Source organism: Coloeus monedula (assembly GCF_965178545.1).
Source record: "Coloeus monedula genome assembly, chromosome: 16".
NCBI lineage: Eukaryota > Metazoa > Chordata > Aves > Passeriformes > Corvidae > Coloeus > Coloeus monedula.
Genome location: NC_138796.1, coordinates 9,674,342 through 9,962,699, shown reverse-complemented (window position 1 = coordinate 9,962,699; position 288,358 = coordinate 9,674,342). Strand labels below are relative to the sequence as shown.

General features: G+C 39.3%; 1 protein-coding gene across 1 annotated transcript; it reads right to left on the bottom strand.

Moving 5' to 3' along the window:
• Positions 1-106,559: 106,559 nt before the first annotated feature.
• SHISA9 (shisa family member 9) lies at positions 106,560-283,280 on the bottom strand (the record flags this gene model as incomplete). Its single annotated transcript, XM_082291834.1, has 4 exons — positions 282,508-283,280; positions 275,245-275,372; positions 125,117-125,272; positions 106,560-106,927 (listed from the first exon to the last, which is right to left on the bottom strand). Exons 1-4 carry the CDS (start codon positions 283,113-283,115, stop codon positions 106,560-106,562), a joined length of 1,260 nt encoding a protein of 419 aa, XP_082147960.1. The 5' UTR covers positions 283,116-283,280.
• Between the last annotated feature and the right edge of the window lie 5,078 nt (positions 283,281-288,358).

Genomic DNA, 288,358 nt, shown 5'->3' with positions numbered 1-288,358 from the left:
CAATTGCTGAAACTTTACAGATTTATAATTGGGGACAACAAAACACATGACTCAGACTTTGAATAAAAAAATTCTAAATGTATCCATCAACTTCTGATCAGGAACTTTTAAAATAATTTTTGAGTGACTTTACAGAACTCTACTGGAACATCATCACAGGTCCTCCTTTTAGGCTGTTGTTAGGCTTCTTTTCCAGATATAGTCCTTGCTTTTGGTTGCTTTTGTTTAGGATAGGATTAGGTTAGGTCTGAGGTCAGATTTGATATTGAGTGTTGTGGCACCATAAACACTTGTTAATGTACCACAGTACAGATTACTGGCACAGCTCTTTTGTCATCCTTGAGTCAGATTTACAACACCCTCCCCAGCAAAGAGCACAGTGTGCTCTCCTCATTCCCCTCAAACCTTTTAAGGATGCAAGAGACAAGCAAACAGGACTCTGAAATACTTCCTAGCTACTGTATATTAGCTCATTGAAGTCTCAATCATTATATTTCACCTGTACATCCAGGAACATCTTTTTCCTTAGGGTAATCAGAAGTTTAGATTAATTATGCTAATCAGCTAATCCAGGCTGACACAATTAGCCAGAACATGCAGTATCTCTGGAAATCTGTACAGGATCTTTCCTACTTGATGACTTTAATTTCATGATCCAGTGCAGCAATTATAGGAAAAGAGAGAGTTCTTCATTTGTGTTTTCAATCATTCCACATTTCTATTAATCGTCATAAAACTCGCCCCAGATTCTGGGACGGGGAGTCCCTTTGTCAGGCTGCCTCTGCATTCACTGCTCTGCAGGGATTTTTGTTTTTTGTTCTCTCAACTTGCAGGGAAAGGTGTGTTTCTGCACAGTTACCAACCACTTAACTGAAGCACATTTGTGTTCTATTCATCACAGAGAGGTGCCAAGAAGCTCCCCTGTGGATCTGGCTAGTGGAGCGATGGATCTGCATGTGGTGGTGTAGATGGAGCTCATAGAGCCTAAGCAGACAATTAAATTACAGGGAACACAGAGAAGATCAATGTGAAAAGCTAATGAAAACTCACCTACACCCTGCACTGTAAGAACATGAAGAAATATTTCTCTTGGTGGCTTCTAAACACCTTAAAAGCTGCAGAATAGAAAAAGAGAAAACTAAAGGATATGGATGGATAAAATTTTGTGATTTTTTTTTTTCCCGGAAGTTCATAACCATAATTTCATTTTGTTTACAGGTCAGCACTGATGATTTTAGTGCTTAGTCCACTTCTTCAGTTTTTTCTTTCCTTTTCCTTGAATGTGTTTTGTTCTTCCAATTTCTCTCAAAAGTCATGATAGCAGAAGAGAAAGGTAACTTCTCTGGAAGCTATAAATTTTATGTTATGCCTTTCTTAACATCCACTCATCCCTCTGACTAGTAGTCACACATGTCTGGTCTGCTTGGGAAAATGCCACCTTCCCCTGCAGACATACCAATCCCTGTCCATGCAGCTGACAGGCACTCAGGGACAGTGCATGCCATCTTTGTCAGGAAGCTCTGCAGTTCAGCCTGTTGTACCATGGACCAGCCTGTGGTCCATGTCCAGAGGGCTCCTTGCATTTCTGGAGATGGTAAAGCATTAACTCAACTTGGCAGATATGGGATAACATCCTCAAATGAACATTCCAAGAGGGAAGATATATTCCAAGTGAGAAGAAATCCTGGTTTTCTCTGTTCCTATCCGTTGTGGACACTTGTTGAGGTCATGGTAAGCCACCTGTTTTTGCAGCAGCAATCTGAATGGATAGAAGTAGGCCAGAGGAGATATTGCAATTTAAGACATGAGATAATGAGATTCTTGACAAGAGTTTGGCATGTGTGTATTTAAAGTGATTAATGTTTAATGTAGTGATATTACAATTAAAAAAGGGGAAGAGAGGTGGTAAAGAAAACTGATCAAATGAATATGTACAGTGACACTGATCTAGCTTTGAAATTCCTTAAAAGGATTACACTCTGGTATAATTAAATCCTTTGCTCTCCCTAACATTGCTTAATGATTTTTAGTATCTTCTAGATTTCTAACATTACAGAGAAGAGAAGAGAATTATGAGTCAGATCACTTTATGTGTTGAGTTTTAAACACGAGCCATGAATCCCTGAAATTCTTTGTTGTTTGTGCAGAATACATTTTACTCTCCCCACTTAGGGTTTAGTCATCCTTTTCATAAGTCTTTTGATGAATAAGGTCATTAAAATTAACACAATATTAAAATACCTGGTCTCGGTAATTATAATGTTTAACCATGTTTTCTCCTGAGATTAAAAACTCTGTTAATTTTATCTTTCAGTCCCAGAACTTTGCCAAACATTATTTATAGCAGCTTGAAGACTTGTAGCTGGGTATAGCTTAAGGCAACCATACTATTCTTGTGTACCAATGACATCGTATGTTTCTATGGTGAAGTAACTTTTAATACTCTTTTTCACTCCTCACCTCACATTTAAATATGTTGCTTGTTTTTTTCTTTTTTGTAATAATTTAAAAATATTTCAGTCCTTCCTAATGCTAATAGGTATTTTGTTTGATACTCTCATTAAGTTTTCCATTAACAAATTTTATCTGTCATATATTCCCACCTACCCATTAACTGAGTCACTGGATGTTGACACGTATTGTGCAATGGGTTTTATGTAAGAAGAACCAAAAGTTTTATGTGTAGTAAAATAAGGATTGAAATTAAATTTATGGAAAAAAAAATTCTCTTAAAATGCTACAAGTCTTCCACTCTAGTTTAATAAGGGGACCAGGGTATGCTGGAACAAGAGAACCATAGGTAAAACCTCATGGCTCTTAACAGTGGGGAATATATTTAACTTCCTGTATTTAAATGAGCCACTTTTGTAAGCTATTCCTGTAAATATTTCCTAAACACTGCCTACAGGTAGCTCTAGGGAAAAAGCAAATTGGATACAAATTGGGTGAAGATGTTAGTTACTTGCCTATTGTAATTCAATAGTGCATAAATCCTTTAAAGTCAGAGATCCTGACTTCGTGCTGCAGATCCCTGGCTGGGCGAAAGGCTCACAGTGCTTTGCAGAGCCTCGTGTGCACTTGGCTCTGTGCAGACGTCAGTCAAGGCCTTGCTGAATGCCAGGGTGAAGTTGGTTAATGGAAAACATTGCTTTGAGCAAATACCTGTGTTAACCCTCCTCATGGAAAGAACACCCTAAAAACTTTTAGCTAAAATCTTTTTGAGTTTTCATGGTGTGCACTACACCATGAGAATCTTGGTGCTAAGAGTAATCAAATGCTTTGCTTCACTTGGGAGATTTATCAAAAACCTTTTGGTTTAAGTAATAGAATACAGCTAGAGAAAAAAAAAAAAAGGAAATATATTAACAGCATATTTAACATAAAAAATATAATTATTAGATTGGGGTGTTTAGCTGATTTTTTGTGATAGCTGCTAAGCTTCTTCATCTGCTCCTGTAGTCACCTGCCTTGGAGAGTTTATAGGGGATTTTCACTGCTGCCTTTTCCATAAGCTGTGGTTGGACCTATTGAGAGCAGTTGGTGTTTGCAACTGGCCTTCCTTTAACCTCAGGTGTTAAGTCCTGCTTTTCCCTTTGTCCCTGTTTACTTTCCCCTTATCTCCTGACACTGAGAGCCAAGGTATCATGTAGTTCTGTAGAAAATCATAGTTCCTCCCTTTCTTGTTATGGCTTTATGATTAGAATCTCTCCAATACCCTAGTTAGCATTTCTGATTCCAGGCTGTTTTTTCTCAAAACTGCTTTCAGAAGAAAGTTCTATGAATCATACTGTAAGACTTCCTTAAAAGAGCCATTTTCTCATTGGAGGCATCACTGCTCTTTCTCTATGAACATCACAAAAAGATTAAATGTAATACCACAGAGAAGGAAGGTTGAGAGAGACATCACACGATTTTTAAGGAAGCTATTCTGGAAGCATTTTGTACTGGTTTTTAAAGTCTTTTCTAGTCTAGTTCAGGCCATACCTGGGAGTTCTTCATACTCTATTTATATAACATATCTTGAAAAAAGCTGAATCAAATTTTGCAGGAGCTCTGCTAACTTTCTGTTTCTTTCTCTGCAATGTCTTCTGCAATCTTTCTCATGGCTGAGATGAGCAAACTCTTCTCCTGGGCAGTGCAAACTGCAGCACACTGTGAGCTAATTACCTTATATTAGCCAATTCAGAAATTACTGGCAGCCAATCTTCATAATGCTAACCAGTCAGAAAAAAAGGCAACCAGCAAATAAACACCACACATCTTTGTGCTTGAAACAATTAGGACTGACCCTAATCTGATTTAAAGAATTAGAGTGCTTCCTGAAAGGGAACAGTGTGTGGCTCTCTTCACTAATTCCATAAAGATCTCATGGTTTTTTAATTGACCCATCCTCTTGATGTACTTTCTTGTTTTTCCATTTGGATCCCTCTGAGCTTGAATTTTCAAACACTGTTATAAATCCAAAAAGGTAATGTCATCTTATCCTCTTCATCAGTTAGTGCAAGCTTTTAAGTCTGCTCTTCCAAATACATAATAAATTTTAAAATGTTAATTTAAATATTTGTTGGGTTTTTTTTCATTTCACTCATGTTTGAGTTAAGAGAGTGAGAACATTTTCTCTTTCATATTGGCTCTCTCCTCCTACTCCCTTAAAAATGTCCTGATTCTGCTCTTCTGTTGAAGTGGTTTTAAAAATTATACTGCTTCAAACAAAAGTTTCCCAGTTTTGCTGGATACAGCTTGTGCTGTGAAAGAAAGTAAATATCCAGAATTCAAACTCCTTAAAAATATTTTAGTATCTGGGTATCTTGTCATGGTACCTTGCCATGTTAATTAACATCCTACAAGATACAACTGAGCATTTTGTTCAAAGGGTAATTCTGCAGAAGTAGGTATATTTTTAATACAGATAGCCTAAATCAGCCTAATCTGAATGCCTCCAAGCTTTGGAAATACTAAATCCATAGCCATGCATCTTGCATTGTTGTGAACATTCCATTAGCCATTTACTTAGGGGAAAGAAGGATGATCTAGGAGGATCAGGGACATCAGCAGAGTCAGGAGGTGCTGGCATTGAGCAGCGCAGACTCTTACAGAAAATGTTGTAACTGAGTGAGGGTGATTCTTCCACAGTTGATTTCCAAGTGGGAAGGTTGGTCTGGGATCAAAATGGCTTTTTTTCAGCTGTATTTGAAATTTGTTATGCAGAAGTTTGTAAATGTTAGATCCACAAATCCAGGTGCCCTTCAGAGCCCTGAAAACACTCTCAGCTATGTGACCATTTGTGAGAGTTAAAAATACAGAAAATAAAAAGGAATAGAAACAGCATATTATGTATTGTCACTTCAAAATGAAATCTGAGGGGATGCTCTTAAGACAGCTGATAACAATCAGACCCAGAAAAGTACATTAATATTGCAGACAGAAATGCTGCTCTGAATAGTGTGGTGTGACAAGATCGATGGAAGATATCAAATGATTGCTGAACTCTTAGATTCCATTAAAACAAAAGAATAAAAGAGCTTCCAGCTCATCTCCTTGATGATATAGGAATGTCACATGTAAAATGATCACTAAGGAAGCTTGTCAGTGAAGAAGACTTATGTATGCTAATTAATTAGATTAACCATTTGTACACTAGCATATTAAAATAAGTAGTGGATATCAAAGCTGGAAGAAATTTCTGTTGCCTTTTTTTTTCTTTTTTTTTTCTTTGGTTTGGGTTCCCCCCCGCCTCGATCTTGTCATTGCCCTCTGCTACTGACCACTCTTCCTGGGCAGATGGCTGTGTACTACAAATCTCATTGTGGTTTTGGGTAGTAGGATTGCATGGGATGAATTAAATGGACAGAATTCTCTATTTACAACACGTGATGTCCATGACCTGAACCACCAGGTGTTGGTCACTGTGCTAGATTTTTTCCATAAAACTAAGCCCAAGGAGCTTGAAGACTTCTGGAATTAACTCCAGTGTTCAGTGTTGCAAGTACAGGGTTCCTATTACAAGGAAGATATGGGTGAAGGTGAGCAAGCCCAGAGGAGGGTGAGGGAGCTGGAGCTCTCTGTGAGGTGATGCTGAGGGAAGTGGCCTTGTTTAGCCTGGGGAAAAAATGGCTTTGGATACCTCATAACAGCCTTCCAGAGCATAATGGTTTTATGATTCCTAGTGGAGGAATTGTACCTAGTGGAAAAAAGGCCTAAATCACTAAGCCAACAGGACCTGGTGCCATCTGGGGAACAACTGGAGCCTATCTGCACTCAGCAAGTCTTGCATCGGGCTGCAGGTGCCCTTTGCCTCTCCAGCACCCTGACGGCTTTGAGAGGTCTCTGTGTCTTCCAGGCACAGATGAGGATTTGCAGCAGAACTTCATAAAAACAAACTTGCAAGGATCTCCTTAGATCCATGCTTCAAGTTACGGAGCAAATATCAAGATGCCCAAAGACAAAATCTGGTTCAGGAGAATGTTTTTGCTAGAGGCTGAAACAAGTAAATTTTATGTACCTTCTCCTTACTGCCAGTCAGACAGGCAATGGAAATCTGGTTTCCTTCTTCTGGTTTTTTCCCTTTGATATTCCTGTCTCTTTTAACATCTGGATTCTTAAAATTGTAACTGATAGATGGGAAAATTAGAAATGTATTAAAGATTAACTAAAACTGGCTGTAACTTTTCCTCAGTTTGTGCTTAAAGAAGGGACACAGTGACAGACTCTGGCTGCTTTCTGATTTTTTCTTATTTCCCCCTCTTTATTCTTCTGCCTCTCACATTTCAAAGGCACTCAAGTGCCTACACACTATTTTTCCAGAGAGCTGTAGTGTCCCTGTGTCATTGAAAATGTTATGAGCAATGTCTGGCAATTTCCAAAGAAGCCCAGAAGAACCACTCGTGGCTGCTAACTTAGCAATATAGGCCTTAGAAAATCCTTTTTCACAGATTTTGGGTTTTTTCTCCCTCACTTCATTAGTTTGGCTCTCAATACCTGGCTCTAAAGCTAATCAGTGCCTTTCCTCAAGAGAATGAATGGTACTGCAGAAGTTCTTTCTAAAATAGCAGGGTTTCTGTTTATAACTGTCACCATCCCATATTTTTTCTTGCATAACTCTACACTGGAAATAAAATCACATCATACCTTCAAATGAAAGGATTTTAAGCCAGCTGTGTAGTTGTCTTTTACAGTAAGTTCTCTGCTTATGTCAAAACAGCCACCACCCTCTTTCCTGAAGTTCCCACAAGGCGGGCAGGTCAATGGTTTGAAATTTCAGTTAAGCTGACTCTTGGATTATGGGGTTATTGCTATAAATTGGTTCTTGTCCAATGTGAGTACACTGTCATTGCTAGTTTGCACTGCAAATAGATTTTCAGTGTCAGAATAATCAAATTAACAGGGATGACCCTTCAACTGTTCATTGATGCCTCTGTTGTGTTTTCAAAGGTTTCATTTTTTAATTTGTCTTAAATATGTCAAGTTCTTGTTGCTGTTCATTATGCTAAAACATCTAGATGTGTATTGAGTATGTTATAAAATAACCCACATCCCAAAGTTTTCATTTAGGCTATAAGGAAAAGAAAAAGGAAAGTCTCCCTGGTTTACTGAGTTGGAATAGCTGCAGGGAGAATTTGGGCTGCATTTGGGCTTGGCATAACTTTAGAAAATAATGACATTCCATGTCCAAATTGGGATTCTGATGCACGCTCATAAAAGACTAAACAGTCTTCTGCTTCATTTTTTAATCTGGGCTGTAATTCTGTTGCCAAAGCGAAGCTGAAATGGCTGACACACCCCTTGTGTTCACAGGAAACATTACGGGAAAAATAAGAAAATAAAAGGAAAGAATCATAGTACTGCTGTTAAACATCAATTTTAAATTAACTCTGCTTATGTTCTTTGGGGTATTCTTTTTCCATTAAGTATATTTTGGAAAGTAACAATATTAGTAACAAACATTTAGAGGTTAGCAAAAAATAGATTTTTTTCCCCCCCAAAAAAACTTGAAACTGTATGACATAGAAATACATGTTAGATGGTTTAGAGAGCTTTTTGATTTTGTGGATTAGATTTTTTTTTTGATGGGTAGTATTTTTCACAGCTTTATTTACTGCTTTGATATTTGATAAAAGAAAACTAATGTGACAAAATGAAATAAAGTAAAACAGAAAAAAGGAGGGTATATTTAACAGGTAAGGCTTTTATTAAAACTTAAAACTTCTTTTCCATTTTCAACAGTGGTCTAAATTTAATATACATAGAAGTCCTTCAGGTTCCTAAAAGGGGAACTGGTGGTCTCACAAATAGTATTTCCAAATATATTCCATAAATTTTACTGACAGAATGTCCAAATGATAATAGTAACTAGCTCTTGTGTTTGAATTTAAGTGTGATCATGTTATTTTAGTCCCTATATGGATTTATGGAATGTTTCTCTGCCAATGGGAAAACAGTTTCTGTGTGCATGAGAGTTGCATATATTTTTGTGGAGGTGGGAGAAACCCTTTTAATTTAATCTTTGCCTTGGAATATACTCTGGTCCCAGAGGCCATTCTGAACATGGTTACATTTTTCTGACAGCTGTTCAGACACTGTGAGCATGTCTTCAAAGGAAAGGCCCTCCTTTCCAACTGGAAAATTTCTAATATTAGGTTTCAGACTATAAAAAACCTCACCCTAAGCCCTTTTTTACTTTGTGGCTTCCTGATAAAATCCAATCAGCCCAGAGGGAATTTATAATTCAGCAATTGCAGCAGATGATTACTACCTGCAGGAGCAATCACTTATTGTACATCACCTGCGGACTGATGAACCATTTATTATCAAGGGCTTAATTGCTTGTACTACATGCTTGTGGCAAGATACACATACACCTCCTTTATACATATGGATAAATGCAGGCCACTTCGTAAGGATGGGAAATGCTTCATTTAGATTCGATTTTTCAAAATGAAAAATACTCAAATTATCTAAGAAATACCTGCATCTAGAATCCAGGTTCACAGTCTGTGTTCATCCATTTCTGCATCTATTGAAGACAAGAATTAAACAAGGCAGAAGGAAAGTGTGTGTATGTGTATGTATGTGCAGGGTTTTATTTATTTATTTGTATCTGACTGGAGTTTGATGTGAAGATTTTGGAGTTCTTGTTCAAACTCCTCTATTTTTAAAATTTTTTAAGCAAGCTGGTGTCATGCATTTAAGAAGCTCGTGATCAGACCACCATCAAGAGGTGGTTCCTTGTGTGTGCTGCACATATGGTCAGGAAAAGATCCCTGGGGCACAATTAAATGAAGTACTGGGGTTTGTTTTATCCACAAAAGTTTGCCAATCATTACATTACTACTTCAAAACAGTGCCAGATGTATTTAACAAAATCACAGTTAGTGTTAAAGCTGGGAGCCAGCTGCAAGGTACACACTGAGACAGCCCTAGGTACAGGATCGAGGCAAGAGAGAAAAGTAAAGTAAATTGAAGTAATTCTGGTCCTGAAGCCACGTGAAAAATGAAACAAACTCTGACACCATGAAGAAATCAGAAGGCTTATTTAAATTACTTTACCTGAAGCAGTCCCTACTGCATCAGCTAAAAAAGCCAGTGTTGCCTTCCCTCTGGGTGCTGCTCCTCTGCAAAGCAGAAAGTATGGAGCAAAAGGGAGTTGGCTTAAAGGGAGGTGTAAGGATGAAAAGGTTGTATGAAGCTATCACTAATCAGTTATTGGAATGAACATGAGTTTCCCTTTCTCGTTTTGATTGATCTGCTGTTGCAGTCCTGTGGGGGAAGTGCTGTCAGCAGTGCTTTGGAGAGCCCGTGTGCCTCACCCAGGCAGCTGATCTTGCCTGGAGCTTGGCCAGGATCTCAGCCACGGGGCTGTCTTGCCCTTCCACCAGCCTCCCCCAGGTCTTGTTTCCACAGCTGGGGCCACAAAAGGTGGGAATTTGTAGACTCTTTGCACTGGAGGAACAGGTGTGTTTCTGGATACGTGGGAGCCTGGGTCTTATCTGCAATTAAAATGTGAGTTCCATGGTTAAAGGGATTAATGAGGCAGCCCAAATGAGAACATTTCCAAAAAAGTGATTTTTGCAACTATTCTGGATTCCATTAGAAACTTCTAATATTGTTCCTTTGATATAATCTTCTCTATAATGAGAATATTGTAAAATACACTACTGTCAGGAGTATGTAAATATTTTATATGAGGTAATATAAGTAGGATCAAATCCTGCTTGCCTCAGTCATGCAGCTAGTCCCAGTGCATTTAAACAGGAATGCCACAGTGAATAAAGCAGGCAGGATTGGTCCTGTATGTGCTATTTCTACATTTCATTTTCATCGTGAGTTCAGCTTCATTTGTAATTAACACAGTATACTGATTAAATCATTAATTGTACAGTTCATCTTTCATCAGCAGCTTGTAGATTGAGATCCTAATGTACTGTAACCCATTGCTAGGATAGCTATAAAATTTTGATTTATGGAGGCAAATATTTTCTGTTCTGGTATCATTTGTGATCAAGAAATGATACAAACAAATTTATCTGAGATAATTGCCTCCTCATGTCTGACAGTGCTAGAAAATTCATCATAAGGATATCTGGAATAAAGGGAAGGATGAATTTTTAATTCTTTTGAAGCATATTAAACTGAACTTCTTTGAGGTGCCAAGTGCAGAGATTAGAGATTTACTGAAATAAAATGGGAAATGTCCTTGCTTTCATACAGCTGCTGTCAGGATGGTGGCAGTGTTAAAGTCAGTCTCACTGGAAATTACTTTGTAGATTTTTTTTCTTGTTTTTCTATCCCAGTTGCTGAAAGTCTGAAGTTTTAAAATTTTTGTCCTCTAGGTCCATCTATTTCAATAATTGTCACAGCACCTTTACATTGTAATATTCTAATGGAAAGCATCTAAGTGACCTTGTGAAGTGTGATGAAGCCAGTAGAAAGCAGTGCTGTGTTCACAAATTTTATTTTCTTAAATAATCTTAAGCCAGCAGTGTTTTGGGAACGTTAAAAAGCTACTGCCACCTTCACAGAGTGGCACTCTGTAGTTCTTGGAAAGTCTTGGAAAGATATCCACTATCTTCCTGCTAGAGGCACGTGTCCTAGAACAGATGTTACAGTACTGTCTCCCAAACATACAGCAATTTATAGAGCCCATAAGTGGTGCAGTATTAACAGTCCTTTATCCAGTAGATGCCAATGTCATTCTTAACAAGCCATTAATTGCAATAAAGAGGGTTGAAAATATCTCCATCAAAACTGAGTATTTTGAATGCTACCATAGGAGAAATGATCTCACAAAACCACGTCTGGTTATTTAAATATAGTTTATAGTGGCATTTGCAAATATAACTTTGGATTCTGATCCTGTCTTTATGAACTAGGACTAAACAGGAAATGAGGGGGTACATTTGGCATAAGAGGTGATTTAAAAGTCCTGATGCTCCAGTCTCTTCTCTGTGTGGCTAATTGCCAATAATGTGAAATATTAGCCACAAGATGTCCTCATGAGAAAAATGTTGGTTGCCAGCTCTTCAAAAATAGGCGATTGTTTCTGTCTGAGCCTGTGCAAACCAAGCCAGTGCTTCCCAGTTTTAATAAGCATCCAGTGGTTCTGGAAACCTACATGAGCCAGCAAAGTGTCCCTGGGGCAAAGGCAGTGCATGGACTCCAGGCTGCATCAGAGAAGCATTTCCAGGAGTCTGAGGGGGACGATCCTCCCTCTGCTCAGGCCACAGCTGGAGCTCTGTGCCTGGTTCAGGGCTCCCCAATACAAGAGACACGGACACACTGGAGGGCATCCAGTGAAAGGTCAGGAAGATGAGGAGGGAACTGGAGCATCTCTCCTCTCAGGGAAGGCTGAAAGAGCTGGGGCTGTTCAGCCTGAAGAAGTGAAGGCTCAGGGGGACCTTCTCAATGTATAGAGGTAGTGGAGGGGAGGGTGCCAAGTGGACAGAGCCAGGCTCCTCTCAGTGGTGCCCCTGCCAGGACCACAGGCCATGGGCGCAAACTCAAACACAGGAGATTCCCTTGGAACATCAGGAAACACTTTTTCAGTGTGAGGGTCACTGAGCACTGGCACAGTTTACCAAGGAAGTCTTCCTCCTTGGAGGTATTCCAAATCCATCTGGACATGGTCCTGAGTTTTAGCTGGCCTGCCTTCAGTGGGGAGGTTGGGACCAGATGAGCTCTGGAGGTCCCTGCCAATGTCAAGCAGTCTGTGGTTCTGAGAATGAAAATTAGTCTTGTGTCAGTGCTTCAGATTTTCTAAAATGTTTGCAAAGCCATGTGGCTGCTTTAACTGACCCATTTTCTGAGTAATATCCTGAAGATATTCAGGTCATAGCATTGTTTGAGCAATAAAGGTTATCTGGTAAATCATCTGAAAACCATAATAATTTTTATTTTTTTGAAAATAGTTACTGAAACAAAGCTGAAAATTTCCTCTTAAATAGTAAAACAGACTTGCAATCACTTCCAACTGTAACTTTCCTGTTGCCCAGCATTAAGACAAAGTAAGAAAATTGGATATCCCTGTGGTGCCTCAGAAGGGATTTGCTAAAGCACCACCAACCCCCAAATGTGTGAGTGCCAACTGGGAATTTCACCAAAGAGCTGTCCTGAGAGCTGTCAGCAATAACCTGCGCAGGGTTCAGCTCTCACAAACACAGTGAAAACCAAAAGGAATTATTTATAATAGCCTAGGGATTCTGAGACTGTCCATCACCACAGGGGCAGGAACCTGTGATATGACCCTATTTTGGGCCAAAACCTGCAGTGGGAAAAAGGGACCACAAACCATATCTAGATCTGACAGGACATGATTTCAACCCCAGGTGTCCAGTGACCCCAAGGCCTCTCTCTCTTCCTGGGAAGCAGGTACTGGCACCCCAGCCAGGAAGGGCATGAACAGCTGTCGTCAGGCAGGAGACCCACGAGAGACGGAGTTATCTGCAGGAGGAACTCTGCAGAAATTAGACTGGTGGCAGAGTTTAGCTGGTAAGAATTAACAATGTTCTTTATTGAGAAATTTGTCACAGAAATATGAGAAAATCCTTTATTGGAACCAGCAAAGCAGGTTGAAAACAGTGTTGGGAAGATGAACACTACAGCAAAGTGGGCAAGGGAGAGTTAATGACAAGACATCCAGGCAAAAATCTTTTATCTCTAGGGGTTGTAGAGAAATTCATATACTTCTTTCTTTAATATGGCTGGATTACAGACTAGGAGAGAATCAAAAGCACGTTCAGGATATCCTGAAGCAGTGAACCTCGGGTTTTTTACTCCTCTCTCCTTTTTTCACATCACACAATGCTCCTTTCCATCAGGTTTTGATCACAGGTTCTGGTTTGTGTGCAGTTCCTTTTCTATCTTTGATCAACGTTTGTCTTTGATCTCCATGGTTCTGTCTATTCTATTCTTTTGTCTCCAGTCTATGACTATTATATTTTTCCTTTTTTTCCCATGCTATCATTTGCCTTCCAGTGGGTCTTTCTTCTGGTTTCATTGCACTTTATTTCTGTCCAAAATGGTGTACTGGGTGTGAACAATGAATGAATTGATTTCAAATGAGTTGATGACAATGCTAAGCCAATCCATATCGTACATAACTGAGTGAGTACAATAAGTGACTCAAATCAAAATTAATTCACACTGATGCTTGGAAAATCCATATGGAAGGCTGTGGACTGACAGATCAGAATGGTTTTGTGTAACCAAAGTTTTAAGAAAATGTGTCGAAGTAGAAAAAAGAAATCTATGTCTGCCTTTTCCTTCTGCTTTGTTCTCTTTGGATAAAACAGATTAGCAAGTGTGTAATTGATTAGTTAATTAGTAAGAGTGGGCCCTGAAGACTGGTTACCAAAGACATGAGGAATGATTACAGACAAAAAATACAACAATAAAGCAAAAGTTTGATGGTGCATTCTTGCCTCCCTTAGAAAATCTTAAAGCCATGCAAATGCAAAGAGGTTTTCTAGCACAGGTTGCTCCTGTTCCTCAGAGATAGAGCTACTGTATTACTGCTCTGTGACTTAGACATGCGAGTAGAAAGGAAATATAAATAACTAGGAAGAGAAGACTAATAATTGGAAAAGCTGACAGAAACTCCTTTGTGTCATGTTCCCAATCTTGGGTTTGCCACAGGCTCGTTCCTAATAATTCCAACCATTGAGCTAAAACTGTTATCCAAAGAATCATGTCTGAATTTAAATTAGTTTTTCAGTTGTTATTTTTTGAGTGACTCCATCAAATATATATAAAACTAGGGGAAATGCCTTGTTGTTTTTACATACAAGTGCTCTTTCCAGAGCATGCCAGAACCTGACATTTCTTTGAAGCTTTTCTAAATTTCAAAGGAGGTAATATATTTAAAACATCTGAAAATTTTTACATCTCTCTCTCTAATTATTTTTGATGTGATACTTCTCAGGACACATAAAATAAAACCATTTTACGCCTGATCTTAATTGAGGAGACTCTTATCTCCTTCTGTAATTACTGATGAACAAGATTTCTATATGGATTAAATTGCATATTCTCCCAAACTGGAACAGGATTTTTTTTTTTGTCTTTCATAACACACTTTTCTAAAGCTCTGCAATGTCTCCATCCCCATGCAAACACTTTATTTACAGCTGTGGACAGCTGTATTACACTGACTGCTGTATAATTACTTTTATTTCTGCAGATTATAACTACCTTAGGTATTCAGAGAGGATATATAAGCATCATTACTGTAAGTGGAGAATATTGCCATGGTGATTCCACAAGACTTACAGGAAGGATCCTGAGGAATGTACTGAGTTCAGAAGTATTTACCTCAGCCAAGGTAAAGCACAGTGACTCAGGCAAATCCATTTCTGCTCACAGCAATGTCTTGGTAAAGGTGAGTTCATCTCACTTCATGGTACATTTGTGTCATTCAGCCTGATGGGAATTCATGCCCTGAAATTCCTCAGGGGGTTGCCAGGGAAGAGTCTGGTGGTGTGGGAGGACAGAAGTTTGCTCAGGTCACTTTTCCTCAAGGTTCAGCACAGCACCCTAGAGAGTCTGTGTTGCTGGGTCCTTGGCACACAGCTGAGATGTTCATGGGGATTTTCAACTTTTTGGACTGAAGTTGGATGCTGGTATTAATCAATAATATGCTTTGGCCTCCTCCATGTGTTACTTTGACTGGCATTCCTCCAAAGAATGAATTTCTGCATTGATTTTTGGTTTCAAACACTTCAAAGAAATTGGAAATACTTTCTTCTGATGAAAAGAGTTTAAATTCTTCTCTTTTCCAGATTTTTCTTTTGTCAGGCATGATCTTTGGGTAAGTAATTTTCATCATAATTATCACCAAATAGAAATAATTTTCAGCAATGATCACGCCTCCTGGCACTTCCCAGTTGTGTTTCTCAGGTCGCATGTTGGGTTTTAACTTTCCTATTCCTGTATTTTTCACAACAATATAAAGATTGTGTTCAGATAAAGTAGTTTATGAGTCTCTACGTATCATAGCACAGGCAGGTATTTGCAGACTTGGTAGTATTTTCTGCAGAAATGAAGGGAACTCATTACACATATTACTCACTCACTGGAGCTTTGTGCACAGACATGGAGCCTCTGTTAACCTCATGTGTCCTTTACTGGGTTAAAGCAGTGCCAAGAAAGAGACAAAAATCATAGTTAAATAAAAAGGGAGGGTAAAGAGCATGACAATCCCAATTGAAGTGTTGCAAAAATACCAGTAAATAGCATAGATTTTCTATCAGTGCCTGGAATTTCACTAAACCCACAGCTGAATGTCATTCTGGTGCAGTGCCTCTGGCATCCAGAGCCTGTGAGCATTGTGGAAATGTTGCTTATTCAGTGTGTTACTAATTTAGAAGGAGTTGTGCCATCCAGTGAATTGCCTTTGCTGACCACTGGTGTCAATAAAGGGAAAAAAACCCCCAAACTGCCTGGAAAACCAGTTCTGCTCTTTTCTTTGGGCTTTTAATTTTATAGCTCTGCTCAGTAAGGTGTAACTGGGTTTGTAGTTATTGATTCTTTTGTGAGCACTGCAGAAGTTCATGAAGAATATTCAATATTCAACCTGTGTGTCTCTCGCTGACTACTGGTAAATGCACATTTTTCATAGTGCTATTGAACACTTGTTTGTTATCTTGGAAAGCAGAAGTACCCACATATCAGAGTATCCCTCACGTGGCCTTTGTTTACTGGTAGCTGGCAGGAATTCTAAAGCAGATAAAATAAGAAAAGCATGAGGCAAGACATTATTGCTCTTTCAATGAAAAGAAAGCCACAAGTCCTGAGAATCCTGAAATCAGTCAAGCACACTAAAGGTCTCAACAATCATGGCTTTCAGTCTAAATAACAAGGCATCATGCTGTAGCTTAAGTTACAGTTCCAGGTCTGAATTACAGTATCAGCAAATATCTTTGCCATTTTGTACAGTTCTGATTTTATTATTTTGCTGCATGTTCTGTTCAATGATTGATTTGAATAGACTTGAGAAAGTTGATCAATGCAGACACAGCATTTACAGATGAATAAATTACAGGCCTTCTCCAGCTGAATTGTAGTAAAAGTTGGAAGCTTGTGTGTGTGGGGTTCACTGAGTTCTCCCACCGAGACTGTCAGATTTGTTATTACTAAACAATGTTGTGTGTGCTGTAGGCAGAAAAAGCTGCAGGGTTGTGTTTAGAATAATAGTGTGTTCACAAATAGTACTCAGCTCTGAAATATCACAGTTAGCTGCATCTTCATTCTATTATCTCACTGCTTCATGCTTCTGAGACCTTTTCCTAGCAGACTATGAAATCATTCCAAATGTAAGATGATAAATTAATAGAACAAAACAAATTGGAGTCAGTAGGAGTGCATTTAGCACTAACAAGACCCATCTGAGTTTCAGATTTTCTCTTGCTATTATGAAAAATAAGGCTTGTGTCAGAACTCATCTTTTTTTAAATTGCACTTGCACAAAGCACTGGATATTATTTTAAGGGCTAATGGAAAGGAGCAGTCTCTCCAGTTCTTCAGAAAATCATTTTTTTAGAGTAGGAGGGAAAAATGTGACATATAAGAAGAAATACATTTTGTATTACCTAGGGCAGAAGGAATGGGTATCTGGGTTTTTGTACTGCATCACAATGTACAGGGATGGCTTTAGGGTAAATAATGTTAAATATTTGCAGGAAGTGAGAACTCAAACAAGACACATTTAGAGGCAGAGTGTTTGATTTCATGTTTGAAGAGGCAAAGAAGTTTCCTATGCTCTCCCTGAAAGTATTGAAGGTTTTTGAGTTTTGCTAGGTTTGTTTCCCTTGGTGTAGAAGGAAAACTATTGAAATATCCCTCTTTTGCTAAACTTATCTCTTATCTGCCAATGAACCCCAGCAGCCTGGAAATTAAGGAACTGAGATTCTATTCTTCTGGAGAATAAAAGACCATTAAACTCTGCCTCCTTCACCTGATGCTTATAATGAATTTTTCTAGTAGCAAGCACCAAAGGTGTTTCATTTGCTGATCTGTTCTTTGATTTGATTTCCTAAGATTAAGCAGCTTTTACAGAGCACTTTTGCTATTCTTTTGATAATGCTTCATCATAGCTCCTTTGCTTTAGCTGACTCTAACAGCGTTCCTGTAAAGAGATGTTCAAGTCAGCTTGATGATAAGTGACTCGATTAAAAATACAAGAACATCTCGCATTCAGAAAAGAGTCTTTCATGCACTCACATGGTGTCATAATATTGTCTTCCCCACATCCAGAGATGCTTTCCTGTTGTTGAAGGCCACCATAGCATTCTGGAGAGTTCACATGCCCCACTGTGTCCTGGCAGCAACTCCATATGGCTGGATTTATGTACCATTTCAGGCAATGTCAGTAGAGTTTGGAAAGACCTGTAAACTTTAAAGAGCTCAGAAAGGAGTCTTGGGGTTTGAAAACTGTGTTTATGTTCTTATACAGTCTTCTCAATATAATTTGCTTCATGTACATTGGCACTGTTGAGTTTTTTGGAAAGGGATTTCATCAAGTCTAAGGAAAAAACCATGAAGGGGTGGGAACTGAAGGGGATGAGTAAGGGGTGAATTTGTCAGTGATACAATTTCTTTCCCTTAAATAGTTAGCCTTTGTTGCAATGCATTCAGCATTGAAATGTTACACAGGGACGAGGCCAACCACAGTGTAGAGGAATTAATAAAACTTCTCAGCTCTGCTCTGACATGTTAAAGTGGTGCCATTTATTAGAAAATGTTTTCAGTAACTCTTTACTCTTGAAAGAGAGAAAGAGGTGATGAAGGAGCCAACTTCTGTCCAAGAGACACTTTATGTTCAGTAGTTTGTCCAGATGATAAGCAATTTTGTGCTGAATTGAGAATTTCTACTGTTTGGTAGCAATGGAAAAGTAAAATGATTGGAGGACTCATTATCTTCAGTATAAGAATAAATTACTTTGCCCTAAATACATAGTTACAGATATTAATGGCACTCTAGATTCAGTTGCATGTCACTACATGTGTGAAATTTTTATTAATAGGGTTTTCTTCTCTATTGGTGACCACAGAAATGAAAATCCAGCTCTTTGCTTGTGTTCCTCTGCCACTGCCAGTGCCTTCTGTGGGTGTTGTGGTGTGAGAAGCACAGCTCTGAGCTTCCAGCAAACCATGGAGCTTCAGCAAGTTCAGACATACCAACAGTATCTTAGGGACACACAGACAGGACAGAGTGAGAGTGGGGTGAGAGTTATATAAGTGTCCACAGTGGCAGCCTTTGGGCAAGGATGAAGGGCTCATGGAGAGGCAGCTGCTGGCCAAGCTGTGGTGGCCTTGGCTCATGCCAGGGTGGAGGGCACAGGAGGTGGGGAGAGGGCTCTGCCCCTGCCTGGGGTGTGGAACAGGTGTGGGCGTCTGTCTGGTTTGAGACATGATACAAAGTGTTATAAACTATATGAGGAGAACAGATATGTCTATATTTGCTAAGTGATTCTATTTTCTTTGCACTTAATTATTTTTGCAGTAATTATGAGCGCCTGCTTGTTCCTTGAGAACTTGATGATCAGCTTGGAATAATGAAGGAATCACGTATTACTCCTTCACAGAGTAAATGAAATGAAATGAGGCTTTCACAGTAGCTAAGCATAATCTATAGGTTAAGCAAAACAATGCAGTACACATGCTATGTGTGTTTCATTTCTTTCCCTGGATATCAGTTTATGTAAAACTGCATTTATCCCCATTGAAATGTCCCCCAAAAATTGTGGAGAGGAGTAAAAAAAAAAATATTCCAGCAGGAGCATATTAATAATCTTGATTATCAGACTGAAAGTGTGAAAATTTTAGAAGTGAAAACTCTTTTTTCCCACAATTTGGAACATAGGTATGAACAATTGATTTTGATCTTGTAAGCCTTTATAAATGCTGAAGTTTATATTGAGTGGGTGCAGTGAGCTTAGTTTCAGAGGCAACTGCTAAGAGGTTTATATTCTATGAGTAAATGCTTGTTAGTTACAGACTGTTTTTCAAAACCAGAGAAGATTACATTTAAGACATGAACCTTTCACTGTATGTGCCTCTTCTGACTTTTAGTAAGCGCTATATATGGATGTTGATTCCTGAAACGTGAGAAATACTGGTTTGATCTTGTCAATTAATTTCAGAAAACTGGGTTCTTGCTGCTGCATTACCTTGGAACCATTTCTGGATCTCTCAGCCTTAGGCTCAGAGGATTTGGGTATTATTTTGGTATTTTAAACTACACAGCTGTGGTCTGCAGATCTTAGGGTTTGTTTTAAAGTCAGGAAACAGATAAAACTTGTTCGAAAGGAAGACTTAGATTGGAGAGTGATCCCATTCTGTTAAATGCTTGATCACATCTTCAAATAAAAGTAAATATTCAAATCATTATAATTGAGAGCTAAAGCACAGTGGCAGTGTCTCTGTACAAGAGACTGGCAGTCTGGGCTTCTAAGGGCTCCAGTCAGCATGAATTGGTCTTACTGGGAAAGGTGAAGAAAGTCCTGTTGGCCTCAGATCTGATTAGGGATGGCCCTATTTGAGAAGGTATTTAAGCCCTTTTAATGTCTTTTTCTTCATAGCATGCTTGATATTACGTAGAAGTATATAATATTCTGTATATGTGATGGACTAATGCTCTATCTGGTTTGGGTGTTCACAGTGTTGTGTGTGTGTGGCGGGGTCCGGAGGGGTCAGAGGACAAATCCTGGTCCTGCCCTGCTCCAGAGGAACTGGCTAGCAGAGTGGGAAAGTGGAACCTCCTGCAGAAGAGGTTCTCAGCTCAGAAGAGCATTCTCAGCTCAGAGAGCTTTCTGCAGCATCCAGCAGAAGGCACTGGGAGAGAGCTACAAAGAGGAGAGGAGTGTAGAAGACGACTGGGAGCATCTGTCAGAAGAGCTGAGTGCAGGTCACAGACAAGCCTTAGAGGTGATGGCTGAGGGCACTTTCCATGTACAGCAATCACAAAAGAACAGATAGAGCTTGCAGGAAACCAAGAATCCATGGAAATGTGTTGGACTAGACAGGATGACTGAGGCCCAGGCTTCATCCAGCAATGATTTAGCTGGAGAGTAGATCTGTAAAAAATCCTTTTATTTTAAGCTGGTTTTCCAGCCTCAAAGCTTCTCTACTCAGGAACTCTAGCCTGTTTTAATCTATTTTCAAATAACATTCAATTCTATATTTTTACAATGTAGTGTGTTACACTAAAAGAAAGCAGATTCATCTCATAGCCTTGTCTAACTTGGGATCCAATGGAAAGTGTCATTTGAAGTAGGGCCCATTATTGGAAGGATTTGAGTAATGATTTTCCATGATATGAATCAAAGTAACTCTGAAGTCTGAACAGCCCAAACAGATACAAAAAGCCCCCCGGTTATGACTGAAGATCAGCTTTGTGATCTTGTTAATTTCTGTGCCAATAAATCCAAAACTGAGAACATATGTGCCAGAGCAAGACTAGAGACTTTCCTTTTCAAAGCCAGTTTGAAAATGTTCATGATTAAAGACTAACTTTGAGGCTCTTGTCAATAGTTCCAAAATTAAGTTTGTCATACACTTTATATAATGCTAATGATAAGCTATTTATTGTGTGGAAAATGTCAGTTTATTTCTTACTCTCTTCTTTTGATCTAATACTTCCTGACATGTTGAAGTCTCAGTATTTGGGTCTCTGCAGTGATTATCCAGGGGAAACCCGTGTAGCTGTGGAGAGGGAAGGTGCACAAGGGTGAGGTGCAGTACCTGTGGAACTGGCTGAGGGGTACAGTGGGCCCTGAAATCAAGAAGGTCTTTATAACTTTGATCTGGTATCACAGTGGAATGTTTATTGCTGATTTATGTATTAGATATGTTGCACAGTTCCAGCTTGAGGCCAAGAGCGGGTAAGATTAAATGAGGGGGTGGGGAGAGAGAAGAGGCTGGGAACAATGAAATGGCTTCAGGGTGGGAGAAGACTTTCCCTCCAAGAGGCTGTGGCTGGTTGTGCCATTTTGTTCCTGCACACACAGGACAGGGCTGAGTAACTGCAATAGTGAATGGGGGCACTGTCTCAGTGCAGCCCAGGTAGGGGAGCTGACTTTGGAAAAGCTGGTTTCTGCCCTGGCTTACTGGGTGCTGGTGAAGGAAGAGACAAATGCAGCCTGGACTCCTCTATATATGGCACCTGAATTCCAGTTTTGGTTGCAGTGAACATTTCACCATTAAGCCAAAGGGGAGCAGTGCTGCTGAGAAGGACTGACAATTCCTTCTTGTGTTCCAGCCTCGCTGCTGTGCTCATGCTCAGAGGAACACCCTGTACAGCAGTAGGTTAAGGGCCCACAGGCAGAAGTAAGAGATCAGAGCTCACCCACAGAGCTGTTGGGTTGAAGACTGCTCCTGTCTTTTGAGAGTTTGAATCTCTCTCTGCAACATACTTTTCAAGCTAAATCTCTTTAGCTTATTATTGATTCAAAAGCAATTTCAGGGCAAATAAGAATTTTCAGCTAACTTACTGTTAATCATCAAACTCTGCATGGGATTTTGTCTGTTGTAAGAAAGCATGGGTAGGTAAGATTGTAATATTCACATTCTGTAAGAACTCTAAGATCCATTTTAAACATCCTAAATAACAGTAGTTCCAGGAGGAAGTGGATCTTGCTGTAAAAAAAATCAGAGTTAGAAGCAGTCTCAAATGGATCAAAAAATGTTGGGGCAAAACTTCTTTTGTTTTTAAATTTCATTAAGGCATTTCTAAGGGCTCAGTCATAAAATCATCAAACTTGAAACACACAAAAGTTGAATTCTGGCATGAACCATCTTTTATCAGATCTTTACAAATTCTTGTGTTGATAATACTCTAATTTACTGACAGGGAAGTAAGTAATGCATCATCCTCTTGTTTATTTTCCAGAGTCAGAGTACGGATAGTGGTAAAATATTTAAATAAATTCTGAAACAAATCATTGTAGATAAAAGTCTCTTACTGTGTTCCTGCTGCATATCCCTGCTGCATTTCTATAAATACCATTTAGTATCGGAAACAAAGTTAAATCTTGCTTTTGACTAACAATTATTATTCTGTAGGAAATTTTAAGCAATGAGTGGATTTTTTTTTCCTGTTTAACGAGTATGTGTAAGTTAGGACTAAAGTGGCATGTATCTTACACAAAACTGGAGTTAATTTAATAGAATTATTTCTTAAAGCTTAACAGTTTCCCTCAAACCACAGGTTATCAATTCATTGGGAAGAGTAACCCCATCATTAACTCAGGTCTACTGAGAGCTGACCTGACCTCGGCTGTAAGTCCTTGTTAAAACCAAGTGATAGGAAGTCATGGACAGACAAGGACCTCGCCGGTATTTCCCTTGCCAGGCTTGTCTGTGTTTGCCCAGGTGCTGCTCAGAGAGGGGTGATGGGTGATGGTGTGTGCCAGTGCAGCACCCACAGCTCCCCCCACACGGTGCCTGGACACGCTCCCCAGGAAACTTCAATTTACAGGGACCTCGGAAAGTTACCTGACTGGGAAGTTCGATCAGGCTGGTTTGGGTCTAGTTCTGACAAGTCTTAAATACCTGCAAGGCCTGTGCCGATGTTTGGCTGGCCTTCCCACAAAAACTCTTTGTGTGTGTGTCTGGCTGTACCTGGCTCTGCTGTGTCTAGTCGCCGTTGACCTTTGGCCAGTCTCTCTCTGAGAACAGCCTGGCTGTGACTCGCCCATCTCCAAGCGGGCTGTGTGCTCCAGCCCCGGCTGGCTCCAGGATCTCCTTGTCTCTTCCGTCCTGGGGGACACAGGGCTGGCGGCAGAAGTGCGGCGGAGCCCTTCCCGTGGCCCAGGAAAGGAAGGGCTCGGCATTCCCGGTCCGAGCTCCCGCTGGCTCTGTAGTTTGCATCCACTGCCCCAAGGGTGCACTGCTGGTTCATGTTCGTCCTTCCCTCGCTCAGCCCCAGCGGCAGCTTCTCCCCCTTCTTGGGAAGGAGCGCTAACCCAGAGGGACCAGGCTTGTTACGCCTCTTACCCTCCCTCCACTGTCAGGGTGGCTGGGATCTCTGAAAAGCTCACTTCCAGAGTGAGCGGCGAGAGTGTGCTCTTGGGCTTGTTCAGATTACGTTCGTAGCAGAAGGAGGAGGTGGAAACAAGAGTACCTTTCATCCAAAACACACAGGGCCTTTGAACACTCGAGTGGTGTTTGAACAACAAAAGTGGCCACTTGCTGCAGTATAAAGAAGTGTTTGAAATACTGAATGCTGATTGTCTGAGCTATCTGTGACCCTTATTCTCACTCACTTAAAAAAAAAGAAAAGGTGCTGTAAACCCCAGTTATGACCTCTGATAATTTTTTAAAAAGCTCTCCACTTTCCCCATGACACAGGTAGGCTTACAACAGACATTAGCAGCTAACCAGGGTACTGCTAACCTGGCTAAGCAGGATTTTCTTTTCTGGAGATTTTCATCAAATGGAGGGGGTTAGACTATCAGGAAGATGTTGTTTTCAGTGCCCCATTTCTTTTTTCCCTACTCAGTGGGTGATCAGAATGCAGAGCTATCTTACCAGATGCGATATTGTCAGATAGAGGAACACTTAACTAGCAATACTTCTATAGTTAAACAAAAGTGGAGTTATAGCCAAGCATATTCTTTACTCCCACACATTCTATATTTTCATTAGGTTTATTCATAGTTTTGCCAATGACAGAGAAATAACTTTAAACATTCTTCCTTATAGGAAACAAATGGTCTAATTCTGGCTTCCTGAGCAGACAGGCTTTGTTTATTGAGTTTTAAACGTGTTATATAACTCCTCTTATCACACATTTAGGAATTCAAAGGCAGGTTTTTAGCCTGAAGGTCTCTGATAACATCCTATTTTCTCTTGTATTTTTCCTACCTACAGTTTCCAACTTTGTGGCACTATTAATACTCCATCAATAATTTTAGCCTGTCTCTTCAGATAACAACAAAACCTAACTTTTATGATAGAGGATATTTTCCAATATATAAACCCTCTGTATTATATAACCAATTTATTAGTAACATCTTATTTCCCATGGATTATTATGCTAAAACCTTATTCAGTGACAGCATAGAGCAATTAATAATTAGGGTTTCCCACAGAAAAAATAAAATAAATATACCGAAACCCACTATCAGGGGTTTGTATCCTTTCAGAGGAAGATACTTCCTTATCGAATTCTGTATCCTTTCAGAGCAGATTTGTACAAACTCTTTTATAGCAAAATGCACTTTCATTGTTTGCAGTCACCTGTATTTTGAATGTGAAAAATTGGAATCCTTTGTACTTTGATCAAATCAGGGGACACATCTTTGCTAAGAAAGCCTTCTAGTTTCATTTTTAAAGTCTGACAGTAGTGCCTGTTCCTTTGGTAGCTACAGCCCATCTTTCTAGGGGCACCTTCTGCAGTAACCCCGAACCAGACTCATCCCTCCAGATTTCATGTCTTTCTATTGCCTCCAAGCAGAGACTTTTGATCTGCCATCTGCAGGCTCAGGCTTCTTCTCAGACTCCTGTAATACCTGCTAAAGACACCTGTGCAGCTAAAATCAGGTTTGTAACTTTAAGTGAATCAAATCTGCTAAAAGAAAAAGCAAGAGTGACGCTTTTCCACCGGTGATGTAATAGAAAGCCTGAAGCTGGGTTGCCAAAGCTACAAAGCTGCTTCATTCTTTGTGTAGGTCGCAAGAGACTTTTCCAAGAGCTTTTGACCAAGGGAGAGTGCAGCCCTTATCCCCAGGTTGAAGCACCAGAGCCCTGCTCTGCCAGTGCCATTCTGCAGTTCCTGGAGTAAATGACTTATGGCAAAGACTGCATTTTCTCTTGGTTCAGTGCAGTGCAGTCTTGGGAGGGGAAAATGGTGTGGTTTGCTACATAAATTGTAGGGTTTGGTGGGGAGCTCTGACAGCAAAGCTTTTTATGTATCCCTGGTCACCACTGTATTTCCAGGAAGATGTGAAAGTTTATAGGAAACATCAGGAAGGGATGTTTACTGTCACATTTAATAAAGCTCCATGTTCAGAGAAAAAACATGCAGTACTGGTTGTGGCAATTACTCACTGGAAATGTGCCCCTTTTATCCTGGGTTTGGTGCTATTTCTGTTATGTGTAAGCTTTTCGTCATGTAACTTGGATTCCTGAATCCCAGCATATGGGCTTTCTGATTTATTTATGTTGTTGATGAAGGTGTGATTGCTTAACTTCTTTATCTGACTTTTTTTTATTCTTTCACTTCATGCCTGGATTTCTGACAAAATTTAAAATAGTGAATAATGAATTAAGCAAGATGTTTGGCTGTACCAAATGTTGCAGTGTCTTTTGGGACTCAGAAAAATTGCACACATACTGAACTCAGGCTTTGGTTGGAAACTTGTGTGGGTGGCAGAACGTACCTATCTGAAGTGCAAAGGCCAAGGACTTAAATAGTGATAAAACTCCTTTCCAGAACCAAAGAGAACTGTAGCTATGCATGCCATTACCTGTCTTCTGCAAGAGATAATGAACTTTTTTGGTTTGTTTCATATCTTAAAATTCACAAGTTTTGTGTCCAAGAAAGGTAATGGAAGCTCTTGACCCAATAATAGTATATTTATATTATATGCATTAAAGCAGGACAGGTTGTCTCTTGCAAAGATCACAAGGCACACTGCCTTCAGCCAAGAAGGGGGCTGTAAAATAACTTAGAATATAAGTAATGGATACAAACTAAAAAATACAATTGGTAAAACCACAAACTAGGAATCAGTTTTTCTGGAGAGCACTTAAAATGGAAGGAGTTTTTCAATTAATAAAGGTTTAGATCCCAGACAAACCGCTCTCTGCTCTTATTCTAGCACCACATTTAGACCCCTTCCAGCTTTGGAGAGGGCAAGGCCTCTTGGGAATTCATCGACAATCTCTGCTTTTTTCCTCTAAGCTCTGTTTAATATGCTGTCAGTTAATTTCCACGTGGGTTACATATTACATGCTGATTTGAAAGTGCAACTCTGATTGCAGTGCAAGCTGCACCTAGTGTAGGGGTGTTAGACTGTGCTCCTCCCCTGTGCAGGACTTGTCTGGAGTATATGTTGTTTTCCTTTGATCCTGTGTAGCTGTGGGTGCATGGGATAGACTTCAGCTTTGTGGTCTCCACTTAGGATTAATTGATGCTTTAGTTTGTGGTATTTAGTTGAGGAATTAAGACGTTACCACCATTTCTAACAGATGAAATAAATTATGTTTCTGTGTTCATATATTGCAGGTGATTGCAAATTCTTCCTGAAACAGAAGGTTCACAAAACCTTCTGTGCATTGACATGACTTAGGAGGTGGCAGAGCTGTGGAAAAACCTCACTGCAAGATGTTTTGGAGCAGCCCTTTCTAGTTCATCCCAGCCGTGGAGCAGTCCTGCATTGCTGCCCTCTCTTTACAGCACATGGGAAACCAGGTGGGGCTGGAGCAGGGACCAGCACTGTGAATTGAGCACTGGGGCAGGATTAAATCTCCAATTTCATCTCAGACTTTTTGTCACTTTAATTCTCCAACTGAAAATAGTCAATAATGTCTTGCTAAATGGAGTGCAAGTTGGAGAAAGGAGTCCACAGATGATTGTGAAGCAGCCTGGTGCTGTGGCAGGGCTGGCCAGGTGCTCAGAGACATCGTGTACTAACGCAGAGCTGAACAGACAGCAGGAGATGTGACCCAGCGTTGTTTGATTAAACCTGGAGAACTTGTAGCCTGGGATATCAGTTCTGCAGTTTACCAACACTGCCTGCTCTGCCAGGTTAGACAGTCAGTGTGCAGGGGGGAGCACCCCTGAGGAAGATCTGTAGCTTCCTTTATGTTCTGTCTCGTACTGAGCACTCTCTGGCACATCATTAGCGGCCTTCCTTCACTACAGGATCCTAGTGATTAAAACCGCTTTAATTACATAAGGCCTCTTGAGAAATATTATCTAAAAAATTAGCAAAGAACATCGGAAACTGTGTTACCTAGGCAGCTGAAGGGGATTTTTTAAATCAATCTAAGTAAGCAGTTAGAGACCAGTCAAAAGTGGAAATAACCTTTTGTCAAATTTGATACTTTTAAGATTTCAGATTACTGACTAATCATCGCTAATTAAGTTGTTAACAGAGCAAGAGCATCTGGATGCTTTTTTCTGTGCCTGAACACTTCCAAAGATGTGGCTGATGTGTATTTTTCCTGCATTGTTTTTCATTTCTATTTTATTTGTCTAGTCTGACAATCAACAAATCTAAAAAATACTGGTCCTAGGAGTGGGAGAAAATCTTGTGTGGTTGTTTTTCACTTTTCATCTTCTGTTGGAGTTTGGTTTTTCAGACCATCTAATTAATTTCAGGTGTAGGTAAAGCGATGACAAGTGTATGTGTTTTGGGTATTTTGAGGGACTTTTTTTTTTTTAAGGGCCATCTCCTTATTAGTAGACCCTCATGCTAAGCCAGATGACATTTAGAATTTCTACTCATGCTCATGTATGATGGAAATGGCATGTGGAGATGAACTGAATGATTTGAAGGGGCCAGTATGTATGTAACTATAGCTATCAGTTTTCTAGGAGTGTGCTATTGAAAAGCAAATGACATAAAAACTAGTGCCAAACAGCCAGATCAGGAGGCTTATAAGACACTTCAGTTTCTCCACAAGATAATGAATGAAAAACACACCACTTCTAAGGTCAATGCTTTCATTCAGGTCCTTAACTGTGGTAAGAACATAATAATAATAAAAAAAAATTGTTACAATTTCATTGCATTTTATTACAAGACACAGCTTGAAGCAGGTTTGTGATGTGCACCTACCAGTACCTGGAATTACTCAGCAAACCTTCTGTCTGATTCATTGGTTAGACTGGTAGACCTGAAAGAACTTTTGGCTATAAACATGATGGGGCTGGAGAATTTTGATTAAGAAATTCCTTGCCAAAACCTTCTACTTGCCAGGCACCTTTTCAACATTCCCACTTTGTGACTCTAGCTCACTCAGCAGGCTCTGCTGTGCAGTATTCAAGGCCAGCAGTTTAACACACGCAGTTCCCCAGCTCCCAGTACCTTGTGTGTATAATTTAGAGAGATTGTGAGAAAGTGAACAACCAGCTGTGGCTGGTGAGATTATCAGAGTGCAGACAAACACAGAGTGCTTAACAAGCATAAAAAAACATTTCAAAGGCACTGCCACAGTGACACTGTGTTGGTGGCGTTTCTACACAGCCTCACAGCTTTCTTGTGTTGAGGAAGGTTTCCATCAAGTCTCCCTGGCCTGGTGATAAACTCAGAGCATCCCAAGGAACAAAATAGTTATTGATCCATAAAAGCATCTGCATCTTCTCTGACATAAGAGATCACCAACTTTCTGGAAATAGAGATAAATGCAGTGACCAAATCACTTGACAGGTTTGTGAAGTCCAACTCAGTAATACGTTTCCTCAGTACCATTGTTAGACACATTTTGAAATCTTGTTATTAATATTATTTGTCTGAAAAAAAGAGCTTATGTTCCTGTACTTGGTGGACTGCCCAAGAAAGAGAAAAAGATGCAGCAGACAAGCGGTTTGAAGGTGCTCAAAGGTATTTATTAGAGCAGGCTCTTGTTTGCGTGATGTGAGCGTAGACCTAGCAAAAGTGTGTGCAAACAGCATCCTGCTAGTAGCTTGTGATGAAGATGTTAAAAAGAAAGTGGGAATTTGAAAGGGCACATCTGCTGGCTACTGGAGCTACAACAAAAGGTTTGTCAGAAAGCTATTAAGGGCTGAGGCTTAACCCAGCTGCAGTGCAGAAGGTCCCTGTGTCCCTGTGAGTGTGGCTGGGAACCTGTGTTCATTCTGTCACTGGCTCAGATGGTGTTACTGCAGAGGGGCTTTCCTCTTCTCCCACGGATATGTGTTGTTAGCAGCCTCATATGTTCACTATGTACTCTGCAGTAATGGTCCCTTCTGCTGTGAGGACCAGAGCCTGCTGAAAATCAGTAGATCTGTGGAATAAGTGAGATACTGCAGTGAAGGATCTGTATCCTGGCAGGGCCAGCTTTGCCCAGAGAGGAGGAACTGACACCATGTAGTTCCCCACAGCAAGTTTCTGTCACTTGTGCCAACTTTTTCACCAATAATGACCACATTTGGGAGCATAACAAAGGTTTCAAAACACTGATGTGAAGGGAATTGGTTTGATAGACAAATACTTGCAACAAACACTTTATATTTTTTTTCTAGAATTTGCTATTTTTCTACTTCGTATTTTAGTTGCACCCAAGAAGTATTATCTACAGTACAAAACCATTACTACTCTTTTTTTGTGCTTCATCTCTTCACCTGTTTTTTCCTCATAGTTTTTAAATTGAGAGAGACCCCAGTTAAAACTATTGGGTTTGCTTCTCTTTGTTTTTTCTTCACTTCTTTTTTTAGGGCCTAACCTATTCATGCTTGTTCAGTAACACTTTATCTCTTTCTAAGGAACAGGTGTCCATATTAAAACTAGTAAGAGTTTGCACTTGCCTTTCCACTTTAATATTAACTTTGCAGTACTTTATAGGTACCAGTTAATTAAGTTCTGTAGAACTGCTGTTACAGCATAGGCAGGGACAGGTGAATTGATAAACAGAGTCAAAGCATGGTTTCCTTAAATTCATAATGGGGTGAGGCCAGCCCTGTGATGATTTTTTTAGTCCCTTTATAGAGGTTTATGCAATTTAAAATTCTCCTGTTCAGTGTTCTATTTTTCTAGCAGGTACAAGAGAGGATTGTAATGCACATCACAGAGGTGATCAGTGCATTTGTGTGACTCAGTTATAACCATATTTCCTTTACCTCTTCTTGACTGGTCTCTTTGACTTTTTAAGTTTAGCTTCATGTTTCTTCTGTGCTTCAGTACTATAAATATCCCTACTGCTAAATGGCTCTATTTTCTAAAATCACATCTAGATAGATCCTTTTTCTTGGTGTTACCAACGTTATCCATATCCGGTGCCCTCCTGGCTGAATTTCTGTTCTATACTTGCTTGCAAGGAGTTATTAAAGCTGCAGCTCATGGTGCATTGTCTGTTTATGGTGCAAGGAAGTCACATGTGAAAAACTGTGGACTGGGTTGTGTAAAATTATAGAGAGACACATGCATACATTTACACATATTAAGTAAGGAACTGTAAAACATATTATCTGCAGAATTCTGAGTCCTTAGAATAATTCATAGTTTCTCTACGTTTCTCAGTATTAATTCAGCTGCAGGGAGATATGGTGGTAAGGTTAGATTTTCTTCTTCAGAATTCTTCTTTAACATATTATTTTTACATGATATATGGGTAATGCGAAAAGCCCATCAGGACCCATCAGAAAAGTGCCAAATCCCCAACTTCCCTTCTGTTTTATTCAATAGAACACTAGCTTTAGAACTAATGAATGTGATCTTGATCTTGCCCTAGTAATAAAATGTAAAACCACCACAATGCTGTTTGGGAGTGTGTTTAAGATACTATGTCATTTTCACTGAAAATTAAAAGCAACAAAGGCATATCAGTGTTTTAGGTCAGTGAATTAAGGTCAGTTTGGGCTTTGCATTAAATATATAGCAGTATTTTCTAAGACATCAGAAGAGAAAGGGACACGTTCACTGCGAGACCAAAATGAAGTACAATTACTGTCTCCATTCTCATTGCAAGATTTATAATTCATGCTTTATTTAAATTACAGTTTGCTTAAAAATAAAATTACAAAATCTTTGATGTCGTTCCTTAGAAAAACTGCCTTCCTGATGCTCCCCATTAGACATCATGTGCACTTTTTAAATCTCCAGATTGGGAATACTTTTGAAGATAAATTTTGACAGCCATCAGCAGCTATAGATTTGCATTAGGACAAGAACATACCCCAGAATTTTCAAGATAATTCAATTTTAGATTCCATTTCTGTTTCAGAAAGTAGCATTTATCAATTCTACCATACTAAAATTCAGGTCTGAAAATAAAATGAAGCTGGAAAACAAAAATGGCAATTCATGAATCAGGTTCACCTCCCATTTACCCTGAACTGAGAGATTTATACATTCCAAATACATTTATCATATTCTAAAAATCTCAGATGTGGAGGTGTTTTTGAAATTTGCTTTCTGACAGGCCTCAAGACATGTAAGTCATCCCCTTCTCAGTTCTAGTCCCTACCAAGCACCTCCTTTGCTTACCTTGTTGATTCTGGTAAAACTGAGTAGGATAAGCAGAGTTTGGCTGTGAGTGTTACATGTTTTACTTTTATTTTCAGATGCCAGTCAGACTTTCTGAATCCACATCCTGCTGAAAGAAATAATACTGCTGAATTTAAAAGGTGAGGAGGAAAATCAAAACATGCAGGCAGCAGATTTCACTACTTGTGAAAGTCTTGGCAAATACACAATAAAAGTTTGTTTACATGGTAGGTAAAACATAGCACCATCTTAAACAATGAAGTAATTGGTCTTTTGTTAAAAAATTTGTATCAGCTCTGTTTGGATCCATAAATGAAGTCTCGATCCAGTGGAAATGGATGAGCAATTGCTAAAGATGGTATTTGAATAAATATACCTATACTGAAATGTCTGCAATCTGATTTATCTAAGTCATTAACATGAGCTGTGAGTTCCAGTCTGCTGCTTGTCAAATATCTGGTAGTTCTAGAGCCAGTCTCAGGTATAAACCAGAATGGCAAAGAGTCTTGGGATATTTCAAGTTTCAGTTTTTGATTCGTACTGGATCTAAAGCTGGCTGGATTTGTGGTTTGTAATTAAACGAAAATCATTTCAGTCCTTCACTATGACTGATTTTTAAGCTCCTTTTGGGAGAGAACAATCTTCCTTTCTGTTTTCATGACAGTGTTTACTTCAACAGGACTCTGCTTCAGCCTAAAAGGCATAGTCATGATAGAAATTTCTGTGGTGTTTTTGGTGAAGATTATTCATAATGCATGTGTTCCAGAACTGCTAAGAATTTAAATAACTAAATTAAGAATAACACACATTTACCCCCCACAAAACACACAAAAAAATCCCAAGTACTCTTTTGCATGAATCTTCCCTGATTAAACAAGGGTGGATAGCCCTGTGATTAACTAATATTGAAAATAATCAGTTGAACAAATATTTAAAAGCAGAGGTATACAAATACAACTACTTTCTAAATACAGTTTCCTCACACTTGCTAAGCTATCTTCTCTTTTTTTCCCTTTTTTTTAAATAACTTTTAGGAGCACTCCAGTCACATCAGTGACAAAACAGACATCAGGCAACCAGCAGCTATCCATTAGAGTCACATCTGGTAGGTTTGACTGACACTCAGTAGCACTGATTAACCACAGAATAACATGCCAGAAATGTAACAGGAGACGTCACTTCTGCCTGATACCAATCAGTCACCCACTCTCTGCTAGCACAAATGTACATTCACAGTGGAATGAGTTTGACCCACACTCTTATCAGAATAATAGCAAGAAACTATTGCCAGATTTCTGGATGGGAAAAATAAAGAGCAAGGCAAATGCCAGGAAGCAGATTCACAGATGGGAATACAGGTTGTTAAATGGCACCATGGCATATGACCGTGAGAACCAGACAGTTCTCCATATTGGAGAAGATGTGTTTGATCTGAGGATTGCCAGTACCTGAATTACAGAGCTGAAATACGTAAAATAATATAGCAAAATCCTGGTACAGCATTTTGACAGCTCAGTGCTTTAAAGATCACTTTTCCCATCAATAGAGAAGATAAAATAATGTAATGCTTGCAGCAAAAAGCAAGGGTCTTAGAAACTGAGAGCTGCTTCTTGGCCTAGATTAAGTAGGGTAGTTAAGCATGTGCTAAGAGTCTGCTCCTGATGTTTTTGTTGACCCAATATATTTAAGTTCCTTTACATGGAACATGCTTATGTGCTCTGAGTCTCTATCCTTGTGATTTCAGTATTTCAGCTCTCAAACTGTCCACATTTAAGGCAGGTTTGATTCCACCTTGCTAGCCTGTCATTCCCAAGGGAATATTCCTACTCCTGCAGCTTGAGGCACCCCTGAATTTGGTTCTAGTTTCTTTGATGTCTTGCCAGGCACCATGGCATGATGTTGGGATAATTTGAATAAGTCATAGGGAGCTGGGAGCACAAAGACAATTTTCCAATCCTCTCACGAAGTGCAAAAGTAAATATAAAATCATCCTGTGTCTCCAGTTCATTTAGGCTGTTCCACATGGCCTCTAGTGCAGGCACTGGCAACACAGAGTCCAAACTCAAACAAACATTGAAACAGAGAGAACCTACAAGGAAAGACAACCTTCTGGATTCCCCAAAACTGACCTTGATACTTACATCCTTTGAATCTCTACTGCTCTATAATAGTTTTTAGATTTTTTTGTATACTAGAGGGGAAGATTTTCTAGCTTGTATTTTTTGAGACAGCTGTATGGCCCAGCTGTTTTAACAGATACATTGTACAGTAACTCTTACAAACTTTTCTATTACAGCCTGTTAAAGCTATCACAGCAAAAAATGCTTTGCCACAACCTCCAGTTCTGCCTATATATTTGCTAGATTGGTGTAAATCAGTGAGGGCCAACTCAAAGCAGGGATGGTTTGAATGGGAATAACAACTGAGAACAGAACACACTTTTACATTGGAAAGAATCAGTCTATCTACAAAGTAAAATACCCATTACACATAATTATTTCCTGAAACAAAAAATTGATTTGGTGTCTAATATAGAGCTTGCATAGTATTTCATAAGAAATGACTGTGCAACAATCTTCTTTGAAGAAGATGGCTTTCTGAAAGCAAGCCGTATGCATAATGCCCCCTAATAAGAGATGAATCTGATTGAAAATAACTGTGCAGATAATCTCATTCCATTTTTAAAAGCACTAAGCTCTGTGTGATTGGCACAATTGCATTAATAATTTATAGCCATTGGGAATTGTTGGTTTCTGCCTTTTTTGGGAGTGTGAATCACGAATGATTGCTCATTTTAACAATATTGAAAAAGATTGTAGAAGTAAAGCTGAAGGGAGGAAATGTGCTGACAGAATGTGCAATAATTGTGTTGGCCAGCCTGGCTCCTGGAGCTGGCTATCAAACATGCTTTTGCTACTCAGCTAGTGAGAATCCTTAGCTAGTGAGGAAAACATCAGCTCTGGAAACAGTCTCCAGTGGCTGCTATTGTTTGAGAACAATGAAAACTCCCTGTATTGTTTATAGTTTAGATGTGGTATGAAATAAATTCCAAAATGCACAACTAGGTTTTATTTGGTTTGTTGCAATGTCAAAAAGCTTTAACACTAAGCTGTCACTGCTGTTCCTGACAGAGCAAAGTAGGACAATCAAAAACGATGCATGAAAGGAGCTCTCTGTGCTTGACTTGTCTGTTTTTAGCATGCAGTGATATATAATTGTTTATTGAATTGGTTTCTTTGGGGACTGAATGCAGCCTGTTTGGCAGAAGGATCACACCTTAAAAATAAGATCAATTAGTGTCCTTACCTTTTGAGACATATGCTCGATACACTTCTTCAGCTTTGAAAGTGTATATATTTCTATACTGTATTATATATATACATACCATTTAGATGTTTTCTTTAATGCTACAATACAAGTCATGTATTGGAAAATTCATTTTTCTATCCATGCAGACACTGAACAAAGATACCCAGACTTTGAGATCAACAGCTGGTGACTACTGATCTATAAAAACAAATTCAATCAGTGTTCATAAACCTTTACAAACATATAGCATTTCTGTACAAGAATCAATTTTAATTAGTCAGAGGTTTCACACATCTCCACTTGTTTAACAAAACTGTATTAATAGCATTTACTGTGACTCTTTCAAACTATAATTTTTAAAAGCCTGAGTTTGAGTCTGTTCAGTAACGATGAGATTGTGTCTAAGCAAGAGGTTCTGTTTTAATATATTTCATTCAAATTTCTAAGGAAAAACCAGAACATTTGCTTCTGACTTCTGGTGCAGTAGTATTGCACTCAGGAAAGAACTGCAATCAGCTTATCACTAGGAATAAGATTTAGTCAGAAGAGTCTCTCACAGACCATGGTTTATGATTTTCCTCTTGCATGTTTTTCCTCACAGCTGTCTGGGCTGCTGCCTTCATTTCTGCTTCCCATCTTTCAGCGGACATGAACCAACTGATGCTTGGGACAGTTTTTCCCCAGCAGTATTACTGTGAGCTGTCTGAAAGTCCCAACCTCAGCTCTATTTTCTGTTAGCACATCATTAACATTGAAAGGAACAGATTCAGACTGTCTTGTCTCCAGCTTCCTCAGGCCTGTCCAGCAGCTGCCACTTGCAGGGTTCCCAGCGGCTCCAAGTGTCCTTCCCAGCAGTGATGCCCAGGCTGGCGGGGGTTGAGGCAGGTCTGTCCTCGGTGCTAGCTGGTTTCAGGTCCCAGGAGTACATGGTTAAGCCTCGTGGTGAATCCTCTCAGCTTGGCAGAAGCCAGCACAGGGCCCTTCTCAATTTTTCTCTCCTTGGTTTCCCTGTGTAGACTCGGGGCAGGGAGGCCAAGGAAGCAGTGCCCTGCTCCTGAGCCCAGCCTTGGCTGTGCCGCTCGGGATGGAGATTCCCGTGGTGTCCTCGCAAGGAAAGTGCCTCCCCTGGGGACGCGTGCTCCGCTTCCCTCCCCTTTCTAAGCTCAGAATGTGCTTTCCTCACCCCCCACCACTCAAGGCATGCTGGGGTACACTTGTGATTGCTGCGGCAGAAATGTTGCTCTGTCACTTAAAAGCTCCAGCAAGTCAAGAGGGTGATGCAATTTACATGACTTCAGGGTTGTGAAATCCTGATGGGATCCTCTCAGCCAGCCTCTCTCCAGCTGGCACTGAAGCACTTCTGAAGATAAATGCTACAATTTTCAAAAGAGCTTGAGGGAGTAGGTGCCTGATCTCCTTGGATTCCTTAGAAAATCCCATTTTATAAGCTTTTGTAGCATTAAAATATAATGTGTTCTTCCCTTTTTTTTTTTCCCCCCAGAATAAGGGAAGACTTTGTTTACTGAAAATAAACTTCAAAAGCATAGTGTTTTAAGGTTTTTTTTCTTTTTCTTAATTACTATGCATTTTCCAGTTCTTTTGTAAGTATAGCTATTGATTTGAAGAAGCCTGCATGGAGGCACTCAGTGAATAGATTGAAAAGATAATCCTATTATGTTCAATCTGACTGCAGGAGTTACTGTAATTTTATTTTTTCTGAGGGGAGGTGTAATGCTTTTCTCTGCATGTGTGGCTATCTGGGTGTAAACCACTCACAGTAATTAGATAAAGTCAGCAATAACAAGAAACTGGAGCTTCCTATTAATAATTTCTTGAGCTATTTTTGATGTGATTATTTGTGAGAAAATTAGAAAGATCTGAACCTTGAAAGCTTAGCAAACTACAGACCTATTCCCTCTACAAAATAAGTAGCAAACCAGAAGATAAGTACAAAATACAGACTTCTAAGAAAATTACTATGTAGAACTGTCATTCTTGTCACAGGGTAAGTGATTGTGACTTGATAAATCTTAATTCCTACTGGATCTTTTAGACTTTATACTCCCTGGGAATTCTTCCTAGCAGCAAAGGCTATTCCTTGCCTTTACTTTCTCCATTCATAGATTGTCTCATTTATGACCTTTTGTCTGGACTCACCTCACTATCATATGTTTATTAGCACATTTTACTATGCATTTTTAAAACAAAAGTGAAAAATCACTGCAGCAGACCCAGGAAGGATCTGGGGAAATGAGCAAGCAGACCTGTAATTACTGATGTTGAATGGTACCTCATTTTCACATTAATTCTGTTGAATAAATCTCCATGTGGAGGCATAACATCCTCCTTAGCACTTTGAATCTGATCTGCAGTGATGAGTTATAGACCACTAGCCAATCGTAAATTTTATTTTTTTTCCTGAGTAACATATCAGGAAAACACCCTACTTTGTAAAAAGTAAGAAGTACCATATACTTATGAAAATTCTTTCACATTTTAAGAATTTTTCAGTTAGTCTCATGTTTTTTCCTCCCAGTATCTGGTGATTTTAATTCAGATCCAGAAGAGCACAATGGCTTTTTCTACTCTGTTGGATGCAATGTAAATTATGTAAAAGCAAACGTCAGATTTATCTGTAGAGCAAGGTATTAAACAGCCTGGGAGAATTACAAGAATTTGTCCACAATGCAATCTGAACACAGCGTTTATAAACTGTAGTATATTTCATATTACATTTTTATTTGTTTTGGTGTAATTTTCCTTTCTTTGCCCAGGGTACATATGCCAGAAATTATGAAACTACTTAGTGTCATTAGGGATGTGCATTTTATTATCCCGAAGTGAAAACCTGAAAGACAAGAACAATCGAAGAACAGCAAAACATATTTATTTTAAATGATAGACAAGGAGAGTGATGATTCATAAGAGGAACTGTAAGTGTTGATTTTCCAGAAGGGATGGGAACAATTGATTAAGCTACTGTGCTTTTGAATCAAAAAGATGTACTGAGCACAAGTGTCTAGTTCTTGTGCTTTAAACTGCAAACAGGATCATATATCCCACACTGAGTTAACAAGCCTTTACTGTAGGTGTTTTCATTATTACTATTACATTATAGGCAAGCAATTACATTGAGTATGAAACCTTTTTTACACTTTACTGATTACATTTTTAGTAACAGCTCATGAACAAATTAATCACCTCTTCAGAGAGCGTTCATTAAAAATTGTCTTTTTTAGTGTTTCTCTAAGGCTTTTTAAGTTTGTAAACAATGATTGCAGCTCCAGCCCTGATCCTCTGCTCCCATGGAGTAACAGCTTCCCACAGCAGTGCCGGGGGAGGCTGTGGGCTCTGCACCAGCCTGGGCTGCTGCAAGCAGGTGACAAATGGCTAGAGAGTACCAAGGGTATTTAAGACAATTATTCTATCAACCCATCCTCCTTCTTTCAAAAACGGAGAGCTTTAGATTGCTCGTGAGTGTAAGATTGTATCCCAACCCCATTAAAGGTATGTTAGCTGCATTCCCTGTGCTCATCTGTTTGAATCTACTTCTTCCTTTTACTTTCACAATTTCTTACGGTCATGAGGCCCACAATTTAATCCTGTGTTGTTTGAAGAATGAGGTGGGTTTTTTTATTTTTTGAATAATCTGCTTCATAATTTTAATGGATGTATCCTACGTCTCATAGTGCCTGAAATGGAGAATTCTTGCTTTTCTCAGTGTTAAAGGAGACATAAGAGCTGACAATTGAGGAGCTACTTCAAGTGCTGTAATCTCTCTTCTGTGTGAAAGGGCCTCATGGATTCAAAGTAAACCCAGTGTCTGGAGCTCTGAGACCCTGCCAGGGCCCTGCCACCTCTCTGCAGAGGCAGCTGAACCTCCTCAAAACTTTTGGTTATAGAAGGTGTATTACAAAATGGTATCCAGATGAGATTATTTAACATTGCAAGTCCTTATGCAGCTTTTAGAAGAATAACTTACTTGCTAAGTAGAGTGCAGCAGCTCCTTGGGAGCCATTCCAGTCTATCAGGTAAATCTGTAATTAGTATCCAGTTGATCTGAAGTGTGTTGCTGTCATTATATTGATACAGACACACACATTAGAAAACATTACTGCCTGGGCTCAGCAGGCAATTCAAAGACTCTAATAACTCAGGCAGTTTATTTTTTTTTAAGCCTACTCATTTATGTTTCATAGTTAAAATATAAAATCATAATTGCAACAACGTTTTTGGTTTTCACTTAAGCATAAAACAGATGAGACATCTGTAATTTTTTTAATGTGATTTCCATGCTTTGAAAATAGTCCAGCAGATTTTTTTAAAAGAACTGTTAGATTTTTTGGTTCCTTGTTTTCTAAGCACATAGATTCTGTGGTGATGTTAAACTGACAGCAACAGAAAAAAAAAAAAGGAGGAAAAATTGTCAGTGTTTTTTATGAAAATAAATTTTAAAAAGGTTTGGATTTAGTGCAGCCAAATGGAATTCTAGTTCAATTTGTTTGAATCTCACAATTTAGTTCTTTAAATGGCAGAGGTCTCTGCCCCTTAGAAGTAAGCAGAAACCCTATATTTTGGCCTAAATGTTTAAAATATGTAGTCATGACTAAAACAGAAGAAAAAAAAATGATGTGCCAACTTCTATCTATTATACTTCCATTTCCTTCAATAGAAATTAAGACAAGTACACTGAGGTGGATTTGGCAGCAAAAATGAAATTCGGGCATAGAATGCTGTGAAGTTTCCTTGGACAGGAGCATATTCACAAATCAGATACTTTGTTTAACGTCCCCATCTGATTAAAAATTATATTGCACTGTAGTCATTCATTCTCCTTCTGACTGGTGGCTTAAGCCCCCATTATTAACTAAGCATTACTTTTTCATACACTGACTACAGGTGTGGGATATTGAAAGCAAAGCACAGAGATCTGATAGGGTATTGTCTGATGCTCAGAAAATGGGTACTGTCTGCAGCTCAAATACAGGAAAATGTATAAATAAATAATGTATATAAATGTATAAATACAGGAAAATACAGGGTCTCTTGACATTTTTTCCATGGCCTCGATATACCACTGCCAGTGGAAACTTAAAACAGACTCCTTAATGGGCTAACATCAATAATAAACTATTCTCATTCGCATGCCATGTTTGAAAGGAACAATGGGAACAAAGAGTGAATATTACATGGACTGTTCCAGTGTGATACATTCTCAAAGAGAACCACAAAAGCTGTGAACCATTACATACATGCAGGGATGACTGATTTTCCTTTAAAATCACATTTAAAGGGAAGATTTTTCTTAAAAATAAGCCAAATCAGGCATGCTGGTATGCCAGGCCTAAGTAAAAGTAGAAATACAAGTGGTTATTGAACAAGACATCAAGACTAGGCTTGTGACTAATGCAGTAGACTGAAACTGAGGAAAACCTGATGCTTATTTATTTCTCAGTTTATTCGTAGGGTGGGGAAAAAACTGTGCAGGAGTGTAAGTCTTGATTCCAATTACGAAATGTTTTGAAAGAAATGGAAACAACTTTGGGTCAGCAAAACTGTAGGATTGGCTGACATACACATGGTCTTTTCAGGAGAAAACTAGTAAAATTCTAAGTGAAATATTTACCCAGCTCTGAAATTGAGGGTATTGTCTACTTTCAGTCTCTAGAATTTTCACCAATGTCTTGTATTGTTGTGGGAAACACATGTAACCTCATCTTCTACTCATCCCTCATCTGCAATAGGTATTAAAAAAAAAAAAAAACAAAAGAAAAAAGCCCTTGTATAATAGGGGCCTAGGCTCACTCTTTATGCAGTGTGTGTACATCAACTAGGCCAGGTGGGCTTTGCCTTTCTTGGGACTGGGGGCTCTACCTTTATAAAAATGTGATGTGATTGGGATTCTTTTTAAGCTGTTGGTCTTGGCACCAAATGGGATCAGTGGGCTGATTTATCACCCAGTCTTTCCAGGCAGATGTTTATTCAAAGACTTTAATTCTCATTGTAGATTCAACTTTGTACTAAAGGAAACTCCGACAGAAATAAACTTTGTTAAACTGTACAGAGCACAAACATAGAGTGTAATTACAGCAAGCAAATAATGGAAGAGACAAACAAACTGGAATTCAGAATATTCACAACATTCACAGAGAATAGAAATCACGTTTGATTTTGTAAACATGTTGCCTGGTAACACTGGGATTAAGACCTCATCCAATATTTTAGAAGCATGTTTGAGATGGAAACTTCATATTATTTGAATCAGTCAGCCCCTACTGACAGGCTGTCCGTAGAACACCTCCTGTTTTCATTTTAGAATACTGTGAATGGTAACAACAATGTTCCAAGTCTAGTAAGGACTGAAAAGTGGTATCTGTGATTTTAACAGTTCAGTAGGCAATCTTGGGCTGCACTAGTGTGCTTTAAAAACCACAGTCAGACTGATGGCCTAATTCACAAACAGTTTTTCACTATAAATTAAAGTACAACAATCAAAAACGGCAGTAAAAGGTGAGAACAGTTTCGTGAGTGGCTGATCTGTCATTACTCCTCCAACTCCACTGAAACTTCCAAACATTCTGTTTTTTTTATGGTACTTTTTCCTTCTGTCTGCCTCCAAACCATGTCACTCAGCTTGTGACGACTTCTAATAAACACCCAGGACTTTTTTCACAGCACAATAAAAGAAGCAAGTATTATCATATTAGCAAACTCTTATGTACAGCAGCATATTCTGGAGCCAACCTCAGGCCATAGAGGTTTCCTGCAAAGTAGGTGTCAAGAAAGCTGAAAAACTACAGAACACCCAGGGAGATTAAATATCACAACACCAAGATAAGTTGAATCTTAACCCAAGAAAGCTCCACCTGTCAGAAAAAGTTTTAATTATTGCTCTTTGTATATATTGTCTTTTCTCAAAGATCTCTCTGATGTTCTGGTCTGAAAATCCTGAGCATTTTCCATCACTCTTTTGTGCTTGAGTTTATTTTCGCTGTGTGAAAAATTAATTTTGTACTTCTAATTCTTCCCATGCAGTAGAGATTTTTAAGACAACTATCACTTTAGTGCATCAGCAATAAATAGAGCTTCAAGTCAGGATAAAAAGGAAGTATTGCCAGACCATTTTCCACTATCTAATATATTAAAGGATTTTATCTATTAAGGAATCTGTTAATCAGGAAACAAATTTGCTCTTCTTAAAATCTCTCCAAGACAGAAAGCAAGTTCAAAAAAATACAATTTTCTTTTAGCTAAATTTGCATGTCACTGCTTTTGTTTTTCTTTTCCCTCTGCCTAGTTATTGGGAATTTCAGAGGGGTTGGTCAATTTTCTGTCAAAGGAAAAACAAATGATATGAAGTCAGTATTTTCATAGTTTAAACACTCAGTTTTAGTGTGCACAAGCAGGAGTATTTATAAATAGCCTGCAGTCAATCTTCTTTTTAAATATACCAGCCTAGACATCAGCAGTGCTTTTCTAAAAGGCACTGTGTTGTAAGAGCTTGCCATAGTTATAGAGTCACACTTGCCTATTGCAAGGGCATCACAAAATTATCAACACATCTTTCTGCAGAGTTGAGCTACAGCTTTATCAGGTGATCATTAATACCTTTGCTCAGTGCTGCAGATTCACCCAGATCAAGAGCCATGGTCCAGAGCAGATGTATAAATCAGCCAGAGTGTGTGGTATGAACTTCATACTTGCTTTGCTTCACCCCTAGGACAGATGATACTCTCCTGTTTGTGTTCCACAAGATAACATTATTTGGGTTGAAGGGTTGTGTTTGGATTATATAAATGGTTGAGGTTGTGACTGCACCTATGAAAGCCCCAACAACTGGGTAAAATACTTCCTGGAGTAATTGGGTCACCTTGCCTTCACACCTGGGTGTTATGGAACACAATTCATGCATTCTGGCAGATATTTGGCAGCCTACAATTCTGTTGCAGGGAGCTGCTTTCTTTCCCCTCAAGAGATTTACTACTTTCTGGAATAAAGATTATGGTGGTTTGGACTCCTGGGGAAGGAAAGGGTGGGGTCTGGATTAGATCAAGAGGGTAGCAGTCTTCAGCAAAGACTGGCCATATGGGAGTAATAGAGGTGAATCACAGAACTAGATGATAAGAGAGCAGGATTGGATATCATTGGGGTAATTAGCAAGGAATTCCAGGCTCAGGGGAATTGTTTGTGAATATATTCTGGAGAAGAGAACACTGAACAATTAGTGCTTGGAGCTGAAGGCGTTACAGAACACCAGATTAGGTGATCTGGGCTACGCTCATGTAATTGTTTTGCACATTGGCTTCCAGAGGTGCAGACAGATCCATGAAACAAAAGCTCCTGAGAATTTGCAAGTGTGAAAAACTACTTAACAGACTAATCAGAGAAGTTTGATTTTCATTTCCTGAAGCTGGATACGGGAATTTACTTCTGAACAGGGACTTAACATAGTTTTATTTATTTCGCAGAAGCAGCTTGGAGGCAGTTTGAACCCCGTTGTTACTGCTTGCACTTGATGTTATTAAACAACTATTCTTTCATGAAATCTTCTACTGAATTGTTACTGAAATATCTGTACAAGTTTGTATTCTGTGGATCTAATTCAAGGTTATAGTTCCACTAGAATTAGAGCAGGGATATATTTGACCCTCTGTGACCAACATTTCTGTCCCTGTTTTTTGTACTAATTCTTTTCTGTATAGGAATCCTGAATCTATGGTAGAAAGTTATTTATTTGGCCCTTTCCTTTGAGAGCTGTTTCAGACAACAAATATGTGAACAGACTGGTAAAGGAATTTTTCAACATTTACTTTCAATTGATCTGGCTTGAAATCGTTGCTATTTTTCATTTGGGCTTTTTCTCATTTCTTTAAAATCAATCTGTACTCAAAGAACAGTTTATAAACAGAATACTAACTAGGGATGTCCTCTCAGCTCTGAGCCAGAGTTCTGTTTGGTGATCTTCACAAGCACTTTCAGATGTGTAATGCAGAAGTTTGATGGAATGCCTGCTGTGGAAATAGATTTGCTGTGAGGCCCCTTTAACTTCTGGTAGAAACAGAGACAAAGTGTAGATTGGTATCGCACCTTCAGAGAGAGAGAGTTATTTGCCTTCATGACCTATGTTTTTCTCAAATAACATATACTGCTTTAAATATACTACTTTTGATAGATTTAGTCGAGGATTATTTTTACATTCATCCACAAAGGGAGAAGATTATTATTTGATTCTTGAGATCACTGCAGAAAACTACTGCTACTCTTACTCCAAAGACATATGCAACTCATCTTGTTTAAGGCCTTTCCCTAAAAACTATCCAGCCATGGAACTGGGAAGAATTCCTTTTGGCTTGCAGATATTGAGGGAAAACTGCAAATTATATACCTGGCTTACTGCTAAATGAAGCTGAATAATAAATGGAGGCAAAGCTAAATTTCACTCACCTCTGGAGTATGAGTAGGGTCCTCTTTGACTCACAGTACAAGACAGATATTGAGATACTGGAGCCACTCTGGCCAAAAGCATGGAGGAGATGAGGGAGGTGGAGGATGATGTACCAGGAGGCTGAGACCTGCTCATGCTCAGTCTCAGGAAGAGAAGGCCAGGGAGGGGAATGTCTAATTGCTGACTTCAATTTCCTAATGAGAGGGTATAGCAGAGGCAGAGCCCGAGTCTTCTAGAGGTGCACAGCAAATGGAATAAGGCCAACAGAGGCAAGATGCAACAAGGACAATTCCAACCAGATGTAATGGGAAGGATTTTTCATGGTGAGGGCAGCCCAGCACTGGCACAAGATGCCCAGAGATGTTGTGGCATCTCCTTCCAGGGAGAAAATCAAACAAGGCCCTGAACAACTTGATCTAAAATTGAAGTTGTTCTTGGTGTGAGTGGGGTTGGATGGGGTGACTTCCAGAGATCCCTTCCAATCTGAATTACTTTATTGATTTCAGCTGTGGGTTTCTTAGTAAGTATATATGGGCATGTAAAATCAGAGTTTTGGAGACTACCCAAGTGAGAAGGACAAAATATACTGATAGAAAAAAGAATGACAAAACAAAAGAAAGAAATCTCTTTACTCTTTGGGAAAAACACACATAGTGATTTTGTCTTGAGTTGTCAACTATTGTTTGCAGAAAATAAAACTTCTTTAAAATCTTCATGCAAAGCAAGACAGCTGTAAGTATATTATTTTTGCCTTGATGTGAGACCCCAACTGTTATAAAAGTTTTAACTTCCTTTAAATATTGTAACATGCAGGGAAAAAAATCAGAGCAAGCTAATGAAAAAGTTTTAAAAAGTGTTCCTCAAAACAAATTAATATTTTCAAAAGCTATAGCTTAGTGATTCCTAAAGAGGCAGAAGATTTTGGCTCTTTTTTTGTTTCTGTGACTGCCTAAGCTGTTCAGTGATGGGATCCTGGAGATCTTTAAAAATATTTAGAAACAAGGAGGATATTAGGCAGCTACACACACTGCTGGGGCTTTGTTTGAGGAAGGAAGAGCTCCCAACAGAGCCAGGTGTAAGGCACCACGAGGAGAGGGGAGTGCAGAGGGGATAAACACCATGTATCAGAGAATGACAGGTAGGCTGAAGAAAAAAACACTTATTGGAGTTTTTATGAAGTTGATACTGGTGTATAGGTAAAGGAACATAGAAATACAGTAATTACAGTGCGGTTCATGTTATTATTTTTGACTTAATCTAAACACATATTTGGAAAGGAGGGCTTCCAACCAGGCCTGTATTAAAGTTAATGAATAAAAAACCCAGTCAGGCCAATGGAATGATTCAGTCATTCTAAGAGAACTGGAAAATAAAATAACGTGTTGTAATGATTTTTGATGGAAATTGGGATGAAATCTTAATTTCACTTTTTTTATAATGAGTAGTAAAACCCAAGATATAGTAGGTGATCTCCCAAATTTGCTGCTGTTGTTCCTCATAAAGTGAGTGCACAGAAGGAAGGTGAAATAGTTCTTTATTATAGTGCAAATGCACCATAAGAGGAAAAATATCAAGCTAAAAAATATCAAATTTTCTTCTTTAGGTAGGGTAACTCTTTGAAGTGTCCTCCAGATACTTGTCCAATTTCAGTGCTCCTCTGGTTCCTGCCTATGGCTCTTTCAATATATTCATACTTACATGCAGGTTGTGTTTCACTCCTAATCTATAAGAGCTGGGGGACAGAGGTGATAGAAATAATGGCGTCAATTGCACATCATATACTGTAGGTCTTTCATCTCGAAACTTCTTTCATCTTTTCTCAGTTTGCAGCCTCTTGTCACATAGGTTACATCAGCCTGCACTAATAGCCTACACTTATCCAAGCTATAAAAATGTGTAAATTGTTAACTGGTACCCACCTGTCAAACTACTTTTCTAGGAGAAGGTTCCTTAAAGAGAGAATGTACTATGCCCCTCCTTTCTCTCCATCTGCTAGAAAAGCTCATTTCTTATATTCTGTGAGAAAAGGCTACTGTCAGAATGTACAGAATCCTATTATGTGCTTCTTGGTTCCCTGATAATTTTCTGGGGTGTTGAGACTTTTTTATACATTATTTAGGACTGAGGAGTTTACCTACTTTTGAACTCAAACCCGTTTTGCTAAGCCACATGCGTGGCCTGGCTCAGGCTCTGTTTCCCATTTGCTTCTGATCTTGGGCTGATGTGTAACAACTGAAGTAGAGACAGAAGGTGGTTTAAAGTACAGCTTTTCTTGAGTAACTTCATGTCATGAAGTGTGTGTTTATCTTTGTTTTGTCCTCAGCCTGCAGGGACTAGAACACATTTTTGGAGAATTTTCCTGTTTCTCTGCTATGTTCTCCAGAGGGTGGAAACAGAAGAAGAGATGACAACAATGTCACACACTTAAATACATGTGAGTAATGGCACAAGCACTTGTTAAGTCAGATGTTTCTTTGAAACATCAAAAATTATTAAATTTTCATGGGAAGCTTGAAGCATTGCGTATTAAAGCACAGTCACCATGCTGTACATTTTTAATAGCAGCCCTTGGCTTCCCTTTCTGAGACCATCATGGAAACACACCCATGAATAATTCTTTATTAAAATTATCATGAAAAATGGAATTGTGTTTTAACCCACTGATGTTAAACATTGTATGGATGTCAAAAAAGTGGATAATTTTGTAGGGACTGTTCTGTGAGGTGTAAGTATTGAATGGCAGTCTTAACGTTTCACTGCCCTCAATGAAACAAAGGGTTTGGAAATGCATTTTGAATAAATTGTCAAAACAACATATCTTCTGAACTATGGCCTTGGCTCTAGGAAGCTGCAAAACTGTGCTGAGCTTTCTCAGAGCTTCTTACAGAAATCCACACTTGGGCTATACACGTAAACAAAGGGGCAAGGCCTGCAGCTCTCTGTGCCATAATCCATACACAGCAGGAACAGGAATGCCGGGTCAAACAGCACTTTTTTTCCAGGTCATACTGTGTTACTATGGGGTAACATCTCATGGTATAATAGTGCCAACTCAGGCTAAAAATTGTTCCACAGTCTGGAGCTGCTGCTACACAAGATTGTGCATTGTGTAACTTTCTATCACGTGAGCACATATCACTTCCAACAATTACCCAGGAAACAGCAACAATACACCCGCGGTTAGATTTGTGTATGCAGGTAAAAAAAAAAAAAATTCAAGAATTAATTATTTAAATTTAAAATACTACTAAATGTTTGAGCATGATTATTTCTAAAAAATTCATAATCTTGATTTGCTGATGCAATTGCATTTCTATTTGTGTAAATAGTAGCAACGACAGGAAACAAAACCAAAGGAAACTGAAAGGGTCAACTGCTGTCAGCCTCAGGGCCAATATTTCTTAGTTCCTTGGTACAATACTAAGCAGCACAAGTGATTTTTTTCAAAATGTATTGTTGTAATGACATTGGAACTGTGTTCACCTGTTATGAGTGTCATGAGTTTCAGGTGAAAGCAAAGATCATAAGTGAACCCACATATTTCCAAATATTTTTTAATGGGTGCAAGAGATTTTCTGATCCCATGGCAAAGCCCTGGCAGTACCTTACTCCAGAAGTGGTCTCTCTGTTCAGTGGGCAGCATGAAGACCGCTGCACTGGCATGGATTTTTCAGAGAAATTGCTGTATACAGCCATGGCTTGAAGCCATTGTTAATTGCTGTAATAATACATCTGCACACACAAAATACACAAGTAAAGCTCTCATAGTTCTTAAAAGCTCAATTAGTACTTACTGACACTAGCACTTACATGTTTTCCATATAAAGAGCTGGGGTGAATATTTATTTGAACTATAAAACTCAAGGTTACTGCATAGGAAAAGCACGTTCCCTCTGTGGTGGTGTTTTCTCCTGTCCTCTAGCTATGCTAGAGAAGATCAAGACATCTTCCACTAAGAAGAGAGGGACTGCATCTCCAGTGGCAGCTTCTCTGAGTTCAGTGCAGGTTCTTGTACTCTGGATAATAAACCTAAGACAAGTTGGCTCCTTAAAGACCTGTGTGAGATTGTAGCGGAGACATCATTCATCTGTAAGAGATTAATGAGAGGCCTTGATTTGCCAGCCCTCCTACAAGCACCTTACACTTCCTGACTGATATTTCCTGTGGCAGCTGTAGTCAATGCATTTCCAAGGTAGTGCCACATTGGAAGCTTTATCACCTCCTCAGCAGCTCTGCTTATGTTGGCTCTACACAAGGGACAGGTCTTAGGCCATCTTTTCTTGATCAGTGCCAGCCGAGTCCCCACAGAGTGTAAATGGGCTGCTGAGCTACCAGCTTGCCCTGATTTGTTATTTTTTCTTTGCTGTGCTGAGTCAGAATGCCTGAAGGTAATTCCTGTTGTTCAGCCAGTACTGTTAGACAGGGACATTACTTTCCATTTTGTGACTTTACAGGTCTGCAAAGCACATGAGACATTTATGATGTCACATAAGAATTCTTTTACTTAGTATAAACATAAAACTTGAGAATATTGCCTAGAGAAGAAATGTCCAACTAAGGAAAAGAGAAAACCTTCCCTTTTGTAAAACTTACCAAAGTCTAAGTTATAGTGAGCAGAGAAACAAATACTTCTGTACTTCGATAATAGTTGGTCTGTGCTAAGGCAAATAAATATGCCATGAATTCATGAATGATTTTATTAAAATATTTCCAGATAATGTATTTTGATTTTCATCTGGGCTGATTTTCCAACATTCTGTTCAGGATTGGATGATTTCAGTCTGTAGCTGCTTACAAATGGTTTTTGCCTTAGATGTAGGTATGTATAATAGCATTACCTCTGTCATAGAATAACATGCTGTTAGGGTACATTTTAATTGCTTTAGTTTGGGTCAGTACATCAAAATGCATGATTTTTTCTGTGATTAAAATTTTGTGGGCTTTTAATAAACAAAAACAGCCCCCCACAACACAAATGTTCATTTGTTCTGAAGTACCTGTTTGTTAAACCCTCTGAATGGACAGACAGATCATTACCTTACATCTGGTTCTCCTAAATATATCCATATATATTTAGAAAGTTAGCATTTTATCAAAAGGACCTAAGTTCACATTGCCAGTTCCTTACATAGGGAAAATCTACATTTAATCCACCAAACCTTCTAGTTAATGCATTACAAGCAGCTCTGCTGGAAGAGAACCTCAGATATGTTTTCTCCCAAGCAGTGCTCACTGCATTCCCATGCATTTTTAGACTCACTTCTCAAGGAAATTTAAAATATAGAAACTTTCTTCTGTTGTTTCATGCTTGGTATTATCATGGGATACTGACAAGAGGCCTGAAGCTGTTTTTAAGAAAGCATAAACATGTGCTGTTGCTCATTTTAAAACATATCTTCTTTTTGTTCATTTTCAAATATGTCTTTTCCTTGAAATTGTCATGATTCACATTGTTCTTCATATTTTCATCAGATAAACAACCTGATTGTGCCAATCCCTTAAGTCCATCAATATCAATGTTTTTATCAGCAGACAGGCTAGGTTCTCTTGCTGTTTGTTTTGCTAAGGGATTTGCTTCTTTCTTCCCCTGACTTTTCCTTAAGACAATGAACATTTATTATTATCTTTAGTAGATATTCCACATGAAATTTTTTCCTTAGTCCTAATTTTCCTTCAGCTAAATGCAAATGAAGCCATCCTAAGCAACTAAGCCTGTGAAAGCAGCAAAGAACTGAACCTGCTTTAAACACACTGACATCTCTGGAAAACTTGTATATGGGAGCTTAACATCTCACAAGTTAGCTCACGATGTGAATCAGCTGGAAAGAGTATTAGATATTCCACTACAATGCTTGTACCTTTTGGAGGTAATTTCTTAAATAATGATCCCACTGTATTGTTATCAGGTTAAAAAATCCAGCCTAGGAGAGCAAAAACCCAGAGCGGGGGACACAGAGGTTTCAGCTGTTTGAAGCAATTTCTGCCTTACCATCCCCTCTGACCTTGAACACTCTCTGCATCACTAGGGCCGAGTTCTGCTTTTCTCCAGCCCCATAAATCAGCTGTTTCCTCTCTGTAGAGAGGTAGGGCTTTGGTGGAAGGGGCAAAGAAAGGCCTAGGTTAGTTGTGAAAATAGTTTGTTCTTTAGAAATGTGACAAAAGAAAGTTTTTACTATTACTGCTTCAGATAAGCAAGGGACTTGACTTTGGTTCCCTTTTCCCAGCTTAGTGCTCTCCTGAGCACAACAGGGCACAGCCACAGATTTTTTTTTAAAGCCAAAACAAACCTTTAAATTCTTTCAAGTCTGGCCTTGCAAACTTCAAGTGGAAGTAGATGCTGCCTTTCAGTAGCATGTGAACTATTGAATCTCACAAAAGGTAAGTTTTTCAGGAGCTTAATCTGAATGTTTCTGTTCATGCTGCCTTTGGGCAACTCTTTGATCATGAAAGTTAAAGATATTGTTGTGAGGCCTGCGACTCCTTGTGCCTTTCTGTGTCTCACAAATTCAGAACTGCGTATTTAGAAGCTTAGAAAGTTGATGTGTTAAAATTTCTGAATCTACTCCCTTACATTTTTTTTTTATTTGTTTGGTTTTGGCTTTTTGTTGTTGTTTTGGGTTTTTGTTAAAGTAAAGCTTCTTGTACATATAGGGAGGCCTCCGTTTAATTAGAGCACTCAAAGAACCCGTTAGCAGCCGCAGCTGAGAGGGATGATGCTGATGAGCAGGTGGGGAAGGCGGGGCCGGTCCCTGGGAGGGGGCTCTGGGGGCACCTGTGGGCAGTTGAGGTGAAGTGGCAGGTCGGGGAGACTGCTTAAGGGCACGGGACGGGTCAGCCCAGAAAAGCAGGAGCCTGGCTCAGGAGAAAGTTTTAAAAGAAGGTGTTTGTGGGCTGCCGTGTGAGCTGCGGTGCGGGGCTCGCCTGCGGCTGCTCGGGCACAGAGCGAGGGGGCGGCTGCTGCTGGCGGTGAGTGGCTGTGGAAACACTGAAACACGGGCGTGCTGCCACACTTGGGACTTGGGTTAACAGAGGGCTCTACTGGAAGGACTCCTCCATGTTTTCCGAGGGTATGAGGGGAGGGAGAAGCCCTTTCATGGGTGTCAGTATGAGCACAGGAGGCACTTGTGACCTCCGGCGGCCGTCGGGCAGAGAGACGGGAGTGCCTGGGGCAGATGCAGCTTCGGTCTGTTTAAAAGCAAATAACTCAGAGCGTTGGCATAGAGTTTTAGTGCCTTGTCTTACCTTTCTTATGATGAGGAGAACTACAGTTCTTGTCTATGGGACGTTATATTGAGTTTAAAGCTGAACTTTAGATGATCCTTAGAAGCCTGACTAACTGCCTGCATTTTCTCTAGGAAAGCATAGGATCTTTGGGTTAGCTGAAGGATTAAATCTTTTGTGTGCTGCAATTTTACTTTTTGAAAGCAAAGGTGGAAAATTCCATGATAAGATGAGGAAAACTCGGAGCTAACAGGGACTGCAATGGTGTGAGATGGTTTTGCAGGTTTTGGTCTGTGTGGGAATTGATACGCTTCTTTTGGGACTGTGACTGCAGCAGGCAAGAGGTTTTTATGTGTGGTTAAAGTTTTCATGGCATGGATAAAATATAAGCTACTGAGTAATTTCTAGAAACGTGATTAGAAATAAGGCTTCGGTGACGAGGACCTCTTGCTGTTAAATGGTGTAGCTTTAGAGTTGTAGGAGTAAGTGCTGTGTTAAGCAAGCTCCTTGATGGGATAAGAGCTATGCAGCATAAAGGATTAATTAACTAATGCTCAAGTTGAGAATTAGATTACTCAATAGACGGTCATTGTGCTAGATAATTGCCACCTGTATTAAAAGTCATGTAAGTAAAGGAGTTGATTTCTGGTGATTATCTCTTTGTATTTTGTTTTCCCCTTGGGCTGTGAGGGAAGGTAGTAGGAGAAGGTGGAATATAGGCCCTTGCTCTCTAGGTACTGAAGGTACCATACCTGACCTTGCTGGCAGCCTTCTTTTGTGGGAGTAATAGCTCTTGAGAAAACTGTTTCCACAAAGCAAATTTGCTGTATTTTAGTTAGGAAATGAAATGGATTGGGTGTAATTACCATTTCCATCTGCCTCTTCATTCTCTGCCTCACTGAGGTGTACATGCCAAAGGTGAATGTTGGTGACCTTCATGAAGTCCTCAGGTGTGTCAAGGGCAGGTATGGGGACTAATTCTGTGCATCACAGTGGCAGGTGCTTTGTTTAATTATGGACAGAATGTGAGACTCTACTGGGACAGGACAAGAAGAGTGTGAAAAAAATGTCTCTGGCATGAACTCATACTGGGTTTGTCTGGCTAAAGTACAGTTAAAGATGCTACGACATGTCTAAAACACCTCTGGAGAGGAGTGAATGCACAACAGTTGGTCTGAGTTCAACTTAATTGCACTTCTTTATCTCTTCCCCACCCCTAACCCCTCTGAGGCAGAGGGGTAACACCCAACATATGTGCCCTATCTAACTTTCAGTGAACTCAGCAGAGGGGAGGATAATGAAGCTTTATAGTAAGCCGGTAAGTGTTCTCAGTGGTCTTATAGAAAAGCCTGTCTCTCCCAGTTACTAGGGGTGCAGTTTTCTTCACCTCAGCTACCTTTACATGCAGAAGTGAATTTCTACTGTAGTGAAAAAAAGGCTAATGCAGTTCATGTATAAAGGCTATAAAATGCCTAAGCAGGCATGAAAAGACTGCAGCCTCTGCATTTGGCAGGGATATAATTGCCACTGGAGTATCAGCTTGCAGTTCTAGAAGGAGGCCAAAAATTGGAGGCTTTAGAGGAACCCTTTTTTTGTCCCAAGGACAAACTCACTCTAATAGTGTATCAAAGTAAAGGCTGAAGAACAATGTGGTCTGTAAATATATCCAGCCAGTTCACTAATTTGATAGAGAATTAATCAGTCAATTCAGCAGACAAAAAAATGCAAGAAAAAATTAATTTTATAGTCTATTAGAAAGCAACTTGCACAAAGTTAGGAATACATACTTAATAATTTATGTAAATTAATTGCTCCTGGAAGAACATATCTTGGGTGATAATTATGTTATTGAAACATCTTGTAGCCCACTTAGAATGATTTTCAGGAGTGTATACTGTAGTTCAAGTGGAGATATCATATGCGGCGCCGTAATATAAGGCAGTCTCATGGCCTCTGAATGTGGGGGCCCTTGGGCTAAAAGATTATAGAGGCTACTCTGATCTGGAAACAGAAAAAGGAATCATTGTAACATATTTCTGTAACTGAGCTACAAGTGGGATTGCATATTGCATTAAGTGGGAGAAAACTGCCGCCTTAAAGGTGAAGCAAATCTGTGTGATCGAGTGCTCTGCCTAACTGATTAGCCAGCACCAAGGCACTGCCTGAATGAGGGAGGAGAGGAAGTATATTTTTGAACTGACAGATCCCTTCTTTTAAATCCCTTAGATCAAAAATTTATCTATAATTAGCAAAAGGCATCCATATGGTGACTTTTCCAGTCCCAGATGGGTAGCTGTCATTTTGCACATGATCTTTGCTTCTCTTTTGAAGAAGAAATGAGTAATCTTGGAAATATTAATCTGACTTCAACTATATTTATCTTTCTATCAACAAAGATGACACACTTTGATTTCTCTTTGGGTGTGCACACTATGTGCTGCAGTGCAGAGGATTCCAGTTGCCATAATTTCCAATGGAAAGAATAATGATCACAGGGAACTGTAAGTAAGTTATTATGGACTATTTGTGTATTTAAATAGAAAAGCTAGAATTTTCAAGAGTAATGATGCAAGGATATGCCAGACTTGGAACTTGGTTGCAGAGATGATAGAAGGTGGTCTGCATGTGCTGAAAATTGGCTCCCCTTTTCAGTGATGTGTTACCTGGCACAGTAGCAGCTGTACACCTGCTCCTGCCTGGCAGGTGACTGCTAGGAATAGTTATGCCAGAACAAACAAAAAAGTAAAAATAATTTACTGTGCCAGAAAAGAAGTATAGGTATCTGACTTATCTTCTTCTCTTAACTACTGCAGTACTAATCCAAAGCATGGATGTTCTGTCCTTTGAATACAGTTTATGTGGTGCCATAACTTGTGTGTTTAGAGTTCCATTTTATTTTTTGGGTAGTGGGGATTGGAAAGTAATTGTGTGTGTAAGGGGAAGGTATTTTGTATCAGGTGCTATGTCTGTGTATGACTTCCCTATGTCACTTTACAAAAAATAATCTTGGTTGCTTGTGCTCAAATACCCATGTAGAGAGGCCAGCAATCTCTCTAAGTTTAGTGCAAAGCCTTGACATCCCTCTTAGTAAGCATTCTCCTTAAAATGCAGTCTTATTTTGGAGGGGAATAAATGTTACAGTACAGATTTTTGTTACCACAGGCAGTGTCAGAAGCAAGAGGCCAGATCCAATCAAATGAAGTAAATGGAATTACCCCGAATTTACTCCTGTATAAGTGAGAGCTTGTTTCAAGCCCCAAGCTACATGAAAATGATTGCTGTTCTCTTTGTCCATATGAAAGCTGACATAAATACAACCTAGAGTGAACTTATTTAGCAAGTGATAGGGTACATTTTTTTCATCATGATAGAAAGGCCTCAAGAATTCAAGTCTCAGATGCACTAAGGGTGCCTGAGTTTTGTTAAGATCAATAGGAATTAAATGCTTAAGTGACTCAGGCCTAGGTCTCTGAAAACATTCAAGCATCTTTTAGCGACTCAGTAATCATAGTTCTTTCTTTTCAGTGATGTCCTTGTGATAAAATTTGATTTCATTTTTTTAACAAATACCTGTGAAGCACAGGTGATGAGAATGAATGTCAGAAGCTTATTTTTTAGATTAACGTATTTTACAAGCAATTAATATTTTAGTACTGCTAGCCTAATACTAGGTGAAATTTTAGTGTAATTATGTACTTCACAAGTATCTGTAGGTAAACTTTGCAAGTATCTGTAGGGGTAAAAGACCTAAAAACTAACTTCATTACAAGGGTGTGGGACGCCTGCAGTTGCTGAGGAGAATCCCCACACAGACACTCAGGTGCAATCAGAGAAGAACAATGGTCTTGAGTTCAGCTGTGTTATGACTTCAAAAGCATTCAGTACTTCATAGCGTGGAGTTTTTGATTTTTTGTGCCCCTAAGTGTAGCAGATGTTAGAAGAGAGTTTTTGTTTTTCTATCAAGCTTTTTCTATCACCTGTTCTATGATTTCAGCCTACTACTTCAAGTTGCTCTTCTGTTTTGCTTTGTATATTCTTTTACCATTGCTGTAGATAAAGATTAAGAGAATCCCTCTAGAAACAAGCCCACATGGGTTAGATCAATAAGAAACCAGTAGGAAAACAACATTGTTTTGGTCTGTGTGTTCCAAAACAGGATGAAGAAATGTGTGCATCCAATGATGAAGTAGCTTGCTATCAAACAAGTGATATGTGGTTTATTTTGCTCTGTCTCTTTCAAGCTGTGATGATTAGATAGTGAGAAGAAACTGGAGGTTTTACAAATACTAGATTAAAAAAATCTAGTACTTAATATCTGGTAATTTTGAGCTGGGCCTCTAAATTCTTGACTATGTATGTAAATTTATTGAACTTGTGTGTATACATACTGGAAGAATGCGCCAAAGATTTAAATATTGTGGCAGAACCCAGCTCCAGTGGGTATAGAAATATTTACTGTGTACCTCTCATTCCAATAAATCCTCCACAAATAAATTAAGCCACAGCTAAACTGTAACTAAGGCTGAATGATTTGTGGCCCCAGCTGTGTCAGATCTTCACTTCTCAAGACATTGTGGAAAATGTAACTTCAAATGAAACAGCAAAAATTATTACTCAGATTGAATGGGGGATAACCAATGAAAATATTTGAATTGAATGGTTTTCAAAAAGAACTGGGGAAGGTTTCTGCCCCCACACTTGTACCTTAAAACATGCAGTGTAAGGCTCAGCAGGTTAAGACTTGACATCTACCAAATTTTCAGGTTTGGCTTTTGAATTTGAGGGTTGTTTTAGGTTCTCTCAACTGACTTTTCTTCTGTTAGAGCCTGACAAGTACCAGTGGGGAAAAAGGGTATGGATATTTTTCCATTTACAGTTTCTGCAGGAGATTTGTTACCACATTAGATTGGCACAATTCTTACAGAAAAATACCCAAGGTAACAAAGTACACTTAATCATACACAGCACCCTATAAAACAATACTTTTTTTCTTGTTGAACAACAGCAGACACCATGTCCAAGTCTTTCTATCGTCCAAATGGTTCAAGATGAGGAAATTCTGCTGCTGTGTTTTAGAGCTTCTCCTAATAAGTGATTGATGCTTAATAAGGCCTATATTTGCACCCCTATGGGTTGTGTTTTTTCCTCAGTTTTCCTAGGTGCAGTCAAGAATCAAAATTCACATGAAACAAAAAGTTAATGAGTCCCTAAAATTTACTTATTGCTGTCTAATTGTGTTTTACTTGACTTCTCTTAGAATTAATTACAGCTAAGGGAGCAAAAGGCTGAATTCATAAGGTTGAGTGTGATTGTCAACTTATAAAGAGTTTTTGGGTGACCAAAATATCACATAGCTCTAGCTGGTAAAAAACTTCATCTTGTGCCTTCTTTAACGTTTGATGCCCTTCAGTCAGATGTAGACTAAACTATATTACTGTCATATATACTTCAAAAACCCCACAAAAGGTCCCAGTCAATCAGGCCAGGGGAAACAGGAATCGTTTTTTGAAAGGGAAAGTTTGTGAATAAAGGACTTAAAGGTGTTCAGTGGGTGAAGCTCTATTCAGGTGTGGTTTTAACTCTCTAGGACAGAGTTATAAACTTTTTGCAGTATAAGCACCAAAGTAAAGGGAATGGTCCTATCAACATTTGTGCAGATATGGCACCCTCCAGAGAGGTTTAGAAATCTGATTCCTTTTCTGTTCTTGCTCTGATCTTTAATTGCATGCTGTTTGTCAGAATCTGGGACAAACTTAGAGCTGAAGGCTCAAGAGGACACTTGTATGTTTTGTTATCATTAATAGGAGGATGCAGGGATATTTTTATGTACAGCAAAATCTAGAACGCCTTCTCAAAGCTTTGAATTCTGATTCTTTCCTAATGCAAACTTTAATCTGCTGTAGACAGTATGTAGATTTCCAAAGCCTTTAGCAAGTCTAAAGGTTCTGTTTCTAATACAAATGTATAGAAAACAGGGATTAATTTGTGCAAAGAGGAATCATTTAGAATGCAACAGCAGGGAACTACAGGAAGTATTGCCCCTGTGTTATTGCACATGCTGCTTCCTCAAGGCTTCAGTCAAATTAGAAACTGTGTGAATGAGAATAGCTTCACAGAAATCCAAAAGGAAAGGTACAATCAATGTCAGTCAGTAACGAATCAATTATACAAAGACTAATGTTCAATTATTTTATTGTGTCTAATTTGTTTCCCACACATTTGTCATACATTTGCATTCTTAGGCTTCACTGCTGTTGGATTTATTACTGGACTAAGGTCCATCCAGATATTTTTCTGTACTTCAGGATCACTTAAACACAATGAGCAAAATACTTACAGACAGTTTTTAATAGCACTGAAGTGACATTTCATTCTGGGCTTTGGCCATACTATTATTAGTCAGATCTATGTGCCCTTATGTGGGTTCTGAGGGGCTTATTTGGCAAAGAGAATGGGTAGTAGCCCAGTTAGATGCAAAACCTATTTGAGACTTGCCTGGTTTTTATAACACCAAAAGGCATATAAAATCCCTTCTGGAAATGCTCTGCTGAAATTTCTGTGCATCCATAAATAAGTGTGGGAGGCTTCTCTACATCCTTTCTTACAACCTGTTCCTGATTGCTCTTTGGTGATGTTGTATCCCCTCTTCCCTGACAGAGGTGGGATGATCAGAAATTTCCACTGCACAGTCAAACAGTAGATGTGATGCTGCTTCTGGGCACCAAGAGGAGTCTGATAATAAGGACACTCTGCTCTGCAGGAATCTCTCCATGTGGGAATTGTTCTATCCAAACTGCAATGTTATTCCATTTCTAGTGTCCATTTCTCAATTACTTGCAAACTGTTTGCTTTCCTAAGGGATGCATCATGTTTCAGTACTTCAAAATTATGCATGAAATTTACTGCTCTATGAAAACAATGGGTTATTTGCTCCTCACAAAACCAGGACTCCTGGGACTTAGGTGATTAGAGAGTTGCAAGGCTGCTTTATCAGCCCTGTTATAGCCTGAGTTACTGCCTTCAGCTGTTCTTTATCTGCTACTTACAAATGCTTGTTTGCATCCATGTTTTCTGCTGCTTTTTAATCTCCTTTTTATCACTGTGTCACTAAAATCTGGTTATGCCACTCTCCTCTAGTTACACATTTTCTGCCTCTCTTGATTGGGTAGTTGTAATAATACTATTTCTGTGTTAATGGAAAGCAACTTTTTAAAATTCTTTTTCCATTCTCAGTCTCTGAAAAGCAATTCTACTGGGTTTTTATTTATCTCTTGCTGCTACTATTTGAAATTACTGGGAGTAATTTCAAGATTTTTCTTTTTTTTATTTTTTCAATTCTTTTTTAAATCAATGTAATCATCAGTCAGCTCCTGTGAATAGGAAGCTCTTTTATTTTATCGCTTTTCATTGAAATACTTTTCCAGTTTGTTTTGGAAGGTATTCTTCTTTGCCTTTGGATTTAGAAACAAAGGACACTAACATCTGTTATCAAATAATGCTTTATTGAAGATTTGAAACAGTTGTTGAAGTGCTAGAAAGCCTTTAAAATTTCTAAATCTCTTCTTGATCTACAATAATTGAAAATCCTACCTAACCATTTTCCAAAAACATTAAAAGCCGAGTTGCTGGATTTAGTCTCTGACTTAGACTGACAGGAGTTTGTGAAAGTCTTTCTGCTCAGTTGATTAGTTCATTCTCTAATAGGAATTATTGGGATGGTACCTACCTCTTGGGCATAGTGTGCTGAAACTGTATTGAGAGGTGCAGGAATAGCCAGTGATCCCATCATGTCGATGTTAATCTGATACTGGTTCTCCTTATGTTCCTTTTCATGAAAAGCCCAAAGATACTCTATCATCCAAATTACATGTAAGCCTTTAACTGGCTGCTCTCTCTATCTGTTCCTAACACAGGTCTCTTGTGTCAGCTTTTTTTCTTTTAGCACAGAATCATTCTGTGTTTAGAAAGCAGAAGGAGAGGTTTTGCATTTCGATTTAATTTAACATGACATTTCAAGTACCCTCCAGGATACTTTTCCCTTGGTTTTTTAAAATACATAATCAGAATATAGTATTAATTCTTTACCTTAAATAATAAAATGATTAAGTTATTTACTTTATCATGAGGGCTTTGTACTTCCTAGAACTGGAAGTTTCTCACAAAAAAGAAGCCCACAAGAGGCAGTGGCATTAGAAGTAATGCAGAACACCACAAAATGAATTCCCAGGTAAAAAAAATCTCCAACTAGGATGAGACTCATAGGATGAACTATTATTTTAAGTATGTAACTAGAAGCATCTGCTTGTTTAACTTGTTGTTTTGCAAGACACTTTGTTACTCCTTAAATTTGAAAACAGCTTGTGAATTTTCATGCAGCGTGTCTTTATACACCCATCCAAAGATACCTTGTGATGATTCAGGTGTTAATAATATCTGTGAGGTGCATCCAGTATGGTTGGGTGCATTGAATGTCTTGCTGCAGAGAAAGGCCAAAGCTCATATTAAAAGAGCAATCATGTATCAACTGGCTGAGATCCTTACTTGGAGCTAGTGTCCACTGAAAGCTAGAGGAAGATCTGCCTCCCAGGAGGAGACTGGATGTGCTAAGTATTTCTTAAGAATGTGTAGTTATATTTAAATATGGTAAATGTCTTACCCTTCTTAAATGATTCTTTGTTTATGAACCTGGCAGGCTTATATGGCAAAGGGTGGCAATGTAAGGTAAGACATGTGGTGTATGTGTTCAACATATTAAACTTCACAACTCATACTGCAGATCTTCATTGTGGTTACAAAATGTCTGACAAGTAGTGCTGAAGTATGATACCCAAAAAATCCATTATTTGTATCCTGGTGGTACTGAATCCCATTTTAATGAAGTTGCATCTATTGGAGTGCCCTCCCTGCAGTCCTTGGTTCCAGGTTACCTTCACCCATATCTGGAGCTACCTGCTGATGAGTATTTCCTTGCCTCTTACTGCAAAATTAATAGTCTGTTGAAGTTCAGCCCTTCACACAGTTTCCAAAATGCTTGAGCTCCTCTGGGAATTGAGTTTGCAGTAAAAATGTAAAATAAGTCTAGAAAATACACTGAAAAACATATTGGAAGTAGTTCAACTGTATTTAAAGCTTGGTACTGTTGTAGCCTGGCTTAAGCTCTGCTATAGGAATAGCTGATACCTGTGGCAGGGAGGGGGAATCAGCCTCTGGCTCATGTTCTGCCTGTCCTGTTGCTTCTCTAATGCATACCAACATTTTATTGTCACAGATGCCACCAGAAAGGCTTTTTCCCTTTCATTAAATACTTTCTGGGACAAAGCAGGTGAAATCACTGGTGAGTGGGAAATTTTAGCCTAAAGTAAAATAAAAGGCTACAAGTTCTGTTTTCCTTTCTTGACTGTGTTACATCAGAAATATGGTAACATTCATTTCATTAAATAGAAGGAAGGTGGGGATAGGAAGCAATCTGAAATAGGATGGACCTGATTTTAATCTGAGATGGTCCTGAGGAGAAATTGTTTTAGGTGTTAATTTGAAACTACAGGCTGACAAGGGGTTCTCGGTGAACCTTTGGAAACAGACGCCACCACATTTTCAGTGAGAATCTGATACTTTGCAATCTCTTTGTATCTTTGGATGCTTTCTGGTTTAATTCTATGTTCTATCTCTCTCCAAATTTGTTACAGGGGTTTGTAATTTCAAATTTCCTTCATAGTTCTTGGTATCCACTGTTGCTGGTCAGTCTCAGAGTTGGTATTCTGCTGTTATATTTAATAGCTCTATTTTCTCAGTTGTCTCCTGGTCTTTGAATAAACTACAGGCTCACAGATCTTGCTGAGTTTTTTGTTCTCTAGCTCTTTCTCTGCCTGCCTTTATACTAGACTGAAGCTTCCCTCCCTGAAAATGAGGTAGCTTGCAGAGGAAGAACAATTTTCTTCTTCTCATCAGAAGGTTCCTCCTGATCCAGTCACGGTTTTAAGGAATGTGACCTTGTGCCATAGAGCAGCAGTTTTATGTATTGCACCTCTTCACGTGCATATTCTGAAGTGTCTGTAGCATTTCATAGATTTAATCTGGGGCTGTGCCAAGACTTCCCATACTTTTGTTTGTGCATTTGATATGTCTACTTTTAAACTGTTAGTTTTGAACCTCAGTGTCCCTGTTTTCTTCTATCAGCTCCAGTAATGTCATTGTGTTTGCTTTGGTTTTTAGCAGGAATCCTCTGTGGGATACACACCTGTGTGTCCTCTGTGCCGATGTAAATCTCAGGCATCATAGACCACTCTATGAAAAAAATGTAGCTTTTAGAAATGTTTCCTAATTTGACACAGGAAAAGCTAAAATCTAGTCAAATAATAAGGAATCAAGTTTGATTCAATCAACACATTTCAAAGCTTTTAAAAAAAACTAGCTGTGTCTAATCAGCCTATCATAGCTGATGTCTACCTCAGCCACAATTTCAGAAACTTTTTCTTCTCTTTCTTCAACAAAAATTACTTAGGAGCATAACTGTTCGGATAAAAGGGTGCTTTTCTTTATCATCTTCAAGCTGTTTTCAAGGAGAGAGATTTTTTTTCCTCAGCACAGAATTTGGTTTCAATTGTTTTGTGCCTTAAAAGAAGTTAAAATATTTCAGCCAGTATTTAAGACATTCTAAGCAACTGTAATTACTTTCTAGTTTCTAGCATATGTTAGGGGCTGATGCACTCAAAATGCAGTGGTTTTTTTTTTTAAATTTCATTTTCTTTTCCTTAAGGGAATTAGTGGAGCTGAATTATTCTGAATATGTTTATCTCCCTTAATGATAGTGACTAGGCATAGCTGCAGTGTTAAGTAAGTGGTTAAGAACATTTCAAGAGCCTCTTTCAGGAAATATGTGAGAAGCAAGGAATTATATTTGGATTACATGTGAGTTCTTTAAAGCTTCACTTAGTTCTACTCCTTGTCATTTCAAGTCTGAACAATGGGAGTAGCAGTGTAAGCCTTGATTGTAAATATAATTTGTATAGCTAGGATTTTCCTTTGTCTCTTTAACAGAGGTATTTGGTCTAAAATTCTTTGAGGTGGCTTAGAAACCATGACCAAACATAGCTGTGTAAGTGTCCATGTTGTGCTGTTTTATAATGACCGAGTTCACTACATGGAACCAAGGATATTGCACTATTCAACTCTCCTTGTTTGTCACAGGCAGTGATGCTTCATTGCTGTGCTTCCTAGTTTGTCACTATAAAAATTAATATCAACTGTAAAAGAGAATAATTAGTTAATTACTTTGTATTTACTAAGCATATACTGAGATACAGTTCAGTGCTACCTAGAACATGACAATGACTGTTTTATCTCCTGCTAGTGGGCAAAACAAACACCTGCAGAGATGGGCTTAATTTAGCACATACAGGGCATCAATATTTTTGCATTAAAGGCAGAGATTTTCCAGTCCATCAGTCTTGATTGCTTTTGTCACAGAACACATGGAAAGAATACAGTTCTCCAGTGAACAGCTTTCAAAACAATTTTTATTCTGTCCCTTCAGACTGACTGCAAACTCTTTTAGATTAGTGACATCTACAGCTTTATAAACGCATCATGACTTGAAATGTCCACATTGTTAAGATTAGATTAACTGTCTGTTGAGGTCAGACTTGTGCAAAATTTTCTTTGATTTGACCTCATACCCTGAGAGCAAAATATTCTCAGTGGTTCTGAATGCTTCGTAGCTCTGGCACCTCAGCTCTGCATGTCTCTGATCTTGGACCCTGGTACATAAACCAGAAGGCCAGTGTGTCACAGGTGATTTATGTGGCACTTCTGTTCATGTGTTACTGTGTGAGACTCTATCTGACGAGCTGCTCTTTAGATTTGTCTTTGACAGTTCCTTTGGTGCAATATGCAGCACTGTTGTTAGACAGTACATGTGCAGTCTTGCTTGTACTTCATCTCTGAGCAGGATTGTCAGGCAGTGCTTGACAACTGACAAACCAGTTAAAGGTGCCATCTGTGAGTCAGTGAGTCTAAATAATTATGCCCAGCCTCTAGCACGTGCCTGCATTCTTTGAGATAACCCCTTTTGAAACAGCATCTCCACATCAGTAGGAAAATAGACAAGCTATGCCTTTTGTTCTTTCTGTTGCCTTTATCTTTCACTTACCTTCAGCAGTTTTTGATACTTACTAGTGATGTCTAGAAAGACTCTTGCAAAGCTTTATTTCTGTAATATTTTCCTGCCCTTTTTGCAAAATGAACTGCTGGGAAATAACCGTGGTGACACAGCTGAAGGTAAGTTTGCTGCACAATTAGGCCATGGGATTGGCATGGAGTCTGAGCAGATCCCCTCCTGTTGGCATCCTGGCAGTTGGGCTGTTCTCACCTGTGTCTGTGGATGGATTGCAACATTCTCTGTGCCAAACGTCCAAGGATTATTTTCCCCCTTAGGAAGCTGTGAGAGAATGTTCCTTCCAAATACAGAAGGACATTTAACAACTCCTGCCTTCCAATGACAACAAGCCCTTACAAGAATAAACTCAAGGATTGTAGGTAACCCGGGCAAAAATATTGTAGGGACACAGGTGACGCCTAAAGCCTAGACACAGCCATAGCACAGCAGTTCTTTATATACAATAGTCTGCAATTATTTGGATTTTAAAAAAATTGTAGACTAGTTCTTTGCTTCTAATTCTAGAAGGTTCTTCAAGCTTGATTTCTTTATTGTTTTTTTTCCTTGACTTTTTTGTTTGTTTTTGCTCTTTCTTACTGCATCTTTCCTTTGAACTTTCTTTTCTTTTGTGTTATATTCAAACTGAGAGATGCTCCAGATGCTTCAAATAGCCTCTCCATGACTCTCTTGGCACATTAACCCCACCCCAGCAGGTTTGTCTGTGCATTCCACACAGGGAAAACTTGACATACTGATATCTCATGAAGCCAATGCCAATATGTCCAAGGTACCCCTTGGGCCAGAGCTATTTATGTTGCTTTCTTCACTGGGGGCAACATTAGTTTTCACAGTCAGTAAATCTCAGCAGTCTGAGTACTGGAATCTAATTATCCTGTTCTATTCAACCAGCTGCTACAAAGAGCTGAAAAGGAGAATTCCCTTTGGTATGCAGGTTTTGCTGTGTTTGTTTTGCAGAAGGATTCATGTTTCGCATAAGTAACAAAGAAGCTCAAACACACAACCTTACTGTAGGTTAGCACGAAGTTTTTGACGCAGTTGTGTGGCTAAGCCAGCAGTTGTTTTACTCAGGCTAAAAGGATCACTGCTGATGGGCTTTGGCCTGAAACCCTATGAATGCTGCCCTGAAAAGTTAAGAATTTAGCCTCTTAGTTGTAGTGTGTGGTCTGGGGTGTGGCAAGTTGTGTACCTCACTGTCTCCTCCCTAGTGTAAGTCCATGTTGACATGTGGGGCACTATTAGCTCAACTACTGTGTTGTGTGAATTTATCAACCACTATGACTAATTTACTGTGAAGCTGTAAGTTGATCACATGTCACTGTTAAATATCTGGGTTAGTGAAGAAAATAAATTCCAGTTCTGTACAGTGATGCTGAAGGCAGTTTTCTCTGATGTTGGAAGTGTCCCAGTGTAGGGAAATAATAAGTTTTCTGGGAAAAAACCAAATCCTAAGCCAGGAGGTTTGGGATGGTATTACACATCTGTAGAAGGAAATCTGCCTACTGTGTATGAACAGCCCTCATTACATAGACCTGCCAGGTATAAAAATAATTTTGAGAATCAGGAGCATGTCTATTCTGTCTGTATTCTTATGTCATCTTCTTTACTTTTACAAAAAGAAACAAACAAAAAAAGCCGTGGCTGGTCACTGGCGGAGCTCTGTCTACTGAGCGGTGCAATCATTAATTTTCTTCCAGCTACTGGGAAGACTGCTTAAAAAGTGCTTTGCACGGTCTCAGGTGGGAAATGAGGAATCAGGAGGTGGATGGAAATCAGTTCTTTGGCACAGCTGTGCTTACTCAGAGTTTTAGATATAGAGGGCTCAGTGCATTTCATTTATATCTATTTGTGCTACAGAAGGTGATCTGAAACCTGTGGCTGGAAATCTGCTGTGAATTAGAATTCCCAGCATCAGCTTTCTCCCAAAAATTAAATGAATCTATAATAAGTTAATTTTCTTGGGAATAAAAATGTCAAATGTTGGCATTTCTAATTAACAAGGCGTGTCAGTTTTTAAAAATTTAATGTGTCCCATGCCTCTACCGAATAGTCTCTTACAGATGTAATACTGTTCACTTGACACCTCATAAATAATAATTTTCACATGAAGACTTCCATATAGAAGACATTTTGGATTATCCGAATGAACTAATGTGTAAGAATTTCATGCATTGCAGAGAAATGGGTGAAATTAATCAGAGTACTGAAAGTCATCAAGAAGAACAATGTAACTTTGGTTGTAACTCAGTGTTGATGTTGTTAGGCAATAACCTCTCTTCTGTTAATATTTTATGGAACTGGGTCAGCAAACAAAGACTATTCTCCTTTATAGGAGCTCCCTATGTGAAAGCAATTTGCTGATTCGCTTTAGGGTAGAAAGAAGAAAGTAAGGTTCCATAGCAATAGAGTGACTTTCTCAGAGTTTTTATGTGCATGCAAGTTTAAAAAAAGAAACACAAGCAACCCCAAAGAACTCCATCAGGTGCATTCAAAAATCCTGTTTCCAAGAGGTGATAAGGCATCTTATTTTGCCAGAAGTTACATGCTACGAAGGTTCAATGCATTTCCAAAGTTGAAAACATAAATTATTGTACAGCCAGATGAACCTGGAGCAATTAAAAAAAAAAAAAAACCAACCCAAATTAAAATGCCAAGCAAACAACCAGAACCCAAACCCACTTGTTTTCCTTAGAGAAATAGGACTCTGCTATAAGGAAGGCTTCTGCCTTATCAGTGTTGCAGGCCCTCGAGGAGAACAGGAGTGTTGCAATCTGGATGAAAATCACACCTCAATTGTTTGGATGATCTCAGTCTACTCCTGGTCAGAGTGAGAGAAAAGAATTCCCCGGGTTGAGTGTGCTCTGACAGACTCACCTCTCCAGCAGTTCAGTGAAGAGCACATTTGCTGGAAAGCAAAAAGGATGTGGAGCTGGGATTGTCCATGTGTTATTAAGGTGCTCTGCATTCCCCAAGCAGTGATACAATTGCATTTCCTGTCGTTTTTTCCCTCACTGAGGGAGGACTGGCCTCACAGATAACATGTTGGTTGTGGGCTTGCATGGGGGAGGGGTGGGGCACTGGTGGTTGATGTAGCTGTGTGTTGGTTTGTTTTTACACCCTGATGTCCTGCTACTGTATTTTCTCCATTTTAAGGAGATTGAGTTTAGCCAATCTCAAATTCCTGAGTCAGGGGTGCTCTGAGTTTCCTGGGGGATGTTTCACTTGCTCAGACTCCACGCTGTAAGCATCAAGTATACTGCACTTTTTTGTCTGTAACTACCTCCCTTATGCACATGCTTATCTAGTTCTGTTCCAGATATGGTTTGGTTTGTTTTAAATTAGGTTTAGCAGTAAGTAACCTCTGTTGATCTCAGGAAATTGGCTGCTGGCTTAAGGCTGCATATTGCAATGAATACACCAGCTAATTTTTCACAAATTTTCCTTATTCTCGGGACCAAAGCTTGAGGTACCAGGCATTCTTCTGTTTACTTGGCATATGTGATGTGGGTACATTTTTATTGCCCACATTCCACCTCTTCATTAGTCTCATTCTCTGTTTTCAACTCATTTAAAATGTCAGGATCTGCCACTTCTCTGCCAGTTTCATGATGGCCTACACTGGCAACACCCTGAATTGTGCTGCAGTCATTTCTGCAGGTGGAGAGGGCAATGTCTCTTGAGGTTTCTTTTGGATGATGTCAGTTTTGGTATTTGAATGCTGTGTATTGAAACTTTATTTTCTAGCAGCCTTAATCTACAAATCTGATTATTTGGGAACGAAAGAGAAACCTGTTGCTGAAAGGGACTTACTTTTATAATTGAGCTCACTCAGGAAATCTGCTGTTTTGTTAATTATCTTTTATAGAATATACAGTTGTTTTGTCTGTTCCTGTTTCCTGGTGGTGTACAAAATAAGAAGGCTCAGTTTGAGGTGTAGCCTTGAGGAACAAGCCAAACTGTTTTTTGCATGGACCTTCTCCAAAACTTCTCCAAAACTTCTACTGACTTGCCATGTTCAGGAAGGAGAAGTCAATACATCTAGATTAGAAACTTTCTCAGCTTGGCATATGATATTTGCCATCTCTGTTTCCAAGCAGGCTATATATATATATATTTTTTTTTTTAAGTGTATCATGATTGGAAAGTATTTTTATTGAGTTGACTAAAAATACTTTAAACTTAACTATCAGACCTTTCATTTTACTGCCCCTTATGTAGCCCTACACAACAGCACCAAGAATTGTACCTTCCTAGTAATGAGAACCCACTTTGTACTGCAGTGAAACTACTCCAGATGTGCAGTAGTGGTAATTGAAGCACATTACAGTCACACACGAATTCTCAGACTTTGGGAATCGGGGTTTTTCCTGATGAAACCCATTGCTGTTGAGGCATTTCAGTACAAGGAGAGCAGCAAAGTCTCCTGTTATTTGCTGAATCTTGATGTTAATGAATTGTGTGCTCTTATAAAGTAAGATAATCAGGTTTGCAGTTAGGTTTATTTAGCTCTCAGCCAAAATAAAATTTTATCCTGGTCTTGTGTGGCAGCTTTGCAGCAGAGATCAGCTGTGGAACCTTGCTACCAACACTGCATGCTGAGATCCTTCTTTCATGCAAATTTTGACTTTTTCTGTGAGCAAGTGATAAGCTTTATCAAACATGGTAACCTAGCAAATGAGAGGCCTCTGTATTCGCTTGAAGGAGTGTTTCCTTTTGTATGCCTCCTAGTGACCTTAATTTCAATGTGATTAAATTTTGATCTGTTAATGATTTCACTCTGATGGGTGATAGAGAAATGAGGAACAAGCAGGAAAAACTGGTACACTGTTGTTTGGAAATGAGCTCATAAAAAAAGTATGTGACATAGACAATTCAGCTGAATTTCAAAATCTTTCTCTTACAGTTAAATTGTTTTATTCTCATTATTATTTTGTTATAAATGTCTGGATTTCTGATTAGGAAACAGATTCTCAAACCCAACTTGACTGAAGTATATAGCAAAAATAACTGAAAAAACCCTAGAGAACTTGAGCAACAATGTTTCCTCTGATGCCTGTTGCACATTAAGTATTTAGAGAGCACTATTACTACTTTATAAAGAACCAGTATTGGCAGAGATGTCAAAATCTCAAACTTCTTATTGCCTTTTTATTCTCAGGTGCATTCTCTAATAAAATAAAAGTTCTAATGGAAAGGGAAACACTTATATACCTGGAAAATGTGAGCTGTGGACATGTATGTGACAATGCCTGCAAAAAAAAAAAACCCCAAACCAACCACCCCCCAGGAGAAAGAAACCTCACCAAACAAACTGAAAACCCCCAAAGATGTAATGAGCCTTCTTCATGGGTCTACATTTAAACTCGTACTAGACAGTCTTATTGGGTTTTGGCATTACAGTCTGAGTGCAGGTCTTGTATATCCATCTTCACATACTTGCTGAGGAATAAATCCACCTGAAAAAGGGGCTTGGTTAAAAATTCCTTTTCCATGAGCAGGGTGCCAAAATAGGGTGTCAGATTTAATAACCACTTTGTTTTAAAAGCTATAATTAAATGTAGATACAGCATCATGGTGACTTTGATACAGAAAATACTAAAGATTCTTTTTAGTGTGGTGCTGTTCTTTGCATACTGTTTGACCCTTTGATGTTAGGTATGCACAAGGAGAGACCTAATGCAGCAATATTGGATGTTTTTTCTTTGTGTTTGTAAATATTTGTATTTGTATTTCTATACCTGACACTGTTATCTGTGACAAGGCACAAGGCTTCCTTTACATGGTGGAATGAACAGGCTCCTGGATCACTGGACCATCCCCAGTGTCACAGTGAATGTGGCAGAATCCATCAGGGGGAAAAAGGGCACGAGCAGCTACAGGTGGTGTTTTACCTGAAGTTTTGAACTAGCATTAACAGAATGATCATGAGCTCAGAGCAGTTGCTCTTTGAGAGATGTCATTTCTGATTTCTAATTACATACTGCCATCAGTTATGGCTATTTGTAGAATTGCAGAGCAGTATAGGCTGCAAAGGGCTTGTGCAGGTAATTCCAACTCTCTGCTTAAAGTAGGATCTCTCACATTTAGCCTATAAACACCTTCTGTGCCTCTGCATAGCACAGGCAGAGGTTGGTACTCATTTAAACCTAAAGAAAACACTCGGCCTTGATGCAGACTTGTAGCTTCCCATAAAGTAAGTACTTTTGTGTCTAGTCTAAAATTGTGTGGGATAAATGTTCAGGCATTCATGTGAATATTACTAGAGTTGCTCTGTATATTACTAGAGTTACTTTTACCTCCAAGTTTGTATGAAAATAATCTTTTCAATTTAGGTGTAAAGGCAACTCTAGCAATATATATAACACACAAATCCCTGAAGTTCATCCAACATGGACCAGAAGTATCAGCATAATCTCACTGCTCTTAATCAGATTTCAAATATGAAAACACAATGAGGCAGAATATAGAATCTTCCTGCATAGTAGAATACATTGTGAAATGAAACTGAAGAGGTTACTATGAGTGTAGATCAGTTCCTGTACCTATTCCAACAGAAATCAAAGCTTAGCATTTGTATTTCCCATCTATTTTTGAGCCAACTCCTTTAGCTAGTCAGGAGCCCATGATCTGGCAAGCATGATGTCGTTTATATATTTTGTCCTCCACATGAAGCTGTGAGCTAAAATCAGATGTAACTTCAGTGAAATTTGCATGTACTTTAGCAGGCACCCCAGTTCAAAGAAAAATGGGTTTGTACAGACCTTTGCAGCATCTTTGGCAGTTACATGTTATAATGTAATGAGTATTTTATATGTAAAAGGGTCCTCAACTGTGTAGATTTGAAAGCACCAAAGAAGTGTAACACTAACAACAACCACAGGTGGTTTTGTTCAGACAATTCAGTATGTTTCAAGAGCATCATACCCTGGATGCTTTTTCCAGTCATCACATGCACTAAAAATGTCTCAAATCTGCAGCACAGCAGCTTGTGGTGTAGCTATGACTAAACACAGGTGAGCCCAACAGGGTAGCATTTCCTCTGTTTCCCAATATGTCTCAGAGATGCACTGAGTGAAATGAGAAAGCTGTCAGCAGAAGGGAAGGGGATAACATAAACTGGAAAAGGCCAGTCAGTACAGAGAAGGAGATGCAGTGGATGGTCAGCTGAGCTGGTCTGGCTGGGCTGTGCTGTGCAGCTGCCAGCTCTGAGGTGGTGTCATGTCTTGCTCTTGGCAGCAACTTCACTTCAAAAAGTTATTTTCACTTTGAATCATTTCAACCCTGTGACAAACTGCAGCGTGGGGGACAAGTACAGTGGCTTGGGCAAAAGATGTCAGAGGGACATGGCCGTTTCTGAGAGTGGTTTTGCCACTGATGAGCATCTGCTATGTCAGCACATCCTGCAAGAATGGTGATGCAAGCACGGAGTTCTTTGCAGCAGCTTAAACAATACTTAATCTCTGTATAGACAACCTTACTCATTATTAAAGTGGTCTCAATTTGGTTTGATCTAAATTACAGTCAAGGTGAATTAAGACACATGAAATGAGTTATTTAAATTCTGAATTAAACCAACTACATCATTTTATGCAATTTAATCAATGTCCTTCATATTCAGACACTTAAAGTAGTTAGCTTTTCTACGATCTTCAAGTGCTGTGGAAATTTCAGTCTGAAAACTCTCATGGGGTGCAGTACAAAGTACATTTGGGGAGTACAAAGGTAATATCTTTCTAAAATCACATTGGCTAAATTTAAATAGTTCATATATTATCTTTATAGACAAATGTCATATAGAACAAGGCTGAATGAATGTGCTGTGAGCTGACAGAAAGCGTTTTTATGCACCCAGAGAAAATGACCAGTAGAAGTTTTTGTGTCCACACCAAGAGAAAAGCTTGCTGATGAATTTTATCATAGTTTAGAGTGAATAGAATTCTGTTACCAAGGCTGAATATATTTTGGCAAAGCTTCAGGGCAAGGCTAAGAGATCAAGATAATGAAGTATAAAAATTAAAAATGTTTTGATTCTTTCATTGGAACTAAACTGAATTGACACTTTGGTTTTAGATTTAAAACATTTAGTTATGTCCTCAAGAAATGTAGAGAACTGTTTTCAGAAGTGTGAGGATTTCTATAATAAAAAATTATTTCAAATGTATGCTATTATACAGTTTCCCTTTGATATAGGGCTTTGATTTAACCAGATAGGTTTTCTGATTTTTTTTATAATGTAGCAAGTTCTAAATTACTTCCAATACTGCCTGCCTGACCCTTGCCTCCTTCCCTCACCTATTATACATGGTAATCAGAAACTGATTGCCTCTGCATTGTCATAATTTCTTCTTTCTTTCCCCTTCTTCCCCTGAATGTATTCAAGCAGTTGTAGGGCATGTACTTAACAAGGTGAAGGGAAAAAAATGGAATTAAGTCTGTGATGCAAGGTTCCAGGAGGACTCTTCAGGAATTTGCCCATGCACGAAACTGATTTTTCTCCTCATGCTCTTCTTGCTTGAGAGAACCTTGCTAAGGTCGGAACAATGTCATTATGATGTCTGTCTTACTAGAAAACACCAAGGGAAGATAATTTAAGTGAGAACAAGGTAAATTATGGTAAAAAAAACTTGAATGCTTTGACAAGTGTTATTTTAAAGGATTCAAACCCAAGTTATTACTTAATTCTTCTACTATGGCACCTTGTTCCATGCTGGAGCGTTGGAGTAGGGCACGTGTGGGTAGTCAGTTACTACTGAAATCACTTGCAGTGTACAGAAATCTCACTTAGACTGAATTATAAACTGGAAATGCATATTTTTGAGTATCACTCCCAAAGTGTCCTCACAATGTTCCTGTGAGTAATGAAATGTGTGGAGACACTGGGGGTTTTTTAAGCAAGAATTTGCTCAAACCGGTGACTAATAACTGAACTTTTGTAGACTCTCTCTGTTATCACAGAAGTCCTACTTAGCTTTATTTTGTGAAAACGTTTTCAGTTTCCCAAGCAAGAAATTCCTTTTGAGAAAGTATTTTCCAAAGCCCTTTGTTTTGAGAGGTTATCTGAACTGTAAGCTTCACATGGAAACCTTTTGGAGGATTTTACACCTGCAGAATGTTTACATCACTGTTTTGCAGGCTAGAGTTCATACCAGTTCTTCACAGTAGAGTTCAGTCATTACAAGATTCAGAACAGAGAATTCTTCAGTGCTTACATGTTTGTTCTCAGAAGGAATTCACAAATTAAACAGCAAACCTACTATGTTCTGTGTAATCTTTTTCTCTTTTTGGCTAGTTTCACCCATCTCATGTTGGAAATAAATTCAAAACTATCTGGAGCTCTCCATATTGTAGCTCATCTAAACATCATTATACAGTCTTAAGGGGCCCACACTGTGCAGCTGCCTGGCTGGTTTATAAAAGCCACTAGATCTCCTGCAAGGACATCTCCTATCATAAGGTATTACCTGCTAACTGCTCAGTCAGGGTTTTTTTGGTTCTGGTTTCCTTACCTTAGCAAATGCTCTACAGTGAAGGCATTAAGCCACTGGTTTGTGTAGCTTTTTTTCAGCTGCATCAGTAAGTGGAAGTCAACAAAAGAGAAATTAAACTATAAAGAAGAGATATGAGGTTTTTTTCCTAGACAATAGAAAGCATTGGTAAGAGTGATTCATTTCTCAAGTCTTTGCACAGTTCTGATTCCCAATAGTTAAGATTTCCCACTGTGCCTGTTACCTCCAAGTAATGATGTTCATATGCTATGTTGTTCCTAACAGTGACATTTTCTTTTGACATCTTCAGTGTTCCCAAATACCCAGTGAGAAAGATATCCAAGCATGATAGTTGTGTTTTAGGGACATAAACACCAAACTCAAAGGAGGACATTGCAATTACAGCTCTCTTACACCAGGCAAATCTCACTTCCTCTAACCTGGCAGTGGCTGATTTAGGACTGAAATCTAACTCCCACCTCTTTCTTTTACACTTCCAGCAAATACTCTCTGTCCCTAATACTGAGGCGTTTTTTGTACATCAGCAAGTTTGGTTTTTAATCAAATATGGACATAGCTGGCTCAAATGGCCTCAAAACGTTGTAAAGTGTTTATGACTTTTTGATCATTATATCAAAATACGTCAGTGTGCTGATCATTTTTCTCTTGGGAACCATTTTCTTCTTAGAGTAATGAAGCCCAGGACTTGTTTCTCTCATTTCTCTTTATATCATCCTAACAGCTGAGAGAAAAGGAAGCTGTCACTAGGTGATAGACTTCTGCCAGACTTGACTGCCAGTTGAGTCTGTGATGTACTTCTATGCATATTTTTTCGTTGTGTTTTTACCTAACATTTCACAAGCATTGTGTTGATGCAGTAAACTTCAGTGTCTCTGTTGAAGCTGCAGTTACAATGCCAGATTACATCTGCGATCTTCGAGGCAGTACAAATTAAACAAGCACACTCCTCACTGCAGTCCAGTGTATTGGAATATTTGCAAGTGTCCTCAGAGCTGTCCAAGGATCATTCATTCCAGTGACAACCTGACTGACTTGCACCCCTCCATCCCCTCCAGATTTCATGAAATAATTCACTAGAGAAGAGCATGGACACTCACCACAGTGCTTTGGTATTTTTCGTCCTTTCAAATGATCCCTGAAGTGAGTCTAAAAATGATTTTAACGCAGCAGCCCTAGCATAAAACAGCAAATTTCTGTTTCTGCCATATGGTAATGAAAACTTGTTTGGCCAACCAGCTGCAGATCACCCAAGCCTATCAGATATTGATGGAGACATTCACAGAAAATATGGGTTAAGCATGTTATTCTGAGAAATTTAAGTGAAAATGCAGCAGAGGATTGGGAAAGGCATCCCCATTAAATATTTGGAATCTACGAAATGATATGCTGAATATCAGAGAATTTTCCTGAATCAGAGCTTAAAATGTCTTTTTGAATGGTTTTATAATAATAATGAGAGTCTCTGATGGCATATAGAGAGACATCTATAGTTAGATAATTGTTTTAAAGCCATAGTCTATCACTCCTACAATTTTCTCATTGATACATTCTCCTTTTCAAATTGAGGAGGAGAATTAGCGGATAATTTCTAAAACTATAACATAAAACTATAAAAATACTATTTATTATCATATTTTTATTGTATGTAATAATATTTTAATTCATTCTGATCTAGTATTTTCAAAATTCAGTTTATGGATGGTCCACAGCAGCCTGATTTCATTTTAATATCTAAATATCTTGTGTTAAATGATTTCACTTAAACTTTTGACCAACTTTGTGGTAGCTTTCTTGAGTATTAATGCAGTGTTTGCACCTAGGATGCATGAGACATTTTGTGTTTCTCCTTTGAAATAGTTTGTGAACCAAGTTCTGTCTGTATGTGATCTGTAGTGTTGGAAAAGATTTTAGAAATTAGTTTCCATTTCGTTGTGCAGAAGTAGAGGGAAGGTGACATCTGGACAGCCATTCCACCTGCACCTTGAAAACTCATCAAATTATTCTGCTATCTGTGAAATTTAGCCTTGTCCCTTTAACTCCTGTTTACTGACCTTGGAAGGTAATGATCACAGAGCTAACATATTCTGATTTACTTGAGCAACAAAGACAGGAGTGTTGTGGAATCTCTCTGCCTTTGACAACACAGGAAAGAAAGGGGTGACTATAGCTGTAATTATGTTTCCTTTTCCTCACCCTTGTTATGGATTATCTTAATATGCAAAGTAAAAATCCAATGCTATTTGTTTGAAAAGTTGCTTTAAATGCAAGGGAAGTGCTGCCTGAAAGTCCTCATGTTGTAACAAACTTCCTGGACTAGTTTATTTGGGTACAATTTGATGTTAAATTGCTATGGACAGCAGCATAAATTACTAAATAAGATTCCTGGAGATATGTGATAAATTCCTATTACCACAGGCTTTCTCCTATAATCAACATTTTTTTTTTATTTCATGTTGTTTAAGTTTTTATTAGGTGTTTGGAGATTAGAAGAATGGTGATATCTGCAGAACTGTTTAGACTATTAAAGAGCTTTCAGTATTAATAGCTACGACGGGGTTATGTATGATTATGGAAGCCTACACAAAATACATTGGTGGGAGCTGTGGGGCTGCGACTTCATATGTGGCAGATAAGAGATAAACATTCTAAGTAGGAAAGGATATTAACAATAAATCGAATTATTATAAAGGGAGGGGGGATATGCTACATCTGAAGTATACTTGAAAGCATTCAGAAATCGTACTCTAATATAGGTATTTAAATTCAAACAATTTAATGTTGCTGATGGTTCATGAGAATCCTATGGGAAGTTCCAGTGAACATCAACAAAAATCAGAAGAAATGAACACCCCTGCCAAGCCCAGATATTTAAAATGAAATATTTGTTCATATCTGAAAATCTTCAGAAAATAAGAAAAGCTTTTACAATGGGGATGTACTTGTACAGAGGGCTATAAACAACTCATAGGGTGCTCCTGTCAAATTAGCAGGACAGGGGGAGGAATGTGGTGCTCTGTTACATCCTATTGGTCTCTCAGACAGCTTGAAGTCAAAAGGAAGAGAAGCTGGTGAGTTTAATTACTAAAAGCATGGTGCGAGGGAAGCACAAGGAAAAAGAATGGTAATGAATTTTAACCACTTTAATATATAATAAAAATTAAGAACACACAATGCATACACTATGTAAAATGGAAGTAATTTTATCTGAACTATTTTTGTTACTTTCTGGGGTCAAAATAGAGCTTGGAAAACAACAAATATTCAGTTAAACCTTAATCAAGAAAACATTTTCGTATGAAAATAGTTTCCATGTGCAGCTCAGATGTAGAGGAAAGCCTGTATTCTAGTACTGTCAGCACATTTGAAATAATTTGAGTAACTTTTCCTTAGGTATATTTCGTCAGAAAAATTTCTATTTGGTGCTCTGAAAACACCACTGATTACAAAATTCCCTGAAGAAGCTGAGCTGAAGTACAGCATAATGGCAGTGACTGGGAGCTTGTAGGCATTTCCAGTATTAACTTGAAAAGACTGTCAGTAAAGCAGTGGAGGGTCAAGTTCCCAAGAAGTGAGAATAGGGTTGATGAGTGGAAATCACCTATCCCGGGTAATATTCAGAGCTGGTATAAGAAACTTCTTAAATAGCAATTTATAGTGCCTGTAACCCCCTTGTTCTCCTGCCACCAAAGAGCTTTCAATACCCTTGGAATATGCTATAGGTACAGCAATTCTAGCACATTTACATATTTTAATACTATATTTTCATAGAAAAGTGCTTCAATAATAAGTAAATGTGATATTATGATAGGTTATTACAGTAAGTAATGTTTTTGTGACTACCCAAAGTGAGATAACAATGTTAAAAAACCAACCAACCAAAAAAACTTTACCAAGTTTAAACAGTAAAACAGCTGAAATATTTAGTGTGAAAACAGCTTAAACAAAGAAGCAAAAATTACTCCATATGTGTAATCCTGAGACATGACTTATCATAAAAAGAATCCAAACAAGTGGATGGAAATCTTGAGGGTTTTATTGATTCCTAGGGTTCTGGGTTTCTATTATTTAATGACCTTCTGTTTTGTGGACTGTAGGCAAATTAAAAGTACTTTTCAGTTAACATGAACTGTTGAACTTTACAAAATGGATAAATTAGTCTAGTTTCTTGTTAAATGTTTAATTTAGGTGTAGTAATTTTAGGTTGTAGCTTTCAAGGTTTGTTAGCCATTGCACCAAAGAAATGTCTGTGAATGGTTTGCATAGTTACAGAAGGAATGGGACATTAGATCAACCTGTGACTCCTTTTGAGGGCACCTTTCAAGTTTTAGGCTCTACATCTCACTTGCCTCTGTAGGGAAATAGGGATCTGTGCTGTAGAATCTTCTTGCTTACTGTCTAAGGTGGGCACTAAGAAATCATCAGTGCCAAGACTTTCTGTAAAGGAATAGAGGATGCTTGTGAAGCAGTAGGGAATATCTGCCATGTTCTCTGTGAGCAGGTCTGGACTGCCTTGGGAAAGGCAGGGACTTCCCTGTTAGCATTACCTTGTAAGGGAAGACAAATACGAAGGAAGCAGCAGGGTCACAAAATCTCCCAGGATTACCCTGACCTAGTGCAGTTTACTAATCACTCCTTACTTAGAAACTTGTTTAGAGATAGAAAGTAGGTCATTAGTAGAACTTCTTGAAAAATATTTTCTTTTCTTGTTCCCAAATCAGTTAAGATGCCTGTTCTGTGGTACCCAGCTAACCACAGTCACTGGATGGGCTCTTTTCTTTGCTTTGTAGGAGAAAATTCTGCCTTTTTCTCTCAGCGCTCTCAGGTCTGACATTACTTTGCCATGACATAAAATCTTCCATTATCTGTGGGCAAATAAAGCAAATTCTCCAACTTCCATCAGAACATGTGCATGAATGCTGGCATATCTAATGCTTGACACATTTGTTATAAACAAAGTAGCAGATGTTACCTTACCCACGTATATTAGTTCATTAGAGGGCCTATTTATTTCATTTTAATTTTTAATGTTAACTCTTATGTGCATTTTCATTGCTAGCCGAAAAGCCAGCATGGCTTTAAAGTTAATGCCTTATGCTCCACATTATTTTGCCTCAGATGTTGGGTTGTTTGTTTGTTTGTTTTTTCTTTTTTGTTTCTTTTTTCATAAGACAGCAGGTCTGCTTTTTCCTTAACTCAGAGCAAAATAGTGTCCTTAAATGTGATCTCCTTTTTGACCTGGTTTTGCTTAGAACATACAGTTATGAAATGTGTTTGTATGTTATATATAAGGTGTGGAAAGAGGAGTAAAAGGAAGTTTGGAACAGGAAGTTGGACGAGATCCTCTCGAAGTCCCAGCCTGAATTGTCCTGTGGTCTATCTGAGGTGGCTGACAAATCCTGGTGCCACAGGGAGACCGAGCTAATGATTCACTTCTGCATCAAAGTTTGACGTAAGTCATCCATGAGATGGATTCATTGGTCCTGGCCTGAAGGCACAGTTTTGATCCTGCAGCTCCTGTGCTGAGGTCGTCATCCCCTGAGCATCTTCAAATGACACCAGTCCCCCCCCTGCAGCCACGGCAATCCTGGCACCCAGCCGTGGGAGTTTCTGCACTCCCTTCGCCCGGAGCTTCTCTCTGACCCTAAGGCTGTTACTGAGGATTTCACTGTTAGTGGGTTGTGTGTCAGGACACCTCACCCAAAACTGTCTTACATCCAAGAAAAATTACTTGGCTTTTGGGCTCATAAATCCAGTGATTTCCACAATCTGTTGGAAGAAGTTGTACCTAGGAAATCGCTGTTTAAATAACGTGCCTTGGAGGACAGTGAAGATGCAGTGATAAGAACTTTGATTCAAGTTGATGAGATCTAGTTATGACCTCTAAATTATGAGGTATCAGCTGTATTTTATCTTTGAAATACCTCTGTGAATCATCCATGTAAACTGTTCTTGCTAGAAAAATCTATTAGGAAGAAAGTAGTAAAGAGTAAAAGATTTACCAGAAGTTATTTCTTCAGCGGGTTAAAAATAAACCAAACACTTTTAGTTTTATAAATATTTTATTTTTAGTTTGTACAGTAAAACAGTTATTTTTCTTCATAAAGTAAATAGTTATCAAATCACAAAATGGGCTCTGCTTCCTGAGCATGGCAAGTGAATATGATTTGGTTGCAGTGGTTGAAATCATAGCTTGTTTCCTGCCTCCCTCTTGTCTGTGGCTTGGGTGTGTAAGCACATGTACATTTCTGTTGGGTTTGTACTTTCTAATGATTCCCAAAAGTGATTCCAAAACTGAGATTGTAGACATAGCTGTGAATACACCTGTCTATATGAGCAAGGTGCTTTTTTAACTGGAGTTAAGTGGAGTTAACTAGATAATGATCAGATCCTGTTTTCTTTGCTCAGCAGCAAGAAAACCAACCTGACACACAGAAGGAATTTTATTGTACTGCAGAGAGTTCAATTATTGTAAGAATCATTTGACTATGTCTGTTTTTATTTAAGAATGAAGTCTAGATTAAAAGCAATCAGCAGAGAAACAAAACTGAAGAAAGCAGAGAATTGCAAAGTAGAGAAAGGATATAAATCTCATAGCTCTTGCAACTGTAAATACACAAAATACAACTCTTGCAACTCATTGTGTAGACAGTGACTTCAGAGGCAGGTTTTCATCATAAGCTGGGTACAACAGAGAAATTCCAGGGCTAGAGCTTTGTGAAATGCCAAACAAAGTTACCATGGAAATGAGTTTATACATCAGTTTAAGATAAAAAGATTTAATTATTTTAGGACTGTAGCTGATGATTCTGCTCAGGAGGTGACCTTCTACATCAGCATTGGGGACAGAAAAGTCCTTGGTATTTTTTTATTCACCTTTGATTGATTTAGACAGCTCTTAACCAAACTATTCTATAACATGACAATATTTTATCATAATCTAAACTGAAATTGAAATTCAGCCAAAAAATACTGCATGAAGAAACAAAGGAATATCTGTTACTTCTAACTTGAAACTGAAAACTGTTTTCTTTTATAGTTAGAGATGGAAATCCTGTGAGATGCTTTGACTAAAATGGGTAATAAAAAACTGCAGTTCTAATCTGTAGCCAGAGAAATACAAAAACCGTAATTTTCAATCTATTCAGCTGTGTTTGTGACAAAAAAAATTAACTCCCTTTCATTCTTTTTGTAAAACACAGAAGGAAAAACCTTCTTCTACATACCTGTGAATAATAAAGACATCTAGCAAGTTTTAGGACCTATCAACAGTTTTTGTATGATAACTCTTTAACTGCTTATTACCAATCTTTTGCTAGAAACAGTCTGTATCTTTTTTCCTCATTGCCTAATTTTGAAAACAGGCCTACAATTTTACATACCATTTTGCATTAGAGTGTATAATTCATCCTATTAATGTTCTCTCTTCATTCTTTTAATTACAGTTTTAAATTTTTATCTATATTCTAATTTCCATGGAATTAGGCATGCTAATCCATCCTTTAATAATATGTTTACATTTTACTTCTTTCAGGATGGGAGTAAATTTAGGTGCACTTTAATTTATCTTTCAGTTCTGCATTTTCTGAAATCTGCATTGCAGATTGATCTTTTTGAATATATGCATAGATATGTACCTATATAGATATGTATCATAACACGCATGCCGAGCATCGATGAAACCTCAGTGTAGTTTTACAGCTCCTCAGGCATTATTTCTTTCAGAATTAATTATTGCTGCTGTCACTGCAGGGTAATGAAAAATACTAAATGGATGTCTTAAAAGCTATAGGTATTGTAACTACTCCTGGAAATACTGGAATGTATTCCCTTGCAGCAGGGAATTGAGTCTGGGATAGCTCCCTGTGTCAGTGCCACACTCACCTGCCCAGTTTTTGCCCATCCTGTGGGAATGTCTCTGGCCGGCTCCTGAGCCCTGTTTTCAGGCGTTTCTGCCCTGGGAGTGTTGCACCAAGTTAACAAAGGGTGGTTATTAATAGCTGCATCTAGACAAACCTTCTGTCTTCCAGCAGTCTGAACTCTCCCCAGCATTAATCACTCTAATAGGAGTTATGAAACCATCTATTAAACATGTCCCTTACAGAAACAGACCACAGGAGCTGCTGTAGTGGGTCAGACCTGCTGTACATGTGTCCCCTCTGGCCATAGCTGTCACCAAGTACAAGACACCTCTTGAGAGCCATTGGCTGTTCAACTCTCAGGATAATTCTGCTTTCAATCCCGAGACTAATTATTTTATATCTGGAAGTATCAGGGTTTGCATCCCTTTATTCTCTGTTTAGTTGGCATGCCTCGTTAGAAACAGAAACCATGTGCCAACTCCGTGATTGTTTCAGCTAATGTGGGCTCCCAGGGGAGCTGTGCTGGTATGTTCTAGCTTTTTTCTCATTGATTGCTGCAGAAATACCAATATATAAGGTATTAAACCCCAATATAGTAAAGTACTTACGCAAGTATCTTTTTTTTAATATATATATGTAGTTGCTCTCATTTCAGCCACATTGCTTGTAGGTATAATAATTTGCTGTACCAAAGCTAAAATGCTTTAAATCCCCTTTGATGATAAGGCTGCTGTTTAGGATGCAGAGATCCTCTGAGGAATGTTTCTGCAGTAGTTTCTGGCACTGTGCCCCCATCTCCTGTGCCATAGATTAATGTGCCCATGCAAGCATTGACAGGGCAGGGTGTGTGTGCACATCTTGCTTTTCCTGGTGACAGGTTGGCATCTCCTCTTAAGCTGTGCTTGTGAGTGACCTCTGTGGAACGGTCAAGGTTGACAGCTTGGGGCAGTAATGTCTTAAGCTGCAAAATTCCTCCAAGGATATGTCAGGACTTAGAGAATGACTAAGGAAAGATATGAGTGATCAAAGAGCTGCAGACAGAGGACTGTTGTGTAAGGAAGGCCTTTTCCTATTTTTCAGATCCTGCTTTTTGACACCCAGCACAGCAACAAGCATTAGCAGTTAGAATGTGCCTTGTCATTTTGCTTAGGCTCAAGGAAGTGTATTCTGCTAAATCTGGGCTCCAGGATCTAGCTGAACAAAGTGTGCCAGGACATTAGGATGCTAGTTCATATGACTAAGGTGTAGGATTTGATTACTCCTTAAGAACTGGATGTTTTATTTCCCTTTTTAAGTTGCACTGGTGATCTGCAGCCCCACTTTTAATTTGGAGCTCTGCTTTCTTACATTAATTTTCTACATTTTGCATGCTTGTGCAGTGAGGAGCTTTTGCATATTTTTCTTAATTTTGTTTTTAGAGGAAAAAATGTGTTAAGAATGGATAGAAGCAATCATTCTCTTCCTCGCAGGAGTAGGCAGCAAGATAGGTCTCCACATTAAAATACAACATGTAGTATTACAGGTTATAAAAGGTAATGAGCCACTATAAAATGCTTCAGGAGCTGAAGACTGCCCCTTTTCCTTAAGCCTCACTAATTGTACTGGATCAGACCCATGAGGCTAAAGCAAACAGATTGTCTTCATCATGCACAGACTCCCTGTTGGACCCTGACACAAAGATCTGCTGAGCCATTGGTTTGGCAAAGTTCATTAATGAGGAGGTAAAATCTGAAATATCTTTCAGAAAAATGAGTAAATCATAGAGAAATGCCATAATTACTGGTTCATAGAATGGTTTGGGTTGGAAGGGACCCTAAAAATAATCCAACCCCTTCCAGTATTTTTCCTTCTGACACCTTCCACTGAAGGTGCACTTAGCCCCACTGTCCATGTCACCAACAGAGGTGTTAAACAGTTCCAGTCCCACCACTGATCCTGAGGAAAGCTGCCTGTCCCTGCCCTCCACTTGGACAGTGAGCTGCTGTCCTCAAGTCTGAGTGAGACCATCCAGCCACTTCCTTATCCAAATGACCCCCCATTAAATCTGCCCATTCCACAGACTAGGCTGTCTTGTGGGACAATGTCAAATGCTTGGCACAAGTCCTGGTAGATGATATCAGATGCTCTTTCCTTACCCACCAGTGCTGTAATCATATTGTAGAAAACATGAGCATATCCATAAACTATTGGTATGTGTGCTCTGTGTTTTTCTAGCAGTTTTAGGAGTTGTGAAAGGCACAAGATTTTGATTACAACATTATGGCCATACACACATCACCTCACAAACTGCTGCACCTGCCTTCCTGCCAGAAGTGTGCTTTGTGTTCCAGGGGGAGTGAATTAATATCTCAGACTATCTTACTTTGCTTTTAAAATTATTACCTAAATCTATTTTCCTGTTCCTTCCTTATGTTGTTCTGTCTTTGATCGCATCTATATCTGGGGAAAAATGGAATAGGAAAGATAGGGATTTAATTAGTGGTAATGGCCAGAGGGTATAACTGTCAGAATGAATGGCTGCTTTCCACTGGTAGCAGCAGAACTAGCAAAATTGTATCACACAATTTATCTACCTGTTGTTGTTATTACTGCACTGGGATTCCCATGTGTGTTGATCACATACTTACCAGGTGATTGATTAGTCTGCTGCAAGTGTACTGAGCCTTTTCACAAATGTTTTCAGTTTTTTCATTTGAAGCCCTTCTATTTTGTCACATCTTGTTTTCTCTGACTTGGGCTCTGGAGAGATCTGTACAACAAGCCTATGCAGATCAGTTTTGCCACTAATGCACAGGTCCCCTGTAACTGATCTGTCCTTCCATTCTGACTAAACTGCTGCATTGTTTTCAGTGAATTAAAAATGAGCTCTGCTGCTATTTTCTCTTCAGTAGGGGTGTACATTTCTAATTTCCTGTTAGAGAAGTTGTTTATTAAAAAATCTGTCCATTCATTATTTGTGTTTATGAAGGTGGAGTGCCTTCATATGCAGAACATAATTAGCACTTGGAGTTGTTTTGATCTAGTTTTCTCTAGGTAAACTCTTCACTAATAGAAGGTTTCTACTGGTGAGAAAGCTCTTTTAGACTCCTGGCATCAAAGCCTAACTAAATGAATGTCATTATTCAGCTAGGTTTTCAGAGCAGTGAAAATAATTTGAAATACCTTTCCCAAACATTACTTTTTATGCTGATTTTGCTTGGGGTAATTTGGGAGGAGGGGGGTAGGGGGGAGGGGAAGTTATGAAATGTGAAATATTTCATGAAGAAATTAAATAACTGAAGCACAGAAGTTGCCCCTCAGTTCGAGGGCTTTATAGAAAAGTGACATGCTGCAAAAAATCTTCTTTTGACTGCACATTAAGATTAGGAGAAGCAAATGGAAAATATCTCTCATTTGAACAGCTGCAAACATCTAAGAAAATGTTTCTTGTGGAAATCTGTCATCTGTTTCTGGTATTTTGAGGTGGTTGCAGTAGCCACTCTGAGGTAGCTCTTTCCTTTGCTGATCTGCCCATTGCACCCTATTCCAACTCTTCAAAAAACTGGGGAACAGGACCCCTTCCTTGATCAGGGCTCTGGACTGGCTTCAGTTTCACCAAGAATGCAGATTAGGACATGGTCACCTACTAACAATGTCAGACACAACGTTTTGAAAACTGGTTGTATATTTTATCTATTATTAGTAATTAAACAAATCTGCCATAGTAACCTTTGAAAACCAGATTGTATTTTCAGCTGCTGTGTTATAAATCTCTATTTACTTTTTCTCTAATGTTACATTTCTCTGAGTACTAGAGCACTACATTCCATGTTCTTTGTGTTCCACCTAATTTCTAAAGAGTGAAACAATATTGGGCTGCTCTTGCTTTGCTGAAAGTTGATATGAAGCCAGATCCTTTCAAAGAGTTACATTCATATAATAAAAATATGTAGAAATAGAAACACAAACTCCTGCTCCAGGCTGTATTTTTGGATCTGTAGAACACATGTTAACATCAACCATGTATTTTCCATTTAACTATCACCTTAATTTAATTCCACTTTAGCAAAGGAGGTGACAGCATTAATCTTCCATATTGATTAATCAAACAGAAAACACTTCCTCACCTGATAGTAAGGTGACAGATTTATGTCCAGAGAATGAGTACTGATATGTTTAATTTGTCTCCAAATTGAACTGATTAGGTGTAGACTACATAGACTGAAGCTGGAAGTTAATTCTTGTGTATGAGTTCTTCTTTCTCAGACCAATAACAAAGACTCCCAACAACTGATAGTTTGGTGGATTTTAAATATTATTTCCACAGGTAAAACAAGTATTTTCCACACAAAGTGCATAAATGTTATATTCATACATACACACTTTTTGCACTCCTAAGACTTTAGCTTTATTTTTACAAAAAATCTAATGAGATATACAACTGTCAGATTTCTTTTGAGTCTAGGCTATTATTCTCTCATTCTGTATCGCATCTTCCTCAAAGAGGAACAGGCATCTCCAGGGATAAATGTGCACCTCTGCCAATGGAACTTTCAATCCCCTGAATCTGAAATTAGAAAGAGCATCACCTGATACGGTTTCAGTAAACAATTTGCAGAATTGTCTCCCTTTCCCCCATAACACAGAAAGTCTCCCATACCATGCAAATTAATAAATGCCATTGAAACAATAAAATGGTCTTTGAAATGAAAATGGAGTAAGAATTATAATCCTTAACTGATCCATTATCACTCTCCCCGTTCTGTTTAAGCCTCTTTGCTACAATAATCAAGTCTGCAGTTAGTCACTGATAAACACACATCGTAGATTAATTCTGTTATTTTCCTGCAGGCTCAGGAAGTACCTTTTGACCATGACACAGCTTGTCCAGTGATTGACAAGGGTTCTGATAGCTTGTTTCACAGATTTTTTTGCATCTTAAGGGCTGAATTTCTGGAGGCAAAAGCTATGCAGAGAGAAAACCTAGTCTTATCAGTGCTTTCCAAAGTCTTGTTTAGGTTTTTCCTCTTGAGTTTCTGCCTGCCTTTACTGATTTAATTATACCTCTCTGTCCCCAGGTTACATACCTGCTGACTTTAAATCTGTTGCCATTTATCCTTTATTAAAGTAACATTCTATGCCTGACGATTTGGCTGACAGCTACACAACTACTGCCAAACTCCCATTCCAATCAAAGATCCTTGGAAACAAGGACATTCAATTTTTATTTTTAATGAAAAGGGATAAATTTTATCTTAATAGTTTAAATATCCTGAAGCTCTTTAGAAGGTAATTAACTTAGATTGACTTGGACATTCTTATTTCTCCTTTCATTCGTGTCAGTGTTGCTTTGGAAAAGAAATTCTTCTAAAAGAGCCACTTGACTCTGCTTGTAATGGTGAAGTTGAGAAGGTATCCAGTGGAACTGCCAATACCTTCAGCCTTAAACTTGTTTCTCTTGCTCTGCCTACCTTGCTTTGAAGCTTAAATTCACATTGGTTCTCAAACGCTGTCCATGGGCTGACCATCTGTCAGAGCAAAAGGGGACCTGCAGCAAAATGAAGAGGAAATCCCTACCACCCCTGTGAATTTCCTGACATTGGGGAAGATCCATTGTGCAGCCTGATTTGTGAACATTTGTCTTGTTCAGAATAAAAAGAAGTCTTTTAGCCATTATTTATTTAAAACAATGCTGTACAATATTTCTCATTAGTAACTCAACAAGATTAATGTCTGTTTACAAAGTTGTCTGCTCTGCTTTTGCTGAATGGGGTTTTTAGTCTTTTTCAAGTCATAGGTTAGATTTTCTAAGAGAAATGAGCCTCTGCATAATAGATTTAAATCTATTGATGAGACTTGCTCCTCTTAATTAGCTCTTCCCAAGGCTGTAGAAGCAGCCTATAGGCTCTTAGATGTCTGCAAGCCATGAGAGGAAAAGTTCTAGACTAGGATCCTACAGGACTAAGCAGGAGTGGTGCAGGAGCCAGCATGTCCATGTCTCCATTTCTCTATGGCTTTCTTCAGCATTTCTTCACTAGTGTTTCTTTATTCCTCTTTCTGTAACCTTAAGCTTTAATTAAATCACCCTACAAAATACACAAATTTTCACTTACTGAGTGTTAGATGTTAGGATAACACATGAATAAATGGATGTAAAAGCCCCATAAAGAACAGGTAATCTTGTGGTCACAACTTAATTTTAGCCTAAATCTAACTGATCTTTCAAAATACTCAGAGGGTACCAAATGAAATTAGCAGGAGGTAGATGCAAAGGAGCTTTTTCTTCATACAATACAATATGGTACAAAATGTCTGTCTGCAGGTGTTGAGGGGCCTAAAACTTTACATGTGTTAAAAGTGACTGAGAAATATAATGAAAGAAAAATAATCCAGTGGGGATCTTTAAATAGGAAGATGCCATACCTGGCTCAGAAAATCCTGAACTGCAAACTGCTGGAAGCCAGGAAAGTACAAGTTCATTTTACCTCTTCTTATTCTGTTCTCAGACTTGCTGCTACTTCTGAGATTTCTATCCATTGTGACAGAGGAGATTCAGGGTGATCCTGTATTATTCTTATTTTCCTATCTAAGTGTTTTTCCCCTTGACCCTATCTTTCTGTTGGGCTTCTTCAGAATTATCTCCTTGGTTAAACATTTGCTATCTATAATGCTTTAATAATAGGTTTTACTCTGGATGTATTCATTCAAATGTTACTATTCTAGATGGCCCAGGTGCTTCTGTTGAAATTTCTCTGCCTCATTTGATTTAATCTTTTTAACAATGTTTGTCCAAGATTTTACATTTGAGTGAATAAAATTAAAATGAACCTCAGCATTTGAAAACTAAGTTTGGGACTCCCATCTGCCATAAAGTTTTTTCAAGCACAGCAAGTTTTGAATGCATTGAAATGCCAAAATTATGACTTTGCTCCGTAAGATTGGCGTCAATTCCTTTCTTTTCTTTTACTGATCTTAGATGTTTTTAAGCTCTGACTGTAGCTGTATTTATACTTTTGGAAGATGACATTATGCAAATAATCTGCTGTGATCAAATTGTAAGATGAAGAGTCTGAAATACACTGAATAATTCCTGCAAATATTGATGTAAAAATCTTTGGCTTCCTTTTTCCCCCACTATATTTGAGCATGTTGTGAAACAGGTTCTCAGGATCTTCTAAATAAGTATTTTTGTAATTGCAGAAGGAGATTTGAATAATACAAAATGTTACCTCAGCTGACATCTAACAATGTGAGTGGTTCCAGATTGCCATACAAATAAAGAGGGAGGCAACTACAGCTGGAGTTTAAAAAGTAGAAAAACAGAATTTTAAGTTGAGCCCAATATATATTGTACTGTAAATGAAAGCTTTTGGAATTCTTTGATTCTTTTCAAAAGTTTGCTTGTATCTCAGAAGGGTTGAAAGAAGGTGAGATGGGTATGAGCTGCTTTACTCTTTATGAAATGGGTACCCTGCTTAGGTACTAAGCATGCCCATGGAGACATCATGGTTTCAGATGTTAATACTGTTATGTCAGGAGCTGGAGTTAAGTGTACATTTATCAAGAAAAAACTGTAGCCAAATGTTGCCTGGATATCAAAACAAAACATTCATGGGGAAATGCTGTTTAAGAATAATTTTTCAACTCAGTTTTTTTTTTTTTTTTAAATTTCAGATTCATCAGTCTCAATTAAGCAGAGAGAGAGAGGAACATCTAATTTAATCATATAACTTTTCATTCTTAAATTTAGAAAATTTAAATACTTTGAAAGTTTAAATGCCTGGAGCAGAAATATTTCAAAATTATCTTAAAAGTTTTCTAACATTTTGAATCAAAAGTAATTATATTCCATAAACCAAATGTTTGAGTCTGCTTTTTTTAAAAATCTGAATTCGGGGTTTTTTTTTGTGTGGAGGTGGGAGAGTAGGGAGAAAGTTGTGTCCAGCTCAGTTAATCTCTAGAAATGTAGCTGTGGTGTGGACTGACAAGGCAGCCAATATACCCACTGTTCTGCGCCTGCCACTGCAAACAAACTCCAATATGATTTTCTGGGGGTGGACTAAGGTTTTTCTGACTCCTGCACCTTAGACTTTGCTGTTATCTTTTGTTATTAACATTGTCCTAATGGCCATATTGGAGGAAGGCAGCCTGGATTAGCCCAGGAATCCAAACTCTGTCTGCTCCACATAGAGATGCGTATTTGGAAGAAGATAAACATTGTCTTTTTGTGGCTTGTTTTTGTTGGTAGTGGTTTGCTACACCTGTTCTGGGCTGCTCTGTTGTTTTTGTCATGTGGAGCCTCCCATCACCTCTGTACTGGGTACTGCAGCAGGCTCCCTTCTCATTCCAAGCTGCCTCAGGCCGGATTTCTGTTGTCAGGGTTCCCTGACAGTTTCTGCCTGGTTCCTGCCTGCCTTGCCAGTGGTGGATCAGGTCCCAGTCTGACGGGGGCGTGGAGTTCAGGTGGATTACACCACATATTGGTATTTTGCATTTTCAACAGCTGATTTCTCAAAGGGTTTATGCCTGATCCTCACGCTCTGCTTTTGGCACCAGGGAATTACACATTGAATGTTGCTGCTCACTTGGGTTTGCTCCAAGTCATGGCAACACGCTGACAATGGCAGATTAAATTGCCTTCTGTTCCTTGTTACAATTTTCAGTTGATAATCAACATGCTGGAGATGTGGCAGGCCTGGTTGATGCTTCTTAGCACCAGTGACCTCGGTATTAGATTTCCCTTGGCACAAAGGGATATGGATTTGTGAGGGTTCTGCAATTATTTATCTCCCTAAAAATCACCAATTTTTCTGATAGTTTGAAGCAATTTCAAGACTCTGTTTAAAAGAGGCTTAGGGTTCCACTGGCAATAACACTGGGTGTCAAGGCTGAAGCACATCGGCAGAATGGAATTGGAAAACCCTTTTCTCCCTGCATTGGACTTTGGCTACTGTTATAAATATATTGGCTTAACAATCATTTGTATTCATACACACAATAAAAGCAAGTGCATCTGACTTCATCATTTTAGGGTTTTTTGTTTCTAGCTTCAGATGCTTCTTTTATCTTCGCTTAGTCTCTTCATTTATATTCAGAGAAACCTCATTCAAATCCAGCTAGCAATTACCCTGTGGTGTAACCATGAATAATACTGCTGTTTACACACACTTAAGATAGCCAATTCCATGACAGGGAATGATATTATATAGATTGATACTGCCTATTTTTTTTTCTATCCATGCTATCCATCTTTTTAGACATTTATGGAATATCCCTTTTCATTGCAACCTTCCATTAAAGCTGACGATCATGTTTTATCCACCCTTGTATTCTGCTGCTGCTTACAAAGCTGAAGGTGTATGCAAGATGCACAAAGTCACTTACAGAAAACTAAAGTACAGGGGGAAAATTATGAAGAGCTCATCTCTAGATAAATTGTAGAAGTGAAAACATGTTATCAAAGGTAACCTTTCATCCTTTTAAAACATAGAACCAATACTGAAATCAAGAGGAATCTTGTATCTAAAAGCTCACAAGCTTCAGATGGCTCCAAGTCATTCTTAGGGGACTGTTAAAACAAGCTGTTAACCTTTATTATTAGTTACAGAGGAAAAACAAATAAAAATTTTTTTTATTTTTTATGACCTGAGCGAACATGATTTCATGACTTTTGCTTGAGGCAGCTCCCTCCAGCAGCAGACTACAGGTTTTCTTTCACTTCACTAGCCAAAAAACAATTTTAGAAAAATCTCATGCTAAAATAAAATCCCTTCCTCACATTTTTTTTTAGCAATAAACCCCTTCCTATGCAGCAGTTTAACAGAGAATGGAGACTAATTAATGCTATAGTGACAATTTTCTCCAGTAAAGAAGTAAAGATGTGCAATTTCAATCTCAAAATACGTTTGTTTAGATTAAATTGCTATTACCAAAAAGAAAAATTCATACAAATTGAAAATTATACAGAAAAGAGAACAGTATGTTAAAAAAATAATGAAAATCTATCAAGACCTACTAAGGGATGCCAGGTCACCTTATGTTGCTCAGGCCTTTCAGAACCCACCACTTGCTACCAGGGACTGGTTTTGTTCCAAAAACTGGGATTAGCTATTGCTAGAGCTTGAAAAAACACTCTTCACTGTCTATTTTTGCAGTCAGAGACTTGCTCTCCTTTTATTGTTTGGTTGGTTTGTTATTTGTTTGGGGTTTTTTTGTTATTGTTTTGTTCTACCTTTTCAGAATGTTTAAGGAATGGCATTTTATTTACAAAAAAAGGAGAAAATATTTAGTAATAATTCTGCAACTATCTTACCACTTGGTAACTTCATTTGCTTAGAAGGTAGAATGCACTGGAAAAGGGAAATGATACATTAGAAGTGGAGATAAATTCATCTGCAAGATAGGATTTCCTACTATATACTACTTCAGATTATAAATATATAAATTTATGTAAATAATGATTAAAATTAATGCAATAACAGATAGTATGTTAGACCACAGAATGAAAGATTTTAGGTAATTCTTTTTGTTGAATTTAGAACTGCTGCTGCAAGAGAAGAAACTTGCTACAGAAGCCAATATTGGGCAGAACAACTCTAGCAGGAAGAGCTCAGCAGCTTGTGGTATTGGGCTGGCTAAGGCAGCACATTCAGTTATCCTTTGGATTTAAATATCCCCATGGGTTTCAATAAGATACCTGGGCCCAGAGCCCTGTGCCATAAGATGCTCAGAGCAAGTTCAGCTCTCAGCCCAGAGGCCTGCCCCAGGTGTCAGGTGCCTGTCAGATATGGACAGAGCATTTCCAGTGCCCTGCTGGGCAGGAGCCAGCAGGGAGGAGCTGGTCCTGGGCAGGTCACTGACGGAGTGCCTGGCAGGATTGCATTTGCCTGTAATGCTGCCTTGTTTGGAATTAAATCCCTCTGAAGGGATCCTGCTGGTACCTGTGGTGAAGCATTTGACTAGCTTTTTCTAGAATTTACAATGATTTTTAGACTGTTGATCCAAACCCTCTAGCAATTTCTGTTTCTCTTCAAGAACGAAGCTTGTGTATATAAACATTAAAAGTTATGATTGCCAGCATTATTCAACAAATATCACCAATTTCCCTGTGAAATAGCTGAATAATTGTTTTGCATTTACATTTATAAATACTAAATGACCTATTCTATACTTTAATGAGATCAATGAGCATTGCAGACTAAATTGAAGGGGTGTCTTTTAGATTTTTTTATATAATTTTATTGAACGAGCTCTGGAGTGTTCACAGAGTATGGTTGTCTGTGGATGGTGATACTAGCACCAAATAAAAAACTATGTGGCATTTCTTTGGCACTGTCTGTCAAGGGATAGGGATCCTCTCCAAGACAAGTGAAAATAAAAATCCTGTTTAATGTTCTTCTTCCAACACACCCCACACTTTACCAATAAAGACCATGATAGGGCTTTACAAAACTGAAGACGGTGATTCTCATACCAACAGCACCAGCAGGGCAAAACAATAGCAAAGTAAGTACTGACAACAGATAGAAAATTAGTGGCCAAAACTTATATGAAGTTCTATACTTGGTAATAATTACTATTTTTTTAGATGCATGTTTGCAGTCATATCTGTAGTTTCTGTTATTTAGGCCAAAGTGTGTCACATTTTAAAGATAAAGCACCTTGGAGGAAACACTTCATCCTAAGAAAGAGTAATTTTTGTTTTAATTTTTTAGAAAAGGCTTTAAGGGATGAAAGGGATAAAATTAAAATAATCACTGCTGCTGCTAATTTGAGTTTCCTAGTGTGGTCTTCATTTGCTAATGGTGAACTCACTGAGGAAAGAATTAATGTGCTTGGGGTTTTTCTATTGCAAATGTGAGATTCTTGCAATTAAATTTTTAAAGAGTTTTTCTACTTCATCAATAAAATTGCGTACAGGCTTTTTAAGTATGGTTTTGGGCTATGTTCTATACATGTACATCTGCACTCTTTATATAAATTCAACTCGCATTTGTTTTGTAGTGCTTTTCCTCTGTAGTGGGTTAACACCAATAACCTGTATTGCTGAGTTTCCTGACAGGGGAAAGAAGTCTCTTTTGTCAGTGCTACTGGCTTTTAGAAATGCCTCTGTGCAGTCAAGAGTCGGATGTAGGCAGCAGCCCACAGCTCCAAACCAGGTCAAAAAAGTGAATATTTGCAGAATGAATCCTCAAGGGGCTCCCCACAGAGAACATGGGCAACTAACCAATGCCATAGCAGGAGTTTTAAAGATATTGCTGACACACACTGGTTGTACAAGTGGTTACAGAGGTAATTTAGAAGAATTTATTCATATGTCTTATGAACTCGTCATAGGATAATAGAAAGATTTTTTTAATGCTGTCCTTTGTAGGGTAATGGCAACGTTTTGTGAAATATAATTTAGAGTTGTTTTCAAATTACAGGTGTAACAGTGCATAATGTTTCCTTTTTTTTTTTCCTTATACATTTTCCTTATCTCTGGAATCTTTCTAAGAGGAGTCTTTGTAGATTAGTCCGTCCTCTATGCTGACTAAAAAATGGGTGATTATACTTTTAAGTTATTCAGTTATGATTGGAATATATCTTTTGTTAGTGGGATTTGGGTTTGTGTAATTTCTGCATGCCACAGCTACAGATTTTCATGTTTTTGACATTGTTGCAGTCTGACTAATTTATTCTCAAATCCTCCTCTTTCCATAATTTTCTTTTTTTTTTCTGGGAAAGCCCACTGATTTAACTAATGAATCCAGTACTGATTTCTGAACAGCTGCTAATAATAAGAAAATTGTCTTGATGGTTTTTCTCGACTCTGGAGAATGAGCATGCAAGCAAGTTGTTGGGGTTTTTTGTTCTTTTTTTTTCACTTTCCAGGATGTTTGGCTTGTTTGGAGAGCTCTCATGTCAAATCCCTTTTATCTGTAATTACAAAGCATTATGATTTCATCTTGGTGCCAAGGGACAGCAAATGCCTGAAGGGAATAGTGAAAGCCCATTTATTTATCTTAAGGCCAACTCTGGTCACAGTGATATCATAGCTTAAATTCTCAGTGAATTTATCTGTTTGGAGCTTTAACCCTCCGTGTGCTTCCTGGGACTGCCTAGAGTTTGTCTATGAACTCTGCTGGGAGCAGTTGGGAACATATTCCTTTCCCTACCTTTTCCCCTTAAATAGTATGGACTAGACTGTTTGTCCCAGAACACAGATAGTCAAATGACAGGTTATTTTATACAAATAACTGATCTTTTAAACTGAAATAATAAACTTTTCAACTGAACTGTTACCTCAGAAAATGAACTGTTTCATCCTAAATGATGGAGGAAATACATTTCAGACCAAGAAATGGAACCTGTGGTTTTTGGAAGCCCCATCTTGCTTCTTGGCTCAAAGCCTGCCCTACCTCCCCTCTCTACTCTTCTGCCCTTTCAAATTCTTTCATGAAATTCAGAGTCATGATATATTCAGATTGTAGCTCTAAGCTGACTTGCAGAGGCAGGTTCTGTCCTTACCTCTGAGATCACGTCGTCTGTGTGGGATGTTATATTGAAGATCAGGATTCTGACCTTTTAAAAACTGTGGCTGGCTGCCAGGGAAGGACATGCAATGAAAGAACTACTGTTAAATGTAAAAATGAAGTTGATATTGGTAACGTAGAATAAGACAGAGTAGTTTGTGCCTCAGGATTCTTTGTTCCCAGACAGTCTGTAGTGTGGCTGAATATATGTGCTTTTAGCTGCTGTGTAAATCTGTCTAGGCAACATTATGCACTGATTTGCAATTGCAGTGTAACAACACTGAATTTGGGGGAAACAGCAGATACCTTTATGCTTCTAATTACAGCTTTCATCTGCTGCTAGCTGATAAAAGAATGTGAGAAAAAACTCATTCCTAGGGGAAAAGAACTTCTGCCCCATCTTTGCTTTGGGCCTGGAAGAGACAGTAATAGGAGAGCTGTAATGGTCTTTGAATGGTCCATCTTTATTCAAGATGGGTTCAAAAATACCTAATCATTCTTGACAGAATCAGTTCAATGTTTCTTTAAAATCATTTAGCAATGGAAACTCTACAGCCTCTGTATATAATGCATTTCATTGCTTGTCATTCCACGCCATTCAAAAGGGTTTTTTTCTAATACTTGACCAAATTGTGCTTACATCAATGAGTAGTTTTTTCCTGTATCTGGTGGTGTACATTATTTTCTTCTTTTCAGCAACTCTTTACATAGATATAACAATGTCATCTAAAACATGATTTATTGTCAGTTGATGGCTATATTTTGTCTTCTTTAAAAAACCCCAGTGTGTTCTTTAAATATCAAGGGACCAGTGTCAGCCTCAATGTTTATATAAGTCACTCCTTACTTGTACTTCCAGTGGTATCAGCAGAGAAGCTGAAGACTCTCCGAATAACCCAGGCTAGAAGAAACTTTGAGAGGACATCTGGCCCAACATTTAATGGGAAAGGGAGCCTAGATGAAATGATCCAGCACCCTGTTCACTCAGGTCTTGAAAATCCAGTGATGGGGACTCTGCCACATCCCTGGCAAGGCTGCTGCAGTGTTTGATAGTTCTCACTGGAAAAAAAAAAAAAAAAAAGTTTTTCTTATTGAGATGAAGTCTTTCCCAGGGCAACTTGCACCCTGCTGCACCTTGTCTTCTCCATGTGGCTCCTTGTGAAAAGAGAGCATCCATCCCTTTTTAGCCATCCTTTAAAGTACTGGAATAATAGGATTAGGTTCTTCAGGAGCCTTTCCTTCTCAGGGAAGGATGAGACCTAACTCTTTCCATATTCTAGACATGAACAGTTTTATCCTTTTTTCAGTAACTCTTGCAAAATACGTAATCTTTGTGTAGTATCTCTCTTCAGTTACCTGTTCTTCAGCATAAACAACTGCATTTTTTTCATTGTTTACCTCACAGTTTTTCTCTACACCTTTGCTTATTCATACTGATTTTTTAAGTAATCACTGATTATAGTAACCTTACTGGCTTTTTTTCTCCCTGGTACTTTCCAGTTGACCCTTGTATCTCTGGAATAATGATAGCCAAGGCTTGGCACAATATTCTAGCAGAGGCTTTATTACATCTGAGCAGAGTGGGAAGATTATGTGATTTTACTATTTGACCTGCCGGAATTTCTTGACTCACAGGCAGCTTTTACAGTGTTGTAATTCCAAGCTGTGATTTGTTTTACAGTTCTGCTGCCTCAACTGTTATTCTGAAACTTGTTCGTCTATGCTCTTATTCCTACCTTTCATACAGAATGTGTATGTACACTGTGTGTGCATGATACTGTGCAATAGTCCTCAGTGCTCCATCCTGTTTAATTCATACCTCTTCCATGCTATTTGGTGAACACTTTTTGATTCCTATATTGTTTTCCTTTTCTTTAAGCTGACAGGAGTTACATGTAAATGTAATACTTTTCCTCACTGACTTAGACAATGAAACACAAATACATTTTGATAGTTTAAAGCAAACTTTTGAATAATGTTGCTTGAATCCTCTTTGTGGTTTATTAGAAGCTTATTGATAACTGTGTTCTTCCATTAGGGTCCTATTTTACAGTAGGCTAATTTAACTCACATTACCCTCATTTATTATGAAAATTGCACAAGCCAGAATAAGAAATATTGATAAATTATATGATATCTACTGCTACTTGCCATCTTTTTGATTGAGGACCTTACCATTAGAAAAGAGCCATTGACTTTTAAGATGTCACTGGGTGAACTCAGAGCAGAAATCTGCACCTCTATCAGGATGCTCAGGAGAAATTTTCTCTGCTTACCAACAAAGCACCAGAAGTGCCTTTCCTGCTAACACTCCAGCTAGTCCAAAGTTTTGGATGAGAACCTTATGAAACAGCTTTCTGCCAATTCTTCTCCTGCTGCTGAAAGAATGAGACAAAAAGAGAAGAGAGCATAGAGTTCCTCTATCACAGCTTTAAAGTCTTACATACAGATATGCACAGAGGAATTAGGATTCTGGGTGTATATGAAATAGTCTCCCAAGGGAAAGAGGCATGTCATGCAGCTTGAGAGATTGTACAGCTTGAAAATAGTAGAAAACATGATATGGAATCGTATGCTAGGAGATAAGATGATTTTTATTCCCATCTGTGCTTCAGGGGTTGAATTGGCAACAAATTCAAAAACCTTTACTAGGCAGCAGAAAAGATCAAGAAATATAGTATATGCATAGCAGGGCTTTTGGCAGAATTAAGTGTATGTCCTAACTGGAGAATAGAAGCAGGGGCTTAATGTAAAGCATGCACTTTCCAGATGTTCTGCTTTGGGGTTTTTTTTTTAAGATCTCATGCTATGTCAGTTTTTGCAGAGTCTTTATGGACAATATTTTGTGACCTCTAGTTAAAATGCCTTTCTCCAAGAAAAGCCCCAAAGCTATTATTTTTCTGGCATTCGTTCTTGTGGAACATATGGATATGTCCCTCTGCGGAGGTTGTGTTGTCTGTCTCAGCTGCTATTCCACATTGATAAAAATACTGGTTCTCTTCTCACTTGTATATATTAACAGCTTGGGTGTAAGTGAACATATATGCCACAGGTTCTGGAGACTTATGATCTCAAAGAGAGAAAAAAATACCTCTGTTTATTATGGTGTCTCTCATGTGGTTCCCTTGTGCAGCTGACAAAGGGGAAATTAGCAGATGGTGTAAAACATCTCTAGTTATTAGTAGGCAGCATTATCAAGTCTATATGTTTTTCCATACTGCAGCCTAGTCACTTCTGAAGTTTTGTAACCTTTCTCTTCATCTAGTGGATTTCTTTTGATAATCTGTTTTTTCCTCTACTTTCTGTTTGATGGTAAGAATAAGCCAATTCTGACATTAACAAACCCAAAATTTACCAGCCAAACAGAATCGACCAGCCAAACCCCAGAGGCAGTGCAGAGGAGAAAGGAAAAAACATTACATCTTTATCAAGTAATGTCCTCTGTCTGTTTAACCATATTAGTGCAAGCTTACTTCTGCTGGTGTTGGTAAGCTGCTCGCTGGGGAGTGTTCTGTGATGCTGACAGTGTTAACAGGAGGAGGTGCACACCAGGATGTCCTGTCCACATTTTCCCCTTTTTTTGGTTCTTCTTTTCTTGTATATGCATTTACACACATATGTATATGGGATACAATACATATCCCTCCCATTGTCATATAAGACAGCAGAAAAGAGTTTTTAAGGCTGTTGGTTACTGTAATATTTTACACAGCATAGCTATGCAGTTTTGTAGCTCATTTTTTTTTCCAAAGCTTGACCCATCCTCAAAGGTTACTGCTGAAGAATGAACAAATGTAATAGAACACACTGGAAATCATTATTGGAAAGTCGACTTCATCTTTCCCTGAAGTTGATTAAATGCATTGGCTACATTCAACCTCCATCGTATTCTTGTATGAGAAAGTGTATTATACAGTGGTTGTGGCTGGAATACTGTAGATATGGGGAATGGGATTTGAGCTGATAAAACATTCAATATTTTCCCTTTACTGAAGTGTACCATCTCCTCTCTTCTACCTGTTTACTCACGGTCCATAAAGATACAATCTTTTTGGAAATATATGTGTATTCTCTTCCTATTATGAAAAGAAACATGTTTAAAATGGGAGAAGAGATTTTATAGTTTATATAGGAGCTTTTAAAAAAGTAAGTTTTTATATTACTTATCTGTCAACAATGTGCAGCCCCGAAGATAACTGAACAGTGATTATCAGTAGATCTGGGTTTGATAGGAAAATTTTCTCCAATACTGCTGTCTTTGGAGAATGATATCTAATAAAATTATCAGTTAATAATAAAACACACTGTACACAGTGAAGTAACAACCTGAGGTATTACCAGTATTTAGTGTGATGCTCATTTTGTGTAGAAACACAAAAAAACATAGCTGCTGGGTAAACAAGCAGCTAAATATTAACTAAAAGTAGAAGAAACTAAAGAGTGTAAGACTGGGATTTGAAGAAGCTAGGCAGAAATTCATGAAGAAATTGGATCTGGCACTCAAAACTCAGTGTTTTTTGCTGCTGTTTGTAGAAAGTGATAAGATTTATACCCGCGCTTTGACTTTAGGCAGACTTCAGTATTCTAATGGCTGGAGTAGCTGTTTTTCAGAAGGACTTTGAACATGCACATTGAAGCCAAGCAACAGCCTGAGAGTGGAGTCTTCCCTACTTGTTATGGGCTGTGTCAAAGGTACGAGACATCCAGGGAGATGAGATGCTGGCAGGATAATTGTGGTTTGCTACAAGGCAGTGTTGCAGCCATTATTTTGTTGAACTGCAGTCTCAGCTGTGACTCAGTCTAGAAGATCTGTGCAATCCTGTGGTGTATCTGCTGCATTTCCTTTTCTATACCATTTAGTTGGTGTCAGGTGGAGAAAAATCACTTGTAGTGGAGTCTAAAAGTTCTGCATTTCAAAGAGTGAATGTGTGTTGTCTGTGGGTTTTGGTTGTCCACACGCTGACAATCCTGCCACTAACTCAGCAGTGCAGGCTCAGGGCCTTTGCTGTCACAGTCATGCCATACAGTGTTGTGCCACTTGCTGTGTTCAACAGGGCACCTTTGTTATGAGTACTCTCAGCGTTGTGCTTTTTAGATTCATCTTTTAAAACAGAAAAAAAAAAAGACAAAACCACAAAAACAAACTCATAAATCAGTGTTAGTAAAAACCAGAACATTTTGCTCTGCATAGGCAGACTTGTGCAGTCCTGTGCATCACAGCATACACATGCTGTCCCTGCCTTAATGAATCCTGTCAAGTTGCTCTCTATCATCCTTAGTATTATTCCCCAAGCTGTAATGGCAAAATACATTACAGCCCTAAAGGCCACTTTTCATCCCTAAACTTTAGACTGTCTCTTCTTTAGAATGTCACATTCTTTAGTGTTTAATTTTCAAAAGCAGTACAGTAAATTAGGGATACAGAACCCATCTTCAAAACTGAAATAAGGCCCCTAAAATATAGTGAGGCAGTTAGGTGGATTTTCCAAATTAGTGTTACCCTTTGACAGTGTTGCAAACACAAATTAGGGAGTCAAACTCCAAAGCTCAAGTGATGTAAAATGTGTCTGTGCATACAGGTGTGCAGAAAGGGGGGTTGTTCCCCAAGAGTGCTGCTTTGGCATGGGAGGTGAGAGCCCAAATGAGGTGCTGTGTGTGAGGGTGCTCAGGAAGGCTGCAGGAGTTCACTGAAGAGCATTAGTTGTGAAAATACCATACAGTTCTTCTGACTTCTCCAAAGGGATGGTAGAAAGTAGCTGCTGACTTGCAAAGCCAGTACTGATGCCCCAGTAGTCCAGTATACCTTTATGTCTTTCAACTGCATGATTTTTTCACTCCTAGTATATGAGGGAGTCAACAGGCTGCCTCTGTGCTCAGTAGCCAGAGCAGTCTCCTGCAGGATGTGTATGAAAAACTCCTGCTGAATTGTAACACTGCCTTGAAAAAAGGAAGAAAAGCAGCCATCCTTGAGCTCTCTCTCACCCTTGTAAGGAGAAAAAAAAGAAAAACCTAGCTTCTCTTCACCTGTGGCAGGAAAATAAAAAGAGCACAGTCTATCATAGAATCATAAAATGGTTTGGATTGGAAGGGGCTTTAAGGATCATCTAGTTCCAACTTCCCATCCAAGTTTTTGCAACGTTTCTGTTGCTTAAAGAAATAATAAGTAGCAGGTAAAGCACTCTTTCCTCTGAGGATCAATTATTTCAAGGAATACATTCACTAAAATTGGTCAAAGTCTCTCTGATAACAACTACTGTGATCGAAATGTTAGTGTAAGCCCAAATCCCAGAGAATAACTTGAGGCCAACAGCTGCATGCAGTAAAATGAAGAACCTGCTTGTGCTCAGGCAGTGTCAGTGGCTTCACTGACACACCTGATACTTGGGAGGACTTGTTTCCTTATCAAATAATGCTGCCAATGACCGCTGAAAGGCTTGCAATTATTACTGATTTTCAGTCCTTGTTTGTAGCTCAACCTCAGATTAAACAGCAGCAACACTGCCTGATGTTCTCTCTTGAAGTCATCCCTTTTAATAACATATTGTTCTCCCAGCCTAATTTTGTGAGGTATGCACATAAGGCTTGGTGTGCAGGTTCAGAAGTTGAACTCTGCCAGCACAACATCAACCCCTATTAATGAGCAGCAATGCCTCTTACCATGTAAATGCAGGTGAAGTTGAAATAGACAAGGTGCAACTTTGTGTAGCAGTGTATTACAAAATGCATAGACAAAAACTGAATTCCAACTCTGAATTCTAGCTTTATTAAAAAAAAAAAAAAAAAAAAAAAGCCTTTTACAGAATGATTGCTTGGGAATGAAAAATTGTCTTCAAGTTCCCTGCAGAGAAAGATACAGATCTTCTTCATGCATCCATGAAGGACCTGACTTAGTAGAGCACTGCTTCATGCACTTAGGTACAAATAGCATATTATTCTTTTCTGTTATGTGAAACGGGAGCAGCAGTAATAGATGGAGGTTCTGAACTTATCTCAGCCTCAGGTTAGCCTGAATCTACAGCTTCCCCTTCCTGAGTGGGTCCCTTAGCTCTGAAGGTGAAAAATGAAATTTAAGGGAGAACACCTTGCTATTGAACAACACTCTTATCTTGTTAGAAGAGTGGCTGTGGGATGAGAAGGGCCTATTCAGAGAGCATGGCCTGTTCAGGATTGTTTATTTGGCAGATTCTGACATAGGAAGAATGCCCAGAACTAGGATCAGGCTGTCACAAAGGGCTGTCACTGGGGACAAATACATCTCTCTTATGCTTTGCTAACATGATAGGGCCTGTACAGCTGAATGAGGTGTGTCAAACTCTTCATGGTGCATCTTCTGCAGAAGTGTCTGCTGCATTGCTCAGCTGCATTTGTATGACAGCAGCTTTTGTGCAGAAATGGGGTATAACCAGTACTCTAATTTGGTCCTGACTTTCATTAGTGCCCCCGGATGGGGAAGAAAGGCCTGGTTTAATGCTAATGTTACGGAATAAGTTGGCAGGTTTGAGGACTCATCTAATTTGCAGGCTGAGCAAATTTTGAGTCTGGAGTTCTCTAAAGTGTGAAGCATGAATTCCAAGATCTTTATTTTTATCAATGGGGAAGTCATACAGCTCTATTTTGAAAAGTGTCTGTAAAAACAATGTTTCACTTTTTTGGTAATGTGCTCATCCTATGATCACATTTTCAGCTGTGAATGATATATGAGGTCACATAGTTTAATACAATAATGTTTCCTGTCATAATTGTTTTTAGCAAAATAAAATTATCTATGCCAAATAGAAAGATGATATAATTACAGTGAAGACTATATTTATCACTGGAAGTCCTTCATGTATTCAAGTATAGAGACCAGGATTAAACAAAGTGCACAGGATTGTGTGCAAAAGGGATTTGTGGACTAGGGTTATTTATTTAGTACCCAAAATTCAATAACCATTCTATAAGAACAGAGCAAAGCATGAATCTTTTCCCAGATCTATTAAAATCTAAAGTTGTGAGTCCTGGAGACACCTCGTAGTGTGAAATCTCATGAGACCTGATCCTCTATTTATATAAGCCATCACATCTTCAGTTTGTGTAAGCTTAGGATCATGCTCTAAAGATTTAGTCATGAGAACAGTTTTTTCCAGGGTAAAGGGCTCTAAACCAGAAACCTTTGGGCTTTTACCCTCTGCAGCTCTGTATAGGAACATCATCCTTTCCTGACAGTGCACTTTTCTGTTTGTACTCAGTGCATCTGTGTTTAGCATCAAAGAACCTTGTGGGAGAAATGCTGATGGGAGCCCAATGCAGTTCTTGCTTGTGGTGTCAAAGGGGTCAGGCTGTCATAAGAGGAAAAAACGTGGAAACACAAAAAATCACGTTCAAGGGGGTTTTTTTGGAGGTTTTCATGTACCTGAAAGAACAAAAGTTATGCTGAGACACTTCTACTAGCAAAGCAGTTGGCCCTTTTGCCATCCGTGATTCCAGTTAGGAATTTTGCTGCAAGAAACATGTGCATAGATGGGCTGGTGGTGGAGCTGTGTCTGCTGTAGGTTAGGCTTGTGTTCCACTGGGCTCCCCAGGTTTCCCTGTGGGTCACAGGGCTGCCCAGAATTTTCCTGGCACTGACCAAACTCTGTGTGTCTCTCCTGAGCCCTCTGATAGAAAAGGGTTGTTCTGTAGTTGTACCTGAGGCAGGGAAATTCTTCTGTAACCAAAAATGGAGCTTTTATGAACGATTTCCTGACACCCATAAAGGTGTATATTGACAATGAGATTTTTCTACTGTTTAAAAAGGCTAACTCTGGAGACTTTTGAACTGCTGTTTTCCCTCTGATAATGTGTAATGGATTCCAAAGGCTCATAAACTGTCTAAAGAATTTGCACCAGGTTGTACACTAAGCGGATTCTGAAGCTGGGTATCCTGACTCCCTGTTTCTTCTTCTGAAATTTATTCACTATCATTTTAGCAAAGCACAGAGAAGAAGCTACCCAAGCCCTCTACCAAGGTTCTGTCAGCTTTACGAGACATTAGCACTACTAAAACCGTGTAAGGACTTTCTGTTCCAGCAGACTTGGTACACAGATGCTGTGTACAGGATTTTCTGTAATGAATATATAACATTTTTGAAGCAATATACATAGGTGTTTCATTTGCTCTCACTGGGTAGTTGCAATCCTTAGACGTGGCTGAAGCTTATTGCAAAACTCCCATGCATTCATGAGGATCAGGCTCTGCCCTTGGGCATGCTTATCTTTTTTCGGTTTTGTTCCTCAAAACATTAATTAACTGATCAAGCGGCATAAGGTGTGTGTGGTGCCTGGAGGCTTACAGGGTACATGAAGCTTTGCAAGGCTGGCAATCCCTGTGTTTCTTGTGCTGCATTGCATGTAACAGGCAGTCATAGAATCACACACTGCTTAGGGCTGGAAGGAACCTCAAACATCACCCAGCTTCTCTGTAACGCAGATAACATGCAGTTTCTTTCCAAAGAATCCCTTGTTCCCACTGGCAGAAGCAAACCATCATTTGGGCTGATATGAACCCCGCTGGCTGCAGTGAGATGCTCCAAAAGCTCAGTTCATACTCAACAATTGGCCCAGTGATACAAGTTTAGGAATGAGCCAGCAAGTTGGATTCACTTAGAATCAATTTTATTGCCAGGTAAGAAATTCATAGTAATATAGTGAATACATATGTTTACAAATAAACATTCTTAAAAAACAAACAAACATTTTATTGTAGGAAGTATTATTGGTATCATAAACTCTGTAGTTAACAAGTATTAACACGGGTTTACTTACAGAACATACAGTTACTAAAATATTTCCACATAAAATATGCTCAAGTTACACGAAACCTGTGTGAATTAGAGTGCAGCTGTAATGTGTATCTAAAGCATATGGATTAACAGCAACATTCCATAAAGGGTCAAATTAAGTCAGCCAGTTGTGAAGGCAGTAAAGATTAAAGGAATAAAAGTAAGATAGTGGAGAGTCTGGGTTGTGTGAAAAGTATTTGTCTTGTGGGTTTTGTCCATTTCTGATAGTCTTAAAACATATGATCATAAAATTTAGCAGCACGCTTATGGAGAGATACCGGTGCTCTCAGGATGCAAATCAATCTTGATAAAGCTAAAAAAATGGTATCTCCATTTAACCAGATTTCAAAAATCTTAGCCCTTGCATCCTCGACTAAGCAGAAGCACTGACAGTCTGTTGAGTACAGTAAGAAATGCCATTTCCAATTCTTCTTACAACATTAACAGTTCTCACTCCTTCCTGAATACTCTTCCAGACCTAATCTCCCAAAGAATTGACAGCTGGTGAGAATGCAACTGTAGCAGGACAGCTTGTTGGGATTTAGCCAAGTGACTTGTATTGGGTGAAGGGCAGGAATTTACTGAAAGACTGAATGCATTGCCTGCCATCCCATCCCAAACTGTCTCTTTGTGGATGTGCTGAAGCCTTTACAGGCCCAGGACTGTGAATTTGCTACCAGTGCCCAGCTCAAGAGTGGTTTTACTCATATGAACAAGGCATCCTGCTCATCAGAACCACGGCCAAGACCATGAGTCCAATTGTTTGTTTAGTTTAACCCCAGAACTCTGATGTTTGAGGCTGGACCAGCCTCTTCCACCACACAGCCCACCAAGAGGGAACGCCACTAGAGAAAGCCAAACGATAGAGACAATATACCATATAACATTTAGTTGAACTACAGAGAACTACCATGGCTAAAAGCAAATACAAAATGAGAGACTAGAGGGGAAAAGTTGAAACTGGGAAAATGAAGGGCCGAACTAAATAGTCTTGACTGTGCAACCACTGCATGGAGATGTAGTCCAGTTTCCTTTTGGAACAAACAAAGGAGGCTGAGCAGGGCAGAACCCTTGTCATCCTTAGCAAAACATGAGGAAATAGCTTAAAGGAACAGAGGGGGTCACTTTGAAGAACAAGACTGTCATTGAACAATAGTAATACAGTAAAGGCACCACCCACGCTTAATTTCAGTCTGAAGCAGTTGAAAATAGGCAAAACATTTAGGTGAAGAAAAAATCCTGACAGTCTGCAAAGTGAGAATTGTTACCATCTGCCCGAAAACAGGAGGACTGAGAGGGAATATTCTGATGCCCTTTTCCCCCCAGCAGCTTTCTGTGTCATACGATGTGTCTCTTCTTATTTTGGAGGTTCCCAAAAATTTCAAATCAAGTGAAGTAAACTGAAATGAAATCTTCTGCTGTTGTTATCATCCTGCAGAATTCTCTACCAGCCAGAACGGTCCCATATGCTCTTAATCGTAACAGTCTTCATAACTTCCTTGTGAAAGTGTCTTTGTCCCTTATTGTATATATATTTTTTGCGTTCTCTATAGGATGGTGTGAAAGTACAATAATAGATGTTAGGGATTGTACCAAGATGTTTGCTCTTGGTTTTTCACAGGTCTAGTGATTATTAATAGGTTTTATACAAAATTCCTCTCTGAAATAATATATTACAGTATATTGTTCTCTCTCTCTTCCTCTGTCTCAAGGCAGGAACATAGTGTAAATGTTTAAGCAGACATAAAGTTTCTCTAGATTGTGCTACTTCTCATCATGGATTTTAGTTTCAAGTAAAAAAATTTAGTCACAAGGGTTTGTGTTCCATTGTGAAATACAAATGGAGTTTATAATTCAACCTTCAGTGTGTATTGCTGAATGGTATTAACCCATTCTTCGGCCTACAGCTGGCTGGATACCAAGACTGTCCAGGTGGAAATTCCTTCCTTCCGTTTCCTTTTTTTTTTTGTTGTTTTATTTCATATTTTTAATTCAATTTTTTTTTGCCTTTCAGTTGAGTGTTTGTGTTGTGTATACATTTGCGTGTGGTTTTTAAAGGATTTCATTAGAAAAAAAAAAAAAAACCAAAAAAGAGAAAGAAAACAAACTCAAACAGTTACTTCTGTCTTGCTGTTGGTTATGAAGTATGGCTGTGGGCCCAAGTAGTGCTGGCTCCGGGTGGTCAGTGGGTCACTTAGCGTCGGGTCTCCCATGCCATGCTTGCCCTTGTTTGTGAACACTTGCCGCCTCAGGGATGGGTCATTGGGATCCCAGGTCTTGTAGTGAGAATTGTAGCCCAGGGGGTGAGTGTGTATCTTCCCCATCCTGGATTTCCCGTTCTGCCTGGTGAGCCCGCTGTCGATGGTGTAGGCCCTCTCTTCGTCCAGGCGCACTGGGTGGAGGGGCAGGCTCCCCTTGGCAGCCAGCTCGGCCAGGTGTCGGCGCTTGGTGTAGAAGTCATCATTGACCTTGTCAGCTATTTGGGGTTAAAGGGGAAGGGGACAAAAAGAATCAGTTGGACACAAGAAAAATGGTGGACAGTTTGCAGTCGGTCATACACAGTTCTGTCTGCAGACCAGAACATTTACAGGTACATCAGTAGAAGAAATCCATGCCACCTCCTGGCCCTTATGTTCTCTCTCAGAGTTTTGGATGCCATTGTGCCAGGCTTTCATACATGCAGACCTTGAACCCTGTTGCCCTTGAACAAAAGACTGTCCCTGCCCCAAATCACTCAGATTGTGCTGACATTTACATTTATGGGGAGAGGTCCTATGAATTTCATCACTGTTCATGTCACATGGCACAGGAAATTAGGGAAGTCTGCAGAAGTACATGGGCTTTCTCAGGAGTACTGCGGCATCTTGGGTTGTATTGCTGTATAAGAGCACAGCCCTTTAAAATCAAAGTGACACGTGGGTGTTTAACCCAGCCAGCTGTAAGGTCTGGTGACGTGGGATGAGGTGGACCTATTTTTGTTCAATAATGCCTCAGGGCAATATTAAGAATGGGATCTGTTCTCCTAAATGGTTGGAAGTTCACTAATACTTTATGGGGCTGAAAATACTTTGGGTTGTTGAAGGTTGGGTATTTACCCCATGATTTTACACACCATGAAAATCCTAAATTCCAGGTTCTGACATCATTTTCTGGGTTCAGTGCCACTAAGAAATACAGCAACAGCCCTGCCAACAAATACTGCATTGCAGTTCTCAAGTCAGGATTTTGCCCTCTGTGATTTCCTAGGCAAGTGTCTTCCAGTGCATGCTTTTTGCTCAAGTTTGATTGTTTTTATTGCTGGCATTTATTTGGCCTTGCTTGAAAGTATGAACAATGCTTGGGAAGTTAAAGGCATTCTGCAGCAATCCAGAAACTCATTTCAGTTTTGAGACTGAGGTTTAAGGGAAGCTTAACTGAATTTCATTTTTTAAGATCTTTCCTTTTTATGTAAATAGTGTTTATTTTCCCCCCTCAAAAATTTAGACGTTCACTTAAGATAGTGCCAAATACGTAGATCAACTGGCACTGCATTAATCAGCTGTGGTGCAGTTGGAATATATAATTTTGTCAGCCTGGATTTGACTTCTGCTGTGCCCTGGCTGGATCCATCCATTTCCCTTGAAGCCATGCCACGTAAGGCTTCTCTGCAGAAGTCTGGTACATGTAGCTGTCTGTACAGCTCAGCTCCTCTTGTCTTCATGAGGTTTTGAATTCCCTGCACTGTTTTATGTGTAGCTTCCCTCTTTTGCTGTCACCCAAGTATTTCTAGGAGGCTTTTGTTGCACTTTGAATTTTCTCCCTGTCTCTAGTTCTGAACTGGATCTTTATGCAAGGTGGGGAAATTCCTAGGAGCACCACATTAATCTTCAAGATCAGGCTTCACTTGTGCATCTCCCTTGTCTTGGCCCCTCAGAAGGGAGGAATATTGCCAAAGGCAATTGCTATTTATTATCTCATGGCATTTTTTCTATAATGACTGTGAAACTGGACTCTGCTCTTAAATCCTTAATTTTGTCATTAAATTTGGTCATTAAAGAGGTGTTTCCTCTCCAATGGACTGAAATTGCTCCTTTCTGTGCCGTCAGATTGGGCTTTGTGTGTTTTACCCAACTCCATCTGTTTCCTTTTTCAGTCGTTGAGTGAATGCTTTTCTATAGCATACAGGTGTCTTCTGCTTGAAACAAATCACAGAATGGAGATAATGGCCTGCTCTCATTTCAGCCCAGGGTGTGCAGTTGCATGACAGACCTGTCATGTGTTACAAAGAGAGTCTGTGAAGTTCTGCTTGGATTTTGGAGCTAGTTGTTTCATTTAGAGAGCTGTAATCTGAATAATCAAGAAGTTGTACCTGTTTCTCCCTGAAAGAGCTGTTTCCAGTTCTACATGTGGTTTGTCTTTTTAATTTGTTAATATTCCCTGAATGTCACAGGACCATTATATAAAAGCTGAATGAAAATGGGGTGGAAATGCATTTGCATTGCTATTATCTCATTAATCTGTTATCAATAATTGAAAAAGTGGTTGCAGAAAAGGCACTGTGAATATTCATACAAGTATTCATTTTTATAAATTTTTACATCAAAGGCACTGCAGGCCAGCTGTTAGGGGAGCGAGTTTCTATGTCACATGACTTAGACCTTGGCTATTTATGAAAAGTTACACTAGCTTATATAATTTAAATTCAGTACAATTAATTATGTCCAGCTTTTAATAAAGATACATTTGTATGCCTGTTGCACATTTAAATGTGTTTAATTTGCATACAAAAATTAAAAACTTAGCTAATCTAATGTAAGAATAGAGTACATTCGTAAGTTTGTAGTTTTAATTTTATCTTAGTTATGCTGCAGCAAATTGTCTTCTGTAGCCAAGATCTTTAATCAGCTGCGAGGTAAATAATGACTTCTCTTTCTAGAAATAGCAGTGGTGATGCAGCTATGTAAATAATGACCAAAAATTGCAGATATTTTTATTGCCTGGCTTTTCATGCCATTTTTCTCTTTGAGGCCACAACAAGCTCAAGCTATGTCCTTGGTTTCTTTTAATTTTTTTCTCTTGCACCTTTTCCATCTGCCAGCAATGGTCCTGGGTCTCTGAATTTGATCAGACATTAGATAATTACTCCGACCTCCAATCACAGCAAGGCTGATGTCCTACAGAAGAGTAAATTTTATTTCTGCTGTACATAAGGAACACCTTCACTATTGAAACAGGGAGGAAGAAATCAGCCTCACAAGGACTGTTGCCTATGACATGTCTGGAGCTGGTTTTGCTCTTCCTTATGCCATGTTACAATGTCAACTTTTTAACTCTTTGTCTCTTATGGCAAACCACACAGAAAGCAAAATGATTAATTCTGTAAATTTGGTTCCATTAAAGTTGCTTATACTGGTATAGTCCATAGTCCCTTTCTAGGAACTTTTCAACTGTTCTCTGGAAACTGGGCTTGAAGAGAACAAACCAGGACTTGAATGGTAAATCTTCATGAGCAAAGTCAAGCAGAAAGCTGGTGAACAGCTGCTGAGTGGCTGATTACATGTCTGTGTGGCAGTGCCAGTGTGGGAGAGCTGCTCTTTGTGTTTGTCCTGATCCAGTAAGATTTTGCAGGTTTTGCCTAAGGATTCTTCCCTGTGCTTCGGAGTTCAGTGCTGGTAGTGAGAGGCAACCCCTGCATCGAACGTTTTGACCTCCCTCAATCCTGTTTTCTTTCTGCTTGCACACTCAAGTGTGCACTCAGGCCTAGGTACCAGAAATAGGGGGAGGGGATACCCTTGAAGCAATTATGAGCAAAATCAGCATTGATAAAACTGTTCAGTTGTTCAAGAGGGCTTTTGGCAACTCTTACAGCAGTCCTTGTTCTTTCATGCAGGTTTCATAATATCAGTGGGCTGTGCCCCGTTTGAGTGACCTGATGCTACTACAGTGTAGAAACAGGGTTTTTTACTTCTCGTTTTCAAAGAAGAAAAGATTCAGAACAATAATATTGAGCATAGTTTTGTAACAAATGTTTTACCAAGAAAAGTATATTAATAGTATCCTGAAGCCAACTACTTTAAAAATCAATTGTGAATCTGAGGGAGTTTGTTTTTCTTCTTAAGCAGACCCTATAAATATTTTGTGGACTTTAAACATCCAAAGAGATATTTTGGGGTTAGAGGATGGATTTGTTATGTGACCTTAGGTACATGACTCAACTTCCCTCTGCCTTGGTTTCACCTGCTGTAAAATGAGCTTTTAGCACATTGGAGGAGGTAGTTGTGTTAGGAAGTTGAATTGCTATTTGTAGAATATTCTGAGATTTTGGATGAAAGGTGCTATAGAAGTTCCTTTTGCATTGACTTCTGTATCTTGATCAGTAAAAGTATGATTTAAAGATATTACTGTTGTATTTGCAAGAGGAGTAAAGAATTAGAATTGCAACACTGCCAAATAATAATAGAAGAAGGGCTTTAATTCCATGTGTTATTATTTGTGTTCCTTCCTTTTGATAGCTAACTAAAAAAATGCTCTCAGTTTCAATATTTCTGTAAGGTTTTTAATTCTTTAAGGTAATGCACCTACAAATTTAGTTACTGTTGTAGCTGTTCATCTGGAAGAAATGTTGAAATATGAGGTTTTTTCCAACCTTAAGGGTGAGTCTGACATCAGGGAGAACTTGGGCTTTATTCCTGCTGTTCATGAAATGAATAACTTAAAAAATACAGAAACAGCGTAAGGATCAAAAGGAGAACTTCTCCCTCCCAGCCGGGTGCCTTAACTATTAAGCTGAAGAGATGCTTCCTGTTCCTTTGTCTTTCTAGAATAGTAAATATTGAATTTTCTTCTGCTCCACAGCACAAGTTCACGAGGATGTGAATCTGGGTGGGGACCATCCTAGCAGAAGGGATGCATCTTTCTGGGTAGGGAATTTAAATTGAAATCCCACTCCGTTGGAGCAGTGGTACAACCATGAGCTTATGGTGTAAAATGCAGAGCGCTTCTCGCTCTTATGTGAATGCAGCAATGCTTTAGAGAGAGTGACCACAATTGTTTTGATCTTGACTTTGCTGCTACTGCTGTCAAATGTTTCAGATTGGAACCATTGACTTATTCCTTGGATTTTGATTTTGAAAGGAGATAGCTACCAAGATGCTTGGGATAGCAAGACTATGGAAATGCCTAGGAAAACTTCAGTGACTTTAGGCTCATCCAGATGAAGTGATCAGAAAGAAATGGGCTTTTCATGGTATGTTGTTGTTTAAGGTTCACCTTTCTGCCTAAATCTGTCACTAAGAGAGACAAGCTTTGTTCTTTTGCTGATTGATAATTGCTCATGACCAAATGTGGAAGTTTCACATCTTTCTTCATAATCCATAGTTGTGTAACAAAAGCATGGAAACCAATGAGCCTCTTACCAAATAAATACCATGGCTGAAAATGATTTTTCTTGAATATCAGTGGCAAAAATCTTTGTGGCTGCAGTAGGTTCAGAATTTCTCTGTGAGCTTATTTGAATATAAGCCTTACTTGAGAGGTGGCCCTCAAACTATGTAATGTTGTTCTCTTCCCCAGCTTAAGTAGTCTTCAAGGTCGCTGTGTGGCATAGAGTCACGTGGACATGCATTAGCATTGTGAATGCTTTCTTTTTCTTGTAAAATACTGCAGGGGTTCTTATCTCTTTTCCTTATTGACAATGCTCTTAATTCTGTGGGTCCATAACATGGCTCTGAATATTCACACCACTTCATACAGCTGTGGGAAAATATAGAGTCCTGAATGACAATTCTGTCCTACAGTTTTTGTGAAAATAGGCATCCAGGAGTGGGAAGAAGCCTCTGAAGTGAGAGAAGAGAATCCACAAAGGAGTGAGCCCTTACAAAAGCTCTAAAGACAGTAAAAAACCAAAACCAAATCCCCAAATCCAAACTTTTGTGCAAGCTTACTGTCACAGTCAGAAGCTATGAAAATACATAGGGACATTGTTTCTTGCTAGATGTTTACAGAACTGTTTGTTATCTGAATATATTTTAAGAACTATGTGAAATGCAGAGCTTTATTCCAGCCAAAAAGTCTGTATTTCAAATGAAGGGCTAGAAATGCAGAAGGCAAGCCAGTGGAAAGTGCTGAGGACAGGAGAGCAATGGAATTGCTCCAATGACACACCAGACAACAGCTGAAATGAAGGAAGTGCCTTTTGGGGGTGGTTTCTCTGTAAGGCTGTCCCTATGTAATTTATAGCAGTTTGTAATAAGGCTTTGTTTCTACAGCCGTGAGTTTGCTGAGATGACGGTGTCATTACCTGAAGCTATGGGAAACTTATACTTCTCTAAGTAATGGAAGTGAAAACTCAAGGAAAGACAGAAGGGTAATGAATCCTGACTCAGAGACAACATGAGAATTTTGCCCGGGGAAATACTGCGCTGCTGCCTTTGGTGGTGCTGTTGATCCTGTCTAAATGTGTGATTGCTTATTCATTTGCCTTTCCAAGCTGGCATCTAAGACAATAGGTTCAAAGGCTTCCAGGATATAAACCAGCTCTGTGTGAGAGTTCTTGCAGGATTTCATCTGAAAATCAAAGAAGTATCATTTGTACACTAGCACAAGTTTATTCTTGGGTGAGGGGAAAAAACTCACATGGACAGAGTTTGTATTAGCTGCCCCAGATATGAATTGGATCCAATAAATTCACAGAAAAATGTGTTCCATACAGTAAAATAAATAAATAATGACCTGTGTTTTGAATTAAGGGGCTCACTCACTATCATGGACCACAGAAGAATTTGCTCTGCATACATGAAGTGTGTTGGAAAACAGACTGCGTGGGGAAGTTTGAGCTAGACAGCATTCTGTTGGTAGAGTGGGGAATGGGCAGGATGATGAGAGATCTGTCTGCAGCCAAGAGGGAGGAGTGTGGTTACTCCATGGCTGATCACTGGCTGTTCTCATCTCATAGGCACTGGGGTGGCTCTATAGGAGTTGGGGCAATTTTAAGCCCTACTAAGTTGCAAGAAAGGGCAAAGGCCATTTATATTCATTTTTGCAGCCCTCCTTCTATTTTGAAAATTCAGAGATCAGCCTGTGGCCTGCATTGATTTCTGTCGTAAATATTTGGTTTTCTTCTAATACTATTTTGCCTTTATTCAAGACATTCTGAAAATGAAGACTATTTTATGTCTTTGGATTCTTTCCCATGTTTTTTTACTGACAGAGGTAAAGAAAAATATGTAGTGCATAGAACCCTGCATAAGTTTTGTAGAACCTACTTTTTGTGGCTCAGCGTTATTCCTCTCCTGGCCCCCTTTACCATTTCATTTATTTACTGATTTCTTACAGTGATCTGGAGAGAGACCAAGCACAAAAAGACAAACCATATCAACCTCTTCTTCTCAGACATTGTTTGAAAAGAGCTCGTCCACCTCCAGACACAAGACTACATTTTGTTTTCCCAGTGAAATAAAATTATTTCAAGATACGAGATATGGAAAAAGACAAATATGTAGCCCCAAACATTTCTTCTCTTCTTTTGATTATTTTAATGACAGTTTATGGAAAGGCTGAAGAGGCCAGAATATTTCTGGGTTTTGAGACACATTAGGAATGGTTTAGGATAGGAATGTAATTAGACTGGGTAAAGGAAGCCTCTGGTCTCAGCAATGTTCTTTAACCCCGACAGCAAAGTCTGCTGCCTGGCTGGGAACGCTGAAACAGATTCTGACGAACTCCTCAGGCATCAGACATGATGTGTGGTTCACCAGAAGCAGGGTCACCATTCCCTGGAATACAAGAGTAGCCACATGTCTGGAAGCATCCCTCTTCTGACAACGTGCCAGACACAGCACTGCAAAGTTTGGCTTTTTTCTTTCTCTTTTTCCAAATGTTTATTTACTGTGTGAGTTTAGGCAGGTTTCTCCTTGCACACGTAAAACAGATTTTCCAGCTGGGCTTTGTATATTTGCCTGCATTGATTTACATAGTATTAAATTGCAATATTTATGATTCAATTTTGCAAAGTGCTGCAGTGATACTGTGATTTGGTTTTGATCAAACTACTCCACACACACACATATTCTACCTAGCCTAGGGACCGGTGGCATGCAGAATACTTGAATTTAACCAGTATAAAAGAACCAAGATTTTTTTCTGATTAACCAAAACCAATAGGCTCTGTTAACCTGGAAACAAATGGTGGCTGATTTATGTTAAATTAACATTAGAATTTTAAATATTTTCAGGAAACCTGAAATCTGTTGCATGCAGATAGACGAAGATCACAGTACTTAGTTGTATTCTCAAGTGATTTAACATTTTAAATTCAAGAACCAACATGCTAAACTGCTGGTTCGGTATCGTGCAATGAATGATAAACTTAAGAAGGAAGTAAGAGTGCCAGTTCTATTCTTGATCCAAGGGATGAAATTGTAAAAGAAGTCTAAGAGAATTATGTACTAAAATCTCTGACTTTTCTTTGAAAATGCAGCCAGTGGCTGTCCTGCAACTGTAAATCTGTATTTTCATTATTTTTTTTCCTAAAGGCCTCTAAGCTTGTGGCTTTCATGGAATCTACAGTGGCAAATAAATATGAAAAGTTCTACTGTGAAATATTTATTTCATTTTATCTCATTTAAGCATATTTATCAGTTTGAGTTTTACTGGAAACCTTATATATGGTATGAAAACTTGCCTTTTGAAATAGAAACTATCTAAGGAGTCATGCTGTCATGCTTAACTTCTGAATAAAGCATGACTGCAGCATAAACTGATTTAGGAAAGGAGGGTTTGGTTTGCTTTCTAAAAATGCTGTCCAAAGCCAAAGAGGTTAGCACTTAGGGGATTTGCTTAAAAGGGTTCTTCCACTTCTTCCTTCGGTAATCTTGCTTGCTTTTTCACTGGGTGGTTTTCAGTGCTTCTCAGGATAAATCTGATTGTGTCAGAAGTTTGCAGCAATACTTTCATACAACAACAATAATACGAAATTGTTTTTAACCTTTCTGGTTGGTGAGGACCTTCAGTTTGTTTAAGGGCAGAGTCTCCTCAGGATTGCAGGGGCAGTGCTGAGCAGTTGGAGCCTTGCTCCTGCAGCCAGGGGTTCCAGCAGCTGCTCAGGGGTTCCTTGCTCCTGGGGGGCTGCGGGCAGGGGCTGCACACAGAGGGGATGCGGGGCACTGCAGGAAAGAGCTCGCCGAGTTCTGCAGCAGGGTTTGGCATCTAAACAAGCCTGTCTGCTTTTCCTTCACTTGTCAATTTACCTTATCTAACACTGACTGAAAAAGCTCTGCTATTCCTGACCACATTTATTGGTAATAATTGTTCTTAGCATGAACATAATCTAATTTTCTTTTCACGCGTTGCTGTTGGCATTCTTCTGTGTGCTCAATTTTGTTTTCAGTTTTAATACTTTTGATTGTTTGTTTCTTTTAGTATACTGCTGGTTATAACTCTCACACATATGTCTGAATCAGCTACGGATAAGCTGCAAATACCAGATGTGATGATATAGGAAGCTGCATGAGAACACACAGAACCCAATTTCAGAGTGTGAACATGTAATTAAGATGTGTTTTCAGTTTTGAAATAAACCAACATTTTTCTGCCTTTAAAATGGAATCATACCAGATTTACACTATTATTTCTCAACATGAAGAAAGGCCTTAAAGGCTTTTTGAATTGTACTGGTTAAATGAAAAAAAAAAAGTCCCAGTGATGTAATATCTATTTTTTGCCTAATTTAGTTTTATTTGATCTGTTTCTTAAGTGCTTTAATTTAAAATAATTATTAGTAATTGTTCTGGAGTGAAGTTGATTTTTTTTTTTTCAAAATAGTACTGGCATAAGTTGTTCCTATTAGAAAGTTATCTTTTTCTACTCTTTTGTCAGGAGGAAAAAATTAAAAAAAAAGAAAAAGGTAGTAATTTCGTAGCTATACTCATACACATTGAGTTCTGGATTTTTCTTCTCCTTTTCTTCTTTTCCTGTCTCCCTCTTTTTAGATTCTATGTCATTTGTGTTGTTAAAGTCTTGAGCATGGTTGCCAGAGGTTTCCAAACCAGAGATGTGTGTCAAACTGAAAGGAACTAGCGTTCCCTGGCAATTCCCAAACTTGCCCTGTCAGAAGAAAATTAGTTTCTTCAGGTTTTCATGCAGCTTGGACCAAGTCCAAGGCAGAGCAGAAGTGGTGCCTGCTCTGAACAGAGCCCTCGTGTAAGGCAGCAGCATCAGTGACTGACAGCCCAGGAAGAACTGGAAATGCAGCTGTCTGCCATGAATAGTTAATAGTTCACACACCAGAGTGCAGCCACAGAGGAGTGTACAGCTCCTCTCTCCCTTTTTTCCCAGGAATTACAATCGTATCAATTGCTGGCAAAAATGAGCAGCAGCAGTGCTGAGCTGCAGCTCTTCCTCCTCCCCTGTGGCAGGGCCCTGGCTGCTTCCCACAGTAGCACCTTCCATTGCCTAGAAAGCTTTGCAGGCTTTCCCACTACAAAAACTACCTGTTGTACTTAATATTTCCCTTAGACTGGGACCAAAAATTACCATCTTTGTGGTAATTTTTTTTGATGCTGTAGTATCATAACTAGTACATATCAGATTTTTTTTTCAGCTTCTCTTTTCTTCTTCAAATAAGCTGTTAGGGGGAAGGATTTTTGCAAAAATTAACTGTGCATTACAAATCATGTTACTGCTCTTCCTCCATGGCTCAAGCCCTTTGTTGTTATAGTATGAACGTGTAGGAATAAAGCAATTCTCTGTGACTTTTATATGTGCAATTTCTTAAAAACACATTTACTGTCTTCAGAGCCTCCTTGGCAGAACCAAAATAGCAGACAGATAATTGCTGCTATTTATGTGATATTGTTAATAAGGGATTCATTCCTATCAGTTATCTTACTATCTTTTGTGTTCATGGGTAATCCTGAAGAATTTTGCACTCTGCTTTTGACATGTATCCATGTACAAAGATGAAAAGTCTTAAAACATGATATCACATGTTGAACACATGTATGAAACTCTTCTTGTAAAAATATTGCCATACATTACCTACAGTGCTAATAGTTCAGAGGAGAAAATGGGTGGAGTATGTTAAGAGCAAGCAGTGCAATGTGTAGGCTCCATGGTGGGAACTATTGAAAGCCACACTTCAGATAAAATCTAGATTTGAGCTGGGATCCCACAGTGTTGCTGTTTATCTGCAAGTATTCACAGTTGTTTTTGCATGTTTAAGATCAACCTCTATGCTTAAATAATTGATTAAAAAATTTGCATTGCAGAATGAGAAGTATGTTTATATTGCAAAATAAAAGAGTTACAGAGAGGGATGTTTAGGAAGGGCTGCAAGTGAAAATGCTCAGCACTGCTGGACCTTGTCATTGCGTGAGCTGAGCCTTGTTTTTACTGGCTCACTTATTGCCTGAGCATAAAGCTTCACTCGTGTCTTCACTTAATGTGTAAAAAAAATCTCATGCATAATTCATCAGCATTTCCTACAAGTAGGTTGGAATAACCCATGCTTGATTTAGATTTACTTGTTTTCTTCCTGGGACTGCCACTGATCTCAATAGATGGAAATAAACCTGGTCACTGTAAGCTTGTTACTTCTGAAGGCTCTATCTTCAAGGACAAAAGATAAGCAAAAGACAGGATTCTCTAGTGGTCAGCTGGGTTCCTGGTACTCTTATTTTAGATCTGCTGTTATGTCTCAAAAAAAAGGAGAAAATAACTTTTTGTTTAATTTTGATTCATTATCACATAATAAGGATTTTTAAAATTAATTTGTTTCTAGAGAACCAACCTGATTTTCAGTGGAAGAGGGTGAGTTCTGCAGTGGTGTGTAACTGATGGAATGTGGAGTGGTGTTTATAAGCTGAACTTTTATGAATGGTGAAGATTTAATTTTCACTATTTTAATGTGCTGATAACAAAAAAAAGGCTGTTTTTTTGTGGTAGGGAGCATGTGTGCAAAGAATATCAATGTCAAGAACAAGAATTAGGATGCACAAATTTAAATTTGCTATTTTGGCATGAAAAATGGGTTAAGATTTAATAAATTTTTATAAATATTCTTCAGCCACCATAAAACCAGCTAGTGGACCAAATTCAGAAAAAAAAAAAAATTCACTAGGTATGAGTCCTACCCAGAAAACTAAAAGTTTAAAGTTTAAACCTAAACTAAATGTACCTCAAGGTCAGATTTCCTTTCTTTCCCAAGTTCAGTGTGTTGTTAAAGTCTAAGAAATGAGACAACATAGATGGCAGTGTTTAAGAGCATCTTACTTTAGTGTTAAAACTGTTTCTTGTAAAAGGAGTATTTGCAGTTTCCTTCCACCTACCATGATGTTGCTTCTGCCAAGACCAACATATCCCCAAAGTTCACAAATCTGTCTGTTTGCTAAAGGATGGAATGTGCAATGGCTGCTTCAAAGTCTGACTGCTTAGAGCAGGATTCCTCATCCTCAGAAAGAATATCCTCTTGTAGATTTTACAGTAAAATGTTGGTTTTTAAAAAGCCTAAAAAAGAATGTCAGCAAAGCAGATGATTTTGCTCAAGATACTGAGGGTCTGCACAAACAACACATTTATAATTAAAATATGAGTACTTTACTGGAAGAAGAAATGAGTGTGCTGGATGATAAAACAGGAAAATATTTTGATCAAGACTCTCCAAGCATTTTATATTTACCTATGACAATGTGTCTGTAGGTAGTTGGGTAAATAACAGAGAAAATAATTAAATGATTTAGTGGAAGCAAGAAAAGGTCTTCTAATTTCATCTGCATGCACTGGGCAGGATGCAAAATTTGCTGGGTCTCATCATAAGGGTGAAATAAGTAATGCTTCACTTCCTGTGGCTGAGGAATGGGAAGGCTGAGGGAAGGTCCTGGCAGGGGGATTGGTAAAGCAAGCCTTGCTTCTGAGTGCTGCTTGGCTTTTCTCTTATGCCTGAAGAAGAAGCAAGGATAAAAATATGTAAAACTTCCTTAACAAATGAACACTCAAAAGCTTCAAATTCTCCAGCCATGCTGGGCTGGGTAAATAATAATAATAAAAAGATACCAAGCTTTTATGTCACATTTCCTTGAGCCAAATCTGTAGTTCCAGTGTTGAGTTGGGCAGATCACAGTTGAGCATTATTTATGACACAGCACATACCTCTGGATATATGAAATCACGCTCTGAATCACGCTCTGGATATTACAAGTGATACATTAATCTGTGCTTCCATGTCAGTTTTTCATGGTGTTAAATCTAGTGAGATACTCCCATGTCCCAGATTTTTTTTTTTTATCTGTCTTTGTGTAATTGCTTATAGAAGTGGTAACTGAAAATTTCTTTAGTCTTTGAAAAGAAAGCACAAGTCCTTTTTAAGCCTTCCAAAGGAACATGAATATTTACTCCTCAGTGGAACAGTGTGGTTGGTATAGGAAAGTGAATTACTACAAACATATTGTGTCTAATAATTTTGTAGTTCTGCTTTTTCTAAAAGTGGGATGTATTCACCCTGTGAATGCATGGGCAGGCATGCTGTGTGTTTCCATTTTTCCAATTACAGTGTTACTTTCCAGGCCAGAGCACAATGAACTACAGGGAATGGTGCAGTCTCATGGTGAGATAGGAATCAGATTCTTAGGAGGTCGTTGTGAAGTCACTTCTATTCTCAACAGACACATCTCGTACCAGCAAAGAGTTACAATCATTTCTATGGAAATTGAAGGGCTGAAGCTTAGGAGAAGGCAGCCACAAATTTCCCATCAGACAGGAAGATGGTTCAAAGATAACAGCCCATGGCTAACCTTGGGGTGATCTTCCCCTTGGATCCTTCTGTGTGTGCAGAGGACACAGGACCAGGTCAGTTTTCTCATATGCTTCACCTTTCTGGGGGAGTTGTTGCCTGGTGCCTTGGCACACTTGTGGCCACACTCCTTTCTGCAGGGACCTAACCAGGGGATATTTATTCTCTGAGTGCCATATTTGCAGAATCTCACTCTGCAGTTTTGCAACTGCAAGCAGAGCTGGTTCACTGTCTAATGTTTCCTCTGGGATCAAAGAACTGTGCAGCTTCAAAAAATGCTGGGAGCTGTAGACTCAGAGATGTGGTGGTGGGTCTGCTGCCAATTATATCCTCCTAGCTCCACTATATCAAATCAATTAGATCTGATTTAATCCCACAGGAGACTAACAACTCCCAGCATAAGAGAAGGCTTTCTGGGTCTGTGTTTCAGGGAGGAATTCTGTCCATTGCATTTTTGTTTCTTTTTTTGGCAATGTCCACTCAGTTCCTCAAATGTTTGTGTGTGTGAGAGAGAAGGGAAGATGAAAGTTTATCAAAGAAATATAAAATCGTGTTAAATTGTAGAAAAATTAGAAATATTTTACTTGCATGTCTGTGCATGTCCCCAGCAGCTGAGTGATCGTTTTCCCAGTCCTCCGGGGGTTTAGAAGCTGGGTTTGGGGGTATTTTTTAACTTCTGCAAGAAGGTCTAAAATTATTTAGTGATTTTGCGCTCCTTTAAACTCAGGAAAGAAAATTAACTGTTACTGAGCTGGGCTCACGAAGCAGTGTGACTGAATAGGTAACTAATAACTCAGGGTAATGAGGCCAGTTGGAGCTCTAGGAAACTCTTAATCAACAGGATGAACTATAACCCTTCCACCTTAGCAGCGTGGAATTTGAAGTTGGATTGTTCATGCTTTCCAAATGAATGTCCAAATGATGTGCATAAAAATTTGTGATGAGCTACCTTTGCATGTCCTGGGATTTGAATTTCATGAAGGTGTTCAGCTACAAGATTTCCATCCACTTGTAGCTTTAGGCATCTCAGTATTGTTAAGTGAGCAATAACCATTTAAGCATGGAGTAAAAACACGGTTGATGAACTGGAAATAAGAATAATTTATGCAGAAAAACCTCTTTCTGCACTTTTCACATAAATAATCAAATACGCCAAAAGCATTGAAGGAAACCAGGATCATGTCATCTCAGGTGACCAAAAAATTGAAATTTCTAAGCACTGGGTGTTTATTGCCACACAACATTCAATGGCCACACCTGCTGGGACTGGTCTTGGAGCTCATTAACCCTCAGATAGTATCAACTCAGATAGTATCTCACATTCTGAGATGGGAAAAAATTGGCATTGTTGAAAAGAGATTCTGTGGCTTGAAAATGGAAAAATAATGGATGAACCAAGTGTACCTATCAGTAAGTCAGATCAATCAGCCAGGTAGGCTAGAGATGCTAGGAGGTAGATTTCGTATCTATTTGTTCAGGAAATATGTGTTTCCTATCTCGTTTCAAAGTGGTCTTCTGCCTTCTGCTGATTATTCCCTGGTCGTGTGTGTGCCAAGGTAGAAGGAGAGTAAAATTCTAGTGCAGTGAAGAAAACAGTAAGCACATCTCAGCTCACTGGTGCTGTACTCCAAGCACTCATCTGAGAATTAAAATAGGCACAGAATGTCCTCATATCATTCAGAGATGGAAATGCCAGCAGGCAGTAAGGGGAAAAGGTGAATGTGGTCAGAAGCCATGGTCAGTACTTGAGGAATTCTGGAAGCTGCAACAAATAAAGGAATTCCTAACAAGAAATGAGGAAAACATCCTCTCCCATTGCGTGTAAAAGGGTTTGATTGTGCAGTTTGAGCTTGTTCAAGTAAAAATATTTAGCTTTTTAAATAAAATACATCCACAGCAACCTTTTCAACTTTCTTCTCCCCTGCAGTGCTGAATCAGACGCTGCAATGCACACGTTGCAGTGCACACGTGCATGAACAGTCCAACGTCCAACCACACTGCTAAGCACTGTCACATGGAGTATGAGGTGTAGCTTTAAAATTGCTTCCTAGGGATCAGCTTGGTCTCACTACCAAGGTATGGGTCATTCTCACTCAGCAGCACAATGCAAATTAATAGCAAGAGTACTGCTGTCTCTTGTTTTCACAAGCACTTGAATTTTTATTGAATTTAATGGAGAACCTGAACATGATCAAAACAGAGATTAATGTGTCTCACTGCTTTTCCATAAACTGAATTTTCACAGCAGACAGTCACTGAGGAATGAGTAGCTCACTTCTAAAATTAGCCAAATTTTTAGGACATCTGTAGTTCAGAAGAAAGCAGCTGTGTAGAAATTAATTTAATACTGCCTCTGGTAAAGCTTCACTTTTTCAGTTATCTAAACTTTTTACCACTTATGGCCACATTCTGATGAGGGATATTAATGTACCATAGCTACAGTTGCTACAAAGCACTGGAAATGCCTCTTCCCCCAAACCCTTATTAAAGAAAAAGGTTAAGCACAGTGGACTACACCTGAACAATGGGATCATGCAGAGTAAGGGGCATTTAAATGAATGTGGTTTGCCTCAAATGCATGGAGAGATGTAGAACACATCCCTTATGAAGTTTCTGTTGTGGCAAATGAATACACCCCCAAGCCACTATCAATGAATGCAAAAGGAAATGGACTATACACACTCATTAACCAGCTATGGGATCCATAAATACAAGTCTGAATGTTTTGCCCTGTGACTTGAGGTCAGGGTGAACTCAGTCTATATCTGGTTGTTTCAAAGATGTTGTCAGGTTAAATTTGTATTGGTGGGCTTGATGTAGGCCAGCTCTTGTTTCCTGTCAGAGCTCTCTGAAAGCCAGCATGATCCCTACAATGTGCAGTCTGGAGAGCTGCATGTCAGCGTGGTCACAGACCTGGGCCTGGCTGGTGTCATGGAAAAACCTTTTTGTGACCTTGGGATGTATTCAAGAGGTACTCTTGGGAGGAACCAGGGTCTTGAGAGTCTAAAGAGGGTTGAAAACTGAGTGTAATTTAGTTCTTGTTCCGTAAGTCTAGACAGAAGGTGTGAATGTGTAACAGTTTCAAAACCTCTCTTCTGCTGAGAAGTTTGGATCACAATGCAGCACTTTTGTACTTATGAAAATTCACCTGCATCTAGAACTTGGTTAATGTGGTCCGAGACCAGTAGATCTGTAGGAGGAAAAAAGAGAAGGCATAGGAAGGATAGGGGAAAAGCATGGGAAGATGGTGCAATCCACCTGGAAGAAAATGTCCCTGAAAGTTATGTTTAATTTAGTTTAAGATTCTGAGAGGCATTATACAACTTCTGGAGCTGAAGTGCACAATCATTCAAGGTTGATTTAACTGTATGGTTATAATCTAGCTGTTTTAAAAACTTGTACTCAGACACACAAGAAATACCTAAGTTCTAATTTAATAATTTTTTTGAAAGGTACATTCCGTGGCTCTTGGGCAGACGAGAAAAATTTCTTAGAGTGTTTCATCTCTCATTTTGTTATGGTTAAATACCTTTTAGCTTTGATGATTGGCTTGTCCTAAATTGAAATCTGAAAAAGAAGCTCAATATCAGTGCATAAATCTGTCATAGTCACCACATCATTACACAGTAGCACCTTTTGAAGAAGGAATTATAAAGCTGCTTGGTATTCAAAACCCAGCAGAAACCTATTAACCCTTGTTTTTATAAACAGACTTAAAATGCCACTTGTAAGATACAAAACCAACAAGCTAAAGTAAAACTGAATTATTTGAGATGGGACTTTGATGTACACTTTGTTAGAGGTCTGGTATCCTGAAGTGCAGCTAAACGAATGTCAGTTTGTGATGAAAGTTTTTTCTGGCATGGTGAATACTCAATTCTTAGGTCAGAAAGCTCTTAGCTGTTCTGCTGTTTTTCTATAAGTATCTCTGTTGGGAAATAGGGAGTGTGGCATTACTCTAAATTTTTGGGGAAACTATGTCAACATCCATATGTCAAAGCTAAGCAAGGGTTAGTGGGAAGACCCCCAAGTTCTTAATGTATTATTGTCTAGAAGGGGCCTTCTGTCATCACAGGGTGTGCAGTAGGTATTTACAGTCCCTGAAAACTATTATAAGCTTAGACATTCAATATGAAAATTCTTTTGAATGTTTTACTCACTACTGTCCTTTTCCCTCCCCATGACTGTTTCTTTGAGGATGTTCTCTCATTTACTTAATCAGGCACAGAAAATAGCCACCACTGGGATCTTTATTAGGAGTTTTATCATGCACTAATTGTTTGTAATCATAACATCTCAGAGCATTCTTCCAGTGACCTACTAATGTACATCTTGCAGGAAATATGAAAGCTCTTACTTCAGAACTATGTGAGTGCCTTCTCTTTTTGGAAGTATTTAGCAGGTGATGTTTTTCTCTCTCATTTGTGTAGAAAGCTATGGGAAATAAACACCACAATCATATGTAGGCATATTATAGAATATCTCAGGTTAGAAGGGACGCAGAGGCACCATCAAGTCCAACCTCCTCTTGCAGGTTTGGGGCATAAAGAACTTGGGGCTGAACACTGTGTACGATACAGGTGAAACTTGCTGAAAAATGACTTGCAGGGGCACAGCCTGGTTTTGTGTGCATGTATGAGATCACATCATATGATCACCAGTTCTTGCATGTAGTTTTCTTATCCCTTAATTGCACTCCTTGGCTTAATTTTCATTGTATTTCCAACTAACATGATAGTCCATATTAAATTCTACCATGGGATATTCAATATGAAATTCTGTCATGAAATAGTCCAGATGAGCAAGACCTTGTTTTCAACTTGGAGGCAGAATGTCAGCTGCCAGCAGCAAGTGCAGCATGCTGAGCTAAAGGAGAAGTCACGCATCACGTCGCTTACTTACCGACTGCCTTTAGAGACGCGTACTTGTTGAGTTCTTTGCCTGGGGGCTGCTGCTCATATGGGTTTGTGATCTGTCCCAGGCTGGGATATGAATGTTGATGTGCCATCTGAGGAAGGAGGGGAGATGTTGGCATGACATTATTCATCTGTGGTGGATCTGTATTGAAGAAAATCATTAAGTAAAAAGTGAATTAGTCTTAAGGTTTTCGCATCATTATTGAGTACAGATTAGACAGAATATATCCTGAGATTTAATGCAACAAAACAGTATTTACTGCAAAGTGGGAGTTTGAGTACAGCAGACCTGTACTTCAAACAGTTAATGGCATGATTAAAAGCTGACAAGTGATTATAGCAACACACAATAACTTTTGTATAAAGAGATCTTTGAAATAAAAAATAGGTTTTCAAAACAATTGAACACTGACAATACTGAATTTGCTGCAGCACTAAGACACAAAGCGAAACACAGAGTTTGTTCCAAGTTAGACTGAATACAGGGCAGTAGAGTTGCTCTGTGCAGTAAAAGAGCCAGACTCATTTAAATTGGCTCAGGCTACTGCACTTACACAGTTACACTGCTTTTAAAACCAGGAGCAGCTCGGTTATTTGCATGGCGTTATGTTGTATTCTGAAGATAAGCATCACAGTGAAAAATGTGCTTTTTTGCTTCATGACTATCAAAAGGTGATTTCTTCAAAGCACACACTTTGTCTTTCTGTTTTCTCCTCTTCCCTGGCGATGGGTATCATAACATCATACCAAGATAATGTTTTCTGTAGCAAACACATACAAAAACAGGAGCTAATCACTGCTTACATCCAGCTTTATGCCAGCACTCACCCTGTATCCTTTCTGAGATTTATTTGTTCCTTTATAGCAGAGAATACAGCCTGTATACTTTTCTCTCTAAGATTTTTTTTTTTTAGTATTCAATTCCTGCCTCTAAAACATTTGGTCATAATTGTATTCTGCACTCAATTTGCAACCCAAAATTTCAACAGATTTAAACATGGTCAGTGTATCTTTTTTGCTGAGCCTTTCTCTAGGCTGTATATTGACATATTTGGAGCTGATTGGCAATTCTAGAACCTTCTGATGGCTTCTGCAATCACAGACAAGCACATGTTTCTCCTGCAATGAGACCATGGTGCTGTCTAGGTGACAATACAGTAACTCCCATGGCGGCATCAAGCACAGAGTAGAGATCATGTAGACAGAAAGCTGGTCAGTTATGGGAAAGGCAGTTTATTGTGATGGATTGATTGGACCATCCTTCAAGTGCCCACAGGATCTGGCAGGAGCCAAATATTCCTGCTGTTGGCCAGGATTTTAAGGGAATTGAGCCACCTGGCTTTCCACAGCTCATTAATAAGCAGGAGCTCTGAAGTCAGTTAACAGATTTCCTGCTGGGAGATAAAAGAAAACAAAGGTGTTTTTAAACTTTCTTCCCTCTCTCTGGCCTCTGCTGTTCACACTGGGGCTGCCCCAGCCTGTGCAGAGCTCTGCCCACCCCATACCCAAGTTGGGATGGCACCTTGAGGCAATGGGATAAAAACAGTACCAGTGCTATCATCTAATAACAGGATGATTCTTCTTGCTGTTACTGGTTCTTAACAAGGAAGAATTGAAAATGAGAAACTTTTCTGTTTCAGAATTCCCCAAAAACTATTGGAACACCTTTTGAATCTTTTTTAAAGTTCTACCTTGAAAGGGTAAGTTGGTTAAGTCACAATTTCACAGAAACAGTTGTTATTTTAAGGTATTGTTATTTTGTAGTAAATAAAAACTCTTAGTATGTTTCTGTTCAGCTTTAGTTACTTGCATGTCTGAGGCAACTGAGTGACTCTTGGAGCAGGAGTTTCTGAAATCCTATACCATTCCCATTCCATCTCTAGAGCACAGCTGAGGAAAGCCTCTTACTAGAATGGTTTGAACCAATGAATAGTTGACCAGTCTTTCCAAATCATCTGTACTTTCCAAATATCTCTTGGGACCCTCACTGTGAGGAAAGTGTCAACCTTGTACCCCTACAGTCATTAATATTTTTTGTTGAGTAGAGCTAAATCAGTACCTTATGGATGCTACTATTATGAAGTTCCTTTGTGGCAATTCTCATTATTCAATCTGTCAAAACATCATGATTTCACTTTATTAAAAATATTATGAGCACCAGTATTGCCATGCTCACTGCTGAAATGACTTCCAGCCATGGAGACTTGTAAAACCAGTGTAGATAAGGTGTAGCTAACCAGGACTGGTTTCTGTATGTGTTTCTTACTTAGACATATCGGGTTTTTTCAGTCATTTCTTTAAACACCATGAAGAAAGTCACCCCAGGAATGTACTGGGGAAGATGAATTAGGTGAGCTTGGGCTCTGTCTGGGTGTTCAGTGACAGACTGTGTTCCTTCTCTGTTGCTGGGTTACTGATGGTGCTGGGGTTTGCTCCCTTGAATTTACAAAGATGTAAAGAAATAGGTTTTCAATTTCTAGATCTTCTTTGACTTCTCTCCTGTCTTGGTAAAAGCCCAGAACTCTTCTGAATTATGAATTTCAAGTGAATTAAAGACAGTCATTCTTACACGGCCACACAGACTAACACAGTGCCCCTCACTCAGAGCCAGATGCTTACACAAGACTAAGTCATCACATAGAAGATAGTTCCAAGTTACTCATTCATTTGGCCATTTGCACAAAGTAAATTAAGCAAAAGGCCACCTCTGGCAAAGTGCATTGAACCATACTGAAGAATGATTCCTATTTATAAAGAGGCTCCCATTGGAATGAATTCCTAGGGCCTACAAGAGATATCTCAGCTTGATATATACATCTGTCTAAATATAAATCAGACTAAATTTTAGTTTAACTGCCCATTCCTGGTGAATGTTGCATGTGTTCACAAGCTCACTAAAGTGTGTGATCTGATTCCTTATCTTTTTTTTTTCTAGGAAGAAATGAGCAAACAGGACACTTTTGTCATTTTCTCCCCATGCAGTTAACATGATGGGGGTAAATTCACCTGTATTTGGAAGCTCTTTAGGAAATGTTCATAATTGAAGCAGCAATGGTGCAATGTAAATTCTGCAGCAGTCTGGGCAATGGGCAGTGTCAGTCTAACCACTGCAGGAGCCCAGTAAGCTGTGAACAACAGGGAGGTTTTCAGCAGCACTGCCTACCTTGGGGCAATCCACATTTGTAACTAAAAAAGGGATTGGCCTCAGCAGTGTCATCTTATACTTAACACCACTTCACTCTCAGCAATACTGACTAGGGATTCTTTCAGGAAATAAGACATTTGTCTACAACTACTTCACAAAATGTTCATGTGAAATTTGAGATTTTTAATTTTTTCCTGAAGTTAGAAAAAATATTAAGTGTTACATTTCAGGGAAGAAATAATAATCATTTGGATTCTTCAAAGTGTTCTGTGATACAAGGGATTGGTTTCAATTGGAAGAAAGTTTAACCAGAAAAATCCATACCAGCTTTACCAGTGACCTCTCATGCCAAGTGAAATCCTTCATACTTAGAAACCAGATAGTCTGTGACTGGTATTTGCAAATAGCTGCTTCACTGAATGGGGACAACTTTAACCCGAAAGCTGTGACTGTGCTCAGAAATTATTTTTGGCAATGTGACACTGGTATTGTCCACCACAGTATTCCATATAACCAGCTGCACTGTGCCACTGCCAATTTATGTACTTATTTTTAAAAAGCAGAGAGTATGAACACCACAAATACTCAAAAAACTGTTTGTGCCACAGCTTCTAGCATGAATAATCAGACCTGATTAGCAATGGTGATATTGTAAAAAACCTGCAATATTCCCAACCTATCATACTTTCTGCTGAAGTGAGGAAATGCGATACCAGCCTGCTCCCTAACCTTCTGAGACTTTGGGGAGTTATTGTGGATGAAGTGTTTGTGGTTTGCTCTCTGTCTTCCTACTATCAGCCCAAAAGGAAGATTTTGAAATACGCTGGAGCTCATCACACACAAACTGGGTGTCTGATGGGCAGAAAATGACAGGGGCAGGGAAAGAAGAACAAAGTTCTTCAGTTTTTGACTGTAACTACCTTAAGATATCTAGGTATAGAAAAGCTGCTGGGAGACACATGGAGAAGAAAATAAGAAGTGGGAGGAAGCTGCACCAAAACCAGTTTATAGCTAGAGAAAGTGGGGTTTATATCCCAGCCACTAACAGTGAGCCTTTGGAAATGACTGAGCCATTGGCTTCTGGTTTCATTCCCAGCAGCTGATGAAGATTGATCATTACCTTATCTTTTTACTACCTTGACCTATAACTCAGCCTATGTAATTGAAGCTGTTACAGTTAACTGTTTACTGCATTTTTCAAATGAAAATGTTTTTTGGGAGTGTTTCCACACCTCTGATTGCAAATTTTGGCATTAGTGTGAATCACATGACACTAGTGTTAGAGGTCACTGTAATTATTCTGCACTCTGTCCAATTAAGATGGTGTTATATCTGATTTATGCACTTCATTCAGGAACCAAGCAATGGGCATATCAGCAATTATTAAATACAAATAAGAACTCAATGGAAAACACACGACACCAACCATAGTCCCAGGTACAAACAGGGTAAGATAAGGCAAAAGCCTCAAAGCTGACTGGTTTGATTTCTGCATTTTTTTATAGAATACACTGTGTATTCACCTAGTTCGATTAATCTTTTCAAGAAGCTGCCAGAGCTATGGGAGGCTCAGGGTTAGAGGGAAAGGCTGTGAGGAGGCTGCAGCAGTAATGAGCTTGTTCACTGCTTCAGAGCCAAGAGCCTGCCATGGGCATCCCTTGAGCTCAGCCACTTCCCTCCACCTCTTCAGCCACGGGAGAGTGAAACCTGCTCTGCAGAGTGGCCTGGGGATTCATTCCTTTCTGTACAATGAAGTCAATGATTCAGTGCTTGAAGACAGGGAAAATGAACAAACTCCATAGGCGCAGAATGGAATCTATTAGGAAATGAGTGGTTACAGGCATTAGGAAAAGCACAAATGAGACAGGCAATGCAGTAACAAAACAGGAGAGGGTGGGGGGAGGCCAGGAAAGCAGAATGAGATTTTGCTATAAAAGCCACCTGCAGACAGACATACAAAAGAAATGAGAGCAAGACAGACAAAAGAAGTCTGGGAAGTCAAAGGGGGAAAAAAGAGAAAATTCAGAGCAAAATATAATAATAGCTGAGCATTTTCAGATACTCAGGAGAAAAAGATATGCCCTGAACTAACTAAAATTGAAAATAACAGCTATAAAAACAGGAGAGATCTGAGTGATTAGAGAATATCAGTGTAAAATTGCTCCCATCCCATCCAAAACTACACTGACACAAGATGCATATTTACTTCTTTGTTCTTGAGTGTAAATTACTTAATTATCAGACAAGCTTAACCAGCATTGTGAATCCATACTCATGTTCCCACAAGCCTCACCAAGAGAAGCTGCAGGGACTGTTTCTGAAAAATCCCACATATGATGGAGACTGTAGGATTTCAACAACTTGACTATGGCTGTGAAGTAGTTCCTTTCAGTTTCTTCCTGGATAATAAGACTGTTCTCCATTCAGGACTGAGGACTGAGCCTTCTGTTGGGGTCACACTCAAACCTTTGCCCTGTGTATTTGTTCTTGCCTCTCTGTAGGTTATCACACTGCAATTGAACTGACCCTCATGGAGATTTTGTGTTTGGGCATGTTCTTACACCTTTATAACTTGAGGTTTTTGTGTCTTTGTAGGTATTGTGATGCAGTTGCCATTGTCTTTATTTACACTCTTTACCCTTTCCTTCAGATTTGCATTTAATATTGTATTTTAAAGGATATTCTTATTCACACCCAGCCCATACAGGGGTTTGTTCTGCAGAAGCTGGTGCATCAAAATCAGGGTGCCATGCCCATGAGACAGTGCCATGTTTGTGCACATACAGACACACCTGACATGTGTGGTCACTGCAGCTGAACAGCCACTCTCTGCCCATACCAAATGTGTGACATGAGGGTGCAGGAGCCCTGGTGGTACTGACATGCAAAAAAGTCCATGAGAGCTGTGTGCTTATCCCTTACTCTAGGGGTTATTCCCAGAAACAGCAAAACAGGTTATGCCCCAAAACTTATAAACCTGAACCTTTTTGTTTGCATTTGCTGTTATAAATATCCATGGCCTTATTTTCCCCATAGTTGAGAAATGGTATTTCAGCTCTTATCAAATTAATGGCATTCTGCTGCAACATTTTCCACAGTCTAGTATAAGTCCTAAACTGAAAATTGTTCCTCTTATCTAATCTTAATTTCTCTGCCTTGCAATTTAACAGATTTTGTATTTTTGTAAGAACAGATGCTTGCAATCCGACTTCTTCATCATTCATTGTTGTAAATACTTTTTTACCACTTTTCAAATATTTTTCTCTTCTCTGAAATAATAATTTCACTCCTTTCAATCCTTCCAATCTTTGACCATTACTGCTGCCTTTTCTCAACACTTGTAGCTTTGCAATGCAACTTCTGGGATGAGGTTCTATACTCAGTAACGCACAGAGCTGTGTTGTTCTGTATATAATGCTGTTGTAAGTCATCTCTATATCTTTGTCCCTTAATATCTGCAGACTTTTTTGTTTTCTCATCAATGATGCACAAGTCATGTGAGTAGTTGCCTTGGCCCTAAATGCGATAGCTCTGAGGCAATACATATTTTTCATGACAATTTATGCTAGTCAGTGATCTGTTCTGTCTCTGCACCATATCACAAAAACATCCTTATAACACAGACAACCTACCCATCTAATCACAATCACAGAAAAGATCTGAGATGAGTGGGATGGCATTTCATCCAGCAAAAAAAAAAAAAAAGTTTCTATTTAATGGAAGTGACATTTGACACTGTAAACACGTCATCAAAATCCTGTCTTATGCCTTTTGCTGTCCTAGCAAGTCATTGTAGGAATCAGTCCCATGCTACATGTTGGGGTTCTCTGTGTTGCCACTGAGTGTGGGAATCTCTCAGCACACTGACCTCTGATGCTTCATCTTTTATATTCATTTCCTGCACAACTAACCTCTTGCTCTGCTGCCGTCTCCCATGATAAAGGTTGTGTGGTCTTTCACAGACAGATAACCTCAGTGGATCTCTGAGGATGAGCTTTCCTTCCTAGTGCAGAAGATGCAGGAGCATCTCCAATTACACAGCAGAGTGGAGGCACTGAATTCCCTCTGGCTCCGTGGTTCTGGGGCTGTGCTGACAGCTCAGAGCACAGGCAAGTGGAGGACACCCATCCCTGCTGCGAGTGGCTATGCACCAGCAGGGTGCACAGTGCTCACTGACACCAAGGATAGACAGGATGGCAGCTCTTGGCACCTGGCTGATCTCATTTGAGACACTGATGAACAAGGTTATTGTGGGTGCAGTCTTCATAAGAAAGAATTATGGTAGGGAGATTTATGAGCTGATATTCAGAGACAGTGTCTATCATCTGGACATGGGAAAGAAGGTCAAAGGGCCAGGTCATAAAATCCATGCTGCTGTGCCTTTGGTGCTTATCTTAGTAGGAGCTGATTTTCCTCTGGCAGGAGACTGAAGTCCAGAGACATATCAGTGAGCTGTGTAGTGATGGTGCTGCTGCAGCTGCTCAAACCATGCCCCATGCCTGTTTTTAAATGTCAAAATTCCCAAGTTTCCTTCCAGTGCAGTGGAATTCTCTGCTGCTGGCAGGTGAAGGCAATGCTATCTACACACACTCAAAACCAGATGGACTCTTCATTAGGAATACTTTTATCTGAAGTGAAGATGAGCACAGCACTAATTTTACAATACAAATCCTCCCTCTTCCACCCCTTTAATTTTCTATCTACATCCTTCAGGCACTTACCTATGTGAAAGTCAGAGACTGTATTTCTTTTAATAATGATATAAAGGGTGGGTGAATGCATGGAGTCAAAACATAAGAGAAGGAAAAACAAAAGCAATGTGGCCAAAGAGGTATGAGACTCCATTGCTATCTGTGTCCAGTCAGGAAGAACTCTCAGTGTTCCTCTAAATGGGCCTTTTTCTTACTGAATGTGCTCTATCACTTTATGTTTAAATCCATGGGAATTATATGTGTATATATATACATATATAAGAATCTTATGCCTCTGAGCTCTTCTGAACTCTTTGCGACAGCTTGAAAATGAAGAAAGAGACAACTTCATCTTTGTGTGCAAGTTAAAATCAGGACCTGTAGACTGAAGCTTCCCACAGTCTTGTAGATGAAGTCTCTGATGCTGTAAGGTGCTGAATTCTCTATGGTCACAGGGATTTAGGAGATGGGGCCTTCATCATATTTCAGATTTGGGCTCCTTGTGTCTAGTTAGGTTCCGAGTGTGTAGGAGCAGAGTTCTGTGCAATCAGTTGGCTGTTTTACTGCCATCCAAGGAGGGTGGGAGTGGAATATCACTGGCCTTGTGACTAAACTGGCTGGAAGCTTTTCTCTTCTGCTTTTCATTTCCCTTGGGCTTCATGCTGTGCCATCACACTCGCATTCTTGTAATAATTTTTGGGCTCTTGCTTTGAATAAGAGCTGCAGTCTGAGGTTGGTTTTCCATGTAGACTTTTATTATGTGACACCCGATCTCCTTTTATGAAGGTTATTTTTATGTCCTCTGGAGGTTTGCTTTTCCATCATAATTACTCACAACCTGACAGACTTATAATCCTCTGATAGGATTTGTGACATTGTAATCTTCTCTACAGCTACCCATTGTGGCTTCACAAACAGAGGATTATAGCGTCTAAGAAGGCAATAAGCAGATGAACTCCAGAGATATCAGGACCCTGCTTTCATATCAATTTCCAGTGGTTGAGTTGTGGGAGGGCAGGGAGCAGTGCTGTGTTCTCACTCCTGCCCACGTTTCTGGTTTTCTTCATCTTCTTTTGCCTCAAGTAGCAGAGTTGAGACATTAATTAAACCCACCAGTTATACACACTTTGAGCATTGCAAATATTCTTAGTTATGCAAATTAAGAAAAGATAAATTCAGCAAATTTGGCTTACACAACAGAATTTTTTTTTTCCCCAGAAGAATGTCCTTTATACTTTCCCATAAGGTAGCAGTTGTTTTACAAATCAACCACTCCTGTAACTTTCCCCAGAAACAGTCTGCTAAGATGTACCAACCAGTTCAAATCCATTGTTTTGACTGCTTTTTCTTTCAATTAAATTACTTTTTTGCAGCAATTAATATACTTTTACACAATGGGAATATGCCTTTGTAATGTCACTCTAAATATTTGTAAGCCTTGTTTATAGTTTTCTTTCACTGCAATGGTTTGAATACATTAAAAATTGCCTTGTTTCAGGCATCCCGTTAATTTGTCTATTAGCTATCCATATACCACGTACTAACAGTTTAGAAGGAAAAAACTGGACAGTATAAAATTACAGAAGCCAACTTCATGCCTTTGTTATTTACTGTTATGTCTGAGCAGTAAGTCAGCAGTCCCTCACCTGTAGCTTGTGGGTAACAAATTCCCTGCAGGATTCTCACATCACTCAAGGGCAAAGGCGATTAAGAGCAAGACTTAAGGCAGAGAGAGAGAGTTAAAATTGGGAGGAAGTTGCTCACTGTTGTTTCTATTCAGCCAGCAAAGGTTGGAGGACAATTCTCTAGTGAATTGTCTGGTTAACATGAGGCTTAAGAAATACTTTGCTTCAATATTTATCTCACCTGAAGCACATCCCAGTGGCATCTTCTGTCCTGACATACCTGGCCCAGCAATGGGTGTGTGTGTGCTTTTTACTTTCTGACATGATCTGATTTATTCTTTTAGAGTCTGTCTAAAGAGGAAATTATATCAGGGACTACAGTGAAGCTGTAACATCCAGTTATGGATCTGTCCTTTCCCAACATGCATGCACAAGTCTTGTTAATGTCAGGTTGTTAGTCTGTGCCAAGCAATCAAAAGCTCAGAGAAAGAAGATAGAAGATCAGGGAAGAATTAGAGTTCTGTTCTCAGATAAACAGTCCTAATTTGTTATCTTTTAAAACAGCAGAGAACAAAATTTATTGCTTATGAAGTAGGTTGCATGTTCTCCTGTTGCACAGACTCACAGGAAATACAAAGGACTGGCTTTTCAAAGGATGATGACTATTCCTTGTGCTGCAGCATTTTATGTATTTTGAACTCTCGGCACCACAAAATAAATGTTTCAATTCTTCTCACATAAAATGATTAGAGGTTTCAGAAATCCACCCTTTCTGAACACATCTTTCTTGAGGTTTGGCATCTCATGTCTTCTCATATGTCTCATATCTTGCAGGATGTCAACTTAATTATGCCCCCTAATACGCAATTTCTCTGGCATCAGCAGTGTTGTTGATCCATTTTTGCCTTCAATCCCCTAAAGCCCAGAAATCCTTTTATGCCAGACTGCTCTTCACAATGATTGTTCTTAAACACAGAACCTTGTGTCTCATTTAATAGGCATGTATCTTGTTTTTCACCCCACATTTTAGCTTTTTACAATCTTTTGAATTCTAATTCTGTCCTCCAAAACCTTTGAAACACCTTCCAGCTTGATGATGTTCACAAATTTAATAAGTTTATGTACACTGTCCCATTGTCCATCTCATTACTGAAAATACTGGAGGCAGAATAAATCACTACAGAACTCTGTTCACTGCATCCTTCCATTAAAAAATAGGAATCATTTGGGATTATTCTCTGGAAGCAGTTTTCAGACAATTTTGCACCAACCTTTTAGAAACAGCTTCTGAAGGCCTATTAAAAATCAGAATTTTTTACATCTACAGCATTCCCCCATTCAATGCCTGTTACATTGACATGAAAGGGAATTGCTCAGGTTAAGCTCCATTTGTTCCTGAGAAATCTGCATTAGTGGTTATTCATGACCATTTCTATTCCTTTCTCCTTTCCTTTCCCTTGTTCCTTAATTCATGAATTAAATGAATAGTAAATGATTTTCATTGTGTTCTGTTCTAAGGCTTGACAGCACACCTTGGTTTTGAGTGCTTTACAGAATTTCATCCATTGGGTGAATTCTCAGAGATGGCACGTGGAAGGCCCAAGTCCTTTTCCCAGTGTGCAGATGAATCCTTCTGGGCCATCAAACAGAAATAGAATATAATTTTTCCAAGTGCTCTTCAAACCTGCCCCTCTTTTTCTCAGGTGTGACCCCTCGTCTGTTTTCTGATGTTGTTTTTTGTTAGTTTCTTGAAATTGGCGCGCTTTTTTTTGTGAATAGTGATGTCCTGTCTTCCAAAAGGGACAATTTGATTCTTTGAATATTTAGATGTTAACTTCTAATAGCTAAAAATAAATAATTTTTTTTAAAGTAGTATTTTGGAGCCCCATGTATGGTTGTCTTTTAATCGACCCCTTATCTAAGCAGGCATTTATACGAGCCACAGTAATTTGGATTGGCCCTTTATGTAGAATAATATCCTAACATTTAGCTGCTTAGTTATGATGTGTTCCACTTTGTTATTGCAATAATTTCTAGAGCTGAATTATTTTCTATTTCCATCATGTTGTCTTATTCAAATATATGCACAAGAGTTTCAGGGGAAAATAATTAGGCGAGACAGCATCAGACAAATAACTCCTTTGGAAAAGAAAATTCAGTCCTTGGTGGGGGAATGGTGTATTCCTAACATCTCTCTGAGATTTAGCCCATCTCATTTGCTTTTGGCCACTGAGGTGAATCTTCAAATCTAATACTGCAAGCAAAGCAGACCGGGTGTATCCTATGTGAGTAAATACAGAGCTGATCCGTGTCCATCTCCTGTTTTTTAAAGTAAATCACTTCCAACCCTATGGCAGTGGAATGTCTTATCAAGGCACCTTGTGGAGACGTGTCTGACTCAAAGTCACATCTCCTGTTTACAGAGCCTGACACTGTCCCACTGACTCAGCCCAGGCAGTGCAGGAGGCTCCCCAGTCCCTCCAGGCCAGCGGTGGTGCTGGGGGTGCAGGAGGTCAGCTCAGAGCTCCCTGGTGGTGCTGGGGGTGCAGGAGGTCAGCTCAGAGCTCCCTGGTGGTGCTGGGGGTGCAGGTGGTCAGCTCAGAGCTCCTGCTGGGAACTCGCCACACACCAGTTCCTTGGCTGTAACACTCTCATTTACTCACAGATGTTTCCTAGTGTAGCCACTGATGACATTTCAGCAAGAGGTAAAATAACTCTTTTGTGCTTAGGCACTGGAGACAAGGAGTAATAGAAAATGAAGAAACAGATTTTAAAATACATTTTCCCTTTTGCACCTTAAATTGTGGATTTCAGAACCTATCCTGAGGAAGAGGGAACAAATATCTGTTTTCCCCCTTGGAATTACCACCCAGGCATCTACCAGGGGAGGGGACCAACTTTATTTTTTTTACTTGATTTTACATTGCAATTTTTAAAGGAAATTAAGATCATATTAAAAGATACCGTTTAATTTTATTATTATAAATAATCTTAGGGATCATTCAAACATATAATAAGTGACTTCAGCCTTCAGATTATTTGATTTTCTCTACTGATGATGTACATATCCTTTTGAAGGAAGTGCCAAGTAGATAGGAGAAAGGAGAAAAAGGAGGACAGAAAATCTTTCCATAATTAGGACACAGGCAATCCTGTATCAACGGGAACTTTATATTCCTATTTAACATTTCAGTAATGATCCCATTTTATTTTGAACTTGCAGACTTAAAAGACAACTGTGAGAGCTGCTGCCTCACTCCCCATGTTATTTTAGGAACCTCTTACATGTAATTTCTGTGATCAATAACGTCCCTGCACACACCCTGACGTGCAGCAAAAAGATGGCCTAGTTCTATTTTTGCATTTTAATGGCTTTTTGCAGAGTGACACCTCTACTCTTAAAGAACAATGATGAATATATGTCTCAATAAATGAGAAAATCTTACTGGTTTGGAGAAGCAAATTTCAGCAGCTTTTTAAAGACTTCCCCCACCTGAACAGAGGTTGAAACTGTCCACCTAATTGCAATCTTTTTGCCAAAATGCAAATATTTTCTTCTAAGTAGTCTTTACTGGAAACAGCTATCAAAATAACTGCAGTAGTCCAGACACAGGTCCCTGTTCCTCTGGGAATGAGGCTTAATGGGCTACATTATCATGGGCATGTTGCACAGGCAAGAATAACAACACTGAACTGACAGGAGGAGAAGGCTGGAAAAGCCTTCTCCTGTCCAGTGGTGGAATCAGGATGGATTAGTCCTGTTAGGCTGAGCAGGTGAGCCTGTGGGGACTGCCCTGCTATGAGCTCAGAGGTACTACAGGTGTCCTTTGTGGGGTGTGTGTACAGGAGCACTGCAATTAGCAGTGCTGCAAGGCTTGCAGCTGGGACAGTTCTGTTGGATCAGTGTCCCAAGGGTGTGAGTTTCTGCCTTGTGCTCCCTCCTCTCTCCTCCTGCTGTGCCTGACACCCGCAGTTCTGCATGCCAGGGAATTGTACTGGTGTCAGGTTTCTCTCAGAGCCTTTTCTGCTTGTACTGTTTATTCCTGTTCTACATTGGCCTAAGTTAGACCTTTTTCTGTGTCTTCCTCCTCCCTATAATGTGTGCAGGGAATGACTGCTTGGCTGTGGGGCATCTTCAGCCGTCTCTTGAGTTTACAGCTGCCTGTGCTACATTTCCCTCAAAAACCTCTGCATACAGGTGTCTGTGCTGTGTCAGAGAGGCAGGAATAGGATACACATCCAGGAAAGTGTCTCTAGCCTAACATTTTGTTTCCACATTAGTGTGTGTCTACAGCAAAGAAAGTTGCCTCCATAAACTACTTGTTGGACAGTTTCTTTTCTTTTTTTCTGGAATTAAAAAATACTCATTCATGAAGTCTCTCTGCTAGTAGGTTATTCCTATTGTGGCCTCTATTTGCTTACTATTCTCTTCATTCTCTTAATTCTTTTCTCTTCTTCATTACACACTGGTGTATTGTATAATTTGTAAGCTGAGGCAAAAGTATAAAAATATAGATCTAATGTTTCGAAAACTGTCTTATTTAGTGTGAAGTTTTGATCAGTGCTCAGGCTTTACTTTGCTCTTGATGGAACTGACACTTTTTGAGAATGGCAGAATCAGAAATTTAGAACATCTCCAAAGCTCTGTCTGAATGTGTTTTATGAACACCTACTTTAATGGAGTTAGGCCAATATTTATAAAATGAATTTCAGTAGTTCAGCACATCTTCAGTAGTGGTACCTCAGCGCTGCTGAATTTACAAATGTGCTGCTGATGAATTAAATTCACAGTACCTTTTCCCTCCTCAGCACAGTGCACTGCCTGTGTTTATTTGCATTTCTCACGTCCAGTGTGCCCCGGCCTCACACAGAAACCCTGTACCCCAGTGAGCACATCTCACCCCACCCATCTCCTTGCCACCTTCCTGACAAGACAAACTTATCAGTTTCCTTTCAGAGCTGTGTTTTATAACATCACTAGGAAGTGACTGAGATCAACAATGCTTTTCACAAAAGCCACTGTATAAAATTGAGTTGTTAAATTAACTCTCAGTGCCTTGCAAATGAACATTGGGTTGCTTTTGCACTGAAGCCTTGAAGGTGGGGGGGTTGTTACCACATGACATTTCCCTCAGCTCTGCCTTTTATTAAACCACAGGAACTTTACTTCCAGTCTGAAATATAACCACTCTCATTAGTGTCTGTACCGTTCCTAAAAGAGGCAATGTACTAAGGACTGACTTCTCTGTCTTGGGGATTCCTCTTTATTTAGTTACTATGCAAACACGAAGCTGTTGTCTTGCAGTCCTTTACCTCTCAGCAAGGTAAGTTGGATGGGTTTACAGGATATGAGGAACCTTTCAAAACTGAACCTTTTCCCTCTTGATGAATTGATACTTAAACAGAAATACTGGGTGTTGGGTTTCAATAATTTGTTACCGTGCCACTGCATCAAATTTAAGTTCCTCTAAGAACCCTGAGTAGCTGGTACAAAATTATACATGCAGGACTACTAATGATGTTAATTAACAGTGCTGTTGAACCCAAGTGCATCTTGGCATGAGAACAACACCCAGGACAGATTTTGAGTCTCTGCCCAATGGTACCTGCCTGAAGTATAATGTCAGAAGGCAGGCTGAATAGGGGACACAGTTTATAGCCCTTTATAATACAGCCTCTTTTGTCACGTCTGTCTCTTTATTAGCTGGACTGTTGTCACCCACTGGTCTTTCACAGTGCAGTTCTTCACCTCAAAAACTAAGGGCAAACCCAGAAGGAAAAGTAAAATTGATGCTTCTATTCCCAGACATTTCTAGTTATAACCCATTACTCTGCATACATTATTTTTAATGGATTGCAGAATGCCTCTTTCATTTTCTCAGAATGTCTTCCAAGAACAAGGCTTTGTGGACTCTTGCCAGGCGCACACACGTATGATTTGTATGCTGTCCTTTTCTTTTATTGTTGGGAGCAAAGCTGTCTTGGCAGCAGCTTTGCTACTCTTCCTTCAATCTTGTCTTGCTCTAGAACTAGTAGAAGCCAAAGTCTCGACCTTCTCTGCCTTAGTGTCAAATACAGGCAGGTGCTCAGGGCCCTGTTTTCTGTGAACTTTCATTTATGACAGGTTAAATTACCAGTCCCTGAAAACTGAAATTCTGGGCACAACATTATCAACAGGAGCTAATCGTGGGGTCAGGTTTTCATCCCTGGGACTGTTACCTGCCTGAAGGGCTTTTGCTCTTGGGCAAGAACTTTCCTGCTCAGCTGACTGAAGCAATGTACTCTTTCAATGTTACACAGATTAATATGAACACTTTCCCATGCAGTCTTGTTTTTATTTATTTATTCCTGATGTGCTAAGAATTTGCCAGGGAGAAAAAGGCACAGTCCCTGCCCAAAGGGGAGCCTGCTTGAAGCTCTGATATTTGCATGCCTGTGAACTTCTCTGTGACCAAAGGCAATGTCCTTGTATTAATGTATTAATTCTGTCAGAACTATTGCTTCTCACAGCGTGGTACTGTAAATAATTTCTGTTTACAATAATGGATCATTACTCAAACTTCCCACAGAAACTCAATATGCTGTAAGTGGTTTTCCTTTTGTATTTATTATAATTTACCTCCAACGTTAATCAATGCTACCTCAGGAAATTCTCCCTGTATTATATATTTACAGCCAGAAATACTGTGGTTAATAGTTCCTTTCCAGTATAATTACAGATAAATCATATAGCAATCATTTAGTCTTCTGTATCTTAATTATGGATTTTTGGACCATGTTCTAATATTTTATGTAGAATTTCTATTACCTATTAAACAACAGTCATGTTTCACCCAGGGGTGGTTCTTGCTTGATTGGTAGAGTAACCTGCCTCTCTTTCTCCATCTTTCCTAGGAGGAAATGAGTAGGTGCTTAGTTGGACAGTAGCTGTGGACTCAGAGTCCAGTCCCACCACAGTGACTTTGTGTGCTCATGGGGAAGTCACCAAAAGACTTGCACTGTTAACAGTACACCTAGACTGGTTTTTGGAAACAGTTCATATACTTTTGCCAGTGGATTTTTTTGCATTTCAAGTAGAGAATTGTTATAACATTACAAAGTTTTTTCACTTAAACTGTAGGTGTTGTACAGACTTTCCGGGAGTTTGTGCTTGCTCATTGCACTGGCCTGGCAGAATGGATTAATGTATGTTTGGAAAACTAAGGATTAGTATGAGGCAGCTTAGTAGGAATGGTTTAGTTTTCAAATCAGGAAAAAATGGTTGAAGTGTATATGATGATATCCTACAGCCTTGTTTTACCAAATAGTTGGAAACAAAAATCAAGACAGGTGAAGCACTATAATAAAGGAAACGGCAATAATATCTCCAAGAGAGATGGATCTGCCATTCTAATACAGCACATCCAGTGTGAAACCTTTCCACATCCAGTACAATCCACACAAAATGTAGTTTTGTAGCCAGAAACTCAGATGTCTGCATTAGAACTTGTGATCTTAATGCACAGAAAGCATATGGACAAGTAACCCTTGTTTTATTTCAGCAGCAAGATCTTTTTGATTAAATTCTGTATCTGGCAGAATCACTTATATCCACAGAGAACCACTAATGTTTGGTTATCTCTTCTAGTGCTTGCAGGAATTCACATCAAAAAGCCCCAAATAAATGGAAAAAAACTTTGAAACGGAGTTTGTCCTTCGTTAAACACCAGCTGTCCTGGCAGTTCAGAGCGAGCGACTGAGTATAAGAGGTAAGAGAGCATTGTATACAGAGACACAGGATCAGGTGTCAGAACAGCTTCTCTTCTGAACACTCTATCTGATTTACGTTGGGGTTAAGAAATGCTCAGCAATCCTAATTTCTTTCAGAAAATTGTAGGAGAAAAAGGATTACTTACTTATATGCTGTACATATTTCATTGCTTGTTCTGGATATTAATGATGCAATATTTCCATGTTCCACACAGGACGTGGAAATTCAAGTATGTCCAGCTTCTCCCCATGTTTTTATTAGGTTTTGTTTCAATGTTTGCAACTCAGGTGCGTTTCCAAGCCACAGTAAAATTCTGTGCTTTGCCTGCGATCAGCATAAGCTGGAGAAAGCTGTTCCACTCTGACACTACTTTCCCACAGATAAATACTGTAAGAATTTCTCCCTGTGTGTCAACAGTTATTGCATTTATTGAAATAGATTGTCAGATCTTTCTCTTTTCAGATTGGAGACAGACCCAGAAGGCAGATAGATATGTGCTTAACTGCCAATCACGAATCTGTTTGGCCTTGGCAGGACTAAAAAATGTAATGGGACTTTTCTGTCTCTCTGTTTGAAATTCAGTAAGAAAAGAAGAAAGATTTTTCTATTATGTTTTGGGTGGGTTTTTTTTCTTATGGGTGGATGAGCACCCTTTGCTTAGCTATTTCTTTTCACAAATAATAGGAGCTCCAAGGGCATTTCTGTAATTTATTATACATGCATCAGTCCACTTGACTAGAGATTGGTGAAAAAAACCTGACCTTTATCATGATAAAGGGAATGTAAGTGAGGAACAATTTCGATGTTGTAGGCACTCTGTCTTGTAGCTGCGTATGAGCATGTATTTGTTTTGGAACGATAACTGTTGTCGCTTCCTGGCAAGGTTTCCTTAGAAAATAATCCTTGTTCATACCAATACTTGGACTTCCTTCTGTGCATTTAAAACAAAGGCTTGAGAGATTTTGCGTAGCTAAAGGCAGATCTGCTTAAACGTGCCCAGGGGTGGGCAACGAAGCTGCCAAAAGGGCTGGGAGGCATCCTGTGGCAGGCAGATAAGGGCTTGGGGCAGGTCTGCTTTGGAGAGAAGGCCGAGGGAGGATCCTGAGGAGGGGACATGGAGAGGGAGGTGCTGATCCCTTCTCCCTGGTATCCAGTGAGGATGTGTGGGAATGGTTTAACTCTGCACCAGGGGAGGTTTAGGCAGGTCATTAGGAAGTATTTCTTTACCAAGAGGGAGGTCAGACACTGGAACAACCTCCCTAGAGGGGTGGTCAGTGCCCCAGGGCTGTCAGTGTTTACGGGCATGTGGACAATGTCTTTAACCTGCTTTAACCTGGTCAGGCACTGCACTGATCACTGCACTTCCCTTCCAACTGGAACAGTCTATTCTGTCCTATTATTTTATGCTGGAAGTTGAGAAAGAGATAATGAATTAAACAAATTCTGTTTTTTCAGAAGTAATTTTTTTCTGTAAGTAAACTACACATTCTATGCTTCAGGACATTAAAATAAGAAGCTCTCCTGGGGAGTGAAGGTGCCAACAGGTGCTGTAGTTCATAATGAGTGAGCTATTCTGCCAGCAGCAGGTTGCTGACTTTTTGTTCATTTTTTTACCAGTTTGCTTGGGGAGCCACATTGCTCAGCCTCTGATGTCATTTTGTGTATGACACAATAACACAGTGTAAAAGGAGGGAAAAAAGCACTACTTCGTGTTTTAAATCTGAACTTGTAAAATCACGTGAGTGAGAGGAGTCTCTGCACACAGATACCTCAGCAGGACAGCTGTGTCTGGGAGGGCCCAGCTCTGGTGCTTCTAAAGGCAAACCTGCCTGTTCCCAGCTAGCCCAGGTACTACATATAATCATCTCGTGCCTTTAGACACATTGCTCATGTGGACTCCTAGACCAGTTGAGGGCAAGAAGGGACAAGAGCAGACTTTCACCCGTGTTATTTTATTTTCCATATGGGACCCATTTGTTAAAAGTGCTTGAACGCACTGTATTAAACATCTAAAGCCATCCCACACAATGGCACTCTGCAGGCACCTTAGTCTTTTTCTGGCTAAAGACCACATATCCTCAGTCTAGTCCCTGATGGTGGATCATTTTCATTGTGTGTGGGGTTTGGAGAAAACCCCAGGTTCCAGCAATATGGTTTACAGGAATTGCTGTTTTCAGGATTCAGCCCTTTGCAGTTCAACCTTCAACCACGCAAGCTGATTATGCAGGGAAATAGCCAAGAATTGCATGAGGCACTGGAAAACATGCTATAAAATTTTAACATATCCTCCTTCAAATAGCTTTCCTTCATACCCACTTTTAGGTGGAATTCAACTAAGGATTATCAGAGCCAATATCAACAGCACAGAATGATATAGCTGCACATAGCCGTAAGAAGCAGCACCTGTTAATAACCTAAATCGTTATATCCCTCCTGTATGCTGTTGGGGTGATTGTTCCCAAGAACAGAGAGAAGAGAGATGTGCTAAAGCTCTAACGTTTGGGTAATTATTTTACGTCAGCAGCAGTTCCGTGTAAGCCAGGACAACCACCCACTCCTACACTCAGAGCTGTGTAAGACTAAACGGGCATAAATGTGTTGATATCTTGCAGCCAGTGATTATATATGTGTCTGCTTCACAGGAAATCTCTATTTTTACCATGTAATGTTATAACCATTGAAAGAATTTTAAAAAAACCTTGTAGAAATAATTAAAAATACACAGCCTGGAAAAGAATTAAGGTAAAACAACTGGTTGCTTGGGAAGATCAGCCACACTCTCAAGAAAAGCCAGCTGAATCCTTGATTCATGCTGTAGTTTTTTTCTTTTTCTTTTTTTTTTTTTTTTTGAAAGCACCAAAGCTGGAAGTGTTACTAAAATGTAATAATTCAGAGAAAATACAAAGAACTATAATTTATGTTTTGTTAAATTATGAATTCACTTTATTCCCCAAAACACTTGAAGCTAAAGGAGTCTGTGCAGAGACCTGAAGCCCTGTAGTAAAACTTGAGGCCCATGGCTTAACTCTAATGAGTCTCAAATGAATAGTTCAGATTTCAAAACAAAGTACAACTAGAACAGCCTCTTGAATGACAACTAACTACAAGTATCATAATTCCCATGGCAAGAAAAATATTCTAGCTATGTAAAATTATCAAATTCAGTTTGTGAGTTTGTTTTCCTGTGGTGGTATCAGTGAGAGGAAAAATAAGCAGAAATAAATCTCTGTGGGCAATTAAATTATAATTGCTGCTGGCATTAATGACATTTATTATTCATGTGTTTTTTCCCCACTCCTAAATACCATAGAATTATGAATATTTTTTTTGTTCTTTAAGAAGTATAAAATGAGGACTAAAAATTTAAATATTGTAAATTTGTTTAAATATGTTTTTCTCTTGTCCCAAGTCTTCAGAAACAGACTATTTCACAAGTCTCACAGAATGCTGTTGTTTATCTCTTGGTTGTTCTTAGTGTGAAATCCACTGGGCTCTAATCCTGAGCACATTAAAGCCTGTGGCATTGGGCCTGCGTCCCAACAATGGAACTCTCAGAACCATGGATTTGCAAGAGAGCCTGATGGAGACAAGCCTCCAGCTTTCGTGGAATCTGTGATTCAGAGCCTCAGCTAAAGCTGGTCAGAAATGCTTTGAGTGGAGAGTGCTGATTTGCACAGATCAAAGCAGCACTCAGGGGCAATGTGGTTTTAACCAAAGGCTAATGAAGAATGGCCATGGATTGGAAGTTCTGTTGGGCTCTGGCAGCTGCTCAGCCGAGCACCTCTGTTCCCTGCCCAGCGTTCAGAGCTGCTCCCCAGCTCCCTCAGCCTCTGCCACACATCTGAAAAGCTGCTGGGGGGATGGCTCCAGCTCCTGGCTGCCATGCAGGGTGCCCATGTGGCACTGGGATTTTGGCTTTCCAGTCTGCAGCTCCTCAGGAGTTGGCTGTCCAGCTCCACAGCTGTGTCCATGAGGTGCAGGACAGCCAGTGCTGGACTGGCCTTTTGCAGGGAGTGCTGGAATACTTAGTTTTCATCCAAACCAAGAAAAAAAACAGATTTTGAAATTTCAAAACCCTTTCAAGCACAAAGCATAATCTGCTTCCCTTGCTTAATTGCTCTGGGTTGTACCTATCATAGTGTTTTCTTCTGGTAGTAAACAAAAAAAAAAGGGAAGCATATTCAGCTGTTAGTGAGCAATAATATAGATCCTTGATTTCTCTGTCTTGAACTACTATCTCCAAAACAAACCCAAAGTGTAGGACATATTCTCTTGGAAAATGCATAAGCAGGAAAAAAATAAAATCATATAAACAAAGTTGCAAAATCCCTTGAAAATCTAGTTACACTAGGAAAGCATCCTTCAGCAACCGACGTTTTAATAGGAAATAACTCAGTATTCTGCTGACCTTTGCAAGTTTAGCCTTTATATGGGAATGAACTGTTTGAAAAATGTCTCTAATTCAGTTGTCACAAACAGGCACCAGAATGTGGTTGATCGGTTTCATGAGCAGAGGCTTCATTTTGATTTTTCACAAGCACCAAGTTTGGTCTTATGCTATCTCCCATAGTTCTCAGCTGCCTGATCACATCTATTTCCTCACAAACAAAAGGCTGCTTGAAAAAATTATGTATGTGACTGAGATAATGAGGATGATAATGGAAAGTAATCTTGGGAATTACTGTGGCTTACACACCGAAAAACAGACCCTGTCTCATTTCCAGGAATCCTACAGTGCCAAGCTGGTGGGTGAAGGAGGAAGGATACAGAATGCTGCTCACATGCACATCCATAGATCCAGGAGGGAGAGGAATGCCTTTGATCCATGTGCTGATAGGCAGCAGCAGTGCAGAGAGCTGCTGCACAGCCAAGGTATGAGACATAATGAGAAAACATTTATGACCCAGAGAGCTCAGTAACAACAGCAAACCAGACTCCAGCTGTAGCTGGTCATTATGTAATGCCACTTGCTTACCCATTTGGATTCCTTTTGAATCAAATTGAGCTCCTGATTCATAGCAGCTAGCAGGACAAAATATATTAAATTGTGACAGAGGAAGGAAACATGAGGAGTGACAGACTGTCTGATACTGCAAGCCCTCAGACCAGCCAGGCCTTATAAATATAAAAGAAATAAATATATATATATAATATATATATATAATATATATATATAATATATATATATAGAAATAAATATATATATATAATATATTTATATTATATATAAATATAAAATATAAAAGAAACTAAATATTTCAAATCAAATTTTACTGAAAATGTGTGAGAGGACACGTAAGGACCCTGTTGTTATTAGAAACAAATAATGACAATAATCAGCAGAAAAAAACGTCATGAAGAGTATTCTAAACTAGGAACTGACTTTCTGAACTGAACTGAATTTGTAATTTCCTAGTTCTACTTATTACCAGCTCTTCTCTAAAGAATGTTTATATAGGTGCAAACATATAAAACCCCTGTTTCTGTATTTCTTAAAGACAAAGGCATAATTGGACCATTAAACTTCATTACTTTTCTAGAGCTAATGTAGTGCTCCCTTTATGGTGGCCACACTGCAGTGGTAGCAAAGGTTGTTTACAGCTGGACTTGCACATCCTGCAGGTAGTTGCTCTGAAATGTGCTGTTCTGAAACCTGCTCCTCTGCCACGTGCTGTTACACTCAGAGATGGGGCCTGCTGAGACAGAGGAGAGGCACTGACTCCAAAACGCTGCACTTTGTAGGTAGCTTCTCTCTCTTCTCCTGGTCCTTAGCGTAAAAATGCACCTAAGATCATGCACCAGGGGTGAGATTCTCTCTTGTGAATGGAGCAAACAGGCAGTGTTTATGGTGAGGGGGATTTATTTTTACATAGTTTAAGTGTTCTCAGTATATTTTGATTGGCATGCCCTAAGTCAGAGCACCTTTTCCTCCCCAGGCCCACAGGAGCCCTGTTCAGACCTGGGCTCGTGCACTTTGCAGTGTGGCTGTGTTTGCACGGCTGGCTGCATGTGAGCTCAGCCCTCAACACAGGGTAGCCCGTGGGGTTTGTGTTGCATTTTCGGAGAACTCTGCACCCCAGAGCCAGAGTTCTGGGAGCAGAGCAGGGGATTGCCAGGTTCCCAGAGCCCTGGGCCACGTGGCTCCAGAGCCAGTGGATCCCTGTGTCGCAGCATGAGGCCAGCAGTGGCAGAAGCGCTGTCGGAGGTTGGCACGGAGCATTGGGAGGGTGATTCATTCTGCTGGAGAAAGTTGTCTCACTTCTGCAGAGGCTGAGTGGGAAAGGAGCCAGCTGGGCTCTCTTTTCAACTGGCATGCACCAGAACATGAGTGTGAGAGGGATTTCGATGGGGTCACAGGCACAGTACTAAGTATTATGCCTGTCCCAGTGAAGTGGAGCTACATTTTGCCCAATTTCCTCCCTCAAGTTCTCTCTGAAAGGAGTAAGGAGAGGAGTGGAAGGACAGAGAGCCCAGCAGTGATGCCATGAAGATTTTTTGCCTTTTCTTTTATACCCGTTATACCTTTTTTTACAACTTCTGTATTCTTAGTGCTTTTTGTCTACATTCTTGGACTTGTTTGTCAAGCTAAGAGACTAAACATTTTAGAAGCTTTGTAGCTAGGGATCAGTGTGCCCCAGACCCAAGGTCCTCTCCAGAACACATTCTGCAAACCAAGACAGAACCATCCAGGGGAAGGCTCCTGGGGTAGGGGGGCTCACTTGAGCCTCTCATTGGGGAATCTTTGATAGATATGCTAATTAGTAAAACTTATAATGTTATACCAGATCTTTTGGGGAGGGCATTTTGGCGGGGTGCATTTCGATGCATATGACCTGGACGTGTGCACCTAAGGATCCTTGAAATAAATACCATGGTAAAACCCCTTTTCCCCTTCTAACTATGTTTGACTCTTGATTTTAAGACCAGGAAAAAGCATCAGCAGCACCACTGCCGTAGCTGGGCACTGGTGTGAAGGGACCCCAGCAGGGCTTCTGCACAGCAGCAGAGGCTGCTGAGCCCTCTGGGGTTCCTGGCCCCTGCTCCTGGCACTGACCCTGCCTGCCTGCCCAGCTCCAATGGCTGCTGTGGGAAGGAGGCAAATGCAGCTTTTTCCAGGTCTGCTGGGGCACTGAAATACCTGCAAAGAGCAAAAGGCTCCTAAGTTTGTCAGAGATCATAATTTTTGCCCTTAGAAGTAGCTGATAGGAGGCAGGGAGGAATTACATTTATTTATCCCACGTGTTGTATATTTGAAGAAGTATTGTATAAATGCTGCTGAAAAATACTTTTTTTTTTTCCATTTTGTTTCTTTTTCCACTTAGCTGCTGGTTTTTACACCCAGAATTGCAAACATACGGCTCTTCACAAAATGACCTTTATAAAAAAAATATAAATGAAAGGGTTTAGGAGCAGGAATCAAAGCCTTTTTAATTAATACCTCAGAGAAATGTTTTTATTTAATGGTTTCTTAATGCTAGTGTACCAATATTGTAGTGAAATATGTTAAGTTCCCTGCAACTTTGACTTGACTGATGACAAAAAAGGAAACATATTCTGTCACCTACAGTAATCATCCCAGCTAAAATATAATTATCTTTCTATATTTACGTAATGTGCAGGTAGACAGGCATGCCCCCTAATTGTACCGATGTTTATAACCAGTTGTTTAACAAGTTTATCATTACCAAGCTTTCATCCCAGGGATTCATCCTTCTACCCAGGCCCTCCAAAAATGTAGTGGTAAATTTAGGTATTACTATACAAAAGAAATTGTGGTATTTTTATTAAGTATGTGTCGGATTTCCAGGCAGTCGTAGACTTAAATAAATAGCTCTTTCCATTCAAACAAAATGAGGGAGCAGTTCTGTCTCTTTTTTGCATGGCCCTTTCTGATACAAGTTGAAATAGTTGCCTGCTGTCTGAGGCCTCTCCTAAATTCAGATGTAGGAGTTTGATTGATTTGTTAGTAACTGCACATAGAAAGCAAGGAGATGAATTACTCTTGGAAAAACAACTGGAGCTGCCAGCTCCAAGCTGTAGAGGAGTCACCAGGGCAGCAGAGAATAGTTTTCCAAATGTTTTAGTAAAGGGAGCAGGAGAAAAAGATCAGTAGCTGATTAATCATGTTGCCAGTGTTTTCAGGGACATAGGCTAATAGAAAACCAAATGTTAGGGAAATATGTTTCAAGGGAAGGCCAACAGAAAAATGAGAGGAATGCACCCACTGACAATGTTGTGTAGAGACTGAGAAGGATGTAGGAAGGAAAGAAAAGCAAATGAGAGGACAACTCATGAAGAAGCAAATGAAAACTACACAAATAACATTTTTTAAAGGGCGTAACAACAAAAGAAGAATAAAATGCACAATAAATGAAAAAATCAGCTCCCTGAAATTGTGTTTTCTTGTGAACAGCTATCGTACGTGTTGGGAGCTGCTTGTAAGTGACAAAATGGCAGAGTCATCTTGTCCTCAAATCATCATGTGTAAATCAAATAAATACTGAAAATCTGCTCTGACAATGGACTTTGGACATTAGTTTCTATCTTTGACATTGGAATTTCCTAAGCCCTTACTTGTCAGCTAACTTCTAGAGGCATTTCCTGCAGGCTGGTGTCCCCTGTTGCAGAATTACCAACTGAGACTTTTGAAGGCAGCAAAATATCACCAAATGAAAGCAGAAGTGGCAGCCAGAGAGAGGGAAGAGACCTTTCCACACATTGTATAGGAAAAATGCCCCACTGCCCCTGTCCAGCATCCCTGTACAATTGAGACCCTTCTGTGCCAGTGCAATAGCTGAAAACACTACTGCTGTCTCTGCCAGAAGAGTCATAGTCTCATTGGAAAGATTTAATGAACTTCATGGCCTTAGTGAAGAACGGGAGGGATTTCTTCGTTGTCAGAATAATTTATTAAGATTGGCAGCTATTACTATTTAAAAAAATGTTCAATAATTCCTTCAATACACCTTGTAAATTAACCTTAATAAATACATGGTAGGAATCAGCTTACCCTAGTAATTGGTATTTAATAGCATACAATAGCTATAATTTACAAAGCTAACTTCTCAGCATAGTTTAACTTCTAATTAGCCCTAAGGAAAGACTAACCCTCCATCCAGTTCTTTGTAAAAAGTGTGCTGTGAGAAAACATGCCTGACTTTGGTTTTGTAGATTTCCATCAGGGTAAGTTACATGTATGAGAACACCCAGAAAACGGCAAATAGAAGGGGGAAAATGTATTTTCATTTCAATCTACTGCATTTATCATCTACAGATTCACAAGTACAATTTTGATTATTTTTTTTCCTTTTATGCAATTTAAAAACATATTATTACTTAATTTTACTGTGTGGGCAGACTTGGACTAATGTGAATTAGAGGAGACGACTTTCTCAGCAATTCTGTTTCTCTAAGATGGTTACAGTGCTCTAGACCAATTTAAGGGGGGGAACTCATGTAAGACTGACAGATGATGATGATGGTACCAGAGTCTGAAAGGAAGCTCTGACTTCAGAGAGACAGATTCATTCAAGTGTCTTGGCCTTACCCCCGAAATAGCTTCAAATCTGCTAGTACTTGATCTCCACTTTCCTAAATCTCTCTTGATGGTTCTGGAATCTCTCTGGATGGTTTTCCAGGGTAACCTCCAAAGCCAGCTCAAGGTCTCCAGGAGAGAGGCCATGCTCAGAGGTTTGAATCATTGGGCTACTGCAGGAACTGAAGTCATTCCGGCCACATATAGTTACCCATAATACTTGTATTCAGAAGTTTCTTTCTAAGCACTCTTAATTCAACTTGTTTAACTCGTTTAAACAGCTATTTTAAAGCCTTTGTTCCTACTGACATTTTTGTTCTTACTAAAGAATCAGACATCATGTAATTACATCACTGCTATTAATTATTAGACTTCTCACTTCTCCTGCGATTGCTGCCATTTTTGGGAAGCTGTTTTAGCAGCAGTGGCACATCAGAAGAGAAGACACTTTGAATGAAGTGTATAGTGCACATGTCAAATTCAGCTTTCAGGTGTTACTGTCTTTTTCTTACACTACCAAACTAAAATGTTTCAATTTGTTTTACGTGTAAAATTATATTTACTATGCAAACCCCCTTAACCAATAAGCAAAGTAATAACTACTGTCAGATTGCTTCATAATATTACTTTATTTTTGTTTGATTCTATTTCTAGCTCCTTTAGTTATCTTTTATGAGGTCGTGCTTCTTCCATGTCAGTACCCCTGTATTTCCATTGTGGTGATTTCACTTGTAATCTTCCTCTCTTTCTCTGTCCCTCACTTTCCCCTCTCTTTCCTCTTTTCTTTGATTATTTTTCTGGGTACACTTTGCCAGCTGTGCACAACCATTCAATTTCTAAACTGTCTGTTCCATTTAAAAATACATAAATGGCAGCATATTCACTTTTGCCTTTTCTCAGCCTCATATCAGTGAGATTTTCTTTTTGTTGCAATTATTCAGGAGTCTAAAATAAAGTTTTCAGCCTCACACCATTATAATCATTCCATGCCTACACCAGTTGTTACTTTGATATAGTTCTGTGCGATTTAGGTTTTTCCCAGAAAGCATGAAGTCCTGATTTCTTCTACCAGCTCATTTCAAGGTTCAGGGGAACTGCCTCACCCTTAGAGAGCACAGGGATACTTTTAAACAGTATGAGGTACATTTTCAAAATGGTACTTAGGAATTACACAGCTCATTAGCAAATAAATGAGATTCATCAGCACAACTCACTTGCTCCTTGGAAAATGTTCCCCCATAACACCTATAATTTGCTGAAGTTAAAAGAGGGCAAACAATGATAGCATATGGATGTGCCTGGAAGTTTTACCCAGCTTTAATCCTTGGGTAGATGTTCTGACTGCCCCATCACTGCTGCCATTGGACATGGAGGTGGCATGGATTCCTTGTCTTAGAGCAGAAAGGCCTTTTGGAGAAAAAGATAGATATTCTGCCCTATACACACCCGTACTTAAAGCAACACAAAAAAGTTTTTCCATTTTTCTTGCACTGCCTGGCCCACAGCAGAAGATTAGGAAAAGTTTGAGGCTTGAAGGAGATAGGAAACTGCATAAACTGAAAAATGGAAGTCCTGAAAAATTATTCCAGGAAAGAAATGTTCTTAAATATTAAAAATGCTCTCTGAATAGTGCTCTCTCACAAAGCTGTTTTCTGTGCTCCTGCTGTTCCTGGGGTTTAAAGTGTTCAGGGCCAAATCCTCCCATCTCCTCTATCAGGTACAGCTCTGTTGACTTCTACAGTTCCTTCACATGAACCAGGATCCAGAGTGCAAGATTTGGTTTCCTGCATTCGTAACTGGTTAAATGGTGTGAAATTTCCCTTTTCTACCTGAGCCTGTTGAGCCCTGGCAGTGGGGACTCTCCCAGCACAACCCACTCAGTGCTCACATGGAGTGGGCTCAGCACACAGGCAGCAGCCCAAGGGATTTCAAATTTTCTTCCCATATTCATTCTGGACCGTGCTGCTCTCCTTTTGGCATAGCTAGGTATCAATTCCCCAGTAACAGCTTGAACAGGTTCTTTGTCACTGCTGGGATCTGTTGTATCACCCGAGAGGAGTCGCTTACGCACATCCCTGCAGAGTGTTAACTTGAGCACAAGAGTTTCTGAGCTGGTGGCGTCATAAAGGAAAAAATAGCAACCTTGATCCTTGATACTATGTACAGAAATATTGCAGAATGACGAAAAAGATGTCCTCAACAAGAGTTTTTAATTTTTCTTGGTAGGATGAGTGAGTATATGGGGGAGGTGTTCTGTGACTTTTTCCATTGGGAAAGGCTGTTAGGCTCATATCATTATGCTTACTTGTATACATCTCTTGGTCCTAGCCAAACTGAAAAGATATATTCTCTGGAATTCTATGGATGTGTTCTAGCACAGTGTCCCTTCAGCTAAGATCAGTGGTTGTAAAACTTGGTATGTCAATGTGTGACCAACCATTCCCCTCCCCATTAATACATTTTGTGTAAAACCCACATTTTGTCTAAAATTTGAATTTATCGATAATTAATATAATGATAGCAGAATAGAATCTTTGAGTAGTCCATCTAAGAAGTTTCATGTGGAATTGCTAAATCCTTGTAACTGGAAAGATAAGAGAGTTCTGCATCTATGTGCAGCATCATGACCTGATAAAAAAATATAGTTCTTGGTAAGATAACCCTGCTTTCCACTGTCACTTCTAGCTTTGAAATGCAGCTGCCCAAACATAATAACATTTTGTAAAAGGTGGTTAATACCTATAAATGTGTATATTTAATCCCTCATCTGTATTCTCTAGAAAAATAATTATTATTTCTGTATACCCTTTCCTCAGTATATATCGCAGCATATTCAGCCCTTACACTCCCTTGAGAGGAGTTGGTAGGTACAGGTATGTGTGATGTAGCAAGCCAAGAAAAACATCCAAAAGGGGAATTACAGCATCTAAAAAGGGACACAGTGAACTGAGATTAACTTCACATCTGTGTATAAATTGACACATAGCAGAAAAGCATTATATGGGGCTTGGCATATCTCTAAGTGAGTGGGACAGCTGTCTCAGAGTATAAATAAATAGCAAAAAATCGCATGTGAAAGACGCAGTATAGAAACACTAAAATTTGGCCTATAACTGCTCTTTTATATCAGCACTTGGCTTTTTTTGGCCACAGTAAATATTGGAATTTATATAATATCTTTGTTAGAGACTTCTTAGAATTTCTTAAAGTGAACACCTTCACAGACACAGGCAGCTACCCTATCTGGATAACTGAGTGTCTCTCTCCTTTGGCATAACTCCCTCTCTTTTCCTTGTCCTACTATCTGATTCATTATCTTTTAGGCATAGGATGGACTATGAGGGGACAGAGAATTTATATGAGAGTCCTGAAAAGGAAAATATCTTTTCAACTTCAAACTTTGGTTTTTTCTAACAAAGTATTTAATAAGATTCAGCATTAGACAATCTTCTACCTTTCCTTAAATAGAAAACAAACCCTCTTAGCTGTCAGAAAAGGGGTGAGTGAGAACTGCAGGTTATGTGTGTGCTTATTCACAGACTGCAGAGGGGCAGGATGATGGCAACATGCTTTAACCAAACCAGATTTAAAAAGAATACAATTGTTTGATTCTTTTTTGAAACAGGCAGTGTGTAAACTTAGTAGGGTGATTTTTTTATTCTTTATTCTTCCACTGATTTTTCTTAATTTTGTTTTCTTTGTAATATATTTACCTAATTTCCCTTTACTACATGTCAAAAGGGAGGTTCTGTGTCAGAAATACCTGGATTGTGACCATTCTCCTTTGTGTGACAGTCTGTGGGCATGTTCCGAAGGCAGGTCCACATGAGCTCCTTCAGAAAAGCTCTTTTCTTCTGAATCACGTAACTACTTCTGAAATGAAGCTTAATTGCTTAAGTCTGGCTGCTGCTTTATGTACTCGGATGGAAGGATGTGAAAATACTTGCTGCTTAAAAGCAAAAGTGCCCCAGTGACTGACCTTTGCTCCAGGTGAATCTTTTCTGTTCCTACCAGGAGAGGAGAAAAGTGTGTCAGTTTTGCAAACTTCCCAGTCACTACTGCTGATCTCTAGAGAGCAGTAAGGGAAGCTGTGAAGATGAAAACACAGAGCACACAAAGTGCTGCAGGCACAAGTGGGTTATGGCCCCGGTCCACCCAGCAGGGAGGGTGCCACACACTGGTGCCATTCTCCTGCTTGGCAGCCACTGCTGAACATTGTGATCTCCTCCTGAAGTGCAGCCACTTCAGCTCTGCTTCAATTCCTACATACAAGTGCCACACTACACTCAGGTATCTGCTAGTCTAAAAAAGCAAACATGTTTTGACTTCTAAACCACTGCTAAATAATTCCTAAGTGCTTAAGAAGTACTTGACCAGATCAGGAATTGGTGAGCCATCCCCACCTATTCTGTGACTAACTGGAAATTACCATAGTGGTACAGGTTGAGAGGAAAGCCCTGCTCTTCTTACAAAATCTGTTCTTGAAAATGTATATTTATATTGGAGAGGTGTATCTTAGTATCAAAGCATCTACAGTTGGACATTGAGGATTAGTTCCCTGAGTTAGGAACAGATTTTTGTGGATTTACCATTATTTTTAGAAAAATTCCCTTTGGGAGAAATATTCAGTTTCTCTAAGTGGAATAAAAAAAGCAAATAGGAACATACCAAAAAAAAAAAAAAAAAAAAAAAAGGTGTGGTCAGAGGCTGATTCACAGTTTTGATGAGGCAGTGATTCTGTGGGAGAGGGATTTTTCTGCAGTGTTTTTGCTCTCCTGAGCTCTCCTTCAAATTCAGTGTGGCTCATCACCTCCAAGTGTCCTGGAATTCCTCAAGCTCTGTGCTCCTATGAGTAAATATCCTACCCTTAACCACACAGTAATGTTTTGTTGTCTAAGTGAATATTGGCATTTACACTTTCTAGCAGAACTTATTTTTGAGTAATGTTCATGTTACCTTTTTATATATAACTTAACCCTACAAATGCCCTCAAGTACCTGGACTTTTACAAAGAAACAGCAGTTAATGTAACAGCCTACAATATGACAGTTGTGTCTCAAATTATAAAGCAGTTTTCCTTCTTTACTGGACAAACAGATGGACAGGAGGAACAGTATTGTAAGAGCTAATGCTTTCTTTTGCCGAATTTTTATGCTTCAGTGCTTGCAGAGTTTTATGCTTATGTGCTTGAATTAATGGTTTCACGGTATTTTATGACTGCCTCTCTTTTTATCAGTTGAATTAGAAAAAACACAAAAACATCACATATAGGACTTTATGGGTGTCTCTTGTAAATTGTTATCATTTTAGCCATATATATGTAGTGTTTTTCCAGCTAAAACAATCAACACTCCTGCTCCTATAGAGCCCGAGTATGGAAAGTCTCTTAACCTCGTTAACCATGTGCACTCCCTAAGGGTGTTAACAAAGGAGACCTTTGGAATTGTGCTAATGTTGATGGATAGTACATGCTTCAGGTAAGACATTAATATTTTCTTTTTAATCTCATTTTTAAAGAAAAGTACAGAACAGCAAGGTGCTGCAATGTGTTAAAGATGCCCCAGTGTTTTAGTGTGTTTGAAACTACCGCAGCTGAAAAGCAAAAGAAGCTTAGATATAATGCTTTTTTCATTCTAAGTTCCTCACAAAGAAAAGAAAAAAAGAAAAAAAAAGCCTGAATTTATAATTAAGGGAAAACTGTTACAGGTTGTAAGAGCTTTTAATAAGTTTTTTTCTTTTTTGAAAGACAAAATTTATTTCAGTGAAGAATGGCATTTAATTCTCACAGTTCTAGAGTAGTTTTACTGGCTGCATGGGTCCAAAGACATGAAGCAGGCCAGAGTTCAAGGGCCTGATGATGAAAGCAAATTTGTAATCCTACAAGGTCTTGTTGCTTAGAGTACTTGCCATGCATGTCAATTTACCACAATAAGGGTTTCTTCTAGGAAATCTGTATCAAAGAGAGTAATTGCAGTGCTACTCCTTTGTGTGCTGCTCCAACCCAAGCAAGGCAAAGGAACAAAATCTCCTCAGTATTACCAAGGAGAAGAAATTGCCTCCTTGACCAGTCTGTTCTGTTACATCCCTAAAGGGACATGTAAAGCAGAACAGCTTGCCTGGTGTTCCACCCTAAAAGGACAAAGATCTACTAGGGATCTTTAGGGGTTGGAATTAGGGAGGCAGAACACTCAGCTCTACAGGGAAGGGAAAACCAACTGTTTCAGTAAACCTGTGTTTACTATACTGAGAATATTTATCAGAATTAAATAAATACACCAAAAGCTACCATCCAATTAAAAATAACCCTCCCCTGTCACCAGTCTAGTGGATAATTATACAATTAGAAATGTTGGAAATGTCATTACTAGAATTAGATTAGGGAAATTTCACTTAATAGAATAAGAGTGTCCCTGGTGATGGTGGCTGTGGGTATCTGGATGGGCAGGGAAATGCCCTGTCCATACCTCTGTGTCCCTCAGAACTTTGCTGGAAGAAGCCCAAGGGCATTCCCAGGGTTACATCCCCAGACACTTTGCATGGCTTTACTCCAGGGCATAAATTGTATTTGCTAGCACGGATGTCTTGTGAGAAACAGTGCACTGGCAGTCTACAAATCTGAGTCAAGTATTCTCTATATTTAGTAGGATAAATATAGCAATAGAGTCAACTGGGAAATCTTAAGCTCTGCTGTGGAGAGCAGAGCCATTAAGAAGCAACAGAGCTGTGCATATAAAATGGCAATACACTCACCTATAGGACCTTTATCTCATTTGCTCAGCTACCCAAACTTACAGTAGAGCCACAGTGTTTCTTCTCTTTGTTCATATGATCTTGTTATTGAAAATGTTCCTTGACACATCTTCCATCGAGCAGATTTGTTCATCCATAGGATGCTGGAGTGCCTGGCCAGTGTCCCTGTGAGCATCTCTGCTCATATGCCTCCGTCAAAGAAATGAGATTGAGAAGGGCTCTGGCCAAGCACTCGGGATATTATTGATTTCCCTGATGACAGAGGCAATCAGGATGTTCGTGCAATGTGTGTCTTTGACAAATAAGGGCCACAGGGGTGTTGAAGTTGCAGCAGCAGAGAGAGTCCATCTGCTTTACAAATTTCATAGCACTGATAAGGAATGTGCACAAACTGCTCCCCAAACACTGTCAGTTGCCAAGCATATCTATCATAAGCGGTGGTAGAAAACTTAATCAACATAAATTACCAAGGCCATGTATTTGATAGGCAACAGAAATAAATGGAAAATTTCTCAGATTTGTTTTTGATGCCCATTTGAGGATGACGTTTACTTAGTGGGCTATAAACCCTTCAGTCTGAAACTTCTTCACTGAAAGCACTGTATATTAATTTCCAAAGACCTGTGGTTTTTTGAAAGATACATTAGATAATCAGTGTGCTCCCTGAGAGAGGTCAGTGCATCTTAGCAAACAGAAATATCAGCATGTGTAACAGTTCTAGTAGTGATCCTCAGTATCACTCAGAAAAGTTTGTTTTGCCTTCACAGAACTTATGAAACAAAATGTTCCAGTTTCGCGTCATTTTCTGAGAAAGCAAGTTCTCTCCTATACCTGCTCTGAGCAAATAATGAACTCATACATTTTCAGTTTCTTAAGCACTTCTTCCTATAGTAATATTCATATCTGAGTTCTCTGCACTTGTTTATTCACCCTGAGCTGTGTGTTGGGATTTAACATGCTGTCACAGCCAATGCACAAGGACTGTAATTAACTGTTTTCCCGGGTTCAATTTTCAAATATTTGCATTTAGCATAGTTGGAAGTTCACACCTATTCATCTTTTCACTTCTATTATAATTCATCTCAGTAGAAAGGAAAGAAGACAAAGTAAAATTCTGCTCACATCTTTAGTATGTTTTCTTGCAATTCTTATTGCCACCAAAGCCTATTTCAAATGCTCCCACTCTTGGCCAGTCTCTTATTTGTCCTGCCATGGTGCAGCTTATCAGCCATTCAGTTGCACAGATGCAACTGTTTACGGGTCCACACAGTAAAATGAGTCATGACATTCTAGGTTTGTTTGGTTTTTTTTGGATTTGGTTTTGTTTTGCTTTGCTTTGCTTTTTAAAGAGTGATAGTAGAGAGAGGAGAAAGTGATGAGGATGAGGGCAGGTCAGCTGTGCTTCTGAAGGCAAAATTATTTATGAAGCCCCATTCTTATCAGTTATAACCCTCCTCTTGTGCTCCACAGTACAGACAATGCTACAAGGGCTAGTAGAGTGTCATAAAATAATGGCATGACAAAATCTTGTATATTTATGGTAGAGTCACTCCTTCCTGAGAGCTCCCAGCCAAGCACTCATCATTTGGAGCACATCTGCACTCCAAAGATCCAGGGGTTAGGGGAACAGCAGCTCTCTGTTAGGTTTCACCTCTGTGCTAAGCAGGTACCTTTCAGTGGCAGAAACTGAACCCCCACTTTATCAGGGAAGAGCCACAGGGAAAAATGAGACTGGGGATGACAGATTAACTCTGGGCCTGGTTTTGGCCTCAGGAGAAGTCCAATCAAAAGGTGTCCACAAGAACTGCACCTTTCAGCACTGCTTCCAGTCTTTCACTTTTGTTATTTTGTCATTTTCTTTCTCGCTTTCCAGTATATGTAAACACTGCGTGTTCCCAGGAGTGCTTTATGTACTGCATACCATCACAAGTTCTCACACAAAATACCTGCAGAACTGAGTCCATCATGCTGTCATTGATTTATTCTGCTTTGTTGAGTCATTTCCCTTTTAAAAAATAGAATATTGCTTTAATTTTTTTTCTTTCACAGAGCTCTATCTAATGAGGTTATTTTTTGTGATGAGAATCCTGCTACGATAAGGATCACAGCAGCAAATCAGCCCCACCCCAGTGAGCTCTGTTCATCCTTGTAATTGTGAACTTCTGGTTTTCTTTAGCTTCTCTACTTTGCAGTGCTCTCTCTGGCAATCCCATCAAGCTTTGATTTAACAGCCAATGATTTTTTATTTGTTTCCTGGAAGAGTTTTGGGAGCTCTGGGTGCAGGTTATTGAGGACACTGAGTTTTATTGCTCAGAAAATACTGACACTGTCCTTTGATAACTTTCTTTTGTCTTCTGTCTAGTGAATCATATGACACGGGCACTCTTGGCAGACAAAATGCTGTCACAGGTGGACTTGCACTTAAATGCTGATAAAATGTCTGGTGAGAGACTATGTTGTGTTTTAAGCTGTTATGCTCAAAAAGGGAGGGTCTAAAAGATTTCTAAACCCAGAGGGACTCATAAATACCCCTATTGCATCCAGACTTGTAACGACAAGTGCCAAATTTACTGCTGTGCATTTACTGTTCCTTTCCTCCACCAGAAGGAATGGAGAATCTGTTGCTCCCATTAGCCAGACAAATGAAATGGCTGCATGGAAGTGATATTTATATTTCCTTGTGTTTTGTGCATCTAGAGTGCATTCCATCAAAGTGAGTAAGGAGTGTGAGTAGAATGGTGTTAGGGAGATAATGAAGACTGTCTTTAAGTTGGATGGTCACTAAATGTGTTGGATTCATGACACCAACAAAAAGAAATGTTCCTATCTAGCCTTATTGTTTTATCTTTCTCCTTAGATCAATAAACTCACTCTAGTTGCTTTACTCTGCTTTGGACAGTACAATTGAATCATGCCCTGTGCTTCCCTCTGTCTCCCAATGCATAATGCAGATGATTCTCTGGGTCATTACAGGAAATTCAACTTCATTTAATTCACAGGTGATTTGCATTGCCAGCACCCAGTCTCAGTGCCTTGAATTTCCATTCTTTTTATTCCTTACTCTTTTTCAGAAGGCAAGGGGCTAATTTTCTACCTGAGTTTTGTGTAGTGACCTACATCTTCCCTTACACAGAGAAAAAGAGATTGAGGCTCTCTCCTATTTAGTCTTCATCCTGCTTCAACTTTTTATTTTCTCTTGATCCTTTTTCAGGCCCTGTAAGATTTTTAAGGTAACAGTAGTAATAGCACTCAGAGATACAGATCTCTTGAAAAAGTCCATATCTGTTCTGAATTCTTAACTGAATTACTAAAAGTACTTCATAGTTGGCTGTATTTGGAAAGGTGGTGCTACAACATCCAATATTCTTGCCTCAGTTTTTATATCAAGTATATGGTATCCAACTTGCAGTATAAATCAGAGGTTGTTGGGGGTTTTTCTTATCCACTAAACCTCTACAAACTGTAAACAAGCTGGTTTTATCTGCCTCAATGGTTGCAGTAGTTTGTTGTGGCAGACTGGAGTCCACGTCACTGTAACTTCTGCAGTGATAGCTCCTGCAGGCAGGTTTAGGGGCTCGTTGCACTCAAACAGGCATCTGAAGCCTACTTATTCTGTTAGAAGGAATTTATTTTCATGTTCACTGACAATTGCATTGGGCTTCAGTGTAAGGTCCAATTTAAGTTGAAATGGCTTCACCCTCACCCCATGTCACAAACTGGAGAAGAAGGGATACGAGGGAAGCAAAAAAAGGAGAGGTTTCCTTCTGTTTTCTCCATCTCTAGAAGGGAAGGTGGGCAGTTCCCCAGATATTGTTTCACCTCTCATTTGGAAAAGCAACCGAAAGGATCAGCTCACACAGCTCTAACTATGGACACCACCCCACTGTTCCAGCACGGGGGGCAGGCACAGCCAGAGCCAGAACTGTGCACAACAGTGCAGGAGTTTCCCCCAGGAACTGGGAGAGAACAGCTGCAGGGAGCCCTCCCTGGTTCCCTATGCCGGGGAGGCCTTTCCCCCATCCCCAGCCTGTCCCAGCCCCACTTTGTGCCCCAGAGCAGAAGCTGCTGCCCCTGAGCCCAGGCTCAGGCTCTGCCCAGGGAGCCACAGCAGGGCTGTGCTGGCCCATGGGTGTCTCTGAGGGCTCTTCAGCCCCAAGTACTGCTGCCACCAGAACAGTCACCCCCAGCCTGGGCCATCCCAACGCTGCGTTTGCTGTGCTGGGTGCTGTGGGCTGGCCTGCTGAGCAGGGTGTGTTAGGGGCACATGCTGGCCATCATTTGTCCTTGCCATAAATACTGTAAAGTCTGCCAGGACAGAACACACCTCACACACTGATCTGGCAGCATTTTGTACCCAGGGCTTGTTTTACTGAGTGGTGGGACAATTTATCAACCTATATCTAAAGTACCTTCTTCCCTGGAGACAGATATTTAAATTCAACTGCTTAGAACATTACCTTCTTTCACTAATACGAATGATCAAAAGGTGTAATTGCTCGAGATATTTTATTTTGAAAAATGGTTATAGTGTGTGTAATGTCACTAACTACCTATGACATTTCAGATGCATGTTTAGTGGTCACAAAGAGGTTTGTTTACCTCAGTATAATTTATTTTCTGCACTAAAATACTGTATTTCCACTCTTTGTTTAATTATTTCAATACTGCACTAAGAATCCTATTTCCCACTTGCAGCCAGTCAGATGTCAGAATCTGGCCCACAGAATAATGTAAATGCTGATGACATGATTGCCATCCCATGTGAAATGGAACTTCTGTGGAACTTGTTGGGAATTAGTAGCTGAGAAAAAAAAGAATACGTTTTTCTTTCCTTTGGTTTTACTTAATGCTTAGGAAGCATCTTCTTGGCTCACTCAATAGTGGCCTGAGGAAAACTTTCTATGTAGAAATAATATTAAAAAATATCAAAGCTGCTAGTGCAATACAAAATATTTCTTAAAAATGTTAAAATGTCCCAAATAAAAAATTTGGAGCACATCAGCTTGGTGTTCCTACACCTGTTTTGCCATAATGGGAGAGTTTCATGTGCCTGACCAGAAAACACTGGCATACATTTCTATTTAAATATATTTTTCTGTCTCCATCTGCCTATTGTTCTAAGTAATATATTCCATACAAGATGAGTTAAGCAACATACTTCTCATCTCTGACATTTTTCTTCTTATGGTTAAAAAATAAGTATAGACTGGTATTCCACAAAAGTACACACTGAATCATTCTCATTAATTAAGGATTGCTTTTACATCCACTTCAAATTACTTTAATAATACTCTTGAGATTATCTGTTTTGTTAAGCTGAAATATATGAGCAGCTGTGTTACTCCTACAGCTTTTGGCAACTTGCAGGAATGCTGCACCTATGTGCAGCACCAGGGTCCTGTGAGAGCACATTCAATTGCTCTTCATGCAGTTCTTTCACCTGCCTGGGGCCTGATTGCACAATTAATATTCATATTAGTATTTGTTTTATTGTTCCACTGTTACACTGCAAGCAAATACTTCGGGCAGGTTGGTAAGACTAGCAGAGCTGGGTCCTTTGTGGCATTTTTTGCCATTGAAGAGCCTGAAGCTGGTGGTATTAATCATCTGCTTAGTCAAACTTGTGCCTAAACACCTTACTAAACTGAAGCTGTGGCATGTAGACCACCATAAAGTCCTCCCGATTGCAGATAAGAGTCTGAATACCAGCACAGACTACCTGACCTTTGGACAGCTTCTGTATTAGCAACAACGAGCTGCTGCTAACTGAGATAGTGCTGTATTTTAGTGACTCAGATCCTTTTTCATACTGAGATCCATGGTGACACCAGTAACAGCAGAAATGCTGCTTGGGTGGCTGCTTTCCCCCATGTTCACAAGGAAAATATCTTTTTTCTAGGATTGTCAACATGCTGATGACAGTCACAGCACCACTCACTTTGACCAAGCCCTTTGTGCTCATGCTACAGTGTTTTCAAGAGCTGGTAGGGGCCTGATGTCTTCTTAAGATAGTTTTCCATATGCATCCCACTTTGAGTTCTGATCCAGCTCCTGGCTTCCAGCCACTTCTCCTGTCTCTGATATTAATCTTGTCAGTGACCAGCAGGTTAAGCTACTGCAGCTGATCTCGTTTTACCATGTCAGCCAGGCTTGAGCCAGTCCCAGAGGCTGCCAAGCCTGAGGTAACAGTACACAGAGGATTGGGCTCACTGGGGAATGGACTTTCAGATGCTGATTGTCTTTGAGGCCCACTTTACAACCCTTTCATAAAGCTGTCTTTCTATATCTGAAGTTTATATAATACTCCCAACATAATCACTGAAACGTGCTCAGTTTCTATGGTGACGGATGCTGGTGGAGAACTCTGAGACAGATGAATTGGAGAACAAAAAAGCGCAGGAAGCTGAAAGCCCCAAGTTCACTGTGCAGAGCTAATTTGTCTGTGCAATGTTTAAATAATAGGATGAGAAACCTACAGGAAAAAGTAAAATAGATGTAACTAACGACAGATCTCATCTGGTACTAGCAAACCTAACCAATGTTCCTCCCGTGTTCTTTTATTTCTTGAATGTTAAAAATAGTTGCACAGGCTTAAGGATGTAATAGAAAAGTTGGCACCAGAACTGGAACTGAAGAGTCACTGAAAAGGGGTCTGAGTTTGAGATCAGGATTGACAGGTGTTAGTGGAAATATCTGTGGGGTCGCTGGAAATACTGGGAAGATGCAAGGTGGTATAAGAGAGGTATGGGATAGCATTAAGCAAAAGGACAGAGCCATAAGGGAGGAGAGGTCAAGCACCCTTGTACCAAGTCTATTTAATTTAGTCTTCTGCTTTTCTGTTACTCTTCTTTTTGCCAGTATTTAACTGAATGAGTCTCATAGATATAAAAAAAGGGCTGTTCAAGTAGCAGGAAAGTCCAAGTCACTCTACATTTGCTATGAAAATGGAAGGTTTTTTAAGCAGGGAAAAAAAATCTCTGTGCACATTTTCCATGCCTTTGCAGTCAGTGCCAGCAATCATTCCAACTTGCCATGGTTTGAGCAAAGTTTCAAATACTTCTTTTACTTTCCTTGCCTGGAAATCACTTTGTGTTTCCTGTAGCACTGCTGCTGTGATAGTCACTGTGCTACTTGGGAAGCATTATGTGCTTGACTAACCTCCCATTATTTAGGTTCAACAAAATGCATTTCCTCAAGATCCATACAGCAAGATCTGCAGCTCCTGTAACAAACCAAGTGGAGGATAGGTTTGAGTTCATTGACCACAGCCCTGCAGCTTTACATTCTGCAGCAGTTCCCGACAGAACTCAAGGAGGCAAATTGCAGCTTCATTGTGTCTCTGAGCACAAGCAGTGTAGTCACTGGTGGCTTAGCAAAATTCATTTCCCTGTCAAAGGTCAGTAGAGTTTGTAAGTGCATCTGTTTAGAGAATAGCAGCCTAATCTGTCTGTTTGATGTTTATAACTCATTCACAGCTAAAAGTTGACTGTGTCCATCTTATGTTGGGGAAAGAGAAGAAAAACATTAAAATTTGGAATAAGACATGGGGCTAGGAAAATAAAAGCTCATGCATTTTGCTTCTAGCTCTGTTGTGAGCTTTCACACAGTATTCATTTGAAAACATAAGGCTGCGTGTTGTCTGAACCTCAGATATGGATTGGAAGAAAAGGAAAAAAGAAAAAGCATTCTTGCCCAGTAGTTCAAGAGACATACAGTAGACAAAGATTTATTGGGTTTATTGCTGGTATTAGTTCCCCTGTGATAGACAGGAAGAGGGAGAAGGGATTCTTTGCACTTTTTGTATCCATGTGCTTCTCTATATGTGCCACTTAAATATGTTGGAGGCATTTTGTTGACAAAGGGAACAAAGAGTTGAGACATGAGGAAGGAAAGCCAGGAGAAATACCTCCTGGTTTTTCCACTGCTCTGATAGCAGCTTGGTCCCAGCTCCAAGTCTGAGCTCAAGAACTCGTTTTTCTCTTTGGCTGGTGTTCATGTGTCCTGAAAAGCAGTTCTACCTGTGCATCCCACTGAATTTCCTGAAGGATTGGAGTGGATAGGACACTCTTTAGGTTGAATGTAACTTCTCTAATTGCTTTGTCATTATTGTGTTCTAGCATGTTACAAAATGCATAGGACAAGATTTAGCAACTGTACCTTGTTTCAGAATTCCCTATTTTGTTGGAGTCTGCCAGCCCCTAAACATCTCTGTAATATAGCAGAGATGGGACCAGGAGATTAATAAAGTTTTAAAATCCTTTCCTAAGCGTTTTGTAAACTCTAATATGATGTGACTCAGTAATTACTAGAAACCTCAGAGAGACAACTTTTCAGATGGAAGAGTTTTTAATAAACCTATTAACTTTGTAAGTGAAGTGAGCAAAACTCTCAGGAGTTTCATTGATCCTTGTCTTTTTAAAATGGTGTCACAGCCTTCATGTTTGGTTTGTTGAATGTTTTGTCTTAAAAAGATGCTGGCTCTAAATACAATCTTGACAGGGAAACCAAAATATTTGAAGCTTCACCTAAGACAGATAGTTACACTTAGCAAGTGTTTCTAGCTAAGGGAAAAAATCACTATTTCTACCCGATCCCTTCTGGAGAGAGGCATTGACTGGTGAAAGATTGTCACTGCAGGAATGCCTGCAGGAGTAAGAAATTAACATCAAACCTATCAGAGTTTCAATATTTGTCTAGAACCATCTAGAATTCAGTGCCTTTAGAATTCAACCAGTGTGTCCCTCCAGGAAGGACAGAGCATCGGAGCCATATAATGCTCATTATAGGCTGCATCATTAATCCTGGAAAGTGCTTCCAGTCATATTCCTGTCTTCTGCTCTGTGGTACATCTTTCTGCTCATTTTTACTATCCTAAAAACATATTCAGGAAGTGACTTAAGCTGATTAAAAGTCTTTTTCAAAGGTACTAAAACTCTGAAATTAAAATGCTTACAAATCATTGGGTTTTGGGAAATTGAAAAAAACAAGATCAGTGTAGGTATTGTACAAAAGGAATTAAGACTTCAAAAATGTGAATGTTTCCTTGAGGTGTACTCATGAAAATGTTATTCATGGGGCAATCAGATAAGTCTGTAATATACTTCTTGTTTCCTCATCTTTGTGATTTCTGCATTCCATTTCCCTGTTATAGAGCAGTTTCTCAGGTGCAGCTACCTGGTTGGAGGTGGAGGAAAGGAGGTGGGCTTTTATTTTTTGTCTCTGAGTTTATACTCACTGCTTAGCTTTTCAATTGGTGGGGCTTTATTCATGAGTGTGTAGATTGTGAGACATCACATTGTCTGAACTACTTAGTATGAGTCACCATTTGTAAACTGTTTATTGAACTGAGCATAATAAGTTACACAGAGTAAATGTACAGGATAAATAACTATTTTTAGATTGCTGTAAGCCCTTTGAAACATTCTACTAAGGTAACATTCTCTTGTAAATGGATGTATTCAGAGCACAATTCTGATACTACTGTCATTTAAAGCAGCATGAAAAGCAGCAACTCAAACAGTCAGAGTACTCACATTGCTGTGAAAGGCAAATGTCAAAGGCACTTATGAGCTCCTGTCTTCCGGATGTGATTTTGGAGCAGTGGTTGAACGTGCAGGACACACAGGTCTGGCTTGGTGTGGTAAAGTCAGCTCAGATAAGTGAATTCCCAAGCTGACAGTATCCCTGTTACACCAGCCCTTCCAAGGCAACAGGAGAGAAGTCAAACAGCTACATTAGGGTTGAGTCATTCCCCTTCTTTTCCCCTCTTCTGTTGAGTAGCTGTGATATTTGTTGTGACCAGGGAATTGTGGGGTTGTGCATCTGATGTAGTTTATTCAGCTGTGCTATTTCTCACATATCAGTGCCTGGAGTTACTGCCATGTGCTGTCTGTGTTCCACACCAGCTCCAAGCACTGTGGATGTGCCAAAGGCAGACGTGCCTGGAAGCAGCTGTGGTGCTGCACATGGTACAAGTCGGAGAGGTCCTCACTAAGGGGTCTGTGCGGCCACTCTGCCTCCACAGCTGGTCACAGTAATACTGCTGCCATTGCAGGCACCATCTCTGACATTAAGGATTTCCTGCCTTGCCTCCAGCTGCCCCCCTAAAAACACTAAGGTCTTGTAAGCTGTTGTCTACCTGCCAGGCTCATGAAGGTGTGGCAGCCACTGTAAGTTATCTAAAATTATAGATGCATGTGTTCAGGAAAATGCATTCCACTCAGGTGTCATAGCTGTTGTAGCTACTCAGTTATAGCTCTGACCTTCCAGTTTTCTTGTAAAGGAATCAGTTTCAGAAGTCACACCTTGAGCCTTTTTTCTCCTATTGCAGAGTCTCATCCTTCCATTGCTCTCTAACAAAATGCAAAATTTGCTGCACCCGCTCTCTTGCTCAGGAAACACCACAGGCCTGGATTCAAAATCTGCAAATTCCTGCAAATCTGTGACAGATGCAGTGACTTAAATGTGTTTTAAAAGCAGTTATTCCTCTCTGTTTCACACTTTGTAAAATATAGCTGGACTACCATGTAGAGTTGGAGGCTCCCCAGGACACAAAAGATGCTGCCAGTGAATGCAGTGTGGGCCACCAGATTGACCAGAGCACATGGACTGTGAAGAGAGCCTGGGGGGATGCACTGGGCTTGTTCAGTTTAAGGAGTCTAAGAGGAGGTCTTCAGCTCCCTGATGGTGGAGAGGAGGTAAAGCCAGATTCTTCAGGGGAGAAAAAGAGCAAGAGGTAATGAGTACAAGTTGTAACATGAGATATTCTGGTTATGAAAAAAAATCACTGTGAGGGATTGTCATGTAGGAGGATTTCCAGAGAAACTCTGGAAACTCCATCATTGGAGGTAGCTCAGAATTTGACTGGACAAGGTCTTGAGCAATGGGATTCAAGTTCACCCTGCTTTGAGCACAGGGTTAGAGCTCTCAAGGTCATTCTAACCTGAATTACTCTGTAATTCTAATCACTGACCTGAATAAGAATAGGCCTATGAGCACACTTCCTTTTTTTTACCAAATCTGAGCTCCAAGCACAATGCAATACACCTTCAGGATCTATCAGAACTGGCTGCAGCACTATTTTGACTATAAATTGCAATCACTCTTTAACTGAGTTTCCCAGGTAAATCACTGCAGGACTATTAAGCTTTTGGAGCTCCAAGTTGTCAGTGTTATTCAAATAAGAACACTCTGCTCAAGCTCACTTGGGAAATTAAATAACTGTAACTGTGATGTATGTATTGGTCCAGTAAATCTACTTTAATTCCTTCAGAGACTCTCAGAGGGGCATTATGTTACGTAGTACCTTCATGTGTGATCCTTGGACTCAAAGTTTTGGGGTGAATCAGAAATACAAACCTCAGGACTTGCATTAAGTGGACTTCACAGTTTTACAGCAGCTGCTATCTTTCCACGGGTGTTTGCTAAGCTTTTTGCAATGTTTCTGTGAAGTTTTAATGAATGTTTGTGCTTCATACAATTTAGTCCTGTCTTGTTCAACAAAAACATTCCTGTTCCAGTTAAAATCCTAAAGAACTAAGAGCAAAAATGTTTTGTGTAATTGTTGAACTGCAGCATTTGCCCATTACAGTGATCTTGTACTGTTCTTATCCTGTGTTATAAACTGTAGTTTCAAATCATTTTATAAAGGTGGGATTTGTTGTTCATTTCCTTGGTGGATGTTGTCAAGGAACACTCCTGATTGTTTTCTTATACCATTGCTTTAACCCTTTCTGGGCAAAATCTTAATTTTGTCCCATTTTTCTTATTCCAAAACATTTTGAACAAGTACCTTCGATAGCATTTAATTTTAAAGAAAACTGACACAATCTCTTAAAAGCTCTAATCTTGAACTCACAATTCTGAGGGTAATTTTTCAAATCACAAAAATAGTAGGAGGCCATAATTTCACAGTGTATGGGATAAGTTGGCCACCTTATTTATATGAAGGAACGTCCAATCAGTGGTTTTCTCCATGGTACCTAATTTGACATAAACCCAGAAAATTTGATAATTTTTCTATAACATTAGATTAAAAAATAGAACGCAGCTTGAGAAATGCAAAAGGAAATCTATACAAATACCACTATTATTCAAGTATATGGGTCCTGACAACACCTCTCTTTTTTTTGTCAAAAGAAACAGCAGTAAGTAACTGAGATCTGTCAAATGCTTTTGCATGGTTCATTAGCTATATTGCCTCCACATTTTTTAAACATTTTAAGTGCAATCACTCAGATTTTGACAAAGAGAGCTTTGTTTCTTATTTTAAAATGTGTCATTTACAAAGGAAAAACTGAATCCTGAGATTTCTGATCAGACTGAGTTTTTCCCAGAGATTTTGGAAATAATTTATTTGTCCTTTGCTTGGACAAATCCATGAATAATCACACTCTCTGGGAAAAATGCCATCATTTCAACCGTTCATCATTTCATGGCAGCATTTTGATCTCCTCCCAGAAAAAGCTTCTTTTTTTGAGTAGAAGACATTCAAGAGAGCAATACCAGCTAGTCTTCAAAGGACATAAATATTCCTGTCCTGTGGTGGCCAGCTTCATTTCACAGTCCCCAGGAGCAGCTCAGATGGTTCTGGTTTAACTTCAGCTGTCGTCGCACCATATACACCAAACTCTGCTGATACTCTTCCATTACAAATTTCAGCAGCACGGCCAATTCAGCTCATGTTGCAGAAATTATTAAGGTTCTTTAAGTGGTACAAGAGTATTTTGAAATAAATCTTTTGCCACCATTTGCTGTATCTGAACAAGCACTAATATTAAATCCTGTAGAAGTCATATAGGATAAATATAAGAAATGATGGAAATAAAATCTTATCATCAGATAGCAACAAAAAATCGATCACATTACTCTGACTTCACAGAGCAGATTATGCTTGCATTGGTATTTCAAGCATTTTCTTTTTAAAATTAACTGGTAACTTCAAGTCACACTTTTATGTACCTCATTTCCTGCCCCTGCTTGAGCAGGAGGGGGGACCAGATGACCCACTGTGATCCCTTCCAACCTGACCCATTCTGTGATTCTGGGAATCTGGGGTCTGGTTTTGGAGTTTTGGCTGAACTGGTCTTGCAGTTATGTGCAGCTCAGCAGCTCAGTGGTAGCTTCTGTCCAAACTTTATGGTGGGGAGGAGGTTGTTTATTTGAATGGGAGACAGAGGACAAAGAGGGAGTTTTGATCATATGTTGGTCATTGAGCTCAGAAAGGTGATGTGGTCATGGTACTGAAAGACACTGAACTTCCCCAAAGTATTTTTCTCCTATGCCAATTTCTGAAATAAATCCGTTCCTTTTTCCCACCCTGTGAATTTCAAATACGATGCTCCAGTGTAGAATATGGAAGAAATACATTTGGTCCTTCTTGGGTCTCTTCCAGCACTAAGGAAAAAAAGGAGCTGGTCAGCTCCGCTGGCTTGGAAAATGCTGGCTTCAATATTTTAATTATTTATTTGTTGCACGGGAACCACTGTACTACAGTTACTGTAATGTTTTGATTTCTTGCTTCTAAAGTCCTTCAGTGCATTGGCATCTTCTCAAAGCCCTTCTCTGTCCTGGAAAGTCTCTGACACAGAGCAGTGCACAGTCCTAAGAAATCTTCTGGAAAATTAAGCTGAAATCCTGATGAATTCTGTATTTGCAGGAACTGACAATTCCCAGCTGTTTTCCTCTTACTACCAATGCACTCCTACAGAGCAGCAGAATATACTATTAAAGGTAAAGGCTTCATCTGTTTATCTTATGTGATTTCATGATAGGTGATCCAGAGATGTCCTATTGAAGTAAGGGAAAGATGGGGAGGAATGTCTTGTGATGTGCAGTCGTGGGTCATGGCTATTTTCTGTAGTTGTGAGTTTAGGAATGAGATTACACCTGCTATGTGCACCTGAGCTAAACCCCCTCATCCTCAGTGTGATGTTCAGTTAGAAAATAAATGGGGATAATTGGAATATTACCCTACTTTCCCCAAACATGGGTGGGCTTGCTGTTCTTGGCAGAACTGCTGCCTCTTTTAACTCTTGCCTCTCCTTGAATCTCTCATTCTGTTCCACAATCAAAGCTGGCAAAATTAAGAAATTATGGAAAAATCTCATTCATGACACATGATAAATTTTTGCTGACCTTTACTGCTTGCTTTTTTTTTCTTTGGCTGTGGGAAAAGAGAAATCAGGGCCTAATCTTCATCCCAGAGCATTTAGCAGCTGCACAGTGCAGTTCATCTGCGATACCAAAATGTGCTTTTGAATCCAGCCTGAACCCAAGAAAACAATATGAGTTGAAAAAAAGTCAATAGTAGGAAAATTTTCAGTGTCATTATAAACATTTTTTTGCACAAAGGTGCAATCCTCTTTACTTTTGTTCTTGGTTCTTAAGTTTTCCTAACACAGACTAAAGGATCTTTTGAGGGGAGGCACCTTGTCTTGTTTTGCTACATGCCTACATTTTTCTCAATTAGTCCTTAGTATCTGGTTAGTTTATTTGGAAGTCCAGATAAAAGCCGAACTATTTGGAAAGTCTGGATCCTGGTTTGAAGAAAAGCATCTCAAGAGATTTTGGTTTTTCCAGCCAAAGGAAGTTAATGTCAAGCTTTATCCAGATACACAATCTCCCAGTATTAATGTTTCACTGACTGGGACATCTTTGGACAGCTGTAATATTTGTAGCAGTTCTTTTAAATCATCACTTCTGTCAATTTGAAAATGCCATGGTATAAAGTTTACAACCTTTTTTTCTTTTACAGTGCCACCCACTGTAAATGCTGCTGCACTAAGGAGTCAGTTAATATGGCATTATATTATATGGTATCTCTTGTGACAGTGGAAGTAGAATAATATCATAGCTGGAATGTGTCATGTTGGCTTGAAATTTCTGTGCAGATTGTCACTGCAATGCAATTTGCATTCAACTTTTAACAGAAATGTTAAAGCAGTCATTTTTGATGTACTGCTTGATTTCAAACCAGAATTCTCAGGAATGCAGATCTTTGTGCTTTCTAGATAAGCTAAAATCAAAGCAATAAAGAATTATATTTTGTGAGATAGTTAGCAATGGGGGTGAGTTTTGCCTTCCTGGGTTTTGGAACACGTATTCCAGTAACACCAAAGAACTTTGCAAAATAAACTGTGATACTTCAGAGGAGCATGGTGCTTTCACAATTGCTGTTTCAGCCTATCTCACAGACTATCTGTGCCTCTTTCTGTCACCTGAAAGACTCTGTCTATTTGATGAAATGGGTTTAATGTGTAACATTATATAATTGCCAGCCTCTGTGACTGTACAAGACATCTTGTCACAGTGGCTTTCAAAATGATTGGTAGTAAATGGAAAGCTGTAATTGAAATTAATGGAAAGTTTGCTGCTTTTCAGTAGGACTTTGCATAATAATAACAAACACTATACAGCATATTGTTTGCATTTTAAACTTGCTGCCTAAAAGAGTTCTCCGTATGGATCATACAAGTCCTGAAATCCATCAAAATGCTTTTAAACTGCATGGAAACAGAAGATATGAAGTGCTTGTTCCATTTTCTCCCTTCCTCTCAACTCACCTAAATGCACAAGCCCTGTTCCACAGACCCTGTCATTCATGTGAAACTAAAAAGCTCTGTCAACATGGAAATTCTCCAGACTGTCAATTCCCCTAACTAATCCAATTTCTACAGACAAAGCATCTGCTGTGCTTTTAGCAAGTGCTGTATTTGCTGATAGGAAGGGAGAAAGATACTGGTGGGGGATCAGGTCTGGGATCTTCTGTAGGCATCAGAACTCCATTTGCAAATAACTAGTAAAGTAAATACCAAATAACAGCTGGTTGTGTTAAAGAAAAGCCTTTGGAGACACTCAAGGAGAACCTGTGCTACAGTTATAAGGAATGCATCAATATATATCAAGGAAACTGTAGAATATGAACTTGGCATGAAATGGTGGTACTGATGGATCTCATGGGATAATCTTTCTTCAATGGGAGGATCCTTCAACCCTTCCATGAGCAGGTATCACCCTACATACTGCTTTCAATCTTTTACTCATTCCCATTGAAATGAACAGAGCTTCTGCACCATTGATTTCAAAACCATTTTATGTTGCAGGAAGAATATATAATAATAGTAAAAAGACACTGTAGTAAGAAAAATAGGTTGTTTGTGTGTTACACATGGCTCAGCAGAGCCCATATTTTGTAACTATTCAAAGCTCCTTCGGCAATTAATCCTTCTCCCACTAAAGTCTTGGCCTCAGGCACTTTGTCATATGTTTGAGGTGGGAATGGTGCAATGGGAAACCTACAGCTTTCTACAAGGCTGAAATGAAGCAGGAGTTGCAGCATTCTGATACAGATTAAAATCACTAATTAACTTTATTGTTATTTAAAATGAATTTTTTATTATGTGGCCTAAGCCCAGGAACCTAACTTTGCTGCCTTAACCAAAGTCAAGAAAGAATAGTGAGTGAACCACTCAGAGATAAAGTGTATGTACTAAAATGTTTTCAGCTGTCTGTTGTGAGGAGCAGAGCGAGGCAGCAAGCTGAGCAGGAGAGGTACAGCTGAGCAGCAGAGGTACCTGCCCATCTGTCTTCTCTTCAACTAAAATACCCAAATTTCTTTTTTCCATCTGAGTGATGTTTCTTCCAGCCCCTCCTCATCCTGCATGGTGACTTGGTCCTTCCCCACAGGGTGCCAGAGGTGCTGTTCTGCCCCTGCTGCCCTGTAGCACAAGTTCCCAACCCTGGCTGTGGCAGCAGAGCCTCACGGGGGGCTTCGGACACGGACTGCTTCCAACACTGACTGACAGGATTTCAGAGGACAGATTACTGTCCTAGTGTTTCAGCCTTCTGCTGAATGCAGATACCACCCGGTTCTGCTCACACTTTTGTGTCAGGAATTATTTGGTTTGGTCTGACGTGCCCTTGTCTTTTCACTGTAGCTGTAGCATCTCAGATAGGAGCAAACAAGCAGTAGGGACAGGTTTTTAGAAGTATTGAAGTGCCCAGAGAGGCAGAAAATCACACTACGTTTTGGGCTTTGTATTTAGGTGCCAAATATCTTCAAAAATCTCAACTCTAAAGCTTCAGTTTCTAAAATTGCATTTGTATCAGAATTCCAGCTGTTGTCCAGGAGAAACTCATCTAAAGATGAATGACGAAGAAGAGGGATCAGTTGCACAGATGTTTGGGTCTTACTTACACAAAGAGATTGCAAGTTTTACAGAAAGTATATCCTAAAGATTAAAAATAGGAAAAAACCCTACAAAATGAAAGCTTTAAAAAAATTTCATACTTTAAATTGATCGAGTGCCATTCTTTGGATTTTTTTGAGGTCTAACTAATTTTTGAAACCTTGGCTTTGTTCTTAAATAAATACCAGGGCTGAATCATTACCCTCCTGCTGAGGTATATACAGACAAGGGAAGATTTTAGCACCGCTACAGAAGTAGCAGCTCCATGTCTGAGTATCTCCATTTTTGGCAGCTTGCATCTCATTCTATTATTCAAGCATGGGGGCAGGACTTGAATGTAGAGTGTTGGGGGTTTATTTTGGTTTGTTTAATTATTAAATTAGAACCACAAATAGTGCAAGTCCTGACTTACTTTAACACTAAGGGTCCTATTCATAGAATCCAAGCCACAACCGAGAGAATTGCATAACTTAGGAACATAATAACTGTAATTACTGGAACAGCAAAGGTCACTGGCTCCATCACTATTATTTCTTAATTTCCATTTTATCAATTTGTTCATATAGTCCTACTTTATCCATTCAGTCTCTGAAAATCTTCTCTTGTTATAAGCATGAGTGGATTCGCTGCCCCTGAATTAAGCAGGACACCAACTTTTCCTGAATGTCTCTTTATTTTATTTATTTTCATAAATGCTATAACTTTTCAGTGCTTCCTTTTTCTGCTTCATATTTTTGTTTGAATTTTCAATCAGTAGGGATCCACTGAGAGTGGTGGTGTTCCTGCCACCAGCTGTCCTTAAAGCGATGTCCATGGAATCCTTCCACTGTGGAAAAGCATTTACTCACCTTGCTCTTCACAATATTAATCTGGCTAATAAAAAATTGCTGTATTTGCACTCAACCCTTGCTTGTTCCTGGCTATAGAGCTGTTATCCCTCTACCTTCAGTCTGGTTTACTTTGGGGTCGTGGATCTTTCTTCACATCCTGGAGGCTGATGGTTGCTTCCACTTAGGAAAAAGGCCCTGTCTCTAATACAGGGTCCTGTTCTGACACGGAGCACTGTCTGCAATGTTTCCAATGGCACAGCTTAGATTTGCTCCCACAAAAGACCATTACCAAGACAACTTAGAATTATCTCCTGTACAACATCAGATTTTTGAAGTATTTGTCTGTTTAGGTCAAACGCAATACTACCAAATCAGGGCAAAACTGCGTAGGAGGCTGTTTGGTTTGCATCCTCATTTATCTCAGTGCTGCACTCTGCTCAGTGCAGTTTCTAAACTTGCCTGAGTGAGGCTTCCCTTCCATCAGATGAGGCACTGATGCTGAGGGCATTAAATAACTTCTACTGAACCATAGCAGGCACCTGCATTTGCCACAAATCAAATATAAGTCTTATAAATCCCCTATCAGCAAAGCCAGCATAAGTTGTCCCTCAGAAAAATCAAGTTTCTTGGTATTCAGGATTCCTCAGAATTTGAAGAGGACCAGTTTTGGGAGATGTTTTTCTGCTCCCATTTAAAAAATTCATGACTTCCCAACACATTTTATCACAGCATGTCATAGAAACAATATGACTGACCGGCAAAGTGACATTAATCTAGGATGAAGTATCAAAACAAGGCTTTCTCTCAAACCAGGAAACTTCTTAGTGGTAAGCAAACTTACAAGAGGGCTAAGAGAAAGCAGGCTGGATTATTCTTATTTATGCTCCAACTTGGATGAGGACTTTGGTAATAATGCCATGTCATCCTTCTCAACAGTTTTGTTTATCTGGCAAACTCCCCACAAAAATGCCTTCTCTTTTACCAGTATTTTGAATGTAAATTTTTTATTTGACCTGAAGGGTTTTTTGGAACATTTCTATACTTGTCTTTCCAAAGAGCTTTGTGACTGGTGCAAGTTTGCATTTCTCCTATGGGATTTTGGAGGGAGGATTCACGTATTTTCAGCCCTGCCTGGTGCATTATCATGTCAGGAGCCCACACAAGGGGGAATTGCCTGGGCATGGTCATGATGGACCTGCCTTACACTTGGGTTTTACTCCCAGCTGGAAAAGTGCTGGGAAGCTGTGCAGTGAAGATTTAGCTTCAGCTGATCTAGCACTGGTGAGAAAGCTCAGCAGCTCAGACACCATTCAGTAAATACTGGAGTGAGCTCCCCAGTGTCCTGCTCAGGAAAGATCAGGGGACCCAGAGTGGGTTTAAAGAAGCAGCTACACAGAAATGCTGGAAGTAAAGTCAGTCTTTTCCGGGGTTTATAGCTTAGCAGCAATCATGGATCCTGAAAGCTCTGTCTCTAACTGAGTTTAAAAGTGCCTGCTTTGACCTGTAAACCCCCTCAGACTCAGTAAATTCGAACTAACACTTTTTTCTTACTGTCATCCCTTACCTGAGAAGAGATGCTCTGAGTACAGCCACTTTGGGAAAAAAAGTCCATTAATATTTTATATCTAAATTAATAATAAAAATAATATTTGAGGACATGAGAGATGAGTCAAAAGTAATTTAAAATACATATGTGCATTTTAATGTAAATTAGTATGAGCTATTACGACTAGTCTGGAGAGACTGTTATGTCACTGTCTAGATAAACTGCTTTCCTGCAGGTCTCCACAGTGAAATCAGAAGTGTGGAATGGATTAGAAAGTACATGGAAGGAAAAGCCCCTAAACTCTGGTCAGTGAATTTCTGTGGGATGTTGAGGGAAAAAAGAATGAAGTGGGACATAGACTTAGGGCTCTGTTCTTGGTGGAAGCCAAACTTGGTGTTTGGAAGGAAAGGAAAAAGGTTTTTGAATCATGCATGTAACAGATCAAGCTTGTTAATAATTCAATTCTCAGCAGTTGGTGCCTGCATGTTCTGTGACTTTTACCTGAAATACTTCACTTTCCAAGTGGTAATATACTGAGCGTTGAATACTTGATAATAAAATAACTGAATTTTAATTGAATTCATAAGACATTAATCTCTACTGCAAATTCTAGAAATAAGAGGGTTTTCAAAGTGCATTAAGCCACAATGTTTTCTTCAAAATATAGGCTAAAATCTCTATACGTATAGAGACATATTTTCAAAACTGTGGGACTCTTACATGGGGATGTGTAACACCTCTGCAAACAGAAGCTTGCCTTGGTGCAGTATAATAAATTGTCAAGTCTCTCTGCAAAGGGCTTTCCTGCCCCACTGGGGTGTGCTGACTAGGAAAAGTCAGAGCTGAGTACTTGCAAGAGCCAGAGAGAAAAATTATATGAAGAAATTAAAAAAAACCCAAAACCCCAACCCTGTTCTAAAGGAGTTTGATTTCTGTCGAAAGGAATTAATTCCCTTTGAAACGTACTCCCTTCATTGCTAATTAATTCACAGGCACCTAATGTGTGATTTCAATTTAAAGAGCTAATCCCCTTGTGTGACTTCAAAGAGGGTTTTTGAAAAATGGAACATTTCAAATGCCTATGAAAATGCAAAGAAAATTGAAAGGGGTTAAAACTTAAAGAGATCTGTTGTTTCCCCAAAAGTAGTTCTAGAAAGGATTTGTGTGAATGGGTGTGTATACATGTTTATGTAATACATATTTTACATTTTTATATATATATATATATATATATGACAAGAACTGAATGAGCTGATCTGCAATAATCACAATGTTAATGGAGATTTCTTATTTAGCCTTACAAAGACTTCAAATAGATCTTAAAAAAAAAATTTATTTTAAAAATTGCAAAACAGAACTATACCAACATGTGAACTTTAAAACCTTTATGCATAGAATTCCTGTGGTGCTCTAGTGTGGTCAGGGAATTTCCTGCAGAGAGATTTGAATGGACCTTCTGCAGAACTCTGCCACTGAGAAATGAAGTGCGAAGAGCACAGACCGACCTGCACTTAGCTGGGAGAACTAAATGCAGCAAAACAGTTTTATCCATATACAAAGCACTTTCATTCCAAATGTTGATCTTTGGAGAATAAATTTTTTTTTCTTTTTTTTTTTTTAATTTTGAAGACTTCAAAGAACAGAACGAACTATAAAAGTCAATTTCAATAAACAAATAGACATTTTAAGATGGAAATTTTATTTTTTTTGTATCAAGTGACACAAAACTTGTATTTGTTAATTTGGAAATGCATAGAAAAATCAGATGACAGCCACCTAGCTATTTTAAGAAAGCTGCTTTTTTTTTAAGAAAATGTGATAAATCCTCCCCACCCTATTGCATACTGAAGTGCTTAAATATATTTATTTTCTGCTCTATTATTTATTACCTTCATCCTTCCTTACACTCTCATGCCAGCTTAATTTATCTTTATTCATGATAACTGGAGATGGAGGCAAGGAGTATTTGTTTAAGGACAAACACTTTTGGAAGATAACAAAACTAACTCCTGACCTTCACTTGGGAAGAGGCACTGTGTGAATAATACTGTGAGGAAAAACTGCCAAAGAATTAACAACAAGATTCCCTGACAAGAGCCTAGAACAATCCTTGGGATGAGAATCCAGGTAGCTGGGAGACCTTCTAGTAATGGGTTTATTTGCCAACTTCCATTTTAAAAAGTTGAGAATTTCTGGCTGCTTCTGTTCTGTCCCCCAATCAGACAAGATCTCAGTCTATAAACTGAAGTCTTGATGTTTGCTAAACAATTTTTATCCTTGTGTGGATACTCCTTATGTAACTAAAAAACCAACAAACCAAAAAACCTTCATCCCTTGCTGTGAGCAACAACCTGATTTTTATTGGTTACCAGCTGCATCTGAGCTCCACGTGTATAGGGAGCCTCCAAATACCCACTTATTACATTGCTGTCCTCACAAAGTGTTGAAAGAGGATACAATAATAGGTCAGGACAGTGAGAATACCAGAAAATCCCAAATAGATTTTTCATGTAGCTTATTGGAATCAAACATATCCTGGGGCAGTGAGAAAGAAAGGAGTTTTTAGTCCAAAATAGAACTTTTAAGATTTTTTTCCATTCTTTTCATAAAGCATCTGAAAGTCTGAGGAAAAGTAGGGGAAAGGAGGATGAAGTTGGAAAATACCTTGAGGGATTAATGTTTGTGTCTCAAATAACACTTTCATATTTTGCAGCTTTCAAGCTTTCTGGTTTGTTTTCTCTTTTTCTTTTTTTGTTCTGGGAACAGCAGATTTGTTGCTCATAGTGCAGTGTTTGGTCCATTGGTGGGTGCTGTTCTCGCTGGGGGCTGCCAAGCGCTGAGCCAAGGACACAAGTCACTGCTCTGGACCCACTGGTGACACCCTGCCCATAGGGGCTGGGGCACTGGGGCCTGCCTGCTGCTCCCACTCTGCCTCCTGTCCCCCAGCACTGCCAGGTCCTCCCAGCCCAGCTTTCCAGGAGCCTTGGCTGCAGGTGCACAGCCTCACTGGTGTCCTGGCTGCGATTCAGTCCTCCAGCCCAATTCTCTGCGGTGCCCTCAGGCAGCCTGACTTCACCCTATTACTCTGCAAGGGCTTCCCTGAACTACAGAGAACAAACGTCTGTTGAGGCCTTGTTAATATTATTTGGGTTTGTGTGTAGCAGCAAAGGGTTCAGCTGCCATTTAAACAGGCTTTAACTGTGTTTCTGTTGATGAGGTGCCCTGTTTTCTTTGTGATCCTGTACTGAAATGTCACTTGGACTTCTTGTGTCCTTATCCTCTCTCTTTTCCAATAGAGATGAGTACTTTTTCATGGATATTTTGGTGTTTATTTTTGTGCTCTCTATCACGTCTTATGTTCAACTTCAGTAATTCATAATCGTAATGGTAGCAAAAAATCACAGTCTGTACCCCAAGAACTCACATGACATGTTCTATTTTCTACATACAAACCTTAACTAACATGTGCAAATCTAGACACAAGTGCCTATTATCACAAAGAAAATTGATGCATGTTTCATTCTATGAGTGACTAAATACAGGGCAAAGATTGAAGATGCATAATTTTGGACAATTAAGTTCAAAAAATATCACGTGTTTTATTTTTATCCGCTTATGATTATTTTTTTTTTACTAATTGCTCCTGCTCTGATTCATATTCCTGCAGAGCTGTGTGTGTGTTTGTAGCTCAGCTCTGGCTTCACAAAGTGAGCAGTCAGCAGTCAGCAATTAGTCAAAGTCTGAGAAGCTTGCTCAGGATTTCTGCTACAACCATCACTCGGGGCTGCACACAAGGCTGTGACTAAATGTCTTTCTTGGAAATACTTCTTAGAAGCATGAGGCTGAAAACATTCTCCTGGTTCATAATAATTGATTGTCTATTGGTGGAAAGGCAAGAACAATTTAGGAATAACATAAATATCAAGCTCTTTTTGGCGTAATAGGGAAGCACTGACTGTGACCAGCAAGTATAGGACACAGTCCTACGAGCTCACCTTATAAATGTTTATAATACCATCCTCACTTTGACAATTATCACTCAATAGGACATTTTTGCTTCAGAAAAGGCTACAGGCAAAGATGTTCAAAAATTATTAAGATTGAAAAACCAGGCATGCAGAAATGAAGAAGTACTCTTTATCTAGTTAGCTCACTGAATGCATTATAAGATGATATTTAATCATACAGCCACGTGTTTTGTTTTCTGTGTTTTCCTAGCACTAACAATTCATTCAGCTTTTCAGGTGAGGGTGTGTAGATACGTCTGCTGAGTCAATAGTAGAGAATCTGGGGGTGCAGGAAGGAAAGTTTTAACCCATTCAGTGCTGTGTTGTCCCAGTAAGCCTGAGTTTAACCCATCTGACTGCTGGGAGGAAAGTGAATTCTCTTTATCTCTTGTTCCTGAGTAATCTCATTACACAGGTTCTTTTCACCCCTCTTGTGTCATACATAATGCTTGAGAAGTGCAGCAGCCTGTTGAAGGCTGGGAGGGGAAATGGGGTGGGAGAAGTCTGAGTGTGCCTGTCGGCTGAGGTAGGTGCAGTGACTCCTACATTTCCAGCCCCTGCTGCAAGGCTGGCACGGCAGAGCTGTGGCAGAGGCTTTGGCACAGACTGTACAGATCAACAGTGCTGATGGCTGGGGAAATATTGCTGAGTAATGCAAATGGGGCTGGGATATTTGACACAAGCCCCATTTAGGGGTCCTCCTAAGACATAATACCTGTCTCCCATACTGGACTTCACTTAGGATGCAAGCAGTTGTTCCTGTGTCTCTTTCTTAGAAGTGGATGAATGTATTTCTTCAGTGGAATTTTTAAATTCTACAAGAGTTGTCCTGACTCTGATATGAATTAAAGAACTGGCTTGATTTGTGCCAGATTTTCATATCAGTCTGAATAGACAAAATTCAAAAAATAATAAGGGATTGAAATCAAAGCTGAACTGGAAGGAGTTAAAGACATGGGAACCATCCAGTGCATAGTAAGTTTTTTTTACGTTTCCCTTTTCTCTCTTAAGGGCTGTTTTTTCTGTCCTGTCACAAGGAAATGCCATATTTCAGGTATGACAATTGTGTAAAATAATCTCATTTATTTTTTGGGTTTCTAGAGATGTCACACTCCCTTTCCTCACTGCATTTAGGCAGTCATCTTTAGGATAAAAGGTGACCTTAAGCATACATAGTTCTATAAGAGCTGGAAAAGGTGTGCCCCAGGATACCAAGTCACACTCTCACTTCCTCATAAAGCACATGGGATCTCAAATGCTCCTGTTTGTGATGTGGAAGGATAAATGGGGGATTAGTGCCTACAAATGTATCAATTATTTGGTTTGAGTTTACACCCTTTTATAAGAATCTGGAAATCTTTTTGTTTCTTGTCTAAAGCAGTATTACTGAGAATAAATAATCATTGCTTGTATGTGATAGATTTAAAAATCTTTGTTTATGATAGATGTTTATGATAAATGGTATTTTTATTTTATCACATCTGACAATATAACACAGTAATGCCAAGCGTCACTCAGGCATTGCAATGATTCAGCAAGCTTAAAAAGTCAAAAAGTAGACATAGCTGACTTGAAAATTGGAGACACTGAGCAGAGATACATAATTTGACTGCATAAAACATAAAGCCATTTCAATGAAACTGTTACGCATTGTGTACATTTACAAAAAAAGTGCATACAGGTTGACCAAGAATAATATTGCAGGGTCTGATATTGCAGTTATTAAATCAATGACATACCTGCTATGACTTAAATGCAAGTAGGACGTGACTTTAACTTCTTATAATTTTCTAAATGTTGAATAATACGAACAGCTACAACTGATATATCTCAATAATTGAGACATCTACAAGCAAAAGCTTATAAAAATCCACAGGATGAAAATAGAAATTTTGCACAGAAAATCCTTTCTGGTTGCCACTGGGTGACATCAGGAATGGCTGCTTTTCAGACAGTCAACTGATGGTCAGTCCAACTGCGCCTCCTAACCTCCTTCAGAACAAATCCTGTCCAACGACTTTCAGCTTTGGAAGATGCAGTCAGATCTGCAGAGTAGATGCTCCCAAACACAGGGGACTGCTTAGGGAGTAAGAAAATAGCCAGCCATGGCCTTATTAAAGGGGGCCAGCCAAGGAGAGAAATATAAAGGTCCCTGAGGCTGAGGGTGGGATTGACAGGAGGAGGAGGAAGTAATAAAAAAGAACTAAATGGAGAGAGACAGATTGAAATTAGATGGCAATTACTGAAAACATATCATCCATGTCCTTCAAATGATGTTCTCTGTGATCCAAGTGCCTGGAAAGATCTAAATACCCATTTGTCACCATTGGGCAAATTTAAATGCTGAGCATTTACACTCCTGACTCCTCCAAATAGTTTGGAACAGTGCAGGTGAGATCTTCAGCAACTGTAACTCATTTTTGCTCCATTGGCAAAGGAGCACAGGATGTATGAAGTCACCAAATCTGAAATTGTTTATATTAACTGAAATTCTGGCCCTTTAAGTCTAAATTTATATAAGTCATAGCTAAATCCCTTTTTCATTGGGCAGGCTAGCTTCTTATTTTCTACAAAATTATCCATGAAACTATACTGTCCAAAGTTACATGTGCATTCCTTCTAGATGTAAAAGTGTTGAAAGATTTAAAAATTAATACAAATTCATTTTCTTTTTCCTTTCCAATATCTTCTTTATTGGATCTTTATTTAGCTTTATAAGACAGTGTTTAATTGTGGGTGATGTTAAGGCTTATGTGGTAGGTAATTGCCTAAAAGCCTCTGCTGGCTGTTGCACAACCTCGTAGCTTGATGATTTCATGAGTTTTGGATTTCATCTCTAACTAGCAGGGATGAAGATGTGCCTATGATGAGAGGACCCTCTACCATCTCAGTTTCCAGCTTCAGATTTTTAGACCTCTGTATCTGACCTTTCCAAGTTCTGGTTCTGTCATGGACTCAAATCTGCATAGACTAATCTGAGCTACCAGTTTGACATTGTTGGCATTGTTTTTTATTGTGTGAGCATTTAGTGTCTTTTGCTCTTGTCTGCACTAAAATACCAAAAAAATACCATTTGTTTTATTGTTTCCTTTTAGGCTGCCAATTCTATTCTTAGCTGTAACCTAAAGTATTATGACAGAGAAGAAAACAAGTGTTCCATAGATGTTGGCTACCCTCTAAAAGATATTTCTTATCTGTGCAAGAAAATAATTTGAAGTATCTGTATTCATTTTATCAGGGGCATTTTCAGTGCTAGAACAAGGTATTATTCCTGTCCATGTTGTTGTTTTACCCTGTTTAGAACTGATGTTTCATACTTTTTTTCTTCATTTATCAAGGGATCCCAGCTGGGAAAACCTTAAAATGTTCCAACAGGTAACACATAATTTTTATGCTGTATCCTTGTCTCACCTGTCATCACTGATGTTCTTAATACATCAGCTCCCAACCTCTCCTGTTCCAGTGACATCAGCCTGATAACTCATCTGTTATGTTTTCAAACTCAGATCTTTATGCATAACATGAGCTTCCTTTCAGCATTCACAGAGCTAATTGTTGTCTGCCTTCATATCCCTTCCTAAAGCCATTTTCCCATATGATGACAGAAAATTTTCATGATTATGCAGCTGGAATACTTTGACCTCTTCTTTTCTTTTCATCAAATGTTGTCTCACTGTGATATTTGACTCCCCATTCGTTTCCTGAATCCATCTGTTGCCTCTGTTCTATGCCTCGGTTATATTCCCCGTGACAGCTCCCGACCATGATTATGTAGGTGCTAGAGGAATACAATGTAGACATCAACAGTAAAAGCATTCTTATCTCTTTTTTGATAGAAGCAGTTTCATCAAAAACCGTGCCTTGTTTAGTTACTCTGTCTTAAGGGAGAAAGGATTAAAACCAGCAGACCAAAGCAGCACAAACACAAAACTTCAGTGCTTTGATCGAGCAGACAGAAACACCAGGTTGGGAAACCAGTTCAACATAACATATTCACCAGCTACTTGTGCATTCATAGCTACCAATGAGTTACAGATGGAAACTGTTGATGCAAACTGTGCTCTGTTTTTAAGGTTTCCTGAAGGAGGGTTGTTCTGCCTCTTCCCCCGGGGTTATTATGACTGAAGGAGTGAGAAGAGCATGGACTGTCAGGTGCCCTCTGCAAGGGACATAAAGCTCACTGCAAGAGTATTTATTGGGGCTTGGGCTTTCACCAAGCCCATGTCAGGCAGGGTGATATCCCTCACGTACTGAGAGCTGACAGTGACTTTACTGACCAGGATGGGCAGATGGAACATGTTTGTGTACAGACTTATCCCAGTAGCTGTCCCTACGATTGCTCCTTGACACATCCACTCCTGCTATCCGTGTATCTGTGCCATGGCAGGGAGCAGTTTCCATAGCGGATGCGACCAGTGCTACTTCACCAATGCATTTATTGGAACCTAAAGGATAAAGGGCCTTTGAACCTACTGGTTCAAATTTACAAAGGAGAAAAAAGACGTATCTAATGAAATGCAAAACATAATGCACCTCCAAGTACATCTGCCTAAAGAGGGAGTTAACGAAAGTGAAATCAGCTCAGGCTTTCAGATTTATCAGAGCATGACCACAGATACAGCTCATGGCTCAAAGTGTTTGTGTCAGATGCTGCAGATGCTGCCCTGATCTAAGCAAATGCAGAAAAGGGAACCACACAGGGCACTGTGAAGCTGCAGCTCCGTCCCTTGGGCAGGAGCACATCCCACACTCCTAAGTTAGAACACAAATTATTATCCTTATCTGAGAGCTATGGTCATCTCCAAAGGGAAGAGGTGTGTCCAGTCTGTGTGTCCCCCCGGGGGCGCCTGTTAATTTGTAGCCGTTAGGTAACTTCAGAGCCTCTGTCCAGACATAACTAAAGCCTTTGTTAACGGGATGCCCTAATTTTCTTCTTTTGCTATGCAAAATCTGCTGTATTTTCTAATTGACAAAAGCACTTAATGAAGTTCAGTACTTTGTGCTATACACTAATTTCCTTTTTGCATATTCAGCCACTTCAAAGGTCTTTTCTGAACTTCAAAGACTACCTTTTGAAGTCTCTTAAATTGTGAGCTGGCTAAAAGGATTTACATCTTCCATTCAAGGAGTGTTTAAGTAAATTCCACTGGAATACATTTTTTGTATTTCACCAGTGTCCCTCCATCAAGAATGAAAGATCCCCCACAACAGGGGACTTGTAACTTAGAGGTCCCAGCCCAAACCATTCTATGATTCTGTGATATTTGCTGTATGAAAAATTCCTGTATGCCTCTTTAACAGAGAGGCATGATTTAGTAAGGTAGCTATTAACCTATGAATAGTAAATATTTGCAAAAATACTATATAAAACAAGGATCGGAACAAAAGAAGGACTCAGCCTCCTTCTGATATTGAGAATACTATTTTCTTAATTCCACTGAAATTTCAGATAGTGCCAACAGATGTTTGCTACTGCCAGTGAAGCCCTTCAGTGTCTTGGCAACCCAACAGTAATTATAACTTGAAGTTTCTGTCAACATCCTTTGAGAGGCAGTCTGTAATCCATAGGCCACAGGGACACTGTGGATATTCCTCTTTTTCCACTATTTTCCTCCCCAGTCACAAGAAGAAAGAAGCAATAATTTCTCAGCAGAAACAATCTTCCTCCTTTTGGTTACATGGATTTTCTATTCTGGATTGGCAGAATAGGACAAAAGGTCAATAAGACAATAAGGACTCCTATATCTGGGACTCCAAGTTAATCAATCTCAAAACAATAATTATAGCTCAGGAAGAGTCCCAGGGCAGGTGTTCTCAAGCATTTCAAACGAGGGTATTTTCACTAGTTTATTTCTAGTTTTTGCCACAGTGTAAACCATGAAAGGTAGTCTGGGCATATGATAGTTTACATTTTCTGAAACTGTGTGTCTCTCTAAATCTCAATATTTGGTGAATTTCATCTATCTTTCTGGTATCCTGATTATGAACTTGGTTGGAATTCTTTTTCTTTAAGAGAGTTTTGTGTCAAAATCCAAAGATCTCCAAAACTGAGTTAGCTTTGACAAGAAAACAAAATAGAAAATGGAAGAAGTCCAGAAAATTATGAAGTATATACTTTGAAAAGTGAGAGTTCATTATTTAATTTCATAATTTTACGTTTTATATTAATTGTTCAGTGCTTCATCATCTCTATTTAAAAGACATGTCAATGGTAGTGGTGTGGGGTATAATGTGCCCAGCTGTGTGCAGTCATATGATAGTTATATGACAAATATCAAGTTATGTTTTTTAAACCATTAAACTCAGCAGATACTTAGTACTGACTGATAAAATATCTCAGCCTTTCTTCCTAACTTGTCTTCAGCACTGTTTCTTCTCCATCTAAAGTGATAAGAGGCAGACCCCCACTCTCTCTCTCATTAAGAATTCCTTTGCAGTTCTGTTTTACTACTCCCTTACACTTTGGCTAAGCTCTGCCAGAGCATGTTTACCCCTTCTGACTATCACTTAAGTTAGTAAATATCTGAGACTTTGTCTCTCTAAGCTTTCTATATTTAGCAATAAAAGTAGAAGATATCTTTGATTTCCAAATCACACCTTTGCAGTCACAAGAAGACAGAAATAGTGTCTTTCTGAAGTCCTGTCCCAGCTCCATTGCTATTGGTTGGCCTGGCCCCACTCCCTCCAGATGCCAATCCTGAAGCTCTCTTCATAGTGTAGAAATATCATCTTAGGTACCCTAAATAAAAACGATACAACTTTCAAAGAGGCTGAGTGCAGCTCCCGTTTGATTTCCCTGGGATTCATAAAATGTAATTAGGCCGCTCACACAGAAGGATCCTTGGATGTGAACATATTGTATTTATCTAGGTTAGACTATTTTGGCCTATTGTTTATTTCATAACCAAGGCTGATCTACTTTTTACATGCACTAAAGGAAGTAGGTTCCTTCCAGTCCCCTTTAAACTTGTTGTTTCAGAAATATTACCAGTGTTCAATCTCAGCTGTAAATAATGACTCTCATCTTTAGGTAGACCATAGCTTAATTGGTAAAATTGCTTAATTGTCTTACTTACACACTCTGTTCTCTGCTGAGTTATTTAGAGCACTTTCTATACAAAATGTATTATTCAAAACACAATCTGTGCTCTTGACTTGCAAACTTCACATACATTACAGAGGCTCGTCTAAATTTTTTTTTTTTTGCCTCCCATGTTCCAGCACCTACATTTCTTAATACTTACAGTCCCTGAAAAACATGTTCAGTTAAGGATTTCTTCACCCTTACAAGCAGCTAATCTAAAACACGTATCAGCAGGACAGATAGCACGAGTACACTTTAAGATGACAAAACTCCCTCTGCTGTCCTTTCCAAGTCATTGAACAATAATGGCAACAACAGCTTTGCTCACCTTTCTGCCTTTCTGCCGCTTTTCAGCACCTGAGAACAATCTCTATAAGTAAAAGAGCAGAAGCAAAGGCTCATATGCTGTGTGGAGCCTTGCTTTACCTGGCACATTGCTAGGAAGCACTGTGTTGCAATAAATTCCCATTTCCCACTGAAAGGAAAGGGGTGGGGTCCTTCCCTCCAAGAGTGACAAGGGATGGCATCAAGCTGCTCTCGACGGCCGTGATTGCTGTGTGCTCATCAGGAGCACTGCTGTTTTCAGCTGCAAATGGCGAGAATGAGGATTCCTGGACTTTCTGCCGTACCTGTTCTCACTCAGAAGCATAGCTGAGATACTATTAAAAGGTAATAATAATTACATGGAAAGGTAATTAATTATTTAAGACCTTAATTAATCAGGAAGCAACATGAAGTTCTATAAGCAAATGCCAGGAAACAAGTGAAATCCCTGTAAATTCCCAGATTAATGCCTTGCTCAGCAGTGTCTGCATTGCACCACTCTCCTCTTTTCCTGTTGCATAACAGCCCACAGCTGTCCCACTGTGATCTGCTCCAACTCTTGGAGATTCCCCCTTGTCACTTCACCTCGCTGGCAACCCTAATGCTTGCTTCCCAGAGGTACAGACTGCCAGTCTTCGGGACTGCTGGTGCTTGGGATGTTCTTAGGTACCTGCTACCTCTGACATTGTGCTCTGTTTGTGTGCATTCCACTTTTATGAGTTTCTCCAGTTTCAGTCTTTAATAAGAAATGGTAACAGAACTGTCTTTAATCCTTGAGGTGTATAGAAGGTAGCCCCAGAGATAATCTTGTCAGGTCTGAATTTCAGCACCAAGTGCTGGCTTCCTCCAGCAACCATGGATCTAGAATTCTTTTGAAATATTTCATCTAAATATATCTGTCCTAAAGTCCTGGTTAGAAACTTAGATGAGAAGTTTCCCATGTTATAACAGATGGAGAAAAGAAAGAACAGTCATTGAATTAGTGCTAAAGAAAAGTCTTGCTTTAATCTGAGCTTCAGGAGAGGCTTACATTACTGACATGTTCCCAGCTGATTTGACAATCTCAACTATGTTTCTTTCCATCAGAACCTTAGAGCCGTCATTTATATTTTAACATGTGCTTAAGATGTTATGCGGTTAAACCGTGAACAATAATTCACCTTCAGCTGCAGTCAGTTTCTCTCCCATAACAAGACTTTCATAAATCATTTCTAACAAGGTAAATAAATCTCTCCGTTCCCACTATGCACCATTATTACATTTCAATCCTTCCTTAAAAATAAAGATTAATGCATTTAGTAACTGCAAACAACTAGGACTGCCATCCTTTAAAATATTATCTCCTGCTATAGAATTTGAAGTAGAGAAATGCATTTACTTTTAAGAATTTGAACATTAATCATGTGGCAGAAGTGGCATACTATATACATGGAAGCTGGCAGTGGAGTGGAGCTCTATTTGACACCACTAGGGAACATCTACAATAGCCTGCAAAAACGGAGGAGAGAAATACGATGAAGCTTCATACTGAAATATGGAAGTGCTCATGATATACAACCCAGTGCTGGCAGCCCTTCTGTGCCCTTGGGAATCTTTTGCATTAGTTTGTCAATTAATTATTGTACTGTAAAATCTTGCACAAGTTCACTTTCATGTGCTTAAAGCCCATAGAATCCACAAGCCCCCTCAGTTAACCTTGCATGGGATCAGCTTCTTTTGGTGCCTTCTTTGTATGACAGATGAGACTTCTTCATTTTTATGTGCAATGAAATGGTCATCCTAAGAAGATGATGTTGAAATTATTTTTTGTAAATGTTTATAATACTTCAGCTGTGAGTTTTTCTAGGAGTATAAGGTTTAGGATTTTTTGTTTTTTCTCTTTTTTGCTTGTTATTCTTTTCATTAAGGTTTTTTAAATTTTTAAGATTTAAGAATATTTGCTTCTACACCAAAAGTGAAAGACGTGATCTTAAAACACAGCCCATCAAGACGTCTAAGAGATATGCTTCCTGTCAGCATGTGGTATATTTTAAATACAGTTGTATTTAAAGTTTGGGGCAGGAATCAGTGACAAGTGTCTGTGTCTTACCAGCAGACACCATAACACCCACTAGAACCTGCATTAAGGACCCCTTCAGCAGCAGCACCTGAAATACCACAACAATTTCACTGTGCAGGGCTGTGTGATAGGCAGGGAAAGCCTCACCTTTGTCCACATCTAAGCCCCCAGTGGGGCAAACACTTGAAGCCAGAAGCACCTGTGCGCACATGAAGGACATTCCTTGTGGAGGGGCACTGCTTGCACACTCACATGCACAGCAAACACCCAGGCACATTCATGTCTGAATTACAACTGCAAGAGAAAATTCTTCATCATTCGGCTTACACTTCTTCAAGGAGTAGTACAGCCAAGCTAAACTCAGAGCCTGTGCACTGACTGGCAAAAATATTTTTCTGTTACCAAAAGAAATAATTTGGGGATTCCATTTCAATTTGTTTAACGTTTACAATGTAACAAATAGAGTTAGTGAGAGTCTTGCTGCAACAAGAATCAATGGTGCCTGTGAGGTGTGTTACAGGTAATGTTCCTCACTATAAATTTAGTTCCGATCTCTATAGATATTACAGTTATACCTGTGTGAAGCTGAAAATGCAAGCAGCTTATTTGTCACAGCCTAATTGAATAGAAAGAGCTTTCCACTGAAAATTTTCAGCATACAATTCCTATTGCATGTACTTTTGTTTGTATGATGCAGCTGTATGTGCCACATGCTGTTATCATCTACTATACAGATAACACTACAGAAAGACCTGGAAATGTGACAAGAAAAGCTTCTCTTGTAGTTGGTTAAGCTGGTCAACAAATTGCTATGTTGTGAGTTTGCTTTCTTTTTCTGATGAAAACAAAATTCATGTCACTGCAGTTGTGGTAAGTCACAGAAATAGCTTAAGGTAAAGAAATACACAGACCAGTTTTTAGTCAAAATTTTTCACAAAATAGTAATAGCATGGCTCCCTTGCAATTAATGCAAAACCTCTCTGACGCCACTGCTCAATAATTTAACACCCTCTGTAGCAGGTGATGTAATCCTGTGCCATTTCTTGATCTCCGATTTTACAGGTTTAATCATTTCCACTCAATAGCCAAAATAAACCATGTGTAAAATAACTGTCCACCACTTCCTGGTGACATTAGTGAAGCAATTTTTTGCCTGTTTACCATGTCAAATGCTTAAGAACAGCATGCACACTCCTTACATCCACTTAAGCACTTAACAGAGTGTTCAGGTATTGATTTTCAAGTGTCTTTTAAACCATTCAGATGAATTCATACGAGCACTGGGGCATCTGCGAGTTATCCGAATGGACATTGATCATACATAATGACCTTGCTTCCACAAGGATCATTCTCTTTATTCCTTTCCTTCCATTTTTCTCTTTGGTTGTCTAGCCAACATACAGTATATTACATTAAGATTCAGTCCCCTAGCACTACATGTGTCTTAAACATTTTTGTCTTAAAAGAAAATAATTTATATTCCACACACTTGTCCAGAGTTCTGCATTAACTTCGTGATACATTTATTTCTCATTCAAATCAATGTAAATGAGAACACAAGAGTTTTTCTTTATAAAGGATCATTCTGTATGAGTAATAAACTGCCCAGTGAACCTTACTAAGCATGGGATCAGACTGCTGGCAAGAGAAAAGCTTTCCTACTCAGCCCATACAAAAAAACCTAAGAATACTTAATCTTTTAAGGCTAGCAAAGCTTATCACTTCATCATTGCTTCTTAAAGTATCCTGCACCTGCTCTGCATTGTGAAACAGTTTCTTCAACATTCGGAAATGGCTCCAAGAAGTTTCTCTGTGTTGTGTTAGCTTCCAAAAGGTGTGTCTAGCTGAGGTTGGTCTTAAATGTATGGCATCATCAGTCTGGCAGCAGCCTTTGCCTCCAGGGGGGTTCCTGGGCTTGCTGGGGCCTCTGCCCCCTGCAAGTCCTGCTCCTCCACCCTTCTCACTCTTCACCCTTCCGAGCTCCTGCCTTATTTTATACCACCACAAATCAATACTTATTGGCAAAAAAGAAGATTTGCCTTACAAAAAGGGTCACAAAGCCATTAAGTGGCCGAGCCCATATAATTTTAACAGCAGCCCAGTGTGAAATCTTTAACACAACTTTATCTCAAGATGTGCTGTTGTGTTGATGGCTGGTGAGCTCTGTCCATTCTCACAAAAGAGCATCTTGTTTAGCAGAAGCGCTGCAGTTATTCTGATATACAGAGATACAGAGCAGACTTACAAGGTGCCTTTTTCAGTGACTCAGGTTTTACTGCCTGGGCAGCTGTGCTTTTTTCTGGTTAGTTAAATGCACACTCAGTTGAAGAGTCAAAATATTTTAATACAATTGGCAACGGAGAATTTCACCTACAAAGTTACAGGCCTCTGTTAAAAATCTGGCCTCCCCAATGGTCATTGAACACGACTGTACTTCTGTCTTTTTCTGCTGTTATTCAAAGGTGAAGAAATACATAGATTTAAAAAGACATTTTGTTCTACAAGTTTACTCCAGGGGTGTAAGTTAAAACCATGTCTAGACAGGGGCACTTAAGCAAAACTAAGCCAAATTAATTTACTGCAATATTCATACATTTATTTTAAGTATCCCTTTCTATGATATTCTCAACAGAAACAAATTATCTTTAAGTAAGTTTCATTCCACCTTACTTAAACTAAAGCTTTATTTCTGTATTACAGTATCTATGTGAACTCTAGGCTATACTGAAGATACTTAAAAATACACTCTTTAATTAATTCTGGTTTGCTTTCCTGCTTATCTTTCCCCATGTAGACATGGCATCAGCGATGCCAGAACAGAACCCGGCGGGGCTGACCTTGGCAGTGTGATGTAAAACCTCCCTGCACAGTCTCTTGCCTGGTACTCCCTGTTCCCTTCACCTCTGCTGAATCACAGTGATGTACTTTGTAACAGGAGCTGATAGGGATCATTTATAACTGGGACTGTTTTTATACACATAAGACTGTAAGATATGTACATTTATTAAAATGAAAAAAAAATAGGTGAGGGATTTTTATGTTGGTTTTGGTTTTATTCTTTTTAATTCACTATTCACTCTTCTATGGAGCTGTAATTTTTTGAATGATGGATTGCTAGCTAGATAGACATCCTGGCCTTAGCGATCCAGAATTGTCTGTCTTCCTATGTTCCTGTGATATAGTTTGTTTCTTAAAGTTAAATCATCTTTTAATTTTAAGAATGTTTGGAAAATATCTTAAGGTTGCTACATTTATGAGAAAAGAGGTCATTAAAATAGTTACTAATTCAAATTGGGAGAACAATTCAAATTGGGAAAGCAAACCATACTTGGATATGAAAGCAAACCATACTTGGATATGAAAAGGAGACTTTCTGCTCTTCTGCTACAGGTTAGGGAGGGCACTTCCCCTCCAACAGATTCCAGTGGAGAGAGAGCACGTCTCTCCTCCTCTGAGTGCAGCAGGAGGGCCAAGGCAGGTGTCAGCACAGGGCACTGGGCTCTTTCTCTTGGAGACTCTGCACAAGTATGTGAGAACATGCAGAGCAACAACGCCAAAGCCTTGTGCAATGCTGAAGGGTGAGCTTCCCATGCAGTGCTTGCAGGCTTGGCTGCACCTCTGCTGCTCTGTCCTCTGAGGTGACAACGTCCAACCGTGCTAGACATGGTTGTTCAGCCGTGTAAGTCTGAGCTAACAGGAGAACACAGTTGTGAAGGCAACAGGATATGAAAACTGGCAAGGAAGTCATGGCTGGTTTGGTATCCTTGGCTTTGCTTTATTTTGGTTTCTAAAACATTGTGTTTCACAAAACATATTTTGTACTTTGCTCTTCTGTGCTATCTTTCATCCAAGGGATCTCAGAGCACTTTACTCACATTATTAATTAGGCCCCAAAACAACCCTGGAGGTAATTAAGTATTTATTACTGTACAGATGCATAAGCTGAAATAGTGTCTAAGATACAGGGCCTTGTTTACATTAAAGGTCCCTTGGACTGCTCTGTTAACATAAAATCGCTTTAAAATAGTTGTAAATTGGATTCTTAGGAACGTTAATGCTTCCTTATCCTTGTTATTCTTGATGCTGGCTTGTTCAGTGAATGTTCCCAACCTTACACTGTGAACAGGCAGTGCAGGACCTGTTCTGGTTTAACTTCATACATGGACATCTGCATTGAGCCTTTTATATAGGAAATCCAGCATTGCTCCCAACACCATTTACAACAACAGCTCCCTACTGCAACGTGTGGAACTTACACATTTAATCACTGTCATGATTTCCCTCTGAATCTGCATTTCCTATTTAGAGTGCACAGTTCCAAGAGGAAGGAGGACAACTGTTCCTCTCCTGATCTGTGTACTCTGAATTGCTGAAGGTGACTTAGGTACAGTTGATTAACTCAGCATTGCAATGAAGTAAAAAACCAAGTGTCTGTTAATTTGTCTCAGAATATGGGTGATAAAAAAAGATTTCCATTTGAAAAATGCTCAGTTCTTCTGTTTGTATTTTCTGCTCTTGCCTTCAGCTTTAATTGCTGAAATTCTGCATAAGTTCCCCTCTGGGTACCTCTGTTCTTCATTTAGTTTGTCCCTAAATTTATCTGTCAAGAATGGCTTTCCCTTGGTAAAACTTTGGGGGGGTTGGTGGTTTTTTTCGTTCTCTCTTTTTCTCAGTTTCCTCAGCAAGTTTGAAGCAAGAGAGAAAATAATATTGCTGTTTTAAAGACAACATGAAAAACACTATGCTAGAAATTTTCTTTGCGGTCTGCCTCTGCCCTGACCTAGGACTCTTTGCTGTAGGGACAGTAGGAATTTGTTTCTGCTTCTCACTAGCAGCTTAACTGAATCCATACCTTCCCAAAGCTCACAAAGCAAGTACAGAAAAATGCTTTTTTAGCAGAAAGAAGGTAAAATTGAAGTCTGATGTTAACAACTTTCCTAAGAAATGTTTGCAGTATGAAAAAGGGACTGGTTTGCCTGGCAAGTCACGAATGACACTTCCACTTCCTCTATTGTGGACAGTGATTGAGCAATATTTCAAGAAAGTGTTTTTTCCTAATCAGACAAGTAGATCCTGTGGATGATAACTTAGACTATATATTTCAAATGAAGAACAGAAGGTGAATCCAAGTGCAGAACTTCCCTTTTTTGAGCTTAGTAGGCACATTTCCCTCACCAACTGAAGCTCAGGTTCAAAATCCCCACATCCTCAGAGGTACCTCTGAGTTTCAGCTCACACTAACCCAGCGTGGCTCTGTATTAGTGTGGCACTGTGTAGAGGTGTATAATTCTGTCTGGTTTTGTGGAGAATTGGCTCACAACGTCAGTGTGCCACAACTCCTCCTAGTTCCAGGGCTTGTGTTGCCAGTACTGATTCAGTACTGATTTGTGCCACAGACATCCCTTGGGGTTTTTTCCCATACAGAGAATTCGTGGTGTCAGATGCTGTTTAGAAATGTATGTAATTCCTCTTTGCTTTCCTGTTTACACTGATGATGTCAGTGTAATTTTTTATAGTTAATCAAGGTATCTTCTGCAGCTATTGCAGTAGTAGAATAAAAAATAAAAGCAGTGCTTATTGCCAGTTGGTGGTCTCTCTCAACAAGCAGGCTATGAACTTAAAATACATAGAGCTTAAATGTGGAGGACATTCTGTACAAACTTCAAGGTTGATTTGAATTTTGGGCATAAACCACCTGACAGCTTCCATTTCACATTGGGCTATTTTAGCTTTTAATAAGTATAGAGTCAGTAAGAAACACGTACACAGCTGATGCACAAACTAGAAGATCTTTGTTGCTGTTCAATTTGTCCTGACAACAAGTTGCTGCTGTTCAGTTTGGTTTAGGGTAAAATATCCTTGGACTGATCCAAGTGTGTATATACAAGAGAGCTCCATCTTTTAACTGGAGGTGTTTCACATTTTCTTTCCTGTAACCTAATCTTTAAACATGAACTTAGACATTTATATATCACAAATACTCTATGGCACTGAAATGAAACCATCTTTCTCATCACTGCATTACCATGGCAGGAAAATGAAAATAAGATTGGACAGGACTTTCTGGATTATCAAATCCTTTAGTTTACTTTCTAAGGCAACTATGGGATAAATGGCTCACATTTGCTTTGAGGCTAATTGATTTCTTTACTCCGATAGATAAATCGGTTTGGAAACTCACTCCTTTAATGATTAGAAATCTATTATTTGCAACCTCTGCATATGCAAAGCCAGTCTGTACCATTTGTACTTGTACCAGTTTGTTCATTAGCCCTAACAGCACTTCTGCTTGGGGTTTCCTTCCAATATACCTATGCAAAAGCAGCTTTGTCTCTTGTTCAGCTGTCCTCTTGCTTGTGTTGCCACACCAGCTCCTTTTAATCTTATTCTGTAAAGATTTGTATTTTCCTTGCCCTCTCTCATAGTCCTTCTCCTCACTTGCTGCACTTTATATTGGTGTATCTTGCTTGCTCAGGACCAGATGAACAGAGCTGCATCAGAAGTAACCAAGAAGCCTTTTTGGTGCCTTGGGCCACAGCATGAATGCATCATATGTCATTATTAGCATGCAGATTTCAGCAGAACTTTATTTAAGTCCCCAGGTACTGGCATTCTCTTTAATACTGGCAGAATCTGTCTGATTTTTGTAATTTCAATCCTGAAGATCACACTTCCTGAATGATACTGCTCTCTTCCATACAGCATCTGTTTCTCACCTTTTGTCACCTTTAGATTCAATTAGCAGCCCTAGATTTTTTATATTTTTGTCCATGAGTAGATCAAATAAACTCAGCCTTCACACAGATTCTTGGGGAATTGTCAATGTAAAGTCCCTGCAGCCCAATAGCTGCTTTCAGGATGACCTGCAGTTCTTATCCACTCTACATTTCTAGCAGGTCCTGACTTGTCCATCTTAAATAGTAGTTGCAAATACGGAAACTTTAGAGTGCCCTGCTGAAGTCCAGTTTCTTTTTTCTAAAACATGAATTATCCTTTCTTAGAAACGTTAGTTGAATTTAGTGGGCAGATCTTGAAAGCATTTTTTATAGTCTTATTTCTTGCCTTACCAAACTGAAAAAGAGACAAATCATGTTTACAGCTTGCAAAAGAAACAGCTTTCCTGTGCTCCTCCATAACACCAATGACTACTTTGGTTTAAAATGCGTCATGCCACTAATTAGTTTTTAGTGCACGCTATTCTTTGTAGAGTGAGTAACTGCTTTCATGGGCACAGTAGAAGCTCATGGTTTATGTGCCCTAGATTAGTGTAAGTCGTGGTTCTGGGGGATGTGTCACATCCCTTATCCTTTACAAGCTGTTCCTGGATTGTTCTTTTGGACCATTGCTGCTGAATTCCATCCCCACACTCAGCACTAGTAAGCACTAGGTTAAACTAACACTATCTAGCCTGGATAGTACTTGAAAACAGAGGCAGGGCATTAGTCCATGATTGCTCTATTTCCTAGCAATCATGTTGCTCCCTGGTTCAGAGGCCATTCCATCCCAGATAGTTTTCTTTGACTCCTCCGCTCTCCACAGAGTAGCTGGGAGCTGCTGAGTGCCGCCGGCTCTGGCTCCGGGGATCAGTCCTCAGACCTCATTTATTCAGCAGAAGTAGATCAAGTGCTTGCTGTGCAACTTCCCTTAAGACCTGGGGACATAATTACTGTTTAATATGTCTTTTGCATTCAAAGTGCCTAAAAAGCTCTTAAGATTGTGCTCTTATTGTGTGATGCTAGGTGTGTATTACATGTTCACTCAGCTGTGAGGGCACCTGAGGGCACAAGGACTATTCCTGAGAAGTTGTCCTTGGAGGACTGAACAGAACAGGGCAGGATCAGTATCCACAGTCCCTGTTTGGTGGAGGATAGAGAAAAATACTGTATCAGCTGTGCTGGGGTGTCCTCCCAGAGAAACCCAGTTGGTGACTTCAGAAAGGAAGCTGGGATTGAATTATCATGAGGGTGGTGTGGGTGCTCAGGGACCTGGTCCCAGATCAAGGAGGGAGACAGGGAACCTGGCAGTGCAGAGGAGACAGTGCCTGCACCATTTCCCACACATATGTCCCAGGATAGAAGATGTCTGGAACACTTGAACACTCTGTAATCTCTAATTTGATGAAACCAAAGCAGCTTGGTGATTTGGAAGCTAATCTGATTCCATTACAGTTTTAGATCTTGAAAAAAGTATCTTGAATATAATCCTTTGGGAACTACTTAGTCATTCATCCCGTGCTAGCTACCTACATTTTCTGCATTGGGTATTTTGTCTAAGGAATACAAGGAGACATTTATTCCCGAAAAGTAAACAGGACCACAATAATTTATTTTAAATTCCAGACTAAAGCATTTGTTTCTTTGTAAACAGGTATTTTAAATCTATATACACCAAAACCATTACTGTTTCTTGCAATTAGAAATATTAAGGTTAAAGAAGCAGCCTCAATTAAACTATACAGGTAAGAAAAGAAATAATTTTCAACTAAGTAAGAATGGAAAGTCTAAATGTGGCATTAAATGCTTAAAGTGTACAGTGAGAATCCCCAATGCACATTTTAATTTTCATTTAATATCTGAGTTCCTCTGAGTGAAATCCCAGTTGCTTATGAACAGCTGAGGTTTAAAAACTGTCTGGTGGCTGTAGTTTTAAGGTAGAGGGTCAAAGTCTGTTACTGAGAGCATAACTAAGTGTCTGGTCCTTACCTTGGCTAATGTGATGCAACTCCTCTGAGATTAATGAAGCTTGACTGATTTACAGTCAAGTAACTGATAGGTTACCTTCAGCTCTAGGTTTTTAGTTAGAAAAATAATTCCCTTTCCCTTTAAAAGTATAACTGCAGTTATTTGCTAAGGACGATCTCATAGCCATTTAGGAAATATTCCACATTGAGGGAAAAATGCACAAAGAAACTTACTGATATAAACCACCAGGACACCAAGCAAGAGGGAATGATGACAGAGATAAAGATGAAGGTCTGCTCAATTTTTAGGGAATCTGTAGGATGCACTTTCTGTGAACTTGCTTATGATGAGTACAGGGTGCAAAACGTACAGGACGGCTGCTAATTCCATATGTGTTCCTCATGTGAGTGGATTGAGTGTCACAGTGCTATTGAAATACACAGTGTTCACATCAACTAAATGCAGATAATGTCTGTGTACCATTTGTCCAATATAAATGGAATAAAGACTGTCACATGGAAAGACCAACAGCTCCTAAGACGTGGATGTTCCAACACACCGCACTGCATTATTCCAAATACCACAGTACTTGCTATCTCATTTGCTGAAAAATTCTTGAGTTGTTAATAATGTATGGGATTATCATGAATCCACCAACAGGTAGTATCTGTGAGAGCTGCTGAATGAAATGAAAAGTAGGATAATTCAGATATAAGCATGTATTAGGAAAGGATTTAAAGAAGCAAACTGTCTCAGTGTTTTCCACTGCTCTTTAATGGGGAGTTAGGTTTGAGTTCAGCAAGAAGCATTTGAAGTTCAGGAATTACTCTTTCTTAACAGTGATAGCCAAATTTAGAGGAGTAAATGATGGTATTCTATGAGAACAGATGGATGGTTTTGTGATCAAAACATCAGACCACTTTCTTTGCTGTCTTTGCTGTACACTTAATGGGAACAGACTATACACTTAGCGTTCCTATATCCAGATTTCCCAGCACTAATTTGTAAATAACATTTGCTCGAAAGCACTTGTTTCTTTAGCAAGTGGAAACGATTACAGGCTTGTTGAATATATTAAATATATGTTTTGATATACTCAGTGTGCTCAAATGTGACCCAAGTATGTGCTGTAGATGGGCATGACAAATGCCAGTCTGGCTGTGGGGGGCTGAGTTAGTGCCCAAGCTGGAGAGCACTTGAGCAATTTACAGAGCAGCACAAAGCAGTCAGAACTGCTGCTTCAATTCAGACAAGGGAATATTAATCCTTAGCAGGACCATTTATGTACCACAGAGGTCCTTCTCCTCTCCTGCACACTGCAAACACATCACTCCAAGGAAAGCTTTGTCATGGTCATTGTTTTCCCTGGTGGTACTGACCAGACCTGGGCTGAGACCCATTCCAGGGTACTCTGGAGAAAGCAGGAACCCTGATGTCTCAGCTTACACAAGTTCACCTGAATCCAAATTTTCTGCAGATCAGTTTGTATATAAAATAAAACTCTGGGAATTTAGAATACAGTCAAAGGTAGTTGCAGAACCAAGCAAAGCCGAGAACTTTTTTAAACAGATTTGTTTCCACATGTTATTTGTTTCAGTCCTAGCAGAATAACGTCTCTGTAAGAAAGAATTGAGTGCTATTTTGGCTAATGCATTTTCAGTAGAAACATTATGTTATGTTTAAAGCAACTTTTTGCTTTTAGAGTTTGGATCAAGTTAAAGAACCTAACAGACATATCACAGCCTGAATTTAAAGCACAGAAAGATAGAAAACCAGCTTGTAACTGAAATTAGGAGATCATAGAGACAATTCACACAGAGGTCCCCAATACTGTTTTTCAGGAAACACTGACAATTGAGATTTACTTGGATGGAGTAACTCTTTGGTTTATACATGGGGTGCAAATAATGCTCTTCTCCAATTGCAAACATGTAATTTATAACACTGCAATATTTTCATGCAGAGTCTCAAAGTGAAAAAAAGCACAAATGTGCTATTGTTTGGGAAATTACAGACTGGGAATAGGATAATCTGATCCAGCTGAAATACAGGAGAGTTTCTACAAGCATTATTCCAAGTAAGATTGCTGGAGGACCGAGAACTTTCGCAGTTGTCAAAGAATGTGTTAATCGTTTCCTTCATACATTTTTCTTGAAAGTAGTATTTTTTATTTATTAGGTAGAGCAAGATAAAGGCAGGACTGTAGTCTGTGGGCTTCAGTCAGTGGGGTCAGATTTGCCCTCAAGCAGGTGACAGAGCATCGCTGTGCAAACCATGATGATCAATATCCCTGCACTTTCAAACATCTTGGAAAATGCTCTTTCTGTTGGGCTTCACAAAGCCTGATGGGAACTGGGCTCTACCCCGAGGGCTTCCAGCTAACAATATATGGAATTCAGGCAGGTCTAGAGGATTTTATTTGAGGGCTAAAATACCAAATTCTCATCCACCACATACAGACAAACTAAGCTCAGAGACCCAGTGCACAAACTGTGCAATCACTAAGAAATACAGCCAGTATTATCTGTATTGCATATTCTGAAATTAGAGATAATGGCTCTTAATAATATCGAAAGCTTTTCAACTCTGTCTCCATGAGAAGGTCAAACAAGCCAACATAATCCATGAATAGAAGGAAAATACTATTGCAAAGTCTTGTAGCCCATCATTGAAATGCATCAGGGCATTTCAGTTACTCAGGTCCACTCCACAGGAAATTCTGGATTAAATGTGAGAATCCTGTATTTCTGGTGATGGCAAGGAGAAGAAAAATACCTGAGTAATGGCTGAATAATGCTCTTTCAAAGATTATGTTCTGATTTTCTATCATGACTTCATGACATGAGTTTAATAGCCTCTGGCTGATGCAATAAAATTCATTCTCACAGACCTACGCCAAAACGTCATATGTAAACATATGCTACACTACCTATTGCAGAAAACAGTGTCTTCCTAGGAAAGAAAAGGACTAAAAATTATAAAATAGCAACACTTAAACACTCTTGTTACTCTTTCAAATTCTTCTTAATTCCTTGAATGTCAGTCCTAGCTTGGCACGATGTTCTTCACAGCACCAGGTAATATGTTGATATATGACTGATTGCAAACCAGTAGCAACTCTTCCTCCTCCCAGATGCAAAACAGACTTACAGTTTCTCAGGACAAATTTCAGTTTTAAAAATAATGGTCTCCTCTCCTCAGCTTGTGTGACTGGCAGGAGTTCTGGTGGAACAAACTGTTTGTTCCCATAAATATGAGGGGTTTATATAACATATTCAAGAAATATCATTTTGTGGACACTTTTGATCACTCAGGCTTGTGATAATGAGACCCCCTGCATCTAGAGTCCTCATGGAGTTCTTTTTTCCAGTTTAACATTTCTTTAAGAGAATGACCTTTCACATCAAGTTTCAGAACTTTATTTCCTTTATTTCCCAAAGCTCCATCTTCTCTTCCTCTAAACAGATATCTATCATTGCCAGATGTTTTAAATACCAGAATATCGCTTAATTTGCAGAGCCAAATTTTTCATTTTAGCAGCAAAGCACCAGGGGCAGCTCTCTCAGAGGCTGCTGTCAGGTCAGTGCAGGTACTTTTTGTATCATGTTAACTGAATCCAGCTCTCATCCTCATCTACTCCATGTGAGTCAGCCTGGTTTGGCCTACTGGTTCCAGCTGGGTCACTTAAAATGGACATCCTGTCAAATGCTTCATTGTGTGTGAAGCTCTAGTGTGCTTGCACTCCATCTTTGGCTATGTATTCCTTTAAAATATCATCAGCTTTTAGAGTTTTTATCAACGAAATTCTGTGTGCACTGTCTTAATTACAGACCTCTCCTCTTCCTTTTTTGGTTCATTTGAATGCAAATCCTGTTCCTGCTGCTGAACAATGGAAATGTCCACAGCCCTCACTTCCTCACATCAGGGTTCAGATTTCAGGAATCAAAAGAAAAGAGCTGTGCCAACCCAGAAGAAAATGAAACTGCTTAAAATGCTTTTGAATTGTAATACTGTGCATGCAATATGATGATAATAGTACTGTGCAGTAATTAGGAAACCTACTGTGTGTGTATGTTGTGTCCTGCTACATACAGTAATGTGTCAGCTATTAACTGAATACTGTTTTCATTTATAGAAGCAATCTTCTGGGTGCTGACACAATCTCCAAATACATTGAAAGAAAACAACTGTACTCATAACTATTCTTATTAAGCTGTCCAAAGGAGCACTTCTGATAAAGACAGTGCTGGCAACAGATCTGTTTCAGGTGGAACTAGGTCAGTAAGAAATTGTAAATAGATAGTTGAAATAATTGAATAGCTTAAATCAGAAGACAATAATTGAAAGGTTCAGCCTTCTGAATCTATGCATTCTAAGAGTGTCTACGTGACTATGAAATGACAAAGGCTATTACAGTGGAGATCTCCTTGCTGAAAGATATGACAACAGAAATTATACCCTTTGAAAGAGAGAGAGATTTGGAGGGTATTTTCTGGATGGGTGTCACTATGAACAGATGACTAAGCTCCCTGTCCTTAGGCATACCTCACACCCCATGAGATTTATACCGGTGTTTACTGGAGAGGTAGTGCATGTTAGTTTTGATTAAGCCTGTTTTCTACCCATTTGAGAGGGGCTTGTGTATCCTTTGGGTTCCTGGGCAAGCTGTTGATTCATGTATCAGGAAGTTGAAAAGAATGTTAATGGATTTTGGTTTTTCTTGGTTTCATCCCCGTGTTTTATGGACATGCATATGGTCCAAATCTCTTTTTATTACCTCTGTGTTATATTATGTGTGGCTTGTTTCAGCTTCACTGGGTTCCAGGATGAAAATCACTAGGGATCCAAAATGGAGAATTTTGGTGTGCTTTCTAACCAACATTTAACCTGGTGCTGTATTCCTCTAAGGATTACATGGTTGCATTTGTTCCAACGATGTCCATGAGAATCCCTGTATAGAGTGAGGTGAGCTCTAGATGAGACCCTGGAAGGGAAGAAAACCTCACCCCAAGGCTCAGAATCAGTCACATCTCCACGAAGAAGCCTCCTGTCCTGCATGTTTGTTTACTTAAAAGTGTAGAAATTGATGGTTTTCTCAAAAGCCTGTTGACAATTAAGAATATGGACAAGACAGAAATGGTGAAGTAGGGAACTTCCTGATTTCTGACTGTCACTAACAACTCTCAGCCATGTACTGTGTTTCCTCTATGCTTCAGTGGCATCCTTGCCTTTGTGCTAGATTGGTTCTGGAGAGCCAGGATCAAAATGTTTAACTGGTTTGTGTGGCCCAGGGGGCTGCCAGAGCTTTGTAAACGTACTGGGCCAAATTCTTCTGTATTTTGTTCACTAACCATGCATAAATGATTGCAACAAAAGAACCCATGCAGTAAATGTCTTGGACACATACTGTTAAGACAGATAAGAGTGTTCAAAACTCAAATCTTTTAAGCTAAAATAAAATATGTTACGAAGCTTATAGTCAACGTTTGTTTTCCGTAATAAATGAGACTAAAGTCCTTTCCCATAAAAAGCACTCCTTCCTCAAACTTAAAAATATCAAGTTATAATAGTGGGAAAATAACATGTGCTGCTAGCATATTGTGATTATATTCAATTAAAGATTTTTTTTCTCCACTTTCCAGACCATAGTAAAAAGAAAAGTTATTCTATTTTTGTCAGCACTGCACACAGAACAGTCGAAGTGAATTAGTTTTCACTGATTTTCACAGTAATCTGTAAACAAGATTTATTAAAGTAATTAAATGAGGATTTCATAATTTGTAAAGCATTTAACTCAGAATTTGGAATTGTTAAAAGCACTAATATACTTTGAATTGATTCATCTTTAGATTATGTAAGACTTCCAGATATTGCTGTTTCCTAATGGAATTGTAATCAATTATGAACTGTGGGATTCGTGCTCATTTTTGTAAAGTGTACATTTGAGAGAAGACCTGTGACATTGCCTCTGAGAGGAGAGGAATTGTATAAAGTCAGCCTGTGTGGGAATGCCACACAGAGCTTGCCGCAGGCCTGACCCACCACCTACCACAGGCAAATCATCAAGTGCTGTTTCCACGAAGACTTAATCTGAGGAATCGGACCATTGACACTTTTTACTTTACATGTCTTGTCCTTTCCTTCCACCACACAAATTTTCCTTTCCCAATAACCTGCCTATAATATGCTAACTGCCCCAAAGATTTAGCTCCCAGTCTTCCCAACTTCCCTCGTGTGCTTGGTGCTCCCTGTGGATCTCAGTGCAGAGCAGTGACCCAAAAGCCAGAGGCTGCTGTTGTCCAGGTTCCACCAAGCCCTGCCAGCTGCTGCTCCCTCCAGCCTCTCGAGGCTGGACAGGCTCTCACAGCTGTTGTGGCTGCTGCTCAGGTTCAGCCACTGCTGCTGTGGTTGCATCTCAAGAGATGCAGCTCAGGAAGTCAGCTTCTGTCTTTTTGTCAGCCCCTTGTCTGGTTATTGTTCATTGGAACTCCAGCCAGCTCCTTTCAGTAGTCTCTTCTAACCTGGTGTGTCAGTGCCAGATGTGTGGCTAATTCTAAGAGATTCTGGATGCTTTCAGGGGGGAAAAGGAGTGTTTCTCTAGTAAAAACATGCATTTTTCTTCCTTTTCCACGCCTAAGTGGGTTTTTTGCAAAATACAATATGATTCTTTACAAGGGAGGTATTGTACTCATGGCATTGGGAATTTCTGGGAACTGCTCAGTTAAACGTTGCTCTATGCTACTGAATCCGTCACTTCTACAAGGTTCTTACTATTGTTTCAAAACCACCTGTATGAACTGGAAAACAGATCATTATTTAACCAGAAGAAGAGCGTTCACTTCAGGTTTTCTCATTTAAACACTGAAAAATTTCCAATCTATCTATTGCTCAGCTGCTGCAGCAGAATTCCCTGTAGGGGTTACATCCCGAGAGGAGTCATTCCTCACCAGTAGGCAAATAAGAGATTCCAACACTCACCCCCTCTTGGAGGCCAGGAGGCTGCTGAGTGCCATGCAAGACCAGCCTGTTCCACTGCAGCCAGGCTGAGCCTGCAGGAGCTCCCTGGGTTCACAAACCAGTGCTCGCCTTGTCCCAACCCAGGGCACCCCTGAGTCCATGCTCCAGCTGCCAGCCTGGGGAAGTTTGAACCCACACCTCTGCTGTGCTCAGGCAGGACTTGGCTGCATCCCTTCCTGACAGCCTGGTGCAAGACACTTGCCATTGCTAGAACTGTTCTTTGATCAATTTGAGGTTGATTTAGTTTGGTCGTCTTGGGGATTGGGTTTTTTATCTTTTCCTTTGATCTATCATGTCATTCACTGTTAAGTAGATCAGTCTAATATCAACTGAAATAAATGTTGAATGGAGACTGTGAGTCCTCTGAAAAAACCCTATTGCTTATAAAGTGATGTAATGGGCATAAAAATTAAGGGGATTGTTGCTAATTCTTCTCTGTACATCATTCAAATGTGGAAGCACCTTGCTTAGTAATTTTGTTGGATGTCTTTTTTCCTTTGAGTAATATTTGTATAAAGTATCTTTCTACCTTTCTCCAGCCATCTCACCCTTCTATATGATTCTTTGATTCCTCATTGCCTGCTGTTTCAATTTCAAGATTGTTAGTAATTAACTGTCACATTTATACAGAATATAGGTAAATTGAAAATAAATTTTTAGAAGGAGAAAGTCAGAAGTCCACATTTATGTAATGGCTATGCAAGTAGAGAATTACATTGGCAAATTTCTACTAATTAAGTAATAGCTGAGACTGTTTTATCAGCAATGATTTTATTAATCATTCAGTCTCCATTGGCAAAGAACAGGGGAAGCTGCAGAGTTTTGAAGAAAAGAAATTTTAAATATATGGAGCAGAATTGCTGAAAGGGACTCAGAACCACATGTAGCGATTGCTTCCAGCGGAAAAAAATACTGGCTACTTTATTGCTCATTATTTCACAGATTGCCTTTTAACTGCGGTTGAGAGAGTGGGACCTGTGAATAATATAGATATATTTTACTGCTGTAGTTGTTTCAAGTTGATTTTCATTTTACTATCTATGCAGCCTCTTTGGAAAAGCAACATTTGCATGAGCTGCTGCCTCTGATCTTTGCCTGGAGACCTGGGTGGGATAGACCTGACTAACATGGCTTAGCTGCTCTTCCTGTAGCATCCAGACTTCCAAGCCAGGCATAATATGGTGTATACATGAATCAGAATCGCTAAATATATTTTCTTTCTATACGTTTTCCATTACTGTTCACAGAAATGTAAAATATAGCACAGTATTTTACACTACTGTGTCAACACCAGGGATTTTAATTCCATTCCTGTGACCAATGGGTTTGGAGTCATTCTATATATTAGTTTGGATAATGGTGAAATTGATTTTATTTCCACAATAAGATATTAAGCAGTCGAACCTTTGTACAAGTAAGGATGTTTGATGTATTTGAATGCCAGTATGACTGACATTTAAATTTAGTGCCAGAATATGTTCTGTTATCTCTTTCAGTTTCCTCTGATGTGCCAGCTGGTAATATTCCCCCTAGAGTGGGTCCTGATAGGAATCTGGCCCACAGGGCTTAAGAGTGCTGCCTGAAGTCTGACTACATTCATTGTTGACTGGCAATGTTTATTTATTTTGGTTATTTTTACTATTTTTTTTTTCCCCAAGAGAAATGGAAAAATATTTTGTTAATTTTTAGGAGGTTTATCGTATGTAACTGAAAGAAAAGTAGGTAACTTATGAAGGTAAGGGGGATTTGTTTCAGCCTCTGCGTGTACATGAAGTAGCACACGGGCACTTTACCAGTGCAGTAGCAATAGGATATTGTGTGGGTTTCATGCAAAGATTGCCCAGGAAGCTAATTTCTCCCAAAATTCAGACCATTGTCAGGCAATACATTGTGGTGTATATAGAAAAGCTTCTTCTCCTCTAATATTCACATTTGCATGTTTATTAGCCCTGAACTCAAAATCTGAATTTTCTTTCCATAGGCTATACTTGTATACATCATTAACTCAAAATTTCCCTGCTTACTCTCACAAATTTTATTAGAATATAGTAACTATGGTTTCTTAAGTGATTATGTTGCTGTTATTGTAACATACTGGCAGGAATTAACAAATTACAAAATACCAACACATGCAACACAGGTTAAAATCTGGGCTGGTTTCAAAACAATCACTTTAGACATCTAGCACATATGTTCCACAAAAGGCTCCAGTTCCTAAACAGAGTTTTTTTTAAGGATTCCATCCCTCTCTGTTGTCTAGGGAAACAGCCCATACCTTCAGCCAAGCTGAGGATTGGAAGCTGTACACTGGTTTTAAAATGTGAACACGAGGATTAGCTTTCCTTCAAGTGACTTAGAATGTCTGCTTCTCTAGAAATGTTGTAACACATAAAATCCTTAATTTGTTAACCCTGCAATGAAAAAAAAAAATCAAATTTTGAGTGTAGACATGGTCTGTGAAGCCAAGTCATTCTTCTCTGTAATGACACTCACGTAACTGTTTTTAGAGCATACTAAAATTATAAGAGCACAAGCCTCTGCCCATTTTCCATTCATGTTTCCATTATCATCAAAATATGAACATATCTGAACTTAGGGGAATATGGTATATAAAGTGCCAATTATTTTTATTGCCAAGCATGGTATTTGCTTTATTTTCCTGTAGTTGCTATCCTCATATAGGCTTCTGAGCATATACTGCTAAGAAATACTAATGTGAGGATCTAAAAAATGTCCAGAGATGTACCCAGTTTTGTGCAGTGTTACGTAAAATTTAGAGGATCTGGGTTGCAGCCCACTACTCCTAAGAAACGTGTATTTGGTGGTATTTTAGGTCCCTTCCCTGATCCTAAAGTGGAAAAATGAGTTGTAGGGGGTGGGAGGAAAAATTAAAAATTTGGATCAACCACCAGAATTTGAAGACTACAACAGAGTTTTGGCTTAATCCCACTTCAAGTGTGGGGCTACCATGCTGGTCAATTATTTTATCTAGCAGGATTTATTCTTCCAGAATTAGAAGTGACATTCTGGTACCAGAAATTACACTGCTCCTTCAGAAATGGAGCATGTGTGGGTTCGGCTCCTGTCAAGGACAATTTTTAGCATTCCCATAGTGTGGTGCCCTAGAAATAATGCCGAGAGACAGACAGACACAGCGAGTGAGGTTAGCACTAGGCACTGGTACAGTACTGAGTCACATGTGTATATTTATTTCCCTGTTGATTGCCAAAGGCAGTGCAAGGGTTTGAGGCTGGTCATGTTGCCTCAAAGGACACCTGCAATATTCCTCTAAGAACTGTGCTGACTTGTCAAACCAAAATATGCGATGTAAAAAGAACAACTTTAGAACACAGATACAATGGTAGTGCTGGACTTTCTACTGATGAGGAATTCATTTGACTCTTATTTTATACTGGATTGCATTAAATCAAACTGTACATAAACTGTCCACTGTCGATTCCTCTAAAATTGATTAAATGAGCTGTCTTGCAAGTTCCACAAATAGGGACAGTGTTTTTGTGTGTTTTGGAAACCACCTAGGGAGCAGTTTGAATTAAAAGTGGAAATAAAATTATTGAGAAGATGCCAGAAATTACACTGAGGAGGTGCTTGCAAGAATTAAAAAACAGATAGTATTCTAACGCTTCTCTAACAGCATGCAGCTGTGTCAGGACTCAGGGTGGGCTTAGTGGAGGTGGCTGGGAGGCTGGCAAAATCCTGATTGGCAATGGCTTGCAATGATTTTGTGGAATTTTTTTATAAATCTTAGTAAGAGTTAAATTATCTACCCAATTTATTCTGGGATATCTGCAAAGAGGCTGGGAATACAAATATTGACTGTTGTCAGCCAATGCAAATTCTTATTTGAATCAGCTTATTTGGGTAAAAAGGACAAATTGTATAGTAATTTTTTTCACAAGAAGAGGCAGCTAGATACCCCTCTCTAAGTGCAGCCCTCATTATCCATTTCCTTTGTAGAAGTTATCTTACCTTGCTCCACTCAAAAGCATTTCCAATCTGTTGTTATTACTTATCCTGATACCAGAAGAAGTATTGTCAGAGCAATTAGGAGTCCCTAAGCCATTTTGAAGGCTCATTGCATTTGATTTTGTAATATCTTCCCCAAGAGTTTGCTATCCGGCTACACTTTGCTCTCCACTAAAACTTAGTGGAAGAAATGGAACTGCTCACAAAGAGACCTCAGGGCAAAGAAAGGACCACGTGACCCTCTATGCAGCTATTTGATAAGATGGTATTTCTTGAAGATACCACATATTTAGTGCATTGTACAAAAGCACAGCTAGCCTGCCTGGTGTGTACTTCTGTACTAACCTGGAGGTGATCTCAGGGGGAGCGTTGCTGCCTTGCAGATTAATCCTGATGAGGTCTGCAGAAGTGGCAGAGCGTGAGCCACAGCCTTTTTGTTTCCCAGGGCTGCTGCAGTGCAACCTACGCTCGAGTATTGCTTTTAGATACACTTTTCAACACGCTTCTGCTCACTTGCCCAATTCTGGTAGCAGCATCCCATTGTAATCCTTTCAAGCACTACTACAGAAACGGGCAAGGCTTTCAACACAGAAACCTGCACCGAGTCTGAATCATCACAACACTTCTGTGCAATTCATCTCCCTGTACCTCCTGCTCCCTGCGGTCAGGACTCTTCTGCCTCTGCAAAATAAATCCACTAGCACGTAACTCACTTCAAAAGAAGCACCCACTTAATTTTCAATTAAACTTCTTGCCCGTTACAAGTGTCAGCCCTCCCGCGCTGCCCCTCCAAGCGAGACCAACCCCCCCAGCGCCACGTCCCCACGGCAACCGCACAGAGCGCATCCATGGAAACGAGGGGGCTGGGGAAACAGTGCCGCTCTTCCACTTGTGAAAATACTTTCAAATTGCTAAAACACAGGGGGGGGAAAGCAAAAAAGGCAATATTGAAAGCCATTGCCATTTGTGCCAAACAGCGCTCGAGATGGATGGCGCAGAGATAATGGTCTTGTCTCCACTGTTTGGTTTGTCAGGGAAATGACTCCGTGTTTATCTTTTCCTTTGCTTGTACGACAGGATAAAAATAGGGCACATATCTAATGCATATGTGTTGAAATTACGAGTACAAAACTGTGCATGTACGTCACAGTGAGAATAGATAGTGCACCCATAAATACTGGTGTATAACGTGCCTGGTCTCATGCTTTGGATTCAGTCTGAGCAGTTGAAAGAAGTGAATGCATAAGATAGTGGTTTCTTTCTTTATATATATTGTGTTTCTCATTTCTGTCTGTTTCTGCATCTGTTTGAATGCATGTCTATATGTGGTTATTACACTGGTCTGCTTGAAAGAGGTTATTGATTTAAAACAACAGTGTAGTAACCTTAAAATAGAATTTGCATTTTGCAATGGGGGACATATTTATATTCCATTTTGCTATTATAATTATTACTATAATTTCCACAAGGCTATTCCCTGTCTTTATGTCCTTGTAGAGGAGCTGTTCTTCCAAAACAGAGGAAAAAGGGGAATTGAAGAGTCTATCACACGGGGCAGAAGGAAAGGCTTTCACAAACAGCGGATTAGTAAGGATCTGGTAAGGAAGAACTTCCTCCCCTGAGGGTGGCAGAGGTGCCCAGGGAGGGTGTGGAGTCTCTCTCTCTGGAGACATCCCAAACCCACCTGGACACATTCCTGTGTCACCTGATCCAGGTAACCCTGCCTTGGCATGGGATTGGACTGGATGATCTCCAGAGGACCCTTCCAAACCTAAAAACTCCTTGATTCTGTGATTCTGTGATCTTGAACGAACTAAGGAGTATCACTTTCATGTCTCCTCCAGAAGGACTGAGGGCATGGATGAAAAATAGGGTCTGTTGAACACAACAGAGAGAGATGTCCTCTCATCTGCTGTCACCTGTGCCAAACAAAGATTTCTGTTCCCAAGGAGCTGGATACACGGCCAGTTAGACAAAGATACATTGCCAAGCACATGATAGAGGGATTATGTAGGAAGTTGGAAATAGAAGACTAAAATTACAGACTATTTAAATCCTAACCTGTAATTGAATTCCACCATACGTCAGAAGTAAAGGCGTGATTTGCAGGTGGTTTGTAAAGGAGAGTCAGTTTTACACTGCCACACCACGCAGCTCTGCAGCTGACTGAGAGCTGCAGGAGCCCCACCCAGTGCAGCTGGGCCGGGACAGCAATGGGACCAACCCTCCTTCAGCCCGCTGGGACTGCTGAACTCTGCTGCTGGATGGAAGGCTCCCTTTCAAAAGTGACTTATTTTAAAAGTTTGAGAAAATAAAAAACCAGTGTAGCCATTTCTGAGAATCATGGCCATAAATAAAATATGTCAACTCACACTTTTGAAGATCTGTTCAGTTTCTATTCTCCTGTAGAGAATAGAAGAGTCCTTGGTTTAATACTTGAAATACAGCTGCATGTAGCTAGGAAGGGGCTGTTACAGCTTATACATATTTCATAAAGAAATACAAAGTTCGGAACTTTTGTAAACTTCCTACTCTCCAAAGCATAGTTTTCTTCTACACAAGCGTTGTCTCTATCTTTCCTCTTTTTTTTAAATTTATTCATCTGTGGGTTTTTTTCTTGTTAGCTGGCGTTTATGTGTTCAAATAGAATTTTTGAAGCATTTCCCTGCTTCTTTCAAGACACATGATCCAATTTTTATTGTTTTTACTGTAACTTGTAGAAATTGACTTATTCAGACCAAACATAGATTGCACATAATCAGAAAGATTTGCAGATTATCAGGTTACAGGATGTTTGGATCTGAAAATATTACTCAACAGTGTACAGCTATAAGACATTTAATTTTTAATCAGAATTTTAGTAGATTTGAGTGAATTAGGACAATTGAGGGAAGTGTGATTGATATTCTTCCTATTGTGGTCTCTCTGCAGGTTATCAGATACTACTCTTGACTTCAGTGTGACAGGAAACTCCTTTATTCCTCAGAATTTTTGTACTCCATTTTTATACTAAATGTTCAAAAGAGTTTATTTGGATATGCCAGTTTTTTAACAAATAATTGCTATACATATCTGCCATAGGTAATGTCTTTCACTCACTATGCAGAAATTGCCATTCCGTTATCATCAGTAAAAAAACAGAAGTTTGTCTCAAATTGGGCAGGTCCTGGCAATATTTTAGAACACATTTGGTGTGGTAGTGTATATTAATGGTATATGCATATACTCTGAAAGCTAAAAGGATTTATAATTCTCATTTTTCTAGGCATGTTTGGCAGTCTCATTTTTGTCAGAAGAAGTCTGTTATTAAATGCAACATTTTGTATTTGTCTGGTAGTAGAATCTGAACTGATCTCTTATAACCTCGTCCTATGCCCTGATCTCTTAGGACTGTTCCACACAAGTCTCCCTGATTCTAGCAGAAGGAAGGTCAAAGACTATGGCTTATGATTATAGAAATATTTTGTAATTAGCCAGATTCCAAATGCTAAATAGCAAGTCAAGTCCAAAGTTCTACCCAAGCAAAGAAGCACTTCTCTTGTATGGGAGTGCCAGTGAACTGTGGCAGCAGAGCTGCATTCCCTGCGGCTGGAGCTGTAGAAGTGGCTGTCTTTGGATGGATGGTTGCACTCATGTGTGATGACTTCATTGTATCTGTACAGAGCCAGCATTACAAGTAAAACAATCCCTACCTCTAAAATGATAGTTTTGTTCTTTTCAGCTATTAATGTTTGGGCACATTTTTGTGTTGTGTCAATGGACTGCAGTAACAGTACAGTCCCTGTCGTTCTCAGACTGAAACTAGATCTGAGCATAGGCATCCAGGGGTGTTTACACCTGCTGGTAAGCCTTTGGTGGATGTTTAACCTTACTATGCAACACCACTTACTAACAATAATTGGTATTTATGTTTTATCTTCACAGGAGGTATATCTCATACAGTCATTAAATGAGTACCTGCTTTTGAACTAAATGATTCATGAAACCAGTGATTTGATTTATTTTGTATTTAATTCAACTATTTCCAAACTCTAAAATACAGCAGATAGACTAGGCAACCTTAGAAATGTTATCAGCAAAGTGCTACAGTTTTAGGTTGGTACTCTAAGTTTAGCACCTTTCTCCCTTTTCCAAAGCAGTGTTTACATTTGAAATGCTGCTTTCAAAAATCGATGAAACCTTTTGAAAACTGAGTAAATTCCAGAAATATATATACAATATGCTAGATCATAAAGTAGATAACAATGTGTTACAGGTGTGTGTATATGATTTTAGTTTGATACAGGAGGCCACTGGGCATCATCCACAAATACTGTACAAATGGCCATAATTCTGCTGGAACTTCTGAAGCCCCTGATTCTGACAGTGAATGGCTGTGGGTTCTGCTGGGTTTTTCCTTCAGTACTTGGACATTTTGAGCTGACTGACTCTTGGTAACAGTGTGGAGCCAAGAGTTAGTGCTGGTGAAAGGAAGGGAATCGATGTGACTCCTTTTGCTTTGGCCTATGCAAAATCCCAGGTGAAGGTACCCTGTGCAAGAACTGCTGCCTTCTGCTGCTGCCCCGCTCACATGGATGCACAACTGAGTCCATAACCTGAGAAGAGGCACTTCTTTGGAAACTCAGGGAATTACTTCTTTCCAATAGCACTGCTTGGCCCACATTTGCACTCATGTAACAAGCAAGCAATTGCACAGCCTTCTTCAGACAATAACTGTATCCAGCTCTGAAGACTGTTTTGAGATTTGTTTCCCTTTTCTCAACTGGACTCAGACTGTTGTGATATTCCATTTTAGCCAGTGATATGCTCAGGATGGCTGACATTTCTTTCTGGGGTTAGTGAAAAAGCATTACTGTGTCTGCTTAAAATGCTTGTTTAAAAGAGATGTTAATTAAAGTTTATCTTCTCTGGTGGGAGCTATTCAGCTCTACCCCAGACAATGCAGCAGTATGGACATGCTATGGGTATGCCAGAGGTTTAAGTGTTCTAAAATTCTTGGGAATATTCTAGGGCACATGCCCATGTTATTTGTTTAAGATGAGCACCAGAATTTTCTCTGACTTAAAAGCTATACAGACAGTGAACCTTCAAGTTCAGACTCGGGGGAAATGCTTGAGCATGCCAAGAGAACAAGGAAGCCACCAGCAGTGCCTGGGCACAGTGCCCACAGGTTTGCTTCCAGATGTCAGTAAGAAAGTCAAATGGGCAGGAGGCAGAGCCTGGTGTGCTGTGTCTGCTCCAGAGCCTGCTATTTTCAGAGCAGCACGGACTCAGCTAAAGTGCAGCCCAGGCCCCCAGGCTCCTGCTTTCCTGGGAGAAGGATCTATGATGTTATATTTCAGTAATTCGTCAGAGCTCTGCCTTTTGCAGTGGCACAAGAGTGCTCAAAGCATCTCACACAGCTCTGTGCAAAGATTCCTCCAGCACATGTTTTAGGAATGGGCAACTTAAATTGCACAAGCTCTGTGTTGATTTTGATTTGCAATTTCTCATTCAGCTTGCTACAAAGCTGGACTACAGATAATGATGACACTTTAAGTGTAAGGTGTATTCATTTGGTTCAACCATCTTCCCCATTTCTTGCTGTAAAGGAATAGGTTTTCAAATAATATAGCAGCTGCTAAAATGTTTGTGACATCTGTGCTTTAAGTAAGTATTGCAAACATCTGAGACAGTAGACTCTCTACTTTGGGTGGTTTTCCATGTGTCTTTACAATTCACACATAAGTGAAGGTGGCTCTGTGGTGCATAACTGTAACAAGTGCTTTTAAGTACGTTATAAAATCTCACCATGGCAACATCTTTCTGCTCATCGTATTTATAGTGAGAAAAAGAAAACAAGCAAAAATAATATTAACCCTGAAACCTTTCTGAAATTTACAGGTCGAAAGAGTCACCTAAGTCAGGGTTTTTTGGGGTTTTATTTTGTAGCTTTCTGTAAAAATCCTTGAATATGTTACTGGAGGAATAGTAATTGAAGGTAGGCTTTTAACTTCAACTTTAAATTATCAAATACCTAGTTTTTGTTTGGGTCAGTGTGACCAAATAGAATTTTATTTTAAGAGAAAAAAAATTAGAAAAAGATGGCATATTTGCTTACCTCTAAGATCTAACCTCAGTGGGCATGATGCAGAAACCCAGGTATAGTCATAGAAAGAGGTTCCAGTTTGGAAATTACCCCTCCAACATCTTCCTGTCACCCTGTGCTCTGGTGTTATGTAAACCTGGCTCAGCATGGACTGGCACTCTTCTTGCAGGGGCTTTACATGCCTCTAAGGAGTGGCAGTGTGTTCTCCATCCCCCTGCTACCTCAATTCTGCAGTTTTTATGAAGGCTTGGAATTGTCTGAGTAAATTGGGAGGAATAATTGTAAGAATGTGTGAGGGTGCCTGCACTAGAGAATGGCACTTTAAGTGCTCCTCTTGGTATTATCCAGTGGGCTACAGCTGAAGAGATCTTCCAGATAACATGATTCAGAATACCATCAATTATCTCTGTTCTTGCATTTCTCTATCCCTTTCCCTATAGTCTCCACAGCCCTGTGTTATAGGAACACTTTTTTTGAGCAGTGTGAAAGGGAAGGTGTGCAGGCTCGGTGAAAGGCTTGGATAAAGCTAAATGCAACTGCACTGTCTCAGGCCACCATTCCTCAGGTAAAAAATGAAAATAGATTGTCAGGGAATTTTTCACCTACAAATTCCTTGCAGCTGTAGATAAATCTCTGGATGGTCTGAACATCTGAACAAACCAAACCACTTCAACACTTGGGTACAGATATAGGGTCTAGAGTTTAACCACCTACTTCAGAAATTATTGGATTTATATCTTATCTCACTCTAGTTCATTCCCATTCATCTAACTTTTTTAGAACAAGTTCTTTGTTTATATTCAATAAAAATAGGGAAGGAAATGAAGGGAAATATAAAGAGATTCTGAATTAAACCCAAAAAATCCAACTATTTTTAATCCTTCATGAATTTTTCATTACTACTTCCCACAAAACACCTCCTGCCTTCTCCAAATGTTCTAAAAAGTGCTGCCATTCTTGGTAGATAAAAGCAGTATAAAATTATTAAGCAAAATTCCTTCTTTGTTTCTTTTTCAAACAACTGGTATGTAGTGACTTTCCATCCAGCGTCTTCTGCAGTGGGAATAGGTTCCTTAGCCATGAGGAGAGTAAAAGCAGTCAGAGCTGCTTACAAATCTGTACAGGAACTTGAGCACAAACTCCAAGGGCCCTTTGCTCGTTTACATGAGAATTACAGCATAGAAAGTTCACTCTCAATCACTCCTTTCTGTTCCTGTTTATAGAGGAAAAGTGTCCTTAGTACCAAGGCAAGTAGGACATACTCATTCTTTACACTGCACCCCTTTTTTCTAGCCATGACACCCTGAGTAAATTGGAGCAGGGAAGAGTGTGGAGAAGAGGCTGAAAGACTAGGCTGAAGTGGTACTATACTACATAACTCAGGCTGAGAAAAAAAGCCAGCCTAACATCTAACAGAGATTGAATTTATTAAATTCATGTTGTTTAAAAATGGTTGAAAAACTTGTCAAAGTTTGGCTTCTTTTCTTCCAAAGATGTTTTCCCATGTAAAATTGGGTGCTCTCATAGCATATCTTGTTTTGGTTTTACAGAGGTAAAATTTCACCAGCTCCCCAGAAGACTTTTCAGAATAGAACAAACAGTAAACTTTTGAGACCATCTATTAATTCTGTATTGTTAATATTGTTACATTGAACCTGGCACAACTGTGGACTATTTCAGTACAGTAAGCTTGGATAATACACACTGTGGCATACCCCTTGGAGCAATTTTTTTTTCTGCTTGTACAGATATCCAAATCTTGTTCTCTGAGGCTGCCTTAGGCAGGAATGGGATGGCACAGGCATATACCTGTAGGTTGAGTCCTGTGCTGGAGGTGCCCAATGTGAGAGCTGATGTGGCACACAGGTATCCTACCACACAGGGCACCTGGACTGCACAGACTACTTTATCAAATATTCTCTGGCACAGTGCTGCATTTACACCTTTCTCCTGCTTCAGGTTTAAAGCCACAAGATGCAGCCAGTGGTGACCCAGTCATTTGTGCCCATCATATAGGCCCTGGCAAAAGGAAGAGGCAGCCTGCATTGGCTGCAAGCATGAGGCAGGGACCCCAGTAGTTTATTTTGGAAATAATGAGTACCACTGATCAAATCAGTTGCTGTGGGGGTGTAACAACCTTGATTAGAGATCAAAACAAACTGTATTAGGCATTGAGCAGACATGGCCTTCCTCAAGGAACACCAAGTGTAAAATGACACCTATCTTTGATACTTGCTGTAATTGCTTTGCGCTCAGTTCAGGGCCCTGCTACACCTGAAATTAAGTCTTTGCTGAGCATAGGTTGCCCTTGACTACTAAACCTCGAGCTGCCTAATCCCATGGCTTGGAAAACAGTGACTATAAAAAATGCTTTTGTTCTGGGTATCTTCTAGGCTGTAGAAAAAGTGCACATTTTGCCACTGGGGTGCTCAGAGTGTTCGGCAAAGCTTAATTGTTTGCTTAAGCAGCCTTCAGAGCCATGAGAGCCAACAGAGCTATAAATTGGCAGGGCTGGCCAATGCAGTTGAACAGCAAAAAGACTTTCAAAGAGACAGTTTTTCTCCCAAGTGCTTATTGTCAGTTCTTTGAGTTAAACAGATTTTAACAACCCAAACAAAAAGTCCACAGGGGAGCTTTTTACAAACAGAAAACAAAGGATCCCTGCTCCAGCTACATCAAAGCTTCCTGGCCGCTCTAACCTCTGGTGGCAGATTGTTTCATCCAAGGCCCCTAACTCAATGCTAATGTCAGTTTTCCTACTCACCAATGAACCACTTTTTGGAGTTTCCTGATCTAGCTTTCAGCTGACTTCAGACAAGAAACAGCATTGCTGCGGGCAAAGCTACAACCATCCCCATTTCCATGCCGTGGTTACCCCTATGAAAGGTGTCTCAGAACACTGTGCTGTCATGAAATTTGAAAGCCTTATGTGCCTCTGGATTTGTTCACATTGAAGCCCTGCTATTCAGGAGATTTCCCTTCCTATACCAGCCACCTTCCCTTGAGCAGGCTGAGAGAACTGAGAGGCAGATTTGGGCTGGTGAATCTGAGGATAAGATGATAAAAATTATTTTATTCTTCTTTTTCAATTCCATTTTTATCTCCCAGCCCAATGTAAATAAAGGATAGTAATAAGAGATCTTAAAATATATAAAGTTCATGGTAGTGAAATTCCAAGCACATTTAAGATAGAGCATTGTTACTTTGCATTTTCAGTGGGGGTTTTAATGTATTTTTGTTCAGAATATAACAAAATTTAACACTGCAGTTAAAAAGAGGATATTCTCGTAGCTCTGGATAATTAATGACAGAGTAGGATGCAGGCTCATCTGAATAAGAGGCAGAACCACCTCATGGCTACTCCACTTTGACATGACATAAAGAAGTATGTGCTGCAGTGGTAAATCCACACCTAATGGAAAAAAATGCACTGGTTGCTAAAAAACCAAGAAAATAATATCTGTGCAGGGTGGAAAAATGAAATATGTGGTTGTACATGAAATGTTGAGATTTAAGTTGTATGGAACCAACTCAAAGTTATGAATCATCAAAACCCACAACATTATAGACCATCCAAAAGTTACAATTTTTTCTTTCAAGCTGTGTACTTTTAGCCAAAAGAAATTAATGAAAAATGAATAATTAATTTCTCAAATCTTTGTTGCACTGTCTAAATTGGAGCGGGAGCACTGAAAAGGAGAAAATTGCAAGATGGATCCCAATACCATATAACAATCTCAGATTCACTGGAGTCATCCTGATGCCTGTATTATCACTTCAGCTTCCCTGCTCACTTTAATTACTCAAGCAGTCCCATCAGGATGGCATCCACTTCCAAGCACATTGTGTTGCCTCCTCCTACTCTGCAGATCCTCTCCTTGCTGCTGGAGTGCTGTGTTCAACTCAGCACAGCACAGGCTTGCAGCTCTGGCTGGATCCAGCTTTGACAGTAAATACAAAAAGCTGGAATGTGGAGTGCTGTGGTGTCCCAGCCCTGCAGTGTGCTGGGAGTACATGACAATAGTCTGTAATACTTCGCTGTTATTAACAAAATCTTTAAAGCCCAAATTATCTCGGATATGTCCATTTTTTGATTCCTAACTCAAAATCTTCTGAAGAGCCATGAATTTTAGAAATTTATGGGAAAAAAAGGGGGAGTTCAAAGTGCTTTCAGGTGATGGACACCTGAATTTTAGTCTTAAATCAATATTATCTCTTCCCCTGCCTCAGAGTCTGTACTTCTGTCCTCAAGGACATCAGGGGCACTAGGAAGAACTAGGGTTATGTCACTGTTCTCAAGATCAGCACTTGCATTTGCTTCCCCCTGACAGTAGGACTGCTCTCTTTGCTGGAGTCTTTCCATGGTTAACTACACTTCTTTCAGGCCAGCAAGTGTCTTTAGATTATAACAGACTGATAGGAGGGGTAAAAAGAAAGAAATGTTCATTCTGTAACATCTCTAATCAATGGAACAAGTGGATCAGCTGAGCAGGAGTAAAGATAAGGAAGAAGCTTGTAGGTAAATGATGCAGTGGGATTTGAAAGTGAAGAGGATCAATCTGGATTGAGTGAAGGACTGGAAAAAGAAATATGGAAAACCTATTTTGGGGTATCAACATTAGCTCAAATAACTGGGTCACTGACTAAGCCCTGGCCTGAGGTTAGGTGAGGGAACAAGATGTGGAAAATTACTGGACATTACATGAGAAAGTGCTGAACATGATTGATAAGCATGTGAGAAAATGACTAAAGTTACAGATAGCACCATGCAGGAGGGCTGAGTTTCACAGGTGGTGAAGGGGGAGTTTTGTGAGAAATGGAACAGAAGGCCCAACTTCACAGATAATTGGGGAGGTGTTCTGCTGACCTTTGGGGGAGTAACATCTTGCAAGGCACCAAGGTAACTGCATCACTAAGACCACAAAAGACCTAGGTAATGGTGTCAGAACTGACAAATCTGGGATGGATGTAGCAAAACTGGGACCAATGGGGAAAGAAGTAATTAGGTGGGTGTTGTGGAGGAGACCAGGGCAGAGAAAGTGGGTGGTAGAAAGACTGGGAAACAAAAAAGGGATATTAAAGTACAAACCACAGGACTGGCACCATCTGGGATAGCCCTGCACTTTACCACTGGATCAAGACAATAAATCAAACCTTCCCTCTGACCATCTGACACAAGCAAATCCTGTTTCTGCACCCCTGGGAGCGAGCAGTGTGTCCTCCTGGGTTGCCATGGGGCCACCCCCACACCATGTGGCAGTGCCCAGTCCATATTCTCCAGCACCCACAGCTGCCCATTACTTCCTGAAAGATGGCACTGACCAAACTAAAGTGCATTTCTGCAAAATCATCACTGACTTCAACAAAATTCACTAAAACCTGTTGACAGCAACAAAATGTTTTTGCAAAGGAGGGTTGTATTTTTTTTCCACAGAAGAAATGTGTGAACATTTAGAATTTTTTCCTGAAGACAGGACTGTGCCCTTGCTGCCCACAAGATAGGTAGTTTTTGTCATGAGTAAAAATAATGGTAACCATTAATTAATAATTCTTAAAAGCCCCCACAAAGGAAAGTTGTTTCATACAACTGTTAAAAAGGACCTATGGGGCTTGTAAAAACCAATCAATATTTTCACTACATTCACTGTTCTCTGGTTCTCGTACTTGTCTGGCCTTTTCAAACAATATTTTGGTACTTTTAATAAACCAGACAGCTGTGAAGACCTCATCCCTTTCTTTGGTCTTCTCATCTCTGCACCTCTCAGTAATTCGTAAGTCAAATGAATGATTGTGTAATCCTGAATAGTGGTACACACTTAAAAATATCATCTAGGATCATCTTGCTTTTCATTGTGTCTGTGTAGGCTGCAGAATTCTGCCTTTGACATTGTATGCAAAAGATTTATTTCTGTCATCAACTGAAGCATACCATATATACAGATTCATCTTGAAACCTCCATGGCTGGTTAGATTTTTAACAATATCTCAGACTATGAAGTGCCTGACACATCAACCAGATACTTATTGTCTTTAATGAAAAATTATTTTTCATGCTGTCATGCTAAACTTGAAGGTTCAGATTCCAGCTGCCTCTGAGTACCACTTTTTCTCTCATAAAGAATCTGGTGAAATTAAATATTCGCTTCTCAGGAGGGGGCAGATACGAGCAAACACAAGTGCAAACATTCATTTTTCCTGCTACACCGAGCCCTCTTTAATTATATGAAAATTGACAGTTGTCATAATTCCGAATAATAGTTTTCAGTGTGTAAATGACAGAAAAGTGTAAACTTCCCATGGTGGCGATTGCCAGGTCACAGGGAAAAGGTGCAGCCAGTCGTGCAGCCACCTCAGGCACAAGGAACTCACAGAGCCCCACCCAGGGCTGCTGCCAGCGGGGCAGGGGCCGGTGCTGCTGGGGACTGGGAGCTGGACCATGGCCAGGCTGCCTGAGGAGCTGTGTTACGTGTATTTCTGATGTCCCAAGATTTAACAGAAGCAATGGAACTTGAATCCTTCTCCCATCCCCAGCATTCCCCACCTCTCCAATGCAATTGGCAGTGTTAGCCTGGCTTCCTGTGGGCTCCTTTCTACAATTTTGCCTTTACCATTACTAGACATCAAGCATAAATTTTCAGAGGAATTTTAAATATTACAGAATAAACCTATATATTATGTGATTATGTCCTCTTTCCTGCTCTTTTTGCAGTAAAGAATGAATTGCTTTAACTTTGGTGAGAACAATCTAGGTCTGGTTCAGAGTTTCACTGCCTACAGTTTGTGTTCCTGAAAGTTCTGCTTTAAGGTACTGTCCCAGTGTTCTCTTCTCTGCCGGAGTAGCAGATGAGGAAAAAGATGTGTCAAATTTAGGATACCTGTAAACCCTCACATGTCACTGTTGTCGAAAACTACCTTTTATTAGGTAGTAGAGTGTTTGCAAGTACAGATGAATTGTTTTGCAGTTGAAAAAGGGGAAATATCAGTGTTGCTATGAAAAGTATTTGAAAGACTTTCACTACACCATTGTTGTGGAAATCCCTGTCAAAATCTTGAATTCAAAACAGGGGACACGCAGAGAGTGCATTCCCAAAAGAAAAGGCACACCAAGTCTAGTCTGTGAGAGTTTTAACAGTTTAAGCTCCACAAAAGAGAGCTGGGAGTCGGTATGATTACTCTTGGAAAACATACCACAAAGTAGATACCACAGAGGAAGAAGGGACAACAGAGAAGAATTGTGGCAACAGATAGATTAGAGGCAATTTTCTAGTTAGCAGAGCAGGTTGGTTGTGGAACAAGCTCACAGTAGTGTCAGACACAAGTTTCAATGGACATAAGAGGTGCCAAAGGTCTGGCAACATGTGGGCACCGTCTCATCCCATTTGTTTCAGCTTCAGCTTTCTGTAAAACCATGCTGACTCCATGGTTTCAGCTGGGTTTTAACCACAGCAAAATTTCAAATATCTTGTATTCTCAGTTGTGAAGTTCATTAATTTTAAATCTCTTTGAAGTGAACAGAAGAAAATACTCGTTGCTGTTGGAATGGCAAGTACTGGATCAGAAGGGCATGTTCCATCTTTTAGAAAGAGGATCACTTTGTGTGGTTGCAACTTCCAAAGTTGGCACTAGAAAATCTGATTTTTTGAAAGATAACAGGGGAGAGTGTTCACATTTTAATTTTCTAGTTTAGGCTTATAGCCAAGCTCTAAACCCATGGAAATAAAGGAACATAACAAAATATGTGACAAGGGCGCAGTGGTTTCAGAACCATAATTTTATAGAAAGCCCTTTCCATTATGTTAATGAAAATATGAATTTTTCCTTGTAATATAGATGTTTTCCATCATGTTTTTTGTCAGTAATCAAGATATGCACACAGTGAAAGCTCTGAGTGAAATGTGTGATTAGAGACCATTTAAGATATATATTTCACTTCAGAGAAAAACACAGATAATTAACTATATACTGAGTTCTGTATTGTGTCTAAGAAATGTGTTATTCCTAATGAGATCATTTCTTATTCTACCAGAGTCACTCTTGTAGTTTCCTTAGTGAAAAAACTTCTGAGTGTTAATTACAAGAGCATACTAATGAAAATATGAGTCACAAATTAAAGAAAAACTGAAGGCTTGTGACATACAACAAACCCTTCTGATGTCACCACCTGTTCTGCTGAGGTATTGAATACACTGCCATAACTATGCGTAGAAATGCTTCAAAGTTTGCAAAATCATCATTTAAAATTTGGGAAATGCCAACATTTAAGATTATCTGCATAGCTGTATTTGTTATGCATACACTTTTCATAATCTCTCAGCATCTTTTCCATAGGACCCTGGCCTCTGTAAGTGCCAAGGGTGAACATTTCTCACAGAAAGCTCCTCACCACCTTCTGACACATTTTCTGTGCTGTGTGTGCCACCAGTCTTGTTTGTTTCTCACTGTTCAAACCATCTCTGAAGAGCAATAGTTCCTGCATAGACTTTTCTGTCTCATTTATCACTGCTGTCTCTGAGGGCTTCAGAATGACTAATTAGTTTAACTTCACAAAGTCTTGTGAGATAAGGGGTGGCATTTAATTGAGGCACACAGAGATGAAGGTCAAAAGTACCCTCTAACTTGGAGATGCTGCTGAGATGCTCTGAACATGGTGTTTAAAACAATAAAGCTTTTAATGTTCAAATTAGAAATTATTTATCTCGGTTGCAATAAGTATTGCTCAGCATTTTTGTCAATCAGAACCTAAGCTCAGGACAGACACCTAGAAAATAAATGAATGGCAATGAAAAATTCGGTTTAAGTGCCTCACTTAATGAGAGGAGGACAGGAAACCTTTGACAGAGCTATGTCATTTTCTGAGGCAGCATTTAACATTTAGGATCTGTTTTCTTTTCCAGCAACTCCCCCGCCTCATTTTCAAAGACCACCAAATTCTGTGAGCAGAAAACCAAGCAAAGGCAGCAGGAGGCCTACGTCAATGGACAAGGAGCTCCTGATAAACACAGCCATAAAGGAGAGGCATGCAAGAAATGGAAGCAGAGACAGCTGACTCAAAGAGATTCTGTCCAAGCTTGTAGGGTTGGGCTTAGGAAAGCTAAAGCTCACCTAGAGTTCAATCTGATGAGCTATATGAAGTGTAACCAGAAAGGCAGATACAAGTACATCAGCATGGAACAGGAGAACAGCACAGAATGGGGCTGGGGCCCTGGTGCCAAAGGACATGGAAAAGCCTGTTATACTCAGTAACTTTCTTTGCCTCTTACCTTTACTGCTGAGACCTTCCCTCAGGAATCCCAGGTTTCTGAGACCACTGGGGAAGTTTGGAGCAAGACTCACCCTTGGTGGAAGAAGGTCAGGTTAGGGAGCATTGAAACAAACGCAAGCACAAGTGCGCAAGCCCCAGGGGACAGGACAGGCTGTGCCCACAAGTGCCGAGGGAGCATGGAGGTCATGGCAGGCATTGCCTGTTAGCCTGGAAACACTGTGGTGGGCAGGAGAGCTTCCCTACCACCGGGACTTTTCACTCTTCAAGAAGGAGGATCCAGGGAATTACAGGCAAGTAAGGCTCACTGCAATCCATGGAAAGGTATTGCAGCAAACTCCTAGAAACCACTTCCAAGGCTTGCCCTATCCCTCCAAAAACTTTTTTCCATGGGTTCTGCTTCCTTATCCAGTTCTATTCTATTTCTGTCAGCTCGCTTTCCAGGACTCTAGTTTAAAGTCATTCACTTTAACACAGACTTCACTGGTCAGTATATCTTTCTCCACACTCCTCTGAGCTGCCTTTCCCCTTCCCAGTAACATCTCCCAAATTAGTTTCCTTCCCTCGAGTTCCCACTTTTCCCCATCCCCACTGGCACTTCCTATGCCTTTCTCCCACCTTTTTGCTGAGCTAGACTCTGTCTAAAGCCTTCTCTAGCTAGAAATAAGTCTCCTGAAGTAGGGTAGGGTAAACATAACTCACGTGGCTGAAGTTTCTCAGTGTTTGCAGTTGAGAACACACTCACAAAGCAGAATTAAACAACCCTAACAAGAGACAAACCCACTAACATGCCAATAGCATCTCTTCAAAAATGTCCAGGAGTCCTAAATGTTGTCCCAAGCAGCTGATGCCCACCATAGCACAAGACAGCACATATACTGACCATCTGTTAAAGCATCTGATAAAAAACCAGGAATTGTTCCAGACAATACATGAAAATAGTTAAAGAGTATTTTAAGTTTTCAAAGGCTCAAATTATAACAAGCATCATTAAGCTTCTCTAATTCTTATGTCCAAGATATTGACAAAGAAAACGTACAAACAAATATTGCTCAAAAATTAACAACATAATTCTGCCTGCAGAAACACCCAAATCCCACTGATGTCAGTACATAGTTCCTAGAGTCCATTATTTAGGGCTCATGTCTGCAACCATAAAGTTGCATTAACAGTCTATTTGTGTGAAGAAAATTAACTCCCAACCTAAAGAGTATAAATTGCTCTATTAAAATTTTTATGGAATGTTTGTGAGAGCAATAAACGAGTTCAAGAATAGTCAGAAAGCCACAATAATTTTTTTGAAGAAGACAGTAAATTTATAGTAGAAATTATTTCCATGGTACTGTTTACACATATACACATATATTATATAAATAATAAATGTTGTGTTAGGGGCAAAAGAAGATTTTTAGGATGTTGTTCAATGGCTGACAAGGATGAAGTCAACTGAAATGTATTTTGAACCAGAGGATAAATCTTGTTTGAAGGCTTTCTAAAGCAACCTTATAAATTTAGACTAAAAGCCTGGATGTATTTTATGTACTGTAGACTTCACTTTGGCTTCTGATCACAAGAAAACTGGTGTAAATTCATAATATCTCCTTTGAAACCAGCTAAGGTTTTCAGAATCCACGTTCCTAAATCCAAGAGAAGAATTTAACCCAAGGGCCTAAAGCCAGCTTTATTGAGCAGGAGACATTTGGTCTGGCTGCAGGGGGGAGAGGCTGTGGCAGCTGGCCAGTTTTCTCCCCAAGAAGTGATGTCAGACTAGTCAGTAGATCCCTTTGGGCATCAGACATCACGGGAAGTAGCCAAGCTCTCTTCTGGGAGCTGCTAGAGCAAGCCAGCTGGCATCTCCTTCGGAGGGCTCAGGGGACATGGCCACCACCTAAAAGTGCCTTCCTGGTTATTGGCCTCTTGTTTCAGGGCTGCTGTGACTCGCTCTTAATCCTCATTCTTTTTGCAATATAATGTAATTTAATTTATGACCTCAAAAAAACGAAACAAGAAAGGGAAAAAATGAAAAATATTATGCTAAATACAAGCAGTCGTATATTTGAAAATGTAAACATCAAACTATTCCCTGGATATGTAATTACAGGCAGCTTCAAAGAGGGAAAGGCACATTTTTTGCAAATACATCATATTTTGTATATGCTGCTTTTGCCTGAAGGATAGTCTGGTTTTCTAGAGGAGCACAGCAAACGGCTTTTAAAAGGATCATCAACCAGAGTTTGTGGCTAATCACTCAGTGATCCCCTGAGACATACAGAGGCATAACATGGAAAAGAAAATTAAAATACGAGAGCAAGTGTTGCACATGTCCAGCATAGTCCTCTTTCCTTCCCAAGAAACTGAAGGATGACGTACCAACCCACACACTGGGGTGGGAGGTAACAGGAGGAGCCTTCCTGATACATTCTCCCTTTGCAGCTCTATGAAATTAGAATTGGAAATGACATCAGGAGGAAATATATCTGCTCCTACTCTGTGGCGTCTGGTACCAAAGAAGGAGCCAGAAAGGCTGTGCTGGGAGGCTGAGTTAATAGCACCAGCTGTGAATGAATGTCCTCAACAGGTTCCCAACCCAGCCACTGCTGCAGTCACCTCTCCTGGGAACTACACTGGGCTGCTGTAAATGTCTCCTCCTTTGGCCTCTGCTCTCAATCAGACCCCAAAGTCCTATCTCTGGTCCTTCATGTACAGGGCCCCCATGAAGCCCCATGTCTCCCTCCACACATCTGGAATCCACTGCCAGAAATAGCCCGTGGTCTTTCACGCCAAGGTGAGTTTTCCAGAGCGTCCACTGCTCCCACCAAGCCCAGGAGCACTGCGGAGTGGCCTCTATCCAGGCAAGCTCCAGTCTGTCCAGCAGGGAATTCCCTTTCAAACCCCAGCTCATTGCCTCCTTCTAATGGTCTTAGTCCTCTTCCCTGGGAAGGGAAAGGCTTTCTGTGTGGTGGCTGCTGTGGCCCACACATCAGCTTGTCAAATCTTTATCACATCGTTGTGAGCAGAGCCCACCTGGCTGTCAGAGCTCTGGGAGGGACACAGCTCTCCTCTTGTCCCAGTTTGCTGCCTTGGACAACTGCCTGCTTTGGCTTTTCCATGGGAGAACCACCTGATAGCCAGCTCTGATGAAAAGCTTCCGGAAGAGATATCCAGGCAATTTCTTAATAGTTTTCTAAAAATTTTTCACCTCAAATAAAAGAGCACAAAAGGCTCAATACTGACTAAAATCTGGAAAGTTTGAGTTGTGTGCTCTTTCTACCGGCTTTCACTTTGTGAAACATGTCAGCCTGCTTGTGAGGAAGAGCAGATCCTTCCTCCACTGATATTACTTGTACCAGCTAAAAAGATACCTTGGCCAAAATATGCCGAAAAGTTCTAGAGGATTTTTTGTGGAGGAAAGAATATTTTTATAATATCAATTTATAAATTAAGATATTTCTAATTTAATTCTTTGAAACATTTTTCTTAGATAAATGGAGGAAAAAAGCCAGTAAGGATACAATTAAAAAATCTGGCAGTACAAGGTTGAGCTGAGATCAACTCTCATTTGAGTTCCAGTGTTCATGTTCGGACAACACAAGGAAAGTCAAAAACAAGAGTCCAAGGCTGCCTCTGTGAGTAATTTAAACTCATGTTTAAATCTTCCTTGTCTGTGGCAGATCATTTTATCTCTGGCAAGCAGTTTCTGGTGTCCTAATTCCTAAACAGATATTTATTATCTCCAGGCCTCTGTAATGATATTTGTTTCAGACCGAGTACGAGGCTCTGTGTGTTGCATTTGATTTGTTTGATACTTGAAAGCAAAGGGACAACTTAAAACCGCAAAACTATTTTCTTATAATGTGGAAGAGAAACAGTAAAACTTCACTGCTTACGTATTAGGAATATTTCCCCAGTCATTTTTACTTTTAAAAGTTAGCAACTGAAGTTTTTCAGTGATTAAATCCTTGGCATAACATAGCACTTATCTCTTTTGAGTATTTGTTTCCATTAAATGACTAACCTTCATTATTTTTTCCTCTTTTTTTTGGGCAACAGTAGAGCAACATCAATATTTTACATTTCAGATAAGGGAATCAGGTTATTTTTTATTATTACCCCAAGACATTTGTTGTGCAGAGGACCTAAGGGTAAGTTTTATAGCAGATAAATTTAGTAACTATAAATAAACTGCAGGGTTGAAAGGCAGAAAACCTTAGAGGTAATGAACAAAAAAAAATGTTATATGATATGGCCTTTGCTAGCCATATCAAAAATTCATCCTGTTGAAATACAGATTTTTGAAAAAAATTTTAGCATGAATTAATGGGAGTCTCTATGTACTAGTTGGCTAAAATCTGTACTCTGATTTACAAGCACGTTGCCATTTAAAAACATATGCTAAAGATATATAACACAGGTAAACAAAATACAGTAATACATAAACATAGATTTCTTCATTCAACATGCCTAAATTTGTTGTGATTTTTAAATAATGTTTGCTATTTACTTACCTTTTTTGTTGATTGGGGGATTGGTTGATTATTTCCCAATAGTTAAATGCCAGCACTCATTAGATGATTCATGAGTTGGAAAATAGTGTCTTTTTTCCTTATGCCACACCATGTTTGGCTGACTGAGTCCCTTCTAAGAGAATTTAATGAATAAATATTTCAAAGCAATGGTGTTGCTCCCCAGGTTTTCCAGCCTTTCTTTAGGCTGATGAGTGAAGCTGTAACTCCTCCCCAGGGCTGGACCCAAACCCCCGTGGTCACTTCAGGGGCTCCCACAGCCCCAGCCCCATGGAGGGGACACGAGCACAGGGCTGAGCTGGGGAGACAGAAACACTGTGGTTCAGCTGTGGCTCACTGGGACACTGAGAAAGGGCACAGCATGTCCTTCCTTGGTACCAGATACCTCTCCTGTCTGCCTCATCTGGAAGAATGCAGGAGGAAGAAGAATCCTGAGCATGAGGGTGAGAAGCAGCAGAGCTGTGCGAGGGCTGTAAGAGCTCTTCAAAGACACAAGCTAGGCAAGGAAAGGGTTGCTTGATCCCATCCCTTCATCTGTCCTGCAGCTAAAACAAGTCTGTTTCTTTTCCAAGCTGCAGATTTACACCAAACAATTCTGTAATACAATTCTGATTAACAATTCTGTACTCAGAAAACACTGATTCATTCATATGACTAAAACATGAGTTGATCTCGTCCAGATTCCCTGCACTCCTGCGTTACTGCACTTACTGAATAGCACTCCCTGGTACTAACATAATCTACAAGAGGTGAGATATATACACCCATTATTATGCTAAAGATGCAAAGCAGCAGAGTAGCAAAAAGTGTAAGGGATCCTGTTACTTGTCTTTCTGCAAACAAGTCCAACGTAATGCAGCCCATGAGCTGCTTTTCAGAACAGCTGCAGGCTCCTGCTCTACTAATTCTCCTTCCAGAGGAACTGGATTTAAGAACAGTTTGTCAGCAAGAGCTGCCTTCAGAAGGAGTTGTTCTTCAGTTATATTGAACATGAAAACATGTTCAGTTATTCCCACCATAAACCAGTCTTCTCTGGCCTGTACATCCTTTGAACCAGTTAAACTTTAATGCCAGCAACACAGATATCAAAATTAAAAACATTTTTCCCTTTTTGTTTTTGTTCTTAAAGGGAAAACCACAGAAAATATTTAAAATATAACATAGGCCTGCAGATATCAATTTAGAGATTCTTTAAAATTTTGAGAAATTATAAAAGAATTGCACCTATATATGCTCTATTTTTTAAAAATATGTATGTTTTAAACGTAAGTTCTCAGTTTCCAAATATCCCCATTACTTAGAACAGGGGTATGGAGCCTTGGTGCTTGCAAAATGTTCTTTGAATAAAGCCTCTAAAGATAAGATAAAAGAGCCCAAACACCTTGGATATTACCTTATTTCTACAGTGCAAATTTGTTTTCATGTAACTTCTATACTGCTTTTTATCCTATTGTATATCAGTTTTGTGACTCTACTCTCTTCCACTATCTCTCAAATCTCAATAAAATGAGAGGAAGCCCAGTGCTACTTTGATTTAATTACTGCCTACAGACTTCATAGTCCTCCCATTCAAGGGGTTTTGGCTGAGTGTAATTCAAAGCCATGGCCCCAGGTGTCTGGGAGGTGGATCATGAGGAGAGGGTGAGGAGGCCACTTTTTGCAAGGTCTGGGTGTGGGGCCCCCTCAGTCTGTAGCAGTTCATGGAAGCTCAAAGTCAAAGAAGCAGCTCTCATCAAAATTCATCTCTAGTGGGGCATTTTCTTATTTTGCATTTGTTTTTACTTTAGTAGTTCAGTACTGCAACACCTGTGCCAAAACGCTATCCTTGTATCCAAGCGGATTCTGAATTTTACACCTATATTTAATGCTGAAAAGTCTAGAAAACTACTTGTACTTCTCGTACTGGTTGTTTGGGATTTACAAGACACTGGAAAAGTCTTATCAACATAAGCACATTAACTGTGATCTTAATGTATAGAAAACCAGTTCGAGGAATGCCTGGTATTAGGACTTTAGCTAAAGACTGCTACTGTGGTGTCCTGAGAAAGATGCACACAGCAGCAAAGTGAAATGGGGAGAAGAGACAAGAAAGGCACACTTCTGAAACCAAACAAATACAGTAAAGTAGGTGCAACCTGCAGCATGCTGCAAGAATTAAAATTGTGCATATGGTTTCTTTAAAGCCTAGTTCTAATGTATGGTTATTATGATTAGTGCAGAGAACTCTAAGGAATTAAAACGGCATTAAAAATTCAGAACCTCCAACATCAATATCTGTTGCTTGATAAAACACAAAACAGTGATTAAAGTATGATTGATAACATGCAACTTCGAAAGTCTATTTCCTCAAGATGGAAAAAGCAGTGAACACCCAGTCAACGCTATTACTTCCTATGGCAGCTGTGGTATTGATTTCCAGCCATCAGTCAAAGTGGTGAAAGCAAAGCCAAAGCATCTGTTATCATTATTCTTCCTGAACCTCTATATCATAGTTAGTCTGTCAGCTCCAGGGTACACTCCAAAGTTGCATATTTTAATATACACCCTTCAATTGTCAAGCTGTACAAAGAGCTTTATTTTCTAATAGTCATTTTTGTCTTTAGTTGTGAGACACCTGATCAGCTGGTGTCTCTAGCTCATCTCTTTTTCACCAGCCCACTGAAGGTATAAATAAATTCCTGGGTGAAATTTAAAGAGGTGCAACAGAGAATTTTAATTTTGGTTTGGTTTGGTTTTCTTCTTCAAGAACAAAGTTACCTTCAGTAAACAAAAGAATTCTTGACAAAAGATCCTTTGTGTTTTTATTTAGGCAAATGTGGGGGATGCCTATGTTTGCAATTAAATCCTTAAGGATACTGTGCTGGATAAACATGCTTCTCCAAAGAAATGCAATGAGACAACTTGTGTATACTACAATCAGCTGCAGACAGCATTCCTTTCAGGAGCTTTGATTAATATGCCACTGGATCCTGAAAGATTAATGAACTGTGAAGGATATGTGGACACTGTCTCTTCATTTCAAAGAAAGAGTGTGAAGAATTTAAATAAACATAACATTTAGATGGCCTGCTTTATGAGGATCTGATTGACTGTTTCTGCCTTTATAAAGCCTATGGGACTTTTACTTGTTTTATAGGTGGTTTTTGAGCTTGCAGTTTTTAGGCAGTAGTTATGCTGGTCAAGGCCAACTACAAGCTATTATTTCAACAAGCAGTTAAAACTTATGCCACATGAGCTGAATAGATTTGTATCAGCTATCAGGTAATAGTACAACATTTTGAGGTGTTCTGAAAGGACAAATTTATTGTAATATGATTTCTCTGAGAGCTGCTACATAACAGGAGTAAACCAGAAGGGTAAACAGAAAAAAAGAACCCCTGAAGTTGAAAAGAAATAAAGAAAAAAGGTCTGGATGCAGCAGTAGCTTTTCTGTTACATAACAATTATAAAGAAAATTTTAATGTCTATCAATGAATTGTAGGTCTAATATTAAGTTTGGTTTTCACCTGCAATTTTTGTCTTAAGTATTTTTTTTGCCATTGGAATCATTCACAGTGCGATCCCGGGTAACTACAGTCGAAATTACCACTGTGAACCACAGAGAATTAAGGTCATTCAATGACTAGGAATTGCAGTTGTTTTCAATGCTTGTGACAAAATGTTGTAGCTTTACTGAGTTTAAAGTAGTGCAAATATTAATGTGTTACTGGTTAGAAACATTTTTAACTGATAAATATTTACTTTTTTAAACAAAATCTTCTTTCTGTTCCTTTTGCATTTGCTATACTTCCTTAGCCCCTCTCTGTAGGCCTGCTGTACCTTTTTGGAGTATGTAGGCTATACAAGACTGAAGCATGACAAGGATCCTGGAAACTGAAATGATGTTTCTCTCTATGATCAATTGTATAAAATTGACCAATAAGCAAAAATTGCTCATTTCTGTAATAATTATTCATTGCTCTAAATGAGCTGACCAGGTTTAGTTGTCACTAGAAAAGCTTTCATATCTGAAAAAGCAGCACATGCATATATGGTTCTAGCTATTACCTTTTATTGCAGATTTGGTGGAAAGCTTATCAGGTCAGGGATTTAGGATGCTGAGTTACTTATCTGCTCTGAGCTGGTGGTTGAGGGTCTCACACAGATATATTTAATATTATAGTACTGGAAAACCAGTCCACAAGCTTTCTTCCCTAAAAGGCCCAGCACAAAATTTTGGTCCATGGATCTAGGTAATCCAGCTCATTGCCAAGGTTGTAGAATAAACTTCTGGACAAGTCTAATTTCTACCAGTTTTGACAGATTCAGTCATTCCTGAGTGAGGCAATTGATCAGCTATCACAGACAGCTGAAGGGGAGAGAGCCCCCTGGAACCAGGAAGAAAGCTTTTCCATGTTCATCAGAACTCAAATCTCCAGCAATTAGTTCAATATAGCCAGTGCTGATTTAGACCTACCAATGCTTTTAAAAATACTGTTTTAGCTGCATATGATGATCATCAATCACAAAGCACAAGTCACAGTCAGGAGAGAGGTTTAAGGTCACCAGGCACAAGATCGTAACCAAAGGCCTTTAGATTAAAAATGAAATGTATTTGTAAATTCCCTTCCCTGACAATCAGCAACATATCATCATAGAGCCAGTGACATACACATTTTGAGGAAACACCTGTCCTGAGTTATCCTATATATTTAAAGGTTGGCTCTCTAGGTAGTGGTGTCAAGGTCACAGAGCAAATGCTTTCTCTGGTCGAAAAGCTGAAAGGAGGAAAGCTGGGCTTTATCAAGATTTGAACAGAGTGGGACTTTCTTTCCAAGTATATGCTGACTTTTTTTTTTTTTTTTTAATCTTTGCTAATTTTATAAAAATCCTGACATTAAAGAGATCTCAGTTGTCAAATTAGAAATATTTGCTTTGTGCAGTTTCAGGTGAGTTTGCCAGAACCTGCCTTTTTCCCCCTCAGGCTGGTGGAACCCCTGGGCCAGTTTTTTGCTGTCATCTACAATGTATTTAGCAAAATAGCATATGTGTCACTTAGTCATTTGTATGAGCAGTGCCTGATGTCAGAGGTACATAAAACCTGGGGAAGTACTGGACTCAATGCAAACCCACCAGACTTAAGTTTTCACTCTGTGGTTCTGTGTATTAATATGTATTAATTGTCACATAAAGCCATCAGTGAAAGTTTGGCCCTTGGAAAAACGAGGACAAAATTCTTGCTGGCTTCAGTGGAGCTGGGTTTTCAGGCAGAGTAGAAATCCAATCCAGTGGCAATGCTGATACCCTAAGGGACTGCTCTAGAATAGTGTGAAGAACTCCAAATGGTTCTGTCTAAACAACAAAAAATGCTGCTTTCTCTTCTCTGTCTGTCCCACAGTACATTCTTTGTTATCATCTGTGAATCACCAAACATCCTTTGTGACGTTTTTATGGCATAGTTATAAATAACTCTAACACTTGCCCGTTAAACAGAAGGTGATTTACAAAGTGCTGCTCAATCTGACAGCTGTTACTACAGCACAGTCAGAGTAGATTACTTGCAAGTTTATTTTAATTATAGATAGGCCTACACTGAAATACTATAGTCATCTATCCTGTACCAGGGCTGCAAAATAGTGGTAAACAATAGAATGAGCTCTGTTTGCCTGTGTAAAAGATAGAGTCCTGGCCTTCACATAGGTAACTTGTGTTCAAACATCAAATTGTCACCTGGCTCTTCTGAGCAGGTTTCTGATCAAGTGAATCCACATACAGAGTTGGTTAGGCTTCTATTCAAAATGTACAGACTATTCAGAAAAAACACATTTAAAATATGATTAAACAAATTTCAACCTTCACAAGGCAAAATTCGCCCATCAGTCTAGAACCACTGACTACTCAAATACTAATCCCAGCAAATTTTTCTTTGAGGAAAAACTGTCATCAGTAATGAGAAGAGTTTTGAATTTGGAAACAAATTACGAAATGCACCAAAACTCTGTAAACTGCTTAATGCTCTTAAATCACCTGAATGATTCAAAATAAGAACATTATGTGATATGGATCATAACTCTGACCATCTATAGAGACAGTTATGAGACCAAATTTTGAACAATCTGAATTTTGATCTCTAGAATATCCTTACTTACAGTAAATACTGGAACTTTTGTAGCAATCAGAAAAAGTTACATTGTTCTTTCATGAATATGTAATTGTAATAACCTATCAGGATAATAAGTACTCCAAAAATAGTAATGAAAGACAACTTCAGTATATGCACTGTAATACTTGTACTCTGTGTCTCCTAAAATAGGCCACAGACAGAGAATCTCTGGTTTGATATGAAATGGTAAACCCTGATAGAAAGTACTTCACTTCTTTGAGGGGATGTGAACTTCTAACTGAAAATTACTCAAGAGTAGTTTCAGATACTATTTTCAGGGACTCTGAATTTGGACAAATTTTGTCATGAAGTGATTCTTACACTTGAATAGCACAGCAAGGTTACATGTGTGTTCTGGATTCGAACTCCAAGCTACAGTAAGTTCTCTGCAGTAGCTTAACTTGTATATATGAAAGTTCTTATGGAAAGCTGTGTCAGTCTCTCCACATCCCTGTGGCCTATCAGGGCTGCCTTGTTAATCATATGCCCTCTGCTGCTTTGTAGTAACGGTCATTATAAATCACTTTCTGCCCAAATGTAGATACAGATGGAATCAATTAAGTACTGCTTGCCTGCTCTGAGAATGATCATCAATGCACTATAGCTGAGCCTTACTCATCTCTAGTAACCATCTGGAACCATTAAGAAAAAGTGTGTCTTGTTGCCCAGAGGAGGCAAAAGTTTTGGAAGCCCTTGAGGCAAGTGGCCTCCCTGAGCTGCCCACAGTTACAGCCAGCTGAAAAAAAAAGCCAGGAAGAATCAGATCTTCAGCAGAGGTTCTGTTGCTTATCCTTTTTATGAAGAGCTAAATGGTATTTTGTGATATAATGTAACTGCTACACTTAGATTTTGGTGAAAACAAACAATTTCATTGAAGGAAGTAGCAACTTGCAGGATCAGATGAAACAAAGAGCCTGCTAAAAGCCTCGGCATGATCCTGGATGGTCCAACCAAATGTTGAAGGTGCAAAAGCTTGGTGTTTTAACTCTAGATTTGCCTAATAAAAGATACAGTTTAGTATTACATGCTCTGATAAATCTCTGAGGTTATTGAGATCAAAACTGGATTTCATACAGCACACAAATCCTGCTGGATCCAGGTATCTCCAAATGAAAGGAATGCATGCCAACACACATCTGCTCAGAAAGACAATTTTAACGCACTCTTTTGAGGGTTTACTCCTCATTGCAGAGTTCTAACTCTTTATTTTTACAACTGTAGCTGTTTGCAGTAAGGTAGCAATAGAGTCCCTCAGTAAAAAAACTTCTTGCTACCAAACTGGCAGTCAAGCCTGATCCAGAGCCTGAGGGAAAGCTGCGTTTCCATCGAGTTGCTTGCTTTTGAAAACTTAGCTAAAAGTATTCATTTGTATATTAAGCCCTCTTCTTAAATTAAGCTAAATCCTTATTACATCTAATATTTAGAAAATTTAAAATAAGTAATTTTTCATTAAAAGGATGGGGATTTTAAAACCTTAGTCACATCTTCAAATGCTTGCAAAGCAACTTTATAGAATGGATTATGGATACTTGAAAGCACCCCGATTGTCATATTTCTTTTCAGGATCAGTAGCTAAATCTTATTTTTGGTATTAGAAGATTTGTTTTCACCTGGAAAGGATAATATAGGAGACCTGGAAATTGTATTGTTCTCTTGACTATGAATTTTATCTCACAAGGCATTTGTTTTTTTTACAGCTTACCATTTCATTTCCCTGGAAACTTCTCTGACACCAGTCTCTTCACAAGCAGAAACAGGAATTTTCTGTCACTCAGAAGAGAAAGGGCTGAGGTAAGATCTATTTTAATTCATAAATGGAAGGTTGGATGAGTCTTTCTTAGACAAAGAATTCCAGTTTAGGTCTACCTTTAACAAAGAAATTTAAACACACAGCTAACACGAAGTGTTGGAGTCAGGCTATTGGAATGAAAGAAACTGAAGACCTCAAAATGCTGCAAATGTGCATCCACCTCACAAAATGTATGCTAAAGAATTATTTTATTCTAATATTTCAGTATTTTGGTAAAAGCATTCAAATATATAATTCAAATAATTAGAAAATTTTCATACATGTATATTTCAGTGTTTCAAACGTGGCCCTGAAAAAGTGGAAGACTTTTACACACATTTCATCACTGCACTTCTCTCTGTTTATAATTCTCAAAAAAAAGTGAAACTTCATAAATGCATTTAGCTGATTTCCCTCTTTTCAACAAAAATAGTTGCATCCAGCTGCTTGGTATGAAGGCTGAGATTTTTGTTAAGCAGGTTTATTGTTGGCTTATACTATGCCAATAAATGTATGAAAAAGAGCAAGATTCATTCATAAAGGGAGTGGAAACTACACGGAGTCATACAAGGGGAGGTAAAACCTCCTGCCTTGTGCTTTCCTTTAATTTGTTTTATTTTAATGTTCTTGCCCTAAAAACTATTGAGAAGGGTGAACATTTTATAGTGTTAAAAAAAAAAGTGTGTGTGGCAGGGGGACCTTGCTGTAGTAGACAAGGGCTCATGGTCTACACAGCGTCCTGACATGGCTTGATTTGTGTCTGGACAGTTTGTGTTGCCATGAGGGAAGGATGCCTTTAGACATCACTAATTCACAGACCCCACACCGGCCACCAGCACAAGCCAGCAGCCAATGACATCTCAAAGCCAATTTTTCTTTTTTACACCAAATTTGAGATTAATAGGAGGTTTTTCTGAGTGAGCTACAGCTACTCCAGTAGATTAAGATCAGGTACTGACTGCCACCTCTGTTTATGCTGCCTTTAAATTGATTTCTTCTATGTTTAGAAGTTCAAAGAAAATTTTGCAGATACTAGCAGGCAGGAGAGAGAGGAAGAAAGTATTTAAGTTCAAGATCTGATTGGGGTTCAGGCTACTTTTTTCACTTTCACTCTACATGATGCAATTCTTTTCAGGCTTTCCTTCATGCTAAAGAATGACATCTATTAAGTGGAGTGACATAATGCAGGCATTTGCATCCAAGTGACTAATTTGGTCCTGGTCAAACTTTCTGAAATGCTGAGCACCAAAAACCAATGGAAAGAAAGGATAGTTGACACTTTCAGGCCTACTCCCTGTATCTTTTCCTAAGCAATTCCTTCCTGCTTTTCATATTAACTCAGTGGTGTATTTTACTCTTAATTGAGGGGAATTCTTTGCTATGCAAAAGAAAAAAAAAAAAGAAAATAGATTGCATCTGTTGGTACAGCAGTAATGGCATCTGCAGAGGCTTTTCTTTGTTTGTTTTAGGGATTTTTTTAAGGCCTATCATAAGATCTATCTTGGCCCAAGGCTGGTAGCTTGAAAATTTACTGACATATTTTCTTCCAGCAACTTGAACTCAGAATTTGGAGCTGTATAAGGTGTTTCCAAGTACTTTATAAAAGAATATCAAACTCCCTTTGTTTGGCACTCAAGAAATGTAGAGGCAATTTTTGTCTTTTTAAATACATATTAATAATGGACTGTTTGCTCATAATTACAGTGACAAGGTCATCGGAATCTGAAAGGAAATCATATACTGCCTCTGCTCTGCTGTGTCCACACTTACAACTCATTATTTCAAATTTGGAATGTTCTATATATTTCTTTGAGAAAGCTCTACATCTCTCTGAAAAAAATCAAAAGGATCTTTAAGCCTCGTAAGACCTTGAACTGCTTGCAAATCTAGTGCTGTATTGGATTATCTCTTTTGTCTCCCTTTTGCTGATTGGAAAGAATCATTCGTCCCTGAATGCCAAGGACAGTTCTGCAAAATTGGCTGAACAAATGAACCAATAACCCCAACCTGTATAAGAAAAGAATACAGAGAAAAATGGTTCTCTGACCGTGTATACAGAGAGATGGGGAGAGGAAAAAAAGATTATATTTTTCCTTGGAAATAGTCTCTGACATTTTCAAATAACTGATACTCAAAGAGAAAAAGCAAAAAATGTTGCCTTGAAAATAAAATAAAAGCCATTTAAATGCCAAATCCTAGTCACAAAACCTTAGTGCTCCAGAGGCTGGATGGCTGACCTTGAGAGCAGCTGCGACACAGTACAGGGATGGGAGGAGGGAAGGGCTGGAGCAGGAGGGAAGAGGCACCCTCAGCACTGTGGTCTCTGTGACTTGTCCTGAGCCAGCCCCAGAGGGCAGTGGGAGCCACACAATCCCCTGACGCTGGTAGAATAATCTACCAGCTGCTCCCAAACAGGACCTGTGCTGGCCCTGGCTCTTAATTTGGATCCCTCTGTGTGTGTGCCCTGAGATGCCATTTACCACAAAGCAACAAAATTTCCACACAAAATTTTAAAGAGGCTAAAATTAGCTTGGGATAATATTAGGCTAGTGTAGTTACACTTAGTTGTGAAAATCTGCTTGGATTTCCTTCCTTTCCTTAAGTGTGAATCCTCTGTCCATAGTGGTCACAGCTTGCACAGACCTGCCGTGGGCAGCAGCACCAGCCCTCATGTCTGGGCGCAGCGTGGGGGACAGCACAGGCCACACGCTGCTCCCACGAGCAGTTTGGGTGGTGCCACTCATGCTGGGATGTGAGAACAGAGCTCCGTGGGTGTGGGCTTGGCCATCCCATAAACCTCAAACCAGAAAATTATTCTCAGTTAATTCCATTATTGGTAGAGCTGTAGGCTTAAGGGTCTTGTCTGAGCTGAAAATTTTTACTTTCCTGTTTGGCAGCTCGCCTACATTATTCTGCCTCACTTTCTCTACCACCGTAACCCACAGTGAAATCCTGTAATCAGTTCCTGGTTCACACACTATCTTTTAGAGAACATGGAGCTCTCTGTGCAAAATTCTGCTGCACATTGAGACTAATCACTCTGTAGCACAGGTAGGGTGGTGCTCCCTGTTTCACTGGTGTGCACCAGAAGAGCACCACAACATATTTGGGGCACGGCTTCAAGTCTTATGATCCTAGAGACAAAGGACTGAAACTTGTATTCAGTGCCCAGGAGAAATACAAGTGAAAAGAATTTAATTCCTGAACTTAGAGGAAAAATTCAGCTGCAAGTCTAAGAACTAAGGTGTGGAGAGTATCCTCCTTTATGTGCCAAGAAGTTCCTCACTTGAATCAGAATCTTCTGCAGGGCTGAGATTTCTGGATATGGTTCCAGGGTGTCAGTAAGAAAAGGGAATCCAGAACCAGAGAAGTAAAAAAAAAAAAAAAAAAAAAAAAACCAACGTAATATTTCTGGACTTGTCCATTTTGATCATATAGGAAATCTGGTTTTAATTAAGTATGGCTGCTGAATATTTTGTTAAGAGCCATTATATGCATTCATAAATCTGTCACAAATTGATTCTCCTACATTTAAATTTTCAATTAAATTATTTATGCTTCTTATATAGGATTGCAAGAAGCAAGGGGAAAACAGATTATATTTAAAAATTCAACTAAAAAAAGCAGTCAAGTGCTTATCTGAAGTTTCTTGCTTTTATTTTGGAGGAATGGTATTTTGGTTGCTTTAATTTAATTGACAAATTCCAGAACTATCCTAAAATACATAAAGCTGTCTTCATTTCTTGACATAAGTGCATGGAAAAAAATTAACTTCTAGTCTGTGTATTGATTTTTTGGTCTGAAAACAACAGATTAATATTTCATATTATTTAGTTTACATTGTAATTAAGACTGATACACTAATCAGTCTGCTTCAAATCCTCTTCTAAAGTGTCTCATAAATACTGCTTGTTTTCCTTTCCTAATACCGATAGGAAAAAATAATTACATTTACAAAGCAATATATCTAAACCCACCAGTCAAGACATATTTAATAAAAGACAGGAAATCTATGGGCAGGAACATTAGTTTCTTTATAACCTGTTATGCTCTTGTTTCCTCCCAGGCATGCACAAAGTACATGCAATGCCCAAAGATTACATGAAATTTAGCTGGATGATCCAGCTTGTGAACCAAACTAAATTACCCTCCAATCAGCTTTGTTTGACAAGCTACAGTTTACCCCCCCCCAATTAATGCCAAATTTCAACCGTGAGGCAAGAGCTGAGACCCACCCCCCCCAGGCTGTGGGATCCTCATGTGCCTTTGCAATGAGCAAACAGTCCTGTGGGGTAGCTACGGTGTGAGCAAAGCCCCAAGGGCTCCATATTCCAAAGCCATCCAGTGCTCTAGCCAGGGAAGTCACTGAGAATCACCAGGTATGGCTGATTGTAACCATTTAGCAAAGGCTGCCTGCGACTTTGAAACATTTACCTCACAATAGCCTAATCAGACAGGACACTGGCTGAAAGCCACAGGGAGCTCACTGCATATATTTTACTAACACAATTAAATACTTGTGGATTTTACAGTATGTCAAATATATGCACCCCACACTGGAAACATGCCTCCTCCAATTTTTCCTTAGTGGCAAATTTCTGTCACAAAACATTTTATTCAGCACTTGAAGTATTGTACGGAGTTTTTTTCACCACGAGAAAATCTGTTGAACTTGAATATATTTCTGTCACCTTTAATCTTCATACAATATTGTGCAGACCATTTACATTTCCCATTTTGTTGTTAAAACTATCATTCAAAATAGAAGGTTTTTATTTGTTATGAAGAATTCTGTTCATCTAAATAATAGATATTTACACTCCAGAAAGTGGAATTCCTGTGGTTTTGCATAAGGACTCTGGATGTGACTGTGGAATGGGATGGCTGACAGGACATCAGGGCAGCACTTTACCCCCTGCACTCTCTCATACCTAGAGTTCTGATCACAGCACATTTTTCACCCAGAATTCCTTCATTCAGTTGGTCCCCTTGTAAATTTTAAGAATCCTTTGCCCAACTGTTGCCACTTTGCGAATGGCAATAACTAGTTTTGTCTCTGTTATCGTGTGTGAAGTATATGTAGTGTTCAGCCTTGTTCATGATGAAAAAGTGATAAATTCTTACATCTATGGTGTATAAGCCCTGTTTGTCGCAGTCTTTCCTGCACTGCTTTGATCGCGACTTCAATTGTGTAAAATCAACAGTTGTTACTCTGAGCACTGTAGGGAGGCAGTCTTGATTTTTTCATGAGGCTGCAGTAAGAACACATTTCTAGCTTGAAATAGGATATGTAGGTATTTCTTTAAGTATAAGGATTATGCTATTTGCATATTTGAGGAACACATGAAGGATCACTTAGATAGACATCCATACTGTAATGAACTAAATAAACACCTTGTGTTTCTGGCATAGGAGAGAAATTCATTTGAAAAAGAACTTCTTGGCACTTAGACGAATAGCACTTAAAAAAATTGCTAGATGTCAAAAGTGGAAAAAATAAAAATAAGTCATTACACCTAAACTACATTATTATGTTTGGTTATGTTGTTTTACATTTAAAATAGCCAATATGTAATTATACAAAGCTATCTAGTGGATTGTACAGCATAATTCTGGAAAAGGAATTCTTGTTATGAAGGCAACCAGAGTTTTCAGTAGGTATGAAAGGTATGCTTATACCACTGGACATGCAATTTTTTAAATGCTGGGAGACTTGGTGGTTCCACCACTTTAGCTCCATCTATACACAAATATCCATCCGGCAGTTCACCCAGTGAGGTTCCTAGAGATGCAGGCAAATATTGTCCAAGAAAAAGAGGGATTTATCCTATCATCCTAGATTTTCAGATCACTGGAAGTCAAGTAAGAAGTCCAATCTACAGTAAATCCAACTCGTGCTGAAAGGAACACAGGTGCAAGCGCAGAGCAGTAAATTGCACTGTGACTTCAACATATCTTAAAGGCATCAGACCTGCTAAGCAGAGTGTCCACTTCTACTTTTCTCCTGGGGTTTCCAAGACAGCTCCCTGCATCGCTAAAGTGCAATGTATCAGTCAGAGGGAGATGGGCTATGGGTGCCCCTCAATTCTTCACCACTTTATGCAGTGGCTTGAATAAGTGAGACTTCACTATAAAAGTGTAAAAAACTCCAAAGTCAAAAATATTGAGACAGAAGATCAAACTACGCAAGTAAAATGAGTATAGCAAATAAATAAAATATGTTAATTGCTTGGGGTTTTTTCCCATCTAAAATTTAAAAATGTACATCACTGATTTTTCAAGACATTCCCTTGTCTACCTTTGGTTTTATCATTTGTGACAGTAATAACCATCCTTATCTCCTCAAACATGGTTGAGAATATCAATAGGGTGATAAGGTAAATATAAATCAAAACCTCCCTGCAAGCCCCGAGTTCCAGAGAAGTTTACATTCAGCTTTGATCCAAGACCTGGAGATAAAGATCACAGAGGATCATTTTTGGTCCGAGTTTACAGAGAACTATTCACATTGTGTAGAAAATTTGCAGTAGATGCCTAGGCAAAAAAGACTCCAGATTTCTAGAAGTCCAAATATCAGTATTAGTGTGGTATCAGGTAGAGAATTAAATTAGAATTATCCTGAAAGACTCAATAGAAATACTTGAACACCAGCAAGCGTTCAGGACACAACCAGTGAGATCTGTCCTGTAGTATGTCAGGCCTTGCAAGCTCTTGGACATGTGCTGTTGTCTGGCAAATGGAGTTTCAGATACTCCAGCTGTTAGGAATTATTTAGGAAAAAAGCAATCTTTATATCCTTGCCTTCCATTCTAGAATTATGGGAAGCCACTGAATAGTCAATGTATATGAATCAGAAAACTGGATTATTCGGTTTATTAAATAAAATTAATGGCCAGCTGACATATAATTAATTATATTGTTTTAGTCTACTTGAATTTTGAAATTCCAACTCCTGAAAGTAGGCTTTAAGAAATTATTTGTGACTATTGTCTGTTGATAGAACTGAGGTGAAATGAGGCCAGAACAATTCCACAAAAGAAGGCTTTCTGTGTAAAGTGGAATTCCCACAGCAAAGAGTTGCTGACAGCCATTCTGAACACACCAATGAGCACAGCCTCAGGTTCCCCATCAGGTTAAAACTGCAGAAGGCTCATTTGGGGTTTAGTGTGCTTTTTGTTTGTTGTTTACGGGTTTTTCCTAGCCAAGGGCAGTACAACTTGGCAATGGGACCTGGCATCACTAAGGAAAAGAGCATTCATAATTTCCCCAACAGGAGAGTTCTGTTGTCAGCACTGACTCCATGGCATGCACCACCAGTGCCCCAAAACGAACATCAGGAACTCATCAGGGCATGTGCAGTACCACTGCAGGTCTCTCACCACTTTGTTTGGGACTGTTTGGGCTGGCAGGTGGCTCTGCTGTAGTTAGAGGAGGCAGGTTAGGGAGCACTGCAGGACTGGTGCTGCTGGCACAAACCCCCCTCCCAGCCTTGCCTTATGCTGCAGAGAGCAGTAGGAGGGAGGGAATCCAAAGAGCCCACAGTCACCTGCCCTCAGCTGTTCTTAACCACAAACAGGGAAGAGATGCATCACATTCCTTTAAAGAACCTTTTCTACTAGTGCCATGCCAGGTTTGTATTCAGAGGGCATTTCTCTTTAGATTAAGTGGTACACACTTCAATGTTTTACTTGAAAAGAGTTTGCAGAATATAAACACTAATGCATTAATTAATAGAAATCATAATACAATGCAAATACAATTAGTTTAAAGCCAATCTATGTTTAATGACATAGCAGTTATCAAAGCTCAATTACTCTAATGAGAATTTTATTCACTGAGGCACATTTCATTCGGTAAGTGTTTGCTCAGCACTTTACAGAATGAGTCCCAAAGACTAGCAGTGATTTAGGTTGATTGTTTTTACTGAGTTTCCTATTTACACATCCTCAGAAAGTATACATGTTATTTATCTGCCTTTTAATAAAGTACCTCAGTAATTTTTGCATGCTAGTAGCAAAATACCTCCATTGTAACAGTCTGTGAAATTAACTGACTTATGGTTATCTTGTATATTTGATAGTATGCTGCTTCTGTCTGTCTTCAGTCAGAGAGATGTTTCTCACTACAAACCTGTCTGTAGCTTTTTTATATACTCGAAGCCACTGACTTGTAGTACTAAAGTACATTGAACTTACTAGGAATTTATTCTGCGTCAGATTTAATTTTTTTCTTTTTACTGAATGCAAGTGAAACAGTAACAATTCAACTTATTGCAACAAAATCATGATTTGCCTCCTCTTGGTAAAGTTACCATTTTTAAGGGGATTGTCTCTTTCTCAGATGAAGTTACCAACCATGTAGAGAAGGGGAGGACAGTGGATGTTGTATAATTTATTTTCCAGCAAGGTCCTTGACCCAGTCTGTCATGGTGTCCTTAAAACCAAATTCATGAGGTAAGGATGAGATAGGGATGGGTGAAAAACTGGCTGCAGTGCTACAACCAAAACATTGTGACCAATGGTGCTGAGTCCAGCAGGCAACCAGTAGCTGGTGGGGTTCCTCAGGGATTAGCAGTGGGATCAATACCATTTAATGTCTTCAGCAGTGAGCAGGAGAATGGGATGGAGTGCCCTCTCATCAAGGATGTGCATGGCCCCAAACTGGGAGCAGCAGTGAACACACTGGAGGAGGGGGCCGCTCTTCAGAGAGACCTGGACAGGCTGGAGAAATGAATTGAGTAGAACCTCACTCAATTCAGCAAGAGCGAGTATGATACCTTGCATCTCTGAAGGGATCTCATGCAGCAGTGCAAGCTGCAGATGCTGCTCTGCAGAAAAATGTTAAATACTGCAACAGGGTTCCCACCAAGGTTAGAGAATCTCTGTCCCCTGAGGTGCCCAAGACTCAGCTGGACATGGCTCTTTGCAACCTGATCTATTTGGACTTGTTTTTAGCAAAGGATCAAACCAGTTATCCTCTGAAGGTCCCTTCCACGCTAAATTTTGGTTCTATGCCTCTGTTTCTTGTTGTATAGGGCATTTTGTGTGCATGAAGACTTTGAAGAATGCAGCATTTTAAAAACTTACATTAGTTTAGATACTTATTATGCACAGATCTATAGTATGCCTACTACAATATCATATTATTTCTTTTTTTTCTGTGAGTTAGAAAACTCTTCCCACTCTGAAAAAGGACCATTTAACTGACTTTATCTCCAGGATAGTGACACAAATATTTTTTATAACTTCTCTAATTTCTTACTAAAATGCTGATCAGTGCTTTTGTGCACCTTCTATGCAATAATAAGGCAATATAACTTTAACTATATGAGAAGTAGGTGAAAGAGATATGAAAAGTGTCTAAAAGCCACAGCCATTAAAAATGGGCTTCTCATTTTAAAGAATGAGCTATACCAATTTAAAGATCCTCTTTTAAAGTAATAAGTAATGAAATCCTGAAATAACTGACTACATGGCCAGGGTTGCTGCTATGACCCTCCAGGTGTTAACTCTGTACCACAGTGTAGAAGTAAAGGTCTTCTTGAAGCAAGTAGCAAATTGTTCACTACTCTCCTTTCATCTCTGGTAATACTCGACCCCCACTTGCAGTGGTTTTTGAAACTCGCCTGTGAATATTCTAAATTGATACTGAGCAACCTTTCTAATACAGCCAACATCCACTTCCCTTCCACGTGCTGTGCAAACATGATCTGCTCATCCGGATGTATCTTCAGCCCAGCCTGGGAAGGTTTGGATCTTTTCCTCACAGAAGAATAGCGGATTTAAATATAATGACAACTGGCAGCCAAAAGTCCTAGGAGGTGGTTCTGGCAGCCAGAGATTACTGAGTCACGGGGATGTTCGGTCACACACCCGTTTTCCCAGAAAAGCCATCTCCAGCTGCAGGAGCACAGGGAACCAATGGGAACGGACCTGAAACTGTGCCCACAGAATCCGCATATTCAAGGAAAAATAATGAAAGTGTTCAAATTAGTGTACCTTGAAAAAGAGAGCTGACTAATGGGATTAGAAGTTCAGCATTACTAGAAAGCATAAGGTCAGCGATAAAAATTTTAGGAACTGAAGTCAAGCATTCTAACTTTTTCCTATAAGCTATTAAATCATTTATTAATTTTACGCAGCAGCTCTGCAAAGATTGTTAAGTAACAATCAGTGGTTTCAGTCTTCTCAGCTACCTAATGTGCCTGAATTGGACTTTTTACTGGTATTATGGGCATTTTCTGTAACAAGGAGAGCCTGTGAAAAAGGGATAATTGAAAATACGTCTTAAAACTGATTTGGTTTAGTTACAATGACTTTAAGAACACTGCAAAAGATAGAATTTTGTATTCACAGGACAGGCATGTAGTGTTACATCACCACTGAAAGATAGCAGAGAATCTCTTAGTAGTAATAACAGAAGAGTCTTATTTTTAAATATATGTATCTACTTTCAATGTGCACTTTTCACACTGTGAAAAATCTTTTCTAAAATGCATGTTTTGACCATGGATTGGTAACTTTTCTGAAATCTAGTCAAGTCCATCTACTGACATCTAAGTTGGATTATTTTCATATAAATTTATGCATAAATCTATGTGTGTGTACACATATTAAAATACCGTATTTAGTGATTTAATATATTTTGCACAGCTGATAAAAACAGTATCAAATAGCCACATATAATATTAAAGATTAGTATAATATTCAAGAACTTTTCTTGAGAGAAGCTGATCTAATTATTTTATACCAGTATATAAAATGTGAGGGAAAATTATACCTGACTACATTTCGTGGTCATTGAATATAATCCTGCTTCTACTCTTATTGTCACTGTTGGTGCCAAAAGACCTTAATTGCAGGCAGCAAATGCTGCATGTCTGAAGTTTTGGTTCTGTCAAGGTGATGCATCTTGTAGCCTGACTGTGCAGAACAAAGGAGGCTTTCAGTTCTCTGGCTCTTTTTTTTTTTAAATTGGTCTGAATTCTGGCAAAAGTCTTGAGTGGCTTATTGGGCTTTCTCTGTTCATCAGATGATTGTATTTAATGCTCCGCTATTAATCTTCTCAATAAATTAAAATCAATATCTTTAAGAAATTTCCTATGAGAAAAATATAATGGAAAAAAGATCCTCTGTCACAAGTATGTTCCTTGGTAATAATGGCCATGTTGTGAATGATGGTAAAGAGAAAAGTTCAAAAGTTACCAACACTTCTAAAAATGCCATTAGAAAGGCTTGTCTGACAGGCAAAAAAAAAAAAAAAGGGGAAAGGAACCTGTTGTTTTTTGTTTAGAAAACATCATTGTGCAAATCATTATAAAGGAAAGATGAATATCTGCTTTCCACAGTGTGGTCATTGAGATGCTCAGTTCCTTCCATGATTGCCTGATCTGATTGCCTGCAAGGCTGAAAGAAAAGACAAAAATAATCAAAAAGACCAAATGTGCATCTTCCAAGATAAAACGAAGCGAGGCTAACAGTTCCCTTTATGCACGGGCTCCACAGCAAGGGCACTATTTACTTTGTGTTCTGTGAAAACTCCTGATGGACAAAGTGTTGTCACTCTGGGCTGTCCAGCCCTTGCACTCCTTCCTCAGGCCTGCATCACCATTGCTGGTGCTCTGCTGGCCATAAATAAAAGGTCATTGCCTGTGAAAGAAACACCACTTTGTTTCCCAGTCAGTTATGCCTTTTGGATTGAAGCCTTATTTCTATTGATCACTCTTTGTATGATTGTTCATGTTTTTCAATTAGAAAAACACAGTTATTTGGGGGGTTTATAGCAGTGCTTTTCCCAAACCTTCCTCGCAGAGCTCCTAGGAGACTCAACAAAACCACAGCATGGTAAACAATTTATGCATATACTGGGAGTTCTTTATATCGTAAGGTTTCTAAGCCAATATCAGAAAATTAAGGGAGAAAAAAACACAGGCATCACATTTTTCTTGTTTGTCCCTGGTGTTGTTGAGGAAAGAAACTATTTTATTCAAGGCATAGAATGAAAACAGTTATTTAAAATCCCTGTGAGGGCAAGCAAACTTGTTTCATTTGGCTATGTCCATCAATCAAATACTTGTAAAATAGTGGTTCACATTACTAAAACAATGAAGAGATTAAATTTTTAATAGGTGTATTAGGCTGACAAAACAGAAAAGATGATTGTGAAATGAACTGTTTAAATTAGAACCTTTGATTATCTCTTCTAGGAGGAATTACTTGCTTAGTCTATTATGTCTGTATACATACTTGAAGAACATCGGATTAATATACAATTTCTTTATTCCTAGGCAACTTCTGTTGGTATATTGAAATATGGGAATGGATTTGCTTCTGTTTAATTCTGAGATATTGAGAAATCAGTAAGAAAGGAAATCAGAGATCCTTAAAGGAATCCTTTAGAAAATAGCCATTACTTTAGGGCTGTCCACTTCCTGCCTCAAATACATTAGAAAGCTTATTTCTCTTGTATTTCTAACTCAAAAGGACACTAAATTGTTGAAAACAAAGCTTGTGTCTGCAGAAGAAATATGAGCTGCCTGCAGCTAAGAGTGGAGGGATGCCAACAAAAGAGCTGGTTCATGGCCCCAGGCTGTAGCTGGCTGCCCCAGTGGTCTTCCAGCCCCACTTGGGGAAGCCACACTGAGGACTCTGTGAGGGGAACAGATCTGGCTCTAATTCATACGCAGGGAAGGTTTGAAAAGTTATTTGAAGTCGTTACAGTCTGACTCTGAATAGAGCAGTGAAGCAGTGATGAGATTGCAGTGGGGGAAGGAGGAGAGTGACACTTCAATAGGGAGGCAGGGAAAGGCAAACGGCCAGGGGTTGAAATGGCACACTCTGAGTGGTGCCACTGTTGAAAATGCAGTCTGGTGACACTACAGTCATGAAGAACAGAAGGATACAACCTGCCCAAACCACAGGCTTTCTGGCATATACCTGAGGCATGGGCATCACTGAGCTCTTAAGAAAAATGAGCCAGGCACACATAATTTTAATATTTTTGCCAGGTTTCTCTTTCTCTGTGTTAAGGGATGGTGCATTATTTCAAAGGAGCTACTGTGGATTGTTGTACTCACAGGGTTGTAGGGGAGAGGGTGGTGATGGCAGGCATGGGAGTCGGGAGACAGCTGGAGCAGGTGGAAAAGCCTGGAGTTTTGCCTGTCCAGAAAGGAATGGTACTGCAGGATGTACGAGACGGCAGCTTTGGGGAAGCTGTCAGACCCACTGCACCCCACACTGCTGCAGGCTCACGGCAGGATGATGGAAACTGGTAATTGCAAAGCCCTGTGATCCAGAATAAAGGTGAAATGACCCAGTAGAAGCAGCAGGGCCTGGCAGCTGCAGGGAGTACCCAGAGAGAAGCGGGGCAGTACCAGGACTGCTGGTCATCCCTGAACCAGCACAGCATGATGTTCTCTTCTCCTTATGTAAGGAAATAATCTGCACAGTTAATATTCTGTCCATCATGCCTTTAATAAAAGAGCAATAACAAAACCTGTGGGTGTACTATAAATGGAAGGCACACTACCCCCTCACAGTCCTCAACAAAATCTACACCAAAAATAAAGTTCTGCTTAGCTTTGCAGGAGGAGCTGGGGGAGAAGCACTGGTGTTTCACTGTCGGCAGGATGGCATTCTTAGACCCAGCTTAAACACATTCTTTTTACTCCGAAAGCTGTGTTTTATACTTCCAGCTCAACTTCTAACCTGACCTGCCTCAGACTGAACAGCTTTTTGGTATGGGCATCACTGGCACCTGCTGGACAGGGTACCTGCATATTCCCATGGGAACCAGCAGCAGTTCTCTATGAACCACTGGCCAAACTGTTTATTTATTGAAAAGCACTGGACATAAATGTATGCGCTTTGGGTGGGGATATTCAGCTTGGGGAATATGTTGCCACATGATATGGAATTAAACATGCTGAAATATTTTCAGTTACATTAAGTTAGCTCACAACAAAGTTCTGCTGAAATGTTAGTAATCCATGGATTGACTTTTTTTTAAAGCTATCAAGTATCAATTACTGTGAAGCAGAAGATCTGTTAGCTAAACTTAGAGTTGTATGTCTGAAGTTCACTTGATTATTGATTTTATTAGATATGGATGTGCTATAGACCTTCTGAAAAGTCTCTTAAGCATTTGAGAAACATTTGTGCCAGTTCACTTTTCTAACACTTCTGATATTTCATACTGAAAACACTAACGTGACCACTGTAGAAAGAAACAACTAACTGATAGTAATGTCACAGATGTAGTAAACTATAGCCATAGAATTGTTCAGAAGTACAAGGAATATGACCTTAAGCTGCTTATTTGATGTTCCCACTTACATAATTATCCTGGTATATAAAGTTGGTATAAAAAAAATGGTTTTCAAAATATTTTTAAATCCACTGATCATACATTAAATGCAATTATTTGCTCTTTTTAACTCAAACAATACATTATAAAATGCATTACATTTTAAGTATATGTTGAAATAATAGACTATATTTGTTGTATTTATTTGTGCTTACAAAATCAAGATTGGTATAGTGCAAACGGTAAGATTTTGAGACTCAAAACACACTTGCTATTGTTACTGAAACAGCAGTATTGCTGTTGCTGTGTATGTTGCTGACTTGTTTAGTTCCCTGATGAAGTTGTGTTTAAAGATGTCAGAACTGTGGAAGCAGGCTCTAGTATCTCTCCAAAACTAGGACAGAAATTTCTGATACACTGAAATAGAAAATAATGAATACCATTCTCCTAAAGTTCACCATCAAAACAAAGAGCTAAAAGGACCATGAGCCATATGCTGCCTAGATCAGCCCTTATGCTTTACATTTCCAAACATTATGTGATGTGCATGAAACTGCTGTTCAGGTTTTCAACAGGCATAGGATTAAACACAATTCATGTCAGGAAACTAAGTAATAATAATTAGCACATTTCCTAGATGGGGCAACCCAGACAAGGATGTCATTCCTCCAGGGAATGGAGACAAAAAAAAGAAATTTGTGGCTACATGATACAAAGGTTAAAAAAAAAAAAAACCTACTTTGCACTCTGGGGCTGGTGTATAATTTTGGATAGTTGCCCAAAACTGGCACTGGCTGTAGTCCATTTTTTTAAAGCTTGAAGCAACATTGTGGGATTGCAAATTTATTTGATATTGAATTCAGACAGTGGAGGAGAAGAGAAAATAAAACTAGGGGCCATAGAAATTGTAAATAAAAAATAAGTTACACCTATCAAGAGATCCTATATAGAGCTTTTCCTATAAATTCACTGCACATTCATCCTATGCCCTGAAAAATCAAAAAGCCATTTCACCAGGTATTTTGAAAGTACGTGGAGTGTGTACATTGTGTTTTCACACAATATATTACACTGACCAGAGCACAGGCATTGGAGGAAAGAAAATACAAGAGATCAGAAAATGTAATTTTAATTTTTCCATTACTGAGTAGTTGTTTAATTTTGTATTTTTTCACTGTAACTAAGTGGAATGGAAGAGGGAAGGACTAACGTTGTCCTTTGAAGAGAGTCTTTTATTATTTTTGCATAGAAAGGACTACTGCTTTTGTTACCTTTTATACCAAGAGTGTTACTAAAACTGGAAAACAGAAAATGGAAACAGTCATCTTCTTGCCTTTCTCTTACTAGGAGAGGAGGCTTTTAGGAAACTGTAAAGTACTCATTGAATTGCATTTCAGAAACACCTGGGGCTTGTAAACTAAAGTACTTCAAAACCAGTTTCATCATAAAGATAAAATCTGTTATTTAAATGCTGTGTAAACCTCTGAAGAAGTCCACCTAGTGCCTAAACCAAACATCAACTATATTGCTCTTTGGTAACATGAAGGGAAGTTTCTGATACTTGCATAAGACTTAGTCTATGTGTAACCTTTGGTGTTGTTAGATAATGACCTTTGCCACAGGTGACATCCAGCATTATGATACTGAAACCATCACAAAACTCCATTTCATTAACAGGGAAGAGTTTTTGCAGGGGTGACAGGTGCTTCCAGTAATTTGTGTCAACTTACAAGTCCACAAGCTATGTAGAAGTAAACTTAATGACTTGCAAAATCAAGAAAAGAAAAAATAATCCAGAAGTAGTCCTATATATGCATTCCTTTCCAAAGATCTGATTTGTTCCCATAAGACTGTGCTTTACTTTGCTCATCTTCCATTAATTTCTATTTATCTTGGTAAAAATGAATGGAATAGTTTCCCCATTTTTAAATGTCACAGACAAGGCAGATTTTAAATCACTTTCTATACAAAAAAGGCCACAAGATTTTGAAATTTTGACATAATTGAGAGCATCTGACTGAACTATTGAATAAAACTATTTTTCACACGTGTACTAATAACTCCAAGCAACAGTGAACAATTCTTTACAGGTTTAGTGATTTTGTTATTGGCCTTGTGATAGAAGACTAACCTAAGGGGCCTGGGCGTTTAAGACACATTTTTCAGTGACAAGGATAGTTGGTACATTACCACTAGGCATTTTCAGTATTTGGTTTGTATTTCATGAAGATTCTCATCTGAAAAATGTTATTTTTGTCATCTGTATTTTTAAGTGAACTTGAAGATTGTTCACCAAAGCAGCTGTAAACAGTTTTGTTTCTCCCTAAAAGTAGTGCTAGGTCTGGTTACTAGAACTTCAAATGATATATATTAATGCCATCATATACCATAATAAGAAAACTGCACCCTCCTGAAATAAACAGGTCACTTTCTATCTGTAAAGATATTAAAATGCCTGGGGAAGACATCAGACTACAGGTCCCTGTTCGTACCTGCATCAACAGAGACACTAAACAGAAATGCAACTTTGTCTCCTGTTCTCAGTCCATGCCATGCCCTTTCAGGTGTGAAAGGATGCATTTAAAGAGCTACAGCAACTACCTTGTGCCCAAGAAGCTTGGTGAAAGTACCTGTAAAAGCAGGACAGGGAGTCTATTGCAGAAGCAGAGATTGACCAGGGCTAGGGTTTTAGAAATCACTGCTCGCATTCTGCCCCTCTCCCTGAAAGCCCTCCACCATACCACGTGAGTTATGAGAGTGATGTGGGCAGAAAGTAGATATCATATTAGTTCCCTTTGTGTAGGAAGCTGAAAATTATCTGACTCAAGACAGCTGCCTTGACTGCTTGGACTTAATAGATTCCCTGATCAGGCAGAAAGCTACAAAGAAAATGAGATTTGGTAAGTCACAGTGGTGCAAGGAGATGTCAGTGGCATATAAGGGATGTGCACAGATAATGTTTTATGGCACTGACTGTCTCAGGCTTGATCAAAAGCTGCTAATCTTAATACACCTCTTTTCCTTGACTTCAATGAGCTTTGGATTGGGCCCTTTGAGAGCAGATATAAGCTAAAAATATTGCAGCACCAAGACTGTGCAAAGTCAGTAGAGAAATATGATCAAATTTATCATTACAATACTCAGCAGTTTGTAAACTCATTAACATTTGCAGAGAACATGCCGTTTTACCTGTGACCTATAAATTCTGGAAAGCTCAGGAGAATTGCCACTCTGAGAAATGTTGATGGCAAAGGTATTTTGGGGGAAGTATGATGAAGCCATGTGGCATAGTTTAATTGAAGTTGTTATGGGATGCAAATGACAAGTCATTCTGCATCTAAACAATTAGAGACACTCCACAGAGTGGGGTTCAGGTTTGTGAAATTCCATAGGAAAGTGGGAGTCAGTTAGGTTAGCAAGATTTTGCCTGCAAATTAGAACACATTCCATAGAGTAGGACCATTTATAGGGTGAATGACCCATTTAAAAAAGGGTCAATTATGTTAATGTCCCCCATTTCAAATATGCCAAATGTTGTTTCAAACCTGCAAGTACTGAGGGCAAAAAGCATAAATTCTGGGTTAGATCAGTAATATCAGATGCACACAGGGATGTCATGTAGGCTCTAAAAAGAACATTGGAGGACAAAACAATGATACAACAAGCATGAACCTGTTTACAGACTGAATAGAGAATTGTGACTCTTTTGCTGCAGCAAAATGCATTGGAGAGTCAGCAGCCATTGCATCATGAGAAAGAAGAACATATGTAGTGCTTGAAACATTTTTATATGAAAAGAATCTTTCCATTAAGAATTTTTTCAGAAACTGTATGGTTTTACCAATACGTCAAGATTTTTTTTTAAAAAGGCATTAAAGACTGCCGATAGCTTTTTTTTGGCTGAGTTGTAAATCCCTATCATGTGTATGCAATATTTACAGTTACTTGTCATTAAAAACTGTCCATAACTAAAGGAAAAGCTGAAGAGACTTTTGTATTTCCACAGTGTGCTTTTTAGCAGCCTCGAAGATATGCCATCCTGGCTCCTAGAGTTAAAGCACTTCCTGGGGTTGCTGTTCCAAGGACAGTGTCAGTGACGCCCTGTTGTTCTTCCCTGGAAAAGGGCTGCAATCTCTGGTGCCCACTACAGTTCCTAAAAAGGGTGGCACAGCTCCAGCTATTTAAGGGAACTTCAGGCTAACTGCACCCAAATTCCTGGCCCTTTTCACCCCAAGCTGTGCAGCTGGGTAGAAATGGGCCTGACAATCTTTTCCATAGTTTGGATATCATACATTACCAGAAACTGGTCCAGATCCTGGCCAGGAGCAAGCTAAAATATTACAGAGCAAAATAAAACTGCCAGTCTCCTGCTGGTTGTGTATAGAATTGTGAGAGCCTCATGTAAGTGGTTTGCTGCAGTGGATATGTCAACATGGTTTTTGAAGTACATTTATGTAGGCAAAATCCAAATATAAGGCACCCCAAATTAAGGCAAACAATAATTGTGCCATACCAAACTACCACAGATTCACTGTTTGTGTTATGCTATATATATGCTACATTTTCTGTGGAATTACCAGTATTAAGGAATTACTTGAACATTTTTTTAAAAATTAATTAGTTCTGTGATCCAATCTGTGTATCATTTATTCTCTGTCTTCCAGGAATCAGGCTAACTACTGAAAACTCTAGAACATTACTTTATTCTCAAGAGACAGAGTATTATTGTATCAGGTTGGCAAATGCTTTTAGGAAAAGATCAAAGTTTAGGAATATCAGAATAGATCTCCTAGAATAATTTGACAAAGGCATATGAGTAGATCATGCATGCACAGATATTCAGGAAATCAACTGATATCCTGAATCTCACAGCCATATATGCAATAGGAATGTATTTGTTGTGTGCATATATTTACCTGAAAAAAAAAAAAAAGAAATACAGAAAAATAAAATAGCTTGGAAAATGTAGCCATGTCTCTCTTAATTCACCTTGTGGCTTCACTGCTGAAACTTCCAAATGTGCAGCTGGGGGAAGGGAGAAACAGGAATTTCTGATGTACACATTTGTCTAGTAGGAACTAGATGGAACTGCCAGCTTATTACACATGGACCATTGAACACCAAGCAAACACTACTCTCTCCCTCCTGCACATTTGCAGTGTCTGTGGATTTCCTCATATAGTTACTTATCCTATTAGCTTAAGGGAAAAGCTCTAATTGCATTCACATGAAAGCAAAATCTTCAGTATATGCTCTTTCCATTAGTATTCTTCTCCTTTTTCCTACTATGAGTTAGGGTTTAACAGAACTCTCAGGATTATAAGCATATTTTACACTTCTAGTTTGTATTATTATGTGATACCAAAGCAAGTAAAGAAAAAATAAAATAAGTATTTATGAAAAAAAACCCCAACAATTGTCACTAAAATCTGACTCCTAGTCCAGAAACATAGCAGTGTTTTGGCTTCACAGCCCACATGCTGATTATAGGAGCTGCTGGGTAAAATTATAGGACTTGGATATTACAGAGGGTATCCGGCTAGATCATAGATCTAATGGAACTAATTTCTCCTTTACATCTATGAACCCACCCAGTCCATGCCACTAGGAGGTGGTCAGAGATGGAGGTTGGCCAGTGTGAACATACCGGTGTGGATCACAGCTCTACCCATTCACTTTCCCCTTTTTTCCTCCCCCTGCAAGGGAATGTAGCAGTGAGATCACTTTAACCTAAAGCCCATTGTAACAATAGGGAGAAGAGAAAGCACCAGGACTCCACCTTGCCCAAGAGCCCAGGGGCTCTGTCAGTCTGTCACAGAACCACTTCCCCCAAGTAACAATTCCACCTGAAATGCAGTCAGTCAGTAAAGATGCTTCTGTTTAAAAACCCTCTATTTTCTTCAGTTAGACTGAGTGTATTAATAAATTCAACATTTGCTAATAAACACTCTCACCCCTGTTTTAGCAAGTCTGTCTGCTTAAGAGAACAGGTTACTGACACTATTAAGAAACTGGGAAATTTGTTTCTTTCCAGATTATTTAATGCTCAAAGGATTGGAAATCTAGTGACACATAGTTTAGGCTGCAAACTTACAAACTGGCCACTGTTATACTCACTACGACTGTATTTAAACTGGGGATCCACAGGCGCCATGTTCTATTTCATCATCCAGTCTCTTAAGGCTTTTTTTTTCCCCTACAGCAGTAAGGCAATGCCTACATCTATTTCAGTAGTAGGAGTTTTTTCATACCATCAGATCTTTTACCTGATTTTTGAACCACCAATGCTAACTAAGCTGATTTCTTCAATGAATTGCATAAAAATTAATAAACAAGCCTGGGAAATAATTTTACATTTTTAAAATACTATAATAATCTTATTTGAAGCTTTACGGATATTAGAAAACTTCAGGTTCTCCCATCCTTCCCCTAAAATAAGCTCGTGATTAGTACCAATTCCTAATTTTTTCAAAGTGTTTAATAACTGTGTGAACCTGGAGTTGCAAGGAAACTGGAAAGTGTTCTCTAGTTAGTAACCATGATCATGGCAGACTGCCAGGATGTTTGTGACCTCTAGAAATCCTTAAGGTTTTGATTAGCATTTCCTTATCCCCAATACTCCGTTGTTTCTGTTTTAAATTACATCTCAGTGTCTCCAGGGTAGGTAATAATGTTAATGTGAGTTATACAACAGATTGTTACAAGCATCCTTGGATTATGAGAAGGGAATATCTTGACTTTCTAAACAATTATAGTTTTTATTGTATTATAGTTCTGAAATTATGATAGTATTATGCTGATACAAATTATACTGCTGTACATCAAGCATATTTTTTTAAAATACAGCCAATGGAATTCAAAGACTGTCAAAGGCAGTGAAAGACAATACCTGACAGTCCCTGGTTTTGTGTCAGGATGAGAATGCTATTGTAACCTTCACATTATGTTGCACCAAATCCTAAAATCAGAAGATACAAATTTCTTGACTTTTCTGTGCCTGTAGAGTTAATAGTTACCATAATTATAAAGCATTGTAAATAATGGGTCAAAAGATCATGCTGCTGCTGCTAAAATACATTTGTTTGCTTCAAAATATGCAATGAGTTCATCCAGGGCCTCTTGTGATTGTAGCTGCAGAATATAATAGAAAATGTATCTCTCAGAAGGCACTTTTTGTTTATATATTCATAAGAAGGTTCTTTCCCCACTAGTACTTTAAGGCAAGTTGATAGCAAAATGAAGATTGCTTACATAGCTGAGGAAAAATCCTCCAATGTCAATGCTGCACTGAGAATACAATGTGCTATGCATGTTACATATTGCACAGCACATGTAGGGGATATAGATCAATGTATGCTGCTATGTAAACTGTGGCAGCTTAAACACACTTTGTGTGGAAGTGGCCTAAATTCAGAAATTTGGAGTGGAATGTCATATTTTATTGTAGAACACATAGACTTGCAGCTATCCTGAAGTGATAAGAACATTAAAGTATGTAAGAAAACAAAATTATTTGTTTAAAAAACCCATGTTTGTTATTCTAAGTCGAGTTGCACAACTTCAAGCTTTTAAAAATTCATAACACTTTTCCAGCTAGAGTTGGTGTTGAAGCTGAGACAAACATATGCTGTCTTTTCCCATATCACCTTTATGCATCCTTATGCTGCAATGACATTTTAATAGGAACTTGTTTTCTTCCATGCACTCATAAGTGTTTTCATTTATTTTTAAATTAATGGTGACCTCTAAACAAGTATGACATTTTTCTGTAAGTTACAGAGCATTACATAAATTTACATCCAGAACCCAATGTCAGATGTTAACTACTTCATTTCATCTCTTCTGGCAGTATTTCTCTAGAATACTTGCCTTGTCACCAACTGTGGCATATCTTCATTACAACTGTCAGGCACAGAAAAGGTAGAATCCCAAACATGAAGGCAAGAAAAGCTTTGATGGGCAAGAAAGAGACTGGGAGAGAGAGTGCTGAAACAATGGTATCATCCACGAGATACTCTGTGGGGTGCAGAGAATGACTTTGCCTGGCCTGCTGGGTAAGTCATTAAGTTATCATTACATTGTATGTATGATGACACTGCTCTTCAGGCTTAATTTTGCTTACTCATTTTCTGATATTATTGAACTGTGGCTTAAAATGAAAACTATAATATGGTTATTATCCTAACCCCTACTGAATGAGTTAAGTTGATACAGGGTCAGAATCCAGTCCAGGTAATTTTACCCATGTGGACAATGAACATTCTGCAGATACAGCTCTCTGTTCTGAAAGTTCAGTGGGCTATGTAGGCTGCTCCAGGTGTTCCACACTACCAGGTTCTGAAATTTTGAATCCTTTTTTAAAAACAGTCTCTGGAACATCTTAAATAGAACCCACTCTCTGTGTGTGCCTTCTGACATCATCTTTGTGAAACGTGGCTCTTCATTGTCATCTTCCTTTGACAGCTTCTCTCATCTCATATGTTCAATACATCCACTCTGAGCAATTTACCTTTTCATCTGGCATTTCTTTATGTTAAGGCTGTGCTGATCCTCATTCGTGAATTGGATCTGCCAGACTTGCTGATATTGGATCCTGCAGTTTGCCAACCCTCGTTTGCTCTGACTGGTAGTGATAGCAGTGCGCACCACTTCAGACAGCAGTGGCAGCAGCAATCTGTGCAAGCCAGTTGTAGATATCTGAGCATAAATATGATAATGCTGTAATGCTGGACCACAGCCAGCTCTGCACTGGCTTCTGCAACACTGTTCTACAATACGAAGCACAAAGATAATCTGATGCTCAGAGGTATTCAGCTTGCAGGCAGGCAGAGTGGAAAAAAGCTCAGGTTTGCTTAAATGGCTACAGCTCTGTAAGGCCTTGTCATATCTTATATGGAGGGGGTGTCAGGAACTGTTTCAACCTAAGAATGATGTACCTTTTTTAGTCCTGTGCACAACATAAAAAAGCTCTCCACATCTTAGTCAGGGGACAGCTGGTGAGAATGAGAGTTAGGAGCTTTCACTGACAGCAAATCCACAGGACAGAGCAAGCAGTCTGCATGCTGCTCACAATTAACTCACACAGGTCAAGTCTAGGGAAATCCATGGCTGCAAGTGACTATGAGAATAGTTCAGAAAGATTCTTCAGATGGAGTATTGATCATGACATACTGACTGCCAGGATTCAGTCATGCATGTGATGTTGGACTATGACATTTCATATGTTCTAGTTTTAATTTTCTAGGGTGATAATTTAGATTAAATTATTCCTCTTCGGTTAATTCCTTCCAAGTTGACAAGACTTGTCAGGTTCTCTTTGAGAAGAGTATTCTGAAAGTTACCAGCTCATGGTCACCAACTTGCAGGGGGCACTGATCTCAAACTCTAAATAGACTACAGGTATATGGGGGAAGTTAATCTATTTCTACAAACACAGATTTCCCACAGGAAAATACGCACTTAGGGCTTTGCCCTTTGTTATTTTCTAGTTAGCCTCAGGTTGCTTAACACCTTTGCATCCTTAAAGCTGTGCAGTACCTTCCTTCCCAAGAGTGTCACAAGCCATAAAGGAGGATTAATGCAGCTTTTGAACTCCATTAACTATTGTGTGGATTTTCCACTTGGAAGCTTCTAGCACACACTTAATATCACGTAAAGTAGAAATAAGAATAATTAGCAGCTAATAAACCATCTGCCAAGTTTTGAGCTTGTATTTTCCGCCATGATCTGTCCTTCTGACATATACTGACTTCTTTCAGACTTTCCTAGACAATTAATTTAGACACTACGAACCAGGCTGGTCTGTTTCTGAGAAGAAAGTTCTTTGATCCCTGGGGAATAGGATGTGCCGTAGATTATTCTACCCTTCTTTTCTTGTTTTCCTGGCATTCCCAACCTTTGATGACTGGATCTCACTATTTTATGATTACAGACTCTCAGAGCAGCATCTCAATACTTACGTGATTTATGGATCCAAACTTTGTGCTAACAATGCCCTGCAGCATTTTATTGCACTCAGTAAATAACTCAAGGTTTATTGTTCTTAAAAGAGAACAAGGGTAATGGAATTTTTATTTTGTCTAGCTATCTGTTACTCCCTCTAGCAGCTTTTAACTCCTTTGCCCTTTTTGGTGTTATTGAGATCTCAAGGATGAGATGTTTCTACAGGTGTTAGGAAAACAAATGGCTGAATGGAGACAAAAGGCTGAACCACAAACTTTTTAGTCATTTGCTTGGTTTGTTCTGCTTGCTGATCAGTCAGGATATGTATCCCAGGATGGGCAACTCTGAAAAAGTCAGAGATTATTCTTTGGCCAAACAAAATCAAGGAACACAGGAGGAACCTAAGGTACTGCATGTGGGTTATTAAGATGCAGAGGGGCTGGAGGGACAAGGTGCAATCCTCCCTCTTCCTGATGAGCAGACAAGAGAGGTGGTAAAGAGGAAAGGGAAACTTTAATGTTATTCCAGTGGACAATTTCAGCAGAGTAAAGCACTAAGTTACAGAGACCAGATTTTCATGGACCACTTTTCTTCCTTTCTAAAAATGTTTGGGTGATTTTGATGCTTATAAAAACTGAAAATCTTTTCTTATGCATAGGGCAGGTAGGTGATTCACACTTTGCAGCTTAGCTCTAGTTCTGTGTCTCTGGTTCCAGAAACATCTTCATCTATCTCTCTATGCTAGTAGAAATGATAGAAAAGGTGTCACCTAGGAAATAAAGTGTAGCTTGCAAATAAATATTTCAAAGCAGATTTTCACAAGTAAATGTTAATGGCTCTAAAATGCTAGACTAAGACAATACAAGATCATCATGTTATAAAGTATGTCATTTGTATATGTTTGAAAGGAACCCTGCAGCACTGCTGTTCTTTACTGTAATTTTCTTACTCTGAGAGGAAATAAGCCTAATATATTTGCACAGTTATTTAGACCTTGTTATAAGAGGCATAGGATCACAGTCAGAAAAAAAAATGGTTATCTAATTATTACATGAGTGCATAAAATTATTACTATAATGAAAAAATTGTAGAAAGAGACAGGTTAATAGTATAAATTGTATTTTATATGCTTATCCTCTGTACCTGCAAAAATTTGGACATTTTCAAAGAAGCATAAATAATTTTACTTTTAATATTCTTAAAGATTCAGAAGTTTGTGGTATCTGCTACTGGTTTTGCTATAAACATTTTTATCCTGACTTAGTGCCTGGTTTCTCTATCACCACAATCATACCTATGCATGGTTAAGGTAAAATTTGAGTTTACTGACTTTGATGCAAAAACCTGTAGACACAAGATTAATTCCAGAAACATACTAAAGAGATGGCTTTATGAGTGAATTTTGCCATTATAGGTCTTAAAGAGACCTTTATTTTACTTAAACATTTAGGAAGAAATCCTCTGCAAATATCTTATCCCTTCTGATTTTCTATGGACTCTTGAAGATCTTTTCTGGGGCTAATTGTTTCTGAGAGAAATCATTCCTTTTCACAGACCTCTTTTCTTAAGTGGAGGTCCTTTAGCAAAGAGGAAAAACAAGAATCCAAGAAAAAAAGTGTTAAAATGGTGGGAAATAAGTTATTAATCATTAATGTAAGTAATTTGGATTAAAAAAAAATCTTATAGGAGTTCATTTAACTATGTCAAGCATTTAATGGCAATTTCATTACAGAGCTATGACTAGAAACTTGAAACTGTTCTAACCAAAGTGATGGTCAGGTTTGTTTTTCATGAATGATAAGGAATGTTTCCTCATAAAATCAGTGTCTGTTCAGAAATTAACTTGAAAATTTAACAAGAATCTGGATTACTATGGGAGGAATGCAGTTTTCCAAACTTACAGCTTTGAAAAAATGAGAAATAGTTTAAACCATTATTATAAATGCAAAAGGTACTCTTTAAACTAGAGTTAGTCATTTGATGAGACAGAGCACAGCTTTTAGAAAAAAAGCACATTTACTTTTGGAAGCTTTTTATAAAATACCATCTCATTCTTTTTAACACAAGAATTCAGCTATTAATTTGCTTCTGAAGATATGAGCACTTTGTTTCACATGGCCAAACCCCCCATGCCAGAGCAGCAGAATCAGTTAGGCTGTTCTTGGCCAACACTCCATTGCAAACATGTTCACTTGGACCCCTCAATAGTTAGAGTGGCCTTTGTGAAACAAATCCACTGTGCTCAGTGCCCTACTCACACAACATTGCAGAAAAATTTCCTACCATTTACATAAGTGAAAGCTGTCACCTGTGATTCTGTTTTGTGCCAGGGTTCAGTGGTTGTGGATTCAGTATCAGCACAAGATGGCCTGTTCTGCCCGCTAGGGGTGACAACAGTTGTTCAACTACAGCCGCTTTAAGCTGCGCTTTTTTTTTTTTTTTTTTTGCAAAGCTGTAAGATAAACTTCTTGCATATCCCTTTATCTCTCTTACTCCAGATTAACAACAAAAACACAGTTCCCCTCAATAAAGTATATATGAGGTCCTAAGTGAATTGCAGCGCCCCTGGGTAAAATCCCTGAGCCATTAAAGATGAGAGCTTTGCTAGGACTTTCGACCAATCAGAATTTCATCTAATTGGCTTAAACTGGCCATTACTCAAGAGCTGCCAAGATCCTGTTTTTGTTGCAAGGCTCAGAAACTGCTCCTACCCTTGCCTCAGAATCACACCCACACACCTATGACCATTCTGTACTCCAGGGCTGGAATTGTTGGTCGCAGTGCCCTGCTGATAAATGAAATGCTGGCGGGCATTCGATGCACCTCTCTGTGTCGTGACATTCTTTGCTGTGTTGTCCAGAATGGCTGACTGCAGGCTTCCTAAAACAATCCAGTCCAGCATCACCAAACAGGGTTTGTAGGCACAGAGGACCAGCTCATTGCAGCCAGCAAAAGGGACAGCAATAGGAAGCACAAGGTTTAGTATGTGTGGAGAATGTGGTGAGAGAAAATAATAAAGCAGTTCAAAAGTGATCAAATTAGCCCTTGAAGAGAAAGTGCCTACATGGCAAAGGCTGGGGTTTTTTTCTCTTGGCTGGTGTTGTGTGAACTAACAATGAAAAGGGTAAAAACTGCTGGTTTTGAGAGTTTATTGTGGACACTTCCAGCTAAACAAGTGCTAACTCCAATAATGTCCAAACTTTGTTATGTACATTCTCTTTTGTGTATGCTCATGGGTGTGTATAGATAGCTGCTTCTCAAATGTGCATGTCCTCTAATTGACAAGGAGTGAATGGTAAAAGGCAATTGGATTATTTTGGATTATGTTGCAAATTCATTACAGATTCAGAAGTGTAGTTGCAGCCTTAAGCTTGGGTGTACAGACATGTCACTTAAATGTATGAGCTGAAACCAAAATTATGTTACTGAAGGAATCTTAAAAGCTATTTAGATGTGATAACTAAATATTCAAGATTAAATTAAAATCCACATTGGAATCATCTGGGAATGATTATCAATGCAGTTTTGTAGCATGGTTCCAGAGACGTTTCCAACTATTTTTTCTATTATAAAAATCAACAAAAAAGTTAGTTCATAAATATTCAACACACTCAGTTCCCTTCTTGACTTTATCTTATGATAATAAAACTGAAATCAGAGCCAATATGTACATTTCAAGGAAATTTATAATGTAAAGCAGAGGACATAGAACAAAGTACTGAAAATCATTTATGATAGAAACTATAGATTGAAGTTGGGGCAAGTCTCTCCCTGAGTAGCATCTCACAATTGCCTCATCATATTGGGATGTGTATTCATAAGCTTTTTAATGTATGCAGCCAACCTCTTCTTCTTTATTGTGTAACCACTGCACTGATTCTGCTTGGCAAAGCTGGGATAACTGATTGAAAAATTAGGAGGGAATTGATTTTACAGAATGTTACATTTCTGATGAGAGCATTTTAACATCTAAAATACAGTATCAAAGTTTTGTACAGCCAGAGTGATAAAAAATGTCTTTATAGCTGTGAATATACCAGTTAATAATGGTTAATGCTTGCACCTGAATATGTGGACAGAACTGATCTATTTGTGAATTTACGTTTTTGTCATTTTTGTTACAAATCTGTGACTTTTGAGACAAAATGAGGGTGGGAGTTCAAAGATTTAGAGAGATTATTAAGCTCTAAGTCAACAGTGAAAAACAATATTGTTTTGGCATGAAAAAGGCAAGCAGAGTTTGTGTGAAGGTAAACCAACAAAAGCAAAAGGTACTTTTTGTTTGCCTTTCAGTGAGGTGACTCTTACCATATTAAAAAAAAAGGTGTATCAGACTCTATCCTTCTTCATTTTGATGAGCACAAATCTGGCAGAATACAATCATAAAAAGGTGTGTTGATGGCTTGTGGGTTTTTTCCAAAACATGATTCCTATTAGTTTGACAGTGTTTTCTGTACTAGTTTTTAACATCAAGAATCCCAGTGACATGAAAGATTACAACAGGCTTGAAGCACTGATGATTGATATTGCTGACATCTGTGGTTAATAGTGGGAATATTTGGCACTGAAAGTTACTCAGCATTGAGAATACTGTTATTTGGTGTGCCTGTCCAAAGACAAAATACAATCTTAGATATTAAAGTCAGTAGTATATGATAGAAATAGCACCTCATTAATCAAATTCATTAAGTAAAATTTAGATTGCAAAGCAAAATTGAAATCACAAGGGAAACACCTCACTGTTTTCCAAAGATACTGAACTTTTCATCTTGTAGATGGTAAATACATCCCTGTACCATTGGGCAACATTTCAAAGTACAACTCTGCACCCCAATGACAGCAAAATGATTCTCATCTTTCAGATGTGCTATTGAAGTCTGCTGGTGTGTGACTCAAAGCTGCTATATAATAGTCTGGTACAGCAAGGCTCTCTTCTGTCATACCAATACTTTTATTTTATTAAATAATCATTCCGCCTTTTAACTGCAGTATAAAATGCAAAAATATATTCTTAATATTTTGATTACCATAATGTTAATTCTTGCCACTAAAGGATAATGTCAGTGACTGACTGTATTTCTCCCAAATACATTTTACATTGAGGAATATGTTTATTAAGATATGTCAAATGATTTCTCTGAATTAAAAGCTGAATAGAAGTAAATTATAGGATGCAAGGCAGTAATCCAATCTCATTGTTCTTATTGTACAATAAATGAAGAAAGATGGAGCAAAAACTTCACTGTGCAGTTCTAATGGAAATCCTTATATGCCTAGCCAATACAACTCAAACCTAAAATTGCATGCAGGATCCGTAACAGTCTCACAGAGTATCCAATAAACTCTTAACAAGAAATATTTTAGAACAAAGAAGAGACCCACTGAACATATGGAGTTATGTTAAGTTCACAGTTTGATTTGATTACAAACCCAATTCCTTAGTCCTGTTCACGCAAAATTTTATGTTTACTGTTGCTTTTGCTTTCCATTTTTTTTTCATTTGCCAGCTTAAGCAAACAGGATGATTGCAAAGGCATGGAATTAACTGTTTGGTGGGAGCACTGCTAGAGTTCTGAGATAGCACACTTAGTGAAGACTGGTGTAGTTATAAATAAATAGATATTGCGTATGATATAGAGTAACATTTTCAAAATCATCCTGATTTTTAAAAATTTAATTGATGAAATCTACCAACAGTCAATGACAAATGAGATATTTCATTTGTTTTACTTTTTGTCTTTCCTAAACAACCCCAGAATCTCTCATTCTCAGGTTGTAATTAACTTCTTTGAAAATATTCTTTGGTGTTTCAAGAAGTTGCAGAGCATCTTCTCCTAAATCAGCCATCGTGCATCTGAATTAAAATCTGAATGTAAATTAGAAACATTTTATATTAATGATTGTGAGGCTAAACACATATTCAGAATTGATTAAATGTTACTGTCTTCCAGTGCCTGAATAGCAAGAGGAATGGCTTTTCAGACTCTACATTTATACAGGAAATTATTTTTCCAGCATGAGAGCTCTGGATATCTGGAATGCATTGCTATAGCTGTAGTTATATTAACAAAAATTCTATCACTAATTTGTTAATGCTTTGAAGTTCTACTTGTAGTAAGATTTCAGTTTAAGTCAGTATGTAGGAATTAATTTAAAGGTTTAAAAAGGTCTCAACATAGCTGTGACAAAGCAGCTTGCAGCTTCTAACCTCCAACAACTTATATTTTATTATACAATATTTCTTTTGACATGGCTGGTGATAGTAATGTGGGCTCTTACTTGGATGATTAGTTTGTAAGATGTATCACTTAAACGTGGACTTTGTCCTCTTAGTTGTATATTACAATCAGAATGCCATAAGTAGCTCTTTCCCAGGGTTAACTGAAAGTTAACTTGTGTTTAGCTCTGGAATATAATCTAAATTATCAGATTTTTTTAAATAGTGTTCAGGTGTTTCCTGTATAGATCACAGAAACCCCAGTAAAATGGGTTTTTGCACACTGGCAGTGAAGAATAAGGTTTTGAATGGAAGCAAGTTCCCAGTATTGCTGGCTACAGTCCCCTCTGTCACAGCACTGCAGACTCTTGTGAACTAAGGACATCCTCCAGTTAAGATGGCCAGTTTATTCTCCCTCATTCTTCACTGTCTTGGAGCACTCCATCCACAGGACTTCTTTATTCCTTCTGTCAATCTGCTCAAACTATCTTTTTCTTGGCTGAAAACTTATTAGTGTTGTCTATCTTTCTACTCATAGAACAAGGCCCTGTCTACACAGCTCAACTTTTCAGTCTCTTGCCCTTCTAAGCGAGCAGATTAACAGCCAATTAAAGTTTATGAAGAAAATAGTGCAATTCCTCTGGGCTAGACCCATGCACAAAGCCAGGCCCAAAAAAGCATTTCACTGTAATAAAACAACCCAGACACCAAAGGGGCTGAACAATGCCGTTTGCTCAGTGCTTTGGATTTTGCAGCCCTCTGTCCAAACAAGGGTTTGGTGGAATTTCAAGGCTCTGGTCACCAGAAACACAATGTTACAGTAATGCTGCACACCCCCAACAACCACTTCTTCAATATTATGCAATTAATTTTCCAACAGTTATTGTGTACGCAAATTAGTTCTCATGCTTTGATATGCTCCATGAGCTTTACATTTTGAACAGTATTTCTCTTTACTAATGTTTCTTAGTAAGCCTCTGTGCTTATTTCCAATGACCAATGGTAGGAATTACATTTAGGCAATGCAAGACAATGAATCATCTGATTTAAACATGTTATGTATGTTAAAAATAAAAATAATTAGTTTGCCAAAGGCAACAACAAAAAAAAAGCTTATTCACTAGTGATGAAAGACTGCAAAGTATTCTTGCAAATTCTAACTATTTTCACAGTGTCAAACTAGTGACAGTTCCTGTCACTGGAAAACACAGGCTGAGCTATGTGCAGGAATGGGGAGATGGACAGGGATAGGCAATACAGAATTTTTATTCTAATGTACAAGGACTTAAAAAAATACCCTCCTATTTAAATGCCTACTGTCTCAACACAGAAATAAAGAAAAAACAAAAGTTAATTTATCATAAGGCACCAGTTATGGAGATAGCATAGCTTTGTTTTCAGCATTAGCATTTGTTGTGAGTCAGTATCCAGGACAACTGACAATCAAATGCAGCAGCAAACACAACATTGAATGTATTTTTTAAAAGGTCATTTTAATAACATGTGCTGCAAATCTTTAGCCAGTATTAAAGCTGGCCATTTGAAACAGTGAAACATTTCTTTCTTTAAATTGTGTGTTTAAAATCCATTTTTTAATAGTTAAATTCAAAATAAAGAAATAATTCATACATGTCAAACTAACTAAAAGCTAGCAGTTTTCATCTTAAAACCTCCTTAATCCGTAACTGGCTTTCTTTTAAAGTCACCTTTATCTTGGGAGCCTGCATAAATTGTTTAAATTTACTAGTGCAAGGCTGGTTATTGGGAAAGAGTAACAGAGCTTTTACTGATCATTAGGGAAAAGTGACTGTGAATTGCACCAACTGAAGTACTTTTTCACTGTGTTATCATAGCTCATGAATCAGAAATAATAGCAGTAATCACGTTTCAGAAATGAGGATGTAGCTATGAAGCCTCCTAACTCCCACTCCATCACTGTTATAATCCCAACAAGTTAAATAAATCCCTTACGTCTAACACAATAAGTAGGAAAAAAAAAAAACACAACCAAAAAAAACCCAAAACAAGAAGAGAAAAGAATACCTGGAATGCTGCTGCTTTCTTAAGTTTCTGAAAGTCAGAGATGAACACAAGAACTCAAATTCTGCAGTAAGGTTTGCTTTTGGTTTGTTGTTTTTAACATTACTTTTTTACTTTATTTTATTTAACATCTCATGTTAGAAGACTTGAATGCTACACTTTGTAATAGAAATCCGCTGCTTGTTTACAAAGCACCCCTGCATTCTAATGTGTATGAATGAAGGGGAATAACAGAAAAGCAGTCCTAAGGAAAGCACAGTACTGGAAGGAAATTATGACAACAACCACTAAGGACAAAACAGCTTTTACTAAAAATAATCTAGGTTGTCTGGATTCACATGGATTCACAAAGAAAAAACCTGTGTTTTTCAGGAACGTCCAAAATGCCTGTTCTTTTCTGAATATCAAAAACACAGGGACAAGAAACAAAGTAAACTGCAAGACTCTGAAAAGAGCTTTTGGCCTTTCACTGGCCTGCGAGTTTTGGCAAATAGCTGCAGGCATCAGAGAAAATCCTTGTCCTCTGGTAACAAACAGTCCAGAAACAGAAACACACTCATTTTCAGTGTCAGAGAGATCATGTGAAGTTTGTCATTTTGACAAAAGAGCTTCCCTTCACAAAATACTTTCAGAACATGTTGCCAACATCAGCAAAATGTTTTCGGGAGGACAGAAAGAGCAAATGAACATTGAAATTAGAACACTTTTAACAGTGTCTGGCCTTCAAGAGCTTGTCTTCAGTATTCTGAAAGACACAGTATGGAAGGGGTATGTAATGCCTAAGAAATTCTTCCTCCCATCTTTATATTTATGGAGCAATGTGAAAAGTACATCAGTCTCAAATATTTGTCTCATTATGAGATGGCAAGTAGAAAGTGGTAACTTAAAAAACTTTAAAAATGCATATTAAAGTTTATGATGCAATAATTTTACACTATTTAATTATAAGTAAAGATCTGGAATAGAATTTCTGTGAAACCTGTGATTCAGTCTGGTTTATTTGCTTATTTAAAAGTACCCCGAAAAAGCTGGTCACTTTTCCAGCATTGGTAGGAGGTAATGCATCACTGCCAAAGTTTCTGTGTGTACTATCCACTCTTGCAGTGTTTCAGAACTTCACTATAAAATTATGATTTGCTAAGATACTGACCTTCAAAAATTTGTCTTAATAATTTTGTCTTTATATAAAGATCTTTTTCCTACGCCACAAATGCATGTTTTCAACAGATTTCAATCACTTTTGATGTTCTGGCTAATTCTAGCCGGTCATTTAGTCATGTTTTACATGAATTTATGAGAATAAAATGTCAACAAATATGGAACAACAATCCATTTGCTATGAAGTAAATGTACACAATATTGGTTATAGAATGCCTTGAGTAATTTCACCACTTGAAGCCTTGAGCTGAACAATCTAAAATTATTGACTTAATGCATAAAGTTGATTAAAGGCTGAAACAATTACCATCAGAGCTGCTGGCTTCTGAGGTTTCCTTCTGTAGCAGGAATGCCTGAGAAGCATATGAAGCATTGTTGGGACTACCCCTATACATGACCCAAAGGATTAGGACAGCTCAAAAGTAGCAGCAATGCTTCTGTGTTGTAAATTGCAGTGGTGCAAGAACTGCTTCCCATATCATTCTTCCATCTGTGCCAGAGGGCCATATTCTGAGACAGAGGTGGTTTGCATGTCTGGGGTCAGCACAAACCAACATCCTATTAAATGTATAAATTTTTTCTTCCTTGATGTAGTAACTATGAGGACCTGAGTAGCATTTATATGCAAGAGTTCCTAGAAGCAAGGTTTAAATCTGAATTCAAATCCAAGAAACAATGAGTTTAAAGGCTTGCTGTGTTATGTTGTATACTGTAGTATATACAAAGAGTTTTAAGCAAAATATCAGTGTGATCATTACAAAAATCTAGATAAAATCAATGCAGCAAGAACCTCTTTACTTTCTGGCTCCTTCATTAACTGGGATTCTGAATAAACACTTCACATGTGAAAGAAAATAATGGAACCAAACTTCATTACTATTTGGTACCATTGTTGCAAATGTGACCATGGGAAGGATCAGACATCAGCAAGGAGCTGATACACAGAGCAAAGAGATGCAGTGCATATTCCCATCCTCCCTTCAGAAGTCAAGCACCTCAGCTGCAGGGTATTAGAGCAGCTCTGTCTGAGGGAGCAGCCTAGGTTCCCCTCCAGAAGTGGTGTTTTTACACAGGTAGGGTGTGTGCTTCCCTCTCTGCACTGTACATCTGCACAGCCCCAGGTGGAAACACTTTGCTGGAGAGCAGGGCAGACAGATGAGGTGTCACATCTCCCTGTATGTGGTACCTTTATTCCAGGGCACAGCTTTAATTCTCTCCCATTACTCTGTAAGGATGCACATAAGGAAAGGCCATCAGCATCTCCCACAAAGCAGGAGTGCAGGCAGCATGTGGATCTGCTCCTTCTCCCATTGTCTTCACACCCTTCCACAAAAAGAAAGCACCAACAACTGCACAATGCAGTCCAGATAAATCTCCAAATATAAGCAGATTTTCTTTCTATAGTAAGGAAAAGAGGAGTGCACATACTTTAAATGTTTCAAAATGCAAATACCGATGCAGTAAAAGTATATTTGCAGTAAAATGCACATCTACACTGATCTTCAGCACTGAATAAAGCCACCTGCTGCCTAACAATCTAAACTTTTTGGAACAACACCTTTTTATTTTATAAATATATTGAACTTGATTTTGTAAATATATCTATAATTAAAGCATGTAGATATGTATCTTTTTAAGATATGGTTGAATATAAGTTACATAAAGATACATCCAAATTAAATTTGCAGTGGCATTGTTCATCACAAGAGGAATATGTATCTGAGCATGAGAAAGATCTGTACTGTGCTCTAATACAGACTGAGAAATAGGTTGTCTAGGACTTCAGAACCACTTGAAATGTCACCATATCTCCTCTGAAGCTCCAAGGTGGACTTTTTTCTTGCCTTCAATAACATAAACATGTAATTGCAGATACAGAATAAAAATATTATGAAAAACTTAAAATAATCATCTCCTCATCTTTCCCTTGAGAAAATGAAAACCACATACAACTTGATGCTATCCAGAGAAGTATTTAATTATTTTACTAGTAGATATGATCTAACAGCCTAATGAGACCACTTTGCTACTGGATGTTACAGCCCTATGAAACATGTTAAGTTTGCTGTAACCACAACAGTTTGTATTTTGGTATAACAAAACACAGAATAAGGCAAAGGTTGATTAGCTGAGAAAAAACAACAGGTAGAAGAAGACAAAGATACAAACCCAATATTAGTCAACCAAGAAAATTAATTAAAACTAAATGTAATAGCTAATTTTCAATTTTCCTATTCAAAATTTATTTCTCTTTGTGTTGCGATAATCTGTACTAGGAAAATAAATATTTCTGATTCTGAGATAACGAGTATTTATAATTTGCAAGAACCCAGGTACTGTTGATCCTCATTTGACATTCAACAATATTAGTGTCATAGTGCTCATTTCAGTGCCAGCATTCCAGATATTGATAAAGTTAAAACGCAACTTACGTAAGTTATTTGGAGGAGGTCTCGTCTCCATGTTTTCATAATGTTGCACGTGTACCACAATGTTTAGATCTCTTTCCATATGGTCTGTTGTACAAGGACCTTGAGGTCGCATAACATCAGCAAGAGCCCTGAAAACCAAACAAAACCAGAATGAATCTGCAAAGTCTCTAAGACATTAACAATATGTGCCAAGATCTATTTCAGTTTGAGATGCAGTCGATCATAATGTCTGCTGGAGAAACCAGCTCCCTTCACAGTAAATGCAGGGAAGTAAATTCATTGTGAGACTTCACACCTAAGGCTCTTTTTAGGTTGTCTAGTGTGCTAGAAGTAAAACACACAAACACATTAAGTTCTTTAGGTGTCTTGGCTTTGGAGAAACATAATTTAATCTCCTTGAGACTTGTAGAGTTCTGCCACTGCATGTGCTCAGTAACATTACTGCCATCTTGGTTAAGCTGAGCAGCTCAGCACCTAGCCCATGTCTACACCTTTCACAAACTGCTTATCTTCACACCAAGATTACCAGCAGGGCCTGACAAAGGAAATTCTAACACATGCATTTGCAACTAACACACACAACACAGTGGTCTTCACAATTTTCATTCAAAAATGTCACTCAAGTTGAAAAGTCATATATCTTCCATGCAGAAATCCAGTGGGCAGGGGTTTAAGGATTTCTCATCCAGATGGGGAGATCAAAAAGGTCTTTTTCTAATTTCTGTGAGTGTCCTAGTCTTTAACATGGAGCAAAGATTGCACAGGAACACTCGCTGCTCCTTTGAAGCCAGTTCAGAAACAGGATGAAAGCTTTGTGCTAGCAAAGAGGGAGTAAGCAAAAGGTTCCTAAGTTAGGCCAGGCCCAGCCTGATGCTGGTTGTGGGCTTGCTCTGCAGAGCTCCAGGCAGTCTGGCAGACCCATTCTGCACAGGTGTACTGTTTAAGGACCAGTTTCACTGTCAAGTGTCCTGCTGAGTGTAAGTGCCTCCTTAGGCACATGGATAAACACATACACCTGGATCAGCTCTGTGGATCCAGAGTTACTGAGGAAGTTTTAAGCTCTGAAACTCCCAGCATTGCAACATCTAACTCTGTCTGTGAGTCTGTGCTATTTTGCCAGAGTTCCATAGGAGCAGGATTAGCCCTTAGCTATGTGCCAAGATACCTGCTGAACTACTGTGCACTAGGAAATAATTGGCCCACCTGCAGAAACTGTTGCCTTAGGCAAAGGAAGGCTGTAGTATGTGTTACCAGTGTCTTCAGGGTTCAATACAAATCTTTTCTATTCAGGTCAATGCATCATGGACCATTATTTATCTCCTTTTTGTTTTATTGTTTTTAATTTTTAGACCTCTTGAGCAATTTTTTGAGGGTACAGACATATTTTCTGGGCACTATGCCCAGTTTAGTTTAATTTTCTGCAAAATTATATACAGTGTCCCAGATACTGCATCAAGAAATACTAGCTTATAAACTAATAAATAAATAAAAATAAGCACACTCATTGGTGAAAGCCATGCCAAGTGCCATCTAGCTCCCCCTGTACTTCTGTGACATGATGATTTCTCAATCAAGCAGCACTATACTTTCAAATATTAAAAAGTAGCAAGCTTCATTTACGTTACAGAGAGAAATCCTGAGCTGGATCTTGCTTTCAGGTTGCTGGAACATTGCTGGGGTACACAGCGGAATAATACTGATGTTTTCTTGTGTTTATGGCTAACATTATGTTATTAAAATATTAGTTACAGTTGTTATCAACATGTTAGAGAGTACTCTGTTGATCCTGTAAAAGGTCAGAAGACAGTAACCAAATGATTAATGGTATCAGAGTAATGCTCCCATTTGAAGCAGTGCTTATACAGCAGAAATAGCAGAGCTGGCCTACATAGCAGAATAATAAGAATTCAACAGAAGAGATCTCACAAAGACATGTAGAAATTATGCAAAAGGAAAGCATTATATTGCAAAACAATTTAAAATCAGTGGGGACCAAAACCATTAATATCCAGTCAATTTATGCAAATACGTCTCTATACAGAGAAAATTATTGACATAAATATTAATTCTAATTCCAGAGGCAGCTGGACACATTTCTGAGAAGGGAAGAAAGGTAAATGAAAGATCCTACTCCAGTGTGGGAGTTAAAACTGTGAGATCTAAGTATTTCCCAACTTTGTGAGAGTGGATTTTCAGAAATCCTTTCCTCATTGCTCTTAATCTGATGATAAATATTGTTTGCTGTAGACTTTAAATAACACTGTGTATGATGGCAGATTAACTACTGCCTGTCTATAAAAATGTTAAGCTATCTTTTAGGATGGCTTTTTTCAAATGGTTTTTAAGGAATTACCTGTCCAACTCCTTCTGTATTAAGAAAAGATGAACTACTCACCATCAAGTTCTATTTTTAATAACACAGCACCTATGTTTATACTGTGTTAGCCAAAGCTGTACAATCTTCTCAGGGCAGAATAGCTCATATAACTGAGAGCATGTCCTTATTCTCCACTGATGTCAGAGAAAGTTAAAAATGTGTAGCAGCTTCAGTATCACTGAAGTACAAAGGAAATGCTGTACCTGCATTTTGTTCTTTTAGGGATTTGCCCATATAATGAAATGGATAAAGAGAGGCTTGTTCCCCAGTACAGGACAAAATCCTCGAAAAGATGTTTGCTTTGAAAAATTCCACATAGGCCAGGAGACTTTTATAATACCTTCATGCATTTGTCTCACCTAAATAGAGTCATTTAGATTTTGTCAATTATCTGAAGAAATTGTTATAGTCAGTGCCATTGAGATGTTAAACTTACACAGAGGGTCTTTACCTACACCTATGTTATACTGAATGATTTTTTAAGGAAATGCAAAGTGCAAGATAACCTTCTAATCAGGGAAAAGTATCATTAAGACCTGTGCAGTGATATTGACTGTCATATTACAAAAGCAGAGAAGTGTTACCTACGTAGAAGTTCATGGCCCAGAACTATCCAAGTATCACACTTCAGCATTTCTCTTGCCATAAGATTTTTCTCTTTGGGTATGTAATACTGGTTTGAGGTGTTATAAAGCATGTGGAGCCAGGCATTTCCCTTGTGGGTACAAGCTGAAAGAAGCTGAAACACAGGTTATTTCATGAAAGGTCACTTGTCATATTTTGCCTTCAAAACTGGGTCAAAACCCATAAGGGAAATAATTTCACACATAGGATTCAGGATTTTGGCAAGTCAGGCTATTTTTGGCCCCAACTACATGTCTTTTGAATGATCAACAAAAGACTTCACTCCTGAGCTCAGCACTGGGCACTTTCTTCCTTGTGAAGGAAGAAAGAAGAGCTCAGATGGTTCACAATATTTGGAAGGCTGCTAACACACTGTCAGAAGCACTGTTTCAAAAAACAGGAGTTACATCATAAGAGCATGACTCTAAATATTGTCCTTTCAGTTCTTGGTTTGTTTGCACATTCTTTACAAGGATTAAACAAGAAGACAAAAGTGCAGTTGTATTTACAGAATAATATCCTCCATGCAACAGAGAAGAAAGCTTTTTCATATTCTATTCATTTTTGAGAGAGAATTCTCCACTTGAACTGATGGAGCCTGGAAGGCCCATTGGTGTAGTCTCAAGCAGCAAGAACATGCTGCCCTCATATGCCTAACAAAGCTCCTGGTCTGCTTCAGCAGGCAGATCAAATCTGTGTCCTCTCATGCACAACACTGCCACGTTCCCTCCCTTTGCCAGAGCTCCCTCCTACACCATCTGATTTCCCCATTCTCCTCAAAAACAGGAGCGTAAGGGAAGAGCTACTCTGGGTACTGCTACTACTGCTGGTCTTGGACACTGTAGCTGAAGGGAATACTTACCTCCTTTTAACATCAAGGGACAAATTTGAAAATGAGGAGAAACAAAACATACGAGGTCTAAAAGGAAATACACCATGCAGAGTTAATACTGTACTCCCCTCTCAATTTTCATCTTCCAGATTTAGAGTTCCGTGCCAACAGAAAGAAAATGTCAACAGTGCCATACCTGGCCAGTTTCCTCAAAATAAAAGGAAGTAACAAGCTCTCTAAAAAAGGACAAGTCTTGACTTCTTTTCTAAAGGGACTTGCCCAATACAGAATTTTTTCCTATGGATTGTTTTCACTAATTAAATACATTTCCACAATGCTTTTTTCATTGTCAAATATTTCAGGAAAATTCAGTGAAGTTAATGGAGTGTTCTTGGTTTGTTTTGGTATAGTAGTAAACAAAATTTAATGAAAGGCAGTTGTATAGAAACTATGCTCAGTTAATAAAGAAACTTTTCTTTATTAACATTGTACCACTCTTAAACACACCAGTATGTAAGAAATTGTCTTACTTGAACAGAAGATCTACTGACTGCAAGATGAAATAATGCAAGGAATTAAAAAGTGTGGCACAGTTTTGCTTCCTATTTAGAAGTCAATGTTCTTATTCCCACGTGTCAAGTCTCTGTTCATATTTTTAAATATTTTTAGTAAATGGAAAAGTATGGAAATATATCATTTACACCAGTTGTACTCAGTTGTTCATTTTTCTTAAAAAATCAGCCCCCATTAAAAAAATCTGTTTCCATTAGGCACTGTCTTTTTTGGCAAGCAGTACCATCCCTTTCCTAGGTGAATGTGTTCATAGAAATGAAGGGCATTCATATGTTTCATGTAGCCATTGGCTAGGCAAGGGAAAGGAGACAATCTTAGCTAAGGAAATAGATGACAAATAATTCTCTGGGTTTCGTTCTGGCAGCCAAAATGGAGTAACACTTAGTACTTTTGATTTGGCCTACCTAACACTCTCGATGCATTAAACTTCTGCTTATTAATAAGGCTCAGTACAGAAAAAAAACGTAGGAGGTGTTCTTCTTGTTTTGTTTCTCTGATATTGTGATGAATGTTATAAAAGAAGGTGACTATGAACATAGCCTCCATATTATATTAATTGTTGGTGCTATTAACTGTTTGAGCAGATAAATTATTTCTTAAGCATTTCAGCCTTTTTTCAGAACATTAGTAGTGTAAAATGAGCTAGAATTGAATATTTCAGTTAAACACTCACTTGAGGACTAAGAGGTTACTTCAATTCTTCACTCAATGAATATATTTTTAGATTGCCAAAGGGATTTACAAATCTAATTCCTTTTCAAATTAGTGGTAAACCCATCCCACAACTGGAATAGGAGGGTGAGAATGTTGGGTTTTTAAAAAAAAAAAAAGCTGTAGATCTGCTTTTTCAGAACATGACTAGCTATTATGTGTACTGAGTGGGTGACTGTTTTTCCATGTGATCATGACTTTCCAAGTTTCTATATAATCCTGCCTTGAGCAGTTTCATGTACAAGCACAGACACTGTTAAGTAATCAAGGTAGCAGACGACCTTTGCTAAGATCCACTTCAGAAACCTAATCTTTATGCATACACGGCTGAAGGATATCAGAATGATTTTCCAATCCCCCATAATTCTATTTCCATAAACTGAGACAGAATATCCTTTCAGAATACTTCACACCTGTACTTTGGATAGCAAATATTTCTACTCACAGAAACAGGACCTATTTATACCATAATTTGCAGGGATGGCTATAACTTCACTGTGTTCTGGGCTTTGTGACTGTTACGAGCCCTCCTTTTTTGCCTGCACAAAGACGCTATAGAGACTGAAGCAAGAGAGAGCTTTTTCCAAACTAGCTCAGTAGATTAAGATTTAAAAAATAAATTGGGACCCATGTATTATTTTTCTCAACTTATATTCAAAACGTGTAAAGGATTATCATACCTTGCTCAACAAAAACCATCTTTGCAGAAGTATCACTGACACACACTGTTCAGTTGACTAAAATTTCTGCAATGTGCTTTTTTCCTCGGTAGTAAAAGCGTATCCATATCAGCCAGTTTATAAATAGCAAATAATAGCTCATGGACTGGTGATGCATTTGCAGGAGTATTTCTGTGACTTTCTCTGTTCATTTCAGGATAAGCAGTTAATCAAAAAGTCATGCAGAAACTTCAGTAAAAAATTAGGCTCCAGGTGTTGAGTTGATCTCTTGGACTGTCTTTCAAAGGACTGTCTTTCAAAGGATGATTCTTATCTAAGCTTTAGAGATTGTGAGCTACACCATTAGCAGTCAGGGCAAGAGGAAGCTTTCTGCCACACTGCATGTCCAGTAGAAGGTATCCTTTCATTCCATTTCATCACTTAAGTTGCCCAATATGCTGGGATCTATTTAGACTATTTAATGGATCTGTTTGCCTTTTTTAATGCCTTTCCCCCATCTGCTTTACTTTCATCTGCCTGGGATTAGCATAAAGAATCAGACAGGCTGCAAAGTTGACAAATGTGTTATGCCTTGATTTTGAACTGCTGTGACAATCTGGGTTTGGAATATGTTGTTAAAGCCATTGGGCTCTGTCCCGAGTTGCCCACCTGCCTATCCACCACTAGGCAGCCAGGATCTGGAGTAGATGGTACACAGCATGCCTAACTCTAGGTGGGGGAGGTTCTCTTTGATATAACTCAGCCATTACACCGTGGAGACAGAGTTAGAACACACACATGCATGGATGAGACAAGACTTTCACATTCCATTTTTTACCTCTCGACAGTAACTGAAAAAATGTTAAGAAATTCTACAATAGCTTTTCCTTTTTGTGTCTTCCTCTTCCCTTCCACCCTGACTCATTTTCACAGCTTAGAAATTTTACAAATAGCTCACACACTTGCAAGGGCTGGGGGAGTAGGGAAGGTCCTGCCAAAACCATTTTGCAGCTGGAGAGGGAGGGTGAGATGGCATTTGTTTACATCCTTCAGTTGAGAAGTAAAAACATTTTCCAATCTTTGAAACAGTTGGAAGAGGGAACGCATCAGGCTTTCTATAATTCAGTGTTGCTGGTTTCAGAATTTTTTTTGTTCTTCTATTTATGCACAGTATATCTGGGAACACTTGCTGGATCTTGTTAGGGAGAGGGTCAGGCACTGCAGATAAAAATGGACTACTGTCTGAGCAGACTCCACAATTATCCCTGGTCTTCCTCAATATGCATGTTCTGTGATAACCCGGGCTGGGGGCACCACAGGAGCTCTGCTCAGCAAAGTTGGTCTCTCTCAGCCGCCTTGCAGGGGAATGCAGCCTGCCTGGCAGGAGTTGTTTGTTTGGCAGGGACACATGGGCTCCTCTCTCCTCTCTAGGGGCTGGGCAGGAGGTAGGGGAGAAGGGGACCCTGCTGCCTGGCACTCAGCCTTACCTGGACATGTGTTCCCGCTGGGGTCTGTGTGCCTTCTCCAGCCCTAGTTTGGTGAAGATCCCCACCAGCACCATGACTGCTACAACCCCACAGATGATGTAGACAATAAGGTTGGTTTTATCCCTGGTAGGGTCATGTAGAGGGTCGTCTATGCGGGAAGGAGGCTTCCCAGTGTTCATCCACAACGGCGTCTCATAGTTTGTGCAGGTGTTTTGATCCAACCTTGTCTTCCTGAACTTGCAGCAAAACCTGAAGCCACAAGTGCCACAGCAGAAGATGAACTCCCCCGAGCTGCAGTTAAAGGGGGGGTCCCACTGCCCCATCACGTCAAAGTAGCCCCTGCAGAAGTCTGGGGTGGGAGGGGGCTCGGAGGGGTCTATCTGTTCCCCGAGGCTGGAGTGGTTTCCTCCCGAGAGCACCACAAAGCTCCCCAGCTGCTGGCCAGCTTTCTCCTGAGCCCGACACACCAGCGTGAGAAGGTCCGCCACCAAGTAGCCGAAGAGCAGCCGAATAAAGCCTTCCATTCTGCCTCCCAGCCCCAGCTCAGCGATGCTGCTGCCGCCGCCGCTCGAGCTGCTGGATGCTGCGCTGCGCCAGGAGCTGAACATAAAGGGGCTCCGTCAGGGGCCGGGCGTCCGCTCAGCCCGCTCTCGCCTCCAGCACCACGGACAGCCCCGAACGGGCCGGGCAGGGTCCGCAGCCCCCGCGCAGGGTCCGCAGCCCGGCCCCGCTCCGCTCCGGAGCAGCGAGCGCGCGGCACTTGTGGAGCGGAGTGCGCGTGAGAGGGAACGCGGGAGGAGGAGGAGGAGGAGGAGGAGGAGGAGGAAGAGGAGGAGGAGGAGGACCGAGGGGTGGAGGTGGCGGCGGCGGCGTGCGGGGCACCGCGCCGGGCTGGCGACAGGGGCGTGGAGGGGCCGCCAGCGGGAGGGCTGAGGCGAGGGCGCTGCAGGGGCGGGGAGGAGGAGAGAGGGCGAGAGAGGAGCCTCCCCGCTCAGCCTGGTGCCAGCGTGGGGCGCCGGGGGCACCCACCTTCCGCTCCTCCACGGAGCCCGGCGCGGTCTCTCGCACAACTCCCTCAGACACCCGCGGCGCCCGCCGAGCCCCGGCCGGGGCCGGGCTGCCAGGGCAGGGCGCGGGAGGCTGGACGGACCCGCCGCGGCATCCAGCCGGCGGGGATGGGAGATGTGCCGTGGCTGGCGGGCGGGCGAGCGCGGCGGCAGCGCGGAGAGCCCAGCCCGTCCTCTGAGGCGCCCACGGGAAGCTGCGCGCCAGAGACGGGGCTGCCGGTCTGCCTGTTCACCCCGGCAGTCCTGCTGAGGGGCCGGCGACTTCTCCCTTTCTCCCTTCCTGCCTCCCTCGCATCAGCCCCGCCGCAGAGCCAATCCCCACCTCGTCCCCCTCACCCGTTCCCCGCCATCCCTTACATAAGAGACTTCCCGCCCCGGCGGGCGCTCCCCACAGGTGCGTCTCCAAAAGCGCGGGAGCGCCTCCTCGTCCCCTCCCTTCCTCAGCCCGCCCCGCGCCGAGCGGGGTAAGGGGCAGCCGCGCCGGGGGCAGCTCCGCAGCAGGAGAGCCCCTCTGCCGCTAAGTAGAGCGCTCCTTCTCCCGGGAACTCCTCTCCGAGCGGTCTCCGGAGATGCACTCACCTGCGCGGCAGAGGCAGGTGCCGCGGGCGGAGCGGCGTCCATGGGGCCGCACCTCCGCTAAGGCCGGGCGGGAGCGGGCGCTGCCCTGGCCCCGGCGCACCGAGCACAGGTACAGCGGTGCTCGCAGAGCGTGCTGCCGACCGGGGCTTTGTCTGCTAAACATGAGCTGCTCTTGCACATCATTTATTTAAAAATCTCCTTACAATGTCAGTCAGTTGGCTCCAGAGGACACAGTGAGGCAGCGCGTTGTTTGCGAGATACAGAATTGAAATAACTTCCCCCAAACAGAGAACTGACTCTGGGAAAGACTTTTTAATGATTCACTCTCCATCCCTGTTACTTAACTCTCTCATCTCTGTCGTTTGTTTCGGCAGTAACCTGTGCAAGTAGCAATAACATTATCCTGAATACTTTGCTGCCACCAAATGTAGGAAATAAGCCCACTATGGCGTGATTTAACAGTGTGGGTTGGTGCTGAAAGCAGCTTCCCTTTTCCTCGGGGCATGTCTGTGAGTGCCTTGCCGTGGCCCTGCGGGCTGCCCTTGGCTCTGGGGAAGGCTGTGTGCTGAGGCTCTGCCACGCCAGGCTGCCCTCCTTCTCCCTCTGCATCCCTCGCGCTCTTCAGGAACTTGGGCCAAGTCCGTGTGGAGTTGTTACGCGGTAAATAAACAGAAAGGTGAGGCAGAGGACAAAGCAGACGTTTGGAATCGGAGAGGGCTGTAGTTAGCTAATTGCAATCCTTTGCCTTCTCTTAAAAATAGACTCTAAGTACAGTGATGATTCCACTGAACAGTTTGACAGTAAGCCTGGCATCTTTGTCCAGGAGGTAGGTTAGAAAGCCCCTTTATTTCTCAGCAGAGAAAGACAATCATTCCCAGCCAAAAACCAGCCTTTCGGGGTTTTAATATTTAATTCTTAAAACCTCCACCTCATCAACATCCCCTTTCAAGTCTCCTCTGAAATCATATAATGCCTCCCTTGTGTATACTTCTCTCTGCTATTATTTATTATTTAACACTTTGTGATGCGGTTTGTGCTGAAAATACTGCACAGAATGAATCTTTTCCATACTTATTATTGCATCTAGAGACATTTAAGGTTCAGTCTGTCAAGCACTTAAGATTATGCAAGTTTCCCTGTTGATTTGACGGCTAAAAAGCTGCTTAAATATTTTGCATGGTTAGTGCTATACATGTGCGGAAATAATAACATCCAAACCCGATTTATTTTAGGGGTTATTAATCCTGACTAAATATGGTACAAGTTTCTTGTTTTGCTGAGTTCCTTGGGCTTTCCTTAAGAATTCCCCTACAAAAAAGAAGCCAGAAGGATTTAGGCTAGAACCTGACATCTGTGGGATTCAGGTCCGTGAGATCAGAACTCAAACCTAAGTGGCATGTGCTTGGGAAAAGCAGGAAGGTGATCAAACCTCCGTGAAAAAAATGTTTCCTATAGCACCAAGGGACTTTGGATCAGACCCATGGAACCCAGAACCCATAAATCATGCTATCCTTAATTAATTATAAGTTACTTTAGTTGTTATGCTCTCTCTGCCTGTTAGTTGTATTAGCAGTGAAGTTATTCCAGCTGTACCATGTCTTAGAATTCCAATAGTGAACTGGAGTTGTTCTCGACTGGGGCACAAGCCCTTTCTACTAGACCTCTAGCAGTGTGCTTTAATGGCTTCATAGCATGTAGTTCTAACACCTGTATGACCAAAATATAAACCCATTAAATACTATAATGGAAATAAAACTAGTTGAGAGAAATTAGTATTACAGACAGTACTGAGGCACATCTTGGGTCATCCTGTGATTTTATAAAGCTTTTCTCAATAAAGTCAGCCAATAAATGTCTATTTATTTGTTGTGCTTAACAAATTGAGAAACATGAAAGATTTCCCAGTTTAGCACCATCATCTTCCACTTTCAAGACTTCAAGAATTTCAAGACTTCTCTTTTTGACATTGCTTTAAGGCAAGTAATAATTACCTTCTTTTCCACAGATCTATCCCATAAGGAATGCTCTTTGCCTCTGAAATAACTGAGAGGATGAATGTTTCAACCTGAACCTACAGACTTCTCTTTACTCAAGTGCATATCCATTTAATTAAGTGGAATTCTTATTTTAGGCAGCAACCTTATACAAACTTCTTGTTATATTTTCCCTCTAATTTCTTTGACTTGTTTTCACCAAGACAATGTGAATCAATGGAAATGCTTGTTGTTCAACTTTAACCTAGAAAATAGGCTCCTCTACTGGTAAATTCAGTAGCAATGTATACTCATGTCACATGGAAGCTGCATATACACCCATACTCTGTATATTGATTTCTGTGTGGAATTGTACATAGAACTGATTCTTTCAGGGTTTTTTATGTGAATAAGAGAGTTTGAAAAAAGAGTAAAATTAGGAGAGAAAGTCAGTAAGTTAACCTGAATATTGAGGTGGTGGCAAATATGAAGAGTATAGAACAACTAGAACATATGGAGCAATTGCAATTATTATGTTCAAAATTCTATATTTAATTTTTTTTTATAATAACAATGTTGATGCAGCCTTTGAGTATTTCCCTGGGACTGATTACCTGCCAGAGGGAATAGTCTTCTGTTGAGCACTGAGTCAATGGAGCTTTCTAGCCAATCATTAAGTCCCAAGAAATGCCCTATAGCTCAATCACCATTATTAACAGACATTCCAAAGCTGTGAATATCTGTCAAAAAAAGCAGCTAGACGGGCCTGATCTCAGGCAGTATTGATGTGAAAGGTATTTTGTGATAAGAAATGTTATGTGGAAACTGGAATGAGGCAGTCAATGTCCATTTCCTTGGTAGTCATTTCATGCTGCAGTGGGGTGTCTGGATGTAGGTACAAAATGTATCGTGGCTGGAGGACGGAGGAGGTGATGATTGCTCTGTGCCAGGCCAAGTGGCAGCAGGTTTGCAATCACTGTCTTTAAAAGAACAGTTCAGTGGTGGAAGATGTCTGCTGGGCAGCACTAGGGAAGCTTGAGGCCTGAAAGAAGTATCTTAGCAGATGTGAGTTGAAGAACTCTTTAAAAAAAAGAATTAAAGAAGTGTGTTTTAGAGGCTACAAGTGACATAATGTTTATAGATACTGAAAAAAGTCCTATGGTTCACAAATATTGTAAACACTCTGAATCACACAACACAGAAGTTTGTTTTGAATAGCTCTACATTCTTGAATTAGCATAGATCAGACAGCCCCATTTGCATCTACCAAGTTCTGTTGCTCCTCTGTGAGCAGTGTCCTTCCCCAGTGGTATTGTCTTGCTGGATGGTTAAAATGCATTTGGTTTTAGTTACACAGCAAACACTTCATAAGCCTTTGCTCTTTTAACCAAGAACTGCAATCATTAGTATATCAATGCAGCAATGTGTGACATCCCAACCTGCATTGTGTTGACACTAAATACACTTCTGTTTTTATAAATAGTGAGCACACATCTTCTAACTAACCTGTCCCTTTTCATTAAAAAAGACGCACATACAGACTAGGACAGAAGCAGCTTGTTCTTATAATTTCATGGATTCATAGCAATTTTAACGGGAACATCTCACAAATATTGAGCACTTCTTTGTTATTGTCATCAGGTCTCAAAAAATACACTTCACACATAGCAAAGGGATCACCATCAAGAGACTTTAGTGAGCCGAGAGGTGCTGCATGAATGAAAAACAACAAGAGACTTGGTTTTATGGCTTACTGAGAAGGAATATAATTTATTGCCGTTCTATAATGTAGAAATTACCTTTATAACCTAATATTTTTCTCTTCAGTCTTCTTGTAAAACAAAAACTGTAGTAATTACATGGGTTGGATTTGAGGCAGGCAGTAACAGCAACCACATTTGGAGTGGATTTCATGAAATCCAGAGAGTTCTTGTAGCTTCAGCTTAATTCAAATGATATCCAGAAAAAAAATCAGATAAATGTAGCAGGTAAATAGAGTACTTGCAAATAAATATACAAGAGGAAATACATGTATAGTGCAAATGTCTTCAGTATACAGCACTGGAAAAAAGTGTCAACATGTCTAAAGCAGCTTCCAGCAGTGTAGCTAAAAAATGAGCTGTGCCCTCGGGTTTTGTTGCACAGCTACTGTTCTGATCCTGAACAAGGAAAGATGACAGCCAGTTTCTCTTTGGCAAAACTGATGTTACTTTTGAATTGTAGCAGTATTGT